General features: G+C 41.6%; 15 protein-coding genes and 1 long non-coding RNA gene across 36 annotated transcripts; 6 read left to right on the top strand and 10 right to left on the bottom strand.

The window, feature by feature from the left end:
- Nucleotides 1–16,318: 16,318 nt before the first annotated feature.
- On the bottom strand, nt 16,319–17,501 carry LOC146985798 (uncharacterized). Its single transcript, XR_015036068.1, has 3 exons — nt 17,402–17,501; nt 16,609–16,776; nt 16,319–16,463 (listed from the first exon to the last, which is right to left on the bottom strand). It is a non-coding gene; the product is annotated as an uncharacterized LOC146985798 (long non-coding RNA).
- Nucleotides 17,502–43,000: 25,499 nt separating this feature from the next.
- ccdc33 (coiled-coil domain containing 33) lies at nt 43,001–48,927 on the top strand. 2 transcript variants are annotated; one of them, XM_085779070.1, is made up of 11 exons: nt 43,001–43,138; nt 44,115–44,320; nt 44,423–44,486; nt 46,429–46,624; nt 47,392–47,480; nt 47,592–47,720; nt 47,837–47,930; nt 48,163–48,266; nt 48,429–48,518; nt 48,610–48,726; nt 48,823–48,927. In XM_085779070.1, exons 1-11 carry the CDS (start codon nt 43,088–43,090, stop codon nt 48,874–48,876), a joined length of 1,194 nt encoding a protein of 397 aa, XP_085635196.1. In that variant the 5' UTR covers nt 43,001–43,087; the 3' UTR covers nt 48,877–48,927. The 2 variants fall into 2 exon arrangements, with proteins under 2 accessions (XP_085635196.1, XP_085635194.1); XM_085779068.1 differs by lacking the exon at nt 48,823–48,927 and having other exon boundaries at nt 43,025–43,138; nt 48,610–48,761.
- A 68-nt stretch (nt 48,928–48,995) lies between these two features.
- cyp11a1.2 (cytochrome P450 family 11 subfamily A member 1, tandem duplicate 2) lies at nt 48,996–52,304 on the bottom strand. Its single transcript, XM_085779067.1, has 9 exons — nt 51,965–52,304; nt 51,562–51,717; nt 51,237–51,436; nt 50,931–51,134; nt 50,673–50,836; nt 50,434–50,600; nt 49,866–49,944; nt 49,557–49,748; nt 48,996–49,458 (listed from the first exon to the last, which is right to left on the bottom strand). Exons 1-9 carry the CDS (start codon nt 52,234–52,236, stop codon nt 49,324–49,326), a joined length of 1,569 nt encoding a protein of 522 aa, XP_085635193.1. The 5' UTR covers nt 52,237–52,304; the 3' UTR covers nt 48,996–49,323.
- Nucleotides 52,305–52,608: 304 nt separating this feature from the next.
- stoml1 (stomatin (EPB72)-like 1) lies at nt 52,609–57,542 on the bottom strand. Its single transcript, XM_085779066.1, has 7 exons — nt 57,175–57,542; nt 56,117–56,223; nt 55,868–56,017; nt 53,663–53,866; nt 53,384–53,582; nt 53,109–53,294; nt 52,609–52,911 (listed from the first exon to the last, which is right to left on the bottom strand). Exons 1-7 carry the CDS (start codon nt 57,329–57,331, stop codon nt 52,715–52,717), a joined length of 1,200 nt encoding a protein of 399 aa, XP_085635192.1. The 5' UTR covers nt 57,332–57,542; the 3' UTR covers nt 52,609–52,714.
- Nucleotides 57,543–58,141: 599 nt separating this feature from the next.
- On the bottom strand, nt 58,142–60,907 carry nr2e3 (nuclear receptor subfamily 2, group E, member 3). Of its 2 annotated transcripts, none has more exons than XM_085780590.1 (8): nt 60,713–60,907; nt 60,348–60,498; nt 60,091–60,194; nt 59,693–59,956; nt 59,341–59,528; nt 59,005–59,245; nt 58,813–58,921; nt 58,142–58,661 (listed from the first exon to the last, which is right to left on the bottom strand). In XM_085780590.1, exons 1-8 carry the CDS (start codon nt 60,786–60,788, stop codon nt 58,529–58,531), a joined length of 1,266 nt encoding a protein of 421 aa, XP_085636716.1. In that variant the 5' UTR covers nt 60,789–60,907; the 3' UTR covers nt 58,142–58,528. The 2 variants fall into 2 exon arrangements, with proteins under 2 accessions (XP_085636716.1, XP_085636717.1); XM_085780591.1 differs by having other exon boundaries at nt 58,145–58,661; nt 58,813–58,918; nt 60,713–60,861.
- Nucleotides 60,908–67,025: 6,118 nt separating this feature from the next.
- On the bottom strand, nt 67,026–72,113 carry hexa (hexosaminidase A (alpha polypeptide)). Its single transcript, XM_085779065.1, has 14 exons — nt 71,813–72,113; nt 71,195–71,302; nt 71,011–71,076; nt 70,750–70,796; nt 70,501–70,611; nt 70,306–70,407; nt 69,935–70,067; nt 69,575–69,755; nt 69,227–69,313; nt 69,062–69,134; nt 68,645–68,819; nt 67,674–67,764; nt 67,464–67,571; nt 67,026–67,339 (listed from the first exon to the last, which is right to left on the bottom strand). Exons 1-14 carry the CDS (start codon nt 72,072–72,074, stop codon nt 67,276–67,278), a joined length of 1,608 nt encoding a protein of 535 aa, XP_085635191.1. The 5' UTR covers nt 72,075–72,113; the 3' UTR covers nt 67,026–67,275.
- Nucleotides 72,114–72,477: 364 nt separating this feature from the next.
- On the top strand, nt 72,478–84,716 carry arih1 (ariadne ubiquitin-conjugating enzyme E2 binding protein homolog 1 (Drosophila)). Its single transcript, XM_085779064.1, has 14 exons — nt 72,478–72,929; nt 77,870–77,937; nt 78,060–78,207; nt 79,442–79,534; nt 79,616–79,671; nt 80,553–80,619; nt 80,804–80,910; nt 81,046–81,088; nt 81,198–81,269; nt 81,360–81,490; nt 81,625–81,682; nt 82,118–82,378; nt 82,640–82,752; nt 82,845–84,716. The coding sequence occupies exons 1-14, from the start codon at nt 72,642–72,644 to the stop codon at nt 82,927–82,929; spliced, it is 1,590 nt and encodes a 529-aa protein (XP_085635190.1). The 5' UTR covers nt 72,478–72,641; the 3' UTR covers nt 82,930–84,716.
- Nucleotides 84,717–86,540: 1,824 nt separating this feature from the next.
- prmt2ip (PRMT2 interacting protein) lies at nt 86,541–97,673 on the bottom strand. The gene is made up of 3 exons (XM_085779063.1): nt 97,468–97,673; nt 89,986–93,256; nt 86,541–87,866 (listed from the first exon to the last, which is right to left on the bottom strand). The coding sequence occupies exons 2-3, from the start codon at nt 93,212–93,214 to the stop codon at nt 86,755–86,757; spliced, it is 4,341 nt and encodes a 1,446-aa protein (XP_085635189.1). The 5' UTR covers nt 93,215–93,256; nt 97,468–97,673; the 3' UTR covers nt 86,541–86,754.
- A 5,619-nt stretch (nt 97,674–103,292) lies between these two features.
- Nucleotides 103,293–113,953, bottom strand: ppcdc (phosphopantothenoylcysteine decarboxylase). Its single transcript, XM_085779062.1, has 5 exons — nt 113,681–113,953; nt 112,552–112,647; nt 112,101–112,229; nt 111,828–111,996; nt 103,293–103,473 (listed from the first exon to the last, which is right to left on the bottom strand). The coding sequence occupies exons 1-5, from the start codon at nt 113,822–113,824 to the stop codon at nt 103,385–103,387; spliced, it is 627 nt and encodes a 208-aa protein (XP_085635188.1). The 5' UTR covers nt 113,825–113,953; the 3' UTR covers nt 103,293–103,384.
- Nucleotides 113,954–114,058: 105 nt separating this feature from the next.
- On the top strand, nt 114,059–117,633 carry hacd3 (3-hydroxyacyl-CoA dehydratase 3). Its single transcript, XM_085779061.1, has 11 exons — nt 114,059–114,244; nt 114,894–114,936; nt 115,024–115,097; nt 115,198–115,362; nt 115,574–115,619; nt 115,890–116,000; nt 116,097–116,224; nt 116,332–116,444; nt 116,835–116,941; nt 117,025–117,156; nt 117,245–117,633. The coding sequence occupies exons 1-11, from the start codon at nt 114,167–114,169 to the stop codon at nt 117,319–117,321; spliced, it is 1,074 nt and encodes a 357-aa protein (XP_085635187.1). The 5' UTR covers nt 114,059–114,166; the 3' UTR covers nt 117,322–117,633.
- Nucleotides 117,634–117,757: 124 nt separating this feature from the next.
- ints14 (integrator complex subunit 14) lies at nt 117,758–124,032 on the bottom strand. The gene is made up of 11 exons (XM_085779060.1): nt 123,728–124,032; nt 123,489–123,596; nt 123,242–123,397; nt 122,473–122,591; nt 122,221–122,363; nt 122,032–122,124; nt 120,592–120,736; nt 120,316–120,449; nt 119,871–119,989; nt 118,613–118,678; nt 117,758–118,530 (listed from the first exon to the last, which is right to left on the bottom strand). The coding sequence occupies exons 1-11, from the start codon at nt 123,950–123,952 to the stop codon at nt 118,297–118,299; spliced, it is 1,542 nt and encodes a 513-aa protein (XP_085635186.1). The 5' UTR covers nt 123,953–124,032; the 3' UTR covers nt 117,758–118,296.
- A 1,446-nt stretch (nt 124,033–125,478) lies between these two features.
- Nucleotides 125,479–127,850, top strand: LOC146985787 (sodium/potassium/calcium exchanger 1-like). Its single transcript, XM_085779059.1, has 5 exons — nt 125,479–126,422; nt 126,680–126,943; nt 127,027–127,116; nt 127,293–127,453; nt 127,579–127,850. The coding sequence occupies exons 1-5, from the start codon at nt 125,544–125,546 to the stop codon at nt 127,820–127,822; spliced, it is 1,638 nt and encodes a 545-aa protein (XP_085635185.1). The 5' UTR covers nt 125,479–125,543; the 3' UTR covers nt 127,823–127,850.
- Nucleotides 127,851–130,336: 2,486 nt separating this feature from the next.
- Nucleotides 130,337–138,211, top strand: LOC146985786 (sodium/potassium/calcium exchanger 1-like). Of its 4 annotated transcripts, none has more exons than XM_085779055.1 (10): nt 130,337–130,461; nt 130,837–132,043; nt 132,703–132,762; nt 132,992–133,100; nt 134,313–134,393; nt 135,053–135,141; nt 135,321–135,575; nt 135,661–135,750; nt 136,161–136,327; nt 136,419–138,211. In XM_085779055.1, exons 2-10 carry the CDS (start codon nt 131,000–131,002, stop codon nt 136,666–136,668), a joined length of 2,145 nt encoding a protein of 714 aa, XP_085635181.1. In that variant the 5' UTR covers nt 130,337–130,461; nt 130,837–130,999; the 3' UTR covers nt 136,669–138,211. The 4 variants fall into 4 exon arrangements, with proteins under 4 accessions (XP_085635181.1, XP_085635180.1, XP_085635183.1 ...); XM_085779054.1 differs by having other exon boundaries at nt 135,053–135,213; nt 136,419–136,844; XM_085779057.1 differs by lacking the exon at nt 134,313–134,393.
- Nucleotides 137,212–160,310, bottom strand: dennd4a (DENN/MADD domain containing 4A). 2 transcript variants are annotated; one of them, XM_085779052.1, is made up of 31 exons: nt 160,039–160,310; nt 154,999–155,330; nt 154,549–154,795; nt 154,388–154,457; nt 154,117–154,286; nt 153,113–153,351; nt 152,951–153,017; nt 152,758–152,816; nt 152,518–152,662; nt 152,069–152,244; nt 151,601–151,701; nt 150,373–150,591; nt 149,819–149,964; nt 149,376–149,396; nt 147,674–147,807; nt 147,180–147,312; nt 146,687–146,893; nt 146,448–146,576; nt 146,195–146,339; nt 145,195–145,317; nt 144,063–144,173; nt 143,330–143,404; nt 142,374–143,215; nt 142,058–142,274; nt 141,380–141,471; nt 141,093–141,268; nt 140,486–140,873; nt 140,051–140,168; nt 139,599–139,761; nt 139,443–139,507; nt 137,212–139,110 (listed from the first exon to the last, which is right to left on the bottom strand). In XM_085779052.1, the coding sequence occupies exons 2-31, from the start codon at nt 155,307–155,309 to the stop codon at nt 138,974–138,976; spliced, it is 5,226 nt and encodes a 1,741-aa protein (XP_085635178.1). In that variant the 5' UTR covers nt 155,310–155,330; nt 160,039–160,310; the 3' UTR covers nt 137,212–138,973. The 2 variants fall into 2 exon arrangements, with proteins under 2 accessions (XP_085635178.1, XP_085635179.1); XM_085779053.1 differs by lacking the exon at nt 149,376–149,396 and having other exon boundaries at nt 160,039–160,280.
- Nucleotides 160,311–177,930: 17,620 nt separating this feature from the next.
- Nucleotides 177,931–179,478, top strand: LOC146985784 (uncharacterized). The gene is made up of 4 exons (XM_085780452.1): nt 177,931–178,248; nt 178,333–178,521; nt 179,209–179,396; nt 179,470–179,478. Exons 1-4 carry the CDS (start codon nt 178,011–178,013, stop codon nt 179,476–179,478), a joined length of 624 nt encoding a protein of 207 aa, XP_085636578.1. The 5' UTR covers nt 177,931–178,010.
- A 6,494-nt stretch (nt 179,479–185,972) lies between these two features.
- On the bottom strand, nt 185,973–255,970 carry megf11 (multiple EGF-like-domains 11). 15 transcript variants are annotated; one of them, XM_085779036.1, is made up of 27 exons: nt 255,710–255,970; nt 241,525–241,666; nt 238,686–238,800; nt 237,088–237,189; nt 236,537–236,637; nt 232,087–232,179; nt 231,903–231,923; nt 210,160–210,406; nt 209,871–209,991; nt 208,893–209,029; nt 207,001–207,213; nt 206,338–206,512; nt 202,117–202,237; nt 200,591–200,754; nt 200,353–200,455; nt 197,336–197,482; nt 195,764–195,898; nt 193,008–193,136; nt 192,295–192,423; nt 191,513–191,641; nt 191,240–191,368; nt 190,905–191,141; nt 190,570–190,739; nt 190,415–190,478; nt 189,052–189,096; nt 188,146–188,361; nt 185,973–187,875 (listed from the first exon to the last, which is right to left on the bottom strand). In XM_085779036.1, the coding sequence occupies exons 3-27, from the start codon at nt 238,790–238,792 to the stop codon at nt 187,700–187,702; spliced, it is 3,411 nt and encodes a 1,136-aa protein (XP_085635162.1). In that variant the 5' UTR covers nt 238,793–238,800; nt 241,525–241,666; nt 255,710–255,970; the 3' UTR covers nt 185,973–187,699. The 15 variants fall into 15 exon arrangements, with proteins under 15 accessions (XP_085635162.1, XP_085635163.1, XP_085635171.1 ...); XM_085779037.1 differs by having other exon boundaries at nt 190,905–191,138; XM_085779045.1 differs by lacking the exon at nt 188,146–188,361.
- Between the last annotated feature and the right edge of the window lie 16,682 nt (nt 255,971–272,652).

The following is a 272,652-nucleotide window of genomic DNA, read 5'->3' as shown; positions in this document are numbered from 1 at the left end:
AACATTACAGTCACAGTGAAATCAGACACATATTTTTGATTTCCCAGCAGTTTTGTCACAATGGATGGGAGTCACATCATAGTAAAAGGGAATTTCAACCAAAGAGGAAACTAACTACTACGCAATACAATGAGACGTCATCCAGACTAACTCCGGATGGATTGATGTGACAGCTAAGGGTTAGACCGGGGTTCTGCTTGTGTAAGGCCCAGATACAGAGATTGATGTCAAAGATGGATACAGAACACTTTGCCAAACTTAACTTGTTTGATGGTCAGAAGATTTCTATCAACACAGTAATATTGTCTTCGCTTCTATTGATGCACCAAGGACAGTTTGGGACAAGTATCACCTCAGACCTTTTGTGAATAGCATCATTGGGATTGTATGGAGGCTCAGGTGTAACAACATCAGAGACATTGGTCATTTTGTAGGAATTGAAATTACGACAGTTCAAATCCAGCTCCACTGTCACTACTTAAGTTTAGCAGTTAGCATCTCCTCCATAAGACTCCACTGATCCCCATTGATGTCAAAGAGTAGATTCAGGTCGTTTGGCCCAAATTGCCAGTGGCTGTATGGGCCTGAATTCAAATTTGTTTTTCTTTTCTTGTCCAGCTTTGTGCCACTGACACTGGAGTGAAAATCTAAAATGGGAACCTTTTCTGCATCATAAGGAGTCCAGACCTGTTCCTCCGCTTACCAGGAAAACCTTCATGACCTTTCCATAAAAATGAGTGAGTACATCTTCCTACGTTAACTGTTGTTTCTCACTGTCCCTAGGTCAGTTGTTAAGACTCAACGCTGACTTAAAATAACTGAGACTAGAAAAATAATCACGAGGAAAAGCTTTCCATCATAATAATTAACTAGCTGACTCAACTTTTCTCCTCTGAAAAACATTGAACTGAGTTGGCTGTCTGCTCTCAGAGCTGCCTTTTAATTACTTATTGCATTGCACATGAAATATTAAGAGATTGTCACAGTTTTTCCAAGACTATTTTTCATTTAAAATTGCTAAAAAAAAAATCAAACAAACCCATCAGTAATTGTGGTCCATTGGGATTGATAATTCCTTTATTCTTTATTTGCTTCTATATGAAAAATAACATTGGCAAAGTCAATTCAAAATGAGTAATACTGAGAAATATCGCCTCAGTATTAAATCATGCCTCCTGGAGGTCTCCTGGGTGCCAGTGGCTAATTACCGGGGATATTTTTTCTCCCGCTCACTCTGCTGCTTTGCCTCTGTCATAATCAATGAGCCTTGTAACACTCAATTAGAACATAATTGGATTTGTGTGTGTTCAAGGTGGAAAAACATGTACATTTGAGCGGACATAAAAGAACTGCTTATCTCTGTTGACAGCTGTAATGAAGCTGAACTGGATCGGCCAGTTGTAAATTTCAGTCAGTATACTGTAAGCATATTCCAACAATCCTCTCCTATTCTTCACCCACATGTCTTGCATTTGGCTCGGTTTAAAACAGCCTGAATTTACATTATAATGTTTAATTAATGATCTACACTTGGGCACGTAGCGCTGTCTAAATCGAATGAATTTATAAGCACTGTGCACATGACAGAAGGAGTTGATTGTTTTGCACATATAACTGTAAACTCTAAACTTGTGCTTTTTAAAAAAATCTTTCAAAATAGCTATTCAACAGCTATCTTCCGACAAACAAAGAAAAAAGTTACCAAGAGCTCACAGGTGAGGGGTAGACTCCAGATAATTTGTTCAGGTGCTCATGTAGTTGAGAAGTCCAAAGTAGAGAAAGCAAAAGCGAAACACTTACAGTACTTCAGGCACTCCGACTGAGCCAAGGATTTCTTTAAAAAGCCTTAAAAAGTCTTCGTCAGGGTGTGGGCGTCAGCGCCTGACGAAGACCGTCTGGTCGAAACCGGTTGGTGTCTAATATATTTTAATAGAGATATGTCCTAATTAAAATAAAGGCTTTTTAAAGAATTCCTTGGCTCAGTCGGAGTGCCTGAAGTAAGCGTTTTGCCTTTGCTTACTCAGCTATTCAGCAGCTTTTGGACATTTGTAGAAACAGTGGTTGTGTCTCAATTCATGTCCAAGATTTAAGCCTTTGGGTGTGCGTTTCAATGACAGCAATTGACTGACTGAAGGCCAATGCTGGGAGGTGCACTGTCAACTCCAGTGGAGAACATCGTGCCCATAGACTGTATGAACATTGATACAAGAACTTATTTTCAACCAACACATAGACTGTTACAGACTGAAACTGTCCTGGTCTCAGTGCTTTGTATGTTACCCTAGAGTACAGTAGGGAGGACTCGAACCAAAACTTCCTGTCTCCAGGAGAACACCAAAGTATGGCACGATTAGTTAGATTAATACGGTGCTGTCTGAAAAGACAATAATGTCCTGTAATTGATTTCAATAATCAAGTTCTGTTGTAGATGTTCTTCCATATTGCATTTTGACACCTACGGTTGATCGCAACTAAACGACCACAAGAAGAAAAAAAAAATCAATTTCAGTCATGCAGGCCGTTTCTGTTTTGATATATCACTGTTATTGTTGTAGGCCAGGAGGGGAAGATTTATGTCCCAGTTTATGAGCACAGAGAATGGGATGTTATATCTAAGGAGCCTGTGACAACCACAAATCTTCCTGATAGTTATTAAAGTGGTCATGATCACTTTGCCGCAGACTCAGCGCTCGGTCTCCCACGTTCCTGCTGCGCCTGCCTGACAAGCGCCTTGGATTCATGGTTGGGCGGCAGGGTCGTGTCTGAGCGGCGGCGGCGGCGGCGCAGTAATCCTCTTTATATAACTGTTGGGAGAACACCTTGGCAAACACAGCACACACACTTTAATTTGATCCTCATGATCTGTTTATCTTAAATGACTTACACTTGATGTAAGTATGCCACAGCCGTCATACAGGAGCACTTACACTGACTCGCCAGTTTATTAGCTACACCTACAGTATATATGCTAATGTCCCCGTTGTGTATGTAAATGGGGTTGACAAAGTGTCACCTTTTAATTCTACACAAGTACATTATCAATGAAACAATACTTTTCTGACATGTTGTAACCAAATCTGAACAATTTACAGTAAGCGCCACAGGAAGTTGTTGTATATAAGACTGCATTAGATTGTGTAGGCAGCTCAGTCTGCACTGTGTGTTGTGCTGATCCAGTGAGATAAAAAAAAAACAGGATTCACTGTTATTGATATCAGGTGTTTATTGCTTTTTGAGATGTGTGCGCGTGTTGATGTCTGTTTTTAGCTGGGGTGTTGTACATGTCAGGGTGATAGATGACGTCCTTGCCATGGCCTCTATTTTGTCATTCTGTGTGTGTGTGTGTGTGTGTGTGTTGTTTGGGTGGTCTGTGTAAGCATACATTTAAAGGCTTTGGCGATGTGCTAATGTGGGTCATGTGTGTGCTTCAGATTATCAATTTGTTGTTTCATTTCGGATGTTGCAGTCTTATCTAAGACCTATAATCCTACAGGAGGATACAGAGGTCAATTATATTGACATATTTTCACGACCTTTAATTTTTTCCTTCGAATCAGAAACATGATTTGCTCTGTTTGTTTTTATTTTGCACTTTGCTCTTTTAAGAATGTGATTTCATCAGGTGTGAGGAAAAGGCCGATGAAGCGGTGGCTTTTAGATTAGGGAAGCACAATATCTCATGTAGGAAAAAGAAAATGAAGTTACACAAAAAAAAAAAATTATCCCAGATAATGTGCCATGAATACAAATTTCCCCATCAGCCTGATGGGGGATTTGCATTTCTCACATCTCAGAGTTTTTAATTATGGAATGAAATATTCACCACAGCATGCCGAACATAATTGCTATCAAAATAAGAGATTTGCCAAAATGTCCCAAAAGAGCTAATTGAGGGCAAAAAAATACTGATTAGGTTTGATTCTCTGAGCACACAGGATTATGTATTTCATGTTTACACGTGTTTCTGTTAAGAGCCTGTTTGGGTTTTTTTTTTTTAATTCTTAACACATCAATAGACATTCTGTCTGTTTCTGACTTTGTGCAGTTTAAATTAGAAATCATCCATTCTTTTCATTTATTTCATTGTTGTGGCTGATCAACACAGAGTTAAAAGCAGGCACGTTCGATCATTCTTTGATTAAAAAATGTATTCTCTTTTGTATTTTCTGCTGCTAGACTAATATCTGAAGTGACTCTTCCATGCAGAGAGTTTGAAAATCTAATGTGTGGTTATTTAGCATGCCTTTTAGTAGAGAATCATTTGTGCCGCGGGGCCTGAGTTTGGCCAGTTTTTCATAAGAGACGACGCCTCCTGATCTGCAAAGCGCTAGCATTTTCTGATGAATAATGTATTCATAGTCTGAAGCTGCAGACGCGTCTCACTGTGTGTTCAGAGATGCTTGACTTTCACACCTCTCTGCTGGAATGAGGCTGAATCAAGAGTTTGTCTCGGTTATCAGCAGCTGTGGGGAATATCCGTCTATGTGCCACAGACAGGGATGTTAGGGCATTTCAAAGGCTACATGCCGGCTTCAGAGGCTTTTATAACGGTGGCTGTCTGAATACACACTTACTGGCCACACAGGCAGAACCCTGCAAATTGCATGAACAGTGTTTCCAATCTGAAATGTTGGTTTTTTTTAATGTCAAAAATTCTAATACATGGCAGAAATCTAAGCTCACATGAGAACTAGAAGGAAATAAAAGGAGATGGACAATATTATTAAAACCATAATACAATAGAATATACTAGTGTTGCATGGTATCATCTGCATCTGTTGCGATCTTTATATCTTTATGTCTTTGTCAGATAATTTATGATATAATTATTTTATTTAATTTAACTCTATAATAAACTCTTATGTTTTTGAAGTAGACCAGATCATAACATAGTGTGCTTGGATTTTTGTAATGTAGTGAAGGTATGGGTCACACTGTGGAAGAATAAATTCCAAAGGTGCAATAGTAAGACTCAGTCAGGCAAAATATTAATGGGAGAGGTCAATATTATATTTGTCTGTTGAGAGGTTTTGTTTTTACAGTATATGTGAAAGTAAGCGGGAGAGTCTTAATCATTATTTCGAACAATAGGATTTATCATCATGGACTCTAACACTACTGTGTTCTCGTTGAAGAGGATCAATATCGAGGATCACGTTGCTTCCATTGGGCCCAAAATCAATCATAGTGTTTTCCTTTCATAACAAAAGTCATTGAAGCATAGGAAAAACAGTTTCTCCTCAGTGTAGATAATGGTTGCTGCTTGGCCTCTTGTCAGAGGGAGGATTTTGACCAGCAGTCATAAATCTGTTGTCGTCTTAGAAGATAAAGACTCGGTTACTTCTGCAAAAGTCAGACAAATTATGACAGAGAAGAGATAACGGATGTTGATTTGAACACCTTTTATAAGTGATCAGAGTTACACTTACAATGTTTACGACCTCCTTACATAAGTAAGGTTAAATTGTTTTATAATAGAAAAATGTAGATCACATTGATTTGCAGTGTTGGGAGTCTTCTAAACACCACTGCGATGCCTCCTCCGTCAGAGTAGATGGATTGCGGGAGCAGCTTTGAAGACAGTGAAGTGGTCAGCGTGATGATTTGTAAAAGTCAGTGAAGCACAAATGGCCAGACGAGCGGGAATCTGGGTGTTCTCTGAAGCTGATGGTAAATCCCATAGAGGCCATAATGCCATCACACTGCGTAGGTCCCCTGCAAGGATCACTCACGCCAGACTCCATTAGCAAAAGGCTGCTCTCCACATGTCACTGCCTGAACAAAGACGCATGCATTCATCTGACACTAAGGGAGGAATGCTGTAGCGGCCATAAATAAGGTTCTTCTCAACACGTTCTGACACGAGGAGAAACAAAAGCTTGTCTCGTTTTATAAATTGCGATATTGCGTAACGCTGAAACTGCACTTTGTTGTGTTACTATAGCCTTGATTGCCTGACGACGTGAAACGTTCAGTTCGGGATAATCTGAACCGATGTGCTTCAGAGGCGAGATCATCTGATAAAAGAGAGCGGTGATTCCCAAAGATGGGAGATGATTGTCAAAGCAACGTTCGTGTCACCTCAAAGGAAACCTGCTCTGTATGTTGCAGCTGTTGACACTAGTGTGTGATGTTATTGCTGTGATGTTACCACCACCTCTGCAGTCTCTACACAGAAGAAAGAAATACTGCCTGTATACATTTACTGTAGCAACCGTGGCTTTATACACTTTTTGGAACCATCTGTCCAGTATTATGTTCCTGCATTTGTGATGATAGTTTCCCTGATGTATTATCATTATTGGTTTTAATACCCACCTGCTGTCACAATGACATCATGGTATTGATTCCCCATATGACCGCTATGGAAAACTGAGTCATGTTTCCCGGAGAGGTTTGACGATAAGCCCAGCGAGGAAACCCCCTGTGGGCATTGTCTGGGCAGGGCGCAGTGCTGTGATTTCATAGCGAGTGTCCTTCAGTGCTTCTTGAAAAAATGATTTCTGACACAATTTTCATAACATCACACGTCCCAGCCTTCATCAGTAGGCCGCTCGTCGTCTGATTGGATCATAAAAACGCCTCTTTGAGCTCAAGGAGTCACACCGCTCTCTCTTTCACGTGACCCAGACCTTAATTAGTACAGCAGCAGATTGTCATTTGCATGTACGTGCCCCGGTGAGTAGAGGGGAGGTGGTGCACATATGGGGGGGAAGGATAGTAGCACTTCAGGGCCAGTTTGCTTAACAGACCCCAAAGGTACAGTCAGTTTACAAGTGCTGTTGTTATTGTCGCTTGTGGAGACATTTTACTGTGCACAGTTTCCTTTTAATAACCAGAATCATTTTTATGTGGTGTGCCGGTGCAGTGAAATGATAAATTACGGAATAAACTTAATTTATTGTGTCATACTGTTGCTTTTCAGGATGACTGTGCCATTTGCATGAGAGGTTGATTTTGAGTTTCACACAGCTCACCCTCACTGAGCACAACCACAAAAGGCAACTCCACAGAGCGTCATTATTTTTCAAAGCCAGTGCCCTGATCCCGACAAAAAAGATCCGCCTGGAATACCTGCCGGGAATTCCTGCCCCTGGAGAAAAAGAGCGTCACTGCTGCGCTGTAAGACTCCTTTTATTTAGCAGGCAGCTACATTTAGACGATACATGCCTTTTGGCAGTTTGTTTTAAAGTAAAGAAAAAAGTCATGTCTGCCATAGACAGTCCACTTTGTTCTAACACTGATACAACATCTGTTCTGTGGTATCAGGTTGTGAGTTTATGAATTGCTGGAGTGAGTCATGAATCGTGTGTAATCATGTATTTGGGTTTCCTCTGAAGGCTGCAACAAAGGCCAGCTGCGTTGTATAGTACTGTATTTTTCATAGTGTTTGAACTCACATAGGAAATTCAAAATGCATTACAGTATCAGGAAGATGGTTTATTGACCTAGGTTTCTTATTTTACATGTTTTCAACAAGTATTATTTACCACCTCTAGTTATAATTAAACACATAATTGTTTTTCTCTGATCTTTAATCTCCTCCTTCAGCTCATATGTCACATCCAAAAACATTTCCCCTGCCCCTGTGTGAATTAGTTTTTGTAGTTCATTACCTGTACCATTTGTCAGGCGGGTTGTCAGTTGTACACATGCTCCTGGCCAGTTTAATATCTCGCACCATCGCTCATACTGTTATTAAGCTGCTAACTACAGCGCATGCAAATATTCTCTGCAGTGATTTGCATCTATGCTGCAGACACCCATCGGTGTCGCTCTATTGTCGCTCCATTGTCCACACCAGCATCTACTCTCCATACCTGTGCGGCCCACACATTCCCTGGCGTATCATTATATCACATTCTTTATTTCTCTGGCAAAACGGGAGCCACACAAAATGGAAGAAAATGGCTGTTTTCCCGTACTCCATAGTGACCCTGCACCGAGTATCTTGTTGATTGACAGGTAGAATCCCTGAAAGCCTCTCCTGGCGTGTTATTGCTCTGGGTCAGGAACAGGCAAACAGGAGTTACTCCCCCCTATATCTACTCTTTGCTTTTTCTACCTACTTGTTTTTTTCTTTTTTACTGTCCACTATCTGTCTACCTCCTTATAAAATTTCTTGCCACCCTTTGAATTATTGACTAGTCCAGAATCCCATGAGACTTGGCTTATGTTGTGTTGTTGTCCATCAGAAGCAGCAGGATAGAGCCTTTTTTATTTTTTTGTAGGATCCCTGAACCAAAATGAAAACACGCAGGGATTTATCATGTTCAGAGTCAGAGGGAATGGCGAGGATAGCATTTCACACTCCATTATACTGTATGCAACTGCATACTGTAATGATGGCAAGAAAATAGTGTATGAATAAATACATTTTTAGTGTATAAACTGGATTGCTGTAGATGACTGAACACAACATGCTACATCTAATTTAAGAAACATTTCCAGAAATGTAATTTTAATTTAGACAACAGATCAGATTAAATCACATTAACAATGGCATCTTCATCTCATGGACATGAAGTGACACATCTATAGTATAACGAGTGGAGCTTCCCGTGTTTTGTGGACAGGACTGATGTCAAAATGTTTGCCATATAGACAAAGAATAAGTGGGTCAGTCCTGTTTCTTGTATTGATTTCCTTGTTTGTGCGTTAACATTAGCACTTTGCCAAGGTCAATCCATTGCAGGAAATGGATTTTTAACACTATCAGCAGCTTCTGAGAAACATGGCCTTGCAGCAGTCACTGTTTTGAATGGTAAATAGAGACAATCATGCTTTCTGGCCAATACTTATTGACACCTGTTGGACAGGAAACACAAAGAGAATACCGTAGGCACGTGAAAATGTTTTCTCATTGTCAACAAATACTATGATACGATCAAAACCAAAAGTGTGTCAGACTGTAATATAACCCTCTACACTAACTCTGCCCAGACAAGTCCATTTGTTGTTGAAGATGTAAATATTTAAAAATTGACTTCTTTTTTTTTCAGTTCAGTTATTACTAAAACAGAAAGAAATGGAGCATTTACTGTGGGCTGTTTTCAGAAAGCCTATTTGTGAGTCATTGATATTTTTTTTCTTGTACTGTTTTTGTCTTAAAAGGAAAGAAAGACTATAATTGGATTTAAACATGCCTCATAGTAATTAACGTAAGTATATTTAGAAATAATGTCTTAAAAGAAAAGAACTATCTGCTATAATTAGACTTAAAATTTAACATTATTCTACATTTAATGCCCTGATTCTAATTTATTGAAAAATAATCATCACACCAATTTATTTTCATCAGTGTGCCTCTGATCCTCAAAATCCAAGCAATGGGGTGTTATTCTTTTCTCTCTTTTTTTCAACATTTTCACATCAAATGAAAATGTAATGGTCTGTTTGACAGACTCTTGCGCAGTCACACACACTGAAGGCTTTCCCAGATTTTTTTTCTTCTAACTTTAAAACCTGATCTGAGCCAGATATTCGTGGAAGATCCCATCTGGGTGATGAGATGGTTTCCATCATGACCATTTAAACTCGCCAACCTGAGCCTGTGCCTGGAAACCGCTGGCGGTGCAGGGGAATGTCGATTCATGTGGAGCTGGAGACGGCCTTGCTGTTTACGATAAATGCTACCTCATTGTCCTGGGCTAATTATTCCAGTGACAAGTGTGACAATGTCCCCCATCTTTGAACAGAGCTTTGAACAGTATTGAGTGGCTCAAGGTTGCCATCTGATGTGACTTTAAATTGAAATTCGAAACCCCGCTATGAAAAGCTGTTGCTGCATGTACAGCAGTGTGTGTTGTGAAATTACCTGTTGCTTAGGAACCGGTGTGACTTGATGCATGAGAGCAGGCTTTGCCAAGGTCTTTGAGCCCAAGAATTTCCTCTACAGTTGTGTCTTAATTATTGATATATTCTGTATAATGTATAAGATCATATGGATTAGAATTACAAAGCAAACTGACCTGGTTTTTTTGTCACCATTTTTACAGACTTTGTGCATTTTGAGCTCTTTTCATTGTAACGCTTAAAACAGGAAATAACTCCTGTTTTTTCAGAACATAGTTGTGAATGATAATATCATAATCAGTGTGTCTAATTGGTATTATCTATTCACTCCTTTAGCATATTGTGTTTATTGTTTCCTCTTTTAGCACATTTCACAACTGAACAAAGGGATGTGTGAGAATATTTTTTCCAGGTTACTGATGATCTGAGGCAAGTGGAGGTGTTGGACAAAGACGCCCACATGTTCAGCAATCACTACGCAACCGTACATGGTGATTACCTTCCCCCAGCAAATGAAAAACACAGATCACAGCCATGTGAAACAATATGAGTACCACATCTGTTAGTTTTACTCAATACACATATCTGAGGATTACACAACCTTTGTGAGAAACAACATGAACAATATGTGAAACATCTGGATATTGTAAAAAAACAAAAAAAAACATCCTGTTTTCCAAAGACAAAAGTTCAAACTTGAGCGCACTCAAAAACAACATCCTCAGTGGTGCTGCAATGTTTATGTTTATCCTCGTTTCACATGTTGCTTCGTTTTGTGTTTTTCTTTCTTGAGAAATGCTCACAATTACTTTTTCACAAGAAATTCTGGTGAACAGAAGTAACACATGTTGGTCTATTCTTTTTTATGCTCCATTTGGGAGACAAATGGGACATTTATTAAGTAGAGGTCTAAAGTACAAATCTAATCTAATTTGTAATGGTCAGGCTGCCATTGCAGTGTTGGAATATTATTTATTACAGTACTTGTAAATCATTACAGCACTGATTGGTCTTCAAATTAGTTTATTTCATTGGGAAATTAATTTACTGTAAGGAAAATGCCAATATATACCAGAAAGGATATATTGAATATAGTGGTACTTAACTTCCAGTGAGCACATTTAACTGAGTGAGTGGCAGGTATACAATCCTCAATAATTTATTCATTCATTATTATGCAATTTATACACTGCAATGGAAGGGCATTGTGTCAAGTAAATATAAGCCTTACAACTAAGAGTACGAGGTGCTACGCCTCCAATAAGCAATATTTCTCTAATATGTTATTATATAAAAATGTAACAAAGAGATGCAGAGACAGACACATTGCTGTACGGCGGCGAGGGAGCCGTGTGGGGGCGAGTTTTTGCCATCTAATCAATGTCTCATTGCACACAGCCAAGAAAAATCTGTCCTTGATTAGTGAATACAAGTAAAGGGGTGTAAAGCCGTGGACGCCATCCCACCCTCTCTCCCTGATTTGCACTCCCACTGTGAGGAAAAGCTCCGGTCAAATGAAGACGGCAGACGCAGTCGCCATCAGCGGGGGCAGCATCAGAGGAACAGCAGCACTTCAAATGGAATGTGGAGGTTTTCAAGGCATACAGTCATAAATTTTTCATCTGCAAGCGCCTTTGAGGCAGGAGAGGGGGGCAGGCCAGCCGGGCTCCATATTGAAGGCTTCTAACAACAAACCAGGGCTTTCAGAGACAAAAGGTAGACGGGGGAAGGGCACTTGAAATGAGAAACAACAAAAATCCTTTGTTTACAATAGATGAACAAAGAGCAGTAAACAAAGTCACTGTGGAGTGGCTGTGGATGAGGGAAGTGACAAATATCTCACCAGCAATCGAAAAGATAATGGCACAGCAACAATTGTGAATATTGTATGCCGTGAAATAATGGCTGCCACAACAACAAACCTGAAAAGATAAGTGGCAAATTGAAATTAATTTTACAGTCATCCTTTTCATAACATCTGTACTGTGAACATCCAAAGAAAAAGAGACCAAGCTTTTGTAGCATTAAATTGTAAATTATTTGAGAAAATGGTATAGAATGTTTTGATCAATAAAAAACTCAATAACATGTTGACATTCACACATTAGTTCAGTGATTTTCACTGAATCATTTTGTTGAAAATGACAGTCCAGTATAGCATCACTAAGCTCTTATTTTGAAATTTGGATTTCATTGGCATGTAAACTGTTTTTTATAGCCTAAAATGAAGTGAACAACTTGCAGACTATTAAAAAAAACAATACAGAAGAGGACTAAGCATGAACTGCAGGCTTAAATGTATTTTTAGCACAGTCCTTTTTGGTAGCTGGCAACAAATTAGCATGCTGTAAATATTGAATGGGCACTTTCAGGGCCCTGGTGTACAAAGATGGCATGCCAGCTCTCCCACGGTTCAGAAGTAAAAATATAACCCACGCCTTTTTACAACTCCATTTTGACCAAAAACATCCTGGGACATTGTGTCATATGTCAACAGGCGTCTCTTTATCTGTGAAGTGAATCAGAAATATGAACCTGAGATGAACGCATCCTGACCATGAAACGCTGTCCCTCATCCCGTAAGCAGACGGTGGGGCTCTGCAGAACAGCTGCAAATTTAATGACTGAATTTTCCCGGCACCGCTGAATCCTTTGGGTGCAGAGTATGTCTGGATGCTAATGCAGCCTGACATCTCCATCCTTGTTTAAACAACCCCATGTTATCCTGAATGGGCCACAGCAATGGTAAATTGAAGGCAACTTTACTATAAAGATCCATCTGAACACTGCTGCTCTACTTTTTCAGTTTAAAGTCACATCCTGGTCTGATTTGATCCTGACGACATTGTGAAGGCAGTTTGAGAAATCAGATGACAGCACTGTGCTCTTTTGAACACAATACACAGGATTAATTTTACATACTGAATTCATGAGTGGTATTTTTTTGTGTCACTTTTAGATGCTGCAGAGAAATTAGCATGTCATAGAAATACAATTCAGTCCAGTCTGATCCTTCACACAAAAAGTATCCTCATACATTTCACATGAATACCGTCATCCTCTCAAACTGAAAGCAGTGACATAAGCTTGCTGGAAACATCCATTACATCCCTCTTCTCTTAAAGGGGTCTGTCATCAAGATTTGTGTTAACAATCTGTAAATCATAGTCTGTCGCAGTTTCCTGTTTCTCTCTATACCTACAGTACACTGAACAAAAATGTAAACGCAACGCTTTTGTTTTTGCTTCCATTTTCCATGAGCTGAACTTAAAGGTCTAAAATGTACACAAAAGAACATTTTTTCTTAAATATTGTTCACAAATCTGTCTAAATCTCTGTAAGTGAGCACTTCTCCTTTGCCGAGATAATCCATCTACCTTATAGGTGTGGCATATCAAGATGCTGATTAGACAGCATGATGGTCAGAAAACCAGTCGGTATCTGGGGCGACCATTTGCCTCATGCAGTGCAACACATCTCCTTCGCATAGAGTTGATCAGGTTGTTGATTGTGGCTTGTGGAGTGTTGGTCCACTTCTCTTCAATGGCTGTGCAAAGTTGCTGGATATTGGCAGGAAGGAACTGGAACACGCTGTTGTATATGCCGATCCGGAGCATCCCAAAGATGCTCAATGGGGGTGACATGTCCGGTGAGTATGCTGCTGGCCATGCAAGAACTGGGATGTTTTCAGCTTCCAGGAATCGTGTACAGATCCTTGCATGGAACCGTGCATTATCTTGCTGCAACATGAGGTGATGGTCGTGGATGAATAGCACAACAATGGGCCTCAGGATCTCGTAAATTATTTTTAGGAGATAAATGTTGGTCTCATTGATGAAATCTAACAATTACAGCAGTAGCATTAGTTTGTTTGAATGAAAAGTGAAGCTTCATGTATTGGACAGAAGAGCAGCGCTGCCTCGGGGCTCTGTATGTAGCCTACAGAAATCAGCATATTACATCAATAAATAAATGTTTTACAATGAAGCGATCAGTCTGCATTAAATTTTATTTTAGTTTATTAAGTTATATAAAATGGTTACGGTACACGGCAAAGATACTTCACTAATCTAAACCGTATTTGGTTACGGTTAGACGTCAGGGTCTGACGTCGGCTACCCAAAACTCTGTTTTTCTCTGTTTACATGGAAAAAATCTTCACTCTGGCTGGAGTTTTTAGAAAGAATTGTTTGTGAATTCTCCGTTTGCGTCCAAACGAAGGGTGCACGATGGTTAATGTCTCCGTTTTTAAAAATAACCGCGTCCATATAAACGGCCTTATGGTGCGTTCCAGGCAACCCGTAACTCGTATTTTTCCGACCTGTTCCTATGGTTACCAATTAGAACGTACAGTCAAACTCGTAACTTCCCACCTGTGAACTCGTACTAGATCGATCTACTCCCAGTTCCCAGTTCGTAACTCGTAACTTGCCTGGAACGCTACAAACTCGTAACTGGTGACTTGAAGTCGTGACTTACGGGTTAAAAAGCCTGCCTGGAACGCACCATAAGAGTGGCCAGCCTAATGCACACCTGCAATAATCATGCTGTCTAATCAGCATCTTGATATGCCACACCTGTGAGGTAGATGGATTAAAGGAGAAGTGCTCACTAACAGATTTAGACAGATTTGTGAACAATATTTGAGAGAAATAGGTTTCTGTGTACATAGAAAACATTTTAGATCTTTGAATACAGCTCATGAAAAATGGGAGCAAAAACAGAGGTGTTGTGTTTATATTTTTGTTCAGTGTAGATTACCTTGCCATGTTGTAAGAAGTGTTGAGTGTTGAGGTCTTTGTGGTTTTGTCCACACCATTGCACTCAGTTGTTAGTCTCACCACATCTGTCTGAACATAAAACAGTTTTATGGAATACAATCAGATTGAATCAGGAATTATGTCCTTTTTAATGCTGACTAAAGCAGATGATTTGTGTGTAAGGGGATGGAGTATAGATAGTTTGGCTTCATTCCTGTGTATTCATTATGTTTAATGGAGTTTAACCAGTGGAAAAATATTGTGTGAGGTTCTTTGTTTCCTTCTCTCATATTCTTTGGCCTTTGGCTATTTCAGGTCTTAATCCTCTTCAGCAAGCTAATTCAGATGATTATGTGTGTGGTAAGTGGTGGTGGAAATACATTTGCTCACATGCAGTAGCGAGTCCAGATCCAGCTGTAGCATCCAGCCTAGATGTACCTACACACTGGAAAAACGGCCTCTCCAAAAATAAGCAAAAAAAAATTAAAACAAGATATTTTTGCTTGTAATAAGCAAAAAAATCTGCCAATGGAACAAGTGAAAATTCTCTTGGTAAGATTTCTTGAAATAAGACATTATATTTAAGCCTTATAAGATAAGAGTGATCTTGAAATTAGCTGGGAAAACTCATTTTTAGCTATATTTTACTCGTATTGTGATGTTTTGTGTCTCATAATAAGCTTGTGATGCTCAAAAATAGTACTTTCCCCTCAAAAGTAGCATTTTTTGGGGGGTCATCCTGCTTGTTTCAAGTGTATTTAACTTATTTTTAGTTCTATAATTGTGACTCTGTTCTAGATTTAAGTCCACCACCTACTTGAAATAAGATTAGAAACTGACATTTTGAGACAAAATGTCTTGAAGTTAGCATTCCTGACTCATATTAGGCAATGCTCTTTTGCAATAATAAGCCGTAATTTACCATCCTGTCATCATCTCAAGTGTATTTAGCTTATTGTAAGCTCTACAAAAGTAATACTGTTCTAGATTCAAGACATTCACCTACTAGATTCAAGACATTAACTACTACTAATAAGACAGACAAAATAAAAACTAGTCTTGCATTTAACCTTTTTTTTTATTATTTAAACAGCAAAAGTTCCCAGAGGACTGCATAAAAGGGAAACAGCTTAATTTTTCTCAACATTTTGGCTGACAGTATTTATGGAACTGCAATATGAAAATAGCAGAGCATGCCAGTTAAGACAGGTCCAAACATCTGACCAATGTGCCCCTCAATACACGTACAAAATCTGTGCTTTGCACAGCACACTCAAAGCATATAGACCCCTACTCACACCTGCACTTCTCAATCAAACTCTGTGTGATGACCTGATGATATTTCAGGGGAGTCGCAGGCGTCACCACAGGAGAGGTTACCGCCACATCTCCTACCGCTAGGAGGCAGTTGGACGGACTCACAATCAGGACTGAGCAGGAGAGAGGGCGTTTTCTTTTTCCTGTAACACATAACACAGACATCCTTCTGTCAGGATAATGCATTTTGGTCATTTGGAACCTACAGTAGAGGGTTGTTTACAAACATATAACTTACAAAGCAAAATTCTGACAAAAGTTACAGTACTGAGAAAGCTCCATCTGAAAGTGCCAGCAACACTCAGTGTCTTTCGTTTCAATTTAATGTTTCACTGTCACAATATCAATATCAAACAAAGTGGACTAATTGCAAAATTCAAAAAGCTCCTTTGAATCACTGAACCTGTCCAATGTTTTCTGGTTCAACCTATGAAATGTGTAATCTATTTACCTGTTCATCATGGATGTTTAAAAGCCAGAGCATCTGCTGCCTTCCCAGTTTTTGCTGCCTTCTGTCTGAATAAGGTCATCAGTCGACGAACATGGCAGTCTAGCTCAGAATGTGGTTCTGATTCGTACTCCGCTGGAGCTCTGCATACAAACACATTGAAATAACAGCACAAGGACAAGTCAGCAACAACACTTAAACAGTTCGCACATTTGTAAAGCAGCAAATAGCTGACAAATGGGTAAGAATTACAATTTCCACTTTAAAGAGAGAGCTGATCCATATTACCTCAAACTCTATTTGGAGAGCAGGCCTGAGGTCCATGAGCTCACTTCACTGGTGGGAAGGACATCACTGTCTGTTGGCGCCGGGGAAACAGTCTCCATCATCTTTCTAGTGAGGCCAGGGCAGGTTCTTCTCAGTCTGGACTTCTTCTGCCTCAAACATATCTGTTATCTGAAATTATTGCACACACAGTTAATGTCATATCATCCTCTGAACTCTGATTTATTCATCTTTGTCATGAAAACCAGCTGGCATGCTGAAGCAGAGTTGTTTGTTTTAAAACGGACGCAGGCAGTTAATTTGTGGTCTGTTAACAGCAATCTCTGTGTCTCAGTGTTCATACAGAATTTAAAACGAGCGTCTATAGAAGATACATGAGACACACAGTCAAGACACACAGGCAGTGTGCCTGCCCTGTGCTCTACTAACTTAGTGGCACTCTGTTAACAACGTAGCATTTGAAAGGGGAAAGTCTCCCGATCACACGGATAGTTGAACTGCTTTCTACGGCGTAAAATGACCGAAATAAACAAAAACATGTGAGACCTTTGCGCAAACACGTCGGCGTGTGCGTCGACCCCAGAGGGTTGATGCAACCAGAAAAACTTCTGACAAGAAAACGGTTGGAAAGCTCTGACTGCAGACAGTTAGCTCTGCTGCAGCCGTTAGCCCCTTAGCCCTGCTAGCACAACGTTTCCTTCCGGGAGAGCGGCAAAAAAGCACATAAATAACACAGACCCGCCGGACAGCACTCAAAATAAATGTTAGTATGTTAACATTAACATTCAAAACTTACAGTAAGTCCGGTGATGCTGGCTGCAGTCCACTGCTCCTCCGTGCTGTTTGTTGTTGCTGCTAACTGCTGTTCCGTTCAAACCGTCCTCTTCTGTTGTTTTCCAGAGCGGTAGCAATCAGTGTAAATGTGCATTAGCGCCACCTGCTGCTTCGGAGGCTGAATCACAGATTAACTCAGAATAAAAAAAAGTAAAAATAAAATAAAGGCTACATTAAACCGATAAGACAAAGATTAAAATAAAAACACCTTCCACTAATGTCTAATGCATTTAAGATGTTATTGTTGTTATTGTATTTATTTGAAACATAGAGGACTTTATCATTAATTACTTAATTCTATTAAGTTGTTATTATAGGCTACCAATAGTTTAATTTAATCAAAAATAATTAGTTTAAATTACTCAAAATGAAATAACATGTTACATGAACGTGACATAATTAAGTTAGTAGAACCTTTTTAAAAAAAAAACTTTTAGTATACTGTACTCAATCTATTTAATTACTTTAAACATTCAGGTTTACAGTGTGAAGGAAATGAAAGAAAAATAGCCCCACTGTACTGTCAGTTGTTGTGAGTTGGGCATGTCAATAATAATAATAATAATAGATTACATTTATATAGCGCTTTTTCCCAACACCCAAAGCACTTTACAGTAACCATTATTCATTCATACACATTCACACCAGTGGTGGTAAGCTACGTGTAGCCACAGCCACCCTGGGGCAGACTGACAGAAGTGTGGCTGCCAATGTGTGCCAAACGGCCCCTCCGACCACCACCATGATCATTCATACACATTCACACGAGGCAAGTTGGGTAAGGTGTCTTGCCCAAGGACACTATGACAGCGACTGGGACAGAGTGGGATTCGAACCGCCAACCCTCTAGTTATTGGACGACCCGCTCTACTGCCTTAGTCACTGCCGCCCCATGTTGACCTGCAGTTTCAATAAAGCAGATCTGTTGTCTCAATTTAAGTTAAGTCTATTTCTTGAAACAAGACGATTCATCTTTTACAAATAACACAGCAGCTTAAAAATCTTATGAAATGTCAAAAAAGCTTGTTTCATCTGAGATATGACTCAAAACAAGATGTCTTCAAGACTATTTCACTTATCAAGATTTTCAAGATGCACTGTCTAAAAACAAGCTACTTTATCTCAGTTAAATCTTACTCTTTAGGTGATTTTGTCTTATATTAAGTGTGATTAGATATTTTGACTAGAAATTAGAAAAATATACTTGGCAAGATTTTGAGTTTTTGCAGTGCATGCATTTGTTTGTGAGATTAGGGGCAACGTCATGTCACAAGGGCAGTCAGGCCTGGAGCTGTATGCCTGGAAGCAGGTGGCACGTTTCTTACGTTCTGGCTAAGAGGGATTAGGCCCGTGAAGGGAGAGGGAGTGTTATTTGATTAGCCCGTTCAAAGATTTGGGAGGATGGAGGGCTGTTCATGTGATTACTAAGGTATTTTGAGCTCAGGTCCTGATTTCTGTGGACGTGTATTTTAGAACTTCTTGCGAAATACAACAGTGTTATTTCAGTGGAAGAGGCAGCTTCGCTCTCTGTCTCCTCTGGAATGTACAAAAAAAAACCTCTGTGTGTGTGTGTGTGTGTGTGTGTGTGTGTGTGTGTGTGTGTGTGTGTGACCAAACCGTAGGTCTCCACAAGACTGTTTGAGAGTTAAGGAGTAGTTTTAACTTGGGGTTAGGTTAGTGTTAAGGCTTATGAAGTTATGTCGAAATCCTTATTCAGATAATGAGGAGTGTAATTGGTATTATTGCTTTTACGTATACTTAAGGGGAGAGATCCTCCTTCGTGATACGTTGAATCCTTTCCAACTAAAAATCTGTGTTTCGAAAGCTTAATCTTTATTTGTAAAACTAAAAGGAGGCATTTGTCCTAAAGTACAAAACAACATTTGAGTGAACACCATGACAACACTAATCTCAGTGGTGTAATTTACATTTGGGAGGAGAGTGCCTCAGAAAAAAAAGAAAAAGACTTGCATCATTAAAACAGAAAGTGTTATTTCCCCACCATATTATGTATGTTTGCATCACTGCATTTACAGGCAGAGTGGAGTGGATGAGCTCCTGTGGGTGGAGGAGTTGGAGGTGACCCGTTGCACCCACCAGCCCACACACAGGCCTCTCATGGGAGGAGGAGCTCTTCACTGAGCTCTAGGAACAGCAGGCCTACAGGGAGGTAAGCAGCCAAAGAGCGCACCACCACCAAACAGGATGGAGTTATTGGGTAATGTTGTGTGGGCTCGGCTTGCGATTGTGCATTACAGTACACAGAGCTAAGAGCACAGTGCAAGGAATAATGGAAAGGGATCAAGTTTTTATTGGTTTATTGTGGTTCATCTCATTAGGAATGTAGTATGATGGGGTTTTTTTTTTTGACAAATCACTTTTCAACATGAGTTAGGTCTGTGAATGGGTCCCAAGTAGTTTCTGGTTGCCCTACAGTTTCAACCGACTTGTCTTTTGATGCTGTGACTGACTGGGGTGTTGGACGACTGTGGCTGAGATGTAGGTTGTCCACCAAAGACAGGGTTGGTGGTTTGATCCCCAGCTCTTTTTGCCACATATCAAAGTGCCCATAGGCAAGACTGAAAATCCCTACAAGTGGGGACGTCACAGTCATGTTTGCCACAGATACCAATCAACAATGTGTGAGATTGACTGATGGCAATCCTTCTTGGCATGCATTGCAGATGTTGTTATCATATCATTCTCTCACACTTGGTTGAAGTTCCACATGTGGCCTGTCACACAATGGCACATTGAACAAGGGTGTAGGTAGGACCAGACAATACAGCACACTCTCTAAACTGGAGGCACCAGGTTATTATCCACTGCTTTAGTACAGTAGGGAGGAGCATTACAGCTGATCAAACATGTAGCTATTTTTAATGAAAATGAACTAATCATGACCATTAGGCTGAACAATCAAGGCACCCCTACTTATGTGATGATATTTGGATGGTATAAAAGAAACAGTAAAGTGTGATATGCCAGTAGTGTTGGAGTTGCACTAACTGTCCGAAATGCAGAGCTCTGGTATGTAGCATTGTTAGCATCCCTGCGTGTTGCCAGTTCTGTAGATTGAAAGGTGACATCAGCACAGACAGGACAGAGGTGAACTGAATTTTTATGTTTGTTTTGTTTTGGATACATTTCTCAAGGTTTGTTGATGCAAATTTGTATTCAGGAAACACTGGATGCTTCATAAAGTCGTATTACTTTGTTTTGGGTGACCAAACGTCCTCTTTTACCCGGACATGTCCACTTTTTACGTCCTGTCCGGGGCGTCCGGGCGGGTTTTATAAATTAATGAAAATGTCCGGTTTTCATTGTTTTTCATGTGACCATTAAAAATACTTTACTGGCGCTTTGCACAGAATACTCTGGTATTTTGTTGCGTCTCTGATGTAGGCTAATTCCCGAGAGGCTGCCTCTGTATGTGCGGCTCTGCGATGCGCTTACCTGTAGTATACAGAGGGAACAGACATCGGAGCAGCGTTGCCTCTGCTCTCACATAATGCCGAAGCACAAGTGTAGCTTTACCAGGGGCGGACTGGACATCTGTGTGTTCTGGAGAAGAACAGCCGGTAGCCCAGGACGGCCGGTGGCTGACACGTTCTTGTTTTGTTTTCCTTTTCTTTCTTTTTTTCTAAATACCCGACAGCGTGCTTATCTGTGATCAGGGGCCTCCTCCATGGGGCCCTAAGGGGCCTCTATTGATTATTGATCATTTACACACTAATTAAAATTTTTCTGTTGTCACAGATCATCATCCTAGCCTGGAATTTCTTTTTAGCCATCTATGGTTTTTAATCTGAAATGATATAAAATTCAGCCAAAAGTGCAGCCTGGGGTTGATTTAGGCTACACTTAGCCTATTATTCGAAGTGATATTAGGCCTAGTACTAAATGTCATGGGCCTACTAAAAGTAACAAAATAAACCAATAGCCAATGCATTTGCTGTAAACATGTCATAGCCTAATTTGTTTTTGGTTTTAAACGAACTGCAACACCAATAACAACAACTTAAAGTGCAACCACAACAAGGTTGACTGTCGTCTTTTTTGGAAATCAAAATATGGTCACCCTAACTTTGTTAGCTGATACGCTAAACTTTCAAGTGCTGACTGAACTCCAACATCAAGAGAAGACAAACATGTTTCTGAAGTCTCTCTGTCAAAGCAGATGAGGAGCATTAATTTCAGGAGTGGAAAAATTGGGCTCATGCTTCTGAGAAACTGTTGCATTTCACGGACCTTTCTCTGAATGTTTATACTTCATATTTTCCAATTTCGGTTTACACTAAATATTGGCGGCACAAATGTATAGTGTAAAATTGCTTTGCCTTGCTCTGCTCACCGGGGCTCAACTTCAATGTCGATGGTAATTGTCGAGCTTGGGTCCGTTCGTTCACAGAGCGTGGTTTCTGCCTGTTAAGTGACAGAATAATTACACACAAGCCTAAATAGCGCTCTCTGAGTGTGTGTGGAGTGATAGCAGTGGATGTGGAGGGAATACTGATGGTCCAGCAGAGGCAATGTAATGTTTCTGAAGCCTCCTCCCTTTGTTCGAGTCCCTGCTTTATTTGCCTACGGCTGCCTCCTCCCCTTTGCGGCGAAGCAAGCTCATTGGAGGACAGCAAAGTCACGGGGTTGGCGATCAGACGGGCAGCATAAAGGATTCTAACTGTTGCTAAGGTATCTCGAACGGTTAGCTGACCGTTACACAGCTTCATTCGCTATCCATCTTCACCTGCTCTATGCTGGGAGATGGTATGGAATGTGTTGAAAGTGTGAAATCTCAGGATTACTCACTTTTCTCATCAGTGAGACAGACAGTCAACACCATCACTGGCTGTCTGGGCTGTTGACGGCTTCAGGCAACATGTGTTATTGAGATTTGACCCACATCGTCTTGGATTTCTTCATATTGAACGTCTTTTAAATCCTCTGCCAGGAGAAATTTGGCAAAGACTCGTGCTGTCTACAGATAGGCCTCTAAATGGAGCTGGGAAGAAAGGCTTAGGTTCACGCTCAGTTCAGAGCTCGTGTAGTGGGAGAGCTATTTCAGTGGTGCAGACTGAGCACATCATTGAGGGCAAGAGTCACAGGAGCTTTCTTTAAGCCCAGTTATCTCTGAATGTATTCAGTTAGACACTGTGTGTGTTCAATAATTTAGTGTTAGTCTCTGAAATTCTCTATTTCTCGGAACTAATGGGAATTTTTCTCTTTTCCCCCATTTCTCTTTATTTTCTGTATTTATATAGTATCAAAAAGAGACAGGTGTATGATGTCTGGTCCCAGTTTGGATGGATTATTTTTTAATATCTTTGCTCTCTATTATATTATTAGCCTATAAATGTGCTCTCCTTGTGTAAGCAAAATAAGAGAATTTAATGTGACGCAATTAACACAAAATATCACAAATCCAGAATGTGATAAAATATCTAAGTAAAGTAAATGTGATAGTGTTGGTTACTTCAGTCAGCTTCACTGTACCCTCCTGCCTAGTCGCCCCTGCAGCCTTTCCACTGCTCCCATTTGGAGCTGTTCCAGCTGATCTCACCTACTGTACCCACACTCTAAAGTCTTTTTCTGGATAACAAACTGGAGCAGAGAAACATGTCCGATCCAGGTTGCTGCGCTTTGCTGGAGGCGACGGTGTTTCTGCGTACACCTGTCACCACCTCTCAGCGCCTCCACCTGTCAGCTGATTTGTGTGACAGACCATTATGCTCCATCCACGTTACGTCCTGTCCTTCAGTTAAACTAAAATGAGCTCAGTCAAACGCCATCAGCACTTGTCCCCCAGTATACCTCTCTGCTCTACTACCCTCCTCTTGATACTCTAGTTTAAATTTAGGTTCACCTCAGACCACACACCATCATTATGTCTGACTATGGAGGAGAGAGAGATGAGAGCCGCTGGCCCTGTCTGTGATTCTGGGGGAGCTCATCATCCCGGCTGCGTGGAGCAGCATGAGGCTGGGCTGCCTGGGACTGTTGGTATTGAGCAGGGAGGAGCGCTCCGGGCACAATCCATCAAAAAGGAGCTGTTTGCACTATGGGAATAGGCATGAATAATCCATGCTTTCTTTACCCTTTCCTGTGTAACTATGCGTATCCCATTACATTCTGTGTTGCCTTTTCTTCCAACACCCAACCGAGCTATTTGTATTAAACATTTTTTAATTTAATATCTTTTTTTTTTTTAATATCTGTGTCTTAAATCTGTGAAATCTATAAATTCATAACTGGGTAATTTAATATTTTGTTTTCAACAAACTCAAAATGTGTTACAGACATAAGCAAAGATGATGAGCTGCTTGGATTCTCTGATTTAGATTTCAAATTATTCAAAAACCATATCTATTTGTTTTATAATAACCACTGGTTCTGTCATTATTCGGAAAGTAGGCAAGTCAAGGTGAACGATCACCACAGGGAAAAGACTGCAATCATATGCTATATGGGTTGGATGACATTTTACTGTTCTATGTGGCAGGAGTCCTTGTACCTTGTACCACTTTTATTCACATACTACACATACATACATAGGCTGATTCTTTCACAAACAGACAAGGCAAACTCATTATTATGCAGATGGACATCAGGCAGCAGAGAGCATCCTGTAGCTGCTGCACTTGTTACTCCCCACAGGTTTAGCCTGTTCTCCTCCATATTCTGCCTCAAGCACAAGCAGAGTGAATATCTCAGTGATGCTGATTACATTGTACCAAATCAGTGTCTGTGGGCAGTAAGTGCTCAACTCTTCATCTGTCCCAGGGACTGAACTGCAGGGTTGGTTAAAGCAGGGAGTTCAAGGACCAGTGGACTGGTTTCAGGTTAAATCAACATAAAGCTGGTAAAGAACAGATTTTATGGATGAATCGGGATCTGGGGGGCTCTCTAGTTTGCAGTTTTTTTATGGTGGTCATAAACATTGATTTGTGCAGCATTGTTAATGGAGGACTCTCTGGAGAGCTCTGAGCAATAATCACTGTTTGCGAAATCCACTGGTTCTCGGTAGTTCTTCCTTTATCCTCCAAAGACGGATGCCATAGCTTTAACTAACCATCAACATTATTTGTTGCTAAGTGAATTATGCAGTGAATGCTGCTGCTGAGGTTATTTCATTCTACAGTAATGGGATTATTGTTTAACAGACTACTGCCCCACAGTGGCAGTAATAATGCTGTGACCAAGTGTCACATTGTGGCTGTTTCCTTCCTGTTATTACTGTTCCAGCGGAGGTCTCTTATAATCTGGAGAGTCCAGATCCTTTCTCAGTAGCTAACCTTCACTTGAGGTTGAACACACTTTTCTCCATCGTACATGAATTAAGTTATTAACATCTCCCCATTTCCCCTATGTTTGGTTGATAAATTGTTTAAATCCTCTGACAGATAAATATCCAGCAAGATGCGAAAAGGCGGTTTACCGGCTCTGGATCCAAGCTATTAGAACATCGAAAATCATTAATTAGATCTGAGAATATCTGGTAAGATACCCAATCTCAGTTCTCCGTTTTCACAGCTCTGAGCAAGCAAGATGAAAAAGATGCTAACTTAATCAAGCAAAGTGAGAATTTAATATGAACCAAATCTCTCCATTGATCTTTTGCCCACCAGGTGGTATTGCAAAGCATGGGTTTAAATGGCTGTATGTGATACTGCATAACTTAAACTGACCAGCAGAGATGTGCCGTGTTTGCAGATGAGCCAGTGTGAGGGATTTGTGTTGTGCATGCTCCCTCCCTCTCTCCACCCCTCCCTCTCTTTCCTCTCCTGCTAAATAAATCAGTCTTGCTTTTAGGTGCTCCTGCAGGCTATGGAAAAGCTCACTGAAGAACCCTCTGCAGTTGGCCTTCTGCCCGCCGTGGCCATCGTCCCTGACTATAGCACTCAGACGGGTCAGTCAGAAAAAATATCACTCTTCTTTTTATTCTGCCTCTGTGAGCAGTATAATCAATATGCTCCTGCGTTATTGTGCAGCTGGTGGGCGGGGCCCGGTGCCTCGCCCAGCGGAGGGGGCAAGTGCACACCAGCATGGGAACATCCTGCAATGCACTAATGCACCTCAGTGCTCTGACATCAATTAAGAGAGACAATGGACAATTGTCCCGTGCACTGCAGGGTGAAAACACTGTTTACAGCTGTGGTGCAAATTCAGAAACCTTCACTGCAGATCACATAATGTGACATTTTGTTCTCCGTCTTTAATAGGCTACTTCATTTTCTTATCATCTCTTTAAAAGAATAGAATAGTTTAACAATTTAAATAGCCATGCTTTTCCACTTTCTTTGTGACATGAGAAAATTGATACTGTCTGCACTCTAAATCTGGTTATTTTAGCTTAGCTTAGCAGAAAGATTGGAAACAGGGAGATACAATAATGTGACAGACCTTCAGCCTACAGCATAAAACTACAACTTGTTTTTTGAAGGAATCAAGCAAATGAGATTGATCAGTGGGGTTCGGAGGTGGTGGAAGGTGGATTTTTCTTACCTGAAAAACCAGACAGAGACTGTTTACGTTTTATTTCAGTCTCACTATACTGAAATAACTTGCTCCAGTATCCAACAAGAGCAGTATCCTCCCATAGCACAAAAAAGCAAATACGCCATAAATGTTCTTTAATGGTAATATGTCTTTATTAGGTTTGAATAATATAGAAAACAGATTTTAAACAATCAATAAATTCGTTTTATTTAACTTTTCCAATGCCTGGTAATATTAACAACAATAGTATCAGAGGTGTTAGTGTCAGGTAGAGCTTTTGGCTCCATCATCCGTGATTCTGGCCTGTCTGGACACAGTTGGAGCTTTTCCGTCTCTGTCTCTCCTGCACCTACCGCTCTGCTAATAATAGTAAAGCTGTTGCCAAGGTGCAAATGGTACAAGTCAATGTTTCATTTATTCGTCACTCAAATGGATTTCTCGGCTGAGTGTCAAAACCTTAATCTGTTGCAGGGATGGCGGTCGACACCCATATCATGTTTTCATTTATGCCTTTTGTGAGTGGGGGTAGCCACCACAGATTCTTATTACTCCTCTGGAAATCGGAAAGCAATTCTCTTGGTGGGCATGTTTCCATCACTCAATTTAATGTAAATGATGTGTTTGGGAAGAAGACACCTGAGCATTTCCTTTCTTTTATTTTGTCCTATTAGAAATGTTTTTATAGTAGAATTCATCAATTATTGATTCATTATTTTTGATAGTAATGTATAAATGTTGGAAGAAAAAATGTTTTTCCTCATGTGTCATTTGGGTTTAAATGATGCCATCATGCTTTCCAGCAGGACTGGCTGTGAGCTTAATATTTTTTCCAGCCTTTCGCCCCCACCCTCCACACCTCACTGCACAGGGCTGACTTCAGGTATTCTTTCACGTGCTCTTTTTGGCCTTTTTTAATTGGGTTTTCCCCTGAAGCACATCCAGAAACACGACGGGATGATGTATCCAAAAGCCTCCAGATCAAATCGAGAGCTCTGTGTTTCTCTTGATGGCTGTAGATGAGTGTGGATGGGCAGGACATGGCTGACATCCCAGAGTCATGGGGGGGAGCTGGAGTCTGGAGGACCGGCATGTCTTCCTCTCCTCTCTCTCTCTGTTTGTCGCTCGCTATCACCGTCTGTCACACCACAGAGCGCCGCGGCCACACATTCTCCTCTCGCGCATCTTTCCATCCGAGCCATCATGGCACAACCAACCTCCCTCACACACTCAACACCTCAAAGGGGAAACATGTCATCCTCCTCTCCTCACATAGCGCTAAAAAGGCCCCGCTGCTCCAGAGGGACCTCTGCTTCTCTTCTGTCGATCGATCTGCTGAACCCTCGCCTTTACTCATCCACCTATCTATCTGTCTTCCTGTCTTTATGCCCTCCCATTTGTCTCAGTCTTTACCGAATACTTCTGTCCGCTCACTGAGGATATCTCAATAGCTTCTGGTCGTAATCAATATGCTGTGTCCCTCTCTCTTTAGCATATAAATAATGAATATTAGTGGTTTTAACATGGATCCAAAAAGCTGCACATCCTGCACCTGGTACATGTTCTCATCAAACATGGGGTGGAATCCCTCCCACTGATGTAAATCTCTCACTTAATGTAATGTATGCAGCCTGTTTGGATTTTGCTTTCCCTTGCAGTTCTCTTCCAACTCTTCCTTAGATTGCTTTTTTCCCCTCCACATCCCACCCCCACGCGAGTCGTATTGATCGTTCCAGTGCACTAATTATCCTTCTTGGCCTTGAGTGTCTCTGTGAACCACAGTCAGCCTTTGATAGACATGTCTGTGTGCCGCATATCACTGTATAATAAAAATAAATAAACGCAGAGAAACAGTCTTGATTACATGTATGTTTGGGGTGTTGACTTCTGATCTTTGTAAAACAAGTGTGACGCCCTCTGAACTGACCAGTCTGTCTGTCCGCAGTCACTTCCTGTGCCATAGGATGAGCTCTTGATCTGACCATGTGTGGGTGTGTATCTACTGTATGAGGGCAGTATTTACATACCGTATGCATCCATGCATATGTGATTACTCTGAATGTATGTGTGTGTCTGTGTGTGCATACGTGCATGCGCATGTGCGTGTGGGCAAAATTACAGGTCGGTACATCCTGCTCTGCCACCATCTGTGCTCAGGCAGGCAACAGGCCACTTCATACACTGTTAGCCTCTCTATACAGCCCATAGCTCTATTTGTGTTTGTTTGGTTTTTTTGGCTCGTTGAAGATATTAAAACGCCCTCAGTTTGATAGAACAGATCATGCCCCTTTTATATACAGTAAAATGACCATGAGACGACGACTTGCCTGAGTGACTTTAAAGATGATCTGGGCAATTCAAATTTTAGGTTTGCATTAAATTACATTGCATTATCAAAGTGTATGAAATATGTACAATTAATGTTGTCAGTTTACCTCTGCTTTCATCTAAGATTGTGCTGATTTTCTGTTTGCTGTGAGAGCTACTGTGTGTGCAGCCTTTTTTCATCAAGTGGGAGTATAAATCAAGCCCCACTGAAAAAATTTATAAAAACAAGGTGTTCAACACAGCTATTTTAGCGATTATAACTGTAGCTAAAGGCTGAGTTTTTCCTTCTATATTCTTTACTATACTAGCACAATCAAACGGGTAGATTGCCAGAATATGACGTTTCTGTTTTTTCTTGTCCTCTTGAACTGAGCTTCAATTGTTTTGAGAGCAGATATTTAATATTATACATTAAAAAAAATTATCATTGAATGTCACCACATATGGGAAAAAGGTCCACAAGCACACAGAGGAATCCTTGGTCTTTGGCTGAATTATACATGTTGGCACAACATTACAATTCCAGATACATCCTCAGACTGAATATATTTCCATGATTAGGATTTCAGTTCCGTCTGTAATTGCCAGGCATAATGGCAGTAGATTGGGAATCAATAAGGAGCTCTGGAGCCAGTGTCACTGGTGACCTTTGGGTGCGCCGAGAGGAGCCTCAGCCAATGACATTTGAAGCTCAAAGGTCCCCATGGATAAGCACTCATCGGGCGGTGTGTAAATGACACTTTGCAATCTCTGTGTGTTTCTAAACAGCGCTCACTCTGGCAGAACATATAGACGCCCCGGAGCAGTCGGCAGCGTATGTTCGGCATATAGCAGCACCCATACACGGTGGCACAGGGCAAGAAAACACTCAGAGGGTTAGAGACAGGTGACAGAAAGATGCAGACATCGCAAAAATAAATAATTAACTTCTGTGAGGAATGCAGACCAGTGTTATAAGCCCTAATGAGCTGAAACATCTGTCTGCCTGGGGCACATTGTGACCCCTCTCCAGCCCAGTCAATTCGAGTCCCTTTGCCTGCCCCCCTCCCCCATACCCCCCCTCTGTTTGGCACTGCCTCCCGTCCTCACCTGCAGGGCCCTCCCTCTTTGCACACCCCAGCGTCAGTACCATCTGCCAGCTCCCTCCAGGGCACCAGCCAGGTGCTGGGCACGCTCTCACCCCAGCTATGCCACAACAGCACTGCCTGCTGGGATCGGCCTCACTGTGCCAACTGTTGATCGTCACGTCCTCTCAATCCCGCCCAGAGACTCTCTTATTAACCCAGGGACAAGCTGTGCTTAATATAGATTCACAGTAGACTAAGGATGCATTCAGAGTATGTTTTAATTTTTGATGAATGCAGCTTATTTCCTGAAGCCACACTGAGTCTTGGCTGTACTGTGCTCCTCCCTTGTGTTTGCTGCAGGTCTCCCGGGTTGTTTCCCTCGAGACGCCGCGCGTGTGGAACACACAGGTTTCAGTTTGCGGAACAAGACGGTGCTGCCATGTTTACTGGAGCTGCCATGTTTACTGGAGCTGCTGCTCTGATGGTGGAGTTCTGCATAACCACCGGTAACACAAGGACAAAGTCAAACAGGTACAGGAAGAAATGTGAGACTTAACTGTTGCTAAATCAGGAATGTTTACACTGAATATGCCCTGAGACCTTCCTGCAGAGTCTTCCTATTGTTGCTGCTGTAGCTGCTCACACGACTCCTCCAAAAAGATCCAAACAGGAAGCTGATATCAGCAATGGAGCAGAAGCATGAAGGTGAAACAGCTTCTCCTAAGGGTTGTAACAGTCATATTCTCCACATTGTAGATGGCACAGCATGTGTTTTACGTATATTGCCATGACAACAGTCCTTCTTTGTGCTTCTTGTATCTTTGTTTTCCTTTGTTATTTCCTATTATTGTAGAAGAAATCGAAGTCTGGATTGTTTGGATTGTGTCCACACATTTCAACACTCTAGCTGTCAGCAGAGCATGGCATCCACAAAAACACTTATTTCTTTTTTTTACCTCATGAATGATGTTTTGTTCTGCCAAATAAGTGAATTTTCAAATGGCCAAATGCTGAATTTTCTGATTTAATCAAGTTGTGGCCTCCATTAAGTGTGGGTTAGATTTCACTGCAAGTCACAATTCAACCACTTTAATAAGTTGAAGTATTCTTATCTCTCTGATTCATCAGCAGAAGCTATTTTCCTGCACATTTACTACTGATTTTTACAATCCACATCAGGGGACATGGTGGATCATTTCATCCCTGCTTTCAGTCCATGTTTTAATGTTACACCAGGTGCCACTGTGAGTTTAAACTCAGTCACTTAACTCTTGTTGTTAACTGATGTGCTTTCCCAACAACACAAATATTGATGCATAAGTCAAATTTCCATTATTCTTTTTTCACATTAAGCCACACAGACCTGTCATGAGGCCCTAAGCCTCACTTCCCAGTGCAGTTAGTAAAAGAATAAGTGTACCACTTGCCTGGAGAGGGCATTTAACATTCTTTATTGCTCTTTAATAATTGCTTTTTATGATTGTTGTCTTAATGCATTCTCTTTTATGGGATCAGAGAAAATACCATTTACTAGCTCTTGGGAGCAGCGTGGCAATCTTGGACGTGGTGTGTCTTGTCACCTATGTCCCTGCGCCGCATCTCTCCTGCTGTTTGGATCCTTTATGAGGCCTGATTCATTGGCACGCTTCAGCCATGATATTAATAGATCTCTGAACAGACAGGATGTCTCTCTTGTGTGTTATTCTCGTAAGTATGATGATGCTGGACAAAACGAAATTCCCCACTTCAGTGTTTTATTGCGGATGTGTAAAGAATCACTGCTCAGCTGAGATCATCTTCCACAGGAAATCAAGACTTCTTGGTGTTGTGATCCAAACTTGGCCTTGTGCTCAAGGTCACAATATATGGCTGCATGGGGGCTCTCATACATAATGTATACAATATAGCATTCATTGCTAATTAGCACTAACAGGAAAGGATGCCCCCTGATTTCCCCTGATTTTAGTCTCATTTGCATAAATATAATGGGGCACAAGAGAGTGTAAAGCCCAATGTCTGTCCTCCCCAAGGGGAGGAGGAGAGGTGTTACTAGGATCTGCGTGTACAAGTGATAATTGTTAGAGAGCTGTTATTCTGACAGTCAGATCGTGAACTAGTGTGAAGTGAACAAAGAGGTAGCGGCTGACACATAAATGTGCCATACAACTGATACTTTAAAATGTTCATTATCGATTAGTTTGTGTCCAGAGCCCTTGTGCAATTACCTCATTTCTTTTAGTTTGAGATAGACATTGAATTTAATGAAGACAGTGAGTAAATGCTTGTGTCTGACAGATGTGATAATAGCACAAGATAAATGGCATCACTAATGAGAACAGATTGGGATCAAACATCAGTGATTCAACTTTCCTTATAAAATGTTAAAAGGCTTCAATGGAAGATTCGCTAACAGGTGTGTTAAAATGAAAAAACAAAACAATAAAAGGGCTAAATAATGGGGATATGAGGGATGGATGTGGATGGGGGGTTACAGTGGTGTGTGTGTGTGTGTGTTTGAGGGGGTGGCTGTGATATATTATTCACAGGGGTGGGGGACTTAAGTGCCAAATTAATTTGTTTTTTCTTTCCAGTTGGACGGCAGAATAAATGGGCGCTGTCAGTTGTGCAGTAAAGTGGCGTGCATTCATTTAGACAAGTGTTATTGCTGCACTGGAGCAATATGGTTTTTAGCGAAGCAGGCCAGGCTGGTGGGTGGAAGCTGTGTAATTATCTCTGGTTCCTATGATGGCAATGATTGCTAACGCAGCCAAGTGGTCCCAGAGCACAGCAGGTGTGACTGTCAGGCTGCAGGGTGGTGGGCCTGTCGCTGGATATGAGTGCGCATGAGGAGCTGCGTCTGTGACTGAACATACATTTGCTTAGGTTTGAATTTCGTTCCTCTGTGATGACAATAGCTCACTGGTAGTTACTTCGATCGCAAGAATTTGATTAAAAGGAAATATATTGAGTTTGATTTATTGGCCCGTGGTTAATAATAGCCATGTAAAGCAAAAGTCTCCTGAGGAATCAAACACCATAATTCACACTCCGGTCCTGTCCTAACACATTTAACCTCATATCTAGCTTCTATCACCTCCTCCTACTCCATCAATCTAAGCATTAGCATGTGTTTCCAAGTTGCCATTAGCCTCCGCTCTGTATAATGATCTTGAAAATATTGTTACAACAGATTTTGGTGTGACGCTGATTAAAGCAAACCAGGCAGATGTTTCTCCTTTTAGAATTCCTCCAACGCTTCTGAGCAACTCTGACAATGTGCAAAATGCAGAAACACAGACATCTGCTGCTCTTCAAAGGACCAGCAGAACAGAAAATGAATACTAATGTGGCTGAAGCGCATCTATCTGTCTGGCATTCAAAAGATCTAAATGCTCTACTTATTTCCCAAGATGCAGAGGAAACTTGCAGGACTGTCTGTGGTGTGAGTCAGACCGTGGATATGACAGATGTTTGCCGAGAGATATGGTTTTTTATTGACACTCCCACACAGCTTGCACCGACAGAGATATTGCAACTGGTTTATTTTCTCTCTCTGAATTCCTGTATCAATGTCTGTGCTGCAGAGGCTCAACTGGTGTGGACACACAGAAGCAGGCAGTAAGTTTTACTTATACAGTCATTTTAACTATACACTTATATATAAAAAACTGCACAAAAAAGGGGTTTGCCATCTCTCAGCCAGTAAGCCTCTAGTTTTTTTTTGGTCTTTTTTGAGCTGTCATGTTGTCTGGTTCTGCCTGACAAAGAGACAGAAGATGATCTGCTCCTCTTCTTGCTGTTGTGTAGCGAGACACTGTTTGAGATGATCAACACTTACTCGGCTGACTAATGAGGTGGATTCATACGGGGCAAAGGGTTGGGCTGAACGTCTTTGTTAGACAGGCCCGCAGCCCCCTTCTTTGCAGCCCGGTCCCAGGGGAGGCCTCACAGACTGCCTAATTGAATCAAGTACACATGGTGCCTCCCCCTTCACAGCTCGGGCCCCTCCCCGTACGCATGGAGCGAGGAGGAGAGCTTCAGCTTTGATGCTTTTGTTCTCCTCAGAACCATGGACAGCGCCAGGGGGCTTCGCTGCAGCCCGTTGCCTGCTGCTGAATGGAGAGGCACATCATCACTGCAGCACTCCAGCAGCCTCTATCTCCACAGCTGTTCTCATTACACTCCTGTGCTGAGGCTGAAGTTTGGTGTTGGACTCTGCACCACTAACACACCATAAATGATTAGTCTAGCTTCAGACAGGGGGAGCTGCTCTGACCAGGCAGATCAAAAGGGTCAATAGCCTATTTAATCTGTATTTGGTCGAACATGGAGTAACATCGCCACAGTATAATTCATGTGGGCAGGTGGGCCAGACAAGAAGCACAAACAAAGACAAGACGGTGTGACTGCGCATAGCTTAGTGCCTTGTATTTCCTTAGTGACCATATTGCTTTCTCCTCAAACACGCCCAGACACAGACCACGTATTCCCGACTCCTCGCAGTTCAGCACCCTCATTTCTGAGAGGCAGATTGGAGTCGTGCTTCAAGGAAAAGTCTGCTTACAAGATGTCCTCCAGATGCCAGGTTAATGAAGGATCCATTTGTGAGCCGGGATTCAAATTGCAAGAAGCAGAGCAGCAGAATCCGTCTGAGTGTGAGGCCACATGAGGTCATCTCACAGACCCATCCTGTGGGCTGATCTGTTCTCTATTACGTAGTATGTTTGTGAGCATTCCAGTTGAACTTCTCAACTTTGATCTGGCAGTAACATTTCAGCACAGTAGTTGCCCTGAATTCAAAAATAAAGGTTTGTTATTTTTCAGTCCACATAGAAGGATTTACTGACTCAGTATACATGGAAATAAATAACACAACACAGTGGCTGCTGCCGTCATAAATGTAGTCCATCCTTTAAAACAAATAGTGCAATCAGCCTTAGAGATTAGATGATTAATCAGTTGGTTGATCCACAGAAAATGAATTACCATCAAACAAGAATGCTAAACATTTTCTGCATTTTCAAGCTTTGCAAATGTGAGGATTTGTCACTGTCACACTGACACAATAAACTGAGCGGGGTTTTTTCGTAGAAAAAATAATAAATCAATAAAGCGTACAATCAGCAGATTAATTGACAATGGAAATCGTCATTCACTGCTTCCTCAATTCAAATATCTCTCAAATTAAATTGAATATGAATGAGACTTGTAAGTATTTTTACCAGGCTCCCTCCCCAGCCAGTAACTCAATCAGTATGCGCTGCCCGGAAAGCACTGTTGCAATGAACTTGGGCCAGATATGTCTCTAAGAGGCTAAAATGTAATTGTGGGGAACAGCTGGATTAGTCCACGCTATGTGTATCCGCTCCTAATGATATTAGATTGGAGTCTGGAGAATACCTTCCAGCACACAGCTCTCATTTTGATGAGCCAGACGAAGTCAGCGATTTGTTTCAACCTCTTATAATGCAGGCTCTGCAGGTACTGAGTTTACCTTCAAGTGTGTTGGGGTTACATAACCACTGCAAACAAATTTATAGTTGCAATTTCATAATTAGATTTTAGTCTTTTATTTATATAATATCACTATTTGAAAATGTAATACTAGTAATGCCTGGGGTAATGTGTTGACTGTGTGGTGGTATTTAATCCAGAGCACAGGTGATATCCAGAATCAATATTGAGTTCTCCATGCAATCTCCAGGTCACTGTCTCCTGCTTGACAGACCGAGAGGAGGAGTCCCTTACTTGTGTTGTCCCTCCCAGGCAAGAGGACCATGCCCAACCCAGATCTGTGTAAGTCCTCCTGCTCAAGTCTCACTGCAATTGTGTACATTGTCTGTACACAATTGTTGCTTTTATGCTGATTAGATAATAATGAGCATAAAAGCAACAGCTAAATTTAGAATAAATGACTCATTGTGATGATATAACTCGTATGCATTCTCCTTGAGGTTTGATTTATAACAGTACAGTTGTGTGTGTTAAACTACATATTGATTGTAAATCTACATGAGCTTTCAAAAGTCTTTTGACTGAGACTGATCAATACTCACTCTCAGTACAAATTTTAAATTCATCAGTCCTCCTTATATGCTATTGATTTTGTGCAATGGCTGCCCTGAAAAGAATCTGATTACTTTTTTCCTCCATCAGTCAGAGCAAACAGAGGCCAGATAGCAGCAGTCAGGTAGATCTGCCGTGCATTAATACTTCCACTTTTGCCTTTTTGTGGTGTCTGACTGAGACGTATAGATAAGACTGTAAAGGAGAGGGGTGGGATAAAAGGGTATTTGTCTGTGATTTCCTCGCATGCATTTAATCATCCGTGGGTGGCTAAAGTGAAATCACCCTTACACATTATATCAGTCAGCATTAAATCCAACTTGTCGTGCATCTGATTGTCAAATTGTTCTCTGAGCATGTGCAGCATGTGTGAAATCCTTTGTGTGTGTTTTATTGGCAGGGCTGTGGTCCTCCCCACAGGCAGGACCCCAGGTTCAGATGCACTATAATATATGCAGTCCTACTCCAGTAGAGCTGCAGTGTACAGTCATTTCTGATGCCCCCCCACCCCACCCCACCCCCCCTCCCTCCAAACGCCGCTGGGCACTGTTGTGGTTTGAGAATATTGCAGGATAGAAGTGGCCCTGAATAGTAATAGCTTTACAGACACTTTTCACACATTGCAGCTGTGCAGTCCAGACACAGTAGTGTGTGAGCATCCCATTACAGAGGCAGTCTCCCAGTACTCGCACATAGAGGTTAGTGTCGGCCGATCAGCTGACAGGAGATGAAATGGGGTCACAGTGACATCTAGTGGCTTTGTCTTATCACTAAGAGGTTGTCTTGTAGATTGTGGTTGTAGAGTCTGGTTTTGGTTTTGATTATTTTAAGAATTAGAAATGAATTGTCCAGTGGAACAAATTTATGGCCACAATTAAAATTAAAACGGCAGGTCAGGACACCAGGTGACATTAGAATTCAACCCAAAGCTGCATGAATTGAAACTGCTCAAAGTATTTTATACACAGACTGTTCTCCTGATGATTATGACTCAAACCTTGAGAGACTCTCTTTTTTCATAAGTACCTTTCTACTCTGTGTTGTGTCTGTGCTGGAATGCAGACAGTGATTTTTTTCTCCTCTCCATTATTTAATTTGTGCTAGAAATTGAAGACATGCAGTAGATAACATGATCAACAAGGACAAAAGGTACCGGGCACAATCCTTGTATACATAAGTCTTGGGCTGAAATGTATAAGCTGATGTGATAGAAGCTCTGGCCTTGGCAGACAAAAGCAGAAATAAAGAAAGGCTCCTGAGCAAACCAGGCAAGTGTGGGGAGGGGGAGACATGAACGTGGGCGGTTCAGTCTGACTCTAGATACGAGAGCTGAGAGCTTTAAAGACCTTGAACACTGAGGGTCATCATAAGCCAAGGTTCTCATGTCTGTTATGTGGAATAGCCCGAGCACATGTGCGCGTTTATTGTGATTTGGAGTCAACACCATTAAGAAAACAACATTTAATCAGTGACTCTTATTCACCCATCTGGCAAAAAAGCAATTTGTGTGTATTTCCAGGTTAGCTGCACACCTCACAGGCATTTCATGGGAAACACTGCATACCGCACTTCATGATTCTCCGTATAACAGACAGTTAAGTCATTAAAACGGTTCTTACCAGACTAATTTACTGCTAATTCCTCAGTTGTTTACCTCATTCTCCTGTTGTTCTCTGATAAGGGCAGAGTGGGGATGGAGGGAGCTCCTCGGCTCCAGTCTGCTGCGCAGGTTGGGCTGGGTTGCTTTGTTTGAAGTGCCATGTGGAGGCCTCTATCTACACTTGGCAGCTGGAGCAAGCAGCCCAGACCGTGTAGAACAGATTTAAAGCTATTCAGCCAAACATGCAACCTCACGCTCACCTCTGAATACAGATGTTCTGCCGCCGCTTGCTTCACAATGAAGCTGTGCAAGCAGTGTCAGCTATTGTCAAGTTTGTCTTGTGTCAGCTCCAGTTAATTGTCTATCATATGTCCATCTCTGCAGGGCTGAAACCCTACTGAATAGACCAGAGATCAGAGCATTGTTTTGAACAAAAAAAAGGTTGAAGGGTTAACTTCTCAATTCCCTGGTCTTATCTGATTTTAGAAATGTAAATGATGCACCCTGACTGCAAAATATCTCAATAGCCCCCTGCGCCTTCACTCCCCTTGGTCGATATGAAGCTAATGTAAGTCTTTAACCCTCTGATGGACCCCAGGCTAATGCCATTAATTCCTCCCTGCACATGATAAATGGTCTTTTCCAAGGTTGCATGGAGCCTATGACTGATGAACGCATACCAAACAGCACTCTAAACAGCCATCTTCTCCATAGTAATGTACACTGGAATGGGGGTAATTTATATGGTCGTCGTCTGGATCCATTGACCCTTTCTTCTATGGCAGCGGTGCCACTGACCTGTTCTCTTTACTGAAATAATCAAGATGCAGGTCTTTGGCTTTCAGACACAAAATGTTGGGAAGATATCTATCTTCTGACGGGATGGGGCGGAAGTTGGCGTTTCCCTTTAAGCCTTGTAATTACATCAGTTGGCTGTCTGACCTCAACCCGGTGCTTACGGGAAGGGGTGTGTGGCCGGGTGTTGACATCATTGCATCACTTGTCTGCCCTCTGATGTAAATTCAATCGCAGTGACACTCCTGCCAAAATAGGGATGATGTATCACACAAAAGCTACGCCTACCACTCTCTCATCAATCTTCATGCCCTTTTCACAGCTTCAGACAGGATGTGCTTTAAATTTTAAACAAAGATGTTTAATCCATGTGGATTTTGTTTGCTTTGTTGTTGTGTTATTGTTACAACTACCCGACATGATTTTCAACTCGTTCTTTCTTTGCTATTGAATAATTTCTGCAAACCTCATTAATAATGTTGTAGCAGATCACTTCAGATGCCGATGCAGTTAGTTAACACGGTGTTTACAAAATTTCACACAAATCTCCCTCACTCTTGGGGTGAGTGGGTGTGTGTGTCCCATCCCGTTTGGATACAAGCAACATTAGCATTTTCATGTTTCTTTGAACTGTCTGGCGGTAAGCTGGCTTCAGTAAATGTCAACTGGTGTGTTAGTCATTAAGCTTCAGTTGTATAGCATTTTGGAAAGGTCATGTTGAGCCGGCAGGGAAATGCAGTCACTGATACTCGCTGTGCTGCGGCACCAGACACCAGCCTGCTGTTGGCGTTAAGGCTGGTTTGGGTTGATTGTCCCCAGAGACTCAGTCATACTTCCTGTGAATTCACAGAGGACATACAGGTTTTACTGGTTTTACAGAACCCCAAAGTAGAAATTTAAAGGCTCTCAATGTGCTGTATCATAGTTTTGGTCAGCTGGCTGTAATTTTTCCATTATATGCCACTTAATATTTAAACGTACATCACACAAAAATAGTGCAATCATACTCATGACATGAAATTTGTCTGAATGGCAGCTACTACAGTCATTGTTTACTTTTCAGATTGAACTTTTACTTTTTAAAAACATAAAAATATATATAATATTATATACATATGAAATAAATACATTGTTAAAGATGAAACCAGCTGTCCCCCGCCCTTTCCAATAAAAAAGGTGTTTATGTCTATGAATTATGAACAGTTACACCAACGATTACAGAAACAAAAAAATAAATCAAACATAACTTTTTCCTCATTAATATCTCATAACTCCTCCGATTGATGTTGTTCCACTCTGGGGGAGCTTGATTCATAGATCAGTATCAAGTGAAACTGCTCTGACATGAAAGTAGATAAGCAAGCTGCACCTCAAACAGCTATTGAAGTTAAGTGCTACTTAGGCATTAAAGCATCAATATAAACAGCCATGTAATTTATATTCCAATTCACAGCAGCAGATCTGATAAAAAGAAAAGTTCTGTAAGTGAACAGAACAGCTGAACAGTTCTTACACCATGGACTTCTTGACCAAATATACTAAGTCATAATAAAGTGTATAGAGGGAATGAATTTTACTGCCCTCATTGTAGCTGAGCAGTGTGTTTGGATGCACTCATTGGCCACACTATTCATTATGCTCAGGCTCCTTCCTGCTTTTATATGTGTGCCCTGTTTCTTTATGGAGGACTGTGGTTTCACGGCAGCATAACCATAATTGACAGACGTTGATTTAGTGATAATCCTTGGCTTTGCTCTCACTGTGGGCCTCATAGGGAGTGGTATTGGCTCTCAGCCTCACACGTCCTTGAGTCAAAGCTGCATGTTGCCCTTGACACACACCTCTCTTTCCCTCTCTCTCTCTCCCTCTCCCCTGCACCCTTCCTCCCTCCTCTCTCAATTGCTATATTTTAAAAACCTTTATAGCCACAGTCCAGTGACGGCTCACTGCTGATATGATTTTATTTTGCTGACAGGGCACAGATGTGATTACACGCAGAGCAAAATGTCATTTTCCCAGGGGAGACCCGTAATTAAATATTGTGGTGCCACAAGACACATTCGCGTCACGGTTTGCTGAAACAACAATTAACGGAAACTCAATTGTACATATTTGAATTTGATTGCATGTAGAGCCCACCTGCAGATCAATTATCACCAATATGGCTAAATTAGAATTTGATTGGGAGTTTCCCATGATATAATTCAGAGTTACAATTAATAAAAGATGTTATTGTAGGCAGATGGTTAGTTTGACGAAAATGTGCTCCTGTATATATTATATTATATATTTAAACATATTTGAGTTCACTCTGCACCTGAGTGAGAAATGCTCTCTTGTGAAAGATAAGCAGGACTATGTTTCTCTTCTCTAATCCTGTTATTCCTTGATTAAGATCTCCACTAGCAGCAGCAGAGACATGAAACAGGAACCCAGCAGCCCACACGGCAGTGCTGAATTCCTGTGGTGACAGATACAGTACCTGCTGAACTGCTACATCCTCTTTTCTCAGTGTTTTTCTCTTTCTGCTTCGATTGCCAACAGTTCTCTACAGTAAAACCCCTGTGTCCATTAGCACACCACAAGTATTTCCACTTGGCTTGCCATGTGTAGATATCGGGGTTGGAGGGTAAAGGAAGCAGGATGGATGGGGAAGGAGGTCAAATGTGGGGAAAATAGGAAAAAAGGGTGACGTGTGGGTCAGATGAAGGTTTGGAGAAAAAAAAGTGGTGGTGGACAGACAAGGTGGAATATGTGGAGGGAGAAAGAGAGGGAGGGAGGGAGAGAAATCTCCTGGGAGCCACCTCGCTCTGGCAGGCTAATTGAAGCCCTGTGTGGCAGCAGACTCAGAGCTGTCACTCCAATGAAGAGCCCATTTGCTGCATTTTGCAGGCTGTGTGCTGAATTCTGATTATGTTACAAAAAGCTCCAACCACAGACTGGGACTGTCACTGAGAACCCACCCAACCCCACAGACACACACACACAGACACACACATCCTGTATGGGAATACACAACATATATCCCATTCCCCTCCTCAGCTCTTCACAGATTACATGTAACAGGTTCAGAGACATTCTGAACACGAGCAGCGACCGCAGAGCACAACATGTGAATATGAATGATTCTGTAAATTTGTCAGGCAGTTTCATACATGATAATGTGATATTAGACTCTGCGGGAAGTGTTTTCAGTTGTACAGGTTTTCCCTTGTTGGATTACAAGAGATTATGTCTTCTAGCAGAGCACATAGCTGCAAGCGCCTAGTGAATTATTTATCATGAATTAAAGCAGTCACTTATGAAAATATTTAACCAAAGAGAGGATTTTGTAATGATAAGCTGGAGTAGAGATATGCATGTTGCACGTACATGTTTGAGTATGAGTAGGACATTTGTAATGCATGAATATGAAATACAATTTTATTAGCCTAATTTTAGATAAGGATTTATTGGCACTGTCCCATTGAGCAGTGTTTTGTTGTTGTTGTTGTTGTTGTTGTAGTTGTTGTTGCAGTTGTTTTATTGTTGCTGTTTAAAAGTAGAGGGAGCATGATGGAGACTGGGAAGTGAGTTTGTAATGCAATGCCTTATGTCATTGATGAATTTCCCTCCCCACCCCCACTTTAATCATTTAGTCTCAATCAGATCTTGTGCCATCAATGATGTCTGTCCGAGCCTTCACTACTAATGAGCAACCGAAGGAGAAGAGTTATTGATCCACAGCTATTGAGGGTTTCACATGAATTTGCATATAAGTATACACAATGTAGACAAGTTACTATTTACCCTACATGGGCATATTTTCAATGTGTGTGTAAACACACATGCACAACTATCCTGTTATGTGAAGGCATTAAAGGGATAGTAGCATTTTTTTAAAGTGGGGTTGTATGATCTACAAATAGCCCCTACACGTAAGTGCTTTAATTGCAGTAGCAGACTCTCTGCACTCCTCCCATTAGCAACGCCAGCCCATAGCCCTGCCCAGAGATTTACAACATACATTGTTGTGACCCAAAGAAACGGCCTTTTTTCGTGGCCTAAAAGAGGTTTTACCTGAAAAAACATACACAGTTCCATTGTTCGCTATAATATAATTTTTTCCAGCCCTTCAAAGTGCAGGAAAAACGCAGTTTTTATTTGGACCTAACCAACTGCTGATCGGCGGGCGCTAACCCTGGGCCGGAGGGATACGTGAGTTGGTTAGGTCCAAATAAAAACTGCGTTTTTCCTGCACTTTGAAGGGCTGGAAAAAATTATATTGTAGTGAACAATGGAACTGTGTATTTTTTTCACATAAAACCTCTTTTAGGCCGCGAAAATAGGCCGTTTCTTTGGGTCCATTCACAACAATCTATGTTGTAAATCTCTGGGCAGGGCTATGGGCTGGTGTTGCTGACAGGAGGAGTGCAGAGAGTCTTCTACTGCAATTAAAGTACTTAGGGGCTATTTGTAGATCATACAACCCCACTTTTAAAAAAATGCTACTATCCCTTTAATGTGCCATGTGCTAGTGGCTAGTTAGGAAGAAAAACTTATTCTTTAGTTTTTGTTTGTTCAGAAAAATAAAACACTATATATTTCCTTCACACAGCATCGGTGATTTGACATCAGGCCCTCAGTGAGTTGATTGCATCTGTGAATAAATGTTCAGCAGTGCCACAGGTGCTGCACAGCAAATCTCAGTCCCCATCAATCTCATTAATTCACCCGGGGGCTGATATTTACTAGACAGGAACCTCCCTCTTGTTTCTATTGATTGTTGCACAGCGTTTCCTGGCATAAACATTAGGTTTGACATTACTGGTAAGGCTAAGATACAAAAGAGCATACAGTAGCAGAACCACAGTTATTGCACCGGCCATTTCAGTGTGATATTTCCCATCATTATAATATATTGCATGACATATACTGTTTGTTATCTTAATCTATAATGATATATCATAGAATCTTCAAAGTAACAGGTGATTAGACTGTTGAGGAGTGAAAAGTACAATGTTTAGCTAAAATATGATGGAATATGAGCATAAAAATGGAACCACTAACTAATTTGTATATAACTACAGAGCGTGAGAAAATGTATTTAGGTACTTCTTATCACTGCAAAAGAGAGATTCTGAAATGCCAGATACAAATAGATTGTAATGAAACATGATACCACAGAGCTTTGTGCAGAATCCTTCTCGTTAGACTCAAAGTGTTGCTAAGGCTTGTGTTGTGGTTACAGGCTGACTGTTCAGACTTTCGCTTCCACCTTCAGTTATGTGTCCATAAGGACTCTGACATTTTCTGTCGGATGAAGGCCTCAAAAAAGACAAAAGCACTCGTCAGCTCTGCAGCGAGGCAGGTAGGCTCTGGATGTGTGGAGGTATGTGTGTTGGAGGCAGCGCCTGTGGGAAGATAATAGATAATGACTGTGTTTCATGTCATTTCTTTGAATCTGTGCAACCTGGCAACCGCAACCATTGACAGAGCACACTGTATATGCATGGCTCATACTTAAAGGACTTCAGGGCTGTTGACTAAGAGCTCTCATGATATGAAGTGGGCCCTGTATGCATAGTGATGTAACAGCCTACAGAGGTAGAACAGGCCACAGACACACACAAAAAGTATTGAGAGGCCACAGCCGCAATGGTTTTTTTGGGGGGGTTTTTTAATAAAAGCTTCCATTTTCTGTAAAAATGTGTGTGGTGGATTTAATGTTATCATTGCAAAGGTAATTTAGTCCTCCCACATTGTTATGGGAGATGTTTTAGCATTTTGCTTGTTCTGCACAACTACAGTAACAGCCAAAAGTTAATTCTCCTTGCTCATGAATTTTGTTAAATCTAATCATGTATTGTTGAAGTTTGGAAAAAATGGTGACTCCAAGATTAATCCTTTTTTTCCCAGTCTCTTCTTCTTCTTCTTCTTCTTCTTCTTCTTCTTCTTCTTCTTCTTCTTCTTCTTCTTCTTCTTCTTCTTCTTCTTCTTCTTCTTCTTCTTCTTCTTCTTCTTCTTCTTGTTATTATTATTTTCAAATCCCAATATAAAGAAAGTATTGAAGTGATAATCCTTACCTTTGCCACCAACTGTCTTTACATAATCCATGCAGGTATTCAAATATAAACTCTGAGAGATAAATATAAATATGTAAAACTCTAAGCATCAACCTGAAATAAACAAAAGTATGTGATCTTTTTGCGGTTAAAGACAGTCTTTAGGACATCAAACACAATATTATTGTTAAACATTAGATTTATTTTTGTTCTATTCCTGACACAGCTTCAAGATTAATGTGGAGATGGATCTCGCCACTAAAACCAGTGTTTTCTCTACAGCTTCAGAAGCAGAGGTTTCACCTCCCATCTCATGATGCCGTGGCACAGATCCTCCCAGATCACTGGGACCTCGTCAGTGGAGCAAAATCTGAGCTCCAAAATGCAACATATCGGAAGCAAGAGAGACCCGCTAAGAGGGCAGAGTCTTCACCAGCCAACAAACCTAACATAAACCACACATATCATGTTCATCATCCACATAAACGGTAAGACAGATGTGTACATAATATTTCACTAAGAGTAACACTGAGATTTTATGAATTCATTTCATTGTTGAATCAATTTTCTTCATTGTTTCCATTCTTCAGACCCCCTCTGCACGATTTTGCCGATGATCCCAACGTAGCAGAGATCAACAACCTCCAAATTAAGGTGACTGGACACACTCAATATGTTAACTCTAAAATCAATCAGTGAGGCAATCTCCACTGTCACGTTTAGTTAGTCAACGGCAACATGGGAAGGCCTCTGAGACCAAGCGGAAACTGGGAGCCAAAATGGCAGCACATGGAATAGATTAACATTTCTCTGATTGCACTGAAGGAGATCGAGCTGATGAGGTTTAAACTTGTGTTATATATGCATATCCTGACATTTTCTCCTGTTGCTGTGAGCTTTTCTTCATCATTTGATTGTAAATTCACTGTGTAGATCAGTGGATTGGCTAAAATTGACTTTATGTTGATTAATGTAGAATTTGATGATTTCACAGTGACGCTGCACCCATTAGTGTATGATGATAATGACACACCCTCATCCAGCTTCCTCGGCATCCTCAAACCAGCTGCCTTCTATCTTTGATGTATTACTGTCAGGGAGTGACAGTCTGTATGACAAGCAAGACTATTTTACTGTGTTTAAATCACAGTATGGGGAGGGAACCCCCAGTGTTCACCTGCAGAAACCGAGGCTCCCCTTTTATTTCTGACACATGAAGGGACGTTGGAGAGCTGTCTTTCCCATCATGCCTGTGGGCCCCCCAACAGAGACACAACCTCATCTACAGTCATGATTGTCACCTCTTCACTGCCCTTTCAATTAGATGCTCAATTTCATCCTTTGGTCCCATGGGAGTCACAAACACACCATCTAAGATTGGAATCCCCTAATCGACCACCACCTCACACACACACACACACACACACACACACACACACACACACACACACACACACACACACACACACACACACACACACACATGTAACCATGCAGCTGGATCCTACTCTTAGTCTCCATAGTACATTTCCATCTATTCAACTTGATAGAGGGGCCTGTGACAGAGCAGAGAACAATACTGGTAGCCAACAGGCACATGCCTTACACAGAAAGATGCCCTGATAACAGCTCTGCAACAATGTGATCCCTGAAAAGGAGCTCTGAATGCTTCCCTGGAAACTATAATCAGTGAGGAATATTTTATGTGTAAGATTGGCAGAATGTGGGAAAAAAGCAAAGAAAATCTGTGAAAAGTTAGATATATGTCAAATTGTTGTTTTTTAGTTTCATAATGAAATATTCTCAAGAATTTGGCACAAATTTCACCTTTGCAGTTCAGTAGATGGGCTTTCACAGTCGGATGCTCCCTGAATGCACGACTAGGATTTATCCAAAATCCTCTGTTAAAGCTCCCGTGACAAAAGACGGCACCATAGGCTGTTGTTGTCCCTCTGGATCTGAGGAGCTAGGGTCTGAATAAAATGTAACCCGGCCTTAGACAATCGGTTAAGAGGAACATCACACTTTATGCCAGAATTTTATGTTTTGGCTCAGCTGTGTCCCATTAGTCATTTCTCATATTAGGTGTTCATCTGAAACCAGAAGTAATCAATTATTTATTGGGACACTGAGCCTCAACTGTACACACAATGGGAATTTGTCTTAATGTGGAGAAATGTCCTGTTGTCTACATCCTGGAAGACTCTGTTAAAAATGGGGTTGAAGAGACACCTAGAGGCGAGATTAATGTAGAACAACACAACATGAAAACATCCCTTTATGTTACTGGGGATTATGTTGATATGTATGTAACACTGGCCATGTGTTGTTCTTGATATTTGTAGGAAAAAACTGACATGCAGCCAAAAAAAAAACAAACAGTCAATGTTTCTGGTTATTGGGTACCGGTATTCCACTGGGGAGTAATAGGTTTCAGTCATTTTTGCACTTTACACCAACCTTAAACTTAAACACAGTTGCACAAATGAGCACTAAAGAGGATTAGCCTGAAAAAGGGGGTGAGATTACTATTGTTAACAAATATCCCCCTTCAAGTTTCAACCATGAGATTGACAGGTAACTCTTGTCCATCAAGGAGGTGGAAAACTATCGTTCAGCCATGAATAAGATGGCAGAAGACATCATAGGGCTGAGAACACAGTTGGTGACAGTGGAGGCAGAAAACAGCCAGCTCCGCAGTGATTTGTCTCTGCACCAGCACCATGGCAAAGATCTGCAAGATGAGGCAGACGTTGACGTCATGACCAAGGCTGAGATTTCTGACCATATAGGTAAACCACAACAGAACACTATGCTTGATGACTCAAACGTTCATTCATTAGTGTCCAGTCTTAACACGAGCCTGAGCTAAAACCACGCAAAAAGACCAGCGACTGATATTCCTTCAGTTCTTCAAAAGATGAGATTAAGTGTTAAAAAAAATAACCAGATTCATCAATGTCAGAAAGTTTACCACCCAGCCAGCAGTTGAACCTTTTGCCCATGATGCTGTGAATTTAAGGGCATTTCATTGGCACGTGACGTAGTGATATGGACAGCGGCCCACTGTGTGTTTGCAAATCCTTGTGAGAGTCTCCTCTCATGCAGACTGTGCTGTTTAGTGATAAGGCAGCTCATTTAGGCCACAGACCCTGATAAGCTCTGTCGCTGGTACATCCCTTATCTCCTGAAGGACAGTCTGTGACCCTCAGAGAAAAGAGATGTTCACAAAGGTTTCTCTGCTGGCATCAAAGCAGAGGGACTAGATTTAAGTCACATCCAAAAGAAAATCCATAAGATTTCAAAGGATTTACTGATGAGTGTTTTGATCATAATTGTTCAAATCGCCAGGCCTCAGACTCGACATGTTCATCTTTATAGATTTCCATTTCAAATACTAACTCATCTTATGACTGACTGTCAACTTGCTTTTCCCAAGTTAACATATGCTTCCAAAACTATCATGTTTCTATGTTAATAAGATGCTGCTCAAATACAGACAGGAATGTATCTTTACCAATATTTATGCTGCTGTGTGTATGCTGCTTTCCTTTTGAAGCCTCTCTGAAATTCAAGCTGGCCAATGAGGCCAGTAAGGCGGCTTCGCAAAGAGACAGGATCCAGCAGCTGCAAAATGAACTGATCAAGGTTAGAGGATGAACCAAACCACACGTGAAACTTAAATTCAGTTTTTTGTCACTGTATTTGTAGTGTTTATGTAGTTGTCTACCCTTTCGTGTTCCCATGGTTGTTGTGCAGAAGAACGACAGAGAGAGAGAGCTGCTTAAACTTCACAAAGACCGGCAGCAGCAGGAGCATCTGCAGCACCACCAGGGTCACCTGGCAAAGATGGCAAGTTTGGGGGCCACAGTCAAACAGCAGGAAAAGGTGAACAGTGAGAAAAACGTCTGTCCGGGCTGCATGTAGCGGTGTAGCATTTATATCTAGTTTATCAACAGGGAATGCTTGCGACTCTCTGTACTTGTGTTATCCCAATTTTTTAGGTGATTGAGAAGATGGAGAAAGCATTCAACAGCAGACTCACAGAGAGGAACAGAGAAAGTGGTGACAAAAGTCTGCCTTTGAAAAAGCACAGAGGTGAGTGGACTGAGTGAGGTGAAAATATACACTTACTGAGCACTTTATTAGGAACGTGTCCCTTTGCCTCCACATGACATTGGAAACATTCCTATAGGTCCGTATTTCAAGCTCCTGACCTGTATGTGCATGATTTCATGTATTGCAGTGCCGCCAACTGACTAGCTGATTGAATAATTGCATGAATAGATAAATAATGAATTAATTGATAAACTCTCCTCATGCTGTCTAGGTGAGACTGCGTCGGCCCTGGCAACAGAAAATGCTCGTCTCCGTGAAGAGCTGGATCGGATTCGCAGGCAGCCTACTCCTGTCATTGTACAGCAGTCAGAACAGGTACTCCCACAAGACAGAATTTAGAGACGCTTATGTTATGTTGGATAAGTGATTATAGCCAAGCATTATGATTTCATACAGTATGACCACTAGAACATACCACAATACCCAATAAAATATGTACGTTTTGTCTGAAAGTGACATGTGTCATGTTTCCCTCAGAGAAAAGAGGTTCAACCACTCAAGGAGAGACTGAGTTTACTGAATAAACTAGAGAAAGCTGAGGCCAGAGTCCAAACCCTCGAGGCTCAGGTAAAAAGTCATGTGCTGCTGCATACAGTATGTCTCACCCAGGGGGCTCACGGTTGCTCACATGCTCTACCGCTGTTTGTATCTGTTACAGATAATGGACAACTCTAAACTGTGGGGGAGAGAGAAACAGGATCTGTTGACCAAACTGAGCGAGCACAAGCACGGGTTTGTCCGAACATCCACCATGATCCTTCATAATGGTTCTCCGGTCAGTTGAGTACAGTTATTCTTCACTTTCAATACTGTGCTCTCATGTATATTTTAAATTATGGAACAGTTTCTTCCTCTGTCATACTTCTTTCAGAGGGCTGTATCCGATTCCTTACATCAGCAAAGCACAGAGGAAGCAGAAAACTGAAAAGTGCCCTTATAAATAACTGGAAAAAATTATAGAAAAAGATATAGATCTAGACATATTTTGTGTCAGTTGAATTGTTTATTCATTTGTTTGTTTTAAAATATTTACATATATTTCCTGAACAAAGACACTGTACATTCCAGGTTTATTAGTAAAGTGTACATACGTATATAGGCTTAATATTATAATAATGTATTATTATTTACTAAGTAATATACACAATGCATATAAAATTTGTTCACCAGTTATGGAATTACTGAGGTAATTTGTTCATGCACATTTCTTTTTCTTTCCTCATGTTTTTTTTTTCTTGCTTTCTGTCAGCATACCAGGCTGGAAGGTTTTATTCAGTATGTATATTGTGGTACTTGGTGAAGCCCTTTATAAGTATGTGTGATAAAGGGAAAACCAAAAGGACCTGTTTTGTCATGCACATCATCATTTCTCTCATATATGGTGTTGCTGACTAGTTTGTAGAGGTTTCAAAGTCAGGATTATGGGCTTGTCTGGTAACAGAATGAGCTCGAAGGTGCTCTGCACTTCCACGTGGCGCGGCTTCTCAACTCTGAAGTTCTCCAGCATCTGCAAACGCCAGATAGTATAATGCAAACAGTTAGTACGATGTGTAAATGTGTGACAGAAAAGTGGGGAAACTGCTCTGTGTTCATTGTATATCTCACATGGATGAGGAAGAGTTGCATCTCTGTCTCAGCTATCCTGCGTCCTAAACATTGACGGGGGCCAAAACCGAAGCCCAGGCTTTTGAAGTAGTGTGTCTCTGTCCTCAGCCAGCGGGAAGGCTGATACTGCTCCGGACGAAAAAACACTTTGGGGTCCCTTCCCATTGCATAAAGTCCTAGCTGAACCAAAGTCTAAACACAAACAAAAAACAATTAACATTGCCTCTCACACTGCACAGCTTGGAGGGAAAAAAAGCTCAAATACAAGAACATGACTAGATAATTTATCATTTGGCTTGTCTCTCTTACCCCAGCTGGGATGTGGTAGTTTTGAATAATGATATCCTCTGCTGTGTATCTTTGCAAGCTCACTGCAATTGGGTGTAACCTGTGGCACAAAAGTGAAAATTCAGTATCAAAAGAGATTTATTAACTCTGTGGCAGCAGATGGCAGAACTAAGATTATTATTAAAAATAAATAAATAAAAAAAAGTCAAAGAAACTGTATCATAGGTAAAATGTATTGTTACAAATGTGAAAGAGTAAATATGACAAAGTATGTCCATACATATGAGGACATGTTGTGTAGCTGGACTTCTAAACACCTATGTGTTACATTGATACAAACAAATTAAGGGTGAAATAAATCCAGGAAGGGCTCCCTATACTTGATCAATTAGGAAGGATAGGGGCATTAAAGGGAGTGGTGCAATTTAGATGAAATGAGAAGAGGACACAGACAGTGAAACCAATAGCTGGTCTAGACTGTGATCCAATTATCAAGTCTTCACTTCCCAATATCTGCATTTTCTTTCCCACCTTCCATCTCTGCAGTATTACTGCATTCTTTACAAATGCTTGTAACAGGCGTTTTCACCTCAGTGTTTCCTTCAGAGCTCCTTTGACCAAGGGAATCCGCTTCAACATCTCTGGTAGGTCTCCCTGGCTTTCAGCCCGAGCTGCAGCCACCTCTGCCCTCAGCTCCTCCTGAAGGCTGGGGTGCTTGGCTAGTTCATACAGTGTCCACAGCAGCGTTACAGAGGTCTGAAACACACAAACTGAATTCAGCAGTCTTATAGGATAAAAAGAAGTCACAGTGGAGATTAAGTTTCTTACTGTATCTACTCCTCCAGCCATTAGCTCAGTTACGCTGGCCTTGATGTCTTCAATGGATAACTTGTCCAGCATGAGCAGGCTGGCTAGGACTCCTGGGTATTTATTTGAAGCGCCAGTCTCCTCCTGACGTAACTGCCTGTAGATGTTCTGGATGCAGCGGTCCGCTGATGTAACAAAAGTATAATACTGGAATAAGAAATGTGTAGTTGTATAAGATATAGTAATAGTAAATATCAATCATGGCCCTCTGAGTCCTACCTTGGTTGAAGATCCCATCCCATGCCTGCACATGGTCCCTCCACACCTTCGCTCCAATCTGTCTCAACAGAGCAGGAGGTATGTACAGCATGGGGGAGGTAGTCTTGAACATGAGGGTGATGCAGTCAATGAAGTGTTGAGCTTCAGGGTCAATGTAGTCCAGCATCAAACCCAGACGCTCACCATACAGCACCGAGCTCACCGCTGTGCAGAAACAGAGCAAGCAATTTGTCAGGAACAAATCGGCTGTGACCTACACTGTGAGAATATCAGATACAAATCATTAACGATAAAAGTCAGTCCTACATTCTAGTGCATATTTAAAGAGTTCTTGAGAGAGGTCTGTAGTCCATTTGTTCTGGCCACTTCGCTTTATCTTTTTGTGAACTCTGGCCACAAAATCCTGGCCCACTTCGTCCAGCAAAGGCACAAAGTTTTCCAGCACTTTGGGGGAAATCACTTCCTTGTTGAGAATCACCCGGTTTGACCTCCAGTCTTCTCCGTTCCTGTGGGAGGATCAGATGTCAACTTCAAATGGGCCCATGGTCTCACAGCAGTTTATAAACCACGTGTAAAAAATATTAGTGAAAAACAAATAATACATGCAGAGAGATATAATAGTACCACATACTTGAGTAAAACTCCATATTTGCGATTCCTGTAGTCTCTGTATGCTGTCCATGCTTCAACTTTCAGTCTTTTAGGATAATGGCCCTCTGCTTTAAACAAGATGGCAGCATCCTCAGGATTGATGATATTTACACTTTCATAATAACCTATTTTTTCCCTGGCATACAAAGGAAGAGAAGGGGTTGAGATTGAGAATACCATATCAGCTGCTTGTTTTCACAAAATATGACCTTGTGCATTGTAGGTCACAGATGCTATCATGAAACAAAAAAATATTTTTATTTGGACTGGAAGACATCTTCCAATGACACAATTCAGAGTCACAGATGTTTTGTCTCTTTAACTTAAGATAGTAGACACTGAAGTATTATAAAGATTTATGAAACTCCCTTGACTCTCATTACCTGTAGATCGGTCCGAAAGTCTTGAAGTTCTGCACCATGATACGATGAAGGTTTTTGAATCCGTCCAGTTTCCAGAAATTGTACAAGTTGGCCACCCCATTCTTCCACAGTCCAGGTATCTCTCCGAAAGGCCTGACAATGGTACCGCTTTCTGAGAACGCCTGTTTTACCACTGGCATATTACTGCTGCAGCGGACACCTGATGATGCGAGCTCTTGTATCCAGGATACAGGCAGCGTCACAGGGCTGCGCCACACACTCCACCTGGCCATCCTACCAACTAAAATGCTCACTCTGTTCTACCTTCAGCAGCTACAGTACTCTTGCTTTCCCAGGGACAGCTGGCGTAAAAAGGAGGCTGGTCTAAATAGTCAGCCCCCCCTCATCATGCTGATCAAGGCTCTCCAGTTCATAGTTACAGCCTAACAGAATACACCACAGCACAATATGTGTATGACGTTTTTAAACCGTATTAACTGAATCAATCAGACAATTTTATTAACACAGAATCCTTTATTCATCTCTTAGTAAAAGTGTGTCAAAAGATGTATACACAAAGCTGACAAAAATTAGGCCTGAAGACCTTCAATACATTTGTTGTTTTTGTAAACAAGCTTTGATTTGTGAAGAAAGACAAGGCCATTACGGAAATAATTCAGTTTCAATGTTATCACTGCACACATGGAAGATTTGTACTTTACAGTTAAAATCAAGGATTTTATAAATACATAAACAAAGTTTATATGAAGGCTATCTCTTAAGAAGCTTTATAAGTTCCTCCAGTTTCATGGCAGTCCTAATGTCTCCTTGGATTTTAAGCCTGCCACTGGTGTATGCAGCAAATGTTTGTAGCCTGCCCTCGAACATGGCCAGAAGGTCACTGTCACTCATACTCAATGTCACATCTGGTTGTCGGTACATGAACCCTGATCCAACTGCACCGCTACCTGCAGAACACACACACAAAGTAAAAGAGATATTTGATAGTTATGTAACTGGACTTTTGTTTCTATTTACCACAAACACTTCAATATTATTCTTCCACAGATTCATTTTACATTGTTTGCAAACAACTACAGGCCTTCTCTCAATGAAAATTCAATTTCAATTGTTGCATATCACAACAATATCTGCAACCCATTACCTTGGCTTAAATCCACATAGTAACTGTGAAGCTGTCCATCACGTGAGCTGATGTCAAACTGGAAACAGGCGCCAACTTGGCAGACCAAAGTTTCAGAGAGCAGGGGCTTCACCCTGTCAAGCAGCTCTTCAACAGAACCTGCTGTGGCTTGACTGCTGAGCTCATCCGTAAAAGTTATGCTGACCTCTGAGGGGAGAAAAAGGCACAGATTCATTACACAGCATCATCACAGTGGCGGCGTGTTGTACAGAAGTAGCTGTGAGTGTCAGTCAAACCTTGTTGAGGCTGTGGGTTCAGAAAGTGCATGGCCAACTGCTGAATAGGGCCAGCGAGGCCTTCCAGTCCAGGCACAGAGGAAGGCATGATGAGGGGCTCAGAGGTCCCTGCTTCTGTTGCTTTCAGGACAGACCCCAGGGTAAGCTCTACCCTGTCCACCTCCAAACCCCAGGGTTGAGTCATCTCATTAATATCCACCTGTAAACAGCAAGATATGATGCAAGTCTGGGCTGAATCAGTGAAAAGCCAGCAGAGAGTTACTCCACTGTGGGTCTCACCTGAAGATATTCTCCCAGTTTGAGTCTCTCGGTTTGGACCTCGTAAGCGGTCTTCTTGGCCAGACTGTGGGTTAAAGCATTCTGTGCTGTCATCCTGGTTGAGGCGTTCAGGTCCTGGACTGATACCACGGACATGACCGGGTTCCAGATCCTGAACTGGATGTCTGCTCCCACTGACAGCACACCACCGTCACGAGTGGTCACCTGCAATCATAGGGTAAGATCTAGTTTCATGGATGCAAACATTTGCCACAATTTAAAGAACATAGAAACATCCCCCTTTAATTCTTTTTGCAGGCTTTCATATTTTCACTGTCCAATACTAATACTCTAATACTGACCGAGTACGCAGTTCTAGACAAATTTTAACTTTGCAGATATAGACTTCAAACTAAATTTTGAGTCATTTGCATGTAATGAAGAAAGTTTGGTTGGAATAAGCACATGTAACACAGTCCAACCCCCACTCTAAACTCTCATGTCTGAAACAATGGAACTACTTTGTATGCATTGTACTTTTAATTATTTGAAACTGAATCAATCACCTATGTTCGAATTTCACTATTGATTTATTTGATTTATTTACTTATTTAAAAAGGACAGTGTGCAGTGACATTAGTTATTGAAACAATAAAAAGATGGCTGCACCAGATTTAGCGGAGCCGCTAATTTCCATCTGTAGTCCTGTAGCGACAAACATATAAACATAACAATTACGAATTGACAGACAAACGGTTACAACAAACATGGCAATTGGTAAGCCTACATAGTACATAGCAACATGACAGTTTTAAAAGCCTACCTGAAGTGCGCTAAGAGGTGATTAAAGGAATAAAGTATTAGAGTGCAATAAATAATTAATCAAATACATGAGTTTTACATAAAGGGTTATTTAAAGATCTGTTAAAGGATCTGTTATCAGTTACCTATTAGGTCTTTAGTTATATGGTAAGTTTTACTGGGTGCTATTCATACCCTTAACCTCTGAGTTGGACAGACAAGCATCAGGGCTATTCTGCCATGTCTTCCATGTGTCACTGAGTGGTTATTAACGTATATCTGCCATCCCTGAACTAAGATTGATGTCAGATTTCTTAATAGCAGAATTAAATGCTTAAAGGGATAGTTCAACATTTTGGCAAATTGGCCCATTGCCATGATCCCTATAGTCTTAGGAGTAGGTTTGTTGCCTTTATTTGTCGGTGCAAGCTATTCTTAGAACGGTGGAACCGAGCCACGAGCTGCTCAGAGCTACGCTACGGAGGCTAATGGGATTTCTTGGTTTCCCTCATCAAATTCTTCAAATACACAATCCAAGAACTCCAAAACGCTCTCGTGGACAAGTTGTGACCTACACGTTCACCACGCTATGAGATAATAACGGAACATTACGAGACAGAGTTGTTTTTTGCAAATGTAGAGATTGCTTGCCGAAAAACTGCCACTGACGGGAACATGAATCAATGGTTTTGCATGAATTTACCGCAAAAACAACTCTGTCTCGTAACGTTCCGTTACTATTATTACCAGAGATCCTTCAAAAAGTGATAGTTTCATATGTCCCCTTTAAGTATCACACTGTATCAATTAATTGGTGTTCTCTTAATCTCCCATTACATGCATCACCTGCCAAGTGAACAACAGTGTACCAACACTGCCATCTGTTGGACAAAGTGAGCCACACACATCCAACAGAAATGTTGATTTAGCTCAGTATTGTTGATCACCAGCTACAACTCAGCTCACATCTCATACAAGAAACACACATTAACATTTTACACAATTTTGACAAAAGACACTCTGCCAAACTCTGGTTGCCTGTGATGAGCATAAAATATGTGTGATCAGAACACCTGTTTACGTATATTATTGTTGTGTTTTTTGTAATATGTAAAAGAGTTACACTATAATTTTTGTATAGTTTACTTCACGCACTGATGACATGTCCAAACTGCACCAAAAGGTGTATTATACAACACTGAATGAAAAGAAAGACCAGTTACATGTGTCTGCAAGCTGAAAGGACAACCTCTGGGAATCTTATCAACGTCATAGCTTTCATTTCATGTAACTGTTTTTTCTTACCTATACAACCTTAGTGTAATAGTAGAAGTAGAAATATTTCATGTCAACAAGTTCATCATACAATAATGAACAAGTTCATCATAACAGCTGACTAAGGATGAATGGAGTACTGCGATTTACCTGGCAAGGGGGGATGTTGAAGGCGCGGGTACGGAGGTCTACTTTCCGCCACTGATCAATGAGGGGAAGCACAAGGACAATACCAGGACCCTTTGGAGGACAAATTCGCCCCAGACGAAACACTACTATCCTCTGATAGTTAGGCACTGTCTGCAGACGACAAAAAAAAAAAAATCAGACTCACAGTTGTTTTTTCTCTGTGAGTGGACATGCAGTGGGAATAAATGATGTGAGATCATTGCAACTTACTTTGAGCACAAACCATCCTGTTATAGGGAATGTTATAAAAGTGCAGATGTAGACAAAGAAGATGACAACCAGGTTGCAAATCCAGGAAAGACATCCTTGGGTGGTGTCTTTAGGAAAAGAGAAAGAGAATCAAACAAACGTGTTGATGTTAAAATAAATAAATAGATGATTGAATTTTAAAAACAGTTGAAGGAGTAGGCCTATGTTGTAGGCCTATGGTAACATTTTGAGAAACAGAGACCCACATATTCTATAGCCTATTAACAGTAAAAACTACTAATATTCAACTTTTGGGTGAAATTTATGGAAAATGCAAAAGGTCCATGCTATAGTGATATTATATCGTGAAAGCAGGACATTTAAGTAGAAATATTGAATGGTAATTTTTTCATCTCAAACTATTTATTGAAACAAACGCTAACAACAGTAGTGGATATACCACAATAAAAAAATGTCAATGTCTCAATAAGTGGTCAAAGCACGTCCACTTTTGTGACACTTCCCGTCTCTCTGTGTCTCTGTTCAACCTGATGATGACACTCTGAGCTCAGTGGACACTTCCCTCTGACAGCATCCCATCGTCTGAAGCTTCGATGTCCAGGTACTGTTGATGGATTGGTAGGTGTCATCTTGGTCTCATGATGCCAAAATGTGAAGAGCATGATGAAGAGGACTGTTTCCATACAGACTGTCACTGAACCAGAACATTTAGTGGTCGATTCATGGATCAGACACTTGTTGTGGTTTTTGTGCTTAATCACGTTGTTAGAGAACAGCATGTTGATGTTATACAATATCCCTAACTTTTTGTGAGTAGTGTATAAGATGATCCTGCAGATTCTATGCATATTACACTTTTTTAATTATAGATTCAATGTTATTTCATGACGATTCAGATGGGACTTTCAACACAATAAATACACAATAAACAGGCTTAATTTAATAGTAACAGAAGCCTGTTATTTATATTGGAGAGGTTTGCTGTTGGAGTTCATTCAAATATAATATCTCATCACGTCCACAAAGCTCACTCCAGTCAGTGTTTGTTAGTTACCTACCAGTGAAGTCGTTTTCAGAGACTCTGGGGATGTAGTCAAATGACAGTCCCTTGTCAAAGCGCCTGTGTGAGAAGTTGTTGGTGTCCACAAACAGCCCGGGAGTCCTGGGAGCTGTCTGCTCCCTCTGAGGCAGCAGCTGATACGACTTGCTAAACATCGTGTCTTATTTTAAAACTACTCCATGTTATGTATCTGTCTCCGCTAACAGATGACAGCCAAAACCGCTAGGCTGAAGTAAGTTACGCCGTTATATTTCTAGGCTAGCTCATTATGCTACTACCAAGTTGTTCCGTGTTGTTATGGTGTTGTTGCTCTTCGTCTTCTCTGTGTTTCCGGACTCATCATCAGTCCATGCGCTCATTACTGCCACCTACTGTTCCTGAGGTTGCCTACATACTGCAGGACAAGGCAGGGAGAGGCCACATGTAATCTGACGTGCTTTCCAATTCCCCATTAGACATTTTTTTTTGCAGTCAGATGGACAATTCTGTACTGGATGATGAGGGATTACACCTGGATTGAGACAACAATTGATCCTGAATCTTTAGCAGGTTTTAGCACGCTCTCGAAGATTGCCCTACTCATTCAAGATAGGCTACTGGATTTTTCAGGCCATGAAAACTGAAAATGTGTGCTGAAATGTTACATAGCAGATGTGTTATATTCTGTTTTCCTTCCATTGACCCAGTAAATAGAGGACTTTTAGTCAAATAAAGCAAATACAAAATTTATTTAGGGCAAATAACTATAAATAAAACACTTATTAAACTGTAATTCAAAAAAAAAAAGTCAGTGCCTATATGCAAAATGAGGTGTCATCCGCACAAATTTAACATTTACAGAACAAATGCTCACATTCATTTAAATAATACTGTAATAAAAAATGCATTCCCAGCAACTTAGTACCTGTATTTAAAATGAGTTCCCATGTTTGTTATCAGCAAAAACTGAACATTTACAGAGTAGCCTAAATGGTGTTCAGTTTCCACTGAGCAAAAACTGTTTGTTGTTTTAATTTGAATGCAATAAACCGTAACAGCTTTTTAGGACATTTTGTCCTATGGTATGAAAAGCACATGTTTTACAAATGATATAAATAATGGCCAAATAAGTTATGATAACGTGACAGTGAGTCAACATGTACCATATCAGGACCCTAAAAATAAAGAAGCAGCAAAATGAAATTCAACTATCAGTATTTTTACTACCTGCATGTACATGTGCTTTGTGAGGCATGTCAAAATGTCATTGCTGTAAATATCTAGTAGACCTGAATATGTGAGCTGAATGATGAGGAAACGTGTTGTTTATTGACTGTGCTGTCCTCGTAGAGGTCTGTTTTCTTGATGCTTGTTCAGTTTTTGAACATGTCACACAGCAGCTTCTCCATGGGTGTGCTGCCAATGGTCCTGTGAAAGAACAGCTGCTCTATTTTCTCGGAGCTCACAAAGCGGAGGGACGGCAGCAGAAGTAACAATCTCCCAAACCTGGAAGCACAAGAAGAAATTTGAGTAATTTCAATGTTGTTTGTTTGTTTGTTTTTTTTATGCCATTTACAGTATAAACACACATTCACATAATCCAGATATGCCTGTGCTTGAAAATCATCCTGTCAGAAAATTAAGATACAACATTCACCTGGCATTTTGGCTGGGGTATATTGAATGGATGTGTTGACCCAACAACACCTGCGACTGATCCTGTAGATTCTCCACTTGCTCTGAGTCTTTGAGACTGTGCGTCTCTGCTCCAAGGAGACAAAAAGCAGATATAAGTTCAACTGTCCATTCAAAAACAAACTCCAAATTGATGCAATTGATAACTTCTTACCTGACTTGAACAGTACAATGGCTTTCAGGCAAGCAAACTCAGTTGGATCCACAGCCAGGGCCTTGAAGCGATTGAAGACCTCTTCCAGGATGCGGATGTCAGCTGTGGGGAGATTGACTTTGGCCTGCTGTGTTGGGGAAACGTCTGGCAGCGACAGAAGAGGACACCTGTCCATCGGCATGGACCACTGGATAGCACATAGGAGGAACATCTCACTCCAGGCTTCCTCCAGGAGAATTACCTGAGGACATCACAGAGGTAAGTCGCGTCTATAATTCATATGTGTGCAAGTCACCTATAGGAAATGTGCAAAAAACATATCCCAGGTAAGCTCACCTGGTCTCGAAATGGCAGGTGAGCAAAAACAGGTAAATTCTTTGCCCACTTGACAGACATGAAGAGGAGTCGTGCCGACGTCTCATATACACTTTCTGTGCAGGTGGAGGTGTACGGCGACATACGGAAGTCAGTGGGAGTCCGATCTCTCTCTGAATCGTTTGTTGTCACATCAATATTCTCCTCCACTGTACATTAGAGAAAGAGAGTAAAGTCAAATTTCTTGGGTTTCAATCCAGACAAGCGTTTGTGACTCAGAATTGTTTATCACATAGGTAGGCCAAAATAAATCATTAGGTTAAAAATGAATTTCCCCATGTCTCGCTACAAGATCCACTGGAACTTTTCTTACCATCCTCAGGTTCCAGTTTTGCACAGGTCTCAGCAGTTAGCAGGCTGACCATGAAGCGGTGGTTGTTACTGGGGTTGCCACTGGGTTGCATGGTGGCAGAGGTGGCGACAGATGAGCTGACCAGAGGCCTGCAGATGGCTGATGAGTAGGTGGCAGCAGAGATGAGTTCTCGTGTGGTGGCCAGGTGCTCCTTTTTAGTGTCCATGCTTATAGAGTCTAGACTGACGTGTGCTGTGCTTCTGGGCTGTCGCTCATTCTGCACAGCTGCAAAGGGGACAGGTAAATATAGCAATTAGATAGGGACAGGAATGGCTGTACATGATTTGTACTGCCATATGATAGAAATGATACATGCACTACAGTTGTACAGTTAACTTATTCAGAATATCTTTGCTCACCATCTTTGTTCATGCCAGCTTGGAGACACTTCTTTAATCGACAAGCTTGGCATTGGTTGCGATGAGCCTTGTCAACAGGGCACCTGCCAGTTCCAGCCTGACACCTATGATTTTGATTCAAAGAAATACATGAATAAATTATAACTAATAGATGATTAAAATGCAAACATTTTGCTGACAAATAAACTCTATTTCTCTATATTTACCCTAACATAAAACTACATACATGTATTGCATCCAGTCTGCGTCTTGCTCACCTGTAGATGAGTCGTCGTCTCACACTACGCTTGAAGAAGCCACTGCAGCCGTTGCAGGCGTAGATGCCATAGTGTTTACCACTGCTTGAGTCAGAACACACTTTACAAAGCAGGCCTTGGCCAAGTGCTTTTCCTGGGACTAAACTTTTTTCTGTAAAGAACAGACCAAAGAAATAAATACCTGAAATTATTTTCACGCTTTATCAAAGATGAACGGAAGACTTGATTGTACAGATACGTTTTTTCCTGAAAATATTTATTGATTTGTCCTAATATTGTATTTTATATTGTAACACACAAAACTATTGTGGTCATCATCATTATTCTGACAACATAAAGACACATTACAACAATTTGGGGCTCACCTGACTGAGTTCCATCGGTGCAGTCGTCAGAGATGTCAGAACAAAACATGTTCATTTTGGTCACATGGTCCTCCATTTTAAAAAGTGTTCCAATGTTTGAACTTTAAAATTTGTTTAGGCAGTTATTGGCATGTCCAAAGCATTTCCTCCTGTAAGGTGTTGACACACTCAATGCACAAAACCAAAACAGATGTAGAATTTCCACTAAAGTTTAGGGTTCAGATGTAATTTCTTCAGAGATCAGAGTAACTCGAGGAAAGTTTGATGATGTTGATCCAGTGCTGAAGTCCTTTTTCTGCCGTTTCTGATGTAACGTTACGTGAGGTCAGCGGTTACTAGCCTACTTCTACGTCTTCCTGCTTCTTTCTCCCTGTTAGAATGAGTGTGTGAGCCTGAGTCGTCTGGGGGCTTTCTGGAGGTAGACAAGGAGATTAGCAATAGGCGCTGTGTAAGCAAATGCTGATTTGTCATCCTCTTAATCTTTACTGTCTATAAGGGTGAATCAATCAGTCACACCGCCTACAGGCAGAAGCGTACTGAACAAAAGTGAACAATCGAAAAGAAAGGAAAATAACATTTCTTGTTTATTCTCACCTTCATTATTTTCTACCGATCATAACACTATCTCTCCTGTAATCAACACTGTTGTTATTATTCATGGTTCAGACTTTATTCATCATTATTTCCAGCTGTTTCATGTAGAGTGGCTTCACTCATATATTCATCGGATTAGAATGACATTACAATCAAACTGCAACCTAATACCAAAGGAGTTGCTAATCATTACAAGTTCTGTTGGTCTGTGATATTTTACACCAACACCAGTGCAGAATAAATAAACTTGAGACCAATCAAATAGTTTCTGACTATGAAATGGGGGTAAAAGTGGTTACAAGTGAGGAAAAATATAGGCATAAGCAAATAAGCTGTGTTGATGTTATTTTAAATCTAGTTTCTGTGTGTCTTTAAACACTCTGAGCATTGCTACCCACAGCATCAACTTAACGCCATCTTACGAACAGGTAGACTATTCAACCACTACTGCTCAATAAGACATTTCAAGAGACTGGGATACTGATTATTTGTCTTCCTGGTACACAAATGTTCCCTAACCTCCTTTAAACAGAATTGCTGTTACACTCCATTCCAGTTAAGACATCCCCTCTGTGCCATATTGGCCCTGTCAATGACAGTAATGGCCTCAGGAGTAGTACAGCCACCCCAAATCACCAAAGTAGCTTAACCTTGCATGAAATGTGGCCTTGGGGGTGGGCTGACGAAAAGAGGCTGATGAGAAGAAAAACAATTAGTGCAGAGATTGAAAGACCAGCAAAGAGTTGACCCTTAATTCCATTCTTCTGCCATATGGTGGTTACTCTCTGGGGCCTCAGTCTGGCTAATTAGTTGCCCATGTGCAATTTGCTGTCAACAAGGCTCCTAGAATCACTGTTTTTCTCTTTTCCTCTTACCTAAAGCTATTGAACAGCAGGTAAATGTCTGTCCCTATCTGTCAAGCAACAATTATGACTGAAGTCAGCTTTCCGTAGAGTTAAAAACATTGAGTTCAGCTCTTTAATCAGATCACCAACAAAGACACAAAAGATACACACAGACTGATTTATACCATGTCTTTAATCCCTATTAAGTCACTCTTGATTTTAGGAGGACAACTTAGTTTTCAAAACAGAGCTCTTTCTGTTGACTTAAACTGCTGTATAAAAGGATTACGAACTACAGGGGCTGAGCACACAGGGCCATTTGAGCTAAGAACATGTTGTCTGAATCACTTTTATAATCCTGGAACAGGGACACTTTACATTAGGATATCAATGGTCTCAATAGTTGCAGTGGTGTTTGTATACATGTCATTTTCATCCTTGTCAAAGGTTTGCTCTAACTTGGTTTGATTCATTGTTCTTTCATTTATGATTTATTCTTATCAATGTTTGTAAGTTTTGTTTTGTTGCTCTAAAGCATGCCTTTGTTGTATGGTAAGATAGACACCCTTTGGTGAAAAGCATTGTTGAAGGTACAACATGTGGACCTTGAGGCAGATGGATCACAACAACAGAGAACCGCCTGATGACCAAGAGCAGAAATTTGACGCTGCAGTGGACACAGGGTGGGTAGATTTCTGCTGAGGAACACAGATGGTAGGGTCGCACACTAATGGACACCTGTATTGTGTCAGCTGTCCAGGCCAGTGGTGTAATGGTTTGGGGAATGTTTTCTGGTACTCTTAGACCACCTAACACCAATCAATCATTGTTTGAATGCCACAGCCTGAATACTGTTGCTGGCCATGTGCATCCCTTCACCATCTACTAATGCCTTCCCATTCTTCTGATCTCAATCCTATAGAACACCTGTGATATGGTTTATGGATTATGGGATGTGGTGTGGCAGGATTTTCGTAGTGTGAGTGTGCAGCTGACTATTTCCAACATGGAATCCAAAGAATTGAGGCTGGTGAGTGCAAAGGGAAGCACTTGGCCAACAGGGCTGGTATCATGGATACTGTGCCTTGTATCCAGACTAGATATACAACTATGTGAAGCACTTTTGTAGTTCAAATAAAGCTTTAGTAACTTGTGATTTGAGGTCACTTCTCAAAATGTTCTCTGTGGGAAACTGTAAAAGTTTGACACATAAAAAAATGCTTGTTTGCGCTCAGTTATGCAGTGGTTGAGAAATACTATTGTAGAGTTTTTAAGTTCATACAAGCTACACTAAGTCTTTCATTGTGGTCCACAAAACATTTGCACAGAACTTTTGGTTGCAAGACAAATTTACACTTAAAACACCATACATACTTTATGGATAAGTCTAAAATACATTTTAAACTGACCTAAGCAGTACTGAGTATAGTAATCTGGAGTCCCATATCAGATTACATAACATAGTTGTTACTCATATGTGGGGAGCAGCTCATCATCTTATTCTACACATGTGCAGTCAGGAAACTTATCTAATTCACGAAGGTCAATTTGAGGAAAATGTTTGGTTAGATATTTTTGATGTTTTTGTTTCAAACTGGATACTTTGCCCAGCTTGTTTGTGTTCAGTGATAATACATTTACGTCCATATTATGTATAATATATTTAAAAAAAGAGTGTAATTCAGAATTATCATCAAACTGAAACTTGTAAAAGTCCTGCCTGTCCTCTCCTGGATGCGTGTCTCTCCAGTCGTCTGCACCGGTAGGATGCTGCTGCCATCAGCAAAGTGCTGCTTTCCTGGCAGGGATAACTGTCACGTTTCGTCACCCTCAGCCCTGTGATTGTTGTACAGATGCAGCCAATCTTTAGCAGCCTGCTGCCATGAGCCAACTAGATGATTATGTATTTAGTGGAAACATTTGTGATGACGGAGCCCTGCAGGTGATTGAATGCGCGTCACGGGTAAAACCTTAGCTCAGATGCTTGGCAGGTCAGGCAGACTGGCTCTTCAGTAGCGTGTTGTTATCTAGAGCATTACAAAGATAAAAAACTTTTCGCTGCAATCATTTGCACTTCATAAGACATAAGCGGCACACAGCACTGCAGCAGGCTCATGTGTGCACAACACAGTTTTTTGTCCTTCAGATGATGCCCTTGAATGCTAGTTCACAAATCTTTGCATCAGACTAAGCGGCTTCTTGATATAATCTCTTTGAATGTCAGCTATTGTCAAAGAGTGAGATTAACTTTTAAAGTTGTTATCATTAACTTAACACACACAGTGAGCAGGTGCCTGAAGTTGCTGAGGCATAAAATATGCTTTTGATATTAAGCATGTTTATAGTTAGGCAAATTTTGTTTTTACAAAAAGAACAAGATGAATTGGTTGAATAAAATCACTTTTTCATCAGTTATACTCACAAGAATATATATTATTTTTACTTTATGTTATACACACATACATTTAAAATGTAAAGTTAACTATTTCAGATGAATAAAGTCCATAAAATGCTACAACGGGATAATCTTATTCCTGCCCAGTTATCATGGCATAAGCCTCTATTATACCACACTCAGCATGATCTGATTCCAAGTAGATGCGGAGAGAGGTTAACCAAGCTTGGTTGGTTAAGCTTTGTTAGGTTCACTTCAGCGTTTCTTCTGCACCCCCCAAGTCAGATGAAGTAGAAGGATTGAAGTGTCAGCACTATAGCTATACCAGGGATTGCTCCGCCTTGCCATCTGCTGCCACTGCTGTAATCCACACATTGAGAAAATCACTTGTCTCGGTTTATATCAAAGTCATGCTAGCTTGATTCAACAGGTAAACTGACATCAGTGCAGCGCATATGCACGGTAGCCTACTGCTGAGGAAGGAATTGTGAAGCTTATTTTGTTAAATCATCTTACAGTAATAAAAATTCAGAAGATGAACATAGATTAAACTGATCTTTTCAAATAAATTCCCTGAAATTGAAATGTAAATCAACTCTCATGTTGTTTGAGAGATATAGAATGACTGCACAGAATGGATTCTTCTAGCATACTCAACTTGCTTTTTATGATTGTTCTGTTAATGTTTGACTAAAAAGTAGGCCAAACAAGCTTTAAAACAAAATGTGACATATTGTAGCTTGTCATATTTTGCAGTATACTCTCAGCCAAAGCAAAATAAGAGGGGTAACTCAGCACATGAATATAAAAGCATTGCTAGCAGCCCCTAGAGGTAGTGAAATGTGAGTGCCCACACCAAACCAAAACCCAGTCATTAAAATATTCTCTGTGTATTTGCTAATTTATAGAGGAAGCAGGAAGACAGAAAGATCCCTTTCACTGTGCTGTGGTTTAAAAATGAAGCTTCATGTAGCCAGCCATAAATTAGGATAGTGAAACATTAACTTGCAGGGCTTTGTGAAAGCCTTTGTATAAACTGTCATGGTCTTAACCAGCGTTGTTGATCCTAGCTTGGTCTCTAGAGGGAGACACACGCCTTCTGACTATACCACAAAAGTGTGGTAGGCTGTACCAGCTAGGCAATGTGGCTGATGATAGCTTTACACAGGGTTGTGTGAGGTTGTCATATATAGATGGTACATGCAGTAGATTATATGTAGGTTCAGTGTAATCCCAGTTAGAAAGCCATCCAGGAGCACCATTGGAGTGCAAGAACTGCTAGTTGCTCTCCACAGGGCCATGGAAAAAATGTGTTTTTAGAGACTTTTAAAAACATCCAATCACATGTCCCTTTAAATACTTGCTACATTTAGAATATTCTCAGTGGTTTATCTTCCTGGGAAAACAGCACTAACATTTTTTTCAACTGTTGAACTAAAGTGCATCTATTGAGTGATGCTCTCTAGTAATCAGTGTTTCAGCCAGGGTGGTTGACTCGGGGACAAGTAGACTACCTTTGTTTACTCACTCCACCACTGGAACACTTGATGCATCCAATTAAGTCGGTGACAAAGACCGTGTCCCTTACCAAGTCACCTGCCTTGGTACGACTTGGTCTGACTTGGGGAAAGACAAGTCGGACAAATGTGCCAATGTAGTCAACTCAAGAACACCTGCTTCAATTTCACCACACCAATGTTATTTTATTACATTTCAGTTAAGACTACAAGCACTGGCAATGTTAATAATTGAAGTAAAACATACATGGTATAATTCATTGTCATCTTGTCAGTAAAACAGTAAATCAACACAACATTACAGTGCAGCGCTATGGTTTCCTACAAGGAGGGTTTTGTTAAAGGAATATTTCAACATTTTGGCAAATTCGCCTATTGCCACAATCCCTATAGTCTTAGGTTCATTACCTTTAATTGTTGGTGCAAGCTGTTTTGAGATCGGTGGGGCAGAGGTGAGCTCTGCACGACGCGTGGTATTTCCAGGCTTTTTCCTCATCGAACTCATCAAATGCACAACTCCAAAACACTCTCATGGACAAGTTGGGACCTGCACATTCACCATAATAATACAATAATAATGGAACGTTACAAGACGGAGTTGTTTTCGAGGTAAATATGTAACCAGAACTACATTCCCGACACAGCTGCTCAGCAGAGTGACTTCAAAAGCGAAAGTTGTTCCGAGTATTTGTCTTAATGTTACATAATTATGCGTTATTATTTCATAGCGTGGTGAATGTGCAGGAGGTCACAACTTGTCCACGAGAGCATTTTGGAGTTGTTGGATTGTGTATTTGGTTTGATGAGGGAAACGTAGAAATACCATGACCCTCCGTTGCGTTGGTTGAGAAGCTTGCATCTCTGCCCAGCCGATCTCAAAACGTAATGAACCTACTCCTAAAACTATAGCGATTATGGCAATAGGCGAATTTGCCAAAATGTTGAAATACCCCTTTAACATGTCGATTTCTGAATGCTTTGTATTCAAAGTGTAAAAACTAAAAACACAATTACTCTTACAAAAATGTTTAAATAAGAATATATATATGAGTACCTGAGTCCTTGAGTGTACATACTGAAGATTGGAGGAACAAAATATTTGTTAAAGATTTTACACCACTTTAAATGCCCTTTAAATGAAGATAACTATTAACTTAACGAGTTACTTCAAACTCTCTTCAAAATCTTGCAATGTCAGTCCATCTATAATCTTCAAACACCTTGATATTCATGTTTGCAGTGTCCAACGTTGAGAGGCTCTGCCTGGATGCCACGCCTTGTTGAGAAAGGAAGGCAGAAAAACGAACATGTGATAGAGCAGATATAATGAGAAAGAGCTCGATTTCCTGTCAAGGTATGCCAGAAATGTACTCTTCAAAGATATTTGCAAGTGATAGTACCTCACAAGTTTGCAGCGGAAGTCATGCAATCGAGGAAATGCCTTGTCCACACTCAAGGTCTGCTTCTCATCACTCCACAGCCTCTCCGCTGCAGCACTTGCCCTTGGCCTGTCATTTTGGATGCAATCAGTGACTTTTTTTGATTGTTGCAAAACTTAATATGGTAATTTCACTCTAGTGATGATGTCAGAGGACTTTTTAATGCCATACCAAAGACGTGGGGTGAGATTGGTGGCATCAACATATTCTCCCCACATGCAGATCTCACCCCCAATCACCAGCTTCTTTTGTTGTTCGGTACCTGTGAGAGGATGAACACAAAAGGTTTTATTTAAGTCAGATGAGTTTACTACTAATCAGAATTTCCACTTCAAAATTATCACACCACTTCAAGTCAAACTCCGCAAGGCAATAACTATGTGGTCCTATAAAATGTATAGCCCCCATTTGCAACTCCCATTGCCAGACTGCAATTATCACCAGCTCATAAACAAAGACATGTTATAGTTGTGCATAATATTAATTGGCCAGACACACATCAGAAGAGTTTTGTGGCTACACTGCGTATTTCTTGTTCCAGTGCTGGCCATAGGAAACATTGTTAATGTGACATAGACAAGCCAGCTGGACCCTTTTGCCAACCTTGGGCGATCCTGCACTTCTTTTGCCTGGGCCCTTCCAAATGTTCAACTCTGTGATATATTGTTACTGAACCATCTACCTTCAGTATCTTTCTATTGATTGATCTGTTTATTTGGTTTGGTTTCATTTTTCAGGACAGCAAGTCCTATAGTATCTATTAAAAGCTCTAACCAAGAAGGACACACTTTTACGTCACATACTTACTTACTTGTCACCTATTTTGCCATTAGTAGAAAATTGATATTTTCACTTTTTTTTCTAGATCTAGAACATTTTGTATGCAATTAGTATGGATTTTGGACAGGATATAACTGTAACCTAAATGCTACATAAACAACAGTCTTTACTGCCCCCTAGTTGTATGGATGCTAATGTAACAGTCTTTAAAAAAAAAAGAAAAAAAAAGGTTCTGCCATGTGTAGCTATCCTATATTTTACAGGAAACCTAGTTTAATTGCAAATTATTGTCAGAGACACAAACCACTGCAATTTATGCTAGCCTACTACTACAAGCCACAGCATACAGGTTATTATCTGACCCTTGAAGGCAAGAGGCCACACAGTGTAGTAGCGGGCCCAGTTGTGTGTGGGTCCTGGCAGGTCCAGATACCAAGGAGAGGCCAAAATCACCCTGATTCCTGCTTTAACCACCTTGCGTACTTCACACAGGTAACAGCCGTCTCTCCATACCTCCACCACAGACAGAGTGCTGCGCTGCAACACAGTGCTAGAGTCAATCAGACTTTGCATGAAGTATTAGTGATGTAAACACACAGTGATGCTGTGATGACACGACCATTTCAAAGACATTCAAATGAATGTTAAACTCAATTTTATGTATACTTGCAGAATAAACATTTCTAATTGTTTGTCTATATAATGTCTATGAGCCTATATTAACACAGCAGGCAGAAATTTGTTTTGTTTTACAGCATAGAGGTGTTATTTGTACTTACTCTTTCATGGTAGTCAAAAACATCCTGCCACACGATAGATGTCTTATTGAGAGCTAAAGTGATATTCATGATCCTGGAAAAGCAGACATGTGTAACATTAATCAATGTGTTGGTTGGTGTATTTCCCTGAGTGATCTGTGACGTACATTCCCCTTTACAACTAACTTTTCCATGTAGAAAGCCTGCAGTTTGGAGAATTCTCCTCCAAATCCCATTTTCTGCATGAAAGCACGGACATCAGGATTGGATTTCCTATGCAAACAAAACATTTAACTTAACAAATTGTACTGATTGTTTGCAAAAGCTTACAGTTACCTCAACTAAACCTTTAACTTTAACAGCAGGATTGGGCACACACATAGAGACGTCATATTTCTGTTTACATGCTTGGCATCTTTCTACTGCCAGCTCAGAGGTAATGTAAACAAGCCGGAGTGATCAAAACCAGGAAATCCTGGTTCAGATCAACAACAGCTGGGAGGCATTTTCATGATCTGTTACATTTGAGCCTACCAGCAGGAATAGTCAACTTCATCCCCTCCTAAGTGGATATACGAATCAGGAAACAGTGATGACACTTCCTGGAATAGTTTTGCCATGAACTGGTAGGTGGTGGGAAATGCTGGATTAACGGGACCAAAGGTACCCAAAGGGATGCCCTTTTTGTAGCAGGGGGTTAACAGGTCAGACTGCCCTGGGGAATAAATAGTATCACATTTAGTTAGAAAAAGATTTCTGTTGAGTTTACACATTCACAGTGCCACTGACATGCACTGACTCAAGCCCAAAGTTTTGTATAGCCTGTTGCCATACTGTATATAGTTTGAGAAAAGCATGCAAGTAAATGTGGCTCATTTTGTCTTTGAATCATACCTTTCCCCCAAGAATTAGTGTGGCCGGGTGAATCAAACTCAGGAAGAACTCTTATTCCCCGCAACCTGGCATATGAGATCACCCTTCTCACATCTGATTGTGTGTAGATGTGAGTCATCGGATGGAAAGCCCCCTGAAACAGAGCCAGAAGCCTTTGTTCAGGGTGAATGCAATTTTTCAGACTTTTCCTAACTCACGATTCCACTTGCTTGTTAAGATCCTCAGCTATAATTCATCTAGGATATATGAGCTTCAAGATATTGTTGTTCCATCTCATAAAATGCAGATTAAAATATTTGTAAATCACATTATGATGAGAATGCTTATTCTTCCTCATTAATAGTTGAACAGCTTTCTTCATCATGACATACCTTACTGGAAAGCTTTGGGAAAATGTGGCTCTGGTAAGGGAATGAGGGGTCATCAACAATGTGCCAGTGAAACACATTCAACTTACTGTAGGCCATTGCATCCTACAGAAGAAAAACACATGTTAACACCACTGATGACAAGAGTTATTGATCATATAGAAATCTGAAGGCCTGATTATATCATTTGATCTTTACCAGAGTTTTTAAAATGGTCTGCACTGGTAAATAATGGCGTGAGGTGTCCAGCAAAACACCCCTAAACTGAAACCGGGGGAAGTCCTCGATCTCAGTCTTGTTAACAAAATACTGGGGGGAAAAAAACAATCATTAATTCCAAACATAAAAACCACTGTGAAACAATATTAATTAAACATTAAAAAACTTTTTTTTTTTTAATTCTTCATAGGCATCATGAGTTTGATCGTTTGGGAAATTCTAACTTACTGAACCCAAATCATCTTGATAGACGAGCTGACTGAAGGTTTCCAGACCTGTGCTTAACGAGAGGATATAAAATCAGAAATCATTTGAGTCTGCATAAATAAACATAGGATGACAATTAGGTGCAACTTGCTTAGGAAACATTGAGGAGAACTTAATGTCTGATCTTTGCTAATGTAGCTAATTATGTGTTATGTTTGTTTTTACTTTTGCGTATTTATGTGTCATGAAAAACATGTCATGTTATGTCATGGCTTTAATCACCTCTTATAGCCCCCCACACTGTTTCTGCATTTAGAAATGCTTTCCTTTCACTGACTGTCAGATTGTCTGGAACACAGATAGGAGCAAGTTAGATAATGCATTCGACCATGCCAGTTGGGATAGCTGTTGGTACTGTGACCCTTACCTGTCATGCTCTGGCTTGGATAAATGTGTTGATACTCACATTTTTCAGAAGAGTCCTCCTTTGGATAATCCTCACAGCCATCATGGTCAACACTGATCTCCAGTGTAAATGGGTTATCCTTTCTGAATTGCTGGACACCATCATTTGCTGTTGGTCATAAAAGTGACATTGTGGTTGCAGTAGCCTATGATAAAAGTTGTGAAACTATAGCCATGACACATTAACTGTCATTAGGACAATCTGATGTCACAGAGCCATCATTCAATTAGCTCATTTTGAAAACACAAACATGTAACTGTGTTACTATGGTCCATTCTCATTGTGAGTTTTAGACAAGGTAGGCCTACACTGGCTGGGTGATGAACTGCTGCCTCTACAAAGCCCATTGATGGACTTTAGAAGCCATGACAAAAAAACATTCAAAACAAAACCACAGTGAGCACTTTTGTGGGCATTCATAGATGACTTTTATCACCACATCATCTACTCACTAGACACACTAGAAATGAAAAAATAAAATAAAAATAAAAATGCAGGGTTTAGGTGTTGCATATGCAACACTCCATCAAAATTGTTTTAACTCCATCAAAATGTAAAAACTTAAGGTTTTCCTTTTACCATAATCTTAATCTTACCTCATTTTATTAGGCTACTCACCAGATATTTTGTCTGGAAAGATAAGAGGAATATATCTCTTAAATGCAGCATCCAGAACAGAACAGCCCTGCTGTGCCGCTGACTGTTTTCCGTAACCAAACTGGAAAGCCTGTGGGTTTAGTGTGTATCGTTCCGTGGATGGGAAGAAAAACTGTGGTAATGGCCATACTCCCTCCGCTGTGTGTAGACCGAGTTGGACAACAATAAATAATAGTAAAATAAAATTTGGACGAATGTAGCGTTCAAAACTGACGGCATACATGACTCTCAAATCAGCGGCGCTCAGTGAACTGTCAAACTGTAGAGACTAGGTGGCCCATGCAGTCACATGACTAGACTCTACAAAAATAGGGCTTGTTTGTATCATAGGCTGACAAAATATTGTAATGTTTTACTAAATAAAATAGGCTACCTGCCTACCATGTTAGACTCATGTAGTTTGACTGACAGTTTTTTTCCACAAGGGTTGGCATTGCTGAACGTTTTAGCTAAATGTGTTCAAATGAAACGTATCCTTTTTATATATATTATTTTTGTGTGTGTGTGTGTGTTTTTTAAACGTGTTAAATATATTTGGTGAAAATAAAGTTTGTAATAAAAATACAATTTAAAAAAAATTCTTGCTCAGTCCAACTGACGTAAGAACGTCGTAAGTTAGTGACGCTGTGTCTCTTTGTTGGCTTAGCAGCGGCGACGTTTTGTTGTTATTTTCGCTGCAGCTGAAAAACAGGCTCGGATAATTTTGGTTTTCGTATTGTTACGCGATCAACGTTTTTACACTCTGTAGACCGTAAGGTGTGCTTGTCACAAGTTGATAACCACCCTAGGAATGGACTCAGACGAGGGTTATAACTATGAATACGACGACGAAGAGGAGGAATGTAGCGAGGACAGCGCCGAAGAGGAGCCCGAGGACGACACCCTGGAGCTCGGAGAGGTGGAGTTGGTCGATCCCGTGGTGGCCGGTGGGGAGCGAGACGAGTGCGGCGAGACTGGTGGAGGTGGCCACGGTCCCGGCGAGGAGGAGGAGGAGGACTACCGCTTCGAGGTTTTGACTGCCGAGCAGATCCTCCAGCATATGGTGGAGTGTATCAGGGAGGTCAACGAGGTCATCCAGGTAGGTATTTTGGTATGTCAGCGTCAGGAAAGACCGGGGTCCAGGCTTGGATGATGCATAAACAGGCCATGGACGTTAGCTTAGCCATTAGCATAGCAGGAGTAGTTTACTTGCTGGAAGTTGGCAGTTTCACAACTGTGATAGGATTCACACAGTACAAAAAATCTTTATTGTCAGTTTAGCCTCATTAAGTGCACGTATCCTTTTAAACAAACCAGGTGACAACTTCAAACGTGTGCATTAAAGTAACAATCTACACGAATTCTGTTCCAGGAAGTAGCCTAATCCCTATTGAGAAGTTGGCAGTAGCGCTTGCTAAGCTAACGTTAGCTCCTGAGTTAGCTAGCTTGCTAACAGGCTAACTGAAACCGTCAAACTAGCACCTCATTGGAATAACGTTAAATACACCCCAATGAAAAAAACATGACGCATTTGATTCTGGATTTTGTTAACTGCCAGTTCCTACTGCACGACAACCAGAGTCCGTTAATCGTGCAATTTCATGTTAACGGTACTAAATTTGTAAAATAACATGACCGTTAGTGCTGTTATAATGTTGGACGAAAGGCTTGGTCATCGAGTTGGTTAGCAAGTTATATGCCAGATTACTGGCGTTAACGCTAACGAGCAAAAATTAACGTGATATCTTGAAAGAACAAAAAAAGGTCTGGACGTTTCACACGAAGACGTTATAATCTGTCAATGGTTAAAGATTAAATATGGGGGAAACTTAGTTGAGCCTTTAGGCTTAGCGTTACTTGGGCCTCCATTTCCTTTCACTTAGCTTCACTTGGGATCAGAATAAAATGGAAAGTGCTCTTGACAGACCCACCACTATTCAAAATGTTAAGCTGTAGTGATGTATCCAAAACGCGGGTGTGTTTTTGGTTCTCACAACTCCACTATAAAATCCCCCCAAAACTAAACTGGTTAAAATAACAGTTCTGTGGATACTGTAAAGCCGCATGGCAGTTGTTTCTACAACAGAAACAACTGACAGGGCCATTTTTCTATAAATAGTATTTAGGGCTAGCTTCTTAATTATCAGGTTTGCAACACTAACCAATAACTTTTTGAAAGTAAATTCAAAAATGTGTTCAATGAAGTGTTTAATGTGGAGCATTCTGCAACTATCATCTAGTGAACTTCACTTGAATATAGGCTACTCTTATCTCTAGGCTCTAGTGAATGTGTCTTCACATGTCAAGAGGGACTGGTTTTGTCTAGTCTCTGAAGACAATTTAGGGTAAAGTTACAATTGGTTGATGTTTTTATTTATTTATTTTTGTTGGCTTTATATGCAGTCAAAGATAAACAGCCAAAAAGAACAGGCAAAGCATTAACATTCTCCCAAATACACAGAGGTCAAAAAGTTAAAAAAGGAGGATGAAGTTGAATCTGCTCTGTAAAACATCGTCAACAAATACTGACCATTTCACCTACAATTTAGGTAGGGATTTCTGCAGGGCTGCTATTAGATTTAATGACTCTTAGATAGGTGTTCCTAATAAACAGGCAATCTGGCATATTGCCATATTTTGAGTTGTACTACAATATTCATACAGCAGGACCTATGTCATGATTTGTTCTCTTTGAATGTATTCTGCTTTGAATTCCAGCTGTTTATGTTCAAGAACCATCGATATTTGGAAGACAGCACACGTGTAGTAGTATGAATGTTGCATAAACATTTGCAAAGCTGAAGGCAAGACATAGTGCTCTGTAGTGTATCACTGCCAACTGCATTTTGACAAATTATATGGTAATTTCTTGTACTTGAGATAAACTCATTATTACCAGTGTTATATTAGTATTGTCCCATGAACTACCTTGTGATTTCCCACCTATACACCAGGGTGGCGTGAAATAAATATTGTGCATATGAGCATGTCCATGGAGACAATTTTCCTGTCTAATATTTAAATGACTGAGAGCAACCCCTGTTGTTTTCTATTAGGGTTGAGTCATGGCTCTGGCCTATTATGCACCCTACTGCAATGATCTTTCTCATTCTGAAATTCAGATGTAAAAATGCTTATTTTCATCCATAAGTAGAATACAATATACAATATGCACTACACATCTTTGAAGCTGGCATGCATCACACCCAGGTATTCTTGGGAGACAGCTGAATACCTGCTGTCACCATAGTGACACTTAAATGTGTAGTGATGTGGGATCCTGAGAACATGATTTTTGAACATAACATACAGCAAAGGGTGAAACTTAGCATGTGACAAATGATGAACCAATATTAACAGCAGATTTTTATAGTAGGCATTGTTTGTTAGTGGAGTAGAAGAGCTTTTGAAAAGTTGGATGATAAGTGTTTCATATTGGACTACACTGCTTTTACAAGCAAGCTTCATTCAATCATAATGCAAACCAAACATTGTCCTCTGATATTTAGTGCAAGAGAGTCGTTTTGAGTCTTTTGGCCACAAAAAACGGGAGTTGTCCCTGACTGATGATTTGATATTATTAAGTTTGTAGGTGTGTGTGTATGACCGCATAAATTTACAATAAGATTAAGATTATAAGATTTAAACAGAACTCTTAGTTTTTCCATTTCAAAATTGATTAAAAAAATTCTCAGTTTATCAAGAAAGTTGAATTGTATACTAGCATAGTTTTGGTGACCTACAATTTTTTTTTTCTCAAATTGTACAGACACAACATACAATAACTCATCATTTGCTTGAAACTTTGCATTCCACCTCTAAAATTTGCTTCACTTAAACCCTTTTCCACTGCATGGTACTGGATCAACTCACGCTAATTGGTTTCATATTGGGCAAAAGTTGTGGTAGATGGCCCCTCTTATTTTTTCTTTAGCACCACCTCTGCCAAGGTTCTAACAGAGCTGAAACAATACTGAAAGGTGACTTGAAAACATGCAGACTGATTTTTTTGAATGAATCACCACTACTGCATCATCAAATTTGTGCACAATGAGATGTTCTGAGGAAGGCTGCGTTTCTAAAACAGCCAAATGACTGCACCGATTACTATAGCCTAGCCTGTTACATTTGGAAGAGGTGGCTGTTTTGAATTATCCTCCATTTGTTCATGTTTGTGTTGCATTGAAGATGAGGTCACAATAGTTTTGTGCATTGTCACTGTAGTAACCTAATTGGAAGATCACTATTCACAGGGGAAAAGGTACCTGGTATCAAAAGTATATAGAGTTGAATCAGTATGATACACAGGGAAAAACATCATATGTGTAACTTCACAAGTCAGCATCAGTTATGGCAAATTGTATACTGATGCAGAGTGTCTCTCATTTTGACCAGAGAACAAATGGGAAGAAACAAGAATGATAGAACACCTGGAGAGTTATTGTTTCATTCTGTTGACATACTCACACAGTGGTCAAGTGTTTGGCATAGACAGTAGTAGTATTTTTGTTCTTGGAAAGCAAAACTGGAGGGAGCAACATGTTTCTGTCATCTTTCTGTGCATTATTTTATGGATTTATAGAATTTATGCAAAGGCAGACTAAAGCTGTTTTTGCAGGTCTTGGTGGCTAGGCACCATACGAAGACACTGTATGTTGGGGTTTCCTTTTGAGTAATAAATCATCTCACATAGGTGAGACTGGCGTTGTACATGGCAGCATCAGCATATTCGTACTCATGCGCCATGTTCGGTTGAGGATACCGTCGCGGCAGACGGCAAAAGTTAAAATATTTGAATGAAACAGGTTCTCTTGCGCTTCAGCCGGGTCTCATTCACTGATCGGTGCTCACAGCCCAGGACGAGATACTAGCAATACAGATATCAAATGGGCCACTTCAAAGTGACTGCACCCAAATGACGGGAGGCTGCAGCACTCAATAGGATGAAAAAGTTTATTGTGCCACGACTAACGTTTCGACCCTGCACGGGTCTTCATCAGAGTACATCAGAGTAAAATATTTGAACTTGGGACGGCATTGCCGTTTGCCATTGCTGTCCACGGTATTTTTTGCCGGCCTCCCTCAAGTTTTACCGTCGTTCTCTCGTCCACTAACATGACATCCGGCTTGCCGTCTGCCAGACTCCATGTGAACGCAGCATAAGTATAGTGTAAAAACACTGGGTGAGAAATTGTCATAGCATCCCTGACATTTCACTGCTGTACAGTAATATATGCTTCGGTACCATAACAGTACAAACAGTACAGGATCTATGTTGCAAATCAAATGGGAATTTGCACAGATAGCTTTTAATTAAACCAGAGATGGGATTGATAGGAAAATTATGTGATAGGACTTTTCTGTAAAATGCTTTTGTGGACAGGTCTGGTTTTAGTGGTTTTACTGCAACATGTGCAAGCTGGTCTATTATACTTGTTGAAATCCTCACACAGCTTTGCTTAGTTTCCCCTGAGACACCATCACCTATCCAGACACAGGAAACGGTGCCTTCAAATGTTTGTTTTTTGTCGAACCATGTATCTATTGTGATTTATTGCAGAATATTGTTGTGGTTTATTGCCTGTGAAAAGTCAACAGATACAATAAAAAATACAAAACTTTAATCTGGGTGGAAGGTATGTACTGTGATATTAGGTGCCTGCTCTTGAGCAAATACTTAAACAGAAAAAGTGGAACTCCACCCTGTAGTGGGCAGATATGTTTACCAATATACATAGGCAGACAGTGAGTGGTAATGCAAGTCAGAAGTATCAAATCTACATTATTTTTGGTCATTTACTCATTTGCACACCTTTTCTAATACAGGGCCTAATCACATCAGTAACGTGGATCCTTACGCCTGTTTGTTAGTACATAAAACATTTTCTCTTATTGTGAGAGCAGAAACTGCAAATAAATAAACTCTTCAGGACAGTGGTTGTCTGAATTGTAGGTTGGTATAGGAGAAGATTGAAAATTGGCAGTTGTTGAATGAAAAATCCAGGTTTATTTCTGACAAACCATTTCTTATTCCTCTAGAATCCTGCAACAATAACGCGCATCCTTCTCAGTCACTTCAACTGGGATAAAGAAAAGCTTATGGAAAGGTAACAATGTCTGAATTATGTTCTTTATTTGCTGCCTTTTGCCACCAGGGTGAGCCAGTGTCTTCTTGCTCTTTTCTAACACTTATGTATTTATTTATTCATTTTTGTCTCCATTTATACAGGTATTTTGATGGTAACCTGGACAAGCTTTTCTCTGAGTGTCATGTCATTAACCCCAGTAAGAAGCCTCGCATCCGTCCTCCAATCAACACTAGATCATCGGCACAGGATATGCCATGTCAGATCTGCTATCTGAACTTCCCCAACTCTGTGAGTCCCATAATGACACCTACATTGCATTGCATGAGATAATTGTGTTTAGATGCATGTTGTTGTTTTTTGTGTAATTGTGTTCTTAATGGCCCACTGGAGATTTAAGGCATATTTAAATTGTCTAATGCAATTCTTAACTGAGGCATTTCACAGACAACCAGACACAGTTAACACCCATGGCTGCAAACTAGTAATGGAAAAATTATATCTTCGAAGTATCTTTTCTATGAATAGTATGGGTATGGGTAACATCACAAAATGTGATCACTGTCTGTCTCTATTCTGAAGGTCTAGGATTAATGTTTTTTTTATACCTGCTGTAATCAAAAAATCAGTGAGTGTAACTCGCTTTCATTACCTAAACCCAGTTTTCTTTACTGTTGTTGCTGATGATGATGTACTGACGATGATTCTTTGTCAGTATTGTAGCATGGTTTTAGTTTTCAGACTAAAAAATGTTTTAATTTGACTTTGGATATTGGTTGATACTTGGTGCCCTGTAATCAGATATTTCCCAAACAGCCGGTGTCTTTGGCTTTTGGAGTTGGGTTTTTAAAAAAAAAAGTAAAGGCATGCCAGGTATCAAAAATCCGTAAATAATAAAATGTTCCAATATTAAACAAAGATAACAAAGAACTAGGGGGAAACATGTTTTTGCTGTGTTACATAACTATTGGAAAGCTGAAAGCTTCTATGTCCCTCTCACTTGTAAGGATCAGAGGGAAAACACTGGAAATACCACAGCAGCTGTTCAGTGGCAATGCTATACAATTTCAAAAAGAAAATTATTTTGTCGCAGGATTGGTTACATTTGTGGCATCCATTTGTAATCAACATTAAACAGTCAATGCAAAATCCAAATGAAGGCATGATTTATTTTTCACAGCATTGCATGTAATTGTACAGTACTGTATGGACAGACAGGTGGAGGAAGTATAATTGTTTAAGAGCTATTCTGCTGTCAAGCAGAATAATACATATTGGCAACAAAGTTTTAGTGTTGTCAGAAAGAAAATGGCAAACTCTAGACTATTTAAATCTAATTGTTTATATGTGAGAATTTGCAGCACTCAGAATGATCCATCAGTTATTTTAATCAGTTTATTAAAACAAAACCGTTTGTCTAGCCAAAACTGCACATTTTTTCTATGACTTCTATGTTTGTAAATAGCACATGTGCTTATAAGCATTTGATTTGTTTGAAAGTAAATTAGATGCCTCTCTCCTCCAGTATTTTACAGGCCTGGAGTGTGGACACAAGTTCTGCATGCAGTGCTGGGGAGATTACCTGACCACCAAAATCATAGAAGAAGGAATGGGACAGGTACCCACTGAGATTTACTGATCACCCAGAGTCTTTTAATAGCCATTTGACTAATATTTTTTGTCCTCCGGTTCCTCTTAGACCATTTCATGCCCCGCTCATAGTTGTGACATTTTGGTTGATGACAACACAGTCATGTGAGTATCTGTTTGTCCTTATGTTTGTTTCGATTTTTTTTTTTTTTTTTTTGCATGTTGGCTAGCAATAGATGTAGATGTGACTGAGCCATTGTAGTAACAAAGAGAAGGGAATGAAAATTATTCTTCTGGTTGTTATTTTTCTAAAAAATACAATTACACTAAGGCAGACACAGTTACCAACTAACTGCTTGTGAAGGAACATCCCCATCTGTGTTAGTTTTAACTATTTTGCCGAAAGGCTTTTAAACCATAACGGAGCCCTTTGACTACACAACTTTGTTATACATTTTGTTGAAATGGTCAAAAATATGAATCACAAATGAAGCTGAAGAAAATGTATGCCATCATCTCATGCTATCTTCTATATTAGTTTAGTGCCTTTGCCTTTAACAGGAATACAATCTGTGAATCTTCCTATAATCTTTTACCCGGCATTCTTTTGTCAGTAGTCTACTTCTTAGTGCAAAGAAATATACCTCCATATTGGAAGCATGGACACTAATCTCTTTTACCGGCTTTTAAGCTGTCAGTAATTGTCTTAACCTACATTCTGATCACCAGCTAGCAGGAAACCTGGTCAGCTACGGGTGTGACTTACACACAATCATGTTCTCAATGTCAGCAATTAAATCAATGAAACAAATGTTGTACCATAGTTATTGGCTTGTATTAAATCTCATTAGCTTTGAAATTGAATTGTGTTGGCAAGCAAATATGAGAATTTTGATTGTAATGTTAATCCAAGAAAAAGTGATATTGTTTAACTATTTTTATTGCCTTTGGATGGTCTGCATAGTGTGAAAGGAAGGCAGCTTTTACAAAAGTCATCCATTCTATGAAATGAAGGCTAATAATAAATAATTTGACTTTTCCTGTAGGCGCCTCATAACAGATTCAAAAGTGAAGTTGAAGTACCAGCATTTAATTACCAATAGTTTTGTAGAGGTAAGCTTTGCGTTTTTTTCTCAACTGAAATGGGCTGTAAAATCTTCATCTATTATCTTGAGCTGTTCAGGTTATCCACATGCACTGCTAGGTAGAACATTTCAAGCTGTTTTCCAAGCAGTGCTTCTTTGTAATTTAACATGAAACTATAAGTTAATATTTTATCACTTGTTACTGCTTTTAGTGCAATCGACTGTTAAAGTGGTGCCCCGCACCAGACTGCCATCATGTTGTGAAAGTCCAGTACCCAGATGCCAAGCCAGTGAGGTGCAAGTGTGGCCGCCAGTTCTGGTAAGAGAGCTTGTTTGAAGAGGAGGTGTATTAAATTATTGTGAACTGACAGTGGCAGCCCTTGAATTTCGATTCTGAAAGTTTATCAGTAATAACTGAGGATGATTTGAGTTTGATCTTTTGTTCCTGTTGCAGCTTCAACTGTGGAGAGAACTGGCATGACCCTGTCAAGTGTAAGGTCAGTCAATGATTATCTTATCATCTTTCTCTTTTTATCTTGTGTGAAATTCTGTTAAGATTGGCATTCAGACTTGACGTGATTATTTCTTATTTTTACGTGTTTGTAGTGGCTGAGAAAATGGATTAAAAAATGTGACGATGACAGTGAAACTTCGAACTGGATTGCAGCAAATACTAAGGTATGAAATCAATACGGTCTGTTGGTTAGTATTTTGTTGTTGTAAAACTTCGAGCAGAGAATTAAAATCAGTAACCCCCTCTTCTGACAGGAGTGTCCCAAATGCCATGTGACCATCGAGAAAGATGGTGGCTGCAATCACATGGTTTGTCGGAACCAGAACTGCAAAGCTGAGTTCTGCTGGGTCTGCCTTGGTCCATGGGAACCCCATGGCTCAGCCTGGTAAGAGCTAATGACCTATAAATGACTTTTTCCATGTGTGACTATACTTAAAATAGGTCTTTTTTGATAGTGGTATATTCACTTCAATTAAAAACTTGAACCTTTTTGAAAATGTGGAAATTGTAACATTTCAGGTACAACTGCAACCGCTACAATGAAGATGATGCCAAGGCAGCCAGAGACGCTCAAGAGGTAATAAATTATATGATAGATTTTGCCTACTGTTGCCACATAATGCCACAATATCAATGTGCAACATTCAGGCCTGTTTGCAATGGGCGTAACAGCCAAAATATTAACAGTCATCAGCAACACCCAACTCTACTTTCCATCCTGCTGCACTGGTGAAACATGTACAGACAAGAAATACTCTTTTGCCTCTTTTGTCTACTGGAGTACCTAAGAATATAAAATCCAATTCAACTAATCAGACCTTGTGTACAAAGTTCATCCAAAAACATTGGTAGTGGGGTCTGCTCCATGGACCCAATAACAATTGTCCATTACATCTTTTACAAAAATTGTTGCAGAATGAAGTATGGATGTTGCTGATGACCCAATGACTTTGAAGATCTGTGTTAAGTAAAAGTTGAGTTAAAGCCGGTTCCACGCTGTGTGTGTGTGCAGCGCTCCAGGGCAGCCTTGCAGAGGTACCTCTTCTACTGCAACCGCTACATGAACCACATGCAGAGCCTGCGCTTTGAGCACAAGCTCTACGCTCAGGTCAAGCAGAAGATGGAGGAGATGCAGCAGCACAACATGTCCTGGATTGAGGTGCAGTTTCTGAAGAAGGCTGTGGATGTGCTATGCCAGTGCCGCTCCACACTCATGTTCACTTACGTCTTTGCCTTCTACCTCAAGAAGAACAACCAGTCCATTATTTTTGAGGTATGATAAGCGTTCAATCAAATGTCACAGTCGTGAGCAGATGATGCATGACATAAATAACTATCAACTGGAATCTCTGAAGAAATTGCATTGGTACTGCTGCGTCTGCACAAGCTGAATGAGAGAAAATGGCCCACACTTCCTGTAGCCTGAGCTGGGCCTTAGGCTAGGCACTCTAAAGTTTATTCGTCATAGATAATTGAGAGTTCTGCTTATTTATATGATAGATTAATATTGTTTTTCAAACTTTTGGTTCACCAGAACAACCAGGCAGACTTGGAAAATGCCACTGAGGTGCTGTCTGGCTACCTAGAGCGGGACATCTCCCAAGATTCCTTGCAGGATATCAAGCAGAAAGTACAAGATAAGTACAGGTCAGTGACGGAAGAACCATAATCAGTGTCTGCCATCATTAGTTTGTGTGTTTCTTGGTCTCTAAATAAATAAATCCTTCTTGTGTCTGTAGATACTGTGAGAGCAGGCGAAGAGTGCTGCTACAGCACGTGCATGAAGGCTATGAGAAGGACCTGTGGGAGTACATCGAGGATTGAGGACACGTCCCAATGCAACGGACTCTTGGGTATCTTGACAAACTAGAGCGCTGATGCAATTTAACAGGGCAGCACGGGCCTTCTGCCGCCTCTCCTTTGGCAAACCAACCACTTTTGCATCATTTTCCTGGATTTGTTTAACAAAATCTTAAAAGTAAATTATATTTAAATAAAAGGTAGAGTAATAAAAAGAAAGTGTACTACAGTATTGTTAGCAACAGAGTGAAGTCTTGAGAAAGCAGAAAATCCATCTTAAACAAATACATCCTTTTGGCTTGTATTGTAACACCTCCCCTGAACTATCTTATTTTCCTGTTTTTTGCTTGTGAATCTTTTTGTTTTGATTTTGACTTTTGTTTTTCCCATTAGTGTGAAAATGTTTTCAACACAGCTTTAATTGTCCTGGCCATGTCTGCAATATGTGGTGAGATCCTTGTCTGGGTGGCTGAATGTTGATAGGCTGATTGCAAAGGGGCAAAGACATTTCAGGGGGGGCGGGGGGAGGGGAAGGAAAAAAAAACATCAAAAGAACAAAATAGCGAGTCTGTATTTTTCAATTTGTAAATAGTCCATATGCATGGAAGTTAAAGAGCAAGAGTGGCACGTGTTTGCATAATTTTGAAATTTTGAAATATTTATTCTTTACCGATATTGAAAAAGGTGTACTTTTGCCATGTAGGTTGAGTCTGTTTACTCCCTCCATCGTGTGTGGGGGTTTAGAGGTCTTCGGCAATAAGGCATTCGCCCTATCATCCTCAGTCTCTTCAGAGCAGTGCACAAGTCACACCTTATCAGTAAATTTAAATGGGGACTGATGGAAAGGATTTCTCTTAGTTGCCAAGTAATCAGATGAAGAACTCAGTGAAAGTGCACAGCTGAGTCACTAAACCAAGAGTAGAAAAAGTTTAACAGTTCAAAGGAAAGGTTGAATGCACAGGCCCCGTGTCCCTTTATTCTAACCTTTTGCTGTACCCTCTTAGTTGTTTTTAGAGGTGTTTAACATTAAGACCATTACTAATAATTTGCAAGAGCCAAACTGAGTGACATTCACTCTTTCTTTTTTTTCTCTCTTTCCCGACGTGGCTTGAGGTCGCCCTCTTAAAGCTCAGCTTGCACCTTGGGGATTGAATGAGGGTAATAGAATGTACTGACAGCACAGCTTTGTAGTGCTGCTAATTGGGCTGGATCACTGTCAAACAGGGTCAGGCATTTGCATCACTCTTGCAGGGAATACTTGGATGGCATGGGGCTGATAATGGCCGCGCCTCTTTGAAGAGATCTCTTGCCTTGCAGTGAGACTGAACATTGCTTTAAACTGAGCTACACAGATGGACTTGCGTGATCCTTGGGCAGATGAGGAATATAGGGCAAACTTCTAAAGGTTGTAGGACTGTTTTATAACGCTGTTATGCTTTTGCATTAAAGACTGTATTTTTCGCACATGGGTTGAGGATTTGACATTGAAATGTCAGTGCCCCTCCAGGTTTTGCATTTTCTGTGTGGTGGTTGCTCTGGTTGTCAAGCCCTCCTTGTAAATGCTCGTTCGTGTCTCTGCAATATGGCAGTCTTCACAAGATTGACTGGAGGGGACATGAATATACAGGCACTGATGCAAGTCAGAAGATGACACCAAAGTGTCAGCCATCATTAAAACACATCCTTTGCCCCAGTTTCAGATCTTTGGGGAATTCTCTCCCAAATGCTTCTTATGTGTTCAAACTTATTATTTTATCCTAGCAAATTATAAACTGTATTGTTTATTTGAATAAATGTCATGAGAAATCTCATTTTTGGGAGTTCTGTGTGAGTCATTAGAATAGGTTTGGTCTCAATCATATTAATTACCCAAACACCCATGATGCATTTCTGCGCTATGTATTTTGCAATGTAGTGTACTACAGACCTTGACAGAGCTGTGTCTTCCAGAATAGCGTGGAATTCATTTGGTACCTTTCATTGAATAATTTTGATTTTAGGCAACAATGTTAGCTCTTTGCACCACTTTTACTTGCAGATTGTGAGATCAACTGGTTGTTTGTATGATGTCACTTTTTGAATTCATTTTGTCTCAAGTCATAAACCAATGATGACACAAGTTGAATGGATAATAACAAAAGATGGGCTATTTTCACTAAGCTGTTTTGCAGGTAACACACCAGTTATAGCTGTGGTCATTAGGCTAATATGCTCTCCAGGGCTCACTCTGTTTTCATTGTGTCTGCTAGTAGTTCATAAACATTTCATAACGTTTGAAGTAACAGAAGCAGCTACTTACATTAAACTGAGACATCCAAAAACTTTTAATACTTTTCTACATATCTTTTCTTTATGCTATCAAAGGTGTTTTATTTCCTATTAGTGTAAAAATGTGGGAGAAATTAGTTGTCTGTTTTGGAGAAAATATTAAAGTGCAAAATGTTGCAAAACATCGTTCTGGCATGGGTGGTTGTTTGATAATGGACACTCTGCTTTTTGTTGTGGCAGCAGCCATTCAATTTTTTTTTATTTTATGCACCAGCTTTAATATTTGTAACTGTGAAACTGTGTCCTAAAAGCCAATGTGTACTCTGTCACTGAAGCAAGCTAGATCATTCCCATCAAATAGTTTGAAACTAAACAGCACTTTTCACTAGTTTAAAAGGGAACTTGCAGCTACACATTCTGCCACTGGATGGGGACAAAGACACTGCAGTTCTCTAAATATTTCAGGTGTGGCTATCCTCCAGAGTTTTCAAAGTTGACACTGACAGCTCTTTTTTTAGTGTGTTTCATTTACAGCATGACACTATTACAAACAGGGTTTTTGATGGTGACCAATTAGAATGACCCCTACCATGGCAATTCATTTACAAAACTGCATGGCATGGTAAAGATTTTCCAGTTACGTAGTGGCAATATTCATGTTTGTTTTCCTCTCCCATGCAAAAGTGTCACAGCATTTTACAAAGTTGTGAAAAATAATGTGGGAGAAACACAGTTTCAACGATCATCAATCAAGAATCATGACATTTGACTTTATTTGAGACAACAGTTATTAATATTTTAATAACTCCATCTGCAGAAGTCTTAGAAAATGATACAAAATTAATATACAATCTGAAGTGAAAGGGATCCTGTCCCTGTGTGTCTTCAAAGACCTCTTGAGCAGCTTAGTACAGAACTACATGAATGCCTGTTCAGCTTCAGTTACTCACACCAAAAAACTGTCATCAAGATAAAAAATCACTCTGCTATAATTACATACAAGACTGGCACTCTTATTGTAAACCTACATGAGGCTGGTACTGTTTGACAGTCGAACCCTTGTAAAAAAAATTCAAGTCATTCAACTTTTTTTTAGGAAATTTCAAATAAAAAATGTGAAACTATCAGTTACTAACTTCACTTTTTACCCAGAAAAGTCAATGATGTAAACAAATGTATAATTTGCTTATAAACAATGATAAGGATGTTTACATTTTTGGTATTTTTTAAAATTTCAGTTAAGCACAGTAAGGCCACACATAACCATAATCTAAATTGTGAATAAACCAGAAAAGCTGTTGATAGATGTGTCAAAAATAAGAGCTTAAAAAATGTGATACTGTATACAGTCTGTGCCTAAAGAAGAACGGGTCATGTAGCTGGAAAGTGAAAGAATTTTTAGCTGACCTGTTGACACAATAAAAACAGTCCGACTTCACTCTTAGACACGTATACAGAGCCTTATCTGCCTGTTGTTGGCAAGCAAAACAAGGAAACCGCAAAGGGAGGCAATTCAAAACTATCACTGCACCTTGACCAAAAACCAAACTGTCATGGAAACACTGGCATGACAAAAAAAAATCAGTCTTCAATTTTCAGCCAGCCTTTTTTATAGTCTATCAGCAGCTCCAGGTAGTACTTCCACTCTGGCTCACTGTCATACCTGACCTCAAACACAGTCTTTAGGGGGTTGGTGTGGGCCTCGTGGATGCGAAGCACCTCTCCTCTATACCACACTTCTGATTTGTCGTCTTCTTCGTACAGATGACGGATCCTCTTTCCCACCAGGTCAGGGTAGTACAACCTCATGGCCCTCCGAGCTCTTTGGACGGCCGAGCGCAGGACCCACCGCCGCCGGTGCTCAGCGCTGTGGCAAGCGGACAAGTAGGGACAGTATTTGATCTTTAAGAGCGACCTGTGTTTTTGTTTAGAGGAGCTGCTGAGGGGTCTTAAGGAGTGAGAGAAGCTGCCCGTTCTCTGCCATCTGTGGGTTACTTTGGGCATCCTCCTGTGAAGGTCCCTCTCACTGCTCACCTCTCTGTCCAGATCCTCAGTCGGTGAGAGGGAGGCGTCACCAAGCGTCCCCAAGTTTGACACTGCTTGGTAGCGTGCCTTTTTTCTGTTCAAACCTTCACTGAACAGCCTCCTCAGTTTGAGAATGACCCCTGAACAATTTTTGGATCTGCCCAGAGATTTCTCTGGTCCAGAGGACTGGCTACCAGGCTGCAGACCGGAGGGCTCCTGTGTTTCTGTGTCGCTGGAAGATGGAGAAAGCTCGTCAAAGGTTAAAGGACACGTCCATGAATTATCAGAGGTTGGGCTTTGTGGAATGGGCGATGAATCCTGCTCTGCTACCAGACCGTAACTTCCTCTATTCTCACTCTCCTCAGACCAATCGGCACTCCCGTCTGTCTTGCGAAATCCATCCAGCACAACTCCATTTACAGTCTTTCCTGCGTCATCTGGCTCGTCATCTGACACGCTGTTGTCCAAAAACATGCGCCTCGAGCTGCACTTCACCCTGCTTTTTGCTCTGTCTCTGCTCAGATGGGATTTTGTTTCCTCGTCCTTCGGATGACTCAGCGAGTGTGACTCTGGAGGTGAGACCGATGAAGCAGGGATGTCTGAAAATACAGAGGTCTCCTCACTGCTGTCACCTTTGTCTCTGCTAGATGGATCCTTTACATCTAATCCTGCAACACAAGGGATAAAGTAATAAAGAGAGGTTAAAATAATTACTCAAATATGACAGATTCATTCAAGAGAATTGGTTGAAGAGTGAGAGTTAAAGAATTTATAGAATTTAGTTAGTGATCAGGGAAACAATTCAACAGCAAATCAGAGATTGGGGATTTTGGATTTAAAAAGAAAAGAAGCATCCCCAAAAAAGCCAGCTACCAACCAACACCTCCACACAGGCTGATAAATCAATCCTCCCGTAGTGCATATTCTGCAAGAACAATGACAACCCATTCTATTAATGTCAGCAGATATGGTGATCAGACCACAGGATCCTGCACCATGAAACACCCTTTCTACAGAGACAGAAGAGAAGCTGTGGGTGTGAACACCGAGGCTGGGAAAGAGTCAGCTGCTACAAGGGATGCTGTCAGTCAGGGAATAACAGCATCGAGGCAAGAGGGAGGACAAGGGAAATGTTCAGACACCAAAGTCAAGTGCTCCCAAACCATGTGAACTGTTAATAAAGTCAGCAGTGAACGGAAATTTGATTAAACCCAATTCGGTTAGCGAATGCTTGTGCCAAATAAAATAATAGCTGTCGAAGAGCACAAAGTGAAAAGGCAGAATTTCAGGACAAGTCTGGTGATGGTCTATATTCGTCTCACTGTCCCCAAAACAAACTAAGAATTAATCCTTCCAATAAGCATTGTTTGTGCAGCCAAAGCCTCATATAACTTGTTCAAATTGGTTAATATGAGCATAGACAGTGTTGTGACCATAACAAAATAGAGCATCACCAGCCTTGTTCCTTTAACAGACATGGGCAATACACAGTTTTAACAACAGCACTCATTTAGTCCCACTTGTCTCTGTGACTACACAGCAAAGATGGTGACATAATGATGATCACCACCTTCTCTCCAATCCAAAAGAACTCAAAATATGCCGGTGCACAGTCTAACCCCCCACCCTGCATGGTGCAGGCTGATACTTCCTTCTTCTGGTAGTGTGATTCACCAGCCTGCCCCACACCACATCTACCATTGCTAACTACAAAAACAAAAAAAGTCAGTTTCAGTTTCAAGCGCAGCACCCTTCCCTTCACCCGCCCGTTATCATGCAGCTTCTTGTGATTTGTTATTGAAAGCCAGCAGAAACTATTCCGGGGGAGGGGGGGGGGAAGCATAGAACAGTGAGATTGAGGGACAACACAAAAAAATATACCTGGGCTCTCTTTTGGACATCAGGTGAAGTTGATTCTGTAAAAAATAAAATTTTATATTGAATATGTATTGTTTACTTTTTAAGTTTCTATTTCACAAAAAAGGGCCAATAATGCAGATAAAAAGGAAAACTAAAAAGACTGTTTGAGGGGAAAAAAAGGAGATACAATAAACAGTCAGAGTAGAATGCATCAGTAAATCACACATCTGCCAGGGAGGGATTTCCAAAAATCTGTAAAGCAAGGCCGGAAATACTGTTCCTTTGGAAGTCGTATTAAACATGATCAAACTAAAGGTACATACTTTCAATCTGTATCTGTATTTGCATCTGAAACCGTGTCATATGATTTTCAGTGTCATGTTACATAAACAACTGACACGTCATCCCTCTCTTTTTTTAACAAGCAAAAAAAAAAACACTTCACACATTCACTGAGGTGAAAAGTTGAATGTTTATGACTTCCTGACTAATTAACTCTGCCGTGCTGATAATATAAAGTGCTGTCTTAGCACTGAAAAAACACAAGTAGTCTGTATATACACAGTTTAAGTGTCCATTATCCACTCATTTCCTGTCTCCTTCATTAACATGTTTATTTCAGTGTCAGTCATCAGCAGTGGTGTCCCAACTTGCCCCCATGAGGGCTGATTAACACAAGCGCTGCTTGTTGCAACACCTGTGATTTGTGTGGCTTGATAAGAGAGACAAAATGCCATAATACCATCCCACAACATTCTTAATAATATAAAAATAAATTATAATTTGACTTTGCCTTAAACTAGATGTTTATAACCAACATCAAAACACAGCAATACCCCTTTAATTTCACTTAATTACTCTGGAAAATATTTAATACAGCATATTTCCTACATTACCTCAGTAGGTCTGAGGTGAACATGCACTCACCCAGATGTTTGGAGACATAGGCGTAGTGCAGAAGGTTGACCACGTCAGCATAGATGTCAGGCAGGTGTTTGAGGGACATCAGTCTCCTGAGGCGGGACGAGCAGGCCCGTTTGTGAAGCTGGATGAGGATCTTCTCTTCGGAGAGCGTGGTGGGCCGGAGCTCCACTCTGTGCTCCTGCAGCACCTGGTCGATGAAGCCGCCCTGCACCGTTGGAAACAGCATCTCCTTCATCACCAGCATGGGGAGGAACACGGCCCCTGTTCGCATGACGTGCGGAAAAGGACAGCGCTTCTGGATGGTGTACTCTCTCAGCCTCTCGGTGACCTCATGGAGCGCTGACTCGATCTCCTCATCGAGCCACACTTTTCGGGCTTTTACCCCCAACAAACACGTCACTTTCTGGACTTTGGTTGATGCGGATTCGGGTTCAGTCAGCTTCAGCTGAGACAACCAGGTTCTGAGTTCCTGCTCTGAAGACGCAGACACAGATTTGGATACTAGCTTGCAAAGGGAATGGTGCAACTCAAGGAAATGCTTGCGGACTGGAAGTTGGAGATCTACTTTTGGTATGAGATCAGTTGTTGGCTGCGAAGGGGGCTTCTCTGGGGGTTGAACAGGGGTGGAATGCTTCATATCAGGGAGAATGATTTTGTAGGTGGAAAGTTTTAGACACTGGGGAGGAATGTTTTTGAAATTTAGCTTTCTCTCAAATGGTTGAGGCGTAGTAATGGGCTTGGATTGGCGGGCGGCCACGTGCTCGTGCAGTGTGCATGCATCATCCTGAGAAGATGAGTTCAACCGTGCAGACTCATCTGAAGTGTCATTTTCATTTGGTAAACAGGTTTTACTTTCAGGTTCCTCAGGTTCACATTTCTTTATCACACACATGACAGGGTCAATGTCACATGAACCAGTCTCTACAAGCTCTTTTTTGACTATGATGCTACTGTATTCGTTCTGAGGAGACTCAGCAGTGTTGTCTGTGTCTGATGAATCTACATTTTCCACTTTAATATTTTTGGGCTCAATGATTTCTACAACAGGCTTCTCTGATGGAGTATCTGGAGAGATCTCTTTAGAGACTGGACAGACAACAGACTGCTGCCTCTCTCCATCTGGCCTTTTCTCTTTGGTGCCTGGCTTGGTTTTGACTTCGCTGTGCTCAGAAGACTGGACAGTTCTATGAGGTGCTTTTCCCGGAAATAACACTCCAGAGGCCTGCAGGTATGCTTGGTATGGCGCCAGACTGAATACATTGTCAATGACTGGCATTGGAGGAGAATCAGTTTTATTTCCTACTCGGGCATTCTCCGTTTCCACCCTTCGTCGTTTCTTGATGGGTTCCACCTCACATAAATCTCTGTCCTCGTCTTTTATTTTGACGGGTGGAGATGAGTGAGACAAACTTCTCTTCAGGATCCCTTTAAGAACAGTGGTGCCTGGACTGGATGTAGGGCCATTGTATCTATTTCCTGTTGCCACAGAAGGGGAATAAATTATTTTTCTGGCATTTGCACCACTGCTTACAGCTGCATGGATGCGATCTGAACTGTGACTGGGTGACTGGGGCAGCCACGCTGCTGGGGAAACAGGAAGGCCTTTTGACTGTTGCGGACATGTAGCCCGGGCTTCACAGGGGGAATAGTCCATGAGTCTGTTCATGTTCAAGCCAGCTGGTGGAAGGATGTGTCGGTCTATGTGCAGGCTGGGGAGTGAGGGGAAAAATCTGTTCATTTGTAAGGCGGGTGGTGAGACACCAGGTTGGCTTATACACCTGGCAGGACTGGTTTGGTTCACACGTATGAAGGGCGAGGAAGGTTGTGGCTGGTCCACGTGCAGCCTGGTGTTTGGTTTATCTTTATGTAGACTGGTTGCAGTGGCGGGATCCCTGTGCTGGCTGGATGGGGAAACGTTTACGCTGTTAGTGTGAAAACTAGGTGATGCGTGCTGCCTTTTTTGGGACACTCGTACTTGACTCGGGTTTAAATGAAATCTAGGGACTGCATAACACGGATAGTCAAAACCCTGCATGAAGGAATGATTTGGGAATATTTCAGTGTTAGGCAAAGGCAAAGGAATTTCACCGTGAAGCGACTGAGGCACTATGTAATGCTCCCTGGGGTTTGAGATTGTGTGTTTGAGAATAACAGGGACATCTTCTCTCTGCTTACTGCCAATACTTTTACACTGTGTGCTGTTTTGTAGCTCCTCATTTGCCTGGGGGTAGTAAAACACTGGGTGCTGTGTTAGCTGGCCATATTTGGACATGGGAGAGCGTTCCTGATAAACCTCTGAGGTCATATGCTCATATGTAGGATGGGTGGGGTATAGGCCAGGGTAGCCTCTGGGGGAAGTCTGTAAGCGCGGGCTCTTTTCACCTAAAGAACCAAACAGTGTGCGAGTTGGGGTGCAGGGGTAACTGCTATAGTTTGGGTCCATCATTGCAGGCAGAGTACTTGCTCTGCTCGGGCTGTACGCCTCCACAGTTATCCTCTTCACCGGCTCTGCGTGGGGCTCAAACTGTAATCCTCTCTGCTGCAGCAGTTTGTCTTGTGCCTTTCTCTGAATGGGCTGTCTTTCAGCGTAGTGAGCATCAGTTTGCATCCAGTCGTGCTCATACACGGTGTTCGGGATCCTTGGAGAGCCACACTGTTCCATGCTGAATCTCTGTCCTTTCACACAGCCCAGTTCATTACAGCAGGGGTTATGTCTGTAAACAGGCTTAGGGATTGCTAGGTAAACAGAGTTTTCAGACGGAGGAGATGCATTCTCACCTCCAGATTTTTGTTTTCTAACAGTCACTGATGTAGCAGCTGTAGGACTTAGCCCAGCTAGCCCAGGACTTTTGGTGTATATGGTGAAGCCCTGTTTTACAGGTGGGTGACATAGGGAGGAAGAATGGGGATGACCCTCCTCTTGAGAATTACTGTCCTGTCTGAAAAGTATGTGGTTTTGTCCTTCCATGCCAGAGAGGTGACTCATAGGACTTCTGCCTTCCAGCAGAGAGCTCTTTGAGTTGCTCCAAGGTGCAGTGAATCCTCCCCCGTCCTTTCCTCTGGGGTCATAAGTGAAGTAGGACCCGTTGTACTGCAGCGCATGCTTATCCAGGAAACCAGGCATGCTTTGTGGCTTCGACAGTCCCGCGGCTGCTATAGTCCCATCAAACAAAGGCATCTTGCTTCGAAACACTGGGTCAATGAGGGTCTGCATCGACTGGCTACTCATCATGTTGGAACTTTATTATGCTGGTGCGCTGATATGGCTCCAGATCTAGGAATATAAAAACAACAATTAGACACTGGCATTCAGTTTTTAACATTTATGCAAGATTTTTTTCAAAAGATTCATCCCCTTAAATAACTTGAATACAAAGGAGATCATCAGGAAAAAACAAAAAACATACTTTGCACACTACTCAAAAGTGAGTCAAGAGATAACACTAAGCTTAAGGGTTTTTTCTCAACCTTTGCAGATCTTGTGGCTTATCACTTAAAGCCTTATCAGCCAACGACCAAATGCAACACGTGACAATCTTGTAACGGGATTTTTAGAACATGAGAAAAGTATGTGAACCGTTTCCTTCAGAGAGCTAATGTGAAGCTTTAACACACTGCAATAAACAAAGCAGCACTGGTGATGTAGCCTCCAGCATCACTGGTTACATATGATCTCTATGTGACTGAAAGCAGCTCACTTCAAGGACACTAGGATTATTAAATGTGAATATTACTGTGGTACATGGAGTCCTGCATTGAGGGGGGTCCTGCTCTGACTTATTTCTCACGTCAGAAGGTCTTATCACAATCGCTCTAAAAAGGCCCAGTTTCACATTTATCAAAGCAGGACTTATCTGGCAAGTATTTCAAGTTGTCTTGTCATCTTCCTGAGATGCAACACTACCACAGACTATATGTTTCTATTCTGCATTTTAACAGCGCAAGCTTGGTAAAACCTAGTTCCCCTTTCACACACTTCTCTAATGGGGGGATGCAACTAAACTGTTATTTTCCTTTTCAGATAGTCGGCTGCTTTGAAATTCAATGGAAAAAGTGGCTACAAATGAATTTTTGTCAATGGACTACTCACTTAATAAACTTAGCATTTCTACAATTAAGTACAAATTAGTCCACAACACTTACTAAAGAAGCATTTTAACTTGCAATGGGCAAATATAAGCATGTAGGTCTGTCGTCTCTCTCTTGTTCTGCAACTGGAGCTATTTTTAAAGCATGTGTGAAGACATTATGGTAAACAGTGTGAGTTAGTTGTGACAATCCAAGTCACAGTCACTGTCTTCAAGCACATTGCCAGAAAGGCACGTCATATATAACTGTTGTTGACTAACAGAAAATGTTAAAGGATGGGTTTAACCATTTAAAAACTGAAATTTTGACACATTTCAATTTGGAGAGACTTGTACTTCACCACCAACCTGCTTCTCATTAAAAGACTTTCATTAATATACACTTCATATCATCAGTACACTTCATATCATCAGTATGTATTTTGCATTATAAATAATATGAATGTTAAGCCTTTAAACACAAAGCAATAGCTATATCTGTAACCGAAGTGAATGTGGGTCAACCAGTGATGCAGTAAGAGGTCTGCACAGTGCACACCTGTGCTGCATAAGGAAATTGGTAGGGCCTGAAGAAGGTTGGCGAATAGGGAATAATGGTGTTAACCAGAGGGGGCCCATGGCTGGGGTGGGGTGAGGCAGGGGATTCCAGGAAAAGACGACATCATTAAAACCCATCTCAAGGAAATCTAGGAAAGGGAAACCATTATATCCAGAATGATGACAGTTTAGTTTTTGTTTGTTTTTTGTAGGAGTAGAATCCACCTGAGATAGAAGGATACTTTTTCTATATAACATGGTGCACAGGCACACTGTTGTTTTCAGTTCAGCCCTCTGGGGGAACAGCCTCTGGTTGTTCCTGTAAAATGGAATAAACTGTATTCACAGTTAACAATAACAGAAGAAAAGCAGCTAACTCTCAACTAAAAAGCTGGAACCAGTGAAAATGTGGTATTTCAACCATTGATCAATGATCAAACTATTGTCTAATTTATTTTCTGCTGATTGATAAGTATATCTTTTTTTATAGATCTCTCTCAAATTCAAGTTGCCCCTGCATTTACTCCTGTTATCACAATATCAATTGATACTCTTCTCCTAGCTCTGGCTTTTCCAAAAGGCACCTGAAGGCAGCACAGAGTCAACATGCACAACACAATCAGCTTGTATGAGGAGAAGGAGGATGATCTCATCACCGTGACAAATTCATAAACTCTGCCTCTCCTACATGCCAGCTCCACCAGGGCAAGCGCCACGGGGAAAATGCTCCAAGGCACTAACCTCGAGTCACAGCTATCAAATAGATGCAATTCGCAAAAAAAACAGAAAAGTTGCCAACAGAGAATGAATGGGAGGAGGTCAAAAAACAAATACATTATTTGACTTTTTCAAACATCTACTGCTCCGACATACTTTCACCCAGAGACTCCATTTAAACTTTAAAATAAAGACACAAGTCTTGTCTATGGATGCAGGATTCCATGTTAGGTCGTTTTGCATCAGTCAACATTCAGTGACCATCATCATTTTTGGTGAAATTATGAGATTATAATGGGTGTTTTCTTTTTCTGATAGGAGCTATGTTTTGTCACAATGAGTCCAAATGTGAGACTAACGCCCTCTTTCTCACTGTTTCTGTCTGCTTCAGCTGTGGGTGCATCTATCGTGGCAACCCCCTCAAATTGCTGTGGCAACCTCTGAGCCTCAGGCCAGAACCACAGCTGAGGCCCATTCATTAATCTGATATCTTAATCAACTTCTGACCCCTATCCGCCATACATTTATATGACGTCTCTGTGAAACACAACCACACACACACTTGCGTGCGCATGTGCATGTGCACATACACTTCTGTGATTAGCTCTTCCTTGACACAACCACACATACCATCACACAAATGTGTACGCATGCATGCACTCCTCTCTCTCACACACAAACACACACACATGTGATGTGATGACACAACACACAGACAGATAGACAGACACACATCCTCAACGCAGTGCTCAGAAAGATGGCACCCCGGCAACGGCCCCTGTGGCACTCAAACTTTCTGCAAGGGAATTTTCTAGTAATTATTTATCATTGGTGTTGTTTTCCAATGGTGGACACTCCCCTCCACTTTACCCCCCTCAAAACTAACAGATCATAGTGCAAAACATCCCTCCCACCTGTTGACTGCAGCCAAGCTCACAGTGGAACATCTGCCAATATGGTGAAACAGCTGTATCAGCCCCAGTGAATAAAGATCTAACTGTATAAACGTAGGCTATTCATATAATAATAATAATAATAATAATAATAGTCAGCATAAACAGCTAATTCTCACTCTATTGGTCTCCTACAGTCTATAGACAGGACACTGGCAGCAGATGTTATCGCTTCATCCTGTTGACACCTCTACAGTGGCTCGTCGGCGTAGTAGGCTACAGCGAAATGTGGTTTGTGTGCATGAAGGAAACTGCACAGAGGTGCTTTCAACGGTCTTTCAAGCACCCTGTAAAGTGGTGTGTGTGTGTGTGTGTGTGTGTGTGTGTGTGTGTGTGTGTGTGTGTGTGTGTGTGTGTGTGTGTGTGTGTGTGTGTGTGTGTGTGTGTGTGTGTGTGTCTGGACTCCCAGATCTGTAGGGCAAGGGTGATGGAGAGAGTCACTTCCGAAAGCAAACCGACCAAACTGTCAGCCTGGGCCTCAAGCCACGTGGGTAAAAGAGTGAATGAGGGGGCTACTGATAAATATATTGATAACAATAACATTAACAATCACTTAATTCCGGATTGTTTTACAATTAGGTACCCTGGCTGCCTGCCAGTGCCAGACCAAGTGAAGTTGATCTGCATGTTCACATGACGTGAGAAAAAACAACAACAACATTAGTTTCCGCCTGCTGGTCTCAAAGTTAACAAAAGACTCGCGTCAAGGCAAAAAAAAAAAAAAACGGAACCTTAACTTTGCATTTTTGCTCGTCGGCTTTAGCAGCCAGGTGAGTTATAGCTTCATGCACCAGCCTACTAGTTGTTGTTTGTTTATCGGAAGCAACATGGAAACACGCACTTGGTGCCCTGCCTCCATAAACAGCTGCTCAGATGAACAGGACGCAGATATTAATAAAGATTGACAGCCAGTGCGAGTGATTTCCACCCGGACTATGAACGCGTCTCGCGCCACCGTACAAACCAACATTAGACTACACACACTCTCTGTGCATAAAATAAACAGCGCCCCTTCAAGTGTCTGCCTACGAGCAGCTTGGATCGATCTGAAATAGTTTCACATGCTTTGCTGAAAGGACACGCAGCGTGCAGCTCGATACAATTTGATCCCGCTCTTTCTCCTCTGTGTCTCACAATCCGACTTTAATTGAGACACTTGATGACTGAGTTAGTAAATAAAGAGTTCTTACCTCGCGGCGGCTGCTGCTGCTGCTGCTGTGATGACAATTAATGATTTCCACAAGTACTCCATGAAACGCAACTAGTGAGAAAGAAGGGAAGAGCTTGTTTCTCCGCTTGTTAGTGGACTTGTCAGTCCGGATGCGCCCAGAAGAAGAAGAAAAAAATCCCACGGAATGAGATCAAGGCCTGCCAAACGGTCTGAGCGGCTCACGCGAAGCCCACGCGGCTTTTGGAGAAGTTAAGAAACTGGAGAAAAGACAAAAGGGAGGAGGAGGATGGTCTTTGATCAATAGGCGGAGTCACACCCCTGTGTCTATCCGAGGCTGATTTTCTACACATGTGATGTTTTCCTGCTGGTGACTCTTGCTCACTTTTATTGGCTGTATCCCAATGTCCGGCTGCCAGCTGGCTGCTGCTACTGGCTCAACTCAGCCCCTGGACTATCAGCCTATGTAACGTACTAACAGATAGTGAAGACAGACACACGAATTCAAGTGTACTAGCCTATTGATTGATCTACATGAGGTTTCAGCCTTTCTCTGCTGTTGCCAAACCACAGCTCTGACGTCTGTCCTTGAGGGGATTCCAGGGGGAGGTGAGGGGGTCTACAAAGATATATGGGCCTATCAAATTAATCTAAAGTCGGTATGTAGTAATTTATGTTTTTGCTTAGACCTATAACTAAGCCTACCCTGCAGTTACATTAAAATGACCGTGGCACTGCAACAAGAAAATGACATGTCATGGTAATCTGGTGACAGCACGATCATGTCAGTCTTGCAGCAGACTGTTGAAAGAGGTGAATTTAAAAAAAAAAAAACCTTTATTGAACTACAAAGCAAAAAAGTTAAAGATGAGAGTAGCCTAACATTACATCTACATTGTTTGTGTCGTCAGGTAGCGCTGTGACAGAAAAGTCTGGTGGATTTACCATTTGTTGACCTGATCCTAATGTAGTTAATGGTTGACCTCAGTTACAAAGTTGAAATCAGGTCAGTCATTATCTCAGTCAGTGTTTTACCTCCTCTTATTGATCATGTCCTACATTTTAGTTTGTCCGTCGGCAGTGATATACACTTTTACTTTACTCTGAACTACACTAGGACAAGTGGTGATGTTTGACTAAGCAGCATTACTTTAATTAGGTTCATCCAACATCCATGTCAATGTAAATTCTTCCACTTGGTTTGCCCTCTGAATGAGTTCATTTCTTGTTGCACTTGCATCATACTGGTCCCTCTTCACCTGTGAGTTGGAGTCTAATTTGTGTGTCTCGTGGGGCTGCCACAGTTTAGTCTCAACAAGTTGGTGGCTTCCATCAGTCCCTGTGGCGTTGCAGGTAAAAAAGATGCTCATCGAGGGGTTTGACTGAGGAGTGGAGGCAGTCAAGTGTCCCCACGGAGGGCTCGCACATCTCCCCCATTTCCAGTTACCATGGCATTACAGCTTGAGGCTAGCCAACACAAGGCATCGAGGGGCTAACAGCATACTATATGGGTACAGCAGCACAGATGTTCAAACATAGAAGACAAATGATGCATTAAACACATACAGTATACTGGAGTCAGTTGTTGTTTCTAAACTGCAAAGGAAAACAGATGTGGCAGTGCAGCATTCCCAGACTGAGAACCTCTGAAAAGGGTCTGGTCACATATTCTCATGCAGCCACACACACATCCATACAGACCTACATGGATAAGTCAGTGAATGATTATACAGAATGAGAAGACAATTTGATTATCTGTCTCGTTTAAAGTAGCCTGCTGCCTCTTTTCTCCTGATACTTACAAATCAGCAGCGTATGCAGAGTTGGCAGCAATATTTTGCCGAGGATTATCCCTCACTCTGAAACTTCCTCATGCTAATCTATCTCCATAAATACATAAGGATGGATAGCAAACAGATAATTCCAACCGTTTGTAAGAGAAACAAACGAGATCAAAAACGGGTTTGTCTTTCCCTGGGGCTATCAACATGCATTAAAAAAAATCTGTTTGTTGGTTTCATATCCTGGATGGAGGGGAGATTGTGTGAGTAGTTGTAGTAAAAAAAAAAAATGCAGGTCTTTTTATTTTGACAGACACATTTTGAGGCACTTTTATTACTAAATTCTCTGTACTCATGGTATTTCTAATGGCAGAGGCACAACTTGCTTTTTGTGTAGCATAGTATAAATAAAAAGCAAGCCTGTCCGTAATATGACAAAAAAATAAAGTACAATATGTCAACACATGAGAGAAATACACTTTATTCATTTCTCCTTGTTCCTGAGTGAGCCTGCAGGGTGTTTACCACTTTTAAGCATCTGAGAGTCAGTAAAGTGAGTTATGGTGTCACAGGGAGCAGAGCGGCTGATCTCTCAGGATCTAGATTCTGATGAAACATGGTTGAACATTCCCAGAGGCCAGAGACTGCTCGAGTTGCATCAGGCACAAGATACATGTGCACCTGAGCGTGCACGTATAAGAAAACAATATATCATATCGGTGTAATTGCATATCCAGTGTGTTGGCAGTACTGTGAACTATATATGTGAGTGAAAGGAAGGTGGACAGTTTGGTATTGTTTTTTTTTCTACCACTTCCTCATCACGTAATACACCTTTTTAATTTTCATAGTGACCTCACTGCAACTGTGCACTTAGAGATCCCTTAAGGTGATATTTAAATTAGCCCACAGCAAGTAAATTTTACAATTACTCACACCAGATTCAAATACTTTATCCAAAAACCTTTCTTTCTTTTTTCCCCAAAATTTTCAACATGATGCCTCTGCTGCCTGGTTCCTTATTGCTAATAAACTATGTGGTTAAAAACAAGTTCTCAGATTAGACCACGATAAAGTCATTTTCTTGGTAAAAAAGGAAAAGAAAAAAAAAGCTGTGGCTGCATTCTCAGTAGAGAGCTGGCTGCTTGGTTTCAGTTCAACAGTCAAATCTCCCAAATTGCTTCAGAATCCAATAACTACATCTGCTCAGATGCCCCACATGTGTGCCCTAACCTTGTCTGAACTAGTTTCAGGCAAAAATGTATCCGTATAAAAGAATAAACTGCAAACTCCTCTCATGATTCTGTCCCTCTTTAGTCCTTCTTGTGTGGTTCTAGTTGCAGGTTTCTTGATTTGAGGGTGGAAGTATGATGATAAATATTTAATGACAAATAAACCCGTGATGAGCTGTTAATTGTTGCACCATTGCTGTTGTGCGATGAGCTGTAATGCAGCAAGGCCAGTCTCTCACAGGCTTGGAGTTTCATTATCTTCTATGTTTTGCTTGTTCATATTGGAATCCACGGGATTCACAACAAAAAACAAAGTGGTTTGATAGAGCTGAGAGTAAGATAAAATTGTTTGTGACACTTCTTTTTCTTTTTTTTTTTTAGAAACGTCTTGAAATAAACAACTTTTGATAAACAGGAAATGAAGTGAGAGTGGATAAGAGAGGTATGTTTAGTCTTGAAAAGCAAAGCTGTGAGTAGTTCACACTCCCTCTGACTGCTGAGCCTATCTGCAGTTTTGGTGATTTGACGATAGCTGTGAGAACATGGTGTTTATTCCCGGCAGACGCACCTGCAAACTGCTCACTCCCACGGCGCTGTCAAGGCTGCACTGACACTCCCCTCATTGGTGTGGCTGATGTAATGTGCCTCTGGCCTCATTAACAGAAACACAGCAGCCAATAGCAGCAGGACAGGTTATGGCTCAGGGAAGGATGCTCCTCACTGAGCGAGCCATTCACACAGCTCCATGTGCTGCAACCTCGACTACCCAACAGTAACAATGCCCCCAGTTATTTGCAAACCAAATCTCCCTCGCGTCCCTTGGATTTGGTGGGACCAGAGATAAACCAAGATAAAAACATAACTATGTGAACAGCATGGAAGGGGAAAAAAAACATGAACAGTGCAAATGTCCACGTGTGGGGTCATAAAGGATGCATTCACTCTCACAGAGAGGAGAAATACCAATGCTTTGGAATCTAGTTTACAGTTACATGACAACAGGATACAATTAATGATTAACTAGCAATGGATCTGAGTAGAACACATTTATTTTATGCAGTAAAACAATAAAAGCTGTGTGACAATATAATTATTTTAATGATCAGTTTTATACTGACAGCACTAGATTTAGATTTAGATAGTGTGTGTGAATGTCAATCTGTTTCCCAGGAAAGTTCTTGTGAACAGCTCCTGGTGTGTGAATGATGAGTATTCATAGTACTTTCAGCCCATAGCCTAAAATGTTCGTGTTAATTTTCTGACATAACGTTGCAGAGACACACCTGGCTCCAACATTACCACCTACAAAGTTCAGTTCCTTTCAGTTTATTATAAGTAAAACAGTTGTTTTAGTCTGCGTCTTCTCACAGCACAGTATATAAACAAACCATTGTCTATGGTTTCTTGACACAATCCAGACTGGTACGTTTCACTTTGTTAGGAGATGGAAGGTTTAAACAAATATAAACATGTCTAACGCTAAATGTGAGCTGTGGGTTTCATCGCTTTTTTTTCCTTCGATACTTTCAGACATGGTGAAAAGTTTAGGTGAGAACTGCTTTGGGACATCTGTTACACCTTGGTGTTTCCTTTAAAAGTGTACGTTTGCTAAAATTCAACTGCCACCAGAACCTAGTGGTTACCAAGCATGAGGCACCTGTATCTTAGCTGACAGTTTCACATGTAACTGCAATACAGCCAGTCTGTCAAACTGCCTTGTGGGAAAAGACTTTCTGCAGCTTTGTTTCACATAAATAACCCCATAGGCACCATGACAGTTACTCTTGATGATGGGTCCTGAAGTCCAGACTTCAACCTTGCCACTATAACTTCAGTCAAACACAGGAGAGAGTCAGGGTTCAGCAGCAGAGTTTTATTTGTTCACAGGCAACACAACCAGTGCAATTATTTAATAGAAAAATACATGGATAAACATATATATTTTTTAATGATCTCACACCTGAAACGTGCAGAGGGACCTTTTTCACAAGTATCACACCTGCATTAGTACACCTGAAGTCTTCCTTGATGACTTGAACTGATGACTGATTTAGACATCCTTTTAATGATTTAGTTTGTCTTTTATCTATGATGACCTCTTTGCCGAGGTACACCTGTGTTGCTTTTCTCTGCGCACCACATGACATGACAGTTATTGCCGATTATGAAAAACAAGACCTTCAATTTCTGAGTCATTTGCTTATTTAGGACAACCAATTAAAATACAAATACAATACAAATCAATATGAAAAGTGTTTTAACCTCACTTTCTTCCTTTGATACCTGTATCCCGTTCTAATGAACAACACTACTGGTATTACAATCCTCCTTTTTAAAGGAAGTTGGCAAAGAAATGGTGTCTTACTTTATCTTCTTGGAAAAAGGGTGAGGTTTAATGGACAAACAGTTTGGTAATCCTGGTTAATGACATGCTGCCCTTGACTTTCTTGGCTTTGTTCCTCTTAATGTCATAGTTTATTTAGTGGCGAATGCAGTTATACATTACAGTTATGCTTATACTGGACATTTTGTGTTCTGTCAAATAGCAACATCACCGAAGTTAAAATATTGCACCTTTGTAAAGAAAAAGTCAAAGAAGTGTATGATAGGCATTTTCAGGGTTGGGAGTGACCAACCATACACAGATTTCAGTATGAGTAACAGACATTTATACCTTAAGCCATGTCAGCAGATCCATGAGCTCACCGAAGTCCTGAAAACAAAGGCTACAGGTGTGTGTTTTCCTGCCTCAACAGGTGTGACAATAAATAATAAGAGAGATACTAACGAGTCTGTACACACCCACACATACCAAGAGGAGGAGACTTGTCAAGTAAAAAGGGCAAACATAAATCCAATTAATTAAGAGGACCAGTCATCATATTTATTCTTTCATTGGTGGCTGATGTCAGTTTGCTCAGCTGATTCATGTTTGCTCAGATGACTCATCTGGTTTCTGTAGATACTGTCTGACAACACTGATGATTGTTGATACCTCTGCCATGGCTCCTTTACCTGCAACACAGTAAAGAATTAGTGGTTCTACAAACACCTTCTGCAGAGAGGTATAAATCAATAAAAAAGATCAGACCAGAAGACATGGGTTTGCATACCTAGATTTGTGCTGAGTCACTTACAGTAAGTGTTCTGTTCATACCTAACCAGTGAATCAATGACACATAACACTGTCAGGAAGCTGGCCTGCACTAGAGACTTATCTTGTTCTGCTGTTAATGCAAACAGCTTCAAAATAAAGATTTACAGAATAGAGAGAGAATTTGTCAAGCTATTGCTCTAAGATTATATGTTGGTTTAAATCATCTTTTGGACACTTTTAGATTATAATGGATCACTAACACATTGTCTTTCCTAGTTTTACAGTGGTTCGTGGGAGTACCATGTACCAATGTCCTTCAAAAATCAAAATTCAACAAAACACACACTGATAATATTCTTGAACGAACAATAAAAAATATATATTCTTGATAAAAGTTTATCTTCTGCTTTACCATCTTTTTATACCAGTCATCACTGGACTTTGTTGTTATTAGTACTTTCACCTTGAGCCATTTATAGCTCATTCAGAAAGCACTCAGACCCTTTCATTTTTCCCACATTGTCTTATATTGCAGTCTTATAGTACATCGCCACTTGGTACCTCATAATGACAAAGCAAAAAAACTGCTTTTTTGAATCTAATACTTATAATTTAGCCTCGTATATCACTAGATCACCAACTGAATCTTGATTTCCCTACACCTTGAGTTTAGTCAATTTGTGTTAGATTTATGGACATGGAAAGACACACCCCTTGTTGCCTGCTTAACTCAGACACAGCATCAGACACAGATCTGTATAGCTGGTTATTTATATACCACAGTGGGGCTCCAGACAACTCTAACTGATTATATTTTATCATGCACTCTTCATCTATAGCAACACTTTGATTTACAGTGATATAGAATATGAGAAAGTACTGTCCTCATTAACTAACTGTCTGTGACTGTGGTACATTTTTGATAATTAACAAAAGACGTATACCCAATATTGAAGAAATGTGCACTAAGTATGTGTAATGGTCCTAGGTGTGCATTGCAAATAAATGGATGTTATTGGCAGTTCAGATGCGTAGAGGCACAGGGTCATTGGTTAATTAAAAACTTGTATATCATGAGACTCTCTTGTTTTCATATTACTACCAGGATCATGGACCATATCCATGGGGACCCTTGAATGGCATGATTGTGTGTAAAAAATTATGCAAGACAGATGCCAAACAGGTTTGTTGGAATAAATGATCAACTCTGGGGGAAAAAGTGGAAGTGATGCTGTAAAAAAAAAAAAAAAAGGTGGTGATGCCCGGGGAAATATGTTCCAGATGTGGAGATTCTCAGGGGGATATAATGCTTGTTGGACTTTACTTCAGTGTGTGTGTTGATGAGTCAGCCTTGCTTTGCTGTATTTTGTATTTTTATAAATCTTAGACTCATATTCAACTGAATTGTTTCTGTGTGTTTCTTGACTCTTGAGTGTTTATCCTGTTTTCTGAGTAAATCCATATTGGTTTTGAGTAAAGTGTTGCACAAAACCTGAAGATCCACTGGCCTTCTGCCAGTTCTGCCATGACAACAACATACTCAGGTTCAGGTTGTACTGCACTCTGTATTCTTCCACTACAGAGTGTGATATCTTTTTAGAAATAATTTATAATAATAACAATAGTTGTGGTGTGTTGTATTGTCACAAAATAAGAAGATAATACAGGGACATTAGGTGGAGTATTGCTGTTCTAACATTTAAAGAATCAATTTGAAGACATATTAGATTGGATGTTAGATTGATGCCATTGACAGAATGATGTGTGTGCCAAAAGACAACACAAGATGGACCACATACCATAGATAGACATTAAATACATTATGGAACTGATTATACCTCTCTGTGAAAAGGACATGGTGTGTATATGGGCTGCTATAGGCTATTCTGATAGGAAATACACTCTCGATTTATTGACTCTGTGATTTTATTATTTCTTTCTTTTTGTACAGAGTCTGCTTGTCATTGGCAGGTCTTGCTGTTCAGGTCATGTGACCTCCTACCTGCTCACACTGAGCAGCTGTCTGCAATTACCTACTTAACTGTGAACTGAGACTGACAAACATTTCACTTTTGTCCTGACGAATGCCAGTTTGGCTGAAACGCGTTGACTCGCTTTTAATAGATTAGCCATGTACCAATAAAGGCATTTTAATTGGTCGTACCCTCACGAGTGCCTCGGTTTTCTGTCTGCAACCCTTTATGGATCTCCCCAACTGAAGAGCACCTGAGGGATACACTTTTCTGCAACACCCAAGAAGCACTCCATGCACTGCGTTCCTGTCTGAGGAAATACACTCTGCCAAGTTTCACATGACATACCAATGATGAGTATCCTGCCCCCCTATGTCAAGATTAGTTGAGGGAAGAATCCAACCAAGCACATTGAGCAGGTTCATATGCCCTCCTCCCACACATTAGCTGTTTCCTATGATTCATGCAGTCTCCTGTTCAGTGGAGACGTTTGTTCTGAAACTGAGGACATGTACCCAGGAAGTGCTCTTTGTTGTTACAGAATGCAGCGCAAGCCTTAATTTTGCTTGTTTCTTTGAGAAGTTGAAGTTTTTATTGGAGAACTCTGTGGTTGCTGTTGCTGAAATAGTGACCGTCGTGCACCCCAACTTCCTCTTATCTGTCTGAGACCTTTCCTTTAGTTCTGTTAAAGACACAGCTAAGTGGGGCCAGTGGGGCCAGCTGTTATGCACTGCCTACTTAACTGGTACCTTTCAATGCAAAGGAACTGTGGTTGTATGAAGTCCTGCCTACATCTTATTTCATAAAAAGTCAAAGGCTGAGGCCCACTGGTGGAAGCCTGGAGCCTGGCGGCTGGGCCTGCCAAAGGTTACAACCAGGGCAGGAAAGTCAAGGGGCCTTGAAAAAAATCTCTGCCCTAAGGCCACAGTGGACTTAATGCCCCGCCCGCACTGCCCCAGTTGACTTTGCGGTTTTCTCTTCTGCCTCTATTCTGTCAACACGGCTTTGAAAACCTGCGTCTTTTAAGAAAAAAAAGGCGTCTTTTGATGACATTCTAGCAATAACAAGGGTTTGATTCGAGCTTGGCATGAACCACTCGGAGGGTCTATAATGACAGTTTGACACCAATCTATCACCGGCCAACCAGGAGACTTCATCAAACGCACCCCCCACCACTGTCTGTCGGTGTCCGCGAGGCTGTGAATGTTTCTCTGGAGCATCTAATTTGCATGCAACAATGTAAGTAACTATTTGTAAAAACTTTATTGCTCTCTAAAATGTTGAGTGTGATGGTAATGATAGATGTATGAGGGACAGCGATATTTAACTATAAATAAATTGCAAATTGACTGAACAAATATAAACTAGGCCTTATATGAATTTGAAAAATGTCTTCTTACAGTAGGTTGTTATGAGGATATGCAAAGTAAAGTTTTAATGAATTTAGCACTTTGTATTGCTTTATTATAGAGGGGATCTAAAAGAGTCCTCACTGCAGGCGACCCCGGTTCGAATCCCGCGCCGAGCGGCCCTATCCTGCGTGTCACCCCCCCCCATCTGCCTCCCATTTCCTGTCTCTCTCTCGACTGTCCTGTACATTAAAGGCACAAAAAGCCCCCCAAAAAAATATATTAAAAAAAAGTTCAACTGTGCCGACCGGAACACTGCCTAGACCAAGGCAAGTGCTAATGTCCCCCTGCCCCCCCGCCCAAGGCACTGACGGCACTGAGAGACAGTGCTGGGATTTCTTGTGCCCCCCCCGCCCTCCTTTTCCACCTTAGTCAGTCTGTTTTGTTGTCTTTGAAAGCTGCTGGAATATAAACAATATATATATGTGTGTGTAAAAATATAAAACATCTGTTTTATTTAACTGATACTGTTGTATAATGTTTGTCATTACATCTGTCATGTTCAATTTTTGACAGAAAATAAATATTTAAATCACAAATAACCTTCTGATCTCTTCAAATCTCACTTGTGAATGTAAGGAAACATTTAAGCTTGACAAAAATAGTGATTGGAGTTATATCGTCATATATATCGATCTCGACTGATATAAAAAAAAAAATTAAGTGATTGGATTTTTTCTCATGTCGCCCAGCCCTAGATTAGCGAATGAATAAGATAGGAATTTCAACATATAGTCATAGGACTGGACCCTTGTGCAAATAATGAAATGCATAAATTAATTTAAAGTTGGAAACTTCTTGTTTGCTTGAGCTTGTTTTATGTATTCATTTCACAGATAGTTATACATCCTTCGTCTTTAATTCTTATGGACGTTGAGTTAAAATCATTGCTTTATTTTATGGCCTTTGTGCCCTCAAAAAATTGACAACACGAGAGGCCAAGGGTCCTTGCCCCTAAAATGATGAAATTCCAGGCCTGGCTACAACATCCTTGGGCCAAGACCCAAAATTTCACCTATCAGTATCACCTGGGAGGGCAAATTCAAGTTTTTTTATTCCTATACATTCCTAGTTTTGATATGATAGATAGACCTTGCTGACTGGCAGCTTTATAGTATTTATCACCTCTTAAAGTAATAGACTGTTGCCTTCCCTGGAAATAATTTTTCTTTCATCATATCCTCTCCTTTGGGTGTGAATTATTGGCCAGCCACAGAGACTTGTAATAAACCCTTGAGTAGTGTTTCAATTGATTTATCTAATATAGGTGTAAATAAGCTTCAATTAGCCGATTGTCAGTTCTAAATCATTGCAATGTATTTTCTAATTAAGGATATTTTTAGATAGATTTAGGGTGGTGGTGGTGGTGGTGGTGGTGCCGGCTCACAGAACAACTATGTGGTGTGCACATTAAAACACTGGATCCAGATATCAGTTCAGTCTTTTATTTTGGTAACTGAACAATGATGAACGCAGATCAACAAAATGTGAACAAAAGGTGGCGGATGTGAAAGCCCTGTCAATTAAGTATTTTTTTCTCAGGGCTTTCTCAGTTGCCTCGCTGTACGAAGCTCAAGTGGCTCAGGCTCTCCCTCCAAGCCCAGATATTCTGCTGTACCAGGTAACAACATTGTACACTCCGATCCATCATCTACGATGGCATAGGTTATATCAAAGGTTTTGTCCTTGTTAGAGAGTCTCACTTCAACAACTTTGGGCCTTTCTCAAACGAAATCGGGTGTTTGTCTCGCGCGCTCTCTCTTTTCACACTCCCTCGCTTGCCCTCGTATCGATCTGCATAGACTGGACAAAAACAGACACGCGGACACCATGAAAATGAAACACTATAATTCCTGTGACAATGTGACCATGGTAGTCCAGGTCAGTCCCACGTGTCAATCACAGGCTACAGAGGTTCAGGGAAACGGTGTGAGCACAGGAATTAATATTATTATTGATGACATATGACACGCATTGGCAGGAAAGATCCGATCTGTCTGTTTAGACTGCAGACGTATTGGCAGATATCCAATTTGTATCTCATTTATTTCCACACGGGGGCCTGAATCTGATCTGACAATATCCGATTCCATGCGTATTTGTCCCGTGTATACGTTCATGTCACAGATCCGATCTGAGCCACTTGACAAGCCACTTTAATGACAATCTGCCTATAGGGGAAAATAACAAAATGCGAAAAAAAAAAATACCGTATATAAAAAGCTGCTCCTATGAAAAGGTTATCATATTTTAATTTACTTATATTGACCCTAAAAACAATTTAGTATAGGTAAGGTTTTGCCCACTCAAGTGATACCGGTATCTGGTCTGGCCCAAGGACTACCAGTAAAGTGTGGGGCATATGAAAGTGGAGCTGGCTGAGACACAGAACCTAGAGCTTGAGGTTGCTGTGCAGGCTGAAGGGGCATGTAATGGAACTGATATGGAACAACATTGCTTGAGTGATAAGCAAATGGCTGGGCATTGTTTGTTTTTCCTGTCTTGATTTCTAATCGGCTCGATTCAGTTTTTGCCGGCAGGAAAACGAAATCTGGTGTTTGTCTCGTGCGCTCTCTCTTTTCACACTCCCTGGCTTGCCCTCGTATCGATCCGCACAGACTGGACAAAAACATGAAAATGAAACACTATATAATTCCTGTGACAACTTGCCATGGTAGTCCAGGTCAGTTCCACGTGTCAATCACAGGCTACAGAGGTTCAGGGAAACGTGTGGGCATGTGAATTAATATGATCATTGATGACATATGACACGCATTGCCAGGAAAGATCCGATCTGTCTGTTTAGACTGCAGACGTATTGGCAGATATCCAATTTGTATCTGATTTATTTCCATATATAACGGGGGCCTGAATCTGATCTGACAATATCCATGCGTATTTGTCCCGTTTACACATTCATGTTACAGATCCGATCTGAGCCACTTGAGAGGAAAAAAATCGGAATTGGGCCACTTGAACCGTACAGTGTATAGACAGCCATGCCACTTCCAGCCTCAGTAGGACAGATTCAGGAGGCTGTGATACAGGTGCCGCTCTGGCCTGTGGTTGTTGGGGAGGCCTGCCATAAAGTTAAGATGTTGCATTAGGTGTTTAGTAACAGTAGCCTAATAGACGAGACAAGAGTGACCCTTGTGAAATGTACCCTGGGAGAATGTGTTTCCTGCTACTTACATTTTTCCTGTCTTAACTAAGTTGATTAGCCTCGTCTGGAGGATGAATAGGTCGTAAAATTACATAGGCTAGATCCTGTCTCATGTTCATGGACATAGAACATGAATTGTGTATGTTAAACAGATACAGGAATTGATTAGATTTACAGGAAACATGGATGGCTAATGTTAATGTGCCTAATATGATAAGCTATATCCTTGTGTTGGGAGAAGGTGGAGTTTTGGAGTTAGAAAGTATATAAGGTTATGGTTTTGAGCCATAGAGAGAGAGATCTCACATGGGCACCAGAGATGCTCCAGGATTCTGCATTTTTTGTACACTGTTCTTCTTCGTGTTAATAAACTCCTTTTTGAATACAAGTGAAGACGTGTCGGCGGTGATCCCTTCTTTTTATCAACACATCAATATACCACATTGCTGAACGGGTCATGGGTCCATTTTCCAGCATGGGTGTTTACTCCGGCTCGAAGGACCATGAAAAAACTATGATGTGTGATGTCCAAAAAGAGTGTTAAAGGTCATAGCTAAAACTTTTTCATACATTTTTCAAAAATAATGCATCCACAGAATGTCTAGAGGGGTGCAAAAATAAACGTATTAATTTTACTGAATAAAAAAAAAAAAAAGTATATAAATAATTGTTCAATAAATTTTGGCGGGTCCGAAATATATAAATCTTTACATCTGGTTACGTTGGCAACGTCGGCATGGAATGATCTCTGTGGCAACAGCATTACAACGTTGATGTCATATGTCTTCTGGAGCGAGAGCAGGCAGCGTGAGTTCTACACCTACTGGCCAGGAGGAATTAAACTTGTAGCTATCACCTTTAAATTACTTTTAATGTGTTATTGGCCGTCTGTGTTCTTTTTGGAATTAATGACAATCTGCCTATAGGGGAAAATAACAAAATGCGAAAAATAAATAAATAAAAAGCTGCTCCTATGAAAAGGCTATCATATTTTAATTTACTTATATTGACCCTAAAAACAATTTAGTATACTGTAGGTAAGGTTTTGCCCACTCAAGTGATACCGGTATCTGGTCTGACCCAAGGACTATAAGGGGGCACTACTCTGCCAGATGAATGCGCACAAACAAGCACAATGGGCATTCCAAAAACTTTCTAGGTGCATTTCTTACAACTATCTTTACTAAAGTGTGCCCTGACTGTATCTGGAAGCCTGGAACCACACCCAACAGAGATATTATAATTTACTTACACACCCTGGAGTCATCAAAGTAAAACCACTGGAGAGGGAGGCTATTTGATAAGTTGTTCTTTGAATCTATAGCAACAGTACACTTGCACATATGGAAACCTTTTTGTACACTAATTACTGTAATTCTAAAATAACTATAATTATAATTTTATGTAAATTGGTATTTATCTGGACTTGTTACCACCTCTCTGCTCTGTCATGTATTTAGCTCATCTTCTGCTTAATTCACAATTACTGCATTTGATTATGACTCATCTGTCATATTGTAAGAAGTAGTTCTTACAATGACTTGCATACGTAAAACATTTTTTAGGCTATAATAAAATATATATATATGAAAGATTATAATGTAGTTACAATCTATATGATGGTATTTCTAATAATGCACGTATTCAAATTGTTAAGGTCCAACCAACATGGTTCTACATTGTGGAATTCTTATTATTTCATTTCTTTCTGTGGTATTAAAACCCACCTTCATCTCCACACACTAGCACCTTGGCAATGCAGGGGATTTCCACATATCCAAACTCCTTCAACCTGGAAACCTGCTCGGCTGTAATGGGATGCTGCCACATGGCTGTATTCATTGCAGGGCAGAAGAGGAGAGGTCGACTGGTATCCCAGGCTCTTACCACACTGGTCTGCCAACATACAAACGTAATAATAATAATTTCATATACCACATGATAGATTTTTATATGTCAGAAAAGATTGTGGATAATCTGATAAAAAATATCATGCTCACCAGCAGATTGTCACAAATGCCACTAGCAATCTTTCCAAGAGTGTTGGCATCTAAGGGGGCAATGACAAATAGGTCTGCCCAGCGCCTCAGCTCAATGTGTAGCACCGGGTCAGATCTCTGTGTCCACATCTAGAGCACAGACATGCTGTTAGACACACATTATTTACAAGTGATTCACTTCCTCCAGTGCATGATACTTTAGACCAAGGCCTCTCAGCGCCTTCTAACCTTTGATCATGTTTCAAAATTCCCATGAGCTCAGCACCTGTAATGCTGTTGAGTGAATACTTGATGACTCTTACTGCATTTGAATATCCTTAAGGTGACTTTGAGAATGGCATTAGTTTATATTTGAATTTCAGGAGCATGAAAAAAAAGCTTCAAACTAATATCAGCACTGATGTTGCATAGGTCAGTTAATAATAATAATAATAATAAAAGTGTTTGTTACCTCCCACTCATCTTTGTCACTGTAGATTTTTACTGAAACGTCTGCAGGATTGTAGAAGTGCTTGGCATGCTCTGTGGTGACCACTCTCACATCCACCTAAACCATGAAACAAAACAGAGACATCTTTCTATCTCTTTCTGTTTTGTTATGTGTTTTACACTTTAACATAACTTAAAGGTCCAGTGTGTAAAATGGGGAGGGGGGGGGGGGATATCTTACAAATTTTATTTTCAGATTTTGGCAATAAACCTTGCCAATACACACTGAACCTTTAGCAACTTTTAACAGTGTGGGTAGATGTGTGCAATAGGGCATTTAGCTTTCACAGCAACACCAACTATTACACCATATGTAATATCTACCCAAGTTTTTGCAACCACTGCATCAACATTTTATTATTTGCTGTGAACTATGTGAGCCTTTAAATGAAAACCACATCTGATTCAAGTTCAATAACAGTATCTGAAAACTACAATAGCAAGATAGTACTGCTGTCTTGTTGATGTGGTTGCATTGTTGCCTGACAGCTGCAATATCTCCATCTTGTGGCTAATCTGTAGTCATGAGGGCCCTGTCAGGCAGACAAACAATAATCCCAAATAGTCCTTAGATTAGCATCAGAAACTTGAAAAATAAGAGTTCAAATGATCCTCTAATAATCTTTGCCCTTCTGATGAAGCCAGTATTGTGTAGTTGCTCATGCAAACTTAACTAACCTAAACTAAATCTAAATCAAATCAGTATTTGATGTCACCGCTCTTGGCATCAAGCAACTAGGTTGTTCCAAGGATCTCGATGGGCTTGGCACAGTCTGGTCTGCCTCAGTGTTTTCTGCCTCTTCTTCATGTAATCCGACTGAATCCATGACGCTGGCGTCGGGGCTGTCAGGTCATCTCTTCCAACACTGAATGCTCTACTTGTCTCTGGGGATAGCTCTGTATGACTGGCTGTATGTTTGGGATCGTTGTCGTGGCGACATATGTTTCCTCACCACTGGATATGACAGCCTCAGTAAAGCCTTTGATTAGCGCTATTCTTGGTGCACAAGTAAGAGAGGCAGACGAAGAAACCAAAACTGAGAGCAGACTTCGAATAAAGATAAAAACATACAGAGGGAAGAGCAGCTCACCCCAGATATCTGAAGAAGCTGGGAGACCAAGAGAGGTAGTTTCAAGGCTGCAACGCTTCCCGTTACGCCAACAAGAACACGAAACGTCCCACAAGTCTTTACCAAATCATTTCGTAGACATGAAACACTGTCTTCTGTTTGCATATTTGCACCACGACAACCAGAACCACCGACTGACTAACTCGCTTTCGGACTGGCCTTGCTGTGTAGTGCGCCCGCAAACCACCTGTCTACGCCGTCGCTTCCGTAAATATTCTCTTTCCGCCAACGAATCAGAGGAGAGCACAATCAACGGGTCTGCGTCGTGAGCGAGCACGTCGCTTTTACGCTGACGTTCGGAGAGCGAGCGCGTTCTCAGAACATTCTGGGTGGGTTATCTCATACCGGGCTAGTCAGCTAGCGAGGAGGCTCCATTTATTTATTGTGTACCTGAAAGTATGCTCTTAAATAAATCCCGGTAAGAAAGGGAAAAGCTGAAAACGAACAATGACACTGACACCTCTCGTCTACTGGGCTCAACGACATAAAGAAATCTACCTGCGAGTGGAGCTGACAGACGCTCAGGTGAGCAGCTTTAAACTGGATACACACAGGACAGGACAGGACAGGACAGGACCCTCTGTGGTGACTTGTCTCTGCACTCACTTTTCCATCAGTAAATTGTTTTCAAACGTAGGTACAGTGAGACCAGCTACAACACTGCTCTATGCCTACAGAGGCAAACATTTGACCATGCAAATGAAGGCGGCATGTTCCCCTAAATGCAACACCAGTGGGTAGCAGCATAATTTGCATTTTGCATGATGCTAAAGAGATCCTTATCGATGATGGTTGATCTTTACATAGCCCTCTGCGAAAGCCTGACATTATCTGACTGACACCTTTGATCTCACCAAACCTGCTCAACAATGCCCTGAATTAGTAAAGATAGTAGGCCGTCTGTGTGTGTGTATTTGACTGAGTGCTTGTGCAAATTCTGTTATTATATTAATATTTATAGTAATTTGATATGACTGTTATAGTCAGATTAATTATTATAAATATTATAATCTTATCTCGATAGTTTTATTAATTTGTATTCAGGTCTGATTGATATGTCTTTCTATTTGTCAGTTACAGTAGGCTATAGTGCACAGGAAGTAATATGATGCTGAATTCTCCATTTGTAGGAGGAAGTAATTAAGCTCATCATTTGCCTCTTCTTTTTTTGCAGAATATTGATGCCCATGTGCATGAAAATGCCCTGCTGTTTAAAGGTACATATTTAATTTTCATTTAAATGTGATCATATATATTTTTTTATTTTTAAGTATAATCTGTGACATTGTGTATTTTGTTTGTAGCCCAGGGCCACGGTGCAAAAGGACAAAATGAATATGAGTTCAGCTTGGAGTTTCTTTCACCAGTGAAGCCAGAGGTATGAGCTCATTTCAGCTGTCCTCATTGAGATCACTCAGCTGTTCTTTCTCACCTATGGTTTCTAGTTTTACTGATCATCAAATTCACATTGTCGCCAGGTGACCTACAAGTCCACACAACGGCAGGTGAATATCACAGTGCGGAAAGAGCAGCATGGCTGGTGGGACAGACTCACTGTACAGGAGCGTAAACCTGTCTTCTTGACACCTGACTTTGACCGCTGGCTGGATGAGTCAGATGCTGAGATGGAGATACGGGAAAAGGTGAGATTTAAATTGTGCTTTTAACTCACTGGAACATTACACATCATCAGAAATGTGCATTTGCCAGATTTTTTAATTGAATAGCATACCAGTAAACAAAATGGCAGCCCCAATGTTAAACTAAGTTTGTACCTTTTTATATAAAATATTAAGACTAAAAATATTATAAATATAATATAAATAATAAATGTTTCATTTTTTATTTTGAAAGGAGGAGAAAAGAAACAGGCTGAAGGCCTCAAGGCACAAAGAGGAAGGTGAATATTAATCTTGTTAACAGGAAATGTCTATTTTTGTTGGTGTGTTTTTTTTTAAATGTATTGCAAATTTAAGTTGTTAACTGTGCAATACAAAAATTAAAACTCATTTTTTAATGCATGTCCTTTGTGTGTCTTACAAGTGTCTTCCCAGATTTCATTGAAATTTTGTTGTTTGTTTTTGTGACAATTTAGTTTTGTAATTTTTGGCATTATGCTTTTACTCTAACTTTATGCAAACAATAAATCCTTTTCTTTTAAATGTTTTAGGGTTTTTTGGCCTGAAAACAGGATTTTTGTTCGTGTATAACCTGGTGCAGTTTCTTGGTTTTTCATGGATCTTTATCAACATGACTGTGCGCCTCTTTATCTTTGGCAAAGGTGAGGAATTTTAATTGGGCAGTAGCCTAAAAGTCTCTAATTGCTTTACAAAAAATGTGGTAAGACCACTCACTTACAACACGACTGTCATTTCAGATTCTCTTTACGACACATTTCACACTATATCGGACGTGATGTTCTTCTGTCAGATTCTGGCATCAGTAGAGGTCCTCAATGCTGCTTTTGGTGTGGTCAAAACAGCTACCTTTCCAACTCTTATACAGGTACAGGATGCTCCTTTGCCAGTTTCAGCTTCATGGGGCCACAGATGTCGTGCCAATACACTTCTAGAGTACTGATTTATCATTTTTGACTTTTGCTCTTTTACTAGGTGGTTGGAAGGAATTTCATCCTCTTCATCATTTTTGGTAGTTTGGAGGAAATGCACCACCAGCCTGTCGTCTTCTTTGTTTTCTATCTGTGGAGTGCCATTGAAATTTTTAGGTAATTATGCTTTGCCTTGATGCCTCCCTGTTCCTGGTGAACAGTCTTCCAGGTGGCTTCTCTACATTAAGACTGGTCTTTTCACAGTCCCAGCAGAATCTTTTGTATTCAGTAATCTTCGAATCACAGTGGGAATTCAATAGAGGAATATACATTTCTGCTACTGACTTGCTAGCAATAAATATGTTATTGTCCTTTTGATTTGATTCTACTCACTCAGAAACATGTCCGAAAAATTGTATTTTTTTTTAGCAACAAACGGTAGTCACTGTTTACACCAGAAGCATATTTTCACTAAAACTGGGTAATTTAGGTGACACTATCATGTTAGGTGATAAGCAACACGGTATGTGTTTCCTGCCTAAAACTAACAGGATGTTCCAATCTCAGGTATCCGTTTTACATTCTGGGCTGTTTTGATACGGAGTGGAAAACCCTGACATGGCTGCGGTACACAATCTGGATGCCACTGTACCCATTAGGTGTTTTAGCTGAAGGTGAGCTTCTTTACTTTTCACTTAACTAATAACAATTCAACACATACAAACACTAATGTATCTCATCTCCCTCTCTCATGCAGCCGTAGCCGTTGTACAATCCATTCCCATCTTCTACGAGACCAAACTCTTCAGCATTCCTCTGCCAAAGGCCATTGGCACTTCCATCAGCTTCTCTTACATTCTGCACATTTATCTCGTTCTTATGTTCCTGGGTACGTCTCCAGATAAAACAGGGATCATTTTGTTGTCTAAAGAAATGTTGCGGCCTGATATGAACTTTTGGTCTCTCTGCCTCCTCAGGACTTTTTATCAACTTTCGTCATCTCTACAAGCAGAGGAAGAGGCGTTTCCACACCAAGAAGAGGAAAGCAAATTAAAGAAAGAGCGCCAACAACAACACCTTCGCTGCCTGTTAATATATGAAGAAATTATCCTCACAAACCATGATCCAGTTATGTTATGAAGATGTTCTCTTTTCCACAGCCTGTTTACTCACTAAAATGAATTCCTTAATGGTCAATGTGAACATCCATAAGATGATGCAATATTTCATCACTGCACTGATAGTCTCACTCACTGGTGATTGATTTTGTTTCCATGAATTTTAGTTTGTAGAATAGTGAAGTAAGCCATAGCAGGCCACAGACCTTGAGATTCTATGTGATACCGTGTTCCTTTTTCATTTTAATCTTGGTTTAGTTTTTGTTTGTTCAATGTGGTGGTAGTTTCGGTTCACTAGCACTGGTCTGGAAACACTGCTGTAATCATTTAATACACAGTTATTTGTGTATGAATGAAGAAAGCAACACCATCCTCAACAAATACTGTATTTATTATTCCAGATTTTTGATCCGTCCTGCAAACCTCAGGGAAAATTGTCCTGGTGACTACTTAAATATAAAGAGTGTTTTGTGTCCCCTCTCCTCAGCAGTAACAAGCGAGGAAGGAATTTTGTTTGTTTCCATTCCTTACGCTGCTGTGTTATTTTGTAACCTTAGCCCAAACTTACACTGTCATTATCAAGATTTCCTGTACATTTTGCAGTTATGTGACATTGAATAAAAATGGAATTTAAATCTGGTCAAATTGCGTATAAAGATCCTACCAAGTAAAATGTAAAAAAATATGTACACGCAAACATTTTACAAATACCTCATTATGTGTGTTTTGCCATATTTAGGCAGAGTCACAGAGGAGTTTCATGTTATCCATCATGACTCATTTTCATGAACTTGAAACTGGCTGAATTCTTAAAACTAACATCCAGCATACACCAGATGCCGTCTTCCACATTGGTCCACACAGGCTGAGGCTGCTGTATTCAAGTCCGTCTTTACTAACTCAGATGTGGCTCAGCTTGAGAAGTCAGTGTGCATGGGGGCGATGTTGTGATCAAAAGCAGCATACTGGGAATCGCCAGTGCTGGCCAGTTTGAGCTGCTGTGCCGCGTGGGAGAGTTGAAACGCAGCGTCGGGATGAGCCGAGTCTGGCAACAAAGTGCACTCTCTCTCCAGCAGGTCGGCCACTCCTTTCAGGAGCTCCCAGAAACCAAAAGCCAAGGCCGCTTTGCGCAGACGGTTGAGCTCCTGACAGATAAAAGTAGAAGACAGTTCATTCAATCACAGTTCAGCTGTATTTTCACATCCGAGTAGGTTCAGTCAAGCCTACCTTATAGAAGGTTTGAGTTTTATCTGGTAGTTTTCTTGCATTCCTCAGAATCTTCTGCACATCAGTCTGTAAATTAAAAAAAGAAGAAGCACAAATTACCCTCAAAATGTTTGTTTGCCGCACTGAAGAGCAATCATTCAAGTAATCCTTTAAACTCATATTGTTCAGGCTTTGACAATATATCTAACTTGTTCACATCAGATCCGTTATTTCCTTACTCAATTTACTGTATAACACCATATTAATTCCCCTTGGGTTTAATTATAATTTATGACATATTGTGGTCACTTGACTGAAAAATTATGTCTGCAACACATTTATAATGATATCAAAAATGATAATAGCAGTAGTATTTCAGTATGTAACTGTCCTGTTCATTTAATTTTTGTGTCTGTTAATTTGTCTTCTTCAGGCTGCTAGTACTGTTGATTGTACTTCCAGCTACAAAGCATTTAGTGAACACAATCCATGGTCTCTACAACTCTACAACAACTCATTTTGAATATTATGTGGCATTTTCATTGTCTGATATTTTGTGGGATTCTTTCAGCAGAGTCAAAAACGACTTACTGTGTCTTCTCCACAAACTTCACTGTGAGAAAAGTTGTGTAACTGGTGTATCTGCTTTAACAAAGTTGTGTACCTGTTGTAACTGCCTCCCACTCGACTCAGCCCTGATAATTATTAATATTGGTACCAGGGGTTCAACAGCCTGTGTGTGAACTACTTTTATTGGTTGCCTCCATTAGCTAAGAATGTTGTTTATGGTAGAAAACATCTTAGTGTAGTGCAAAGGCTGTAAGACAGGTGCATATGAGATACTGAGGTCAAGCTGACCCCAGAGTAGAGGGAGCTGTATTCTCTCTTCCTGCTATCTCTGGCTGTGTGAGGAGCCTCTCCCTCCCACACTGAGATAAACCAAGAGAAGGGGGTAGAGACCTTGAGGATTCAGACAACATTCATTGGGTGCTATCATTTATGGGGGTAAATTATGGCTACACGCAATGCTTTTACTTTTTTTGATGGTGTTTGTTCTTTGATATTGATAACCACTTCGACAGCATCCCACTTGTTTTATGTTCACTGTGCATTACTGATCCCTCAGGTCTCTTCAATCGAGTGTATTTCAATAAATCCTATTCAATATAAGACATCAGCGTCTCCAGCATTGTTCTTCACACTGACCCCAAGCCACAGCCGAAGAAAACTGTCTATACAATACAGAGAAAAGACCTCTGATTCAGTGATACTACTGTACCTGCAGTCCACTGGCCTTGATCCACACCGTCACATTCTGAGCATAGCTTCGTTTGACCGATGGTTGGACAGGAAAAGGACTCTTACTGTCATCCTCCCCATAGGGATTCTCTGCAGCCTCTGAAATACCACAAAGGTTATGAAACATCAAAGGGAAATCCGGAGGCCTACACGATCACAATCGGAGCCATTCAACTTTGTTACACATCGGAGTAAATAATTAACTGCTCGATGATATAGACATACAAGTACAATGAGGCCTTTGCTCTTTAGGGATAGACAGTCATTTACCCAGAGTTTCAAAATATCCCCCAAATGCCCTAAAAGATTCTTTAAATGATGCTTTCATTACATTTTGTAAACAGTACCAGAGACTCTAGACATTTGCTGTAAATGTGCAGAGAACTTGCTGTTATAGCTTGTCTAACAGGTCTGTCACAGGTTACCTGAGATTGGTCCCAAATGTGAGATCTTGCCCAGCCAAGGCAGAGGTTCTGCGCCAGGATCAAATAGAGACATCATCAGATTTGATTTCTTCTTACTGTCTGCTTGGGAGTACAGCATGCCGTACCACTCTGGCCTGGGGGGGAAAGAGCAAACTGCATTTAACCTTTTCGCTCACAAACCGCATGAACTCATTTTGCTGTGCAGGCGTACTGATCAATCAATGCACACAAGTTCTTTCAAATAAGTTAAATATAATGAACTCCGTTGATTCTCACCCCAGCTGGACCAGTGCCACCATTCCCTCAACTTTCAGGCTGCCATGTAAAAGCACACAGAAATTTGGACTTTTGCCTGCCATCTGACTGGCAGAAGGCTCCTCCTCGAGCTCATCTGTGGCTCCTGTGCCAACTTCATCCACATCTGAAGTCAAGTGCATATAAAACATGTTAACAACACCATAAAATGATCTCATTGATGCTGGAATTCAAAGTAAAAATTTGTGTTCCTGTTAAAAGTGGACATTAACCATCAAAAAGATTAACACCTGGATCATCGCTGCCAAAACCGTAAAAATAGTATTTGCTTCAACAACTATTCAACCATCAAGAGTCAAATGTTGTTCTTGTTATTAATTTGTCTTATTTTTCTGCTAAACGTATTTGGGGAGAAAAAACTACAAAAGAAAATTCAAGAAAATTAGCAAGTGCATAAGGTCAGAGGTTTGAAATGCCACTTTTCCTAAGTCTTGCTTTATTCCTGCAATAATTCAATAACAATTCATACATGCACGACTGAAATGCTTACAAGTTTGAGAGAGCTTTGTAACCCTCCACCTGCAGTGGTTTAGCCACCGCCAGCTGGTTGCTCCCCTGTGTACAGCTACAGCACATTTACATTAAGGTATGAATGTGTCGCATCTATTAAAGTATAAGGTCTGTCAGGCCAAAGGCACTTCCTGAGGTCTTTATATGGATTAAAGTGTGTAGAATGAGTGCATTTCTCTGCAGATGATATATACTCTAGGGAGGAGAAAAGAGACCTTGAGGAGTAGAAAACACAGAACACGGTGCCTCCACTGTCGGCGCCATAGGTAATTTATGACTGTATGTTAGACTTGCTTGTACTTTTGAAATGGACAGCCACAAATGACTTTAAAGGGTACACTTGGGGACTAAGAAACTGCAGTAAGGACCAGACTGACAACTAAGGGAGCATCATGCACTGCATGTAGCGGTGATGGCTCTGTTCCTCTTGATCTAGTGCACTTCAGCAAACTCTCCTCAACACAAGACACCAGGGGCTCCAGAGGTCTCCTTCACTCAGACTCATAAACCATGATGACAGAAAACCTCCCCAACAACTAATTTATGGCCCCTGACAACTGTCTCTTGTAGCTGTATTTTAAAAGAATTTACTTCTCATGCGAACTGTTTGCCCCTCTGACTACTTTTACTGAAATCACAATTCTCTCAGGGGCAAAAGGACATACTGTAGTTGAAAATAGTTCAAAAAAAAAAAAAGGTTTCTTGAAACATGAGACAACTTTCCAATTTGGGCTCAAACGATAAAGGTGAAAATCAGCTTCACATTATTTGCTCCTTTAAAGAAAATTATGTGTTTTCTGTGAAAATCAGCCATGAGGCAAAAATTAAAGCAGTTTTGTCTATGAATGTTCAGTTTACAATTTAAACATGACAAAAATTTTCAACACTAACCTTTGTTTACAGCAATAGGCAGCACCAAGTGTCTGGATATAGTAGGAGGACTGGAAATGTCAGCGATTTCAATGAAGCCCACAATTTCCAAATCTGAAACATGCACAACAGAACATGAACATTTATCTGAAGAAAAAAATTTGAGTTTCAGTTAAATTCTAAATCAATGCATTAAAGCTGCCCGAGTACCTGTACTGACTATCCGTGGCATGGGTTCCACCTCTTCATCCACCACTACAGGCTCAGGCCGAGGGAACACCTGAACGTCTGAGGACAGGTTCCCACAGTGCAGGACCGCGTGGAAAGGAGAATACGCATAATCGATCAGCCTCCTGGAGACATAGAAAGGAAAAAAAAAACACTGTAACAAAGGACAAAAGCTGCCACAGTAAACATATAAACATGATGAAAAAACACAGTTTTCCCCAGTAATAGCCATACCCAAACATGGCTTGTACGCTTTTCATGCAAAGTGGCCCCTCCATGGTGAAGATCTGTCCATCGCCTCCACTGATCCTTAGTAGTTCCTCCAAGTTGTCCATGGCATCAGTCATCTGTAACTGAGATTACACAAGAAAGTGGGTCTAATTTGTTGCTGCTAACAAAGATATTGCAAGATAGATAAATACTTTATGTATCCGGAAGATGTCGAGATTATTGACAGATGTAAATTACAGTGCACAATACAATACAATCCATATACAATCCATATACAATAGTTACAGTGGAGTTTGATACCAATGACATGGTTGAAGTGATGCTACATATCAGATTAGGCCTCATATTGTCTTCAGTCATTTACTTGCTGCTTTAATGATAAAAGACTTCACTATGCAAACCCTGTATTGACACATATTCTTTACAATCAACATAGAACTCACTGACTCGATTCAGGAAATGAGATATCTCCAAAGTGTGCATAGTCAGCTAAACAGTAAAATAGATTACCCTTAACCACAATTCACAAGTTACTGTAATATCACAGTCTGAATGAATACTCAACAATATGGATGTCTGAAGGCTTCTTCAGCAATATTTTATAACATTAAGACCCAGTAGAGCCAGGACCTTGAATCCTCTATGTTGGCAGATGCCTCTCATTGAATGGTTTTTGATTAAATTTACGTCTTAGTATTACACTGATGGAGTTTGGATAAAGATGTAAGTATATTAAAAAAAAGGATTGTTGAACAGGCATCCGAGTCCGTACCTCCTCTGCATTGGCTATACACATGATGTACAGTTTGGTGGGGAAAGGGAAAGGGAGTGGGAACTTCTTGTCATCCCCTCGCTGCTTCAGGGTTTGAAGGGAGTGGCGTAGAGAACCTTTTCCAATACCCAGAGATCCATCAGTAACCAGCATCACCTACAGGACAAGAGGGATGTATGTAAGCACAACGCCATGTATCAACGTAAGAAATATGTGCAGATAGTTGAAATGACAAATGTAAAAATACCTGACAGGGACAGCCACTGCCCCACTCCTGTTGGACAACATTACTAACTCCATTAAGAGCCGACTCAACACAAGTCTTGTCATAGTCTTCCAGGTTGCTCAGAGCCTCCTGCAGAGAGAAAAAAAATCAAATCACACATCAAACCTCTTCACTAAAGTCTTTCTTCATATCAAACGGAGTCAGGGAAAGGGAAAGTTGCTTTGGCTTTCTCCTTTATACGTATTTGAGGCACACTTTACCTGCAATGCATTGTAATCTCTGGTGAAAGGCACCAGGAGCTCCCAGAGGGAGGAGAAGGCCATGAGAGATGTGAACTCCAGGCGGTAGTTTGAGGCCATGTGCTCAAACAACATGTTGAGTCCGTGGACAGCCAGGTTCTTCCTCTGAAACTCCTCGCTGCTGCCGTCCAGAGACACCGGCCGTGTCATGGACAGAGACACGTCCATTAGGACCACGGTAGGCATGGCTCGCTGCTTATGGACTCTCACAATAATGCAGTGAAACTACAGGACCCTCCAGCGTGCTCCTGCTGAAGCAAAAAAGAAGAAAAGGTCAAGTCAAGTCAAGTCATCTTTATTTATATAACACCTTGGACACAACACAAATTGCTCCAAAGTGCTTCACAAAAAGAAAATAAATAAATGCATATATAATCACAGTACAAAAGAAGAGAAAAACTGAATGATCATAAAAGCTGTTGGTGATGAATTTGACAGATGAGGCCAAGACCGGAGGAATTATGGAATTAAAGGAATAGAAAAATGTATTATAGTAAGAGAAACAAAAGAGAAAGAAAAAACAAGCAAGAAGAAGAAGATGACTTTAATGAGTACAGCAGACTGAATACCAAATAGCTCATCCTCCGGTCTGCTGAGGACATGTTAAAAAGATATTTGCCATTTCTTTAACCACATTAATATCAGCGCAAATGTTACAGAGAATTTACATTTTAAAACACCAACTATTTAATGAGGTTAAAGCTACAAATGAGATAACTTGTCACAGCACAGGACTGTTAGCTCATGTTTGCTAAATTACGATATCTTTCTGTAACATAGCACCGGAAGACCCGGCTGAAGAAACCTTCAGGTTGCTATTTCACTAATGTGATCATGTCTTTGTCCACAAAGTGAACACCTACAAACCACCGTGTATGAGTAAATAAATAAATAAATTCGTATACGTGCCATTCAGTTTGTAGCTCGCCATCCACTGTTTTGTGTTGCGCTGTGTGTGCACCGCTACTTCCGTCCGGCTGAAACCAGGGTTTGCTTTATTAGTAGTTCCTACCTGAGGACATTTTCTTGTTTTTGCGCTGAGAGACACACTACATAAACATAGGGTAGGGAAAATCATTTATAACTTCAACAATACCACTGTAGGCTCGTTATTAACGCTTTAAAAATGAAGGCTGATAGATGTCAATTCAAGCTGTGTGGGTGAGTTGTTTGTGCCATAACTGACTTGAAAAAGTTTTGCGTGCAATTTCTTTTTTTATTTATTTATTTTACAAAGCAGAAAGTGTATTGTCCCTAAAGTGCCCAATAAGCCTTTTTTGCAATTCTTTCTTTTTAAAAGGAAAAACTCTGAAGTAGCCTACCACCTCTTAAAAGCTGTTGTCACACTTTGTTACTATGTTTATGGCTGAAAAATACTGTAGGCTAGATAGGCTACTAGAAACTACTAGGGGTTTCGGGGGTTTGGACGATTAATTAAAGTGTGAGAATGAGACAGTAGGCTACTGTCATATTCATCTTGTTTCAAGTAGGCCTACAGTATGCATATGGCGAGGATGTCCCACTTCCCACATGTCTGCTTTGCAAGATGTTTGGTAATGCTGCATCTAGCCTATTAAAAAAAAAAATCCGTGTGTTTATTTTTATTTTTTTAAAGGAAATTTGCTCCGCCTACTGTCTCAATATATTTTTTCTTTGATTTCAGATTTACTAAATTCAAGAAGAAGATTGAAGATTTGCATCCTTTCACTCCACAGTCTGCTACCTCTGGCCACTGATGTATTTTGGGTTTCTGTAGAGGTGCTTTTTGCAGTGTAAAATGAACTCTGCAACAGGGAGGAGAGTGCAGCTGAGCCGAGGTTTGTTTCTCCTCTCTGGGATTTTCTTCTGTACCCTTTACCAGCTGACCATCAGTACGTATGAGGGGGGAGAGACAGGAGAAGACACTACAGAGAAGGCTATGACTCAGGGGCTGAAGGAACCTGTCACTGCAAAACATGAATTTGAGCCCACAGGTCAAACAACACCTGGGATACATTTTGTAAATCAACTGCAAACAACTTCAGATTGGAAGGCATCCGCCTCCACTGAATCTCAAGCTTTTTCCGGTGAAAGGGCTGCATTCCCTAGTGATGTCTTTTCTATTGAGGACTGTCGCCGAGGCTGGGTGATCCTCCATTTTCTGGGGATGATATACATGTTTGTGTCACTTGTAGTTGTGTGTTCTGAATTTTTTGTTCCTGCACTGGGAGTAATCACAGACAAGTTGGCCATCTCCGATGATGTGGCAGGAGCCACCATCATGGCTGCTGGAAGATCCACCCCTAAGTTTTTGTCCTTCCTCATTGGGGTCTTCATCGACAACAGTGATGTGGGAATTGGCACTATAGTTGGTTCAGCAGTTTTCAACATTTTGTTTGTGATTGGAATGTGCGCTTTGGTTTCTCGAGAGGTTCTTCATCTGACCTGGTGGCCACTTTTCAGAGACGTATCCTTCTACATATTTGGCCTCATCTTGCTCATCATCTTCTTCTTGGATAACATCATAATGTGGTGGGAGAGCGTGATGCTGGTGGCTGGGTACACTGTCTATGTGATTTTCATGAAGTTTAATGTGCAAATAGAGCATGCCGTCAAGACCCAGATGTACAAACACAAATGCATTGTCAAAGTCATTGCTGTGGAAGAGCCTGAAAAGGTAAGCACTGCTGTGACTGTTGCGGGAGAAATCTCAAAGACCAGTTAGAGCCGTCTAATAAACATTGAGAAAATGGTTCAAACCATTTCAACCATTAATATATCATTAAGGAAAAAGAATGGAGCTCTTTAAAGTAACATGGGGTAATAGTAAAGGCTTTAGGAAATAAACATGTTCAACCTTAATTAATGAATCCTGATACTCACACCAAATAACTTCTGTTGCTTATGATGAGCACACCAAATGTCTATTCCTAGGGGGACGCACCTGCAGGAGAGGATGGGTCAGGATGCTCTCCAGAATCTGACAGTGAGAAAGATCCAAAAGACAATAAAACCCATGAGGAGTCCACCAAATATAATAATTGTGAGAAGAAAAAAGATAATCAAGAAGAAGAGCACAGAAAGGATAAGCCCCTTTCTTTAAAGTGGCCAGACACACCACGTAAACAAGCCACCTACCTCTTCCTGCTGCCCATAGTTTTTCCTCTGTGGCTCACAGTTCCTGATGTTCGCAAACAGGTAAGTCCAAGACACATTTCTGAGATTATCTATGCATCAAATGGCTCAACTGTGTTTTTGTTTTTTTTGCATTTGTTTAACAGAAATACAGAAAATACTGTGTGGTCACCTTCCTGGGCTCTATTGTGTGGATTGCTGCCATCTCCTACCTCATGGTGTTGTGGGCCTTTCGGGTCAGTGAGGAAATGTTTTGCCTTGTTTTCTGATTGTGCACACAGGCACAAAGCAAACAGTGCTCACAAAGACTGGTGTATACCCCGATTGTAAATATCAATAGATTTGTTTTTTTAAGAAAGAATTTAACAGTAATTCTGTATTCTCTATTCTGAATGCTTGTTTACTCTTGTAGATTGGTGAGACCATCAGCATCTCACCTCAGATTATGATGATCCTGGCTTCAGCGATGTCCTCCCCTGACCTGATTACCAGTGTTATAGTTGCACGTAAAGGTCGGGGGGACATGGCTGTGTCCAGCTGTGTGGGCAGTAACATCTTTGACATCACTGTCGGGTGAGTTTCTAATAACCTAATATGTCATGGCTGCAAAAGAGAAGTGCTGCTGATGTACATAAAGTTCACAGGATTCTTCCTCTCCCTCTTGCGTTTCTTTCTCTTTCCCTTTTCCCTTTCAAAAGAATGCCAGTCCCATGGCTTCTGTACTCATCCATTCACAGTCTGGCTCCAGTGGAGGTCAGCAGCAACGGGCTCTCCTGTGCCATCGTGCTTCTTTTCTTCATGCTCCTCTTTGTTATCGTCTCCATTGCATCCTGTAAGTGGAAGATGAATAAGACTCTGGGTTCCACCATGTTCCTGCTCTACTTTATCTTCCTGGTGCTAAGTGTGATGCTGGAGTATCGCATAATTATCTGCCCTCTCTAGCGGTTGTTTACTTCACTTGTAACATGAGGCATGTTAACCTACAAGTATAGGTCTAATGAGCAAGTGTCTGGTCATCACTGCATCCTGTACGTGGAAGATGAATAAGATGCTGGGCTTCATCATGCTCCTGCTCTACTTAGTCTTCCTCGTGGTACATGTGGTGGGGCAGTATAGCCAAACATTATTTTTTAATTCATTTATATGCTTAGCTATTAAATAACTTTATATGTAGAAACATACAAAGCGTTAAACATACAAATTTTGATAACTAATCCTTGATTTGTACTTGACTAAAAAGTACAACTACTTAAATGGCAACATTTACTGTAATATCCAAGCACATTAAAACCTACTCCTGTACACACACCAGGCCATAACATTCAGGACTAGCCAAGAGAAATAAACAGATATATCAAAACATTTTTATTTTCTTTCCTGTACACATATACATGTACATTTAAACATGCATTCATATTTCCCCTGTCCCTTTCATATTCTGTCCCTATACTCATATATTGTGCCTAATATCTAAACACAATTGTTATTCACTTTCTCACTCGTGTTTTTTAGAAATAATATCATTGTTTAATAATGTTGTGCAACGAATGTATTCTTTAGACAACATTTGTATTTCATGTATGGATGGTGAATTTCATTTTTTCATTTATCTGAATTGAAATCTCTCCAGGTTATTTTCCCAATCCCCTGTTCCATTAAATATCATAAATAACAAAAAATGTGTAAATACCAGTCACAGGAGTTCTTTGATCTTCTTCTTTTCTGACTATTTCATTATTTTTTATTATTCGCAGTGTTATCCTATTTGTATTTCATCTTGGGTTTTTTTTCACAAACATAATGACATATCAGTTTATTTCATGAATAATATAAGCATTGATTTAAATTAAAATTTAAATTGTGAAAATAATGCAGTGGATGTCTCATTTTAAATGTTCTGAGGCCCTTGTTCCATTACATGGGATGTGCACCAAATGCAGCTCACCAGCACCATCTGCAGGACAAAAACAGAACTACATTAATAAACATAACCCCCAAAGCTGACATCTCAGTGTTTACTACAAAGATTCATCCTTATATTTATGTTCAATTTTAATTGTATAACTTACAATATTATTGTTGTCATCTTTAGATATAGTTTTGACATTTTAAAACTTTTGGAGCCACACAGGAAAAGGTAGGCCTATGCTGAAATCATGTCAAAAGACCTAATTTCAAGATGTTTCACTGTAACATCTTTTGATAATCTGATGCCGAAGTCATACACAGCATACAGTACAATGTCTGCCTCCGTTGGCAAATAAATAAAATTATTATTAAAAAAGAATCAAAATGTTTTCTGCAAAATCCACCGGATTCTTGTTCTACATGATGCCAGCTACCTCTGTGGTGATTTTCAAGATGTTTCACTGTACATGAGCCTGTGAATATTCTAATTTGTCCAGGTCATCGTTATCCCCAAAGAAATTTAATTTTTAAAGAATTCCTAGGAATGCAATAGGGTCCCCTAACAAGAACAACCAGCCCTGCAACAGATGGTCCAGCTCCCACAAGGCCATCTCAACACTGTGGTGTCAGTCTGGGACTAGGCTACATAAACTTTGTGACAGTGGACACTGAGTCTGTCTCTCGTACCAGGACATGAAACTTTGTTGACTTTCTTTTTCATGTTTACTACACTGTGATTTAAAAAAATGTAGGCCTATAATTAAAAAGATTTTTTAATCTCATATATTGTAAATTTTAGAGTGTGACCCATTGTTTCAGTATCAGATTTGTATGTTGAATCTTCAAAGTCAGCAAAGTAACAAGTTATAATGGTTGCAAAGATAAAAGTATAAAAGTAAAAAGTATAGCGCTTGTCTCTAAGTGGAAGAATAAAGTTGCATTAAATACAACACACGTCCAGTTAATAATCACTTCTAAAGGCTGCTGTCTGGCTAACAGTGCTGCCGACATATCTTTCTGTAAACATAATAGCCAAATAAAACGTCGGCGGAGCAACTAAAAGACAGACTAGTGTCAGTAGAAACAAAGGATCTTTACAGCCCGTTACAGCCTACCTTCGACATTTTCTCACGCCAGCAGGTGTAATGTGCAGTACTGCGTCCGTCCGGCTGGAAACAGTGTAAAGGAAAATAGTTCCTATGTGATATAAATATTTTTTTAAATTTCGGAATAAATGAAAAAAATAAAAACTCTGCAAGGAATATGTCCGCTAATTGTAAGTAAATTCTTGACTGGTTGTTTGCAAGTAGGCTAATCTATTCCAGTTCAAGTTGTGATGTTTCTCTCAATGTCAGCCTCTGTAAAATTAGGCTATTTATAGGCTATCCATTTATTTATTTTACATATTAGTATAAGACTACAGCGCCACTTTTATTTAGCTCTCAATTGAATATTTCAATAAGAGGTTCACGATAAAGTGAGAGTGAGACAATGCAGATAATCCTCTTAGAAGACTTCAGGTATTAGGTATTATGCTGATCCATTGTGAAGACTTGCCCCGTGTCCTACATAACCCTTTGGCCACTTGCAGCAGTTTGGATTTTAGTTGTGCCACGAGCTGTGGAAATCTTTTGGAGATTTTTGCACCTCTGACTTTGAATATTCATTTTATGGTAAGTTGGCATTTGTGATCAAGGTGCATATTGTCTGTTGTAGTTGATCAGGAAATTAGCTAACCCCTTATCAGCCAACATTTTCTTTTTCGTTTTGATATCATCCATTGTCTTCTATGTGCATTCGTGTTTTACATTTGCTTGGTGTTTTCCTTTTTCTTCTCCGTCACTCAGATTGTTCATGTTCTTTCTCAGAAAACAACTCGTGTGTTTAGAGGGTAGTTGCAACAGCTTCTCAATGGGCTTATCAATAATATTGTGAAACAGTTATGTACAGTATGAGGCGTATGGTAACAGTTCAGATGCTGTCAAACACTTACTGCCAGTGTTTCTAAATGTCATTATGTCTCTGATGCTTCTGCTCATCTACAATAGGTTGGGTTTTCCAGGGAGCTGAGGATGTGACATGAATCACACCAGTGAAGTTTTACATTCTGTGACCCCATGGTCCACTGGGGAGAGAGCAGGACGTGTCCTCTACCAAAGCCCATGTATGCAGTGTAATTCAACATAGTTCGCTGCAACACTGCCTTGGAAAATGTACTGTACAAGAAGAAAGAGACTGCAGCTGAGCCGGGTCCTGTTTCTCCTCTCTGGGGTTTTCCTCTGTACCCTCTACCAGCTGACCATCAGTGCCAGACTGTATGAACCTTTGCCAATGCCTCAGATTGGAGAGGATTTTATAGAGGGTTCCACAGAGGGGGTTGAGGAGGTAACTGTGGAGACTGAAGGGCTGGAGGAGCCTTTCACTGCAGGACAGGAGTTAGAGCTCACAGATCAAACAACGCCTGAGATGCATACGGTACAGCATCTGGATACAACTTCAGATTTGACAGCATCCACCCCCACTGAAGCTCCACGATTGCCAACCACAAACCGGACTGTTGTGCACTGCATCTATGTGGCCCCTGAGCCTCCACAGGAAAGCCCCACACCAATACCAGCTCCTCCTGTAACCACCATCACTCCAGCTTCTCCTGGTGAGGCGCCACATGTCAAGGGTGAATATCCTGAGGATATCTTTTCTGTTGAGGATCGTCGCCGAGGCTGGGTGATCCTCCATATTTTTGGGATGATATACATGTTTGTGTCACTTGCAATTGTGTGCGATGAGTTTTTTGTTCCTGCATTGGGAGTAATCACAGACAAGTTAGCCATCTCTGATGATGTGGCAGGAGCCACCTTCATGGCTGCTGGAGGTTCTGCCCCCGAGCTTTTTACCTCCTTGATAGGGGTCTTCATCGCCCACAGCAATGTGGGCATCGGCACTATAGTTGGCTCAGCAGTTTTCAACATTTTGTTTGTGATAGGAATGTGCGCTTTGGTTTCTCGAGAGGTTCTTCATCTGACCTGGTGGCCACTTTTCAGAGACGTATCCTTCTACATATTTGGCCTCATCTTGCTCATCATCTTCTTCTTGGATAACGTCATAATGTGGTGGGAGAGCGTGATGCTGGTGGCCAGTTACACTGTCTATGTGATTTTCATGAAGTTTAATGTGCAAATAGAGCATGCCGTCAAGACCCAGCTGTACAAACACAAGAGTATTGTCAAAGTCATTGCTGTGGAAGAGCCTGAAGAGGTAAGCACTGCTGTAATGAAACATGGCCTGGTGTATTATCACATGTCAGGCCTATAATAAGGTATTTCTAACATTTCCTGTCCTTAAGTGGCACAGTTGTTCACACAGTATGTAGTATATAATTGAGACCAAAGCTGGCACTTAAAAGAGCAATTATACAACTCAGATGAATGTAGTATATACTGATTAATTAAAAATGTGCAGATCTTGAGGTACCTCACAAATCATTTATGTGCAGCAGTTTTGCTGGTGTTTAATCTTCTCAACAAAACAACACTACCACCACACACACACACACAAAGATCCATATGCCCAAAAGTGAGACCATTGCTTATGTGCATGCATCATTTTGTGTCTTATCCTGCCATGCTCATCAGAAAGCTGGAGCTGAGGTTCCTCTGAAGCAAATGTGATTATTTGATCTGCTGAAAATAATGCTTTACGTGCTAAGCCCAAAGTACATTTTCTTATTGGTTTTAATTGGGTGAGCAGTAATTTTACCAAATTATGATCCTATACAGAACACAGAGCTACATTTTCTTTCTGTCACCCGACCATAACATCGTATGAAGTTTATACTAATATTGATACTCTAAAATATTAAATAGCTTTGGTCAACTAATGAATGATTATCACTGAAAAAACATTGTTGCACGCAGATGGATGGGGACGATGAAGATAATGCCCCTCCTGCTTCAGAGGACAAGAATCGGTTAACGGTAAAAAATCAATTTTAAGTCAACTACAAGAGAAACTCACAAAAAAACAAAAGTACATATCGACTTAATAATGTTTTGCTTCTTATTTACCCTCCTACTGTACAATTTATAGAACATTATGGAAAGTGTTGGCACATGTAAAAGCAATTGTCTATAAAATGAAATACAAGGCTGCCTTCCACTCTGTTGTGAGTAGCTGTTGTGACCTCGGCCATCTTTTTCCCCCCAGTTGAAGCCGGCCCTTCAGCGAGGGGGAAGTTCAGCTTCTTTACACAACAGCACCATGAGAAACACCATCTTCCAGCTCATGATCCACACGCTAGACCCCCTGGGAGAGGGTGAGTACCATATCAGTGTGGCAACAAGCCAAATGATTGTGTGTCTTTAAAACTGCTCTCACAATGAGTCTCTGCGGACTACGTCCTTCTCATAGTAAAATGGATTAGCAAAGTGTCCCAAATGAACGCAGCGCTAAGTCCAGATTGAAACTATAAGCAGATAAATACCCACCTCACTCTATGGAGGGATACACTTGGAGGCTCACAAAGAAATATTGAAAATAAAAAAAAGATTCACAGGATACACTAAGCTTGGCTCTACATAGACATGTTGTTTCTATGAATAGCCTACATAATATAAAGGCATCCCTGAAGGGTGATTAATTCTTTTAGTCAGAACAAGAGAAGTATGAAGATATAAACTGCTGATAGCTCATTAAATAGAGTGGTCATGGACTTTCCCACAGTTTCCTCTCATAGAGAAGTAGAGTTTCACTCAATGGTGCATCATGCATAACAGTAACCCTAAACCATCTTACAGAAATGTTCCTGTTTCATTGCTATGGCAGACTGTCTTATTATTCTTGTACCAGTGGCCCTGGCTCCTTGTTTTTCTCCTTTCTCAGGCCTTGGGGCAACAAACACTCAAGCATAATAATCAGCTTTTACATGAGTCTACACAATCACACGGCTGGTAACCCCTGTTTCAACTCATTTCCTTCAGACCACTATTGACACTACGATGCATCAAAGCAAAATTACAAATGTCTGTGATTTATTTAACTTCCCTAAATTAGAATGTGCTGCCAAACTAACTAAATAACAGAAACATGGTTTAGATCAAATATAATTGTCATTTTTGGGTAATATGAGCACAGTTAGAAGACAAACAAGCTTTAAAAGTTTGAAATCAACAGCTTTACTTCTGTATTTACTTGTCCATTTGAAACCATTTGCTGTTTCTATTGGTCGAAGTAGCAGTGGAAGTCATGTACAATATAATGAGTTCCCCTGTCTTGTCTTGTACTGTGCCGCACCTCTCGTGCAATTCCTTTGATGAGCTCATTTTTCCCTCCATGACATTGCTCTCTGCTGCGCTAAGGATTATGCTGCTGGTGTTGTTTTTGATGTTGTGCTGCAACATTTTGGTCCGTGCTTAATTCATGATACTGTGACTGATTCTTTGTCCTCCATATATCACTGAGAAGTTATTCCAATTAATATCACATTCTGCCCACTGAGTTTTGTTTTTGCTTGTTTGATTGTTCGTAGGAAAATTTAAGGAAAAGGCTGAGACTCTGAATAATGTGGCTAGCCGGAAGGCAGAGAGAAAAACTCAAGACAAAAGTGAAGGTAACTTGGAAGGAGGTGTTGGTCAGCCCCTGAACAGATTCCTTTCATTAAGCTTTCAGAGTCTGCACATGAGGAGACCCTGTAAGCTGCACGTTTACAACACACTGCTTCTCCACAAACCACGCATGAGTCTGAGTCAGGTTTTGTGATTGCATGTCTAGGTCAACTATAACGTAACGTAACGTAACGTAACGTAACGTAACGTAACGTAACGTAACGTAACATAATGTTGCACAACATAATATATTTATTTTGGAGGAATCCTAACGACTTGATGGGTAAGGCTTATACCCAGGCTTAGGGGCTCTGGTATCTTCTCCTAGAGGATATCCCATCTGGGAAAATATATCTCTATTGCGAAGTGACGTTTCGAGCAGGACGCTCTTTCTCAAACTGCTTAGTTTTAGTTAAACACTGTAAACTAAGAGACTACATCTAATTGTACTCAGGTACAATGTATTATAGAAAATCAACATCTAGAACATTAGAGCATTGGCAAAGTACCTATAAAGAGCATGCCATAAAATCCCCAAAAGCTGGCTTCATTTCTCTATATGAGCAGTTGTACAATATAAAATAACATGTGAGTTCTTTTAGATAGCTGATCGTCAGAGGCATGAGGGAAGTGCACAGACAGAATCTCTGGTTTCCTTTTGCAGGCAGTGGGGGGAAAAGTGAGCAGAGCAAAGAGCCAGAGGCAGCCCCAGCGACAGACAAAGAGAAGAAGGAGCAGCCAGAGGATAAGAAGGTACTCCCAGTCCCCAACCGTGTCCCGTTGGTTATCAAAAAGCCCAGAAGTCAGTCTTTGATACCTGTTTATGTAAGAGTCAATGTACAAAGCTGCAGCTTTTGGCAATCGGCCTCTTTAGACTTATCTTGCTGCTGCTGATGTCCTGTTTCTGTGACGTCTTTTCCCCAACACCAAAGGACGATGTGCCCGCAGGAGAGGATGGGTCAGGGGGCTCAGATGACTCGGGCAGTGACGAAGACTCCAGCGATGAAGACAGCGATGAGTCCAGTGAAGACGAGGATGATGATGAGGATGAAGATGATGAAGAAGAGGAGAAAGAGGAGCCACTGTCTTTAGAGTGGCCTGACACACCACGTAAACAAGCCACCTACCTTGTCCTGCTGCCCATAGTCTTCCCTCTGTGGCTCACGGTTCCTGATGTTCGCAACCAGGTGAGGTACAAATACAGTTCTGATATCAGCTGTGGTGGCTCAAAAAGTCTGAACTCTGTGTTTTTTGCTTTCACATCCACAACAGAAATCCAGAAAATTCTTTGTGCTTACCTTCCTGGGCTCTATTATGTGGATTGCAATCTTCTCCTACCTCATGGTGTGGTGGGCCCATCAGGTCAGTGACTTGGGTCAAATTCTTAGATGAGAGTGAAGCTTTCTCAGATTTATGTGTCATTTTCACATCTAGTTCTGTCAAAAACTGGGCCACAAAGGTTTTTTTTTACAATCACGGCCAAAAACAGTCATACAGTCTCATCCCTAGGTCTTTGTGTTACCTAGGGATGAGGCCCTTGTGAATACATGTTATTCGTTTTTATAGAGATCCCCTAAAGGAACCCAGACTGATTTAACCAAAAACTTCCATCTGATCAGTTTTATACTGAACTCGAAGCACAAGTAAACAACAACAGCAACAATTAGATGTTATAAAGGACCACCCTCATAATGAGAAGCTAAAAATACACAGAGAGTTAACTTGACCTGAATCCATACATGAGAGGTGAAAAAACAGTTTTGCCCTTGTAGGTGGGTGAGACCATCGGCATCTCTGAGGAGATCATGGGCCTCACAATCCTGGCTGCAGGGACGTCCATTCCTGACCTCATAACCAGTGTGATTGTGGCACGTAAAGGCCTCGGGGACATGGCTGTCTCCAGCTCTGTGGGCAGTAACATCTTTGACATCACTGTGGGGTGAGCTGCAGTAGTCTAAATGCGTCACAATTTCAGAGGAAATGCTGGTGGTTAACTGCTCTTTGTGTTGCTCTGTGTCCCGCTCTGTCAGTCTGCCAGTCCCGTGGCTCCTGTACTCATCCACCCACGATCTGGCCCCCGTGGCCGTCAGCAGCAACGGGCTCTTTTGTGCCATCGTGCTCCTCTTCCTCATGCTCCTCTTTGTTATCGTCTCCATTGCATCCTGTAAGTGGAAGATGAATAAGACTCTGGGTTCCACCATGTTCCTGCTCTACTTCATCTTCCTGGTGCTAAGTGTGATGCTGGAGGATCGCATCATTGTCTGCCCTGTTTCCATCTGAAACGAAGCTCTCTCTATCTCTCTGTTGTTTACTTCACTTGTAACATGAGGCATGTTAACCTAGGTGGTGTCTGGTTATCTGCAAACATCTTTCAGAAATCTTGTGTATTTATTATTTTATTCTTGACTCACCTGTCAGCAGCTGTACACACACTACAACATTTACTAGAACTGTTTGTTCATTGTTAGACACAGTGGCAGCTTTTAACTTTTCTGTCACACCAGGAGATGCAGATCTACTGACTATCATAGTGCAGATTGTTCAGTTATAGCAGTGAAAGACTGGCACTATGAACAGGGATAATATAAGATTTTTTCACTGTTTACAAAACAACATCTGCACAATGGAATTAGAAATCTAGAATATGTGCATTTTGTGTGAATTTTGTATAAAATGAAAATATTCACTTGCACTAACACAACTGTTTCATAACATTCATTATAGAGAACCTGAGCTTGCTTGAACTCACTGTTCTTTTGTGCACAGCAGTTTTTATAATAAAAGGTCAGGTATAGTATTCATTTTGGACAAAAGAAAAGAGAACTTCTGTAGAATAAACGTGTTTATTCATAATGAAAGCAAACTATAGATCCAGCCAGGGAAAAAATTTGATTTCTTTTTTTTATGTAAAAATCATACAAATTAGTATCTGTGTTACAAATGATAAATAATACTTCATAAACATTATTTGAATTGACAAATAGTGTAAACAACATGTAGACATCAAATGATGTTTTGGTCATCACTGTTTTTTTGTTTGTTTTGTTTTTTTCTCTTTTTGTCTTTGTTTTTTTTTAACAACTTGTTACAACTTACAAGGTGGTTAAAATACAAATGCACATGCTGTGAGCGCACAGCTGTATCTAATCCAGCATCTTATCATTATCAGTATCTGTGAGGTTCAGTAATAAGCTGTGCAGCTGCATCACACTATAGAAATCTAGGCAGGTTTTTGTCAGTTAATAGTGAAAGACAATATTAACACAGTGAACAATTTTTGGATGTGATTTTGAATTAGGGCAGGTCAGAGCTACGGTCAGAGATTTTTTTTTTTTTTAACAAACTCAGTGCAAACAATTACCGCACTGCCTCTGTCCAAAAATGTTTTCAACAGTCAGTTTTATTTTAAGTGGTTACAATGACCTTAAGCAGTGCAGTGTTGTCCATGTATTTATACCTGATATCTACACCATAAAGTGAAGACCAAAAAGAAATATACAAAATACTAGAATCCAATACTTTGTACAATTTTATAGATCTGTTTCTGTGTCAACACATTAATTTGTTTATCAAAAACCTTGTTGATTAAACAAACAGAAACCTACTTTTCAGTTTTTCTTTGTCACCTATTAGTTTGATTGTACTGTAAGGATATTTATCTGTGGTGGTCCCTTATAACACATAAATTATTCAGTCCTCATTTTAAAAAAGGTATTGCTTAAAAACTGTAAATAAAACATAAAACAAGTATAATTCCCTTTTTGGGTTCTTTTGGTACATTGTACAAAAAAACACACGAATAAACATTGTGCATATACATCAATTGAGTAGTCCCTTAATATCATGTTTTATAATTTTTTGATGTTGTTGTCTACTTTAGTGTATTCAGGCATGTGAGCGTGGCCCTGCCAGGTTTAGATGAGACGCAATTTCTTTGCTTTTGTGAACTTTGTCTAATGGAAATATTAGGCAGAACAGTAAATCCCACAGCTGCCAAAGAGAAAAGTCACTTAAGCGTGGGCTGCTGGGCCACAGCTTTATATTATGTTAATGAAAATGAAAATCCAGGGCTCACCTTGTCTAAGTGCTTCATAAAAACATGAATGTCTAAGAGCAAGAACTTATTATACACACACTCGACAACAGTCTTAACGAGGTCACCAGGACCACTGAGGAATTTAGACAACATGGTCATACACTTACTTTTACATACTTAACTCATAGCTTCAACAGAAACAAAGTCATAAAATAGACCGTATATTAACTGTACAAACATTTTACTGTAGTTATACTGAAAATACAGTGGGACTTTCTAAATATTTACAAAAAACAACAAGGCTCATTGCTCCATGCCTCTCTTACTTCTCCACTATAACAGTATACACAAAACTCATGGCAGTTGCTTCACATTATTAAGTGTCATTTACCCAGTTGTGCTTTAAAGAGCTCTGTGGTCCAGTCAGGTGAGCAGGTCCTGAGTCTGAAGAGCAGTCCTCATTAAAAAAAAAAGAAAGAAAGAAAGAAAAAAAGAAAAGGAAACAGCAGCAGTGACCACAGTTTGAGGGAAAAACATACTGGTAGTAGTTTACAAACTGGGCTCTTTAAAAGTCCTCCTGCACTCCATGACCCCTGCTCCAGGGGGCCGGTCACAGTTGTGTGTCAGTTTAACCAGGTTGGGTGTGAGGCGATCATAGGCCAACTTGTACTCCCGGTCAAAAGCATCTGCAATGAGATAGTGGTTAGTTGAAACATTATTTACTTAGATATTCACTAACTTAGTTTAGAATGATAAACATTTTTGAGATGCAGCGGATGGGAATATCATTTATTTCCCAAAGAATTGGATGAATTCAATGTATGACCTCCTGGTGGTGCTGAAGGAAAAGTCAAAACATCACCAGTCATTACGATTCACCCATTGAGGACTATTGATGTTGATACCAAATTTCATGGCAAGATGTTGAAATGTTTCAATCTGGTGAACCATCCACCCAACAAACTGACAGCACCATCCCATTCCACTAGCATGAATACAAATAAGCCTCTAAACTCACCTATATTAATGTTGTTCTTCCCCAGAGCCACAAGAGCGAGGAACAATAAATCTCTGTAGAGGCTCCTTTATGCAAAATGAAAGAGAAAGACAATTAGACTTTCCATTCACATTACAGCCTCCACGAGACTCTACACTGACATCATTATTTCTTCACCTCTGCCGCCTGAAACCCAGCTCCGGCCCCAGCAGCTGGATGATCTGGCTCATGGGCTGATATAAATCACTTTTCTTAATGCTTCTCACAAAACCCTGCAGTAGCTCCACGGTGAAGAGCTGGCCTTCTTCACACAGCCCAGAGCGAACCAGGGAGTTGGCACCTGCGAAGAAAGAGAGATAAAAGTCACGCCGATCAAAGCTTCATTCATCTCCATCACTCAGAATCCAGTCTGAAAGTGCATCACTGATAGAGGAGGCATGACTAATAGAGTTCCCTGGTGAATAATGCATGGTTTTCTAGTTAATCATATGCACTATTTAATTTGTATGTAAATATCTGACCTTGTTCATACTTGCCGGCATTACCATCATTTTCTGTAAGTAATTTCACCTTTTGAAACATAATACACTGTGCAGCAGTCTGTTCAGGTAAATGCTGAAATAACTTACAGTGTGTGTTCCACAGGACGTAGCAGGGCTGAACTTTGTCTTGGTGTAATTTCAGGTTGTCCCACATAATCCTCACGAGCACCTGCTTACTGTCCTCGGATGAAATGCTCTGAGGAGTCTAAAGGGAGTAAAGTGAATATTAATCCTTTAGTCTACATCTTTTAGGTTGTATGAGGAGGGATATGATGTGTTTACATATATTATTATGACTTTTATTATAAGGGCAATAAGGACAATTTTTGCTTTTTTCCTATGTTCCTGTTTTGGCAGTTTCTGTTTTTAAAACTACCACCAGGGGACGCCAAAGTCAAAAATATTAACATCCCACACAAATGAGCTTTTAAACAAAGTTAATTAAATGGTGACTTTGCATTAAATGGATCAATCAACACACAGCCGTGTGTGCGTGAGCTTAACAGATGTTAACATATTTACCTGGTCTCCATGGCTACAGTGCTGGGAGGCCAGGATTAGAGCTGGCAGGTCGCTTGGCAGCTCCAGTCGTCGGAAATACCACACGAGGTTCCAGAAGACTATGGGGTGTTGGTCGACAACACTCGGGGTGGAGATGGCCTGGTCGCCCTCGTTCACCAGCAGGCTCTCCAGCTCCTTCCACAGCACCAGGGGGCTCAGGTAGGGCACCGTCACCGGGGCAGAGGTGGAGGCTGGAGCTGCTGCTGCCCCACAACTCCCTCCACTCTCTAGCTGCTGCGGGGGATCTGCAGGTGACTGTGCATCACAGTCTGACACAGACATTTTGGTCCTGGGACTGAGAGACGCAGCCATGTCCTCCTCAGTAACAGGATTACTTTGCTTAGAAGACCTGAGGGGACACACATGATGGATCTGTTTAAAGAGGCCACTGGGATAAAAGATGTTTATGCGTGTGTGTAAAGCTAGCAGTTTAAAAATAGACAACCGTGTGTACATTAAACCTCATATTTTAGATGAATTCAGCCACAAATGATGTAGGTAACTGATTCAAAGTGTGTGTGTTTGTGTGAATACATACTGAGTCTGTCTGAGCCAAGGGAGGATTTACCTGCTCTGTGGTCTCAGATCTTTAATCTCCACATTGAGGAAAGGCAGGAAGGCTGTGCCACAGAAGGGACAAGTGCTGTTGAGGTTTGAGTCATTTGCCGTCCAGCCGGCCATGATTTCCTCATCATACACCAGACAGTCGCACGTCTTGCACAGCGAACAGCTAGACATAAGCACCTGTAACAAGATGTTGAGGAAATCAGATGCAGCGCAGCGCTCGGCGATGACGGTGTGAGTCATTCTGGAGATGAGTGTCTGATCGGGAGCTTCGATGCGTGAGGAACTTACCTCTATGGTGTAATTAGGAGTGGGCTGGAAACGGCCGGTGTCTGGAGAGGAATCTGGAGTGTGAGGAGTTTTAGAGGCAAGTGCCAAACCACCTGGACACAATGGAGGATTACACAATTAGTCACACAAGTTGAAGCCAAGATTCAACACAGCTATCAAACCTGGGCACGTCTGAATGAAACAAAGCAAACGTGCAATAATGAAACAAAGCAGCGAGAGAACACTCATGGACAGTTCAAGTTTGTGTCTCTTGGAGTGTGCACGTGAGTGTGCATGCACGTGTAGATGTTTAGCAAAGGGCCTGTGGCTGAGTGCAGCAAAGCCCACACAGTGAATCAGCCCTCCTGCCTGCTGGCCTAGTTTCCCACATAACAACACCCGACTCTCTCCATTACTGAGCCCTACACTTGCTCTAAATCTAGACAGTCAAGAAACGTTTTTGCCGGGAATCAATACAACGCTGCAGTTAAAGCACCAATTTAACAAGTGTGGCTGTGAGCAATGACCTTTTTTTAATGTCGGAGATGCTCTCATTAGGACTACAAACGACCTAAAATACATGTGGGTTAGTGCTGTTTTTCGAGCTCAAACATTTTGAGATGCCACACATTAATAATAAACCAGAGCTAGCAGTTTCATTCTACCAGTATGAATTATACAGATGGTTAAGGGACAAACCAGAGAAGGAGTTGTGTCTGAACACTCTGTTGGGTGTGCTAGGGCTGCCCAGGTTGGTATGACCCACAACGGGGCTCCTCCTGAGTCTAGACATGCTGCCATGCTGGGGTGACGTAAAGCCATCTGGGTCCAGACAGGAGTCATTATCAAGCAGCGAGGAGCAGTCTGCCTCTCCTGAGGTCAGCGAGGATACGCTAATCCGGTCACAGTTTGCATCCTGCGGGAGAGTACAAAGAACAAACATGTCGTGACGTTATATGAGCTCGTCGTGGACGCAATCTCACATTATGATGAGCAGTCGTGTTGCAGATCTGACCTGTGTTAATGAAGTCTGGGACGACAGACGAGAGTAAAGGCGGCTGGCCTTCTCCGCCACGCCCTTCCCTGCTGATATGACGCTGCTCTTGAAGATGTCCAGCGTCGGCGTGAGGAGAGAGTCCATGGAGAAGGATGAGGTGGAGGGAGTGGGTGACGAGGGCGACACTAATGAGGAAGGCCTCTCCCTGCTGCTGGTACCGACACCCAGAGGCAGAGATGGCGAAGGCCTCAGCCTCTCCTTGGGTTTGGCGGGCAGCGGGAGGTGTGCGCTGGACGACAGTAGAGCGGAGGGTCTCGGTGAGGCGTGAGGAGATGAGGGGGGTCGGAACAAGGGGCTGGAGGGGTTCTGCAGGTCCATGCTGGGCGTGCGGCTGCTGAGAGGGCTGTTGCCGCCGTTCATGTACATCTCGATCTCCTCTGCGAGGTCGCGGCGAGTGGTCGGTGTGGTGCAGCCGTCCCGGTCGCTCTCCTGCACCGTCTCGGTTGCCATTAGAGACAGAGGGTCCAACCCCATCTCTATCCCCGACCTCCTCACAGCTCCACCGCTGCAGCTCGCACTCCTCTCCATGGAGACACCTTGCCTCTCCAACGCGCCGCTGCAGCTCACACTCCTCTCCACCAGAGGTTTCTGTCTGTCAGTGTCTGTCTCCTCTTCCTCTACTCCGTGCAGTCTCTCGGCAGCTGCGGGATGCTGTTTCGCTACGCCCAGATGAGGCACGGTGAGCCTCAGGCTTCCCTGTCCACCTGACAGGTCCAGAGATTTTGGTCTTTCACTCTTTGGCAGAACTCCACCCAAAATGGCGTCACTCGATGAACTGGAAACGAGCCTGTCAACGGTACCTGTCAGAAAACAAAAAAAATCCAACAAAGGCATTCACCTCTGATACAGAACAACTCAAAATCTATGACACAGTTTTACATAATCATATTGGTTTCAGTATGAATAAAACTCACCTGCACTGGCATCAGTTGATTTGTAGTTTTTAGTGGATGGAGAGATGTTGCTGATTGGGACCTCAGCCTCAGGTACTGCAGATTTGAAAGATACCACATTGTTAAAAAAAAATACATTTTTATTACCTTCTCAAGCATCTGGCCTGTCTATCAATATCTCTAAAATCTCACAGGATGCTGCCAAATTCTGCACTTAATGAAGGAAATCACAGGTGAAAAGGATCAATGAATTCAATTAGGGATTCAAACTATAGTTAGAATGCGGTTGTTTTCACCAAAAAATAGTTAGATAGCGCAGTGGGGTGTAGATAGGAAAACAGGCAGGGGGTCACTGTTCATCTTAAAATGTGGTTGTCTTATCTATATTATATACTATACTCTAACAAAGTTAGACGTAATCAGAACTGATGAAATTCCACGCTTGTTAGGGTGCGGTGTTGAACAGAGAGATACAGCATGTTGTTGTTTGCAAAAAACTGGAGACAAATCCTATCACGTACACAACCACCTGCTTACGTAATGCATTCATCCATCAACAGAAGCCGTTTCTCCAAAACATCTAAATATATCAGCAAATGGATGGGGAGAGAATATATCACACCCACACTGGAATATGACTCCCAAGCTTTTAAAGAGCAAGTGTTCATTTCACTGACAGTAAGCAGTGATTCACTTCTGCACAAACGGTCACTAAGTGTCAAAGATTAGAGGGAGCAGTTAATGCATAACTCACTGGACTGGCTCTGTCCTTTGTCTTCCACCAGCGGCGTGCTGTCACTCTCTCTGCCACACAGCCTCTCCTCCTCCTTGGACAGTGAGTCGTAGCCTTGGTCCGACTGTCCACCTGAAAACAGAATAGAAGCTTCATTCCTCTGAAAATCTGTTGTTTTTCATGTTTTATTCCTCACTGTTTTCCTCTTTCAGAAAGCGCTGAGTGAATAAAAAAAAACAGCTATTTAGTCTCAATGGATCCTTTGTGAGAGACAACTGATCTGAGAGTTTTGTGCATGGTGACATTCCCCAAAGTTTTGAGCACATTCAGCAACACTCCCAGAATAGAAAAGCAGGAGCAGCAGTAGAAGAAAAGAGTCTTTGAAAACTTGCATCATATTCACAAGGTCAACCTGCGGGGAAATGTGCAAACCTGCTGTAAAATCCATGATAATGTTAGAATCAGAGCAGAGGCTCAGCCTGCTGATAGACCATTAAAATCTCTGATGTCTCAGCAGTGCATTAGTCATAATATAAGGTAAAGGGCAACATAGGAAACAACGCCCAAAAAGTTGACCCATCCATTTGTCAAAGTCCATGCAAAATAAAAGCAGAAATAATCATCTATTTATGTATATTATTGCGAGCCAGCACCTGGAAAGGTTTTACGAATGTGCATGTCTCCTGATGAGCGCCTAGTTTACCTTTTCCATGGTCGCTTTTAAATGCCACTGGAATACACTTAGCATATTTTTTGCATTTGTTATTTCAAAATATTTACTCAGTGGAATTATAATGTGTCATTTTGCGGATTTAATAGTTATATGGTGACAAGTTCCTGAGGCGTTTTAATGCTAAAAGGAGACTTCCATTTCTTTCTGTGGGTGTCAGGTGATTGACAGAAAGCTGACCGTGTAGAGTTCCTGTCAGAACAATTTATTGAAGTACAGTGACATTTAAGCAAAAGGAAGCAAAGGTTTATGAGTCGTGGGGTTTGGGCACTTTTGAGGTGGTAAATCAAATCAAATCAAATCAAATCAAATCAAATAAGTTACTTAGAAAGACTCTTAGACAAAGGAAAAGCAATGACACTATTAGGATGAGAGTGCAAGAGTTGTAATAAGGACCCAGCGGAGCCGTGGCTTCCTACCTACCTGTACTAAATCCATCATCACTGGAGTCCATTTTAGTGAAGTCAGTGTCGATGGAGGTTCGCTCAGCAGAGTCATTAGCACTGTCCAAACTCCCATGACTGACAGTGTCAAGATCACTGCCGTCTGCAGGGAGATAACAGATAAGAGAGAGGATGAGCGGTTAAAACAAATGTCCAACAGGATTATAAGACTACAGCCCAGATGGACTAAGAGCACTTTATATAATCATTATCATCCACTGCAGTGAAACAGGAATGCTTTGAATACCACATCCAGTAGCTGTCATCGTGATCGAACATTGCTGAACATTAAAGACGCCAGACATCCTAAAGAAAAAAAAGCTTTCACTTCTCTGACTTATTCTTAGCTCAAAGGAGAGCAGCATGGGGGCTGCGCGGATCACATTAAACTGCTCATTTTCATTTCATAAATCCATAAGAGATCATTCTTCCCAACATGATCACATTTCCAATTTTGGGAACTTGTAAAAAAAAAAAAAAAAAATCCTCTTTGTGAAGTGAACTGAACACAACAATGTCACAGTGTATGAGGCAAAGCATGATGTTTTCATTAGAGCACCTCATACAACATGTTGTAATGGTAATGACAGGCTCTTTGGGCTGTTGTGGGAATTGACATCAAGAGCAACCTCTGTACTCTGACTGCAGGGGAGGAAAACCACTTCATTCTCTTTAATTAGAGTCATTAAAGAAATGTGGGCTGGGAACAATGTGTGCTGGAGGAGGCTGAAGCCTGGATAAACCTTGTTATGATACCAGGAGAGATGCCTGCTACCACAGAATCAAATCCATTTACATGTCTGCTCAATAAGAACAGACATAAAATCCTACTCAGTCAGTCTCATCATTTACTGTATGTGCATACAAGATAAAGGTACATAAGAGCTGCTAACTCTTAAATATAAAGTAACTATTACTGGTGTATGTTTTAGTATTTGTGTGGAGGCAGTGGGAGTGCATTAGTGAGTTTGTTTTCTTACCTGAAAGTTGAGGATCTCTGTGAGGAGTCTGTTGTTTTTTCCCTGCTTGCTTGAACTGGAGCACACCTAGGACCACGTTCCTCAGCTTACCCCACAGGAAGTAGCCTCCTCTGGTGGTGGAGGGCCAGGTGCTCTCCAGTACCGCCTGAACCAGAAGCATGACCACATAGTCAACAAATTTTAACCTAAACTGTTCAATTCAGAGACAAATGAGCTTGTTTATTGCATACCGCATGTAGGTATGATCACACACCTTGTTGTAGTACCCATAAGTGATGGCATTGGGTTGAACTCCAGCTTTTTTCATCTCAAACAGCACCCGAACAGCCAGGACAGGTTGGCTGTACTGGCCACACAGCTGCAGCAACACACGGTAACACACCTTGAAGAGAAAACATCAGGATTTCAATGTTAAAGGATGTGTGCTGCTGAAACATAATACAAGTCAGCGTGCTGTACATCTGTGTGTCATATATTATTTCAGTTTCTCACCTCGTCTGGAGCTTGTAGCTTCTTGTCTTGCATCTTCCTCAGCACATCATAGGCTGTGCGCAGAGCTCGCACCTTAGAGTGACAGGTCCCGACAAATCCTGGCAGGCAGATGAACCACAGGCCGTAGCAGTGGCGCAGCAGACACTTGGACCACATCTGAGGCATAGATGAATAGGTTTTGGCCATCCTTTGAGCTGATTTGATCTCCTGAGATAAAACAAAAACATCAGATACCATTCAGATCATTTATCTTTCTTTGGAAGTCAAATTTGCATTTTGCATTCACATTTATACCCTTACACATCATTACGAAGAATGTGTGCAGCAGTAAAATAAGCTCAACATGAAAAGAAAGAAATAGGCCATCTGACAATACATTTAAAACATTTTAAAATTATCTATACTAAGGTGGTTTCACAATAGAAGAAGCAAGTTGAGGAGATTTTTTAAAAAGAGTAGTTTTGCCAAAAATCTCACTCCTCGTATGGCTGACCTGTTTGGAGCGTCTAAAGATGGCTGTAGGGCTGGCTGGGCTGCTGTGGCGTGAGGCCATGCCTGCTGATGGAGTATTTTGTCCCTCCAGTGGCTCCAGGAGCTCAGCATTCAGCACAGGGAACCCGGAGTAGCTGCAGAAATACAGATACACACATTCTCATATACCATACCATGAGATAAAGTGAAATAGGCATCAATCCCACATAAACCATGGCGAGCCGACTGACGCGCACATCAGCTTGGCTCTGACACCCCGGAAGCTTGAGCAACAACACAGGGATCCAAAGACGATGTGTTCCAGCTCAAAAATAATCACAAAGCCCCACAGCAGTGACAAATTCTTTAACAAGAGAACCAGTTTAGGCTAAGCCTCTCCTTCAGGAGCCACATTGTGTGCACACCGTGTCTGTGAGAAGTGCTATTGAAGTGAGACGGTGTAAAAGGGAGAAACAGTTTGTTTTGTCGTTACAAGATTGATCTGCAGTGTTGTACCTATAGCACAGGGGATGCTCCTCTCCCTGTGGCAGTGGAGGCAGCTCGGGGGGGTTGATATAGACTGTGTGCTCACTGCGGTGGGATTCATCCAGTTCAATCAGTCTGGTGTCCTCCGGCCGCTCGCTGTCCATCTTGAAAGAGAAACACACTTTGATCATTATCTTTCATCATTGCTCTTAGCTTTGCTGTAAACACAAATCCATAGGCTGAATGCTATTCATAGGTGCACATGCGTATGATATGATATGAGCCCTCAGATCAAAGCAGACATGGGGGGCAGTGAAGATAAACAGATGTCACTAATGAGTCCATCTACACCAGAAATACGGTTCATGTCCCCGGTTCAGTTATCTAAAGTGTACGGCCAAGGCAGAGGCCGGATCCTATGAATCTTCCAAGACTAAATTAATCCAAGCTGCAGTGACCTGGACAAAATGCCACATAGCTCTGGGGACATGAAACCATTACACTTAACTGCTTTGGCAGCAATGCTTGATACTAAGCTGTCACATCTCCTTCAACTCAAAACTGACCACCGGATCTGCTCTACGGGGAGAGCACAAAGACACACTGCCTGTCTGAGAACAAAAGCAGCGGCAGCACAAAGGAGGATGACAGGTAGAGCTTACACGTTTCTTTTTAAGAAGAAAATCACCACTGAATAGTTGTCTGGCAGATCATAGAAAGCCTGCTATGCTGATGTGCAGTCACTTGGCTTATCTGAATCGATTAGCAGCTTATCTCAGACATGAGCTTCGCAAAAACGTTAATATTATGGCAGTGGCTGAATAGCTCCCCAGTGGTACTGCGTTTACAGCGTTTGTTCCACTCAGTCGAGTGGATGATTCAGTCAACTGACTGTCACTGACCCATTTGCCCTCACTTCAATTCCACTCAGTGTTTCTCTGCTTGATTCCCTTCCTCTTACACCCGGGAGGTCTTTCCCAATCACGCACTTGTTGTCAACCTCAGCAGCAATGACGCTGAATGAATCAATGCTTCCACTTCTCAATAATAACCGCAATGGCCATTCATACAGGAGTTCGAAATGTTTGTGCAGGATGTAAATGTGACTTCCTATTGCACAAGTTTGCAAGCACAAATGGTTTTTCTGCAGAGGAGGGTGGTGTTTTGTCATTTTCTTTGTTACAAAACATGTGTAGGCAGGATGTGTTAATAAAAGCTGTCAAGTCCCTAAATGATCAGCCCTCTAACTGACAATGAGGCCCACAACCCCTTTTGATTTCAACAACTAAACTAATAAAATTTTGACAAATAAGGATTATCGCCTCCATTTTTATCTTCCTGTCTTATGTTTCTAAAGGACTACTGAAGTCTGGACAGTGCCCAGAGTCTGAGATAAAATGGCACAAATAATTCATCTCTTTGTCTCAGCATCACCTCAGAATCAGCTCTGAATAACTTCACAGTGCAGTTCATTCTGATGGCACCTGCTTCAATAATGCAGACATGCTGACACACACAGATGGCTAATGCACATCTTCACATTTAAGACCTTAATACACTTTTAGCTTTACTGTGTCTTAACTTCACTTTGACTTATTAAGATTGACTACACACACACTCTGAGCCGAGTCATGGAAACACATCACACCTGAAGCTGCTGTCACTGAAAGAGGAAAACTGTGTAAAAACATGCACCCAGGTTTAAGCTACAGAACAAGCTCTGGCAGCTTACCTTGCCTCCAGTGGTGAATAGCTGACAGGCAGGTGGGTCAGGATGACAGTCAGAGAGAAGACAAAAGACAGAAAATCAGAGAAATGGAAAAAGCTGAAGGGAGAAGATGGGAAAACACTTTGAGGGACTGAAAAGAATGCGGGGGAAATAATAGGCGAGAAAAGCTCAGTACTGATGTTAACAAGAAGCTCGGGGGAGATGTTGGGGTGCTTGTTTATTTCTATTAGATCCTTTTATTTGCTTATTAGCTCCTTCAAATTAAACAAAGACCTCAATGAGACATCCCAATTGAGAGGACAGCATGTGAGTAATCTTTCCTCTAAATGCCTCAGCTTTTTTCTGAGAAGTTCTGCAATTGTTCTTACACAGCACATTGATGCAGTTTTGTAATGAATCGTCTCTGACACATAAAATCCATAATAAAGATTAGCTGCAAGCCTCACCTTATCAACACACTCATCAAAGAAAGCCAGGCTGGCATCTTTATCGCTGACGAATGAGCACTCTTCTATGAAGCGGCTGAACATTTGAGTTTTGGTCATGAGGGAGTAAAACCTCTGATGGGAACGGTCTCTGCTCTTCAGGAAGCCTATGGAACAAAACATGTTGCGAAATGACACGTTAATAGCAGTGTCGTGATTAAAAAACTGGACATGCACTTTTCAAACTGTTGCAGAACATTTATCGTGACTAGATGCAGCGTTTTCAGGAAACAGATACCACGCTGTGAGACACGTTGTCCTAAGAGCACACAGATGTGCGAGGACATTGAGCTATTAATTGTGGCCATTTCTCTGACTTGTCATCCAGGCCTAATTTCCACAGAGGCCTAAGCTAAATCACCAGAGTCATTACAACAGTGATTTAGGCCAATCTTTGTGCTGAGACCTCGTGTAGCACCGAGTCACATGAAGGCAAGGCTTCAAAAAATATCTTGTCAGTGCACTTGGCGATTACATAAACTCAATTATATTACGGGACTGAGGTGGAAGTATACCTTGGATGTCAAAGAGCGAGCTGGCATCCGTTGTCTTCTCAGAAGGGGCCTGGGTGATGGGCAGCAGGTAGGAGCGGTATCCTCGTAGGATGGCCGCCATGAAGCGTAGGAAGGCCTCCTGGATCTCCAGCTCCAGAGTGTGGAGGCTCTTCCCCCCGTTGAGCTCACTGTCAGTCACTGTGTGCTCCATCTGCACATCTTCACGGTTCAGTTGACCATCTGAGAGCACACATACAGTATATGGAGTAGATATATAGGACATGAACAAAGTAGCAATACAATATATTCAAACTATCATTTTTGTGCTAGCCAGTCTTAGCACTCTGGAGCATCTGGCAACCAGGAGGAAGGTAAAGGTAAATGCAACATGTTACATACTAACATGTTCACACTGGCAGTGCTAACATTCAGGTAGGTAGACGCTTTAGCACGTTATGAAGTTTAACTTAACATACTAATATTTGCACATTAGCTTAGAAAAAGCTAGCATTAGTTTTACAAGCATTTGGTTATAATATTTAGAATAAGTGATGATGGCAAAATATGAAAAGGCCATGTTTAAAAACAAAATGTCAACCTTGACTGATCCTTTTGAGGACAAGATTGCATGGTAATCCAGCTGGTATGGGTACAGCTTCTGGTATTTTACTCTGACTGGCATTGTCATACATGGCTGAAACACCCTAAAAACACATTTTTGCAGCTACTGGCAGTGAATTACTGCATGTACAGTGTGTTTCAGTATAACTGGATAAATGTAGACCAGCTGACATTGCGTTATTCCAGTTGAGTTAAAATGTGTGTTAGCGGAGAGTGATCGGGGATAAATATTAATTTGCTGCAATCAAAGGACTTTCTTTTTCGGGGATTCATTTTGCATTGATGTTTAATTTCGACAATGAGAGAAATCCATGTTAGACGAGACAGATATTTCTGCTTCTCTGCTGACAGACCACATTAGCCCGTGATACGAAATAGCCTACATGCTGAAATTTGAGTATTAGCAGATGAGGCAAGCTGAGTAGAAGGATATAACGTAAGAGTAAATTACACATCCACAATATCTCCAGGGATGCACTGAACATTATTGGTTGGTTTTATATAACAACGTAATCATCTAATGAGGTTTTCTGTAAATTCACTGTACAGGCTGACTCAACAGACTCAGGTAACCAGCCTAAATTATTCATGAAACTGGATCTAAAATGATGGAGCAGACTGGACTCACCCTCAGTGAGCTGCTGATAGAGCTTATTCAGGGTATTCAGAAGATATTTGCAGGCTCTCCTGGGCAGGATTTTCCATGTTAAAGCCTTCTTGTCGTCTTTTCTGAAAGCACACCATATGGTTTTCATTAAACGGGAGGACAGTGAAGAAACATTGCAAAAAGATAAAGGCGGGGAGATGACTGACTGGCATCAGCACTTACAACTACAATTGCAAAATAGCTTTTGAATTGATGTGGTAGACCAGTGGGACCCCAATGTGCTCTTGTGTATAGGAGGAATATTTTACATTCCAGCTCTTATCATTACATAAGAGAGGCCCTCACTGACAGATACAGATAATCCTGGGAATAACTTTCATCATCAAACCAATAAAAACCTAAATTATGGGAGGGTGATTTTTAGCGGGGTGTCGAAAAGTTGAAGGTAGCCATATATAACGGTCGCGGTCGCGGCTAGAGGTTACTTACTGTGAGATTGTGTTGGTGTCCAGATCCACACAGCTGATGTCAGCTGGGGGCACGTAAAGGTCAAAGTATCTGGAGTCCACACCCACAATGAAAGGACATGGTGCACTGAGCACATCTGCTAGGGCCAGTGGGCACAGGGGGATGTAGGGACACGGCCAGTGAAAGGGAAAGATCATCTGAATAAAAGGAAGAGACACATCCATCAGTGCATTACATCAATATAATTGATACATAAGAGAAGAGATTTAAGCAGGGAGGAAGACGGAAACCACTGCACCACTAATACCATGAGAGAGGGCCTCCTTTGATGTGATTATAGGTGATTTATTGATGCCACAGCCCTGCCTCCTACCTCCTCTACCGGTGCACCTCTAATCACATTAAAGACCATCCTCTTTCAAGTTATTATTGGGACAAGTGTAATGGAAAGGAAAGAACAAAATACTCACAGACACAAGGGCCTCTGTAACACTAGTGAGTACAGCTGGACGCAAGGAGTGAACCAGGATCTTGTGCTCTGTGACAGCCAACACCAGAAGAGTGGCTGCGTTTTTCGGGCCCAGATTCAGCAGTAATGTGGAGAGGCTTCCTCCACTAATGCAGAAAAAACACAACAAGTCAGATCAAAAAAGCAATAAATATAGTATGTCCTTGTGTTATGATTTTATATTTTATGATGTTTCCCCCACCTGAGAGGCAGTGGAGAGGAGACAGGCTGGCTCAGCATCAGGCTGTCATGCGGAGACAGCTGTGGAGGATGCACAGAGGAGCGTTAGAGTATCAGTGGGTGGAGGATTCAGCTCATGACTACCGTGTGTTTACAGACACTCATGTTGAACCAGAGAAAGCAAACACTCATAAAATGTCACATCTAAAGCTCACCTGCACTAGGATGCGTGGTCTCTGAATGGAGGGGAACGGCACGCTTTGCATGAAGTGAAAGATGTGCCTGAAAGTGAAGAGAACATTAGTGTATACAGCCAACAGACTAGGAATGAACTAGTTTCTGATAGACTGAAGACTAAATGAGTGAACTTTGCTAACTTTTCAATCGGCAGAGCATGTGGTCCAGAGATGGAGTATCGGTAGAGGAAAGTGAGAAAGCTCCTGAAGGATTGGAAAAAGGGCCAGTGAGAAAGCAGACAGACGCTCTTGTTGCTGTAAACACTTCTGGTCCCATCAGGTCCGAGATCAGAGCTTGGCAGGCCGAGCTGTGAGCGCTGACGCTCAGACAGATTCTCCTCTGAGTAAGGCTCATAGAACTGGATGGCGGCTCCATACACCTGCACACAAAGGCATCTCAGTAAGAGTATTGATGATCCAATGCATACATAAGTATGGACACATACACAACCATTACAAGGACTTACACCACATTAGGCACAGGTCCTTAGAAAGAGTGTATTCAGGTAAGACACTGTGGCTGCTCCACTCGAGAATTTATCATCATAATAAATTTGCTCAATCATCCTAAGTCCTTTGAAGCTGTTCCCCCCAAATAAATAAACAAATCATCCCAGGCATGAAGTGCCAGGAGACCAGCTTGCAGACTAGAGGTTGCGGGAAAGAAGAAGCGAGCACTGAGGCATTCAGCAGTTAAACTTGTGCACCAGCCCAAGTGGCGCATGAGTTATCCATTATTCAAAAGATGAGCTGCAAAAAAATCTTTTATGCTGCATTGCTTTCAAAGTCTAACTGCCTTTTAGTATTCCAAACACAGTCTTTAGACCATTTTTGATTCCAGTCGGAGTTTGGAAGTTGATTAAGATTGTCTGGTATTCTTAGAAATACTCCTGCAGTTCATCAACAAACTAATCCATAAGGGATACTAATGCGCAGAGATAGACAGAGGGGGAAATGAAGATGGAGAGGCTGGCTGAAATGAAGCAATTAATGGAGAATTGGTGCACTAAAGGGCAGAAAACTGATGTCAACTTTGGGAGAACTGTAATTAATTATAATGTAAATGGAATGATGACGAAAATGAGAGTCTGAAGGATAGATCTTGGTTGTTGGCAACACTTGAGTTAAGAGGTGGTGGTTCTTACCTTCTCTCCGGAGGCTCCCGTCAGCACAAAAGTGGAAAAAACAGGCAGGGAGTGTTTGGTGTGAGCTGGCCAGCACTCGATCGTTGCCCCCATGGGCAGGCAGAACATAGGCACTGACTCGGGCAGTGGGAAGGACTCGTAGTCCTCTTCAGGGTACCTACACAGCAGACCTACACACAAATATATACAACACAGTCAAGCACATCTTGGAAACTTTACTACATGATGACACATTTCAAATATCAAACTTCATACATAATATGCGGTTTACCTGCTTTGTATGCAATTGTGTTTGCTTTAGCCAGAGATTTCTTATAACAAAGGTAGACAGAGGATCCCCACTGAAACACAGACCACCACAGATTAGTGAAAACGTGATTTTTTTTTTTGCAAGCATGCAAGATGTAGCTTGTTCTCAGAGGTGCGTCCCACCATGCTGCTGTTGAGGTTCTTGTCCACCTTGCAGAAGGTGTGCGGGGGGGTCTCCCCCTTGCCTGGGATGATGATGCAGACATCAGTGACAGCCAGTGAAGTGTGGGGCTGGCTCTTTGGGGCACGGCGGTAGGTGATGTAGATGCGCTGGGAGGATGAGCTGCTGATGTTGGCAGGGCGACCTGAGGGTGTGGTCTGGACGATGTGACATCCAGGCTTCAGCTTCTCTTTCCACTCATACAGAACCCTGAAACACAAGGTAGCGTTTGACTTGTTACACAATCGTTTTAAAACAGGACATTGTGGAGAAAAATACTACTTTAATAATATACTCATTGAAGAGATGTCACGCTAAAGTATGTGTTTAAGAGCAGATTACAGTGACCCAAGGCAGAGGAGTGATTAGTGGTGCTGGGTGAGTAAAGGGTCAGACTGAGGATTACTGCTTACCCAAGATCTGTCAGTGGAGGCTTATCTCTGCCTCGCTTAAAACACAGGAAGATCTGCGGGCCCCTGAGGCTGGCTCCATTGAGCTCTGCAGAGAGGCCTGATGGGGTGCTTTCCACACAGGTGAATCCCGGGGGTACCTCTTCACCCAGGGAGCGGATCACCACGGTAACGTCGGTGATGGGGGCGTTGGGTTTCACAGTCTTGGGACCGGCGTCGTCAAAGTGGAGCTCTTCCTCCAGGGGCTTGGACACGTCAGTGAGGCCCGCAACCACAAAGTAGTCGGCTACACGAGGCCCTTTATCCTCCATCATTTCCCATTCCCACACTGAGGGCTGGAGAGACAGAAGGAGAGAGGTTGGGGGGGGGGGTCCATTATACATTTGAAACATATTGCAATTACATATGATGTAGTGTAGCTTGAATAGGGGAGACAAATGAGCCCTTGCAATCAGGAGGGAACCTGCAGCTGCACAGACTAATCCTTCTATAACAGCATCAGCATTAAATTCACTCTTCAAGTACACTATTAATTGTATTGCAGCTATAACTGTTCAATTAATCATGGGAATAGAGATACCATGCAGCATGTAAAATACATTACATACACTGCACATACATTCTATACTGAAGGAATAACTAAATCTAATGAGAGCATCTGGAAGCATTTAGCAAACATTCCTGTCTGCAACAACACCATGTTTCACCAAGAAATATGGGAGGGCTTAAGATCAATGACCTTGCTATATGCCCTGACTGATTATGTAAAATAAAACACATGCCTGTGTAGAAAAAGAAGAAGAAAAATATGCGTGGATGGGAAAAGTACCAGAAGTAGGACTGAGCGCTGAGAAGCGAAGAGAGTACTGTGCTGTAGTGCAGCAAAAAGCTTTTTTTGGAGCTTTTAGCGAGGTGGTATTCAGGCAGCATACATTCTGCACTAAACAATGTTGTGAAGAAGAAAGGGATAGAGGGAGCGCCTGTGAGTCAGCTTGTTATTGCTTTATCACAAAGCACGAAGCCCTGGAAGGCCTCTTAGCGTTGGGCCAGCTTATTGTGCCGCAGCCGAAAGACCTGTTTTATCTCTCTCAGCAGTTCCTCTACACTCACCATCAAACTGATAAACAGCTGCCTATTATTTTCCCCACTGGGATGTGAGAGAGTTAGCATGAAGTTATCCCACTCTTCTGTGCTAGATGTGTTGCTACCAGGAGCCGTGGCACTACAAGAAGCCGCAACCATATCTCACCCACTTAGGACTTCAGCTTCCACTGGCTTTAAAGCGAATGTATCTGTGTGCTCTCGTCCCCTCGGTGGCCGTGTGATGGGACGCAGAGCTAAGCACTGCTTACAGGCTTAGAGCATGAAACTGGCCGCTAACATGTGAACACAAGATAATCTACAGAAGCAAACATGCTGGAGCATTCCCATCGTCATCCTGAGGGATGAGTATGATTCAGCCGTTAATCAGTCAGAGATCAAATACCACCTACATGTATGTATTTGGATAATAACTGAGCCTCCTAACAACCAAAACACCAATCAAAACAGTATTCAGTTCACTACACGTCCTGTTTGCTCTGTGCATCAGTGAGAGCGATATTTCTAAAATTAGGACTCATCACCGCTCTTGACCTTACAGTTTTTTTGTCTGCATCAAAGACACTCTATGTCCAATGGTCCCCTGTCAGCCAGTGGCTGTTTTGATGTAGGTTATACAGTAGTACTCTGCAGCCTTCAGCATAAACCCAGTGACTCAGATTTCCCAATGGCAAGAAGTGTCCTGTTTTGTCCTTATTTCCTTCAAAACTGTTTTTTTTATTGAGAACAAAAGTATGTTAACACACATTACAGTAGCACTGAAGCACTTGAATTGTAGTACTAGTGCACTATGTCACCTTTGCAACTTTTATTCCCCCTGGCACTCAAAAAAAGAAAGAAAGAATCCACAAAGTGTACAGTCGATTTCTGAAAAACAAAAAGGTCCAGAATCTGACACATTTTGTCTCTTTCAAGATGTCCCATTACTGCACAAATGATTCATATTTAAATTTGTTTCAGTACTCAACAAGTCTCTTTTCTGTGATTCTACACTGGTTGCATTTTCCTGTCACTCTGACAAATGGCAAGGTTTTTTTTTTAATTCACCAGCTTTTAAATTTTACATTATTAGATGTCTACCAAAATAAAAGATCTCATGCTGCTCAAGTGTCATCTGAGGGAATTCAGATCATTTGTTGGAGGGTCAGAAACTTTTCCTCGGTCACTATGATCGCTTGTCCTAATGGAAACACAGCAAAACACAGTGATTATGTTAAATAATGGATATTTTATTATTCTGTGATTCCCCTTTCTCTAGAATATGACACAGCACCAATATGCAAGTGCTGCTAAATATACAGCTGATGGCATGGCAGATGTGTCATACAATCCTTGGAAGGTTTCAGGATTAAATATAGATGTAATCTCCAGTTCCAACTACCACGACATCCACTGCGTCTGTTCCTCCCCCTCAACAGGAAGCACAGGCCTAAAATCATATCTAATCCTCACCATAGCAACAACATTAAAATTGAACTGAAGACTCTGGGTTTTCTGACTGAGATGCTGAAGCGAGTAGCGACCAGTGGGTTGTTTAATTACCACAAATGTATTCTGTTCATAAAGCAAAACCACAGTCTATGGGAGAGCCAGAGAATAAAACAATTCAGGTGCAGATATTAATCCCTGGCTGCAGAATAAACACTTTCCAGTTTCCCTCTGTTTACCTGAATGTGTTTTTTTATGTGTGTTAATGGCCTTTCATTGCACTGACCTGGAAGCTGTGACACACTCATGTCCCCTCTCAGTGAACAGGCTGGTCCACACTTTTTCCCTTTTCTCCTAACAGTGGTTTTTTTGTGTGTGTTTTGCCCCTATTAGTAATGCTGGGCAGACTGCACAAGAGCAGAAAGGTTATCAGCCTTCTGCTGTCAGGTGTCTTGTGTTTTGTTTTGTTTCTCCATAATCCTCCTGCATCACTTTGATTATTCTGTGCATCGATCTAGAAAGACTTGTCTGCTAAACTCCTTTGAGACCTGTGTTTGTGACAGAAAAGCCCAGAAATAAACCCTATTCCACCAGACTTGTGGTTTTATTTTTCATATGGTTTTCAACAATCTCACACGTATACAGGCAAGCCTGTCAGAGCTCAACACTGGAAGTGAGTGACTCACAGTCTCCCCAGAAACTGCAATCGTTTCATTCACCACAGCTTTCTTCATAAAAGCAGACAAATAAGGACACAGCGGATTTCCTCTGCTCACTAGCAAACAAGCCAAGTTCCCCATTCACATTCACTATAGCTTTTATGAGTCACCTCCAACCATCAGATTTGCTGTAATGTGCCAACCACAAGTGCCATAATATTCCCACTTAAGCCACTTACTTACTTACTTTTTCCCACATTGCCTCAGAACACAACTTAACATTTTTAATATCTACTGTATAGTCCCACAACTTCCTTTAGCATATTCCAGGATGCCTTTGGTATTTAGTTTAAATGTAAAATATCTCATGCATCATTTCGAAATCTCCCTTTTAGTTCAACTTCATGTTTCAGGCTCAGCTACAATATTAATGTAAAAGAAAATGTTAAAAGCAGTAGCAAATGTATAGTCCTCACTGAATTACGATTAAGGTTAAGGTTCCTATATTGTCATTGTATCTATCCAGTGAAAGAATTGTACAACAAAATTATATTACACTCAGTTAAAAAGAGGGCTCAGCCATAGAAGAATAATAAAATAAGACTAACAGTGAAGTATAGGGGGGGGGGGGCATTTACACACCATTTACACACCAGTGCTGCATCAACAATAAACACAGTCACAGTGTGATTGCACATAGTGTACAGTTGTTGTTAAATTAAATCCAATATATATATGGGAGAGTGATGAAAGGATCATTCATCATTTCAAAAAACAAACTGATTATTTATTTTCAGTGTCTTCGTTTATTTATTTATTCTAAATATTACATTTCTTCCCTACATTTTTCCTGGCAGAATTTTGACATAAAGCTTAAAAAAAACAAAACATTTTTGACCATCACTCTGTATGTGATATTGTGACATGGGAATAAATAAGCGCATTTTCACTTTCGCATTAAGCATCTTGGTGTTGTTATGGTCCAACAGACAGAGGCCGCGGCTGCTGGGCGGTCAGAGCCAGGCTGTGCAGGGATTATAGAGGGTTGTGTTAACAGCAGGGGGGCAGGGAGGATGGGCAGTCTGATCTGGGGAGGGAACCACCACAACATTTCACTCAGCATCTGTTCCCTCTTAGCCATGGAGACAACCCTCACCCTCATCAGCCATTTGCATTCCTTGTGTTTGACAGGGGGAGACCCCTAAGTGCTTGATGAGGAAACCACACACGCCCAAGATAAACAGAGCAGAAAGACGAAGAGGACAATACTATAGGTGGTGCAGCAAATAAAACATATAGTACATTAGCCTATGTGGATGCATAGCCTACTACAGGAACCCCCCATGAGCAGCCTGCAGTTGCATTAGCAATATGCGGACGTAAAGAAAATGGCCATAAGCAAACACAGGTGATCACAGCGACCATGATAACACCGAGGGGTTTTCTCCAACCCCCCATCACAAGGAGCCATCTTACAGAGCATCTACACGGGATGCAACGAAATAAGCCTCCATATGACTTCATAGTAGCCAATGAGCGCACTGTATAGTGTATCACACACAGCCAGCGATGCTCACTATCTAGCATTAAGTTAGTCTTGCAATGTGCGTGGCTATACGAGAAATAAAATACCTGTTTACCGTTTTAAACCTCCTAATCAAGCATCCAATGTCAAAATGACAATAAAGGATTCAGTTTGTGACGATAACGTCATAACATCACATTCAATCACAGTTAAAAAATAATTGTAATAAAAAATAATTATAATAATATTAAGGTTGGGAGACTCTTCGTTACAGAGACTGGGTGTGTGAGTGGTTTGTTTTTATGCTCAATAGAAGCAGAATCTACTCACATCTGACGAATCACGACGACTCAGAGATGAAGCTGTCGAGTACGAGGCGAAATTCAAATACAATTTTAAAAAAGGAGCCGGATTTCTGTTGACAGTTGATATTATTCCCCGGCGTCTGCTTTCCTTACTGATATTTTTTCCTCAAATAATTGTAATAGTATTAATTCACAGTGGGATGGACGCATGCATCCGAATAGACTGTGTAGTCCCCAGCACCGCTTTATCCAGACCTGCGCGGTTCACGTGACTCATTACAAATCTCACCGACGTCACTGATGACACCAATGGCAGCTGTGACAGAGGAAACAACGTCTGCAGCTGTGTAGAAACATCTGGTTCTTACTGTATTACACCACTGCACTGAGGAGAAAAGACATTATTATTATTATTATTATTATTATTGTTATTATTATTATTATTATTATTATTATTATTATTATTATTATTATTGTTATTATTATCGGTAACTGTGCTGGTAGTGTTGTTGTTGTATTTCTGGGATATTTACCACATAGGCTAATATTTGCAATAACTTTACATTAAAGTGACATTTTCTATTACTGAACTTCTACTTCTTTTTAGCTAAAGTCAAAGAAGAATGAAGGCATTTGATTAAAAAAACAGACATGTAAAATTATAATTTATGATCCATATAAGTTTAGTTTAGTTTAGTTTAGTTTGGTATGTTGTATGTCCACCTTTTTTTCTAATAACAAACTCAGTCATCCTGAGCATGGATAGTGCCATAAATGTTCTGCCAGAAGATTCTTTACACCCTAACCCTGTTGTTCATTTTTGGGTGTACAGACTTGAATTCATAGTGCCATCTATTAATGTCATCCCCCCTGCACCTTCTGCACACATGCATCCTCATCCATGTTTCATGGTCAGCCCTGTGCAGCCACTGTGGTGGTCCTAGCCAGGTTCACATCAAACATGCTAGATGCCATCAGATTTTTAAGAACAGCAAATGTGTCTCTTGGTACTGAGTACAGGTCCTCCATGTGCTTCATAAACCTTCAGGTAATTCCTTTCCAAGTGGAGTCATGTTGCACTAGACACATTAGGCCAGAGCTGATAAGCTACACTCGTTTGTTTACAACCTCGTTCATGTAATTAGCCTTAATTAGAGATCACAGGTCACAGGTGTAGCTACTCGTTCTAGTTCCGTTTCTCTGACCTGCTAGATTAACTTACATTTTGAATGATGTGACATTTAAAGCTGTTACTGAAATCTGAATATGATATAAGACATACAAATTATACTAATAAATTAATTTATCAAACATTTTGACTGGAACATTTTACTTTGGGGAAGATAGCGATAATTGTCTCATGTGTTGGAGTTGATAGTTTTGGAGTAATAGCTATATACCTGTAGAGATCATCACAGTGCTTATTGCCCTGTGTTGTATTTTGTATTTTTTTTTGCACTCTGTTGTTGTAAGTGAAACCTGACTATAAGTGATGTCCTCTGGCTGAGCACCAAATCACCCTCCCGGGGATAATAAAGATAGACTGATGACTGAAATGTACTACATTTATATTATAGTGGTTCTGTCCCAAGAAAAACATTTGTGAAATCATCCCAACACCACTGATATATGAGGGCTAATATAAAACACATTACAGACTCCATAGTCAAAGTATATTATCCTTATGAATCAGATAATTTTATAATTAAACCAAACCCATGTGGGTATTGGTGCACAACACAAAAAATATGACAAACTATTTGATTTTATTTGACTACTCTATTAGTGAAATAAACATTCAGAAGGATTCATAGCTGAAAGACTGTGTGAGAAGGTGAACAAACTAGTGCCTGAGGCCGGAGACAACATGGCCTTTTGTCCTGCCCTCTACTGCCCTTGTGTGGAGATTACCAAGACACACAGTTTTCATCAAACTTACAAATGACCATATTTGAGTATCGGAAGGCTGCAGGCAGTTTAGATGTATGAGCCTCTCAGATATTTTGCTGCGTCATCTTTGATGTGGTAATTATAACTTTATAATAATCATATCCATGCTGTCCTGACATTGCAGTTTTGTGGTATAACTGATCATGACAATCACTAAATCAGAAATGTCAGACTTTGTATTATCTTTACAGAGATGAAGGAAGGTAGGGAAAGTGAGGGATTACTTCAGATGAAAAGATAAGATCTGGAACAGGTAGGGTAGGAATAAATCTATGAATGGCTGCGCGAAGCTCCGGTTGGATATGAAAAATATGGAGAATATAAATGCAAGAGATTACAAGGAGAGACAACTTGAATGCTCCAAATTGATTGCATAGCCAGCAGCAGCATTTGTCTGTGAGATTGAATCATACGCAGAGAGAAAGCCCCTGACTCGGGTCCAGGACGTCTGCGCGGAAACAAAAATCAGCGTCCGCTTTCCCCAAAGGCTTTTTTAATCACACAGAAATGTTGTGTTGTATTTCAGATGTGCCTGCGTTCACAGAAAGTGTAACAAGGTGGTCGAATTTAGCCTGGATGGGTGCAGCCACTGGAGCCAAAAGGATCAGTTCAAACTATTTGCTCATTCTCTGCAGTTTGTCTATTACAACAACCCTCCATTTAGGAAACTAATTGTTCACTTATTTGCTACAATAGAAAAATTCAGATGCCTTTGATACAGCAATATCATCCAGTTTTAAATCAGATACCTCCAAATCTACCATGATACTGCTGTCTGGAAAATAACTACATAAACAAATTTGAAAAAGGATCAAAGCCTAACAAGTTCAAGTTTCCCCCACACATTTGTTTATTATTCATGATATTCCGAGGCAACTCATATTTGTTGCAACATTCATTTAAATGAAAAGATATTCATCATGCCTTTAAACACTTTTTATTGACACCTTGGGGCCTTGACCAGAAACTATAAACAAGGGTTTATGAGGTTAAATTCTGACTTAACTACAAGTAGCAGTTTGACAGAGGTCTCCAAGTCTTCCACAATACTGGTTTGTTGATGAATAAATAATAAACAAACTAAAAAAAAAAGTCTCAAAGTGCACTTGTGTTATTTGATATCTATCTGCATTAGGTGACAACAGTCATTATGCTCTTCAATTATGTCAAGATCACTAAGTAAATGTTTTGTGACCTAAAGTAACAAATAATTTATCTTACCAGAAAACCTGACAAAGGTGGATGAGTAATCTGAATGATGAATATAAAGGCATATGAAATGTGAAGGGCTGTCAGGCGCGTTGGGAACTGGCCTTCAACTGGATTCTGGTTGTCAAACATCTGCTCCGTTGAAGTGGCTTGATAACTGCTTAAACTGCGTCCAGGTTTTCAGTGTGTTTTTGGTAACACTTTACTTGAATACGGGTTCATAAAACTGTCATAACCATGACATAACACCTGTCATAAACATCAGTGAATACTTATGACAGCTGTTGTTAAGTGTCATTCAGTAAGTTATGTCACTTTTGATGAAAAGTTGACATTGTTTGAGGTGTACTTTATATGAGAACTTGACATAATTTTAAAAAAATTGGCAATTAGGTCTGCTATGACAGGTTATGTTGTCTTTGTGTCAAGTTCTCATAACAAGTACATCTAAAACAATGTCAACTTTGCATCAAAAGTGACATAACTTATCGAATGACACTTAACGGCAGCTGTCATAAGTATTCATTGATGTTTATGACAGGTGTCATGTTATGGTTATGACAGTATTATGTCCATCTTATGAACCCATATTCAAGTAAAGTGTTACCGTGTTTTTCATTGGCTATGACCTTAAATCTTGACGTGGAGCAGAGCAACTGGAGCACATATAGGCAGCAAATATGGACGTACATTTAAGAGTATAACTTGCACAAGATCTCAGCTGCAGAATAGGATCAAAGGTGATCATAATAACATTTAATGCTATGGTCGGTCTCGATCTTTGACGTCTTATTGGGCGCCTCAGAAAACATTATGCACCTCCTGCCTTATGAAGCCGGAGACAATGAAGTCGTTGCCCCTGCAGAAACATGAAATCTCAGCACTTACATCACATGACATTTTTGATCTCAATGTGAAGCTCAGCATGAGCTCAGGAGTTATAGATCAAAGACAAAACAGAGAGCTTCTGCAGGCGTTACACCCATTCACATAACAAGGAGAATGTAACGATGGAGCCTGTGATGAAGGCCTGTCAATAACTACAGTCGTGCTGCTTCAAACCAGGGAAACGAAGCATCCATAGCAACAGCCTGCTCTATACAACAGTGAAATATTTCAAAGAGGAAGACAGTAGATTGCAAAAAGAAGAACTACATTTAAGTAAAACACATCGATCTGAGCAGGAAGTCAAGATGGTCATTTCATCAAAAGGTAGGAGAGGAGTAGTGGTGAACTAGTTTGTCGTTCACAGGACCATTTATGGACCGAGAAGGCACAGTGGAGAAGAACTGGAGCCTCCCTCCCGGCGCTGTGACAGCTTTATTTTAGTCTGGCTTATGTAAATGTGTGAGTCAGCTTGTCATTACTTATGATCAGTGATGGCAATCTGAATTATGTTACAGGCAGGGTGTCCGTGTCCCCGCTTACTTTTTGATGGACTGAGCCTATTGTCGATGGCAGGCTAATTTATTTGGCGAAAAATAAATCACAAAGTGTTACAAATAAAACTGAAATAAATACTCAATTAGTCTGAAAGAGCATTCATCACTTTTCTTCTCTGTGAATGTGTCAAGCTGGTTGAAAATCAGCCAGTCTGAAATACTTGTTTGTGTTGGATCAAAATTGCTGAATTATGGCAAATAAATAAATAAATAAGCAGCACAAGACAGCTTCAGTGGCTGTGGTCATGCAGGCTGCACCAACTTAACCAGCTTCTGTTGTCTTTTTCAAGAGAGTATTGTCCTACAGTATAATCTTTACTGTTGCCAAATAATAACATCAATCAGACTTTATGGAGATGCTTTTGAATTAAACTTTGATTTACAAACTTTGTACAAACTTTTTTTTCCTGGTAAAACTGCATTATCCTTGTCTGATATTAGTGTTGCTTCTTTTATGTTAGGCCACCATAAATAAGCCTGTCACTTTCTGAAGGTCATCTTGTTTGAAAATATAGCTATATGATGAAAGGTGGACACTACAGACCTCCAGCGAGTGAGCTGTGTGCTGCCTGTATTACTTACTGTATATTGATTATCTCATATGTTAACAACATTTTGGTGAGAAGTACCTGATTTATGATAATTTGTGAAAAGTCAGGTCCTACCGAGATTTGAACTCGGATCGCTGGATTCAGAACGCCAGGTGTCGCCGGATGGGCCGGGGAAATGTTGGAAATGTTGGAGCAATGTTGGACGAGGCAGCCAATCACGTTCGCAGCTCCAACATTCGGCAGCCAATCGCCGTCGCGGATTCTTCCCCCAGCTCCAACATTTCCAACATTTGACCAATCACAGCACAGAAATGTTGGACCGCTTTTCCCCCCTCCCTCTCTGGTGGGCGGCAACTTTGCGCGGACACCGGTGATTGACGGCTGCCACTCATTCACAAAACGGAGAGTTAGAGATCAGAATATCGACATGGTGAGTATTTATCATAAATATTGATTATATTACAGTGCCGAATTATAAATCATTAAGAGAACAAGCTGTGTTACCGGTTGTCATGTTTGTTTAACGTTACTCGCTTAATTTTTACATTACGTTTACGCCGGTCCGTTATGTGTTTGAATTTCGTGTGTAGTCGTAAGCCGGCATTTGCTTTTATTATCTTGTCATGTCAAGTTTTGTGTTAAATCATAAGAGACCGTAGCTAAATCGTGTGTTTTTGACGGGTTACCGCGGTGTATACAGTGAATATTGATTATTATTATGTCGGTACAGTCGTAGCCGGCTTGCGAATACTACCGGCATCTAGTCATGTCATGTAAATTGCGCTAAATCACAAGAGACCTAAGATAAAGTGTGTGTTTTTGACGGGTTACCGGTGTATATGAGTAGTTACACACAATACAGTGTTGTTACATGTAAATGAGCTCAATGGCGTTGCCACTACTACTACTAGCCTAAGGACTGTTTCGTCTTTTTTTGTATTTGTCATTAAACGTATCTTGTAATCTCATATGGGATGGGCCACAGTGGTGGCATGACACGAAAAAACGAAAAAAATTCATTCATTCATTCATTTATTTACTACTACTACTACTACTACTACTGTGTGGCGTCACTTTGAGGGGGATGGGCGATTACACTTACAGATAACGCTGTAACGTTAGTCTCTATTTTAGTTGCACTAAGGAGTCTCTGTAATATTTAAGAATGTATATAACGTTATTACATACAGTACAGTGAGAGGGAAGAAGCAGCAGCCCTCTTTTATTAGGCTAACTTACAAACATGCATGAGTTATTCTGAGTACATTCACTAATGTTTCTGAATACATGTTATTACCTTATATTATATTTCTTGATATTAAAATACTGAGTGAAGTTCAAAAAGCATAGTTCTGTACCAGGTCCTTCTTTCTCTCCTCTGTTGCTCATGTGCTGCTGATGTGAGCTTGAAATGTTGAAGCGTGTTTACACACTCTCACACAAATGCCACCTGTGGTTGTTTAAAAGAGTAGTTAATGAAGGAGGGCATGGCCCTTACCCTGTGTTCATGCACTTATTTTGTTTTCATGCATTTAAATGATGTCCATGTATTTATGTCATCAAAGGCAACACCAAAAAAGCCACACAAGGCTATGGCAGACACAGACTGGATGTCCCGCCTCCGGAGGTTTGCCAGCACTGGGGTCTGGCCTGCAAGTGAGGGCAACAGGCCAGCCCCCCGACAAAAGAAGTGGTACGACCTGTATCAAAAGGTATGTATTTATAAATAGCTTAATAAATTGTATTGCCATACATTATGACTTACTGATTACAATTAAGGGCAAGGATCCAATCATCATTATTATAAATGTGATGTACTCAAATGAAAAGCAATCATTTACAATGTATGAAATCCAGTCAAATGCATTACTGTTATTTTCAGATTGAGAAGTGTCCAAGGATGTCTCATGGACAGAGATCCTTGTTTGGGGACATCAGCAAATGCAGCTGCGGATTCCACACCCAGAAGGTAACACCAGCCATTAGAAACTGAGGTACCTGTGTGTGTGATCAGTTAAGTAATGATGTGTGTGCTCTCTCTGTCATAAAGCAACAGCCAGCTGCAGCTAATCCCCAGGGACCCCCCCTGCAGCAAACTGCAGCAACTGGTGCCATGGGTCCACCCAGTTCGGCAGGCAGCAAGGTTTATGTGATGCAACAAACACAGAATCAGTCAATGTCATTAACTGTTAGTGAATGTTGATCAAAGTTTCACAAACTAATTAGTGTCTTGTCTACTCTATCTTAAAGATGCAGCCAGCTGCAGCAGGGCAACAGAATCCAGCAGGCATCAAGAGGGCATCACCGCTGACACTGTCGATGGTATTGGATAGTTATTCACACTCACAAATTGACAATAATGATTTGGCACTTTGTTTACTTTTGGTTTGACAATAGCCTATATGACACCCTGATGATGTGGTCCTTTGCTTTATTGCCATTCAGTTCAACAAACCAAGATTTGGTGGTGCACACGTCGCGGCTGCAAAGCCAAATCTAAGTGTTGCCAGAAAAACAACAAAGGTAAAAAGAGCTCAAATAGCAACAGTAATATCTGGAGTTTTAACAGAAGTAACTCAGACCTTATTGCTTCACAGACACAAGTCACTGATGCCACAGGAGGGGTTAGGGATGCTACAGGAGACGCCACCACCTGTTCCCCAGCCAGTATCACTGCCCCAGTAAGTCATGACACAAAGCACTTTTCAAACTTTTGTGTATTTGTATATCAGTAAACTTAACCCTGTAAAAAGGGAAGGTCAGTGCCACAAAGTGCCACTGTTGCACTATTTATGAAAGACTGTAGTCATGTTACACATCACATTAAACAGCAGAAGCTGACATTGGTTATGGTGTAAATCAGACTGCCACAGATGTGAGTGTTTTCTTTTCCATTCGCCTACAGGCTCCACCGGCCCCTGAGACACAGCAAGCCTCAGGACCTGTCCACAGCCCCACAACAGTGTGTGCCACTGTGTCCGTACGTAATTGTATATTTAATGTCATACTGTGTATGTAGACCATGAGAGGTGTTGATTACAGTAACTGTCTGTATTACCTGTACTTATGTTTTGTTGTTTTTGTTATGTTTTATCTTTTGCATAGACTGCCATCACGAGCCCCCTCTTACCAGCAACACCGGCAACAAATCAGCTGCCCCGTTTGTGGTCAGAGAGCTTACCACCCGAGGACCATAAATGGATTTTGAAGCTGCTGTTCAGGACTGGCCCTAAGGGGAAGCTGGAGCTTCAGGACCACCTGAAGCTCTGGTACTTCCCACCTCAGCCCAGCGGTGTCTACAACCAGGCTCCTGCTCCAGACCGCTTTTTTGCCCATCCGCTTCTTGTGTGGATGCCGTACAAGCTGTGGAAGGTGAAGGTGGTCTGTCCCAACCTGGGCTGTGGGCAGCACCAGCTGGCTGGAGGAGGGCTTCACAAGAGGGCACGGCAGGTCCTGGATGTCGACCGGATCTACAACATGGTAGCAGAGACTCTGGTCTGCACCAAATGTAGATCCTCACATGTGTCCTGGAGTCAGACTGTGCTCACACAGCTGGACTTGGCACACAGGTCGGAGTTCCGTGTCATCCTCACACGAAAGTAAGTAATGTCTCTTTCTCTCTTCCCTCGTCTTTACAGATAAGTGTGTAAAATAATCTTACTGATATATGTTTTCTGTCTATATCCAAGGTTTGCCTGTGACATCAGGGTGATCCGGCTCCTGCGGGAGAGAGGGCTGGGCAACAGTCCAACCCGGGTCCTCAAGCAGCTGAGGGAGAACCACACAGAGGAGTGGTTGAATCGAGCGGCACGGTACACCACAGAGTGTCTGGACTTCCTCCGGCGGCCTGGACTGGTGCCCATGCTCTTCCCTGAGCCACCGGAGCCTGCTGTGGTGCCCAGCTGTAAGTGGCTGCTGTCGGTTTACGGCCAGGACATCCTGACGAGGATGGAGGACATCAAGGCACGCGTCACCTCTGTTTATGGAACCATTTTGAAAATGGACTCCACCAAAAAGGTTAAAGAAACTCCTTTCTCTAAAAGTGTCTGCTGATATTACATATTATATTATAATTATAATTAGCACAATGTTTTTCTGAGTCATCATCACTGAGGTCCTATACATTTTGTGTGTTTTAGATCATCAAGAAGCTTGCTGGGGCAGCTAAGGGGACAGCACTGTGGCTCACTTCTGTGGGGAATGAATATGGCCAGATTCTCATGAGTGTGCTGACCGCTCAGGAGGGAGCTGGCCTGGACCTGATGGTTGCAGATCTGGTGAAAAGATACCAGCAGGCTGGTGTGGACCACCCCGTTGCCCTCTACGTTGACTGTGGCTGCTGTGCTGAGGGGGGAGAGACAAAGCTGAGTGCCAGATTCAGTGGGTGGCCAGACCTCACCATAAGGCTGGATATCTGGCACTTCATGCGCCGACTCGCTGTGGGCTGCACAACCGATGCTCATCAGCTGTACCCGCTCTTTATGTCACGTCTGTCGGCGTGCATATTCGAGTGGGACGCTGCTGATTTAGCTCAGTTGTGTGAAGCCAAACAACAGCAACTCCAGGCGCAGGGCTTGTCTCTCCCTACTGGTGACATCCCCAAGCACCTGTCGAGGAAGGAGCTGGTTCTGCATTGTCGGAGGAGGACCCGTGGGGAGGAGACCACGACTCAGCTGCTGGAGGAGCTGCTGCAGCTGTTGATGGGAAGCCGTGGCAACGACTCCCTTGGAGTTCCCCTGCTGGACACTGAGAGGATGGAGCACATCTGGATGGTCCAGAAAAAGCATGTCAAGTGCATCCAGGATCCACCAGGTGTTGCACTTTACATCAAGACTGGGGAGCTCTCAAAAGGAGGAGTGATGCTTCCCATCTACAGATGTTCCAGAGGCTCTACATCGCTGGAGTCTTTTCACCTCCACCTGAATCGCTTCATTCCAGGTGTGTGTCTGTCAGACATGTTGGTGCATGTGTTGTGCAATCCAAGAATATTTAATCATTTGATTCTTAATCATGTATTTCCAGGGACCAGTGCCAACAGTGTAAATTTTCAAATTTACCTGTTGGAAGGGCTGCACAGGTGGAACCAGGACCGTGGTGCTGCAGCCCTGTCCTCTGGATCATCTGCTCTCTGCAGCTACTCTGGTGACCTGCTTCACTGTGTCAACAAGAACTACCAGAAGCTGTTTGGCAGGAAGTTGGCACCAGCATTCTGCCCACCCTCCCATTACACCGGTAAGTGTTACACCTTTCCAAATGATGAGGACCATGTAGGCTATTTTTATTTCTGTGACAAGGACACAGACGCTAACACTGGATACAGTGGCACACAGACAGACGGACTCTCACATCAGCTGAGTAGCAACATAACAACTTTAACCAGCTGTCAGACAGCCGCTGCTTACTGAGATACACTCATATTATTCATACGACTGCACGTACACTCACACACTCATTCTCAGACACACGTCCCGTGTCTCCCTCTTTCACAGACCATTCACTCTCCCCTTTGTCTCACCTGTAAAACACATGGACAGGACAACAGAATCAGTAAACAAGAACAACACTTACAGTTACAAGATGTTACAGTCTTACAAACTCTACGTCAACCACGATGCTCATTTATTCCACACGTGCACACACATACACAGAGCCACAACCACAGACAGACACAGGAGAACACAGTCACACTACACAACAGATACATTCTCAGTCCAGCATGCCACATTTATGTGTATGGCCATGTATTCTGTGTTTGTGTGTTGTTGTGTAGCTATCTTATGGCTACATTAATAATGCTGCATAAGTAAGAACATGAGTGATGTTACTCAGTTTTAAAATATTTTATTCATTTTACTAACTTTTAAACATTATTAACTTTTATTTCAGGAGAACTCATAGGGGTGCAGTATCTGTTCAGGCAGACTGGCCAGGCGCTGCAGGATATGCACCCTGATTCAGAGGAGACGGCTCAGCTCATTGAGGAGCATGATGTGGAGGACAACATGGAGGAGGATGAGGGCTTCTCTGATCTCCCAGAGGATCCCACAGTGGTTGAGGTCCTTGAACCCTCTCTGCCTCCTTCCACTGTCTCCTCCACCGCACCCACAACACCAACTGCCTCCTCCACTGCACCCAGGACATCCGACGTCACCATCACAGCTCCCATGACGTCCACCATCACAGCTCCAAGCACCACAGCACCCAGCTCATCAACAGCTTCTGGCACATCGACCATGGCTTCCAGCACTCCAGCTACTTCATCACCTGTAGCTGGAGTTCAAGATGCGGTATGTGTTTGTATGTTTAATTAGAATATGTATGAATATGGACATTTGCACTCATTTTGAATACATATATATATTTATACAGTCCACAACATCAATAGCATATCATCAGTGTCCAGTGTCAGTGAAGGCTTATCATTCTTATCTAAATCTTCTAAATCATTTGCACAGGCTGTTGATGAGAGAAATATCCCTGGGTACCAGCATGTGGACAGCCTTGCAGAGTACCTGGTGGAGCTTCGGGAGCAGACGGCCCTCTTCCTCAACAACCAGCAGGCAGACACCATCATCTCCCTGTGGCAGAGCCTGGACGACTACGACAAGCAGCAGGTGGTGTATGCTGCACGACACCAGGGCAGATTGTTGAGTGGGCGATTTAGAACGCCCAAGAAGCCTTCCACAACCCCTGGTGTGGAGAGCACCACCCGCTGTACATTGGGGGCAAGTAGCGTCCCTGCACAGTGGCCTGACTGCTGCCGGCTGGTTGAAAACATTTTCATCAGGCTGTGCAACCTGCATCCGAGCCCACTGAAACGAGGCAAGACAACTGATTCGAGGTGGTCCTTAATTCTTAGGGACTACCATCGAATCAGACAGATTGTCACTGGCAATGCGCTCGTGATGCAGGGCACAGACATTCAGCTGGTTGAGGTGAACCAAAACACCCTCATCCAGTGGCACAACCGGCGGCAAAAGAGACTGGAGCTCTCTGTGAGACTGCAGGGCACTGTCCTGCCTCCAGCCCTCCCTGTGTCAGCGCAGCCTCTTCAGGAGGCAAGAGTGCTCCCTGATCAGCCAATGCGGGCACAGCAGGAGCACCAGTACCAGCTGCCCGCGAGTACGGCAGGCCAGGCCAGGCAAAACCAGAGAGCTTCAACCACCCAGCTTTCTCGGCCCATCATGCCAAAGAGGAACCTGTTCACTGCATCCCCAGCACCAGGACCTTTTCTGACACCTCAGCTTCTGACACCAGTTGGAGTGCTTCAGTGGGCAGCAGCTATTCAGGGCCCCCCCAACACCAACACCACCCCACAACCCATCCATCCATCCACAGCGGAAACTGAAGTAACCTTAAAGCGCCCATATAAACGCACGGTACCAGCAAATACCTGCAAAAAGTGTGGGCAGTTCCGCACAGCAGAAACTGGCCACAGCCAGTACCGTGGCAAGGTATACTGTCCTGTGACAGAATCCCTGCCAAAGGACCAGTGGCTGGAGGAGATGAGGAAAAATCTAAATTAAGATCAATCAACAGTACTTTGTAAATAGTTAATAATTGTAAATAATATTTTTTATTGTAAATAGTTGAATATTTTCATACAACAATTGTTTTTATGTGAAGAATAAATATTTGTAGAGTGTTTGTAGGTTCAGTGTTGGTTTAATTTTACTACTTTGTGTTACTGTCTTTGTGTTGGCATTTTCTGAGTAAATAAAACTCATGAGCAGCAATTGTCACTACTCTAAGTGTTTTTATTGACAGTATGTTGAAAACAATACAACAGCAACAATAATGATAATGAATATAACAATGGCTATAACAACACTCAATTAAAATACCATGATGTTATAAGTAGCTAAATACACACATTACACAAGAAGAAATTGTAGGTAAGTGTCAAGTATACATACATAGTAGCCAATATGACAAGTTGATTGAAATGAAAATCATTTGATTTCTGCCAATTGATTCAATAATGTTAAATTATAGCCAATATGACAAGCTTTTACATGAAAATTGTTACAATTTTGCCAAATGATTCATAGGTTAAGTCAAGAGATTCCAAGGTCACAGGTTCGATCCCATCCATGGTACACTGAAAAATATTAAAAGTTCTGTATTTGTCATCAGACGGCTTGAAATATGTTAATTGGGACAAAAAAGTTCACTTTCTCTCTTCTTTTCTCATTTTTCCCTCTTTCTCTTCCTTTTTCTCTCTTTTTCCTTCTCCCCCCTTCTCCCCCCTTCTTCCCCTTCTTTGACGGACGAATGTTCCCCAGCTTGAACGCCAGGTGTCGCCGGATGGGCCGGGGAAATGTTGGAAATGTTGGAGCAATGTTGGACGAGGCAGCCAATCACGTTCGCAGCTCCAACATTCGGCAGCCAATCGCCGTCGCGGATTCTTCCCCCAGCTCCAACATTTCCAACATTTGACCAATCACAGCACAGAAATGTTGGACCGCTTTTCCCCCCTCCCTCTCTGGTGGGCGGCAACTTTGCGCGGACACCGGTGATTGACGGCTGCCACTCATTCACAAAACGGAGAGTTAGAGATCAGAATATCGACATGGTGAGTATTTATCATAAATATTGATTATATTACAGTGCCGAATTATAAATCATTAAGAGAACAAGCTGTGTTACCGGTTGTCATGTTTGTTTAACGTTACTCGCTTAATTTTTACATTACGTTTACGCCGGTCCGTTATGTGTTTGAATTTCGTGTGTAGTCGTAAGCCGGCATTTGCTTTTATTATCTTGTCATGTCAAGTTTTGTGTTAAATCATAAGAGACCGTAGCTAAATCGTGTGTTTTTGACGGGTTACCGCGGTGTATACAGTGAATATTGATTATTATTATGTCGGTACAGTCGTAGCCGGCTTGCGAATACTACCGGCATCTAGTCATGTCATGTAAATTGCGCTAAATCACAAGAGACCTAAGATAAAGTGTGTGTTTTTGACGGGTTACCGGTGTATATGAGTAGTTACACACAATACAGTGTTGTTACATGTAAATGAGCTCAATGGCGTTGCCACTACTACTACTAGCCTAAGGACTGTTTCGTCTTTTTTTGTATTTGTCATTAAACGTATCTTGTAATCTCATATGGGATGGGCCACAGTGGTGGCATGACACGAAAAAACGAAAAAAATTCATTCATTCATTCATTTATTTACTACTACTACTACTACTACTACTGTGTGGCGTCACTTTGAGGGGGATGGGCGATTACACTTACAGATAACGCTGTAACGTTAGTCTCTATTTTAGTTGCACTAAGGAGTCTCTGTAATATTTAAGAATGTATATAACGTTATTACATACAGTACAGTGAGAGGGAAGAAGCAGCAGCCCTCTTTTATTAGGCTAACTTACAAACATGCATGAGTTATTCTGAGTACATTCACTAATGTTTCTGAATACATGTTATTACCTTATATTATATTTCTTGATATTAAAATACTGAGTGAAGTTCAAAAAGCATAGTTCTGTACCAGGTCCTTCTTTCTCTCCTCTGTTGCTCATGTGCTGCTGATGTGAGCTTGAAATGTTGAAGCGTGTTTACACACTCTCACACAAATGCCACCTGTGGTTGTTTAAAAGAGTAGTTAATGAAGGAGGGCATGGCCCTTACCCTGTGTTCATGCACTTATTTTGTTTTCATGCATTTAAATGATGTCCATGTATTTATGTCATCAAAGGCAACACCAAAAAAGCCACACAAGGCTATGGCAGACACAGACTGGATGTCCCGCCTCCGGAGGTTTGCCAGCACTGGGGTCTGGCCTGCAAGTGAGGGCAACAGGCCAGCCCCCCGACAAAAGAAGTGGTACGACCTGTATCAAAAGGTATGTATTTATAAATAGCTTAATAAATTGTATTGCCATACATTATGACTTACTGATTACAATTAAGGGCAAGGATCCAATCATCATTATTATAAATGTGATGTACTCAAATGAAAAGCAATCATTTACAATGTATGAAATCCAGTCAAATGCATTACTGTTATTTTCAGATTGAGAAGTGTCCAAGGATGTCTCATGGACAGAGATCCTTGTTTGGGGACATCAGCAAATGCAGCTGCGGATTCCACACCCAGAAGGTAACACCAGCCATTAGAAACTGAGGTACCTGTGTGTGTGATCAGTTAAGTAATGATGTGTGTGCTCTCTCTGTCATAAAGCAACAGCCAGCTGCAGCTAATCCCCAGGGACCCCCCCTGCAGCAAACTGCAGCAACTGGTGCCATGGGTCCACCCAGTTCGGCAGGCAGCAAGGTTTATGTGATGCAACAAACACAGAATCAGTCAATGTCATTAACTGTTAGTGAATGTTGATCAAAGTTTCACAAACTAATTAGTGTCTTGTCTACTCTATCTTAAAGATGCAGCCAGCTGCAGCAGGGCAACAGAATCCAGCAGGCATCAAGAGGGCATCACCGCTGACACTGTCGATGGTATTGGATAGTTATTCACACTCACAAATTGACAATAATGATTTGGCACTTTGTTTACTTTTGGTTTGACAATAGCCTATATGACACCCTGATGATGTGGTCCTTTGCTTTATTGCCATTCAGTTCAACAAACCAAGATTTGGTGGTGCACACGTCGCGGCTGCAAAGCCAAATCTAAGTGTTGCCAGAAAAACAACAAAGGTAAAAAGAGCTCAAATAGCAACAGTAATATCTGGAGTTTTAACAGAAGTAACTCAGACCTTATTGCTTCACAGACACAAGTCACTGATGCCACAGGAGGGGTTAGGGATGCTACAGGAGACGCCACCACCTGTTCCCCAGCCAGTATCACTGCCCCAGTAAGTCATGACACAAAGCACTTTTCAAACTTTTGTGTATTTGTATATCAGTAAACTTAACCCTGTAAAAAGGGAAGGTCAGTGCCACAAAGTGCCACTGTTGCACTATTTATGAAAGACTGTAGTCATGTTACACATCACATTAAACAGCAGAAGCTGACATTGGTTATGGTGTAAATCAGACTGCCACAGATGTGAGTGTTTTCTTTTCCATTCGCCTACAGGCTCCACCGGCCCCTGAGACACAGCAAGCCTCAGGACCTGTCCACAGCCCCACAACAGTGTGTGCCACTGTGTCCGTACGTAATTGTATATTTAATGTCATACTGTGTATGTAGACCATGAGAGGTGTTGATTACAGTAACTGTCTGTATTACCTGTACTTATGTTTTGTTGTTTTTGTTATGTTTTATCTTTTGCATAGACTGCCATCACGAGCCCCCTCTTACCAGCAACACCGGCAACAAATCAGCTGCCCCGTTTGTGGTCAGAGAGCTTACCACCCGAGGACCATAAATGGATTTTGAAGCTGCTGTTCAGGACTGGCCCTAAGGGGAAGCTGGAGCTTCAGGACCACCTGAAGCTCTGGTACTTCCCACCTCAGCCCAGCGGTGTCTACAACCAGGCTCCTGCTCCAGACCGCTTTTTTGCCCATCCGCTTCTTGTGTGGATGCCGTACAAGCTGTGGAAGGTGAAGGTGGTCTGTCCCAACCTGGGCTGTGGGCAGCACCAGCTGGCTGGAGGAGGGCTTCACAAGAGGGCACGGCAGGTCCTGGATGTCGACCGGATCTACAACATGGTAGCAGAGACTCTGGTCTGCACCAAATGTAGATCCTCACATGTGTCCTGGAGTCAGACTGTGCTCACACAGCTGGACTTGGCACACAGGTCGGAGTTCCGTGTCATCCTCACACGAAAGTAAGTAATGTCTCTTTCTCTCTTCCCTCGTCTTTACAGATAAGTGTGTAAAATAATCTTACTGATATATGTTTTCTGTCTATATCCAAGGTTTGCCTGTGACATCAGGGTGATCCGGCTCCTGCGGGAGAGAGGGCTGGGCAACAGTCCAACCCGGGTCCTCAAGCAGCTGAGGGAGAACCACACAGAGGAGTGGTTGAATCGAGCGGCACGGTACACCACAGAGTGTCTGGACTTCCTCCGGCGGCCTGGACTGGTGCCCATGCTCTTCCCTGAGCCACCGGAGCCTGCTGTGGTGCCCAGCTGTAAGTGGCTGCTGTCGGTTTACGGCCAGGACATCCTGACGAGGATGGAGGACATCAAGGCACGCGTCACCTCTGTTTATGGAACCATTTTGAAAATGGACTCCACCAAAAAGGTTAAAGAAACTCCTTTCTCTAAAAGTGTCTGCTGATATTACATATTATATTATAATTATAATTAGCACAATGTTTTTCTGAGTCATCATCACTGAGGTCCTATACATTTTGTGTGTTTTAGATCATCAAGAAGCTTGCTGGGGCAGCTAAGGGGACAGCACTGTGGCTCACTTCTGTGGGGAATGAATATGGCCAGATTCTCATGAGTGTGCTGACCGCTCAGGAGGGAGCTGGCCTGGACCTGATGGTTGCAGATCTGGTGAAAAGATACCAGCAGGCTGGTGTGGACCACCCCGTTGCCCTCTACGTTGACTGTGGCTGCTGTGCTGAGGGGGGAGAGACAAAGCTGAGTGCCAGATTCAGTGGGTGGCCAGACCTCACCATAAGGCTGGATATCTGGCACTTCATGCGCCGACTCGCTGTGGGCTGCACAACCGATGCTCATCAGCTGTACCCGCTCTTTATGTCACGTCTGTCGGCGTGCATATTCGAGTGGGACGCTGCTGATTTAGCTCAGTTGTGTGAAGCCAAACAACAGCAACTCCAGGCGCAGGGCTTGTCTCTCCCTACTGGTGACATCCCCAAGCACCTGTCGAGGAAGGAGCTGGTTCTGCATTGTCGGAGGAGGACCCGTGGGGAGGAGACCACGACTCAGCTGCTGGAGGAGCTGCTGCAGCTGTTGATGGGAAGCCGTGGCAACGACTCCCTTGGAGTTCCCCTGCTGGACACTGAGAGGATGGAGCACATCTGGATGGTCCAGAAAAAGCATGTCAAGTGCATCCAGGATCCACCAGGTGTTGCACTTTACATCAAGACTGGGGAGCTCTCAAAAGGAGGAGTGATGCTTCCCATCTACAGATGTTCCAGAGGCTCTACATCGCTGGAGTCTTTTCACCTCCACCTGAATCGCTTCATTCCAGGTGTGTGTCTGTCAGACATGTTGGTGCATGTGTTGTGCAATCCAAGAATATTTAATCATTTGATTCTTAATCATGTATTTCCAGGGACCAGTGCCAACAGTGTAAATTTTCAAATTTACCTGTTGGAAGGGCTGCACAGGTGGAACCAGGACCGTGGTGCTGCAGCCCTGTCCTCTGGATCATCTGCTCTCTGCAGCTACTCTGGTGACCTGCTTCACTGTGTCAACAAGAACTACCAGAAGCTGTTTGGCAGGAAGTTGGCACCAGCATTCTGCCCACCCTCCCATTACACCGGTAAGTGTTACACCTTTCCAAATGATGAGGACCATGTAGGCTATTTTTATTTCTGTGACAAGGACACAGACGCTAACACTGGATACAGTGGCACACAGACAGACGGACTCTCACATCAGCTGAGTAGCAACATAACAACTTTAACCAGCTGTCAGACAGCCGCTGCTTACTGAGATACACTCATATTATTCATACGACTGCACGTACACTCACACACTCATTCTCAGACACACGTCCCGTGTCTCCCTCTTTCACAGACCATTCACTCTCCCCTTTGTCTCACCTGTAAAACACATGGACAGGACAACAGAATCAGTAAACAAGAACAACACTTACAGTTACAAGATGTTACAGTCTTACAAACTCTACGTCAACCACGATGCTCATTTATTCCACACGTGCACACACATACACAGAGCCACAACCACAGACAGACACAGGAGAACACAGTCACACTACACAACAGATACATTCTCAGTCCAGCATGCCACATTTATGTGTATGGCCATGTATTCTGTGTTTGTGTGTTGTTGTGTAGCTATCTTATGGCTACATTAATAATGCTGCATAAGTAAGAACATGAGTGATGTTACTCAGTTTTAAAATATTTTATTCATTTTACTAACTTTTAAACATTATTAACTTTTATTTCAGGAGAACTCATAGGGGTGCAGTATCTGTTCAGGCAGACTGGCCAGGCGCTGCAGGATATGCACCCTGATTCAGAGGAGACGGCTCAGCTCATTGAGGAGCATGATGTGGAGGACAACATGGAGGAGGATGAGGGCTTCTCTGATCTCCCAGAGGATCCCACAGTGGTTGAGGTCCTTGAACCCTCTCTGCCTCCTTCCACTGTCTCCTCCACCGCACCCACAACACCAACTGCCTCCTCCACTGCACCCAGGACATCCGACGTCACCATCACAGCTCCCATGACGTCCACCATCACAGCTCCAAGCACCACAGCACCCAGCTCATCAACAGCTTCTGGCACATCGACCATGGCTTCCAGCACTCCAGCTACTTCATCACCTGTAGCTGGAGTTCAAGATGCGGTATGTGTTTGTATGTTTAATTAGAATATGTATGAATATGGACATTTGCACTCATTTTGAATACATATATATATTTATACAGTCCACAACATCAATAGCATATCATCAGTGTCCAGTGTCAGTGAAGGCTTATCATTCTTATCTAAATCTTCTAAATCATTTGCACAGGCTGTTGATGAGAGAAATATCCCTGGGTACCAGCATGTGGACAGCCTTGCAGAGTACCTGGTGGAGCTTCGGGAGCAGACGGCCCTCTTCCTCAACAACCAGCAGGCAGACACCATCATCTCCCTGTGGCAGAGCCTGGACGACTACGACAAGCAGCAGGTGGTGTATGCTGCACGACACCAGGGCAGATTGTTGAGTGGGCGATTTAGAACGCCCAAGAAGCCTTCCACAACCCCTGGTGTGGAGAGCACCACCCGCTGTACATTGGGGGCAAGTAGCGTCCCTGCACAGTGGCCTGACTGCTGCCGGCTGGTTGAAAACATTTTCATCAGGCTGTGCAACCTGCATCCGAGCCCACTGAAACGAGGCAAGACAACTGATTCGAGGTGGTCCTTAATTCTTAGGGACTACCATCGAATCAGACAGATTGTCACTGGCAATGCGCTCGTGATGCAGGGCACAGACATTCAGCTGGTTGAGGTGAACCAAAACACCCTCATCCAGTGGCACAACCGGCGGCAAAAGAGACTGGAGCTCTCTGTGAGACTGCAGGGCACTGTCCTGCCTCCAGCCCTCCCTGTGTCAGCGCAGCCTCTTCAGGAGGCAAGAGTGCTCCCTGATCAGCCAATGCGGGCACAGCAGGAGCACCAGTACCAGCTGCCCGCGAGTACGGCAGGCCAGGCCAGGCAAAACCAGAGAGCTTCAACCACCCAGCTTTCTCGGCCCATCATGCCAAAGAGGAACCTGTTCACTGCATCCCCAGCACCAGGACCTTTTCTGACACCTCAGCTTCTGACACCAGTTGGAGTGCTTCAGTGGGCAGCAGCTATTCAGGGCCCCCCCAACACCAACACCACCCCACAACCCATCCATCCATCCACAGCGGAAACTGAAGTAACCTTAAAGCGCCCATATAAACGCACGGTACCAGCAAATACCTGCAAAAAGTGTGGGCAGTTCCGCACAGCAGAAACTGGCCACAGCCAGTACCGTGGCAAGGTATACTGTCCTGTGACAGAATCCCTGCCAAAGGACCAGTGGCTGGAGGAGATGAGGAAAAATCTAAATTAAGATCAATCAACAGTACTTTGTAAATAGTTAATAATTGTAAATAATATTTTTTATTGTAAATAGTTGAATATTTTCATACAACAATTGTTTTTATGTGAAGAATAAATATTTGTAGAGTGTTTGTAGGTTCAGTGTTGGTTTAATTTTACTACTTTGTGTTACTGTCTTTGTGTTGGCATTTTCTGAGTAAATAAAACTCATGAGCAGCAATTGTCACTACTCTAAGTGTTTTTATTGACAGTATGTTGAAAACAATACAACAGCAACAATAATGATAATGAATATAACAATGGCTATAACAACACTCAATTAAAATACCATGATGTTATAAGTAGCTAAATACACACATTACACAAGAAGAAATTGTAGGTAAGTGTCAAGTATACATACATAGTAGCCAATATGACAAGTTGATTGAAATGAAAATCATTTGATTTCTGCCAATTGATTCAATAATGTTAAATTATAGCCAATATGACAAGCTTTTACATGAAAATTGTTACAATTTTGCCAAATGATTCATAGGTTAAGTCAAGAGATTCCAAGGTCACAGGTTCGATCCCATCCATGGTACACTGAAAAATATTAAAAGTTCTGTATTTGTCATCAGACGGCTTGAAATATGTTAATTGGGACAAAAAAGTTCACTTTCTCTCTTCTTTTCTCATTTTTCCCTCTTTCTCTTCCTTTTTCTCTCTTTTTCCTTCTCCCCCCTTCTCCCCCCTTCTTCCCCTTCTTTGACGGACGAATGTTCCCCAGCTTGAACGCAGAGTGCTAACCATTACACCATAGAACCGCAGTGTTGCGTTCCAAAATTATATTCGTAATTTGTGTCAACTATCTAGAATTTCAATATTTTTGAATTATTTTCCATGACTTTTGCTTTTACTACGCAGCCACAGTGGAAGAAAACCATAGAAAACGCATGTGTTACTAACTACCCGGTACTAACTAACCACTCACGTAGACGTAGACTGTCTTCAGCTCTCCACCAACTCCCACACCGTCACGTCGTCTGTATTGTCTGCCCCCTGTCGGCGAGGAGGAGAGCGGCAGCGTCCCTGGCAAATGGCTTCATCGAGCAAGGTTGACTGAATTCATTACAGGACTTTGTATTGACATTCAGAGCTGATGAAGCAATTTAATTATGAACAACCCATCTGTAGGCCTGTGTGTATACAGTATATATATACTGATTAGATACTAATTAAATTACTAATAAAAGTAGTATAAGAACATTTATCAGGGATGCTTTTTTTTTTTTTTTTTTTTTACAATAGGCAGCATCAATTTAAGTGTATCCTTTATTCTTTAAAAATAGTGACTCCAGCACCTCTGTAGCTTGGTCCAACACAGTGAGTTTGTGTAGGTACAAAGACAGAGTTTTTGTCAAAGAAGAAAAAAGAACAAATCACCACAAAACATCAATGTTCTGCTTTGCCTCATGGGGAGACGGTCCCTTTCAGCTTTGGGCTGATGTGTAGCCTAAACGACGGGCAAGTGTGTTCTCACAGAGTTCACAGAGCTTTTGTCCGCATTATCTTTGTTCCAGACTTTGTGTAATAGCTCAGTTGGTCGGAGTTATATCAAGGTAGGCTACATCTCTATTTAAGAGCAGGTATAGACACAGGAAGTGAAAATGATCATGACTGTGATGAATACTGATTATCTGTTAAGAATGGCTCAGTAAAGATGCAGCCACTGATTACATTCATTGTGACAATAAGAAGTGAAGCATCTCTCAACACAAATGAGCCAGATGCTGAGGAAAAAAGGAAAAAGTTTCCAACTCATGTTCTCCTCACTTCCACATAAATCTACCTCCATGGCTCTCAGCAGCCGATGTCAGACTGAAGTAAAAGTGACAGGTTATCCAGTCGCAGTGTGGTCAGCATCCAGGTGTACAGTCTCTTGAGAATAAACCATAGGGGCAACTCTGTCAGATCATTTAGAAGAATAGCCTCTTTTCTGTGGCAGCTTCTGAGAAAAATAGCTTTGGCTGAAAGCTATAGCTGACAGGCTGACTGCAGCAGAAAGGATTATGCCGGAAGCCTGCATTAGTAAGTCCCCGCAGTTCTTCTTTTTCCTCTGCAATATTTTACAGCCCTTAAATAATCAGCCAAGAGACGGTCCTGCACATGATTCATACACTGTCCAGGTTCTATCATTACATTTCTCTATTATTTCCATCTGGTTTTCATGAAGCTAAATAATGTTGTGGTGCTTGGATTGCAGCTTCACAAAACAGGAAATAACTTTGTTGGCTAATATTGGTTATTGTGCTACAATTTGACATCAACTGTTGTCTTGACAACATCTGCTGGACAGTAATGGAGAGCAGAGTTTCATACTGCACAACCTAGATACAATTCCCCTGCAAATCATTAGGCTACTGTACCTCAGTCCAAACATAGGCTACTTTTACTATTTAAATAACACTCCTGTGCAGAGTGCAACTGAGTGTTTGTTGTGTACTTGAAGTTTCACACTTTCCCTGCTAGTTTAAGTCTGTGTGGTTGATGTGGGCCTCATTGTCTTTAGGTGTTTTTCTTTTTTCTCCTGTATGTATTCCTCTTTGTTATAATAAATGTATTATATTCTTCTGTAGCCTACAGTACATGTTGTTAATGCAAAGCACACTGAACTCACCTGATAAAATGTGGTCCATGAAGTCTTCACATCTCTCATTGTCATTTTTACATTCGAAACCTGCCAGTTGCACAGAACTTTAACTGGTGGATTTAATCAAGTGAAAATATGCAGCCGACTGAATAACTTAAGCATTCAAGGCATTCCCCTGAAAAAGGAACAGGAACAGAGAGTCAGAGATTAGTCTTTTTCCAACTGTGATTAATTTTATACCTGAAAATGTGATACATAGAAAAACAATGTCCTTCCTCTACTAAAACAAAAATGCTTAGATTGACAACATTTATTTACATATTAACACTGACCTCTAACCAGTACAGCCCAGAAAGGTTGAACAATCATTTAAAACCACAGAAAATCAAAAATATTTCCTTCTTTTGTCACAGTGACTCAGTTGGAAAGAGGCGGTGTCGGCTCCTGAACAGCAGTAATCGTACCTCTATTTGAACATCAATAATGGTTCCAGTTACATTTTCAGGGAAATCTCCTGCTGGGAAGAGTGAGATCTGATTCTCACACAGTGTGAACACTTTCCACCTTACACTGTCTGCCCAGCTGTGAATCTGACATCTGGAAGTTGAATGTAGTCTCTGTGTTGGTGCTCCTCTTTACCTCTGTAAGCCGCCGCGAGGTAGCCTATCATATGAATTATTTCACGTTGAGAAGATGAAACAAACTACACCAAAATCAGTATCTCACCTTACCGTGGTGTGACCTTGTATTTTCTTACTCTCTCTCTCTCTGAAGTACTCACTTGTATTCGGTCCATTAGCTCCTTGACTTACTGGCTGCCTTTCCTTTCAGTGGGGCATCACTCAGGAATTGTTGGCTGTCAACTGGGCGGTGTGTCCATCATCTGTGGAGCTCAGGAAACTGCTCCTAATCACTGAGAAGCAACCGGAGCTCCTCCGCTGTAATGGGTTTTCACACCTTCTCCATGCTTCCATATGAGCCTTTCTGTTTACAGTGAAGACAACTTGCTTAATAATCAGCTTCAATTCAGCGGCGTCTCTTCATGCATCAGACAGAGTTCAGACTTATCATTGAGAGAACATTGTTTCACTGCAGATCATTTTATGCAGGTTTGGTTTTGTTGTGGAGGTCATTAGACGCCTGAAGCGGTAGTTCAGCTTGTGCCTGTGAAACACTGCAGTCCTGTAAGTCCACAGTCATATTTGCATTTTATGCATAAATGAAAGACTGAACAGGTAGAACATTTTATATTTGCATATTGCATCTAATTCTGCCTCATGCATTGTATTTTATCATATTCAATGTTTAATTGCACAAGTATGTATCTTTAAGTACTTGATATCATTGTTTTGCAGTTTTCTTTCACTGTATTGTAACACTGAACATTTCCTCACTTTGGGACTAATAAAGGAATATCTTGCATTATCTCAATTCATATGGTAACAATTTCAAAATATTTGATAATCAACATCTCATCTCCTGGTGCAAATCTCGTAGAAAGGTACCAAGAGAAATTAAAAAGTAACTTTACATCAATAAAAAGGCAAATGTACCCCAGGACGTCACTATGGTGGAGGTGTCGTGTTGACCATCATTCCTATTGTTCTGCTCCTGATGGATGTGAATAAAGATTTAAAAAATGCTGTAAAATCCTGTCAGTGTGTGTTCCAAACTTACGTGCAGTGTTTCAGCATCTGATAAGTCTGTTAAACACATTAAACTTTCATTGTATCACCAGTATCTACAGTACACTCTCACCAACAAAGCTAGCGCTCTGTGGTGGTGCTGTGTTCACTCTGAAGCCTCCCGCTCAGTGCAACAGAGCACCTTCTCGTCAGTGATGCTGGCGGTGGTCAGAGGTGCCACAGTCATGCTTCTCAGCCTGGAGTACAGTTCAGGAAAAGGTTGAATTCCCACACTGTCAGGTTTATTAGAAATGAAACAGTGGTGGTGCTGACTGTAGGAATTCAGCCTTTTCTCATACAATAAATATGAGGGCGATTCTGTCCCCTGACTGAAGTTTGCCACCAGCGTCTCGTTGTTTGAAGATAAGCTTGACATACCTTTAAAATAATAAAGTGCTATTCAAATCCCAAGCTGCGCAGAGCTGAAATTGCATAGTCACCTCTTTGAAGAGTCTATTTAACATGAGAGCTCTCTGATAGAGTAGGCCAATTCTTGAGTCTAGAGGATGTTTACAAAAAATAATGCGTGGCCATGATTTTTCTCACCTGTTGATTCCAGACTCAAAACATTTTGACACTTTGTAATTCAGGCAGAGGGAGGTCATAAATGGTAAGCACTCTGCTACAGACTTGAATAACATTTCTTATTTGTTAGTGGAAACCTTCATTCACCTGCAACAAACAGTCTCGTCAACATTCATCACTGTGACATTTCAATATTCCCCGCCACAGATGAGGAGAGACATGCCCTGTCCAACACTTGACATCAGCAGTGAATTCATTAAAGTCACCCTCTATCTCTCCAGTGTATAGACCTGACTGAAACAGGTTTCTGATGATAGAATAGGCTTTTAATTTGAAATTTATGTACCAAAACAACAAGCAGCATTGATATGACAGCAACTGGAAAAACGTTCCTCGGAGGAAAAACAGCCACATAAAATATGATCCACTGTCACCACACTGGTCAAAGATGGTCAAAGATAATGTCCAGTACTAATGAAATGCTGTCTGGGCATCGATTGTCAACATGTTATTGCTTCTACAGAGGGTGAAATGGAATTCACATAGTGAATTAATAAATTATCTTCAATAAATAAGTTACTTAGCCTGATACAAACATAAAACATTTTTGAAAATGGACTTTTTACATACAGTTCCCTTTGTAAATACTGCACATGGTATTTGTGGGTCTAGAGTTGGTCAGATGAAACCTTACTTTAAATTTACAGTCTGACAGAGAGAGAAATAACAATCTAAGTGACTTCAAAAACGGTTCACAAAATGACACTGATCATCTCACAAGAAGATAAATTGTGTGTTATCTACATCGGTGGGTATCCATTATCTGATCATGCTCATCTTTTCTTTTCTTTTTTTTTTAAATCCTAGTGTCACATTGATAAAACTTCACCATCACTAATATAAATTAATGAATAAAGCAATTGCCTTAATAAATACAAAACATAAAAAGTCAAAACAATCCCTTCTTAACACCCAATATTTCAAAAATGTAAACTAAGACATTTGCAAGAAAAATGCTTTCCACATAGAAAACAACACAAGATCTGATCACTTCATCAGTGTGGGGAATAATCCAAAGTTTAGACCTACTGTGTGTGTGTGTGTGTGTGTAAGTGTGTGTGTGTGTAACTCAGTTATACAACAGGGGCATGAACACTGGTGACCTGAATACATACACTGGGCCTCATTTACACTGTAACTTAAAAGAAAATCTCAAGTTACAGACAGAGATCACATTAATATTAATTGTGTGATCATTACCGCGTAAGAATGAATAAAGGACCATTACAATATATTTTATTATTTATCCATGCTTCATCAGACTGGGTTCGCTCTCAGCTACGTTTCCACGTTTAACATTTAGAACAGAGGTTTCTTGACTATATGGCAGAACATGTCTTAACTTCAGAGCAGATGATCGTAATCACTTCATGTCAGCTCAACATTAAGATGCAGCTGCTGCACACAGTGAAGGACCATAAACTCTGGTGTGTATGTGGTAAATCTTAACTTGCTTTGACACGGTCAAGGTTGCTATACCTTCCTGATGAAATCCCTTTTGTTTAGGGGGATATCATAAACACTTGGCTGCCTTAGTAGTAAACCTATACCATGGGCTAAAAATGAGTGACTATAGCTCTCTCCCTGTAAATAATCCCCCCAAACAATCCATGTACTGTACGCCGCCCATAGCGCAGTCTGGAACCATTAGGTTCCACTTCAGGAGGTCCATAAAGAGGCCGGGCAGCAGTTTGAGTGATCAGTTCTGTAAGAAAATAAAATGGACGAATGGTCGCTGGTGTGTGGGACACTCTTTTCCTCCCCTCCCTCCTTCAGGGTCACAGAAATATTGTGAGTGAGGGAGCCAAAGAGAGCAGGGTCCAGAGGAGCTGTGGCCGTCCCTTCATCTCCACATCTCAGTATCTAAATCAAACACGCACAGAGACACGAGGGAGGGCTGTTGGTTGAGAGTTGGCTGAATGTTGCCTGGATGTGGGCACGCTGTCAGGGCCAGGTGGGAACGTTTACCCTCTAGAGGAGGGAGCTGGGGCTTTCTGGGGGTGGCGGGGGTGTGTGTGTGGGGCTGTGACGCATCGGCAGTATGTCATAGTGGTTGGGGATGTGGCTGCTGCGGGGAAGGTCATAGGGGCTCTGGGAGAAGCCGGTGGCCATTCCATTGGGTCCCTGCAGGACGCTCACCGTCGGCTCTGTGACAGTTTGGGAGAGAAGGAGGAGGAGGGAAAAAAAGGAGGAGAGGTACATGAGACTCAGTGAAGTAGAAAAGTGGCGGGCACACACAGAGGAGAAGAGAGGGAGGAGAGAGGAGAGGTGCATGCAATAGAGTGGCAGGCAGCTCACACTTCCTCTTATCACGGCTTACAGAGTCTGTACAGGCTCACAGCAGGGGGCATGACCAGAGAGGCCATAAGCTGCAGGACCCTGCTGAGCTCCACACATCAGAGCAACAACGCACTCACCAACATCATAGACATTCCTGCTCGCACTGCCCAGGAGGGTGGCAGTGCCTCCAAAGGGCACTTCACGGTGGGAGGGGGACTTCATCTCCACGTAACTGCTCTCTGTATGCTTGCAAGCCAACCCCGGTGGGTCTCTAATGGTGGCATATGGATTCTCACTATTGAGGGAGCAGGAGCTGTTGCTGCACATGGAGCCCTTGATGTAATCTGCAGCGGCTGCGAGACAAGGACATATTCGGTATCAGCAGAGATGAAGAGATTGTCACTTACCTATAGCAGTGGTATTAATGCTAGACTCTAGACAGCACAAGTCAAATTTAAAGAGACATCAGCGAGGCCAGGAGAATAGCAATGAAAATCATCGCCATTCGGAAGAAGTTGTACTTCTTTTGTCTCTGACATGTGACTAATGGTGGTATATAGTAATCAGAGTACAAAGGGGAGAAAGTGGAGGGCTCATCTCATCCATAACAGTCTCATCAGCCTGATAAGAGGCCTCATTAGAGACCGCAGCAAAGCTCCTTCAGACCACTCTTCACACCCCTGGGTCCCTCACATTCACCACCGACTGCACAGTGTGGGAGACAAAATGACGTATCGGGCACTGAGCCATAGAGAGCAATTACCGTTGGAACAAAACCTCAGCCCACCATGATCTTGTCCAAAGTGGAGAGAGTTTTCACATAAATCATAGAGAATATAAGGATATGGGATTTCAGGTCACATAAATAGCAGTCTCGGAGGGGAAGAGAAACCAAATGGGGAAACTGATACATGGGCTGTTGAGCATAAAAGGATTTTGTAATATTGGTGCTGGTGAAGCTGAACAGGATTCTACATGCAACGTATGTCTGCGCACACACACACACACTTACGCACGTACTGTTCTTACACTGAATTATTTACCTTTTCTCGACCCTCTCTGTGTCTGTGTCTCTCCCTGTTGAACATCTGTAACAAATGTCAAAACACAAAAGTCAAGCATCACATATGAATTCCCCCGATGTGCGAAGGCTGACAGCAAGTATCTCATTAAGGGACAATGTAGTGCGTCTTACTTTGTTGGATGAAAATGAGGAATGTGACTGGGGGATGTTATTGAACACTTCGCCCGCTTTCTATCACATTCCCCTGAGGCTTACAAGCTTACACGTATAATCAACGGTGGTCATGATGGGATATTTGCCAAAACAACAAAGCATCATGAATAGAAGACGCGTCTGGCGCCAGGCGACATCCGTCTAATGGACGGATGCACCCTTCAGTACATCAGGACGAACATGCACGACTTTCTCTGCAAGTGACTTGTCATTAAGACTGATGTGCTGTGCGCTCGAACACAAACTGGAATGTGCAGATCAAGATATCTGACTTTTAAGTCAAGCATGACAAAGCCTAAATCGTATGAAGATATTCAGATTTTCGCATGCTGCTTAGCAGTAATGAGCCTGTAATGGGAACACAAGCACGGCTTTTCATATCGGCAGCACAGTTTTTACAATCTATTTTAGTTTGCACCATCACAATCCCAGAGACTATGAGGAATCATCTATGTATATAAGAGTTTAGCATTTCTAAAGAGTATGTTAACATTTCATACACTGTTTATAACATAATACAAGTGTATTGTACTGAGGCAATTTTTAATTGTCTGTAAAAGCACAGTAAATGGCAACAATATAACTTCTCCCATAAAGACACATTTATACATCTTTGCTACTTTGTTTTACTACATTTCAATTCATGATGTTTACAGAGCAGGAGTTACAGCTATTGACAAATGAAGTGATAAACCCAAATTATAGTGTTTTATAAAGGATTCATTAAATGTACCGGAGCTAAATGCCAAATAGGAAAAAGGGAGATAGCTAATAAACCTGAAATCTAAGCTATTATTAAGTAATTTTATTATCACACTTAATTTTCTGTAACCCATAGACCACGAGTGTACCGCTTGACCCAGTGCAAGTCATCACATAGAAGTGTGCAACCGGGGGAAGTGAGAGAGGACTAATGAGCTCACAGTGACCCCTATTCACCTCTGCAGCGCTGATTTCTCTGTCCCACCCGCATATCTTATCAAAATCAGAGCAAAGGTTACTTCTTAACAGGAACCCCCTGGTTCATCTTCATTCACAGCAGGATAGCGATGTCCAGGCTGGTGTCATTGAAAGGTTTGCACTTATGGCACATGCGTCTTTGCCCTTGAAGTGACCGTCCAACAAAGTCTATATTCAGGGGTTCATGTAAGAGAGAGAGGAAAACCAACCTAGATCGTTGAGGTTGCAGTAGGCCCTCCACTCGGAGCCATTTCTGCTTTTCAGTGTGCCTGACTGTGAAAGGAAGAGCAGAGTGTGTTGTTGCTGCAGTGTGTTATTGGGGAATGGGTGTTTTAATGGAAACACACATGGAGAGTGGTCATACTTTGAGGGTCAGGGTCCCATCTAGGTTGCTGGAGATGGTGGAGACAACGTTACACTGGGCCACAGTGTGGTAACTGGGGTTGGAGAAGCACTGGGCGCCACTGCTGCTGCCGCTCTGGCTCTGATTGACCTCTGCAGCGCTCGTCCTCATCGCTACGGTACTGCCACACTCTGAGGGTTCAAACAGCAGGTTGAAAAGATTTAAAACTGAATATGTGTATTCAAATACATGGACATTTGAACAGATTGGTTTTTACTCTAAATAAATTGAACATAATCAAACATGTATATTTGACTGGTGGACTAATGTTCAGTCAGAGTGATTAAGTGTCTTACCAGAGAGTGAATAGTCAGTGTTGGTGATGTGCATCTCCTGTGTGTAGGACACACTGGGCTGGATCTCGTGGCCTTTGTCCCTCTGCCTCTGTCTGTACCACACAAACAGACTGAGCATGGCCATTATGATGAGGAGGAGAAAGATGATGCCCATGACGGCCCCCGCTGACTGGCGCTCAGAGCCTCGCGCTGGGCTAATCTTGGTGTAGGGGTTCAGCTCCTCCATCATCAGAGCTGCTACAGACACAGGAAGTGGGTTGTTTAAACATCGTGTGCACATCTGCGCTCGAGTGATATTACAGTGGAGAGTCTCGATCGGCTCGATCGCCCCTCACCTTGATCACACCTGATGCCTTTATATCCGGGGCTGCAGTAGCATGTTCCAGTAACATAGTCACAGGTTGCATTGTTCAGGCACTCGCAGAGCTGCTGGCAACCATACCCAAATGTGCCAGCAAGACACTCTGCATGGGAGAGAGGTGCATTACTACACCCATCAAAATTAAAGCACTTAGAGAGTGGGAGCCAAAGTGTTTATAGAACACATACACATAACCACACTCATCCACAGGGAAATTTTTGCTCAGAATGAGCTGGGCCTACTCAACTCTGCTCACAGCTCGTCCCAATGAAGCCTGTCCGGCAAGCACACTGGCCGGTGATGTGGTCGCAGTCTGCACCGTTTTGGCAGCGACAGACTTCAGAGCAGTCCCTGCCGTAGAACCCTGAAGGACAGCCTGGGACATGAGATGGATAATATGTTGGGATGGGAGGGGGCGGAGAAAACAAAGAGAAGGGAAGACAATGTATAGAGTCAAGGTCATATTGCAAAGGTGCAGCAAAATCAATAACGTTCAATGTCTCTGCAGCATACTCAATAAGGGACAATGAGAATGAATGGAAATGAAACATTTCCTGCTTCAGCAGAAAATGCATTTATGCTGTGGACATAACAGAGGTGGAGATAAAGCACAAGACGACCGTGAATAGTAAGAATCTCTGTGAGGTAGGAAGAAAAAAAACTGTTAAAACAAATGTTATTTCCATGCACAACAGCAGGAGCATGGCGCCACGAAAAAAGACTGAATAAACCCTTGGGGTGAAACATAATGGAATTCAAATTAGTGGACTGATGTTGATGGTCTGCATTATCCCTGTGTGAGTGACTGGAATTTATAACAAGCAAAATAATGGACTAAAAATCTGTTTTATTTTGCTGTTGCTTTTGTTTAAAAAAAAAAAGAAGTTAAATAAATAAAGTAAACAGAAACCTAGTATCATCCAGTTGCCTCTGACAAAAATGTCTTGTTTCTCATTCGTTGTCTGCTGCAGTACTGCTGGAGTGCCAGTAGATGACAGTGTGTGTCTACTAACTGCATGTGAGACTCACGCTGTGTGCAGTAGAGTCCGGTCCAGCCGGGGCTGCACCTGCACTCCCCATCGTAGGCACTGCACTGGGCTCCGTTGTGACAGTTACACGAGTTGAGACAATCAGGGCCCCAGTGCCCAGAGGGACAGGCTGCAGACGCCAGAGACACAGTCAAGCTCATGGTCACACACACTCTCCCATACAAACTCAAACACAACCACGCACATACAATATTCCACAGTACATTTAACACACATCCTTGCAAAAATAAAAAATAAATCTGGTGTGAACTCTCCCCTCCGTTTTCCCATCATCTGTGTTATGTGAGTAGACGTCGGCGTCAGGTTGAAGAAGAAGCCGAGTAAAGCACTGGTAATGTAACATCTATCTGATCTGAAGTTGTTTTTTTTACTTTAAGTAGTTAATGCAATGAAAAACCAAACATCAATTTCACACGGCATGACAGCTCAAGCTTTGCTAATGATCTTAGGCCTACAGTGCTGTTAATCAAAGAGCATAATGTATTACAACAATAATTTAAGCAAACTATGTGTTTTACATCAGCTGGGGCTCAGGGTAGTTCTTGGAATGGGGGGCCACAAAAATGATAGATGTGTATGAAGGTAAGCGAAAGAGAGAAATTAGGAGTGGAGACAGACAATGAGAGAGAGGGAGGGGGGACGGGGAAGAGGGGGGGGCTGAACACAACATTATAGGAGAGAAGCCATCCATACCCTGTGAGCAGTCCTCTCCTATCCAGCCAGGGAAACATTGGCAGGAGCCATCGATGGGGTTGCAGGTGCCGTTGTTGGTGCAGAGGCAGATCTCACCACAGGCCCTCCCATACCTGCCACTTGGACACACTGGGATACACAGAAGAAAACCCACACACACACACACACACACATAGACAAAACATCACTTGAAAAAACAACCCTGATCCGCACGTTATCACTTTCATGCAAAGACCAACAAAATCCATTAACATTATGACATCAAACTTGGACACATTATTGTGAGCGCGTTTATACAGTACAAACAAACTCATCCTGCAAAAGGTTGTGTAAACATAATTCTCTAATGGATGATATTGTTTTGTTTGAGTGGACATGAAGTGATCTGTTTAGACAAAAGGAGGAGTCAATCACTGCCTCCTGTGGCACGACTGCCCCATTTCCATTCACTAGAGTGGAATGAGTGATGTGCCACAGAATTAAAATAGACCATGTACACAGACCACTCTATACATTTTTTATGAAATTAATATTTCAATGCTCTCTGGCACTCTTCAATAAAAGATGTAATTTCCAGTGAAACCTCCATTGTGTTTTCTTGTTGGACCATGGGACAAAGTGAGCCAAGGTGTATCCATAACCATCGGGATGAGGGAGCTGCAGCAGCACCAGCGGACACATCAAAAGGTTTCATATAAAGAGAATAGCCCAGAGTTACACATATCAGATAAGGTGGCTGGCTGTGAAAGACATGGGTCTAACTCATTTTCTTGTGGGGTGATTTTAATGATTACATTTCAACTGGCTTTCCCCTCTTCTTGAGAGCTCTTTCAAGCTCCTTCAAGCAGGTTGTCATTAGGCCACGAGGTTGGCTCCCCCATACTGCTGCTTCTGGGGATTCAAGACTCAACACACCAGGACAGCTTCATTAGGGCTGGGACTCTGTGCTGGACGGAGGACAAGTGAGGACGCCAACGAGGCTCAACAAGAGGAGAATGTGCATGTTGTTGGCCACCTTCGTCCCTCATGGCCTAACGCCTGCTCACCAGTAATTATAGTCCAGACAAATTAGCGCTGGTTCTCGTTATTTCTTCTTCCTTTCCTTGAGCTAACCTATTAAACTTTTATTTGTAAGACATTGCTCAAAGCCATGAAAGAGAATTCCAAAACTCCCCTCTGCCTTTCTGTAATTTATTAAAAAAAATGGTAAATTATTATTAGATGTAAAACCTACAGTGGATTGTAGGTATTTCTCCTCAACACAGTGATGGAAAACATGATTTTTATTGCACTTCATGGCCAAAGAGAAACCGCTGACTTGACAAATACAGAACCTCTGGTCACACACATGAATAAATATTGGATAAACCAAAACTACTTACTATCTACAAGCACTATATTAACTTTTTATGAACGTTTGTATAGCGTAGCATTATGCAGCTATATTGATATTTTTAGGTGCTTATCGATGCAGAGTATTCGCAAACAATTAAACTTTATTTGTGAAGACATCCTTTATTCATTTCTCCTACAATTCACAAAGAAATGTTTGCATTACTTTGTTGTGATAAATTATTAATTTACACTCTAACAACCAAGTGTGGGTGTCTCACAACAAGTCTTACACTTGTTAACTCTGTTTGCAGCTACATTATAGTGTAATATCCACTATTCATTATTCATCGATGCTCCTTAATTAATTTATTTAAATTAGTGCTACACATTTACATTTTTTACATGTAGTTGACATTTTACCTCTAATTTGTTTATAGGTTTCAGTTTGAATGTTCTTTAAATGTTTAATATACAACTAGAGTACCAGCTACATTATTAAAGAGACACTTATTGTCAACACATTATGTGACAATAACAAATCTTTCCACACTCATTTGTGAATATGAGTTCCATTTAAAATTGATGTTGGCTCAGAGGGACAAAGATGTGTTAAAGTGCCTCAAGACTTAAAAGTGTATCGTTCAAATTCAGTTCAAAGACGTCTGGGGCTTAAATAGAGAATAATGTAAGGACGTAAGCTTTTCTGTCAACATCTTGCTCTGCAGCACCACAAGGACAATTTAAAAATAAGAAAAAAGTTTGCCTCGTTGCCTTGAAATGAAATTCAACCAGAACTACAGATGTGCGCACATGTTGTGTCTTTGTCTCCTTGTTTTTGTGAGAAGCAATTTACATGCATCTCCCTTTGCAGAGTTAGGAAGAGACAGGAACATTTACTTGATGTATCCTTTGTCTGAAAAGTGGGTCTCTGCAATATTCAGGCTCCTGTTGAAGGTTGATTTTTTTTCTCCCCCCTTTAGGTCTGTGTTGCACTGATAATAGGCATTATTCAAAGTCTCAAGCCTAAGATGCCAGTGGTAGAGGCGGCAGGTCATCTTTTGATCTTATTAGAGCCACAGAGAGCAGGACTGTGAGGCGTCCTCGCAAAATCTTGTCACAGAGGCATTTTATTGACATGTGAGAGCATCCTAAGATTTTCTAGGTTTCAGCACATTGTGATTTATCAGACAGTATAGTCCCAAAACGTATGGTTTCAGTTTTTTATATTCACTGCCATTGTCTGACCATTTAAATACAGATTTTTGTATTTTATGCCAAGACAAAATGCCAAGACATTTTCAGATATAAACTGTTTTACCATTTTCCAGCAGCAAATACTAAAAACTTCACAGTGAATGGATTTGACGGTTAGTGAAACAGCAGGGAAAGGTCAAAGGGACACAGAAGGCTACAGTACTTGCCTTGGTTACAGAGCGAGCCAGCGAATCCGGAAAGGCATTCACAGTGGCCTGTGATGTGATGGCAGGGCCCGGTGCTGTGGACACACTGTGGACACGACTGGCTGCAGCGGTGCCCGTAGAAGCCCGGAGAGCAGACTGTAATCATCAGAGTATGAAAAGAGAGAGGAAAGGGAATCAGTTGACAATGTTGGGTGGCACAAGAGGTACAGTATATATATATAATAATGAAACAAGGCGTGACAAGAGTGATCAAGGGAGTGCAGAAAAATCAAGGCCAGAAGAATTAAAGCAGAAAAGATGAGGAGAGACAGCAAAGGGAGGGAAAAAGCAGGAAAGTCTTTCTTTGTTGTAGTAACTTTTATTTCATCTGGTGCCACAGATGGAGTAGTAAATGAGTTAAAAGAATAATGAAAGTCTGTTTTAATGTGATATCTTGAGAGTAGCTCGACACATACAACAGTGCGTTAATAATGTGGATTCTTATTAAAAGAATGTGAACCATTAAGAAATGTTCAAAAGGTGATAGAAAGATAATTATAAGAACGTTTTACAAGTCTTAACTGTGCAACTGTGATAAGAGGCTGCAGTTTATATTAAAAAACATATTTTCTATTCACTACAGTGAGAGCATTAAATACCCATGTTATGTTCCTTTTTTCACGGAGTGATTTGGGAAAATTCATACTCCGATATCAGCGCTCTCAGGAGACGATTGGGGGTTTCGAAAATAGAAACCTATTAGGTTGTGACAAAAACACCCTGGGTTGTTGTTTGACAACCATACAATGGTAAGTTTCCCCATGGGTTTTGATTTTATTTAAAGCAGCAGGTGTGATGCACCTTTATCAGCCTCTGGAGAAGAGGAGAAGCATGTAATCCTTCAATTAAAGTTTCAACAGGAAAACGCAGCAAATCTGCAGTTACAAGCTTTTCACCCGACGAGGAAATTATCTGTGTAAACATTGAATTTGGAGGAGTAATCATTTCCTGTCTCACACACCACACACACACACACACACACACACACACACACACAAAGAGCTTGTTTAAGTCGCTCTCTTACATTCCACTCAAATTGATGTTTACAGGTTTGTGACTGTGAATTTCACTCCCAATCAGTGAGCTCATCACTTGAGAGCAGCTTCAGACAGACCCCATTCAGAAAGCAGAGCTGGCACTCCCAGCGAGCACGCCCTCTGATGAGCCCCGGGTGAGGACTGTGAGTCTCCCACTGAGAGTTGGCTGTGGAGGACAGGGTAGGGGGGTTGAAGTACATGCGCCTGTGTGTCTCTGTGTGTATCTGCGTGTCTGGTTGGCGGGGTTGCTGCACGGGGGTAAAGACGCTGTGATTAAGTGATAGCAGTGATGAAGAGTTTACACTCAAGCAGTTACGGCCGACAATGCGCCGCCTCTCCTCGGCTGGCTCACCCTTCAACAGTTCTTCAAAGATCAAAGCGGAAAAGCAAGGTCAGTTGTGTGATGGAGTTTGTTCTTCTTACACCGCTCTCTCCACGGTTTCTACAAGCCTGGTTAGAGAGGGGAAGCTGCCCAGAGACAGATAAGGATGCTCACTTCGTTTGCAGGAGGTTCCTCTGTATCCAGGTGCACACACACATGTGCCATCCTCTGGAGAGCAGGAGCCTCCGTTCTGACAGGAGCAGCTGACCGAACAGTTGGGTCCCCAGAAGCCTTGTGGACACACATTATCACAGTGGATTCCTGCACAGGGACAGAGAAGTGACACATATTCAGCTCATGCACACTAGGAAGGCAAAGAACAAAGATGTTGTAATACTGTATCAGCGCGCCTTCAGTAAAGACACATCATCAAAGTGCAGCATTCACAATGTCTGATCACAGCGGATCTGTAGAGGGTTTTTCACCCTGCATGGACCCTCCATTGATTTTAGTCCTCAATGAAGAAGCAGCAGCAGTTTGGAGTGTGTGTTTTTTTCTTTTCAGTTCAGCCCATCCTTTCAGACTCTGTTTCTCCTTTCCAAATGTATTTTATTTTTGATCTGACTGGGGCTCCCTGCCAGTGCACTGTGTTGATTAACAGGGTTGGGTCTCGGGAGAGGCCGAGCTTGTCTCCCATTCTCTTTCGGCAGAGCCGCGGTAGTGTACAGAGCCGAAGGGAAGTATTCAGGCTACAAGAGCACAGTCTGGAAGTGTCACTGTGCATCTGGCGCAGATCCAACCAACAAACGCAAAACACTGCATCCATACAGCGCTCTCACTCTGTACATGAATGCATTAGCACATCCTTGGGAGCAGCACGTTTTCTCACAGCTGTACCCATGCCATCAAAAAAAAGGGGGGAGAAGTCACATGTACTCTACTCTACGTACATGCAGGTTTATAAAATGAAATATTTCGCTGCAAACACTGACACACACACACAGACGTGCAGACACATGTGCACAAACTCTCCAACCTTTCAAGCGCCAGCCCTTAGTTCGAAGCCTCATTTGAAATTTCCTTTGAATGAGAATATCTGAGAATGGTGTGGCCATTAAAGCAGCATTAGTGCAGTACCTTTGAATTAAACCTGGACTAAACTCAGGGGACCAATGTTATACAGTAACCAGGGCGCCTTAGGGCTGGAATGAAGTGAGTAACGGAAAGGAAATGTTAGTGCTGATGAGGAGGGGGCATGGTAGCAGTGATTTAGTCAGAAGCCCAGCCATGGAGATCAAAAGGAGGGCAAGGCTTGTGCAAGTGTGTTTGAGGTTCTGCTAGGCCAGGCAGAAAAAAACAGTGACTGCCTTTACTGTCAGAAAATGAGCGCGGACAGAGCATCACACTTTTCAGTCTAATGGTGACAAACAGAGGGGCTTTGGATGCCTAGTGAGGGAGAAGAAGAAAGAGTGAGAGAAGCCAGAACTGAAGTCTCTTCAAAGGAGGCTTTTTGCTGAGAAGTGCCAGAGGTCTCACTATCCAATTTGTAGAGAGTGAGAGCAAAGCAAACCTCGCTCTCCCTCTTTAACTCAATCCCTCTCTCTCTCTCTCTCTCCCTCTTTCTCAGTGCATGTAAACACACATTCACCTTAACTGCTCTTTGACATGAACTACAATCTGCTCAGAAATAAAGGGTGAAGTCCTATCCAACATGGGCCGGTACGACGCCCCCTGCTTCAAGTCGTCTCGTCAGTCGTCACAGAGCACTGTTTTAAATCTTAGTTGGCTGATGTCATGCTTACGACAGCCCGGCAATAGCTGTGTGGGTCACAGGCAGCTTAGCCACTTACCCGCACGTACTCCTGGAGACGGGCCTCTCGACAGTTCATGCAACCCTCGCAATAAAACAAACAGGAAGTTGACAGCAAAGTAGGATGCCATGCCAACTTGTGGAGTCGGTATGACAGTGTCTGCGGAGAAGAAATGGCTATAGTGCTTCTGTAAATAGCCATTTTATTCCATCCCTGACTTAGCCCTGTGACGAATCCCACATTGTCCTCTCTCTAGGTGCTCCTTCCTACAGAGAGCCCATTGTCAAGCCTCGGCGACTCAAGTATGTATGTATGTGTGTTTGTGTGGCCCACTGGGCTGCAGGCTGCCCCCAGTCCAGCACCCCGGTGACTCAATTAAGGCTGACAGATGGTCCCGACCTGTGCAGGATTCAGAGCATGAGAGGCCCGTTTTGCTGGCACCGTTCTTGCAGATAATAAAACCCACTTCTTTTTTTTTCTCCCAGAATAAATGCCCTAAGCTCAGAAGGCTGAATGGAGTGGGCTGCTGAGAGCTCACAGGCTTGACCTTTCCTGCTGAATCTATTCCCTCCCTGACTGCACCTCTCCACCCAGGCTCAGAGACCAGGTCCTTTGCTAGCCCCCCGTATTTGACATTCAGATGCAACGCTTCATTTTTGAGAATAATGATCCTCACCCTTGCTGTGACATTCACACTTTCCTACCTCCTACTGCTCTTTTCCTGTAAGCAAATGTTTGAAATGACAAGAAACAAAGAGAAGACATATGTTCACCTAAAACTGAGAATTTGCGTCTGGAGGGGGATGAGAGTTCAAACGAGAGTGAATCCTCTGATGTATAAATACGGCGGTGGGATCATTGCGATTTCACAACGACCTGCAACTTCAAATAATTAACAGAGCCGGAAATAAAAAATATCATATATCATCGTCAGCATGGTTAAAACTCACTGGGGCATTCTGGGCAAATAATTTGATCTCCAAGTATTTATCTGGTGAGTCACTTCAGATGTTGTGTATAAATAATAATGGATGCAATATAAGCATGATTGCATACCAACATCCAGAGTGTCAGCCAACAGAATTAATTTAGAGCTCAATTCTCAACATCTCTCATTCACATACCCCGCTGGCTCAGTGGCAAAACAAATTGAACATTTAATTAACAAAACACTGCTTAGACATTCTGTAAACATACTGTAAAACACAAATCATAATGCCGCAGCATATTCTTCTGTTTTGTAAAACAAGTATGTCAGAGTTGTTTGCAGTGCTTTTGATTTCCCCTGATTAGAATAGAAAATACAGTTTAGTGCTTCTCCCTGCACCTCATGTCTGCTTCCTCTCATTATTGTTTTTGCACAAGCAGAAATGGACTGACCTGTCCAGCCGGGGTAGCAGCGGCAGTAGCCACTCACGGGGTCACAGCCATTAGCATGGCTGCAGTCGCAGCGCTCGCGACACTCCAGCCCATAGGTGCCATCCTAACAAAGATTTTTAAAAAACATACTGTTTTAAAACATGGTACAAGAAGACACCACAAGTTGTATTACGGTCCAAAATGGTGAAGAGCCAAAGGGATTAAGAGCAGGAGCCTCTCAGTTAGAAGGCCATCTTACAGGACAGGGCTCGTCGCAGTGCTCTCCCCTCCACCCTGGAGAACATGTGCAGATGCCATCCACAGGGTCACATGCAGCTCCATGGCCACATAAACATGTCTGATTGCAGCCCAGACCCCATGTGCCGCTGGAGCAGAGGATGGAGCAGTCCACTCCCTGCCATCCTGGGGTCAAAGAAATCAGAGACACATCAGCCTTTAGACATCATGGATACAGCTACACCTGGAGTTCAAACCCTCAACATGAGGGGGAAGTGTGATGCAAGGGATATTTTCCCATCTATTTTGCAAAAATCTTGTTTATTTGTAGCTTAGCCATCACGGTATTGCCTCATGCAACAACCTTTGCCCTTTCCTAATCTGTGCCAAATGATATCAACTGGGCCCGGTGCTAACAGCCTATAAAAGCTCCGGCTGCTGCTGCCAGTGTCTCTCTCACCTTCCCTGTGGGCAGCCATTTAGTTGGGATGCTTCAGTCCTTTGTTAGATCTTTCCTTGTACTTTGTTTTCAGCACATCCAGCACATCCACCACCGCTGAGTCTACATTCACATTGCATCGATTGTAGAGTTTTGTGTTATGTATTTAAATGTCCTGGGCTTGTTGAGATAACTTTTTTCTTTTTGGCTGTTGAAAAGGGTGTGCCAGCCGTACGATAAGGTCGCCAGGTTGTGACATCTGTCAGTCACTTAGCCAGACTAGAAATCTCATTAACTTCTGAATGGATGAGGATTATGTTTTGTACAGGTTCAAGGGCCTGCTGACTTTGGAGATACCCTGAGTGTTCCCCTGGTGCCACCACAACGTTTGTGGAAGAGTGAAAAGTCTGAAAACCTATTTCTGCTTCCCCCAGGTGAAATAACTTTAGTGAGACCTTAACCTTCCCTTTGGCACAACTATAAATGCAAAAGTCTAATTATCCAATATTCTTTTGACCAAATACCACAAAACTAGAAACACCCAGGAATGTTGCAATTCACGGATGGGGCCCTAACTTCCAACAAGACATCCTTTAATTGAAACTTGAAAACTTTTAACGCTTCATGGTCTCTAAAAATCCCTCAGATGAGACGTTCCCAGAGGTAAAAATCATTCAAGTAGATGTCTGGTTTTAAATGGTCACAAACCAAAAGTCTGCAACTCACATTTATGAATATAATGTCAGAATAGAACAGAATAGAACAGGATGTCACCCAGACTTGACAAAATGTTCCCCGAAAAAATGACTTATCATTGAGATTATTTTATGTTCATCATTTAATCTTTTATTAAAAAAGAAAAATGTACATAGCCAGGAGAGAATAGGTTATCTGGCAGCGGGGTCAGTCTGGCAGATGTGTGTGACAAAGCACGAATCAGTAAACAGCCAATTAGTCTTACATTCTCAGGTACAGAAGGTAAGACAAGTCAGATCGTAACTATGTATGCAGGTAATGTCAGAATATTTCTCTTCAGCTCATCTACAGTCAGTGTAGCGATCTCACTCAGCAGCTGCTCTGAGTCTCCACCACATTCAGTTATACTGTACCTTCCCTGCAGACGCAGGAGCCATCGACAGGTGAGCAGGATGCATGATTATGGCAGGAGCAGGTGGACATGCAGCTCGGTCCATACAGACCAGGGGGACACCCGGTAGCACAGTCCTCGCCCTGTGGTAGAAATAATGCAAAGTCATGAGGCAAAGATTCAGCATGGCAATAAATGCTGACTCTGGCAGCCCCCAAATAGGAATAATATAGTGTGAGCAGATGCAGACAGAAAGCGCTTCTCTGTATACAGACTGGGGAGAGAGGGAACTGTAAAACTCAATGGATTTACGATAGGGACTGAAGTTCAAGAGCAGGGACCACTCTTGATCACCCCAAGCTTTCGCCTCATAGCTTCCAATTATGCAGTCTATATATACATTCTGACAGCACCTACTGCCAGCCCCGCTTCCCTTTTCTGCAGCTTTGCCTCACCCCATCGCTCTACTACTCTTTCATTCTCTCTTGCTCTCTCTCTCTCCTTTTAGGTTACTCTCACGGGGGGTCTCTGAGAAAAAAAAAAATCTTTGAACCCCAACCCCATCCATCTCCAATCAAGCTTCTATCAAATCTGCCTGCAATACAATTATTTCTGCTCTAAACAAACTTAGGCTGTGGGTCTATGCTGCTGAAAGATGTTGGGGACTTTTGTAGACATAATAAGAGAGACCACCAAGAGTGATTAATTCCCAGAGTGGAGCAAGGCAGTGCTCAAAAGTTTCATCTAACAAATCAAAGACCAAGAGTCCAAGCCAGTCAACGGTCATTGAAAATCATGTCCTTTTCCTCTAATTAGCTGCATCTACTTGTTGCCCACACAAAAGGTGTGTACTGCAAAATCTGTAAGAGCCAAACAATTCAATTCCACAGCGAGGTGGACGGATGGGAGGGGAAAGCTAGATCCCCGAGACACTGCTAACAGACTGCAGCCAAGTCTCAGTCTGCTATTAACAAGCACACCAGTGGGATATCGGCAGCCATGCTGGCTGGTGTAGCCTTTGAGTCTCCTACTCTTGCATTAGCGCGAAGCTATCGGGTAGAGAACATGGAGTATTCCTTCCCTATGTCCTTCTGCAGCCTTCGGTCATTAGAATTTCTCTGCTTTAAAAAGCCGAGCACAGCCCACCTCCACGGGTCTCGTCCCTCCCTAAGCCTGAGATCACAGCCAGTCTATGGATTCCCACACCTTCCCTTCCAACCCCCGATCTTGAGTGACAGGTGACACGATGATTTAGAGTTCCAATTAGTGGCCCAGAGGAGTCCTGAGTGGCTCTTGCTTCGCTCACCAGAGCACTGGCGGACTGCTGGCTGCTCGCTGCTCTCATTATCATTTTGAACTCAGTTTAAACAGGAGGCAGGAGGAGATGTGCCAGTGGACGCCAGGGGCAGGACACACATCTTAAAACATCTCTCCTCCCTGTACACCACATAAAAGCGCCTGTCTGTGAATGAAATTTTTATCAATCGGTTGCAATAACCTTTGTTCTACTGAAAATGACAGCTTCAAGACTGCTAACAATAGCAGTTCAGTTACAGTTGTTAAGTGGGGAGAGGAGTTCGACCCGCCAGGGGGTGTTGGCGGGGGTGAGGGGGGTGGGGGTGGGGGGTGGGTGGGTGTTCAGCCTGTCTTCAGAGCAGAGGCAATTTACTGGTGACTGGACTCATGGATAAAACGTCATGCAGCCACAAATGACCACATGGATTTTGTTGCATCCATGGCTGCGTCAGATTCCACATGGTTTAACCCTCAAGGTGCAGAGACCATCGGTTGGTCCGCTCTCAAGAGGGGGAAAGGCAGCTCTCTCATTAGTCGACTGATTCATATTCCTTCTGAGCTGTGAAGAATAGAAGTCTGTATGTGGAGAATCATTATTAATACACGGGCTGTCAGTCCATCGCATGAGAGCAGGACGACCTTACATAACTACGCAGTCAACGAAGGCAGCAACCAGACCTGAGCCCACTAAGAAGCAGCCAGGTCATCCCCAGGCACCAAATTCATACCTATTAGTATCTTAATGTAATTGGAGAGTTTTTATTTATTTATTTATTTACAGAAAGTCTCTCGCTGACATGACATTGATCAGCTTGGTACCCACTGAGACTTGATGCAAATGGCAGCACTAATTACCAATCAGTCTCACTCCTTAACAGTTCATCTGACTGCAGGATGAGTGACTGCGGTTTAAAATTCATGCAGCAAGACAGAAAATGAACCGCTGAACCTTTTGATGAGGCTAGAAAGCCCTCAGAGATGGGAAAATGATTTGTTTTCACCACCTACAAATGCAGACTGGAAGCCATTTCTAATGCATTCATATCTCAAATACCGCAGTGTCAACAGAATCTCTACAAACTGTAGACATAGGGGAGAAATGTTGCTATGGAGTACATGCTGCAGATTGCAAAGGACAATGCCTGAATAGGTAACATGTAATCACTTTGTCCCAGTCAGAAAGAGCATGTCCAATTACTAGAGCTAAATCAAGCGTGCAGGAGCTCAGTCTGCTCCAACACTTTGCTTAGTTTGCCCCCAGATGGGACTCCAGAACAAAGATGCAGCGGGGAGGCTTAGTCCTATCAGCAGCCCCCTAGAGAAATGACTTCACCACCAATCACATCCCCAACGCCATCATTAGCCGCATTTTAAAATCCCACTAAGCGATAATGATCATATGCCACGCACATGACAAAAAGTTACACACTCAAGACGATCACAGCCCTACCTTTCTAACAAACCATCTGTGTTGTTTGCACAGCAGCAGCTTTGTTAAAAGAACAAAAAAAACGCGATTGCTCACCCCTCTCTTTTTCTCTCTCTCTTGCTCGCACACACACACACACACACACACACACACAAACAGACCAATCCACCATATGAGGTGTGTCTGTTCCCATCTGACTGCCTCCTTTTCTATCCAGCTCCTGCCCTCTAGGTCTGTTTAATGGATCTGGCAGCCCTTCCCAGCAGCCGCCAAAGAGAACAGGTGGAGCAAATTAAGACACAGTCTGCGGCCCCGCTCGGTAGCTCAATTCACCACAGTGGCCCGCTGTAAGACACAGGCAATTTCCACTGAAATGTAATGTTGGCAGAAATGTACCCTCTCGGTCGCTGTTGCTCTGTAACTTCAGATTGCGAGACAAGAAATACAATGGGAAAACTGATTGAAGTTACCCAACTAATTTGACAGTTGTAAAAGGGGGACAATATGGCTGCAGAAAAACTACTAAGACAGAAACGTACTGTATATAGGTCAAAGATTCAATTTCCTCCCAATTGGTCGAGGAGCACTGATCCGAGCTCGCTAGTCTCGGCTCGTCTTTTCCGACGCTAAGAGTTCAGGTATATCAAGCGCATTTGTAAAATACACACCAACTAATTATTGATGACTGCACTTTTTAGCAAGGAATTTCCTGTGGTGCAACAGAGCCCATCCATAATGAGGCAATAATAAAATGTCTCACCTTGCTTCTGGCTGTCCATGTATAAAAAGCCACTAAAGTAATACTGGGACCACTTCCAAGACATTATGGCTGCACTGACGCAAACATTTTACTAGGGCCACAAATAACATGAAATATAAATCAACGCTACAACCTTTTCAAGTGAAGTTCATACTGTAGAGGGATGAAGCACTAGTGTTATGAGATACCCTTACTGCAATCTCTTTATATTATTATTGATATATCATTAGAGATTCTCTTTAGTAAAACAAAGATGACGAGCAGCAAGGTTACACTGACAATCAACCTGTGATAAATTTCAAGAAAAAATGAACGTAAGCAAAAACATGACTTACAAGTTGACATTTACTGCAGCAGAGATTAAAATGAAAACACAGAGTAAAGTATAACCTAATTTTAAAAAAATTAAACACAAAGGCATGAACATTTAAGGACTGAAATAGTGTCTTCATGTGTGTCCTTTTTGACTTTCCCTCCTCTGTCATTTGCTATGTGGTTCAACAGATCATAAGTTTTCCACTCTTTCTTCCTTTCTTTACTATTCTTCAGTAAATGTTGGCTGTGTGATGAATTGTTTATCATAACTGTGCTGCCATTTCATTGTGTTCAGAGTTAGATGTCATGAGACACATGAAGATCAAATAAAAATAAAATAAGTAGCAATTTAATAAATAATAAGACCTCCAACATCAAATATAACAATAAAAAATGACAATGACAGCAGCCACTGTAGAGCAGTGAGGGTACATGAAACTTACCATGAACCCAGGGGCACATATGCAGGAGCCGGTGACAGAATGGCAATCAGCTCCATTGGTGCAGCTGCAAGGCAGCATGCATCCCTCTCCAAAGTATCCAGGCGGGCAGGTCTCATTACAGTAAAGCCCTGTCCATCCTGCAGAGCAGGTGCATTCTCCAGAAAGTGGGTGGCAGCTACAACATAATGAGAAAGAAAGATGCGACAGCAGGAAGAAAAAGAGTGAGGCGAAGTTTCAGCACTGAGAGTATCAACACTTCATTCCTGAGCAGGGTCAAAGTTTGAAGTCTGCGCCAACAGCAATTCATTCATCGATGTGTCTACGTGCTTGTTTCAGATAGATGAGGTGTCCCTTCTCTCCTTCTTTCTGTAATGACTTCTACGGTCGGTGCCCGACTCCAGCCGGAATCAGAGCATTAACATTGCATTAACTATGAATGCGGCTGAGAAATTATGAATGAAGCAAAGGTTGCGATTAAAAGCTAACTGGATGACACGGCTAAGAGGTGTCCAGACTTCAGAATGAGTTCTGGCTTAGAGCAGAGATGAGGCAAAATTGAGTTGGAGAGTTTAAGTCTTTATTCATATGGAGCTATAGGCGGCTTCACTTCAGGGCTTGGTCATAGTAAAGCTGTGTGTGGCCTTGAGCTGATGTTTCACTTACCTCACCGTGTTGGTGGTATTACAAGGGCAGTACTTGTCACAGATGAGGCCGTACAGGCCTGGGGGACAGAATCTCTCTTGGCAATTAGGCCCTTTAAACCCCGTTTCACACAAACAGGCCCCAGTGATGTGATGACACTTGGCTCCATTCTGACACTCACACCTCTGGTTACACTGCGGACCGAAGGTGCCCACGGGACAGTCATCCTGACACCTGGGGAAAATTACATTGTCTGTCTTTTAAATTGGTTCTCTTCAAGTGCATTAAATACATTTAAGTCAAGACTTGTGACATGAAATTTTGATATCAAAAAGGGTCAAAGTAGCTCTGTAGACATGATAAAATAAAGATTTGATCTGTAACAACAGCAATCACGATTATTGATTAATTCTTCATTTTATTTCCAAGAGAAAGTGGTTCTGTGGTCTCTTCAAATGGGAAGATTTGCTAATTTTCTCTATTTTAAATAACCATAAATGAGATATCTCCAGGTTGTTGAGCTGTTGGTTGGACAAAACAAATAATTTGAAACAACAACCACCTTATGGGAAACTGTAATGGACATTTTCCAGTGTGACCAATGATGAATTTAACTGACCAATATGCGGTGCAACTAAACAAAGTTTGTGTAATGATTTGAAAAAAGTAATTTTGATATGAAAGTCTACAGCAGCGACCGTAATATGGTCACTTTGAATTATTAATCATCTTTTTACATTTCATTATTTAAATAATGAATAATTAATGTGACAACATTTTCATAAATCCTACAGGCTGACGTGGTCAAATATCAATGACTACATGACAGAGAAGCCCTGAAAGCAGGGGGACCTTAAAAGCGACGCCCTGCTGTCAGCAGTCACGACTTCAGTTTCTCTGTAGGAGGTGGACAAGAATCGTCAACGACCGTAGAAATTAGAATTGCTGAGGAGTTTCTCCACATGAAGCACTGAAGTAGATCAGAAAATGGATTTTCTCTTCACTTGAATATACTGACTTAACTATACAGTCCTGGTAGAGCATCAATCTCAAGAGCCTAACAAAGCTATTACAAATAGCTCAATTACATTATAAAATGGTCGAGTTATGTTTCATGTTTAAATTACCCCAGCTTTAGTTTTATCAGGGGACAATAGTATTATTATACTAGACAAGAGACGGTGGGGGCTAACACAATCTCAGATTATTCCTGGCAGGTTAATTCACCTGCCACTGACAAAACGAATGAGGGCAATTTTACAAAATAATAAAGTAAAGGAGAGGTCTTGTCGAGGAAGTGTTTCTATCCAAGAGACAATTGCTTTAGCTGAACTAATAAACCCAGGCTGCTCTGGGCTGCTCTGGCAGGCATGGGGAACTAAAAAGATCTGTGGATTTCAATGAGACCTTAATATAAGCCCATTACTTATAATTAATGAGCAGAATCCAAACCGCATGTAGCCCATGGTGAGATCAATGGACAGGCTGGGATTGGAGGAGGATGAAGGCTCAAGACATGAAGCCTTGCCGACCAGCATGAAGTACGGGATTAATTAAACATAAACACCCCTATTAAAAGCTTCCAATCCACCTTCAAATGGACTAATGGCCATTTATAAATGCTTATTTCTCTTGAGCGTGAGATTATTCCTGCATTTCCTTTCTCTTTTATAAAAGAACAGCCAGGTTTGTGCCTTATTTGGAAATCAACAAAGAGAATAGGTCAATGAGTGACTGTTTAATGTGTAACTGTCGGTATGAAACCATCCCTTGGCATTAAATACTAATATCAATAAATCATACCATTGTCTGACCTATTTTCAAAGTAGGAGTACAAAAGTTTGCATGGAGTACTTCACAAAAGCCTTTTGTGCATAATAACTGAGCAGCCTGTCTGCCAGTCAGCTGCGTACCTGCGTCCACTGAAGCCAGCGGCACACTGGCACTGTCCTGTGACGTGGTCGCACAGTCCGCCATTACGACAGGAACAGTCTTTACTGCAGTTGATGCCGTGCTTGCCAAGAGGGCAGGGCTGGGCACAGACTGAACCCTGAAAAACAGCCAACAGAAGATGATCACATACTGTAGAGTGACACTTTATTGATGTTTGGACAATTCAGAGCCACAGGAACTGTTGCAGTACATCCAAGAAAATAAAAAATAATAAACTGACAATATTACCCAAAACAACAATGTTTGCCTTTTGACCCTGTTGTCACATGTTGTCTTTATAAAGCTCATATTAATGAAGAGATTATTTTCACATGGGGAATCCAAAGTGGACATTACATTGCCTATATTAGATTAAGAGACACACTCTGTGTATGTATTATTCTAATCAATCATCACTGTTTATATAAAGCAAAATTTGTCATTTTAAAATGTATTCTAGGTCGTTGCGGATGTTGTGGCAAATCAATGAGCAGGAATTATTTACAACACAACTGGATTCTTGAAAAAATGATGAGGTGCTCCAATATTATCAGGTATCTCATTCACCAAATGAGCCCACAACAGACATTTCCATCTGGTTAATTCATATGCAAACCACCAGTCTACATGAATGTGCCTAAAGTAACACTTTATAATGTTAACTGTGGGTGGCAACGTTCACTTGACTTACTTTTATTTTATGAACTAAGGTTTATAAAAGCACGGGCGGCCTCCCCACTAGGAACGTCTCCTTGCAGTGAGCAGAGGATCCCACTTCCTCATATATAATTGAACACAGCATCTTGATCCTAAGGTCCATGTTCTCAACATGTCAGTCTCTGTGTGTCGGTAAAGACTATGTTCGAGGTCTAAAGCAGAAGCTCGGTAATATTCAGCCCTTTTCTTCTCTCTGACCTTTCTTCTCTCATTGCCCTCCCACCTTTGCTACGGTGACCTACCGTCCACCCGGCGGGGCAGGAACAATCTCCAGTGATGTGATGGCATGTTCCTCCGTTCTGACAGGGGCAGCGCTGCTCACACTGAGGCCCGTGACTACCGGAGGGGCAGCGCTCTCCACAGCTGTCACCACACAAGTCAAGAGTCAGATGTCGGAGACACACAACCTGTGTTTGCCCGCAGTGCTTTGCATCGACAAAGAATGCTCGGACAAACAACAAAAGGCACTTTTTTTTTTTTAAAGAAACACAAAGAAAGTGTCAACAGAGTAAATATGTTGCTGGTACTCACAAAGCTCCTGTGTACCCCGGAGCACAGATGCACTCTCCTGTCTCGTGGTTGCAGGTGGCACCATTGAGACACTGGCAGGGCAGCTGGCATGCCTTGCCATAGTAACCGTACTCACAGGGCTCCTCACAACGCCAACCCTGGTACCCATCAGTGCAGACGCAGGCACCTGTGATGGGATTACACTTTGCCCCATTTTGGCACTGGCACCGATTACTGCAATGAGGTCCCCAGAAGTCGCTCTCACAACCTGCAGGCACAGAGAGAAGCGGCATCAGACGGGAGCAGAGCGACAAAACAGAGCAGAATTTGCACCTGCATTTACCTTAAACATACCTCTGAAAGAATACGTCAAATTAGGCAATTCAGTTATGAATTCACTCCTGACTAATACATGCGACGGTTCATCATCAGCTGTATAAGCACGACGGTCTTGAGGTTCATCTTCAGCTCATGCCTGTATCAATCATTTTCTATCAGTTCAATAAAATCACAGCTCATTTACTTCGGTGTAATTGTGTTTCTGTCTTAAAGGATACGGCTCCTGATAATCTGATTCTTGATCTTACAAGTATTATCTGTGCTGCCAAAGCCTGATAGAGCGTTGTTCTCTTCAGGGCTCCATTGTCATCCAAAAACTATTAAAAAACACATAATGGAGCCTCACTCGATAACCTCATTACGTAGAACATGGGCACTGTGGTTTATTTTGGGCCGATCCCATCGACACCTTCCTGCTGCTATAGCTAAAAATACTCAGTGGAGCATAATCAGATACACCAATTACTACTGTTTGAATATTTGCTAAAGTACTGAAATTATCTGGCCTTTTTATTAAATAAAAGCCAAAATTTATGACCCGATTTACAAGTTCGGTATAAAAAAATGTGGCAAGGACTGATTGGAAGAGACATTAAGAGATGGACAAACACACTGTACTGTAAGTCTTTTCATGTATTTCCCCACCCAATAAAAGAATATCACCAGCCTTACAGTATCTTTTAAATTTTATTTTTATTTGTCGTTTTTGCGCCTACTCAGGGTCACAGGGTACGAGTGCGTATTCATGCGTGCCTTGAGCGAAAAGCAGAGTAACAGCTTCCACGGGCTGTTATCCATCACAGAGCTAACCAGTGACAGACAGCCACTCACACACATCCACCAACAGACACAGGAAGAGCACGTCAACTCCACACGGCACAGACCTGAGCCAGAAATCAAATGAGACTGTGTGTATGTGTGTGTGTGTGACCACTGAGCCTCTGTTTCACACTTCCCAACGCTCCACCAGAATGTGTAAAGCTTCTGTAAGACAAATATAAAGCCAGCAACATTGCAAAACAAAATTCATATCTCCTGTCAATACGAGCCTTCCAGATCATTAATCAAGCTGTAACCAACCTGTTCATATCCCAGACAAGTGACTGAAGAAAGCTCCTGGCTGAAAAATATGCCACAAGTACACAGTGAGGTGACAAACATTTCTGTTGCTCTACAGACAGGTTGTTTAATCAAGTTAACTCTACAAAACATTTGCCTTTTGGCTGAGTCACTAAATAAATCAGACATAGAAACAATAAAAATCATCTCACATACATGTTAATCTTCCATCCTGTGGGGAGTAGGCTACAAACCTCACCAATTCCCACAAAACTGTCACATAATCATTGTATATTTTAAGATGTTACTCCATTTTCTTTTTCAGAAATGGTGATATTGAGATAGGTGGTTCCATAACAATATTAACATCCTCCAGAAAGACTGTTAATGCTAACGGCATAAGACTTCATTGACTCCTATAGCTGCACTTATTAGTCACGTTTGCTCTTGATACATTAATACTCACTTGTTCTTCTGGTAATGTGACGCTCATATATTCACTCTTCACTCGTGTGTAACTCTCTGCAAACTAGTTAGTGTATTTAAGAACAGCTTTATACTCTCCCTATTCACCAGCTAATGCTAGCTAACTTTGCATGCCATGTGGCCAATGATAATTACGTTTTCATTCGGGTTTTTTTTGAGTGAAAAATGCCCAACACAATTTCATAGGGCACAACCCTTCAAATTGCTTTAAGATATTATTCAGATATTCTTTTTACTATCAAAGAAAGAAAGCAAAACTTATGCACAACTTTTTTTTAAATGCCGTAGAAGAAGAACAGAGAAGAGAAGACTACCTGATGAAGGTCTGAGGACCGAAATGTTGTGGGTTTCTTAATAAATCAATAAGCTTTTGTAAGTGTAGCTATACAGTGTGCAGTGGTATTCTCTGTTTCACTATCAAAGAAGGACCCAAAAGGGTTTTTCATTTTTTCATCTGAAAAAGATTTTCCGGCATTTAAGATAACAATTGACTAATTAATCTATTTATCATTTTCACTCAGACGTGTGTGAAACCTGGAGCAGCCAACACATAACACACAGCCTAAATTATCAGTGTTAATATGTGTTTAATTAAAACCCTAGTTTTGTCCTTGCTTTAGGATGTCTGAAAGTCTAATCATTTTATTTAACTTGTTGGCAATACAAACAGGTGAAAAAAGAGTTTTGTTTGGCAAAGAAATAAAGAGTCCCACATAGACTCTATGTGATGTTGACGTACCATAAACATCATAGAGAAAGGTCCTAATAACACCCTGATATTAATCTGTAAAAACGCGACGCAAATGTGCAAGCTGTTCACACCTCTCAGCGACTACAGGGAAGAGCGAAAAAGGATGCAAAGAGTACGAACATGAGGATCGAGTCATTTTTCATGTAGAACAGTTTATTACTTGTATTTCTTTTTAACACCTTTTTTGCAGGTGTAACTTCTGCAGTCAGCTGTCAAAATGGCCTGTCGCTTAGGTACTGCAGGGAGTGAAAGTTTCAAACTTCTTTTAATAAATGTTCACTTTTTAAATTTTTCCAAAGCGACTTTAAACAGACTAATTGTAATGAACTTGGAGTAATAGTGCAGGAAGTTTCAATTTGATGGAATAACACCTGGATGAGACAATGTTCATCCTCTGTGACGACTGTGCAAATATCCCAGAGGTGTCATCCATCAGGAACGATGAGCAGCGAAATTAGTCTTCCCAGCTGTATTGTAATATTGGCTCTCAAGAAAATTGGTGAAGTTATATAATCTAGCTGCTTTACATGGCTTAATGTAAATAGTTCTGTGACATTACTAAGTGGTGCCTTAGGGGAATGATATAAAAGAAGCAAATTTAACATTCCTCGAGGGATGGGCCTGTTCAGAAAAGACTCAATATGTCTCAAATAGCAAATAGCAAATAGCTAATCTTCAAGGTTAAATGAACAACCAGCTTTTATGTGAGGAACAATCACTGAGCTGCACTTTTAAGATGTATTCACTCTCAGCAGGGTCCAACTCTTGAGGATCTGCTGCTGATTGGTATGGCCTTATGTCTCTCCATCGTCATCATCATCATCGCCATCAGCAGCAGCAGCAGCAGCACCTGTATTGCTCAGCTTGATCTCCAGACCTGCACAACAACCAGGAAAGTGAATATTCCACTATTGATTTTCACATCATCGCAGACTCAGTTGTAAATGTAAAGACACTGCACCCTCTTCCTCGTACGGTTGCTGTGCCAGAGCTCTCATCAGCCGGGGTGGGAGCCTAATGAACCCTGTTTCATGGTCGGCACTGAGACCTGTTTTTCCATGTACACAGCAGGAGGATGATCAGCCTTTCCTTGATACAGACAGGTCTGCCCTGAAGGGGGTCCCGAAACACTGGGCTGGAGCAGTATTACTTTCTATGGTCACACAGACTAGGGGCCACATTACAGGGCTCACATTGATTTGATCTAATCTGCTCCAGGCCTCCAGTCTGGCATGAATGAATTCCCTGAAGGTTGAGCTGCTGCCACGCAAACGACCCAGGCACATTAAATCTGAGGTGTGTGCGGGCAGCCGGGGTAATGGATGAGCAGTTTAGCTGCAACTTGGTTTAGCCGTCTATAAGCACTCTTCAGAGCTCCCTCAGCTCAACAGTGCTCCCTCAGCACAGCAGAAAAAAAACAGTCAGTGCACTGGAGGCATCATCACCTCTGGTTTCAGCTTCAAACCTTGACCACATTAATACAGAGTGCTTTTTATACTCTAACATGTATAACTCAAAATATGATGTCAGAAATATCATGAGCGACAGATAAAAAGAGAAATAAACCAAAATCTATCCAACGCTTAATTTGCAGAGTTTTCTGGTGCTTAGGAGCTCAGCAAATGTTACCATTTGAAGTTTTAAACCTTCTTTAGCTTGCAGTTAGAGGCCTCAGCACATTGAGAGCAAAGCCCATTATCTCGCTGTCTCTCTCCTACACAGAGGTTCTCAAACTTTACCCAGTGGTCTCTCACTTCCCAGCTCTGACAGCATTTAACTGTGATTAAGGAGTCAGAGTTCATGATGAGCTGCCGGCAAAAACAGAGAGAAACCGCACGGGAAAGTAGCATGTACTGTAGCATGAAGGCGTGAGCTTCTGGAGAGTATGGCTAAATACTGCAAGGTGAAGGGGAGCCTGTGGGTTGTGGTGTGTAGGCAGCGAATCTCACTCAAGTCTGAAGCTAGAGTCCAGCCCATTAACTGGTCTGGCCTAGGTCACCGAGCCCAACGGAGGACACAGGGAACTGAAGCCTCAGTGCTTATACCGTAACACATAACTGTTGCAATGTGGACAACCTCACACACAGGAAAAAGGTCCAATCCCAAGGTGCTAATCCCCTTGGCTGGAACAAAACAGATCACGTCGAGGGCTACCAGCAGATAGTAAACTTCTGAAGGTGATGTCCAAAGAATGGGCTGAGTGAGCCATCATGGTGGTGCTGAGCTTTGAAGTGTGCTCAAGAGAGTCTGCATGATCAGGGGCTGGCCGCAACAGGATTAAAACCAAACAGCTTTCAGCAGCTGACTGCATTCAGAAGTTCTCCTGAACTTGGCCTCTTCAGCAAAATGTTTGTCGCTGTTGTGAGTGAGGGGGAGCCTGTGCCACGGAAAGCTGCCGTAAGCTTCTCAAAACCAAATTGAAAATGAGGGCCTGAGTCAAGCTCTTTAAACACAGAATATCTCTCTCTCCATTCAAATGGGATTCTGGTTTTATTCTTCATTTATTCAGCTGGACGCAGGGCAAAAGCAAACTTCAATTAGAATCACGGCTGGACTCGTATAAACGCCGGCCAGTCAACGCGGCTGGTGCGGACGTTTGCTTGCTGCTTCGCCAACTCTGACTGGGAAAGACCATATCATAGCTATTGGAATATTTGGCTCACAGCCTGACTTCACTCCCCCACTGCATGAGCCACTCACTGTCACATAACTATTATTAACAGACACTGTTGACACTTGAGGAATAACTTATCTCAAGACACGACATTAGAAGACAAATGCTCAGGCTCCTGAGAGCCTTTTACTTCTTGCTTACTCTCCAGCAGAGCTCGTGGCGAAGCAAAGCAGCGTGACTCATTGTCTTGACGAGTCTCCTGCATCGCCTCATGAGTGCACCTCTGAATTTTGTATTGTGCGTTTCACCGTTTTTTACCACTCACTTTTTTCTTTTTTTTTTTTTTTCTTTCCTTGACAGATCAGAATTTTCAAATTACACTTCATGACCAGAATTAAGGCAGACGAGTCACTCCTTCAGTGTGGCGTGGGGAGATGGGCTTTCTTTAGAGATTTTAAACGTTGGAATGATCATTTTTAAAAAGGAACAATGAAACATTTCGGCCTACAATTTAGCTGACACAAGAGTATGTAATAGTCTGCTCTTCAGTCAGTATGAGCCATTTGTTAGAGGAGTTATTCAATAAAAGAACAACTCAACATTCAGCTATTCATCACAGCTCCCTGACTCAATGACGCAGACTAATAGAGTGAAAAGCAGACAGGACTGGTACAGGGGTCTAGAGGGAAAGTGATGATTGTTGTGCAAAGTGGTAAATTTGCATTGAGTGACAAATGTCTCTCAGCGTTGTTAAACTTGCGGCTGTAAAAGCTGCCACGACGCCACGAGACGGTCCCCACCGTCCCCTCCATGTTCTGCTGACACCTATTACACAGTTATTTATTAGTCCTCAAAAAGCCCTGGCAAGACAAGTAAACAGTTAGATACATCCCCGTGAGCTTGACAAATGAATTTCTAAATATACAGAAAAAAAAACTGCCAATAGTCATGGGGGCAGTTCTGCTGAATTGGAATAACAGCATGCCGCAGCTTCTGCTGTTGGGCGTGTCGTTTGTCCTGCCCTAATTCATCTTAGCTGAGGCGCTGTGTGTTCACAATCCCCTGTGGTGGTGGTGGTGGTGGTGGTGGTGGGCAGCATGGGACCAAGCCCACAACACCTACACAGAGACTCCCTCAGCAGACCCAGTTGACTGAAATGCACCATATGCTCCCTGTGATACCACCATGGGGTCGGGTAAGAAGCAACGAGATCTGACTGTTGCCTATTTAGAACCACAGACCTAATAAGGGAATAACTTAATGCTTTTAAATCTATGCATTACTGATTAAAAAGTCTAGCCTGGTTGTTTATCCCATAGAGGATCTGATCATTTGTCCAAGTTCTCTTCAGGATGTGAACCTGGATCAATACGAGCCCTGCAGGTGCCAGCCGTCTCCCCTGCAGCGCAGCTCTAACAGGGTTAACAGGGATGGTGGTTGACCGAGACAGACAAGGCCAGGTCAATTCGTGCTTTATTCTAAACAAGCACTTAAGAGTGATGCTACTTAAAAGCGCAGCAGCCTGTCTTCCTAATAAAGCTGGCCACGTTGAGCTGTAATACAAGCAGGCTGTAAAAGATGCTTTCTCTTCAGCGCAGTAAAGCAGTCACTTGTTCAACAGAACCTGACACGGCTCATGCTTCTGGATGAGCAAATTGTTACACAGCCCACTGCTCCTTCCAATTAATAATTTATCCCTCACCCTGTCCTGCAGAAAACAAACCCTTTGCTCTCTTGCCACAGGACAACAACAAAAAAGCAATCACAGCTGAGGTGGACATTTATCTACAGTACACACCAATACACAGTGACTGGAGTATAAATAAAGCTATTGCAGACATAACACACAGCAGTCACGAGCACCGACGGCACCTCAAAAAAAAAAAACAAACAAAAAACAATGTCAACCCGATAAAACCAACTGTTACCACACTTAATTTGCACACATTGATTTCCTATTTTCAATTATTAATTCTAATTAGGATGAAGTAGAATGTGCCATGGGGCAACAGCAGTCAATATGAAGGGGAGCGGTCACACATTGATGGACATCCCTGTAATGTCAGTAGGGGCATCCCCCATCAACACCATGAGAAAGTCAAAGAGTCCTCAGGGTCATAATTCATGTCTGCTGTGCTGCTGATGCAGCAGCGTGAGTGTGTGTGTATGAGAGAGAGAGAGATAGTGAGAGAGTTTCAGCTTCTCTGTGCACATACACAGTGGTAGAAAACAACTACGTGCATTTAATTAAGTGATATTGTCAAGTACAAATTTCAGGTACTTTTCTACTTTTGTATATGCGAATACTATACAGTAGTTGGTTTATTTATTTATCTTTTTAAAGCTGTACAGAAAATAAAAATGAATTTGATTCCACTCTGGGTCATAAAATTAGTGTAATAGCTCATCTATCAGACAATGTAGCCCAAACTTTGTGCAAAATTCTATTTTCGAGTAAATTCGGGATGAAAGTGGGGTAGTTTTTTTTCGCATTGGATAATGCAGGCGCACAAATTATGCGTCACGTTGCTCACGATTCATCAGCCACTGATATTGGATCCGTCATCCGTCAATCAAGAGAGAAGGAAAAGGAGGTGCGACAAACAGGACAAACGGCCATTTCTGAACACCTTTAAAGTATTTTGGGGGGCTTTTAGACCTTTAACTGACAGGACAGCTGTAGAGAGACAGGAAATGGGGAGAAAGAAGAGAGGGGGAACAACATGCAGCAAAGGGCCACTGGGGGAATCGAACCGGGGCCGCTGCGGCGAGGACTACACCCTCTGCATATGTGGTGCCTGCTCCACCCATCGAGCTAAACAACACCCCACTATTAGTCGGTTTATTGAGTAGTTATCTTGCATTAATTATTATGAGCCTAAATGTAGGGTTAGCCTATTTGAAATGTATTATTTGTCAATACGTATGTTTTGTTTTGTTTTTTATTTAGTATGTTGGCCGTCTAATAGGCTTTATGCACAGCTCTACTACTTCCTGAATTAAGCCAGCTCCTTTATTTCCTGTTTTACATTATTGGACCGACTGATTAATCCAGGTGTGTCTGACCATTGTTGGCAGGTCAGACACACCTGGATTAATCAGTCGGTCCAATAATGTAAGACAGGAAATAAAGGAGCTGGCTTAATTCAGGAAGTAGTAGAGCTGTGCATAAAGCCCATTGTGATGATGTGTAAATTATCTGAATAGATGATCAGGTTTCAATTTGAGGCACAAGTAGGCACATTTAAGTGAAGGAACGTCTTCTGATCCTGTCCTTTTATTTGTTCATGTGTAGAGTAGATGCAGTAAAAGAAAAAGAAAAAAAAATCTTTTTTAAATGACAGGGATTCCATTTGATGAGAACTATCTGTGAAACGTCAGAGGATGAAATGAATGAAAACAGAGATTCCCAAGGTTGCTAGATGAAATACACAGTGAACTAAAACATCAAGACGAGGGGAACAAAACTTGGCGACATGGCAGTCCTTCATCTCGCTGCCTCTGGTGTGCTCAGCCACACAAGTGGAATCACAGCGAGCTCTTCCCTCCTGCACTGCATTTCATTTGTGTGAGTGCAAGGCTGCGGTGAGAGGGTCTATTGTTGTGTCTCAGGTATCCTCATTAGAGAGCCGTGGCTGACTAGATTTGCATGAGTGGTCTTAATAAATAACGCTCTAAACTGGAGAAAGCTGTTCAACTTCTGCACATGGTTCATATTAGTCCACCTCTCTGTGCACAGTGTGACCTCAGCTCTGCACCAGCCACACAGACAATTTGACACATTAACGGATGAGGATTTCCTATAGATGTAAACTGCGTGAGGAGTGTTTCATGTGACACTGAACATACAAGTTTGTTTATCTTCAAACAGAGGACACAAACACACTCACAGGTGAATCTAGGACTTGGTATCAGGGGATGTGAGCTTGAAAGAGATTTTTTAAACCAGTCTGTTTTAACATCTAGGTAACATCAATTATCTATGTACATGCCAGAAAATAGCAGGTTTAAAAAAAAAAGAGGGTTTGTTTGGCGCATCACCAAACACAACCACACAAAAAAATTAGCATCAGCATCAGCACAGCATGCCGCGCTGTACCCACAACACGACATCCTGGAGCCTGCAGCTGTCAGGTCAAGTCACTTTGAGTTGCACACTGCACATTATATTCAATGTCACAACATAAAAAGCGCTCACAAATTCACAAGTGACCAACAGTGAGCATTCCTGCAGTTAAATATACAACAGACACTGTTTATGCAGCCCAGCCCATACTTTTCTTGTGGTTTATTTAAGATATTTACATTTCAATAGTTTCCCACAGACCTGTAGGTAGCTCACTAATGAATAAAGTATCCAGTGGCTGCAGTGTTGTTTTCGTGAACACTAGCAAAACCACAAAGTAAACAAATTCTATTTTTCTCCTCTGATGTGCATCATCAATTCCTGCCCAATGTCCAATGTCCAATGTGGCTCTTTGTTCAAAATAAGGGAGAAAAAAACACCTGCTTACCTTCAATCTTGTTACTGGAATAAAATAATGTTTGGCATTTGGCTTGAAAACTATTAAAACAGTTTAATCCAATTATCACAACAGTTCAGTGACTTTTCTGTTGATTAAATCAGTTAATGCCCACAGGAGGAACTGAGACAGTCCAACCCCAAGTCTCTTAATGACTGCACTTACAGTGGGTTATGTGCCATGACTGAACCTGTTCCTCAGTATGATTTATCCAAAGCTCAGCAGCCACCTGCCATTTGGTCAGTGGCAAAAAAAAGAACTAAGTACTCTGCTCTTGATAAGCCTGAAAGGCCGCTGTGGCTTACATTGAATTCATGAGCGCTGGATTTCAGTGCAATACATTTTCTAGATGAAAAGAAATGTATTTGAACATCCACATCTACACTCGGTACATTTTCGTTTTAATTGAAATATTTTTGCTTTCTTGTCTTTTTTTTTGCGAGAGCCACTCATGTTTGTGCACATGTATGGACAAATAGAACGTGTGCGTTTATGCAGCTATACTTGGTGGAGTGTTCGCTTTTAGCGATTGTAAACTTTAATGGACCAGTTTAAAATCTTTGGTGAACCTCTTGCTTCCTACCTGTCAACTTGGACTTGGCCTTACTGTTTGTTAATTATCAATGATGTGTTCAGGACCTGAGGGGCACCAACAATACACTAACAGTCTGTGCTTGTAGAAAATACAACTGAGCTTCTTTCTTTTCTCAGCCAAATCTCAATTAGTTTCTTTTCTTGGAAACAAATAGATTTCCAGAGGAAAAACTGCAAATGTACAATGACAACAGACTGAAATTAAACTTAAGTTCAAATCTAAGCTCCAACAGTAAATGAATGAAACAGGTTGATAGAGCAGTTACACACTCTTGTAACTTTTTCCATTACAGCTGTTGCATGCCTCCAAGTCATATCTTTACTGTTTATGACTAAAAGCACACCAGTCACTTAAAAAAACAAACAAACAAAAATAAAAACCTTAAAGTGTGCGGTTGTAAATAATGTTTTCCATCCATTTGATTATTGGAATTACCTAAAGCTGTATCTCTGCAGGAAAGTAATAAAATTGGAGTCAAAGAGCACTAAAACCCATCACTCAACACAGAGAGGTGTATGAATGCAAATGCAGTGCAAGTTATTATTTTTTTTCTGCTTGTACGCCTTTGACCATTTCTATCCGTGGAGTGTTGTGTAAGCAAACGCCACTTGTCAGTTGTTGACTCAAGCCAACGCTGTTACGCATCGAACATGTCACAGCGTATGGACACGTCCCTCACTGTAAACACAAACACGATTTAGCTTAAAGACGACCATCAGCGCGCCCATCCACCTTCCAAATTAATCCCAACAATACAGAAACGCATACGCGAACACAAACACAAGGATAATTGCTTTTTAATGATCTCACATTATGCAAATGCTCATCATGAAGCCATAAATCTTGGTGGGAGTTTCTACCTGCCTGGCCACCAGTAATGCCAACAGACTGACACACTGTATTATGTTGTGTGAGGGAAGTGAGGAGGCAAAAGACTTTCGCTGGCCTCCGTCTACTCGCCTGTGCAATCATAAAGTGCTCTCCCGTGCATTCAAATCACCTAAACACCGGGAAGGCATTGTTTTAACTTGCAGAAAAGTTTGAAGTACATTCTGCTGACTTCACTAATATTTATCAAAAAAAAAAAAAAAAAAGTGGGAAAAGAAAGTGTGGTATAGCAGTGTGTTAAATATCGCAGCAAATAAGCACTGGATCTTGTGAAATATTCAAATATGTTAAGTTTGAAATCCACCACAGTGTGTTTCAGTCAATTAGCAACAGTGCAGGATTGATAGAGAACTGCTACAATATAAGACAGAAAAACAGCGCTAGCCTTTGATTAACACAGAAAAACTGTGGATTAAGGGTTTTTCTTCTATACCGCCATTTCTCCAGGATAGGGAGGACACTTTGGAGATTTCCCAACCACCACCACCCCACCACCCCACCACCCCCTAAAAGAAGGAAATCCTGGAGTTCATCTCAAATGAACTGCTGGCTCTGAAAGCAGTGTTGTTCTCCCAGTCTCTGAAACTCGCTAGGCCCATGAATTATTCTCCTCAATTCTCTCAAAGTCAAAGCGAAGTGAAAAGTATACAACAGCAACTTAGGGACTATCGTGTGTGTATGTGAGAGATAGAGAGACAAAGAGAGACAGAAAGAAAGAGTGAGGGGAGTGAGAGAGTGACATAGAGGGTGAAGGGGAAAGGATACTGTAGTTACATTAATTGGGAAGCATAAAAATGAATGTAGCCATCTGGGAGGAGCAGGAGGTTTCCAGCTCCAGTCAGCATGGGGTGAAAATCCTGAATCTGGTCTACATGACATTTACTACAGTATGAGTGAAGGAGCAGTGGTTAAAATATTTAAAAGAAGAACCACAATAGATTTAATCAGTGGTCACTTTTGATTAAAGTGGGGTTGTTTTGTTTAAGGACAAACAGAAGCTACAAGAGGAAAAAAAAAATTCAATCCAAAACCTTATTTCAGAGTCAAGGCAAGAACCAGTGATATTGATCCATGGACCTTAACCCTCTTTTTGTTCTGTGGCGGAGGGCGATTTTGTCATTCATACTACAGTATACCTACGCCTGGAATGGAAGTGAGTCACAGAATCATAATTCAAGCTAATGTTTAAAGTGCGGAGCAGAGCGAATCACATGGTGTCAAGTTTCTTTCTAACTCTAATTTCTCAGGGGGGCTTCATCACTTTGAGGATGCGGGCGCCTGATCCAGTAAGTCAGCGTTTCCTGTCTTTTATCCATCTAAACTTGAATTGAAAGGTCTTAATGAAGTGCACACAACAGAACATGATGAACTCCTAAAGGTCTGCTTTTTCTGCTAAGACCTTACGTCGACACGTGTTTGGCTGCTACGCTTCAGTGCCATTGACCTTGTTTTATTTTTTGAGCTGTTTGTATTGGCTTTGCAGCTAATTTTGGATCAGTTTCTGCACAACCCAGATTGGATCCTTATGAATGCATCCTTGTGTCTGGTAATGATTGCATTTCCTCTAAAATTTCCTTTGATTCTTATCATCCAGATGCCCTTTGTCAATGTTTAGATCCCAGGCTACATCTCTTTGTTCCACTTAGTACGCCCTAGCTATGTGATAGTGTCTTTTTGCATTTTGTCCTTTTCCTTTTTCCTCTGTGGCAAAAGCCACCAATTTAATTGAATTTCTGGGCTTTTAATGTCTGCATTACTCTAATCAGAGGAGAGGGGAGTTGTTTATCTCGACCTTGGTGGAATTAGCAGAGGGTATTTGTGGAGATGGTAATGTTTTGAAGAAAAAAAAAGAGAAAACAAAGAAAAAACTATTCTCCAAGATCGTAACCTAAGCTTTTATTGATCAACTAGTCAAAGGTGCTTATAGACATTCAAGACACTGAGGTGCACTCAGGCACGCACAAAGAAAAGCATGTTGTGGTGACAAAACGCACTAAACTCACACGAAAGATACACAGTGCTCTACTACTGAGTCTATTCACAGACCAAACTTCTGTGTCTAATATGAAACAATGCCAATGTGGGCAAATAAATTTTGCATGAGTTGACCTAGCTTCCTGGTCTTTTGTCATTCGGCTTTGTGGCTTTATAATACTAAGATGCTAGAGCCAGATGATTCATCAGTCACAGACAGTGGAAAGATAGCACTGCCATTAAAGTAAGGTGCAGGGCATTCTGCTATCTCACACAAACAACATGCAATATAACCTTCTGAGAGGGTGGCACAACTGCAGGCGAGGCAGATCACAGTGGAATGCAAAATACAACCCCAAATACCCTAGGGCCCGGAGGCAAATTTGATTAAAAGTTTGTTTTTCTTCACTCTCAACAAACGGAGGAGCTCGTCGATGCGGCACTGACAGTTAATTGGACTTGGCAGGGCCACGAGTTCATTCGTCAGCATTGTGTGGGGCTTGCCTAGGAGGAGCAGGACAATCGATGTCCCTCAGGACGGCCTGTAATCACTGCAACACTCCAATGAAGTCCAGGGTTAAACATCAGGAGATTGCAGGTGCACCAGAGGATCTGAGAAAGACTGCTAATATGCTCCCAATCCCAAAGCAAACCAAGGACACTGCAACACAGCACCCAAAGGACTGTGATGATCCCTAAGAACTGAGTCAGGCCTCGGGCCATTATTCTGACTCAAATTATCACAAATCCAAGGTCCCTAGAGGAGATATCAGTGTCTCTGATAAGTGTTTTGTAAAGACAATATGTATTAGACTTTTCATGTGCATAGTCTAGATCGGTTGTTCCCAATCTGAGGTTTCGAGACCCCCCACAAGGGTTCACAAGTCACACTGAGGGGTCCTCCAGGATATTAAAAGAAGAAAAAACTGTTTTTTCTAATCAATATTCTGTCTCTTTTCACACCTTTCTCTAATCTTTTTTTTGTGAATTATTGGATCACTTTTGGCTTTTCTGGCATTTAAGAATTATTCAAATAAAACTAAGGGAGAAAAAAAAAATCACACGTCGGATGAACTTGTCACATCAAACGCAACTGAATGAGATGATTAATAAGGAGTGAAATGGACAGTTATATAATCATTTCATTTCATTAAATCATTCTGAGTAAATGTACCTCTTCAAGTCCTGCATGACAAACTTCCTCACAGGAGGAAACAGTTCAGCTTCAAAAGGTCACAAGCCACAAAGGACATGCCACTCAAAATATGACAGTGAAGATGAAGGGAAACATGAAACAGAACATCATGAGAGTCCATATCAGGTATGTGATAATGGGTCGACCACACACTGAACTGTAAGAAGGTCATCAAAGTCAATGGTCGGTAAAAATCAATTAAATCTATAGAAACAAACTTCATACAAATGGCAATGAACCACAAAATCAAGTGCGACTTATGTATGTATGTGTGAAATGAGCCTAAACCAGCTTTGGTCCATGTTGGTATTCTGGAGGTATCTTATCTCTCTAAACTGTTATCATAGCATTTTGGCTATTTTAGACACACTGACCTTCTCTTAAGGACAGGAGATAAGGATTTTTAACGTCCTTATTAAATCAAGCCATCTATGCAGGCTCTCAGCTGGGTAGTGTGTTCCAGGAGCTCTTAACGCTCTTTCCCTGACTAATGACAAACATCACAGTGATAATGACCAGCGGGACTGGATGTTGAATCATGCTAACTATCACCATGATATGCCATGATATCCACCGGCTTATATGCATGGAAGAAAAGCATACTCAAATTCTCCCACACACACACACACACGGACGCAGACAGACAGACACACACACACACACACACACATTTAGGCATTCTCCCAAAGGTAATGGAGCAGTGAGCTCTTGGGGAACAATAAATCCTGCTTAATGGGATGGTACAAAAAAAATCTTCAGAGCCGGGCAAAGTCAATCTGCATACTGGGCCAATGAGGCTTATATGTACAGAAAGTGTTACAGATATGTGTGTGCGTGTGTCAAACCAGCTGATGCATGATGCTAATGCAAAACCTCTTCAAAAGATTGTGTTGTGTTGCTTTTAGTAAGAATATTTTAATCGCACTTACAGTAGTTCATGATCAGCATTCGTATGTGTGTGTGGGGTCAGCAGTAAGGAGAGGGCTCTCGGCTACAGTGTGTGCACTATAACTCATTTGGTTGACTCGCCATCGCTGGGCATCAAGTCTGGGCTGGTGATTTACACCGCACATAAGTCACATGATGGACATACAGGGAAGGATCTGAGAGGAAACGCTGTCCAAGCCACATCTTGAAGCATCTCTGTCAAAGCCTTAGCAGTGACATCGACATCCACACATGGTTCAGTCCTGTTCCACAGCCAACACTGGCCACTGCTGCTAAAGTGCACATGACAAAACACCTCCCCAAGCGTTGCATTGCCCCAGCTACTCATAAATCCATCGCAGAGTTTGTGTATAAAGTTCATCCACTTTCCAACTTGTGCTTTACTAAATTGAGGCTGCCTTAGCTAGTTACACTTTGATAATCAGTAAATCAGTTACTGGGAAATATCTACCACAGAGGTCTTCAACAGGGGGTCCGTGCCCCAGGGGGTCCGCAGAGGTGCTGCAGGGGCAGGTGGAATTTTGGTAGACAATGTTTTATATCTTTTAGTTTCCGCATTTATGTTACAAATAAAAATGTCAATTTGAATAACTTGTCTGCATGATTATCATGCAGTTGACAGATATCAGTTTTGGTATCAGTAAACAAGGTATGTTTTTAAATGGCAGTGGCACGCCACCCTACGCACTGTACCTTTACACGATTAGAAAAAACATGAATATATGAACCTGTGTATTATTTGAATAGCTCAGTCTTGCATGAACAATACCAATGTATGTTTATACACCAGGCCCAGTTTAATATAAAACATTTTATACAGTACAATAAAGTAGGGGTGCCTGCTCCTTGGACTGGAAAACGTTGAAGACCACTGATCTACAGTCAAAGGCAACTTTTTTTTTTTAAAAGGAAGAAAAAAGAAAACAACATTTTGCAAGGCCAAAATTTTATTACGGTAACTTAAAGTTTTTTTTGCAAGTTCATATTTTCTCACCAAAATACAATGTATCTTTGAGGGTTTTCAAGCATCTTTGTGAAATATTTGCAAAGCTTGTTATTAGATATTTTAAATAATACTTTGTTAATTCATGTTTGCAAGTTAGCAGCCTTGTTCTTCCCTGACTTTGCTGCTGCTACAGTATTTGCTACACCTGTTGCTCCTTACTACAACACCAACTATTGAATGATGAACAAAACATGATGAAAGCAGCAGCAGGATGTGAACTGTGCTGCTTCTATGCTCATATGAGGTCCATAAAAATGTCTCTTGCTTGCACAGTGTACAAAGACTCCACTGGGTACATTAAACTTGTAAATGCAAATGACAGTATGACTTAATTGTATATTCAAACAAGAAGAAATAAATGTGTTTCAGAATTATGTGGTTGTATGGAGTCTCAAGTGAGTGGAAATATCTTATTACATCGACCAAAGCAAAGAATATTTAATTAGTGCACCTCAAACATGATCCCAGGAATGTTAGACTGTGTTTGACAAATGCAATTTAAAGTCCACCCAGTTCATATTATCAAACAGCATTTGTTGTTGAATATTAATGGGTCATACCGTGTTAGTAAGCTAACTTTAGTTAGTTCAGTGTCTTACATAAGAATTACATCTTCCAGTGTGTAAATATTTAATTACAACTATTTTTAATGTAAAAATGAGTCCGTGTGGTGAAACCAGTTCTTAGTTAGACATGAAGACCACATTCAGACCAACTGTAGCCCCACATGAAAAAAAAAAACACAGCCTCCTCATTAATATGTATGAGGCTGAGCCAGTGATGCAGCGCGGGTGCCAAGACAGGGGCAAAAAAAAAAAGGGTCATAACCCAAACCCCCATCCAATGCACTTTGCCAAATGATGTTCAACAAAAGTTCATACAGGCTCAGCTTGAAAATAAACCAAGCTCACATTCCTGCTCACTTGCTTTGTAACATGAACAGTGTTATTTCTGCTCTTATTCACCTCACAATGTTCATAATAATGGATAAAATGATCAACACAGTATTACAAACCAGTGTGCTGTGTTTTGGTATCTGATAAGCCATCTAACACATGGCTCTGTTGCCCGAGTTGGACTTCCTGCTTTATAATTCATGTTTCACCAATGCCTGAAGCAATACGTCCACTCAATTATTTTATGGAGGGCTGCTTTTTGTATGAACATGACTCAACACTGATAACTCGTTTAGGTTTGATAGTCTAAGGAAAGCTGCTTCCACTGGCTTCACTTCATCAGTGTGATATGGAGTCAGAAATGAGCATGAACTCTGTGCTTTGGCGAAATAAATAAGGCTGTCACATACTTGGCAGTATATAAACTGGCTCCAACGCTCCCCAGGAGCCCAGTGTGCTATAGAAAAACAAAACTGTCAACGCAGGAGGGTTTCATGGACACACACGCGCGCACGCACACACTCGTATGGAGCAGTTAAATGTGCTCCATGAGGCTCTATAGATCGGTCAATCTTCTGCCCCCTCGAGAAATACCATTGCCCGGGCACTTTGATCTATCAAAATGAATGAGGCAGTCGACATCAGATGTTACAAGCAGCAAGCCCCCCCCCCGAATGATACAGTGTATGATACAGAATATTTATCACTCAAAAACACCTCTTTATGCGAGAAATTCAATAGTTTTATACTTTTTAAAAAGAAGATGTGTGGACATGACATCCCACTTTATGTGGCCCCACAATCTCAAAGAAAAAGGACTTGTTGCTTTTACACTGATGTAGACGCACGCGCAAATATTGAATTCTGTTTAATCGGTGGGATTAGTGGGGAGAGAAGTTTTGAGAGAAAAGCGTTAAATTGAGAGACACTTGGAGTGATGTGTTTAGTGAGAGTAAATCTGTGTGAGCATCTCTTCTCCCTTCTGTGTAATTCACAGTCTCTTGGTCTTTGACAGCGATGCATGTCAATGTCCTGCTGCTGTGAGACTGGAGAGGAACCATATGGCTCAGATGCCAGAGGGAGTCCTCACATGGGTGTTTCTCAAGCCAGAATGAAGGCATGGTTTGGGTCTCGTGGCTCTTTCACATTGCATCTACACTATTCAACACAGCCAGTTAAAAGACTAATCACTGATTTAAAACTTTAATAATGAAAAATGTTACTGTTTTATTTGACGATTTATATAAAATGAGTAGCATGTAGCCGCTCCCTGTCTACTGCAATATCCCATAAACAAGCGTTCATAGGCCACATTCATCAATTAACCATGTGTATGGCACCCATAGCAGTGGCTGCCTTCCTATTTGAATGCATTAGGGAGGAATATGTTACCTCATGGACCACGGCTGACCAAACACATTAGATTTGGCTATTAAGTGTGATAGATTTCTTTTTAGTACACAAACGATGCTTTGCGGTTAACAAAGCTAAACCTACTCCTTGGACTTTTCAGATATGCATCCTGGTAGCATTGATTTATAGAATCTCTGCACAAGTGGGCGAACGTTTTCCACCGCAGTAAGGAAAAGGAAACTCCAAGAAGGCAGAGAGAAAGAAGTAACTGTAAAATCAAAGCTCTGTATTTATGCACATTTCTTATCCCTGAACACCGGGGACCAGTATCATTATCCAACTGAAGCACATGAAATCAATGATAGTGCTTCAGTGCACATAATATTTAACAAGTGATGGCAGTCATGGCTAAATATACCTTGCACATACAACCTCTATCTTTATCAGTGTTTTTATTTGAAAGCTGTTATTACTGTAGCATATAGTGACCCCGTGTGACAGGCTCATCAAAGGGGATTTAATCACAAGTGCTGAGAGACAGAGGCAATGTCATTTCTTTGTAACTTTAGAAAAACTAAAGTCTACTTTTAAATCCAAGAAACTCATAAGATTCAGGGGAAAAAATTATAAAGTTTTCATGCAATAAACTCATAGTTTTCTACAGTGATTTGATTTCCCATTTCATCTCATACCATGTTGTTCTTTTTACAGCAACATATACTATATTTGTTGTAAACTACAACCAATAACATCACTACTTTGGCTTAACACAGCCCTGTACTTCAGTTGACTAAAATGACTAAAGACATGCTGCTCAGGCCGATAAGCAGAGCTCCATCTATCTGAATTGCGCCACAACAATTGCTGCTGTCCCTGTTTTATTGTGCCTAATATTTTTTCATCATTTGGTTTTTTTCTTCTTTTTACATGGTGCAAATCCTACGGAGAACAATGTTGTTTTTCAAGACGAACCCTTCTGACAAAACAAAGTATACACAGTGGCACAGAGGAGACAAGCACAGTGCATTTCAATATAAAAAAGAGCAGAAGGCAAAGTGACAGAAAACACAAGCACAACAGAGGAAAACAGACACAAAATAAACATTAACAGGTACAGTGTACATGTCACCACACTTAAATGCCCTGAGTTGTTGAATGAAGAAATAAAAAAAAGGAAATGATGATTTCATTATAGAAACATGTTCAAGACCATGTACCACAAACACAATACACAGACATTAGAGCAATCACACAAACCAACAACAGCAATTAATCATTCATCGCTCTTTCGGGACAACGCAACCTCAACTCTGACTGATCCAAATCCACGTGTGATAGATGTAGAACAAGACATCTGCAAACAACAGTCAACAGCAAACGCCCTGCTTCGCTGTTTTATCTGTGGGTAACATCTAGCAGTGTGTCCTTGAGAAGACGCCCCAGGACTCCAGGCAGGTCACCGGGGTGACTCCAGGCCGGTCTGGTCTCAGTGGGACAGTTGCCTCAGGCCGGGGAAGAGGATGAAATGTTTTCTGGCTACAGCAGGTGGACACCAGCAGGTGAAAAACAGGCGATATCTTTTCTCCAGCCTTCAGCACCCCCTCCCCAACACAACTCACTGAATCTCTCCCACCTTATCGCCTTCTCTTCTCTGGCCACAAACAGTCCAACTCTTTATTTTCACCACCTGACCCATATACAAAACTGCTTCCTGGTGGGTGCTGCTCCAGAAATGAGGTCCAAGCCTTTGATCCAGCTCCAGATCACTGGCTGAAAGACTGTCACTTCAGCTTTAGGCCTCTCAGCATCCCACGGCAGCTCTTCATCTCCAAGCCTGGGCGACACACTTTTTTCTTTTTTCTTTTTTTTAATCACATTCACACATTCTTTGTCATGCGACCAGCCCATTCTGCCCTCTTACCAGTTACTGTACCACAAAACTGGCTCTTGTGCTATCTAAACTACTTCACTCAAACATAATAGTGGTTCAGCAAACAGTGAATAAACCTTGGTGTTGACTCTATTGGAACTGTGTAGCAAGTGTGCTTGTCAGCCTATGGGACACAATATGATGGCTACATCCACTTACATGAAGTCTACTAAATATCATATCACCTATCTTTGCTGGCTGAAGGTAAAATTTACAGTGGGAGACAAAAAAAAACATGCTGAACCATTTACACGAAGGGAAAAGAGGGCAGATTTAATTTAAAAATTGGCACGCATTCCTCATTTCTACAGATGAAAGCTCATAAATGAAAAAGCCTGGATTCATGCCTGGTATGGAAATCTAAAGTTATGAATAATGCCTCTGTCTCAATCATCAAGTCTGTTTTAATAAGGTGGATTAGCCCAGCACCTGCAGGCTGAAAGGCACACACGGCTGCACTCCTAACCAACCAAGAGTGGGACAAGAGTCCCTGCGGGCCCTGAACCTCACATCCTCCCTGTTGGACCCTCACCAGTCTGTGGGAGCGAGCAGCAGCAAACAGCTCAGGCTTGTCATTTATGCCCATGAATCCACCTCCAATGGACCGGCGGCGCAGAGAGAGCGGCTGATTTACACACAGTTGCTAATCAGTTGAATGGCTCTCTTGCTAATGAAAACTCATAGATCTATACAATAACACTACTGATTTGATTTTAGCTCCCATTACTCATTCCTAAATATGCAATAGGTAACCAGACTTAAATGTTACAGGGAGCAGAGAATTTGGGGTCAGAAAGACAGAGCCTGGGGCACTACAGCACCATCTCTGTATGCACATTCACTATTTCTCTGTAGGCATATAAACATCACAAAGGTATAAATAGATTCTTTCCTCTTTGTCTGGCCCCGGCGACACTCAGCATTTAGCTGATTGCAGGATGGATATGCCGAACTCCACCCTCGCAGCCGGCTCTGGAGGCTGAAGTATAACCCCAGTAAACAGAGAGGCCACTGCAATGGTTTGTTACAGCTTGGCATTGATTCATCTTTCCACTGAACAAGTCATAGGCACCAGTCTAATCATGATTAAGACCATAACAGAGAATGCGGTAGACACAGGGGGATGCAACCATCCATCCATCCGCTATATTCATCAAGCAAATCACTTCCACTTCCAGCAAATGAGAATGAATTCATTGTGACTTACCTGTTCCATTGGCTGTGTTTGCTAAGAAGAGAGGATACAAAGCTGAGCAGCTTTGAGATAGACGAACATTGAGGCAAAAAACAGATTCACAGCAGAGTCTTAAGGACTATCTGGCTGTGAACGCCTTTTAGGAATAAATGAGTCTAAGAGACTGATTGAAGGTTTAGAAGTTAAGTGCACTCACCACTGGAGCAGTCCAGGCCGCCCCATCCAGGCTCGCACTGGCAAGTATCGGGAGACACACAGCGACCGTGGACGCACTCCTCCGTGCACAGAGCTGAGACACACACACAGATGTTCCCTCATCAGTGCAGTTCATAATGGCGTTAACACACACAAACAGAGTGTAAAACATCATTAAACCACCAATAAACAGCAGAACGAAAACCACCGAGATAACAGCTGAAAGAAAATGGCCCATAAAATTGAACACTCAATATCTCTCTAATACCATCAAGGGACTAAATCTTCGCCATGGCACTCATATTTAACATCCATCTTCACTGCTTGACACTGGGCTAAATGATTTCTTAGCAGATTGAGTCCTTGGTCAACATCTTGGTTTATCACATAGCTTTACTCTCCACAATGAGCTGTTATCAGCAGGCTGAGCCATGAAGGAACAAGCCGTAAATCCCTTCTAATTTGATCAGCCAGTGCTTTGTCATATAGTGATGCTTTAATGTAGCAGGTCCAGGCACCGCAGTGTTTACTAAGTGTGCAGTTTTCTTGATCATTCATATTGAGCAACACGGCACCCAATTGATTGGGTCGACATTAGTATTCCTGGGAGCGTGTTCACAAGAGCTGGAAGTTTGGTGCAGCTGGATAATAAAGTGACCTGTAAGGATTTTTTTTTTCCTTTGCCATAGCACCATTTTTTTTGCGTCTGTGTGTGTGAGGAGCCAAGAAGGAAAAGTATCACAAAGATAGACACTTAGCATAAATAAATCCGTGGCAAGGTCATCTGGCCAGCAGGGTTAAAACAGACAGGCTCTTATCTGAGGATGGAGACAGTCTGACCAATACAACGGGAGAGAAACCCTGCCTGATGGGAATCAGCAGTTCACATGGCCTGTGGAGGGATGATACATAATCCAAGGACAGAAGAACAGACAGTCCATCCAACACCTCATCCAAGTTCTGCATCCTTTGTTCTGTAGTTTTGTTATCAGAAGTGGAAAGGGCATCTATGAGTTGTTGTGTTAGCTTCTCTCCCCCCCCCCCCCCACAAAATTAGCCCTGCTGTGATTTTTCAGCTCTGTGTGTAACACCATGGCACATATCCTGCAGGCAGAGAGGTCAGCTAGAGCTGGATGCAGGCCTGAACACTGCTACTATAGATTATCACTCAATCAGGCTTCGATTAGGATCCACCGCCAGCGGGAGAGATGCAGCAGGAGAGGAGAAAGAGGAGTGAATCCCAAACACCCACAAGCCGCTGCTAATCTCAGAAACGCTCCCAAGGCAAAAATGGTAAACCAGAGATTGAAAGATAATTCAGGGGCAGATTTCTGAGCATCAGTACTCTGGCAGGAAACTGTCTAATTGCAGTAAGCCGGGGGAGAAAAAAAAAAGAAGAAGAGGAGGAGGGGGGAAGGAGCTCCAACATTTGTGCTGACGAAGGTGTGAGATCGACTACCTGTAATCAATGAGTCCACAGTATGCAGAGTATTCAAAGAGAAGCGGAGACGAATTCAATGTCACCATGATGAGTTGATTTCGTTTAGTTTCAATCAGCAAATTCTGATCAGCGAGAACAGGGAAATGCAAATGTGTCACATCCTTCAGGAAAAAAAAAGAAATATGGAAATGAAGTTTTGAATATGGGAGAAAGGATAAAGCGCACCCTTCTCCTGAGATCTGAACCGGTGTACTGAAGGGATGGCATAATAAAGTAGGAGGTAGGTCTTTCATTTTAATTGAAATTCATGAATCACTCTGCTTAACTCATGTCTAAGGAATCTGTTGGAAAATTGAGTCTTTCATCTAGATAAAAGGCTAATCTAACTCATTATGCAGAGGTGTTATCAGAACGGGGAACAATGGAGCTAATTGGTGATTGTCATGCAGTGTTAATAAATTTAATATTCTTGCCCAGTCAAACTACAATCTTTTAAAATGTCTGATAAAATAGATCTTTATAGTCTCTCCTCTAAATGTGTTTTGGAGGAGCTTAGCTGCAGTCAGGCAGAGGAGACCTACCTTTACTATTCTGTTTATGATTTCTGTTCTAGTTGTAGTGGTTTGGAGTACAAAGTGAAGTGAAAATCGTGGAACAATGTGATGTAGCTGATGGTTAAATCAGTCTAGGGGAGATGCCTACAGAACATATCAAACAACTTCCTCCAAAGCGTCTTTCACATGCTTCTATGTAGCAGTGGGATGATTTATTTTAAAACTACGTCTTTGAAGCATTAAAAAAAAAAAAAAGCAACAAAGCCAAAATGAAAAAGAAATCAAAGGCTCAGTCTTCCTTTCTGGTGAAAAATCTCATCATCTCCCCGTTCATCAAAACCCAAATATGAAATGTGCTAGCATATTGCTGCCAGAAACTTTATCAAAACCCAACTAATTCTGCCGCCAACGTCGTTTTTAGTATCGTCTCACAGCGCCGGATGGGCAAGAGTCATGCAGGAGTCATCTGGCCTAAATGCTCTGAGAAAAGAGGGAGTCACAGCCCTGCAGAGGGTGTCAGCCTCTGAAGATATTACAAGCTGTTGTCATTAGCGAGCTCCTCTCACTTCCTCTTGCACAACTGTAATAATCATGCTTATTAGAGGGGAAATGAGTTCCTCACATCCTCCACATAGGCCAGTTACAGATTAAGGTAATAACCTACGACAGATCAAAGGTCACAGAATTAATAAAGACCTCTAGTCGGAGGCTTCAAGCGCTAATTAACGAAAAACAGATCAAAGTTCAACTCATAGTGGAGAGGCTTTGAGTAAATTAAGCAATCACATCCAAACACAGAAGGAAATAAAATAACAAAAACAAACAACCTTAAAGATAATGTTAGTGATTCTGTCAGAAGTATTCTCTTTTTGCTTATTTGTGTGATTATTTTGGTTCATCCAAGGTCCTTATACCCCCATGATTCATTTAGCTGCTTTTCATTGGAGCTAATGTAAGTGTTGATGTGGTGCCACATAATGAAAAAAAAGAAAAAAAGAAAAACACAGGCAGGATTAAAAGGCAAACACTCTTCAAACATTTCGGACTTTTAATTAAATCGACTTCATGGAAAATGCTACAGTAAACTAACAATACACAGGGGGAGGGATATTTTACATTCGGTAAACAACAAAGTGTCCAGAAATAGACGACTTGAGTAAATTTTGGGTCGATTTCCTCTGACAAAAGGGGGCACCCTTTTTGTTACTGCATGCAAAACAGCTCGGGGAGTACAAATCTCTTAATCCTGGTAGTGAGAGTGTGAGGATTAAAAGGGGTGGAACAGTTTGCAAAGGCAGCAAAAAGCAAAGGCTGCCCTCTCTGCCCCCATCAACCCAGTCTCACCACTTTACCTGAGAATGGGTTAAAGGGGAAAGTGGCTGTTTTCACCCTCAACTTCACATAATATCTAAGTAAAAGTAAACCTTTTGTTCATACATAGACGAAGCCACACGTGAGAGGCACCTCCGCAGTTTGGAGACCGGTTAACACCCTGGAAAGACTGTCAATCGCCAAATAGCTCCATTGTCAGTCAACTGGTTAATGGTTACATTATTGATCAATGTGTTTAAGACCCCCCTGATAATCACACCAGCTCTTATCCTTGGCTGGCTGGCTGACTTCCCGGTGCTCTGCTGCCCTGAGGCTAGTAAAGCCTAGACAAGGACAAGCTCTGCTATGGTCAAAGAGCAAACCCACACGACTGCAGTCACTCTATCAGTAATTCCCTCATGCTGCAAAAGATCTAGGAAAATATTAAAGTGTGGTTCTAATCTTATTTAAAGAGAATAAAACATTAGGTAAGGAGAGAATATCAAAAACGTAGCTCTCACCAGCTTTATGTTCTGTCTTTATTTGGCCACCATGCAAAAGTATGCGGTTTGATGTGTGCAACTAAAAATAGAAATTGATGACCATTAATGAAGCTATAAAAATGACAGTGAAGGATTGTTATCAGCATATTGCTCCGGTCCAATTTTCACGGCTTCTGCTTTTTTTATGTTATTGAACTCTAGTGTGGTTTTATGGAGGGTGCTGTACCTACTCAGTCTGTAACTGGCACTCTTTTGGCTCGTTAATTTTTCTCATTGTTATACAACTTCAATTAAATTACTCTTGCAGGAAGAGTAAAGCAGGGCGCGGGCTATGGCGTAAAATGCTTTTCCTCCGTGTTAAATCACGCTCAATCATCTTAAACTGAGTAAATTCACATGGATGCTAACAGAGGAGGTGGTGGTGGTGGTAGGGGGGGTGGGGTTATTGGATGATCATGATAAAACAAAAAAAATAAAAGGATCAGCCTGGTGCGGGGGTGACGGAGTGGGGTGGGAGGACTGCCAAGGAGTTGTAGCTTTATCTGCAAGCCAACCAGAGACTCCTTTTCTCTTAATGTCTAGCAGGCACAACCTGAAATGTCATCAGTGAAGACAGAGGAGTTACAAAAAAAGGACACTCACGAACACACAAGTCTCCGCTCTCAAAGTAACCAGGGCAACACTGCGAGCGACGCCTATACATGGTCCTCACTCCCCGCCGGTAAGCCGTCTTATAGCTGATCCTGGAAAAACAGACACGCAGAGAAAGCTATGTGATGTAAAGACTGACCCTTTCTGAAGGGCAGAGAAACATATAGACAGATAGAAAAAGTTGTTTGTGGCATGATATTTTCTTGGAGTGGAGTTCATAAAGTAAAACAGAGAAAGAAGGATTAAAAGCCAGTTGTATTTTGTGTAAAGCACCTGCTACATAAAAGTCAGTATTTTGAGACGTGACTTTCTGTGCTCTTATTTAGCTGGATGCCTACTATAAACCCTAATGGAGTAATTAAATCGTTTACCATAAGATGATTACAGTCAGATCCAGGCTTCGACTGCCTCACTGTCAGCCACATTAACAAGGACATTTATTGTGGCCTTCAGAGACTTGGCTCGGATTTTGGGAAACGGTAGAGGGCGAGCCACTGATGAAATAAATGCGGGGACAAACAAGGAGACTCTTGTAAACCTACCTGTGCCTTGTGCATTTAAACCAGTTGAGGATGTCTGTGCATCTGGTGTAATAGATCTGGTCAAAAGGGTGAGCGTAGGATTCCTGCACAGTCACAGCATAACTGGAAAACAGCAAACCACACACAAAAAGTGGTAGAAGAAATACTGTTTTATTAAATCATTTTAGGTTTACTTGACTTTTTCCATTTTACACAGCCCCACTACATCTTAGAGGGAGATGTTGTTTTCTCAACAAGTTCTCCAAATTGGTGCGCTTCACAACATCTATCTGACAGCTGCAGTTTACCAGTAGACTTTACATAAAATACATTATGAGATAATAAATCACAAGTGCACAGTGTTAAATAAGAAATCAGTGCTTCCTGTTAGTCTCTACTAAACAGCAGTGTTTATATATAATCCCTTGTTGAGTTAGCTGCTCTTTGGCACAATAGTGATTTCCACATTGCCACGCATGGTTTCCTCTAAATAACCATTTGAAAGAAGTTAGAGTATACAATATTTCACAAAAATAGCAAAGATTAGAAGATAAATTTATGTAGCAAATTTGTCATTTCTTCTGACACCTTACGACAGGTCAGATTTAACTCTTGACCTATTAAAGGAGCACGACCCCTCAGTTTGGAACCACTGATTTATACCTAATGTATTTAGACTAGTTGAAATGTGCTTTCTTTTATCCAATTGAAACAGTAAAATCATCCTTGAGTGACATGAAAAATTTATCTGCTGAACTAGTATTTTTAATTTAACACAAATAATACAAAAGTACATTCTGACGATTCCTCTGAAAACTTTGTCAGACGTTTTGAATGCAGCTCTTATATCTATAATGGGATTTTTTTTTAATAACAATATTGCACTGGTATTTGTACTTAAGTAAGGATATGAATACACTGGTGAAAGACACTGTGTAGAGAGAGAGAGAGTTGTATACGTATCAAGCAATATAGATTTCTGTGCTCCTTGGGGAGAGAAGAAAATACAACAACGACAGAAAAAACAATGTGAGAACAGCCTTTAGGTGATTCACGTTATAGTGATATATGCAGCACAAGTCTGAGGATACTGAGAGACCACAAAGCCATGGAGACAGCCCACTTAGGGAATTCATTTTGATGCCAGCAAGGTGGAGCCACAATCCTTAAGTACCCTCACCTTGGTCAAGCAATAATCCAGATAATATATCTTCACAGATTTCTTTCCTCCCCTTTGCATTGAGGACGGAAATTATTCCTGCTTATTTCTCAAAAGTGACACTGGCCGGCACAACTAATAATTATTCAGGCCCTATGGCTGTCATGATTGATTGGAATGAGAGTACACTGATCAATTTGCCTGCGTATTTCATTTGAAGCTGCAGCTCCTCCAGTCTCTCAGAGCCCGGCGACTTGCACTGTGTGGGATCAATACTGCTGTATGGACTTTGAGAATAGATCTGGAAGTTTGGTGAGGAGCGGCTGTAGCAGGTGCATTGAAAAAGTTCCAGGATCGACAGCATCGGTCCTGGGAGCCAGTGTTTCTCAGATCACTGCAGCTTCTCTTTCAAATCTAAAATTCAATGCAGTGTGGTCAACACCAGAGGATACATGCTCACCTCTCCCAGTGGCTGCAGACGTTTGGGTCGTCCGGGTTCAGACTCCACACGCCAGCGCCGAGGCCCAGGATAAGCAGCACGGCCGGCAGGGCCACCGATGACCCCATCTTTCACTCTGAGAAGGGGAGCAGATAAAGATATACATATGTTGTACTGAGATAAATGGATCTGTTCTCATATTGGCCTTTTTAAGAAAAAAATATTTGTTCTTGGAAGCAACATTTAAAGGGATAATTCAACATTTTGGCAAATTGGCCCATTGCCATAATACCTATAGTTTTAGGAGTAGGTTAATTACTTTAAATTGTCGGTGCAAGCTATTTTTTGATCAGCAGAGCAGAGCCGTGAGCTGCTCAGAGCCACGCTATGGAAGCTAATGGAATTTCTTGGTTTCCCTCATCAAACTCATCAAATACACAATCCAGCAACTCCAAAATGCTCTTGTGGACAAGTTGTGACCTGCACATTCACCACGCTATGAGATAATAACGGAACGTTACGAGACAGAGTTATTTTCGAGGCAAATGCAGAGACTGCTTGCGGAAAAACTGCCCCCAAGGGGAAGGCGCTTCAGCGGTTTTGCATGAATTTACCTCTAAAACAACTCTGTCTCGTAATGTTCCGTTATTATCTCATAGCGTGGTGAATGTGCAGGTCATAACTTGTCCACCAGAGCGTTTTGGAGTTGTTGGATTGTGTATTTGATGAGTTTGATGAGGGAAACCAAGAAATCCCATTAGCCTCCGTAGCATAGCTCTGAGCAGCTTGTGGCTCTGCTCCGCCGTTCTAAAAATAGCTTGCACCGACAATTAAAGGTAATGAACCTACTCCTAAAACTATAGGCATTATGGCAATGGGCCAATTTGCCAAAATGTTGAACTATCCCTTTAAATAGATTACCTCAACATTTTGGGAAATAGATTTATACACCATTTCCCATGAGTTAGATCAGAGGTTCAATGTTCAGCTCATGTTTTTTGTACAACGAGTATCATGCTGCAGTCAGCAGCTGGTTAGCTTAGTTCAGCACAGACTGAAAACAGGTGGAAACAGGTGGTGTAAAGGTGTAACAAAATCCACCAACCAGCACTTGAAAAGCTCAAACATTTAATTAGACTTAACTGTGTGTTCAGACAAAAACACAACCACATATACTGAGAGTAAATGTGCATGAATAGTAAACCAGGGCAGTGTAAATTTAGACAGAGGCCATGTGAGGAAAATTTTTTAAAATGTGAACAAAGTGTTTACGCTTATCCGGTGGCTTTATGTTTTCACTTTTTAAATCTACACAGTTGTGAGTACACAGGAGACAGACTGGAGGAAAATGATGGAAAGAACTGGAGTTCATGACGAGTTCAGGGATCAGTCACAGGCTGAGCGGTACAGATATACACTCCCACACACACGGTTGCAGTGTACATATAGCCAGCTCACAGCTAACCTCTGACAAGTTGGTGCATTGGATGTTTGGGGCAAATAAACACAAACCGCACAAATGGCCTGGCAGTGAAACTCACAGGAGTGATGCAAGGTGGAGATTTGCTTTGCTTTCTGTCTGCACACACAGTTAGAAGACGCTGGTAGGCAGATTTTGTTGCATTTCCCAAAATGTCAAGCTGGTCTCTTAAAGTGCTTTCTTTGCAGGCTTGGATTGTCAAAACATATACGCCACTGCTCTTTTTTAAACAATCGCTCCCGCGCCCGTCTCCTTCAGTAAGACCTTCAAAACCCACATGTGTTCTGCTCAGTGAGCGGCGGCACAGATCAAGGCTGTGAGTGACAGTGACGGAGATGCTGATTTGTTTAGACCAGAAGGTTATTTCATTACGCGCAGGCAAGAGCAAGAGCGCATATGATCAGCGGACATAACGGTGATGGATTCTCCACGTGCGCGGGTCTTATCTTAGCGTATCACTGCCAAAAGATAAAAGATAGACGGCTGACACACATTATCTCATGCTGTAGGTTAATGCCTGGATGCCATGAGCGGTAATACAACTATATCATGGTTATAGCAGTCTGCCTGAGGGTAGCAACCTCACACAGTGTTGTATGTTGTAATACGAACGACATGTGATAATGAATACAGAGAAACCGAAGCCTGAGTTTGTCTGTGTACTGTATCTCTTTTGCCGCTCAGCTCGTAGTGATCATATGCAGCAGTGATAGCGTGCCTGCATGTATACATTAGCTGGTGTGTGCTCTGCCTGTGCTCCGGGGTGTTAAAGGGGATGGGTTCAATATTTCTGAGTGACTGTATCCAATAACACAGGCATTCACATGTTCAGCTAATCTTCTGCATTGATAGCTGCATGTAGTTCACTCACATGTGAAAGAAAATCAATCAGACCTCCACTTCCTCTAAGTAGCAGTACGTCTGAGCAGGCAGAGGTTAAAGTCATGTTCATTTCCTTAACAGGATGATTAATCAAGATACACACGTGTTACAGGCTACAGCTGCTTTCATATTCAAGCCCCTCTCTGAGACAATCCTGTTAAATACTACAGGGATCCTGCTTGATTGACTAGAAAGCTTTTATTGCTCCTGTGATTAGACCACTGCCCTCAGTCATTCCTCTGTACGGCTCTGGACAAGTCGAACTTGTCATGTCATATTTGTCAAACTTCAGACGTTCTCAGCCACAGGCCCTGAGGCAAAGAGAAACCGAGGGGCGATAAAGTTAGGATTACCGTGAATATGTGGCGAGATTAAGTGAATCAGTAGTTTTTAGTAGTTGTTAGAGTGATGGCTGCAAGCAAAGTAAGTGCTACGGAGCCCTTGAAGAAAGAGACACTGACAGATCTAATAGCCGGAGGCACGTGGCCTTAAACTCACCTAATCTTACAGCCTGTGGTCCCTGGGTGTTTTTTTTTTTTTCCTGTGGATACTGAGGGGGCTCTGAAAGCACAAAGTGACAGAAGCGCCGCTGTGCTCAGACGCACACACTCGCTGGGAGAGGTGATGACAGGTCGCAGATCTATGGGAGAGAAGAAAAATAATGAGCTTATGATGACACACAGAAGACACAGGCTTCCTTCCTTGCTCTGGCACACTTGCGCGCTCACAAACTCATAAATTTCTTAAGGGATCAAGAATCTCAACAGGGGTATAGTTCACAAGAGCTGCTCTTGAAAGGCCAATTTACTGTGCGCAGCCTCCACATCCGACCACACAGTTTTCATTCCATTTTCCAATGTCCCTCCTACCTGGTATCCACGGACACACGAAAGTTGCCCACAGGAATAAAAGCCTACATTAACTCAAGAGGGGCCGATACAATGAACTCTGTTCACACTTCAAACACTACAAGTGGCTTGTCCACAATGTGACAGGATCACATTATCTGCACTCATTAACAAAGTCTGCTCATGGGTTACTGCAGAGATAATGCAGCCACGAACAGAGCATTGATGTGTTCATCATCTCTCTCACTACGCTGCTCTTAATGACTCCTCCAGGAGGTCAGAGGGCAGGTTTGAGATTCTTCCTCCCTTCATTTACTGCAGATCTTGAATTAAGATGTAAACATAAGCACAACCAAATAATAATAACAATAATATGGCTGTTTTTGTTCTCGGCTGAATAAATTATTCAACATCTTTCTTTTGTATGTAAAGTATTGCTAAGGCCCAGCTGGATGGACATTCAGACATGAGGTGGACTCATTATGTCGATTGCGGTAATAAGATTATTTTAAAGAAAAAAGAGAGCTGATTTAAATTAACCATCCCACAAATGGCTGGCTGTAACAAAGATGTTACAATATAGTACTACCAAGACAAATGTATAGGCTATTCATCTAGAGAATAATTAGTATTTGGATCCGTGATTTTACATTTTGTTTTGCGACCCATTTTCATTCAACGTATACTAAAGCAAAAGTTGTTGTTTATATTTTGCTAGTGCTCAACTGAAGTAAAACAAATTTCAAATTAAAATCTCTATGTGATAACTCCTAAAGGACGCGACACCCATATTTAGCACCCTTCAGATTTGCCTATCAGGTTGGGATGTGATGGGTTTTTTCTTTGTTGTTTTGTTTGTTTCTGGTGAATACAAAGTGTTTTGCGTGCCGTGCAGCAATTACTTCCTCATTCATTGTAATCTGCAAGCCCCATGCAGGCCGCACACACGTTTATTGTTTAATGTCATCAAAAGTGTGCCAGACACAACAAAAATGTTCATCTGAAATCAAATCTTCTGTCCAGGTTGTCAGTATTTGTGCAGCCACGCAGGGATCTGATGTCAGATTACACCCTGTTAGATCTGGTCACAAACCACCTCCGCTGTAGATATCTACGTGCAGCGCAGCATGTGCCAGTAACAGCCTGGTGACTTTAAAATCTGAATGTCAAGGACAACACATCTTTTTTTTATGCCTGAAGAGATTTGCCATTTCCTTGGTGTGGATTTTAACATTTGCGATAAAAAAAAAAAGACAAAGTTTGAACAATGGTTCATTGGGTCCACGTGAGCTTCTCTTCGTTGATGATTCTGCATACAACAAGAGCACTGCAGAAGACAGACAAGTCGGATCAATATGCTGCTGTAAGCCTCCTCCCTCTATCTGCTGACATCCCAGAAAACTGTTTTGTTTCCGTTTTCACTTCAAACATGTTCACTTTGCGCCAAGCAAAATGTTCTCCAGAGTCTGTATTCACCCCTAAATGAATTTCTCTCCTGTTCCTTTGATTATTGACACTTGGAAACTGTCTAAATAGACATGCCGCTGCATCTCATCCTGCCAACAAACTGCTGAAATAGCAACGTCTTTTAGGGCCACCGATGGAGACACAAGTGCAAGAGTACAAGAAGCAGAGTGCATAGTCAAGGTGCTGGATGAATAGAAGGGTATGTGAGGATAAGGACTTCTGACAGTAAACATGTTAACGTCGCACACCTGCCTGCAGAAACACAGACACCGAAGAGACAGCGCCGCCTGCACGGCATGTCAGCAGAGACATCTGCATGATTAAAGCTATGTGTCTTCAGCGTGCGACTTATTAAAGTGCAATGCAATTAACCAGCCCGTCCCCTGGCTGACCAGATCCTGCAGTCTCCCATGAATGATGCTCAGCAGGCGTGACTGACTGGCACGAGTCAGAGGTTCACCTCCCACTGATGGATTCCAGCTGCTTTTCGGGTTCATCTTACTGCTCTATGTACTCATTCATCATAACGCTCGGTTTTTCGTCTTGCTTTTGTTAATTTACATCTACATAATGGAAACCAGTCAACGGAAACATCGTTTGGTATTGCAATCTTGTCTGGAGCAGCAGAGTGAATGCCTGATCAGTTGTGGGCTTTTGTGTGTAACATGCCTTTGCACAATCAGCCCATTATCCCTCCTCTAAATTCAAGCTGAGGGCTCATATACAATTTTTATGAGGATTCTTCCGGCCACTCAATCTGTTTTGTAATCACCACTGAAGGATTCCCAGAGCAACCTAATTTGGAGTGATCTAAAGGTTACAGGTGTAACCACGCAGCAAGGAGTGCCAATGAGATAAGCCCCAGTACTGGCCATCCCTGTCATCTGCTGGTGGCCATGAGTCATTAAGAGACAGGCCTCATTAGGGAGACCATGATGTTGTGCATCGTCAACACTGCCTCCCCTATAGCACCAGCCACGTAGCTGAACGTCTCATGTTAAAGACCAGGATGACATGTCAGGGAACCAGCTGGATCTCTGCCAAGCAGAGCAACTGAGCAGCACCAAACTGAATCCTGAACTGGTCCTTTAAAAATGTATCATCTCCTCGGATTGTATCACTAAGTACATCTGAGCAAGTGCAATCAAGATGTACTGGCATGGTTTATTCAAGTATCTTTGTGCTTATACACTGAACATTCAAAAGTTAAATATCGTACCCCTCCTCCTGACTATCTGACCGATCGGTGTACCACAACACATGAAATAATATGACAAAACAAAATCTTAAATGGATAATATTTCAATAATTACTACTATTATAATTATATATCATTAAAAATTGGAGCTTTCTATGTCAGTACTTTGAGAACATTTTGCTAAAGATACAGTACTAGTACACTTGATCTAATATTTCTAGATTTTTACTTTTACTGAGGGAAAGGATCTGAATATTTATTTCCCCTTTGACTGGGGAAAAAAAGCAATAAGTTCATCTGTGCAACAAAGAATCTAGTTAGTGTTTTGTCTTCATTTCCTCTGATTTTTTTTGTTTTATTCTTCTCTTTATAAATGTCACTTTAAAGAGCCCCAACACTTGAGTTGGGCATCAAGTGTATTGAAGTCATAAAGCCCGTGAGGCTGTTTGGCGCTGCATTTATGGGAATTTTAGTAATGCTGACGGCATAAAGTGCAGCCGAGGCAGCAATGTCTTACACCTGATCTCAGTAAAAATGTACTCGTGGGTGCTTTACTTTTTATTACACTTCAGTGATTAGGAATGCCAGCTTGTCATGATCCTGCCGAGGATTAGCTTTACAATCTCTCAATCTCAGCACAGATACTCTGGCCATAATTCTGCTTAGTTATGGTTATGGACATTGGTAGTTCAACTCATTTGTGAGTGAAAGTACGGGACAAATCAGGACATACTGAGTTTGGATTATTTTATACAGGACGGGGAGGAAATTTCATCTTGCCTTTGAATATGATTTCCACAGTTGAGGGCGAAGATTGACAGGGAGGAACCGAAGACAGGCTCACAATATTCATATAGTTAACATGCACAACATTCATATGTATGGAGTACGTCAGTTCCCCAAGAGAAAGTGCTGATGTATTCACCCTCCTATAGACTGTACCTCTGATGATGTATTGTATTAAAGAAGAAAAGAATATATACAAATCTGAGTATTGTGGGTGTCCACTACAAATTATACTTGGATTGCTTGTACATTCATATGCAATCACGCTTTTTCAGATCAACCTGATTTATGTCCTCCATTGCATCTTGGCTGTCTTTTCTCACTGAATAAATCATGTGGGGACACTGATTGTAATAACAACGCATCTATTACAAACAAGAAATTCAAATCAATCAACAGAAAATTAACTGACAACCGTCTTATTATATTTGGTATAAAGTACTTTTTAAAGAGAGAATGCCTTATAAATAGCATCAATTTATTAGCCACTGTTGTTATGAAATTATTTAGCAGACTTTCATTCTGTGTGAAGCCTTCAAACCTTCTCAACTTGGTTGCACTGTATTTCAAGACACACTACCCAACATGAATGAACTTATACCCTACCAAGCAGACAGCACTGAGAAAGTCATGGGAATCATCAGTGATTTGGAAAAAGCTCAAAGACTTTAAACTGGTTGCACTTCAGATGAAGTTTTCTCATGAAACCACTAGAACACAGCGGAGACTATGGTGATGACTACCACTCTGAGATTGAGGCACCTGGGAAAAATGCTGCGCGCCGTTTAACAGGAGCTTAATTCTGGCCACATGGTTTATTCATGTGGCCACCGCTGATATCACGACTCTCATAAATCACGCAGTGCGGCATGCTGGATGTCCACGCGCCCGGGCAGGGCTCACTAATCTCAACACCATCTTTCATCTGAATAACCTTGCCTTACCGCAGGGCAGGCCAACACCAGACACAGCCCATTGGAGGGAGGCTCTCCTTGTACTTTTATTTCTTTCACTCTGGGCACAAAGACTTTCTGCAGCTTGTCGGAGCAGACAAACACAGTCCTGTGTGCTCCCAGGCAGGAGTCGGCCCACTCTCAACCACGGGCAATAATGAGAAATTGCTTCATGGACATCAGAGGAACTAATCTAGTCTAACGTTAGCTTTATGAATGTAGAATCAGACACATGAGGGAGGAGAGCAGTGGAGCCGGCCGAGCCATCTGTTCAGAAGTGGTTCAAAGAAAGAGCAGAAAATTTCAATCTAATAAGAGTAAACATGATCATCAAATATAGATAATATAATGGAGTTTATACAAACTTTGCCCTAATTTATTTTAATGCTTTTTCTACTGTCAAACATCTTTTTTTGGGTAATTAATTGGATTTGGGTCCGTATTCACATAACAGGGCACAGAATATACAGTCATGAGCATGTCACCAATTACCAGCTTTAGGCCTACATTTTTCCGTAAGAAAACTAATTAGCAAAACAACACCACTTAATGAACCAAAATAACAATGTGCCGGATGTCACATAGCTCAGCCTGCTGCTTAGAATAGTCTCTACATTTCACCGCATGCTTCTAATAACAAACCCCAGGCATCACATTGACAGCCAAATGCATCGCAATGCCCTCTGCGCTACGTCTGTCCTCTCTCCACGGCCTCGCTCTGGCCTCCTGCTGCCGCCAGTTGGAAGCACCAGTCAAGCTCCTCCTCGCACCAGTAAGGCTCCCCCCTTCCCCACGCAGACAAATTAGCCACCCTGTGACTGATGGCGAGTAATGAGAGCCGCTGGAGAACAGTCGGACGTCTTAGGACAAATTAATGTGTGAATATTAGCCTGTTGAACCTTCTGCTCTTTCCCACCAGGATCATTTTTAGTAGAGAACAAAACTGAATCACTCTATTACTCTTACAGCTCTCTGGTCAAGGAATCACAATCACACTATAGTGCATACTAAACAGGCCGGATGGTTATCGCTGTATGTTATAAAGTTACAGCTCACACAGAGCCGAGCTCAGCTGAGGTATGGTGTGGACAGAAAAAAACAAATGAAAAAAAAAAAAAAGGTGGACGGAAGAAGGCACTGAACAGGCAAGTAGGGACGCAGCAGCTCACCATGAAATGCTGAAACAACAGCACGGCTGCCAGGGCAATTTTACACCCCAATAGTTTCACACCTCAGCCACCAACCCCTTCCAACTCTGAACCTTGTGTCTTCTTTGTGTCTTCATTTATTTTGTGTCAGTGTCCAAGATGTGAGAAGCCAAGCAGTGAGAAACTCGTCCCAAATGTCGCAGAGTAAGCGGTGTGTGAAGCAGACGTGGAAGCGAATGTGGGTGGGGTGGGGGGGTTTGGTGGGTGGGCGTTGTAAAGAAGAGAAAAGCCACTGCGCCTGGATGAACCTCGCTTTCTATGCAGCCGATCCTGCGAGATCTCACAGGACGCTGAAGCGAAGGAGCTCAGCTACACATTGGGCGTACACTCAGAGAAACATAACACATACTGTGAATAAATGCTGATGGCTGTATGCAGTGCAGCGGTGGAGCGAGTGTTCAGGGGGCTGCCCGATGCACGTTAAAATGCTCGTATTGAGTAACAGTTGAAGAAATGTACATTGGTGTTTTCAGCACGCTGGTGGCCCCATGTAAATGCTAGATAACTCTACATGACATAATTGGATTGATAATACTGAGCCATCAAGTGGCATTTTACCGGTGTAGCTTATTGAGGTGGAGTTAATTAGTTTAGCAGTGTTTCCCGTCCAAGGGGTCAAGACTCTGTCAGAGGGTCACAAGATTTAATGGGAGAGAAAAGAAGAAGAAAAAAAACACTACATGCTGTCAGACAAATTGTGTTCATGTAGCCAACTTTGCTCCATGTCTCTGACTAATTGTAAAACACTGCATGATTTAAACATCTTTTGAAATTAAACCCTGTGAGAAATTTTGAGGGAAAATGTCTTTTTGGTGGAAACCCAAGACCTCATCTGAAACATGACATGGACTCTGAATAATATTTGCAATAGAGAGTAATGTTGATATGACCTTGATACTTTGATGTGCTTTACCTAGGGGCTTCCCAGTGGTTCACCTGGTAGAACACATAGTAGGTTTACTCCTAAAACAAAAACAAAGTGTGTATAGGCTAGTTTACTTAAATCCTAAAAATCCTAGTTTGAAAAGTAAAGCAGTGAAGCAAAAGCACAGTATTTCCTTCTGAAATCATGGTAAAAGTTGTGGAAGTACAAAAATATGTACTCCTGTGTTTCAGCATCAGTAAATGTCCTTGGTTACATCCCACCACTAATGTCCTCCAGTCTTTGGTGTTTCAGTCAATCGAGCGTAAGGAAGACGTCACTGCTGATTCACTGCAATGGAAGAAGCTGTGGGATCTCGCACAGGAAGAATGTGTGTACATTTATGTGGAATTTTTTTTATGAAAATGGCCAATTAAAATCAAATATTAATTATTTCTGTCCCACTAAAAGCTACATCCCCCACATCCTGAGATGAATGGTTTACTCCCTCTGCTAGTGTAGCACATTAACCTTCTGGATCACTAGTCAATGACTGAAAGAGGAATGACTTACCATCACGATTATTAAATCTGAAAATATGCTCCTGCAGCATGTTAAGCCTGGCCGTCGTGGAACCAGGTGATCTCAATTTGGTGAAATGAGAGCTCCATCAACAGGATTTGCATTAAAGATGCATGCCCAATTTTTGCCACCATGGCCTTTTAAATGTCCTTGAATCCACTTGAGCAAAATACGCCTACTTAGACTGAATGCATTAAAAAAAAATGAACAAAAGAGAGGAGTGTGCACGGCTGTGTTCCGCATGCCTGATGAACATGAGGAAGAGATGCGACAGCCAAAGTGGAAACTGGTGCCGAGAACCCAAAACGCACATAAGGCCCATGAAAGTCATTAGGAATTTTGGTTGTTGTACAATCATTAGGACACAGAATATAACCGCTGGCTGGAGAAACAACGCACTGAAATGTATTCATTATAAATCACCTGCTTCATTAGAGGATCACACTGTTAAAACTCATCCCGTGTCTCTGTTTGCCTGCACTCCATAACACTGGCACGTAATTGTGTCATACATCACAATAGGGTAAATATCACCAAGTAATGCAACATGCAAAATAAATAAAATATGTGCTCATACCTCCAACAGAATTATTAGCCTCCAGTGCAAACAATATTAATATATACATCATTTTACAGGTACTATACACTTGTTTGACATTAATAATATCTGTCATGTCAGACTGTCCAGCCTGCTTTTTATCCACTGGTCTGAATGCAAAAAACAACAACATCTCATGCTATGCCAGAATACACTACGTGGTGCTATACATGAAAAAATACTGCTTATACGCAGAATCAAATTTGGCTTTGCTGCAAATTTTGCCATATCTACACGCTCACAACCTTCACTTGTCACTCTTTTCGCATCTGCTCCATTATTCTCTCCTTTCTCCCCGTGGCAGTGCCAGGTAGGACGGCCTGGTGCTGGTGACGGAGCTGCCAAGTGTTTGTGCCCTGACCCTCTGGTCCCTGGACAGGTCTGAGTGTGAAAGCATCGCATGCGAGAGGCCAAAGGAGATGGGACACTCATGCCGACTGGTGCATTATTCATGAGTCACCCCTGTTGAGTAGGCAGTTATTCAGCATCCAAATCCCAGATGTGGTTCAATCTGTGCTCCATTCACTGTCCTGACTGCTGGCCATTGATCACAAGCAAAGGTACCCGGGTGCTGCTGAATAAGCGCAGGGGCTTTATGTTATAGGGCTCAAAGTGCCTCACTGATAACACAAAGATCCATCACCAGACACTGGAAATGGTCCAAAGGTTGCTTCGCGAGAACCGATCAGAGGAGCTGAGAGAAGATGCATCGGCAACATTTATTAAACAGGAGTAGCACAGCGTGTGTCGGGGATGTGGCGGTGATATGTTGTCGTGTCAAATAGCCATACAATGTAGCAGGGGAGCTGAGTGTATGCAAGTAAGCATTTCTGTGTCTGAATCAAATTTCACTTCCATGGTAATCAGCTCCACTGTGATTATATTTATACACACAGATAAGCACACACACACACACACACACACATACAGAGATACACAGAAACAGAGAGAGAAGTTGCTATGATGAGGTCCCTCTCTGAAAGATGCCAGAGGCAAGGTATCACACTCTAATAGGCATCACACCATTAGTGGACAGTTGAGCACGGTGAATCATTTGTCCACTTTAATCATCAATCACACGCAGGCAGCCAAATGTGGCATGACCACAACTTTGCCTGTCTGCATTTGTCAGGATGATGATCATCCATCATCGATCATGTTGGAGAATTACTGTATGAAATGAAATGGGAATAATAATTACCTTGTCAACTGGCCTACCTAGACGTACAGGACTAACTGTGTCCGCTTATTCAAACACCTACATAACAATCGAGCGGCCTCCAGAGAGCTCGTATTCAGGTCAGTGTTTCATGATAATTACAGGTTCTTTAAAAGAGATCAGTGTTAAACTTCATGAGACTTTTCCAAATTCATTTTTTTCCCTTCGCAGCTCACATGCTAAGACTTTCTATTGTTAGAACATTTCTGATTAAATATTGTTTGAAACCGGGGGAACAATCTCGCAAAGTTTCAACTAATTTTTAGAGCTGTTCAAAGTTTGCACTGTGGGTTGCTGGGAAATATTTGAGTTTGTTTAACCTCTGTTTAAATAGTGAAGGGGATTTTTTTTTTTACATCTTTTATTCATCAAGTATTAAAAATGGTCTCATTCTTTGATCTATGAATCATCTTCTATATGACATTTTGTGGGTCGTTTTTAAATGAATCACGTCAAACATTAAATTTCAGCGCATGCTTGGACCATATTTCAGTTCTCTACAGCCTCAGTTCTAGGAAGAAGAGATTAGTCAAAATGTAAGATGCTCAATGAATATCTCTAGTTCGTAAATAAATGATTAAATCCTTTCTAAACTCCATAGTAATTGGTAATAAAAGCCAGTTCAAACAATCAGCAACAGTGAAGCAGTGAATAAACTATGCGTAAAAAGCATATGCCTGAGATGGAGAGGGAATCTTTGCTGTCTAAGGCATAATGATGAATAATAGCCTTATCAACAAAGACACAACACATCCCAACACGCTGAGATCTTATCACTGCTCGTGTATTTCCTGTATCTCCCGTGGAAAATGTGTCGTGTGGTTCCCTGCGCTGAAACTAACAGAATTACTCATGTCAAAAGACTCGAGCTTTATGGCAGCAGTCCTTTCACAAGACAAGGGAGAAGAAACAGGAGAGAAAAAAAAGTGGCAGGTGTAAGCAGACGCATCAGCAGTATTTGCAAAAAGTCACCAGATTCCCACAAGGGACATGGTTGTCATTAAAACAAACAAGAAAAGAACTGATGAGTGCATTAATCAGAGCGCGGCCAAGCGTCGGTGGTGAGCTGTAGTCCGTGGCGTTTCTTCCCCAGGAGTGGCTGCACCTGAGGGAGGGGGGATTAACGCAGCTCCACGCCGGAACTCCTGTATCTGAAATCTGCCTGAGCTCATCGTTTCTTCTCCTCGGTTAAGAGGCTGTGGCTGGATATCAGGCTCAGGCAATCTATTCCCCCTGCAGACTGCTGGCTGACCAACATCAATGCCGTGCATTGTCGAATTATTAATTAAATGCATGCAGGCATAATCAGATGCAGACGTGGCCAGACCTTTGGGACAGCTAACATAGAAATGAAGCTAAATCTAAATTGCAGATTCCCTGTTTTGTTTTTTTTTTCAATGCCAGCTAGCTATGCTGTAGGAGTAAAATTTTGTGGCCTTAAAAATCAAGTAGCACTTTGCACTTGTTTAACTTTGTTGTAATGCAAAACATGCGCGGCCATGGCTTTTCTCAGCAATCCAGACAAAGAGAAGAACATACACAACGAGAAAGGACGTAAACAGGCGTGGTTCTGCAGTTTATAGTCAAATAACGTACTATAGACGGCAGCATAAATATGTTGACATAGATGAGTAAGAGATGAGATGTGGGTGTTTGCTGTGTTCTGTTGTTTTCATTCCTTCTCCAAAGACGTGCAAAATGTAAATGCCACAGCTTTCAAAAGTAAAAGCAAAGTCCAGGTCCTGCCTCCGTATATTTCATTAACTTTTGTTAATGTAGTTTCTATGGCTCCAGGGTATTTGCTCAATGCTCAATGCACTTTTGCTGAAATAATAAGATCTATCAGTCAGCGCGAAGCAAAAACAGCTTAATTTGCAGAATAAAGGTCATTGGAGCTGTTACTTTTGAGGGGCTCTGACAGAGAACAGTGTTCAAAAAGCAACAAACTCTAGAGGAAACTATGCTTTTGAATTTTACACCCTACTGAGGTGTTTCAGTGTGGCTCTAATAATCAGCATCAAGCAACTGAGCTGATTATCATTATTTGCCCCTCTGAACCACTCAATACATTCAGCTGCTGCTGGAGACCACTGCTATTGCCAATGACATGTCTGACCAGTAGGGAAAACTACCTCTCAGCATATAAACTAATTAGTTTCTAAATCTTTTAATTCACATGTGATTAAGAGACTATTGAGTGTGTGGGTCCAAACCAGTAACTTATCAGGAGTTAATTGCATTTATTGAATAATTAAAGGATGAATGAGTGTGTCCTCTGAATCAAACAGAAATGTAAATTGTACTCACACCCTTATCTCAAATATTCTCTCATCGTGTCCAATTCACATTGTGAATGGATATCACAATCAAATTCCTACACTGGAAAGCTATTTCTCCCTGGTTGCCAATGGAACGTGTCCTTGCGAAGTGAGAAAGCTGTCAGCCCTCCACAGCCACACACTTTCATTAATCAGCACTAATTAAACGTATTGATTGAGCCAAACATTGGGATTTCCAGTTGAAAAGGTTTACTAGACTGTAAAGCGACTGCTTTAAAAATACACAAGCCCACTTATGTGCCCTTGAAGGATCCGTCACTTTGGGCCACAGCTCAGAAAATGAGACAAAGATGCGTCTGCTTGCTTCTCATTAGACAACATCAGATTTCACGGCGTCTCAGAGGTAAATGTCGTCCTTGGCTTTAACTGAGAGCTGAAGCCACTGGAGCTGAACTGAGTGTCAATTTGTTTTCTGGCAGCCTGACCTCTCAAAAAGTTGTATGAAATCACAGCTTGATGCAGCCCGAGCCCTGAAGGACCACCAGATTGTATACAACAACTGCAACCTACAGACTACATGTTTTAATGAACAGCCACTTTACTGGAGGGGAGAAATAACTTTTTAAAGCTCACTGAACATGTTACCGTACCTCCAAGTGCATAATGCAGTAAATCCTGACAGACTGGAACCACTGTATGTGCAGTCCTCCAAACAAAACTAGACAAATTAATATAGAAACTGTATTTGAGGGCAGAATTTTTTTCCACTGCAGTTAATAAAAGTTGGTGATTATGAGATTCAGATTAATGAACATAAACATTTAAAAAAAACTCAATGGACGAGCTGAAAAAATAACTGACCCCAAAAAAAAGTGGCATTTTAGAAATGCAGTTTTCACAGGTCAGCGTGAAATTAGTAGTTTCATTCTACAACCCAAATTACCGCTACACAGAAGTAATAAGAAAGGGAAAATGGAAATGTGAAAGATGATGTTAGTCCACTTTTGGTGTTACTCTCCAGGGTCATAATGGGCCAAAGTCACAGCTGGCTTTGTTTGGTGTTTCATTTAAACAGTTTTGATTGTGAAACTGATCGTCCAACTACAAAGCAAACAACTGTAAATTGGATGTGAATTATTTATTTGTGAATGCAAATAAATGTGTTTGTGTAGTTTTTCCTGGAGGGGCAAAAGGGAATGCTAGATTATGATTGTGTGTAGCCATTATATACTAAAAAAAAAAAAGACTTAAAAGAATTCAAGGCAACAAAGGAAAAATAAATTCATCCTCTAAATCTTATTTTTGAGAACATAGAGCCTCAAAGTCCGTCACATATTCCAACTGTCAGTCTTGGACTCGAAAGAAACCCTTAACTACTGTAGTGCCAAGGTGCATTTATGATAAATGACTTCATAACAAATTGCTATAATTCAGGGAACCCATGCGGAGCAGGGGCTACAATGTATGCAGCTCCAGCTGGGCAGAACAACAGCAGCTACTGTAAGGCTCCACTTGCCCTATATGGCAGCGTGTGTGTGTGTGTGAGAGAGAGAGAGAGAGTGTGTGTGCACCTAATGTATCTGCCAGTGATTTGATAAAAATTATTGATTTTACAAAAGGGCTTCATGGTCTGTTTATTTTTCCACAAAGGAAATCAACAGCAGTAATGATTTCATTATTAAACCATGGTGCAGATCTGCTCATTGACTAATAGACTAATGCAAGTTTAATCAGCAGCTTTATCTTGCGCTCTGTTGTCATCTAGTGGCTCCTGTGTGATATGACATATACTGCATGTGTTCTTTCCTCTGGTCTGAATAAAAATGTTGATCACAGCTACTGGATTCACTCACCATCCTTGACTTTGAAGGACAAAACATTATCTTAAATCCTCATTCAAGGAATTAATCTGAGACTGTGAAAGACATGGTGACATTGGATTTAGACTGGCCACACTTACAGCGATGTTAATGTCAAATGTAATAATAGGAGAGCAGAAATGAAAGATGGTGATCAGGTAAAGCGATCAAACTTGTCAAAAAAAAAAAAAAAACAGGGAACTCCACTTCCACAAATGAGAAATAATCCAATTTTACACAGGAGCTGGTTAAACCAACTGCTTATGCAACAATCTGAAACATTTGCATTCACTGCAATACAACAGGCTTGTAAATCACTGTATCTTCAAACTAATAGTTTCCCTGGCAGAATGGACAGGCAAAACAAAAACACGCTCACAATAATATACATATAACTGCAGCTATAGTCTAAAACTCTCCGGGATGATACAGCCCTTTTCTTTGGCACAGCGCGCACATTTCCATGGGATAGACTCGCCAATAGCCTAATTAAATAGAAAGCACAATTTGTCACATCAAGCAGCCAACAGCAGCGCTTTCCAAATGCCAGAAGACTGCGCCCCAAGTTACTGCGGGGCCGCCTCAACAACACAAAACACGCACATGCAACAGAACCAATTTGTCTCTTTTCAGAAACATCTGCAAAGCGCTTCATCACCACAGATAGTGCCGATAGTAACGATCTGCCTGCTGCAGCATCATTAGCATCCTCTGCCGATTAAAATCAAGACCGTTTGTTTTGTTTCTGCCTCCTTTCTTTCTTTCTTTCTTTCTTTCTTTTTTTTACTCCTTTCGATTTTCAAGGGAAACGCAATTAAACTCACCCGTCGGGAGACTTGAGGTTTAAAGTTATCGCCCATCAACAAAACATAATTCAGTTGGTCCACGATGCAAAACCGTCTTCCATCTTTAACCAGTCAAAACGCAGGTAGGCAAGAATAGGTAGTTTCTTTGGTGTTCAAGTGCATTTTTTTTTCTTTGTATGTACATAAACACAGACACACAAACACACACACACAGCGCCGCGCAGGAGTCAGGTGTAGTGAGAGGACCCGCCGCTGCTTCCTCCCTCTTCTCTCTCCTCTCCTTCACTGGGTGAAGCGCGGCCCACTTTAAACTCTGGTGACGTCATGGGCGCTGATGCTGATGCTGCGCCACCCCCCTCCCCAAATAGCCCACCCACCAACCACCCCTGACCCTGCACCTTTATAAACAGACAAAAACACAGAGAGAGAGAGACACACACACACACACACACACACACACACAACTTAACTGCTTAAACATAACTAACAAACTTGAGGATTCACCTCCACCAGAACAGGTATATAACCTGTAGCAATAAAGCATTAAAAACATACTGATATAACTCCCCTCACCCCCCACCCCCAATGCCATAAAGGATTATCGCTGCTTTCCATACCTGACTGCAACATTCAAAACCATATGAGGTGAAAATAGGGAAATTGCCTGGAACAGTGTAATCATTATAATTAGATCCTATATTTTTCTGCAAGGGTGCACACTTCAGTTCTCCCTTGAACCAGGAAAAAAGATCCAGTTAGATCAGGTTATAGAGTCAGGTTTTCCTTTCTGTTCTGACATATCTTCATGTGCCTATGACAGCTTGATATTCCTGTTTAGATGCGGAATTGACTTACTGATTGATCTCAGAAAGTCTTTTCAGTTGTGAGTCTGAGCGAGGCATCTAATCTTGCATGTTCAGGCAGGGCTACATGTGGTGGCGGAAGAAAAGACCAAGCAACCCTGATGGTTCAGAACAGACAAGACTGATTGGACCATTTGATTAACACTGTTATAATGACATTTAACAGAGTTATGTCTCTGAATGGGAGGTCAGTATGAGTTGAGTTCCCTCTATATGGAATGATTGTGAAACCTGGAAAATAATTTGCAATAATTCTGGTGATTGAAGATTGGTGTGGTCCAACCGATAGCAGTGCTGTAGACATATAATGATGTCGATATAACTACGGTACTCAAGTGATGGACATATTGATGGTTGAGTGATCTCAACAAGTGCATATCAAGAACCATCAGAGGCTGGTCAAATCTGGACTGAGAGGAGCTAAATATTCTTTAGAGCAGTTTAAGAATTTGATGCACTAAATCTGTATTTTCAGTCAATTTAGTATATCGAGCAGAGGGGAGATGAAATGACAAAATGGTGAAGGATATGAGAGGCAGAAGATAAAAAGGGAAGAAAGGGCAACGAGTGAGGAGGGGCTGGAAGAACAACAGTAAAAGACAAGTCGGGAAAAATACAGAGAAGTGAGGGGAAAGTATTAGGGAGATGTAAAAGGGGGAAAGTAAATTGGCAGATAAGGATAGGGGCAGGATAGAAGTTATTATTACGACAATGACTGACAGAAATGCAGGAATAGGAAAGGGGGTAGCATGGGAAAAAAGAAGGGTAAGAAAGTAGAATAAACAGAAATGTACAGAAAGTAAGATGTGAGACAGGTAAATTGAAACAAAAACATGATGTGCCACTGCCAATACATTTTGTACTTGAAGCAATAGCAATGGAGAGAAAAAAATAGATTTCTGAGGAATGCAACCGAGTTTTATCAGTAAACTGTAGAAAAGGAAAATTTGTCAGCAGACAGAACAAAACACAGGGCAGCTAAAGGTCAACAGAGAAGAGCATTAAAGAGGAACTATGCAAGTCTGCTCGCTTTTCCGCTGTTTTTCTAACACTCCTCTCGACCATGTGCATTTGTTTAAATCAATCCATGGAGTGGTGGATAACGTTATACAACATACGATGTTACGACGTGTAGGCTATATCCGTGTAGTCTTAACTCGCATAAACAAAAGATTACGGGTTTACGGAGCATGTTGCCGCAGAGATGAGAGCTGGGACACTGGGTCGGCAGCCAAGTAGGCTACTACACTGATGTTGCAAGGTTGGTTTTCAGCCATGAGACGCCAGGTGGAAGGCAGAGAGCCTCAATTCCCACTTGTAACAAGTCCCAAGTCATGTAGTTAACTATCACCATTACTCTGAGCTTTTTAATTAAAGCAGAAGTAAGCGATCCGGTCGTTTCGGCTAATGCTGCGTTCCAGGCAGGCTTTTGAAACCATAAATTACAGCTTCAAGTCACAATTTACGACTTTGTAGCGTTCCAGGCAACCCACTCGTGTTTTTCCGACCTGTTTTACCTGTGAAACTGCACTATAACGGCCACTCGTAACTTCCAACCCGTGAACTCGTACCAGATCGAACTGGTACGACTTCACAGGTCGGAAAAACACGAGTTACGGGCTGCCTTGAACGCACCATAACAATCCTCATCCCGACGTCACCACATTCACATCCCTTGGCTGCACACACAGCCCTGCATGCCGTTCTCTCTCCTCATTGGATAAAAACTGTAGGATACGAGAAAAGTTTTCTCCTCGGCTCAGAGCAGAGTGACTGAGAGACCCGTGTTTCAGACCAAACACTCTATGTAAGTGATTGCTGTCGGAAGATATAACTATTTAAGACTTATATTAACACAAATATTCCGCTTACTTCTGCTTTAAGGTAAAAATGTAGCATATCCATGGGAAAAATCCTGCTTCCTCCTGGGTGGGAAGAAAAGACAAAAACTAACATGGTTCAAAAATCAAAACTGAAGGGCAGCTTTAGGAAAAAGAAAAAGAAAAAAAGGGGGGGGGGGTTGCAACATTACAACTAGGAGATAGTGGATAATGCACTCTAAAAAGTCACTGAGGCAACCTATTAGCACCACTTAATTAAATGCATGGTTGCAAGATAAAAGACCTAAAAAGAGAGCGGACCTCTTTCATGAGGGAAAAGGGTAAGTGGCAGTTGGTTCCTGAGAAAAAAAAGCTATGACTTGTAGACAAGAAAACAAGAGGCACCTGAACTCATCGAGTGCTGCTCTGTATTAAATGATGGAACACATTTAGAGTTTTTTTTCTTCTCTTAGATTTTAAACTCAAAGCTAAAATATTAATTGCTGCTGGTTGAGTGCTGTGCAGAGGACCAAGCAGGACAGCACAAATGGTAAATGTGAACTAGAGTGCATCATCTATCTGCAACAAATTTTAAGTTCCTACAAGTTCAGAGTAAATAAAACTAGGGCTGCACTTTCTTTTTTTTTTTTTATAAACAATCTAACAAATATTTTTTCATTAAGTCAATAATCCTATGCTCGCTCATTCTAACACTTATTTTTTTAAATTATTTGATTAATGATACAATTATTTTACCCAAAACAAATATCAAAAACTTGTCTCATGAATATTTCAATATTTTATTCGATCATGTTCTCTTACAAATAAGAATAAGATGGAACAAAGTATCCACTGCAGTCTCATGTTTCTCCTCCATCAAATCTGCAAAGTGGCGCTTACTGACCACCACATTGTTGGGTGTCTGTCGGGTGTCTGTCGGGTGTTTTCACACAAACTGGTTAGGTCGACCCAACTGGAGTTTGGGCCCGAGTGCGGTCCATTTGGATCAGTGTGAATACAGCAATTACACTCAAGGCGCGTTCCGAGACCCACACCCTAAAATACTCCCACACTTGAAATGATCGTGAGCAAGTTTTTTTTTGTTGTTTGTTTCTTTTTAACTTCAACTTGTTCGGCAGCCATCCTTTGACCAGGAGTCGCCATGTTATTATAGTGCGTCATGTCAACGCATGTTATGCAAATCGCCGTATTCTTGTAACCTATTACGTCGATGAATCGTCCCAGCCCCAAATAAAAATGGACCCAATATGTCCCCAGAAGACATGGAGTACTGAAATTGTACTTATTACATGTACCTTTGTACCTTTTAAAGAAAATCTTTGTGAAGCTTGCTTTGCTTCAGCAAGATACTTAAGTGGTGCATCTTATTGACTGGTCCTTGGTTCCAAGTGTCCTATACGGAGAGTGACTTCACTTGGAACAAAATACCAGTCAATAATGGTGGGGTCATTTCAGTGCTTTCTGTGCCTCTGTGCTGACGATGTCCATGGCTGAAGCCATTATGTTTTTAGGCTGTCCATCCATCCTGGAAGTTTTCAAATTTTGCACAAGTAATCAATCAAGCTCAAGGATGAATTGATTGGATTATGATGGCCAGATGGAAAGGTCACTGCAACCTCATATCTGTTCCATTCTCGTGAATATATAAGACATTATTGTTGTGTTCTAAATGTTAATGCTATGCCAGGCCAGTAGGTGGCGATGCTATGTTTGTTCTGACTACAGGACTGAGGAAATGTTGTGTACGATATGCATGAGAAGGAGAAGTGTTGTGAAGGATAATGTTCGTGCTGAGTAAACGAAGCTGGAGACAACTCCTCTGTTCTAGTGTTTATTCCTAAGTGTTCAGTGAAACAACACGACAAATTGGCGACGAGAATGGCCGTGGCTACTACTCCTTTGCCCCCTGCATTCCTCCAATGTCCCGGAGACCCTGCAATGCCGTTTGAAATATGGCTAAAGATGTTTGAAAATTACCTGCTTGTAATCGACGTGGAAGGAGAAGAGTGGCCCGACACCCGACAACGAGCTGTACTGCTACACAGCGTTGGTACTGAAGCACAGAGGATTTTCTACACGTTGCCTAACACAGGTACCTCATACGCCGTGGCTGTTGCTGCCTTGCGGGCGCATTTTGTGCCAGAAAGTAAATGTGATTGCTGAAAGACACAAGTTCCGCCAACGGGCGCAAAGGACATGATGAAACAATGGCGCAGTAGTCTCCGCGCTACGTGAGATGCTGGCACTGTGTGATTTCGGAAATGTCGAGGAAGATATGCTACGTGATCAAATTGTTTGAAAAAGCTTACAGTTGGGCGCATACGTGAACGTTTGTTATTGGAAGACAGACTAACATTGAATAAAGCCATACAGATTGCAAACCAAGTGGAGTCCGCCGCACGTGATGCCAGTGCTTTCTCACAAAATGAAACGACAGTCCGGGAGATTAAAAAGTTTCCAAAGAGGGAAGGTGGACGTCCCAACAACACAAGTGGCCAAAACAAAGGTGAAACAAAGACTGTTACCACACACGAAAATGTTACAGATGTGGCTCAGATAAACACCTGGCAAATTCTACAAAATGTCCGGCTACAAACAAAGTATGCAAATCATGTGGAAAGACTGGTCACTTTGCAAAAGTGTGCAGATCAGGTCACAAACATGAAGTAGGGGAAGTCGTTATTCCGAGCTGACTGTATTACATCTGCAAGGTTCTGCACCTGTAGAGAAGAAAATAATGTGTGTAAAGTGAAATTAGGCACATTCCCAAATATGCAGTCATGTGTGAGTTAATCGTGGATACTATGGATCGTCAGTCTCCATATTGCCAGCCCATGTTTATGAGAACTCATTCAGCCACGTACCCCTGAGGAAAGCTGAGATCCCGCTGGTGACATTTTCAGGGGCAGAGAATCCCAGTACTAGGTATACTGAACATACAAATACAACATGATGGACATTCTGCTCCCGCCTCCTTCTACATTGTGAAGTCAGGTTCACTACTGCTGGGGTTGGATTTAATCACAGCTCTGGACATTGTTATCATGGGAAACAAAGTGATGCCAAAAGCAGCAGAACAAGAAATCAGGGAGATAACCATCACACCTCCATCTGCCCAATACAGCCCCACCACTGCATACATGGGGCTGTTGTGAAACATTTTGTGCACAAGGTTTTTAAAGTCAGAGATGAGGTGCAACCGGCACAACAGAAATTAAGGAGGTTGCCATTTACTGTGAGAGATGCTGTTCCTGCAGAGTTAAAGCACCTACTGGATGCCGACATCATCGAGAAAATCGACGCGTCTCCCTGGGTGTCACCGATCGTGGTGACTCAACGGAAGAATTCAACCAGAATACGCATGTGTGTGGACCTCAGGGAGCCCAACAAGGCTGTAGTGACTGATAGCTACCCCATTCCACACATGGAGGAGCTCTTTTCAGAGCTCAGAGGAGCAACCATGTTCTCTGCAATCGACCTTGCAAATGCTTATCACCAGGTTCCTCTACACGAGGACAGTAGAGATCTGACTGCTTTCATAACCCATGAGGGGCTGTTCAGATACAAGCGAGTTTGTTATGGGCTCGCATCAGCGCCCTCAGCGTTTCAGAAGATGATGTCCATTGTGCTGCAAGGTCTACAGGGAGTTCAAGCGTATTTGGATGACATTATAGTTTACTCATCTGGCCGTGCTGAACATGAGAGACGCCTGAAAGCTGTGCTCCACAAGCTACAGGAAGCTGGTCTACGTCTGAATACAGAAAAATGCAAGTTCTATCAGGAAAAGCTGACTTACCTGGGTCATACAATAACTAAAGATGGACTGCAGCCAAATGATGACCATATTGTAGCCATTCGTGATGCTCCAGCAGCTGCGGATGCCACTTGCCTCAGATCTTTCCTGGGTCTGACTTCGTGGTACTCCAAGTTCATACAAAACTACGCAACTGTTGTGGAGCCAATGAGAGCGGTGCTACGTGACACTACATTCACATGGACTGATGATGCACAGAACAGTTTCAGAAAGTAAAACAACTTATCACTGATAGTCCAGCACTCGCCATGTTTGACCCCTCACTTCCCACAATAGTTTCCACAGATGCCTCTGATTATGGCGTAGGTGGAGTTCTCACACAGATACACCCAGACACCTCCGAAAGAACAGTGGCATTTGCTTCTCGTTCCCTGAGTGCTACTGAGAGGAAATACTCAGTGGTGGAAAAAGAAGCTTTGGCTTGTGTCTGGGCTACAGAACGCTGGAGGACTTACTTATGGGGAACAAAATTCACCTTGCGAACTGATCATCAGGCTCTAACCACACTCCTGAATACAAAAGGCATGGGAAGGGCAGGAATGAGAGTAGCACGCTGGTCTGCCAGGCTACTCTGTTTCAATTATGACATTGTCTACAGACCTGGTAAACAGAACCAGGCAGCAGACTGCCTTTCTCGTTTGCCACTCCCAAGCAACCAGGACTGCTCCCCAGATATAGAACCAGAGACTGTGGCTGCTGTGTCTGTTCTCCTGATGGCAGTGCCCATGTCCGACTTTGGGTAGTTGACATGACGCATGATTTTTCCGTAATCAAGTAAAAATATCCATTAAAATGTATTCTTCCTCCACATAACTCATGTCAATAATGCAAAATAGGATGTTTAATGTAACTGTTTTCCTTTTTGATTAAGGATATGTTTTATTCTGTCTTTATTTTACGATAACCATGGAAAAAGTCCTGCGGTGTGACCGTAATAAATTAGATATGAAAAATTAACATGTATAAAATAAATACAATCATCAAAATAATTGTTCATAAACACCTTTTGGCATTAATTTATACATATTTACTTGACTAATAGAAAGGTTTAAAATGCACAAGACTCCTATATTAAATATCACAGTAAGTTAATTTTTGTAATGAAAATGCTGTCCTGCGGTGTGACATGAAAGCTCAGGGTTTTTAAACAGGCATTTTTTATAGACAACTATAGGTGTTCTTTTGTCAAGAGGAACCAGGAAGTGCCTCAGATATTGCACTGTCATTTGAGGATTAAAAGGTGAGTGTTAATCTCTCATTAATTTAACAAATTTTATACTTTGTGTCAAATGATTAACGTGTCCACTTTTGTTAGTCCTGTGGTGTGACAGCTCTATTTTGAGAAAATTAAGACATTTATTTTCAAAAATCACCTAATAAGGTTAGAAACACTATATTTATTCAGCTAGCAAGATGCTAACACTCAGCAATGTATAGTAACGATTCAAAATGGCCACAATTGTGTAAATGTCCTGTGGTGTGACAGTATTGTCCCGCGGTGTGACACACCTTAGTCAACTGTGTCATGAGTTAAAAGCCTGTTGTTTTTAAAATGTAGGCTGTTTTGTAACATTTTATCATTATATTGTATTTTGTAAAGGTACCATGTACAATATTTAGCATACATTTTGCCATTTAATGCATTGAATTAGCTTGGAGCTAATTTTTTATCTGCGGTCCCTTTGTTCCCCTGTTTTATCATTTTTTGCTGTGTATGAAAAGTAATTGGTCACTGAGAATTGTTTTCAACTGTTTTTTGTTGTTTTAGGAATGAGCAGAGAAAGGACAGGAGGTACTGTGAAAGGCTGAACCAGGATGAGGTCAGGCGTGTGGAGATACTCAGGGAAAGAAGGAGAAAGTAAATGTGTCCAAGCTGTTCAAATTATAAGTTGTTTTGAAAATGTGCTTAAAATGTTGTTAAAATTCTTAGTCTTGACTATCCTAGATTTTATGGGTTAAAATAATTGTCATTAATTACAGTGTGTCTTGTTTAGTTATGAATCTGATGTGATGTCTCCAAAATGTTAACATGTCTTGTTCACAAATATTAAGTTTTGTTATTAAAATTCATATTTAGAGCCAAGATGTGAAACTATATTTTTGTATTTTGTCAGATGATTTACATAAATGAATGTATTGTTCTAGTATCACCTAATAAATTTCTACTAATAATCGTTATAGTGTCTCATCTTGTCCTGTGGTGTGACATCATGTCATGCGGTGTGACACCACTTAAAATAAAATTTAAAAGGCTTTTATGAAGATTTAGTTAATCCAATCTCATGTGTTTGTTTTTAAACAATGCATAATTTAAACTGTAAGAAAAAAAACAGCATTTTCATCATAATATTAACATTTTGTAAGAAAGTTTCACTAGTGTGAGCAATACAAGAGGCTACAATTAAAGAATGGAACTGAAAAATAGCTAGAATAAGTTACCTGTGTAGATTATCAATGATAGTTTGCAGAAAGGGATCCTTAAACTTTCAATTAAAGTAATCTATATTTGAAAATATTATTATTATTTTTGTAAATTTTACTGTAATGTGATGTCACACCGCAGGACAATTTATGTCCGGGCATGTGAAAAAAGCTTATGAAAAAGTGGAAAAAATAAAAAATATCTGCTGAACACTAACAGTTCAAGAAAATTCATACTTTGAACATTAGAATTTCATTTAATGTCATTAATAATTTGTACTTTGTAAAAAAAATTACTGTTTCACCTTAGTTTGTCAACTACCCGAAAGGCAGATGTCTGTTCTTCCTGCCCAGAGTTACGCCAGCTGCGTAGCTACATGACAAAGGGGTGGCCGGCAACCTCTAAAGGCCTGCCAGCCGACATGATGCCTTACTACCAGGTAAAAAATGAGCTGTCCATGCATGAGTCACTCATCATAAGAGGGAGCTACAGGTTAGTGGTGCCTGTACAGCTACGTTCACACATGGTGCACCTGGCACATGAGAGCCACCAAGGCATAGTCCGTACCAAGCAAAGACTCAGAGACTTGTATTGGTGGCCTAAGATGGATGTTCAGGTACAATCGGTCATCGCCACATGCATGCCCTGTCAGCTGAATGACAAATCCACAAGGACGGCACCTGCACCAATGACACCCCTGCCAGATGGACCCTGGCAAAAGCTGGCACTGGACATTGTTGGGCCATTTGAAACGGGTCCTGCTGACTGTAAATTTGCTATTACAATGTTAGATTATTATTCAAAGTGGCCAGAGGTTTGTTTTGCTCCACAGTGCACTACAGCTACAGTAATTCGTTTCATGAGCACTGTGTTCAGCCAAAAGGGAAACCCGGTGGTAACTGTGGTAACAGATAAATGGCCCTCAGTTTACCTCCTCAGAACTGTCCTCTTTCCTGAAAGAACGAGACATTACAACACATCAGAACCACCATATACCATCCAGAAGGCAACGGGGGCAGTGGAGAGGTTAAATAGAGTGTTTGAAGGAAAGCATCCTTACTGCAGAGAGAGAGAAAGCTCCATGGAAAGCTCATATCACTGAGTTTCTCCAAATCTATAGAGCTACACCACATGCAACTACAGGTGTATCACCCTTCCAGCTCATGTATGGAAGAAAGATGAGAACCAAACTCTCCGTTCAACCAGAAGTCACAACTGCTCCAGACCTCACACTGAGAGACAGAGTAAAGAAGAAGCAGTTACACATGAAAACATACACTGATGCTAAGAGACATGCCAAGGCACCTAACCTGCACCCAGGGAGTCTTGTGCGTGTGAGAAACCCAGTGCATGTCAAGAAAGGAAAGCCCAAGTTCAGTGAGCCTTATCAAGTGATACAGCGGAAAGGACCACACAGCTACACGCTCACTGATGGTAAGACGTGGGATTCTTCTCACCTGTCAGTGTTGCCCGAGACATTCACTCTCCCAGCTGGAGAACCAAGGCCTGAGGAGCCTGCTCCAAGTAACCGTGTACCAAACAGGAGCCAACGGAACAGAAAACAGCCAGAGTGGCTCAAAGACTATGCTACTTGAAAGTACCTGAGTGCTTTATAAGCTGCCATAGAAAAAAGGTTTAAGATAGAAAACAAATAACAAATGTACTGTGGTAATGCAGTGTTCTTACTGTGTTCTGTTAATGGTTATACTGCAGTTGAAGTGACTTTCAGGTTTTCATTACAGTCGATACTTGCATTTGAAAACATCCTTTAAGATAGTCCCCATTTGGTTAGTGAAGAGGATGTAACACTTTTAAGAAAGGGGGAAATGTTGTGTTCTAAATGTTAATGCTATGCCAGGCCAGTAGGTGGCGATGCTATGTTTGTTCTGACTACAGGACTGAGGAAATGTTGTGTACGATATGCATGAGAAGGAGAAGTGTTGTGAAGGATAATGTTCGTGCTGAGTAAACGAAGCTGGAGACAACTCCTCTGTTCTAGTGTTTATTCCTAAGTGTTCAGTGAAACAACACGACAATTATGACACAATTTTCACTTTGCCGACAGGAGGGGTGAGTGAGTGAGCACTGCAATCTAGAATCTGAATGCTGGATGTCACGGTTTAACCCCAATATTACACACTTTAAGGCTTTAAGGATGGTGATGTAAAGTTCTTAAAATGTTTGACACAAACATTTGGAATCAATGATAAACCCGTTAGATCTGGATGGAAGGTAAAAGGAAATTAACTTCACAAACCTACTCAAAGCTTGACTATCAAAGGTTTTGAAGGAAAAAGATTTAACTGACACTTATTGATAGGTGAGTATCACCTTGACTGTGAGGTTTCAAAACACTCCAAATGAGACTCAACCATTTTATACAAAGTTATTTATTTATGCTTGTTAAACATCTGTATTTTATGCCCACTAGTCCTGCCATATAATAGCTGTCTCATCCTATGGGTAAATATCTGTTTTAGTCATAGGGCAGCCGCAGATTTGTATGTATGGTACTCCAACGACTGGCCTTTCTTCTCTGACTTCAACTGACTACTGTTATCGGTTGCTTCAGAAGCTGCCTTTGTGGCCCGCTGTAATCCCTGACCACAAATCCCCAACTCCCCAAACAAAGTAGTGGTGGATGAGGCAACAAATCCACAGCATCAAATAAGACATGGCGCATTCTGGTTTTCCAGCGCTGCAGCTCGGTCCCAATCAGTGCATCTGAGCTTGTTCCTTTTATGTCTCGTCTGCGTCTACTCGTGGGACAGTGATGTCTGGAAAGTGCAGTAAATAGAGTTTCATTTCAGCGTGTCAGGGCTGCAGGTTGCAGGTCTTTGACTGCTTCATTTCTCAGTTGTCATCTTCTTTTCAAAAGGAACTAAATTTGTCAGCTCAGCAGTGGTTTCTCATTCATTTTGTTGTCCAATTAGCTTTTCCCCATTCTGACAGTCAATGAAACAGCTCAGTCAAAGTAGCCTACACATAGAAATAATATGGCAATCTTCAGTTTTAGATATCTTTGTTCCATGGTATCCATGGCAACACTTGTGTTTTTTTCTTTCACCCAGGTTTAGAAATTGAGAAAAAAAAATCCAGAGGATTAGAGACCAAGAGAAAGGGCCCTCCACGGTCACTGTGTGGCAATTAGCTTGTGGTCATTTGATCTACTGTAACTTTCACCGGCTTTATTTGGAGTCTGAGTTATTAGCTGCTCCTAAGGTCAAAACAAGAGACGGCTGTACAAACAAATCCAGCCAGGAAACCAAAACGCAGAATGTCAAAATGCAGGAGAAGGAGGCAGAAACAAAGATCCCAAACATTATGCCCATGGCAAAACATTCAAGCATGACGCACGGGAAATTAACCGGTGTATTCAGTGACAGGTTGATTAGGGAATGAGGTGCAGGTGTGTAGAACACAGGTGACTGTAGGGGTGATGAGAAGTGGGAACAGGTGTGTGGTGCAGTCAGGTGATGAGGAGAGAAGAGGGGAGACAGTCTGAGGACATCTGGTGGACAGCTGGAGGAAGACAGGTCTGAGGAGACGGACTGAAGAGTAGTGTGGTGGGGCTGGAAACAGGGAACTGAGCAGTACCTGTCTTATAAAGAGTAGAGAATCTACTTTATAGTCTTAATACCTTCATCAGTTTATATAATAATGTTCTTAAATATTGCACATTTCAAAATTAACTTGGGTTCAGTTAAATTACATATGCAAGTGTAATATTCTGTTCGAGGGACAGGAAAGGACAGGTTTATAAGTATTGTAAAGGGTGCTGCCATTATAATACAATGATGGTAAACAGGACTGTTGTTTTCACAGTTTTAAAAATAACATTTCTCTTTAACCCTAACTCTAACCCTTACCACAGCCCTCACTCTGAAAAGTTTTCATCATAACATTCTGCTAAAGCAAGCGCCCTTATATAGCCATACATACTGTAGATATACAGAGCTCTCAAGTCTCACGCATTGAGCGTGACAGTCACTCTTTTCAGTCTTTTGTCACGTACACATTGTATTTTAATTATTTTTTTTTTCAATTAATTTCTCTGGTGCGCTGCTATCACTATGGAACCGACAGGACTCAAGCATGTCTCCCGTGGAGTTCGAGTCACTCAGGGCTCTCAAGTCAAGATACACGCATTTCAATCAGCTCACATGCTCACACGCCACACATGACATTTCTCATGCTCTGAGAAGTTGATAAAACAAATTTAGTATGAATGGATGATGCGAAGGTAGATTGCTCCGTTTAGTCCATCCATACAGCTAGCTTGAATCAGCCATTCGGAAAATAGCATTTCTTGTTGCCGGGTAAAGTCTGGGTTTCCGCAGCGCTGCAAGCAGGCGTCCTATGAACGCGCATGAATGCCCGAAAAACATTTAATAACCCAGGTCGGATCGGACCAGGTCGGGTCTTTGAGAACTCTAGCAGCAATGAAACTTAAAAGCTTAACAAATGCTCAAACAGGCGATCGTGGGCTTCAGAGGTTTTGTACATTCACAAGACCTTGCAGAAAACAGACCTGGTTTATTTGCCTGTAGCCAGACCCGGCCAATACAGCAGAACGGCATCTGTAACACCCCATCCTGACATACAGCGATGAGAGTGAGAAAAAGTGATTAGAATGCATACTTTTCAATCAGTCTGTCCTGAGATGCCGCGGGCGACATCACTCTATCCAGGGATGATGCCCACCCCTGAAAATAGGCCTGGGCGATAAACCGAAAATTTACCGATACCAGAATTTACGACGATAACCGACGTCATTTTGCCCAGGTCGGTAAATTCGGTTTTTAAAAAAGAGAGAGAAAAAAAGAAACAAAATAAAAGTTGTTTTTGTCTTTTTTGGCTGTGTGTGTTGGTAGGCTATGTGCATGTCCCTTACGCCTGGGATCCACTGGCGTTCGTTTCGTCCGCCGCGACGCGGCTGCCAGTTCATTTTCTATGGGACGCGTCAAACCGTTAATGACGCGCCCGCAAAGCATTCTGGGTAGGCGGTGCGTCCGTTCGAGCAGTTGCGGCGCGTCCAAAAGTTGACCGGAGCTCAACTTTATGCAAATGAACGCGTCCGACGCAGGGTCACTGTCCAATGGGGAGCGAGATAGAGAACAGCTCGGGGGGGCGGGGGTCTGTTTGTCCACTGTCCGTTAACTCGCCGGTCTGTGTTCCCGCCTACCGAAGCGTCCGTTTTTTTGGAGGCGTCGCGTCCGGCAAGAAATCGCATTGACGCCAGTGGATCCTAGGCGTAAGAGTAGTACTAGTGTTCAGCGTGTGTAGTCACGTGACTCCACCCCATCCAGTCTGTAACTGCAAGGGACAGAGCAGGTGACGCAGGGCGGCGAGTGCGCTGATCTGTACTGAGACTGTCGTTATTTTCTTATTGGTTTAAGAGTACACCCTGCCTTCTGTTGACAAGCGAGTTAGCAGAGAGAGAACAACCGACTGGCAAGCATGGACAAGGAGAAATTAATTTTAATAGTTCAGTCCAGGACTGAAAACGGCAACCAGGAAATGTCAGGAATCTAAAAATAGCACCAGACGTTTGTTTATGTCCCTCAATAATTTGATTGATTCTGAACCAATAGAATATACTTGGGACCAAATCGTCACACTGCATATAAGGACACCTTCACGCGAGATTTCCTGTACATCAGGATTTGGTGTAAGACTCGGCTTTAATTTAAGAATTTACGGTATGACAGTCGCTGTGGCGCTTATGGTGCATCTCAATAGATTAGAATATCATGGAAAAGTTTATTAAGCCTATGTCAGTAGGCTAAATACATTATATACGACATTATACATTAGACATTATATAGCCTAGGTCATTACACATTGAATAAACATTTCTTTATTTAATTTGTAATGATTATAGCTTACATTTGATGAAGACTTAAACTTCATATTTTATATATTTCATAATAATTTTAATGTTACAAAAGACCAATTTAAACAAACACTTTTAATATGGAACTGTTGGCCTTTTGACAAGTAAGTCCATCTATATGCACTAATACCTGGTTGGGGCTTTTTGACTTTTCCATGATATTCAAATTCATTGAGATGCACCATACTTTAGAGGGGCGGTTCTAGTGTCAATGTAGGACTCTAACCATAAGCCGGAATATCCCTTATCACTTTTTTTTTGGTGACAAATTCATGCAGACATGTTATGAAATACTTTGCTTTCAATTTGAAATATTTTGTTTCCGAGGTGTTCTCCCCCTCCCCCCAAAAAAGAAAGAAAATGAATAGTGTCAAACTCTGCAAAGCAACACTCTGCACAGTAAATACATGTAATGAACTGAATTCCAATCAAGAGGGGAAATCTCTAAACCTTTATACCAACCAAAACTAGCAACATCATGACCAACAGAATATTATCATTTCTTCAAATGTAATTAATTATCTTACATTACTGTCAAACCCTTTGCATCCTCGTATAGGTCATATTGTGAAAACCAACATTAATGTATTTTTCTTTCCCAACATTTTCTCTCTGCTTTTGAATTCTCTAAACAAAAGTACTAGCTTCTTTTTAAGTTTTTCTGATCAATTTCAAAAATGTTGTTAACAAAAACAAAACATGAACAATACAACATTTTTATGAAGATGAATTTTGTTTTGCAGGATTTTCTAACCATAATAATTATCTTGCAGGAAATTGTGGTCACCAAGACTCACAGAGAGGAAAACCACCTGGGCAGATGTTTTATGATCCATGTGGGAAACCAGGATTGTAGTCAGGTCCGATATGCTCGGGTGCCTACAAACCAATTTGTCAAAGGCAACTTAGAATTCACACAGTTCCTGTCCACGAGCGTGAGATAGGACACAACCAATCTTTCCTCTCTGTCAGTCCTGGTTTATGAAGAAAAAGGTGATTTTGGCAGCAAGACGCTTTTGGTAAACCAGGCACGGCTCAGTGGCCTTGTGTCTGTCAAGACAATGTGTACAGACTTTGGAACAGACTGTAAAAATGGCAGCCAGCTTCAAGTTGTGCTTGATATCTAATCTGCATGGTTCGCTGAGGCTGGCAGCTCTCACATCATTCATTAGGAAACATGATGGGCTCTTCTCTAACAAGTCAAAGTCTTCATTGGTATAGTTTTTTTTTTCCAGGATTCATACAGTACAAGAACAGCATATGGAACCAGGAGGAGGCAGCTATCACATCAAAATGCTTTAAAGGGCAGAAATGAGACTAAAATTTGATTACGCAACCAGTGCAGTGATGATAATCAGTGCTGTGCTGTGTTAGAGGGGGAGTGGTCACATGCGCAAACGCCAGAGTGCTTCTTTTAATGATATCTCTTGCATTTCTTATCCAAACACCAAATTGAGCCCTGCACCCAGTCATGTCATTAGCAAGACACCTGCCAAGTTTGAAGTCAGTCAAGAGATTCAAGAGATATATGATTAACACACAGAAAGTCATACAACAGTCAGTCCTTGCATTTAATGATGTACCTAATCAAGATCCTCCAGATTGCATGATCTGAATTGAAATGTTGATAAACAGGCTTGCTCAACTAGTAGAGTAGACTTAGTCCTAACTGAGCTACTCGACCTGAGTTCATATATTGACCCCATGTCAACAGTAATATTGAAGAGGGTTATAAATTAAGTTTAACTTGGCAGCCCTATTTCAAATGTTCTTTCACTGACGAATTAAGAGTCAGACAAGACATTCTCATGTAAAAATACCCTAGATAGTCTGGTCTTGATTTAAAGTCCTGATCGTATTGGTCAAGAGTTTGCTTTTTTAGATATATATTTGCTAATGTCTACTGTTTTTTGTTTTTAAATAGTGGATTTCTAGATATTGGTCAAACAAAAGAATATATGGAGCTAAGCTTAATCTTACATGTTTTCATCATGAAAAATATGAAAAAGAAAACAGCATTTAAATGTAGGAGAGTAAAAACTGTAATATTTTCTACTTGAATGAAGCATAGTAAATAGCAAAGTACCATAATATGCAAATACTCAAGTATATTGTATACCAGAAA

The sequence above is a fragment of the Trachurus japonicus genome, chromosome 6, assembly GCF_045865225.1.
Source record: "Trachurus japonicus isolate A0001 chromosome 6, Traja_1.0".
NCBI lineage: Eukaryota > Metazoa > Chordata > Actinopteri > Carangiformes > Carangidae > Trachurus > Trachurus japonicus.
The sequence above is the reverse complement of the archived record's forward strand: the minus strand, read 5'-3'. Positions and strand labels throughout refer to the sequence as shown.

Excerpts from the sequence above, each read along its gene's own strand:
- ccdc33 (XM_085779070.1), top strand. The coding sequence starts at position 43,088 with ATGAAGGCCTCAAAAAAGACAAAAGCACTCGTCAGCTCTGCAGCGAGG. Across the intron at positions 47,721-47,836 it reads CAGTCAAACAGCAGGAAAAG|GTGATTGAGAAGATGGAGAA; the intron begins GTGAACAGTGAG and ends CCAATTTTTTAG. Across the intron at positions 47,931-48,162 it reads GCCTTTGAAAAAGCACAGAG|GTGAGACTGCGTCGGCCCTG; the intron begins GTGAGTGGACTG and ends CATGCTGTCTAG.
- cyp11a1.2 (XM_085779067.1), bottom strand. The coding sequence starts at position 52,236 with ATGGCCAGGTGGAGTGTGTGGCGCAGCCCTGTGACGCTGCCTGTATCC. Across the intron at positions 51,718-51,964 it reads ACTTTCGGACCGATCTACAG|GGAAAAAATAGGTTATTATG; the intron begins GTAATGAGAGTC and ends TTTGTATGCCAG. Across the intron at positions 49,945-50,433 it reads GCTCTGAAGGAAACACTGAG|GTTACACCCAATTGCAGTGA; the intron begins GTGAAAACGCCT and ends TTTGTGCCACAG.
- stoml1 (XM_085779066.1), bottom strand. The coding sequence starts at position 57,331 with ATGTTTAGCAAGTCGTATCAGCTGCTGCCTCAGAGGGAGCAGACAGCT. Across the intron at positions 56,018-56,116 it reads CAGGATGGTTTGTGCTCAAA|ACAGTGCCTAACTATCAGAG; the intron begins GTAAGTTGCAAT and ends TGTCGTCTGCAG. Across the intron at positions 53,295-53,383 it reads GAACCCACAGCCTCAACAAG|AGGTCAGCATAACTTTTACG; the intron begins GTTTGACTGACA and ends TTCTCCCCTCAG.
- nr2e3 (XM_085780590.1), bottom strand. The coding sequence starts at position 60,788 with ATGGAGGACCATGTGACCAAAATGAACATGTTTTGTTCTGACATCTCT. Across the intron at positions 60,499-60,712 it reads CACCGATGGAACTCAGTCAG|AAAAAAGTTTAGTCCCAGGA; the intron begins GTGAGCCCCAAA and ends TGTTCTTTACAG. Across the intron at positions 58,662-58,812 it reads TACCCCAGCCAAAATGCCAG|GTTTGGGAGATTGTTACTTC; the intron begins GTGAATGTTGTA and ends TTGTGCTTCCAG.
- hexa (XM_085779065.1), bottom strand. The coding sequence starts at position 72,074 with ATGTATGCCGTCAGTTTTGAACGCTACATTCGTCCAAATTTTATTTTA. Across the intron at positions 69,756-69,934 it reads CACTAATTCTTGGGGGAAAG|GGCAGTCTGACCTGTTAACC; the intron begins GTATGATTCAAA and ends TTTATTCCCCAG. Across the intron at positions 69,135-69,226 it reads CAGGCTTTCTACATGGAAAA|GATCATGAATATCACTTTAG; the intron begins GTTAGTTGTAAA and ends CTGCTTTTCCAG.
- arih1 (XM_085779064.1), top strand. The coding sequence starts at position 72,642 with ATGGACTCAGACGAGGGTTATAACTATGAATACGACGACGAAGAGGAG. Across the intron at positions 79,672-80,552 it reads GTTGATGACAACACAGTCAT|GCGCCTCATAACAGATTCAA; the intron begins GTGAGTATCTGT and ends CTTTTCCTGTAG. Across the intron at positions 81,089-81,197 it reads ATGACCCTGTCAAGTGTAAG|TGGCTGAGAAAATGGATTAA; the intron begins GTCAGTCAATGA and ends ACGTGTTTGTAG.
- prmt2ip (XM_085779063.1), bottom strand. The coding sequence starts at position 93,214 with ATGATGAGTAGCCAGTCGATGCAGACCCTCATTGACCCAGTGTTTCGA. Across the intron at positions 87,867-89,985 it reads CTATGTCTCCAAACATCTGG|GATTAGATGTAAAGGATCCA; the intron begins GTGAGTGCATGT and ends CTTGTGTTGCAG.
- ppcdc (XM_085779062.1), bottom strand. The coding sequence starts at position 113,824 with ATGCAAACAGAAGACAGTGTTTCATGTCTACGAAATGATTTGGTAAAG. Across the intron at positions 112,648-113,680 it reads AGCTTCTTCAGATATCTGGG|GTGGATGTGAGAGTGGTCAC; the intron begins GTGAGCTGCTCT and ends TTCATGGTTTAG. Across the intron at positions 103,474-111,827 it reads GCTAGTGTGTGGAGATGAAG|GTAAAGGAGCCATGGCAGAG; the intron begins GTGGGTTTTAAT and ends ACTGTGTTGCAG.
- hacd3 (XM_085779061.1), top strand. The coding sequence starts at position 114,167 with ATGACACTGACACCTCTCGTCTACTGGGCTCAACGACATAAAGAAATC. Across the intron at positions 114,937-115,023 it reads AAATGCCCTGCTGTTTAAAG|CCCAGGGCCACGGTGCAAAA; the intron begins GTACATATTTAA and ends TTTTGTTTGTAG. Across the intron at positions 115,363-115,573 it reads AGATGGAGATACGGGAAAAG|GAGGAGAAAAGAAACAGGCT; the intron begins GTGAGATTTAAA and ends TTATTTTGAAAG.
- ints14 (XM_085779060.1), bottom strand. The coding sequence starts at position 123,952 with ATGCCTACCGTGGTCCTAATGGACGTGTCTCTGTCCATGACACGGCCG. Across the intron at positions 122,125-122,220 it reads GCCACGGATAGTCAGTACAG|ATTTGGAAATTGTGGGCTTC; the intron begins GTACTCGGGCAG and ends TGCATGTTTCAG. Across the intron at positions 120,450-120,591 it reads GTGGCACTGGTCCAGCTGGG|GCCAGAGTGGTACGGCATGC; the intron begins GTGAGAATCAAC and ends TTTCCCCCCCAG.
- LOC146985787 (XM_085779059.1), top strand. The coding sequence starts at position 125,544 with ATGAACTCTGCAACAGGGAGGAGAGTGCAGCTGAGCCGAGGTTTGTTT. Across the intron at positions 126,944-127,026 it reads TTCCTGATGTTCGCAAACAG|AAATACAGAAAATACTGTGT; the intron begins GTAAGTCCAAGA and ends TTTGTTTAACAG. Across the intron at positions 127,117-127,292 it reads TGGTGTTGTGGGCCTTTCGG|ATTGGTGAGACCATCAGCAT; the intron begins GTCAGTGAGGAA and ends TTACTCTTGTAG.
- LOC146985786 (XM_085779054.1), top strand. The coding sequence starts at position 131,000 with ATGTACTGTACAAGAAGAAAGAGACTGCAGCTGAGCCGGGTCCTGTTT. Across the intron at positions 133,101-134,312 it reads GCTAGACCCCCTGGGAGAGG|GAAAATTTAAGGAAAAGGCT; the intron begins GTGAGTACCATA and ends GATTGTTCGTAG. Across the intron at positions 135,576-135,660 it reads TTCCTGATGTTCGCAACCAG|AAATCCAGAAAATTCTTTGT; the intron begins GTGAGGTACAAA and ends CATCCACAACAG.
- dennd4a (XM_085779052.1), bottom strand. The coding sequence starts at position 155,309 with ATGATGGAGGATAAAGGGCCTCGTGTAGCCGACTACTTTGTGGTTGCG. Across the intron at positions 141,269-141,379 it reads CTCCTAATTACACCATAGAG|GTGCTTATGTCTAGCTGTTC; the intron begins GTAAGTTCCTCA and ends ATCTTGTTACAG. Across the intron at positions 140,169-140,485 it reads ACTGTAGCCATGGAGACCAG|ACTCCTCAGAGCATTTCATC; the intron begins GTAAATATGTTA and ends TACTCCCTTTAG.
- LOC146985784 (XM_085780452.1), top strand. The coding sequence starts at position 178,011 with ATGGGAAGCCGTGGCAACGACTCCCTTGGAGTTCCCCTGCTGGACACT. Across the intron at positions 178,249-178,332 it reads CCTGAATCGCTTCATTCCAG|GGACCAGTGCCAACAGTGTA; the intron begins GTGTGTGTCTGT and ends ATGTATTTCCAG. Across the intron at positions 178,522-179,208 it reads GAAGTTGGCACCAGCATTCT|GGGTGCAGTATCTGTTCAGG; the intron begins GCCCACCCTCCC and ends GAGAACTCATAG.
- megf11 (XM_085779036.1), bottom strand. The coding sequence starts at position 238,792 with ATGGGGTCATCGGTGGCCCTGCCGGCCGTGCTGCTTATCCTGGGCCTC. Across the intron at positions 189,097-190,414 it reads CTGCAACCTCAACGATCTAG|ATGTTCAACAGGGAGAGACA; the intron begins GTTGGTTTTCCT and ends CATTTGTTACAG. Across the intron at positions 188,362-189,051 it reads ACAGAGAGGGTCGAGAAAAG|CCGCTGCAGATTACATCAAG; the intron begins GTAAATAATTCA and ends CTTGTCTCGCAG.